This window comes from Pogoniulus pusillus, chromosome 15, assembly GCF_015220805.1.
Source record: "Pogoniulus pusillus isolate bPogPus1 chromosome 15, bPogPus1.pri, whole genome shotgun sequence".
Taxonomy (NCBI): domain Eukaryota; kingdom Metazoa; phylum Chordata; class Aves; order Piciformes; family Lybiidae; genus Pogoniulus; species Pogoniulus pusillus.
This window is the reverse complement of record NC_087278.1, coordinates 564,001-799,163: the sequence shown is the minus strand read 5'-3', so window position 1 is coordinate 799,163 and position 235,163 is coordinate 564,001. Positions and strand designations below refer to the sequence as shown.

General features: G+C 57.3%; 6 protein-coding genes and 2 long non-coding RNA genes across 19 annotated transcripts; 2 read left to right on the top strand and 6 right to left on the bottom strand.

The window, feature by feature from the left end:
* Positions 1 to 3,588: 3,588 nt before the first annotated feature.
* TMCC3 (transmembrane and coiled-coil domain family 3) lies at positions 3,589 to 78,463 on the bottom strand. 4 transcript variants are annotated; one of them, XM_064154895.1, is made up of 4 exons: positions 77,881 to 78,463; positions 13,959 to 14,857; positions 10,562 to 10,697; positions 3,589 to 9,095 (listed from the first exon to the last, which is right to left on the bottom strand). In XM_064154895.1, exons 1-4 carry the CDS (start codon positions 77,890 to 77,892, stop codon positions 8,793 to 8,795), a joined length of 1,350 nt encoding a protein of 449 aa, XP_064010965.1. In that variant the 5' UTR covers positions 77,893 to 78,463; the 3' UTR covers positions 3,589 to 8,792. The 4 variants fall into 4 exon arrangements, with proteins under 4 accessions (XP_064010965.1, XP_064010964.1, XP_064010967.1 ...); XM_064154894.1 differs by lacking the exon at positions 77,881 to 78,463 and adding an exon at positions 70,464 to 70,551; XM_064154897.1 differs by lacking the exon at positions 77,881 to 78,463 and adding an exon at positions 57,204 to 57,263.
* Positions 34,562 to 35,901, top strand: LOC135181647 (uncharacterized). The gene is made up of 2 exons (XR_010304954.1): positions 34,562 to 34,885; positions 35,673 to 35,901. It is a non-coding gene; the product is annotated as an uncharacterized LOC135181647 (long non-coding RNA).
* Positions 78,464 to 78,554: 91 nt separating the features above from the next.
* Positions 78,555 to 83,944, bottom strand: NDUFA12 (NADH:ubiquinone oxidoreductase subunit A12). Its single transcript, XM_064154898.1, has 4 exons — positions 83,826 to 83,944; positions 81,420 to 81,502; positions 81,045 to 81,132; positions 78,555 to 78,822 (listed from the first exon to the last, which is right to left on the bottom strand). The coding sequence occupies exons 1-4, from the start codon at positions 83,912 to 83,914 to the stop codon at positions 78,642 to 78,644; spliced, it is 441 nt and encodes a 146-aa protein (XP_064010968.1). The 5' UTR covers positions 83,915 to 83,944; the 3' UTR covers positions 78,555 to 78,641.
* A 1,390-nt stretch (positions 83,945 to 85,334) lies between these two features.
* NR2C1 (nuclear receptor subfamily 2 group C member 1) lies at positions 85,335 to 114,960 on the bottom strand. Of its 4 annotated transcripts, none has more exons than XM_064154891.1 (14): positions 114,858 to 114,960; positions 108,090 to 108,196; positions 101,786 to 102,016; positions 98,960 to 99,041; positions 97,719 to 97,898; positions 96,360 to 96,507; positions 96,175 to 96,262; positions 93,715 to 93,899; positions 92,037 to 92,199; positions 90,862 to 90,983; positions 89,359 to 89,498; positions 87,943 to 88,065; positions 86,347 to 86,452; positions 85,335 to 85,888 (listed from the first exon to the last, which is right to left on the bottom strand). In XM_064154891.1, the coding sequence occupies exons 2-14, from the start codon at positions 108,159 to 108,161 to the stop codon at positions 85,714 to 85,716; spliced, it is 1,815 nt and encodes a 604-aa protein (XP_064010961.1). In that variant the 5' UTR covers positions 108,162 to 108,196; positions 114,858 to 114,960; the 3' UTR covers positions 85,335 to 85,713. The 4 variants fall into 4 exon arrangements, with proteins under 4 accessions (XP_064010961.1, XP_064010960.1, XP_064010959.1 ...); XM_064154890.1 differs by lacking the exon at positions 114,858 to 114,960 and adding an exon at positions 109,953 to 110,573 and having other exon boundaries at positions 85,335 to 85,811; XM_064154889.1 differs by lacking the exon at positions 114,858 to 114,960 and adding an exon at positions 109,953 to 110,566.
* A 1,632-nt stretch (positions 114,961 to 116,592) lies between these two features.
* Positions 116,593 to 118,493, bottom strand: LOC135181642 (uncharacterized). The gene is made up of 2 exons (XR_010304953.1): positions 118,307 to 118,493; positions 116,593 to 118,264 (listed from the first exon to the last, which is right to left on the bottom strand). It is a non-coding gene; the product is annotated as an uncharacterized LOC135181642 (long non-coding RNA).
* Positions 118,494 to 118,934: 441 nt separating this feature from the next.
* On the bottom strand, positions 118,935 to 172,872 carry FGD6 (FYVE, RhoGEF and PH domain containing 6). The gene is made up of 21 exons (XM_064154888.1): positions 172,701 to 172,872; positions 161,912 to 164,348; positions 148,430 to 148,577; positions 145,277 to 145,344; positions 145,157 to 145,187; positions 137,157 to 137,308; positions 136,004 to 136,160; positions 134,681 to 134,768; positions 130,337 to 130,387; positions 129,494 to 129,552; positions 129,347 to 129,418; positions 128,144 to 128,212; positions 126,771 to 126,854; positions 125,527 to 125,606; positions 124,954 to 125,056; positions 124,323 to 124,469; positions 122,925 to 123,027; positions 122,137 to 122,264; positions 121,257 to 121,385; positions 120,267 to 120,415; positions 118,935 to 119,181 (listed from the first exon to the last, which is right to left on the bottom strand). The coding sequence occupies exons 1-21, from the start codon at positions 172,711 to 172,713 to the stop codon at positions 119,145 to 119,147; spliced, it is 4,305 nt and encodes a 1,434-aa protein (XP_064010958.1). The 5' UTR covers positions 172,714 to 172,872; the 3' UTR covers positions 118,935 to 119,144.
* A 103-nt stretch (positions 172,873 to 172,975) lies between these two features.
* VEZT (vezatin, adherens junctions transmembrane protein) lies at positions 172,976 to 216,255 on the top strand. Of its 6 annotated transcripts, none has more exons than XR_010304950.1 (13): positions 172,979 to 173,124; positions 182,412 to 182,546; positions 185,443 to 185,532; positions 186,661 to 186,836; positions 189,149 to 189,424; positions 193,200 to 193,349; positions 194,008 to 194,155; positions 197,315 to 197,646; positions 198,023 to 198,216; positions 201,021 to 201,121; positions 201,596 to 201,803; positions 204,090 to 204,793; positions 215,910 to 216,255. XR_010304950.1 is itself a non-coding variant. In XM_064154886.1 (12 exons), the coding sequence occupies exons 1-12, from the start codon at positions 173,089 to 173,091 to the stop codon at positions 203,355 to 203,357; spliced, it is 1,857 nt and encodes a 618-aa protein (XP_064010956.1). In that variant the 5' UTR covers positions 172,976 to 173,088; the 3' UTR covers positions 203,358 to 204,151. The 6 variants fall into 6 exon arrangements, 4 of the variants coding, with proteins under 4 accessions (XP_064010956.1, XP_064010955.1, XP_064010954.1 ...); XR_010304951.1 differs by lacking the exon at positions 215,910 to 216,255 and adding an exon at positions 214,131 to 214,472; XM_064154886.1 differs by lacking the exon at positions 215,910 to 216,255 and having other exon boundaries at positions 172,976 to 173,124; positions 193,212 to 193,349; positions 203,335 to 204,151.
* Positions 210,398 to 217,043, bottom strand: RLIG1 (RNA 5'-phosphate and 3'-OH ligase 1). Its single transcript, XM_064154887.1, has 7 exons — positions 216,920 to 217,043; positions 215,377 to 215,494; positions 214,207 to 214,302; positions 213,243 to 213,359; positions 212,718 to 212,912; positions 211,833 to 212,002; positions 210,398 to 211,235 (listed from the first exon to the last, which is right to left on the bottom strand). The coding sequence occupies exons 1-7, from the start codon at positions 217,007 to 217,009 to the stop codon at positions 211,047 to 211,049; spliced, it is 975 nt and encodes a 324-aa protein (XP_064010957.1). The 5' UTR covers positions 217,010 to 217,043; the 3' UTR covers positions 210,398 to 211,046.
* Between the last annotated feature and the right edge of the window lie 18,120 nt (positions 217,044 to 235,163).

Sequence of the window (235,163 nt, the reverse complement as noted above, 5' to 3'; positions counted from 1 at the left end):
CTGCTGCCCACCTGGGCACTGCTGCCTCATCTGCAGCTCCTCTCTGCCACCACCCCCAGCTCCCTCTCTGCCTGGCTGCTCTCAGCCACTCTGGCCCCAGCCTGCAGCTGCTTGGGGTTGTTGTGGCCAAAGTGCAGAACCCTGCACTTGGCCTTGTTCAGTCTCATCCCATTGGCCTCTGCCCACCCATGCAGCCTGGCCAGGTCCCTCTGCAGGGCTCTCTTACCCTCCAACAGCTCCACAGCTGCTCCTGGCTTGCTTTCATCTGTCATTAATGCTGAAGTCTTCCTTCTTTGGGCAGCCTCCTGGGCCACAGCCCACATTCTGTCTTTGGTTCTGTTAGGGTCTGTTCACGTCAGGCTCACCCAGCTCTAGTCCACTGAGGAGCCATCAGTTCCATGGCTAAGAGGAAGGCAAGGATCTGGGTCACTCAGGCTGCGCTCCCCCGGGGCACAGCTAACAACAAATATGACATTTGCAATGGTTTAGGAAGCTGAAGTCGACAGCCAGGGTTGGGTATCTGCTGCCAGCTGAGCTGCTGGATAATGCTGCCATTTACCTGTAATCAGCCCCAGAGTGGAATCCTCTTCCGAGGAGGTGACTCAGGATGGTGCCAACTGTGCCACTTTGGTTCTATCTCTGTGTTTTTCACACTGATCCCACAAAAAATGGTTTGCCTCTGACTCAGGCAGTTGAGTCTGAGTCAGGTAGTTGAGTCTGAGCCAGACAGTTCTATCAATCACCTGTTGGCAGCTGAAGCATGGGTGGCAGTGGTGCTCCTCTTCCTCACAGTGCCCATCTCACTCCACCAAGCGGTGCTGAGAAGCTGCCCCTGCCTTGGTTTGCTGCAGAAGGAGGAGCTGCTGTGAAGACTCAGATGGGCTTCACCTGGCAGTGTTGTGGAGCAGGAGGAAAGAGAGCTCAAGAGACACTGCAGCACAAGGGCAGGGGGTGGACTAGAGGATCCTTTGAGGTCCCTTCCAGCCCCTGGCATGTTATGACTCTGTTGGCACTGTCCCACACCACAGCATGGTCGCCCCCAAGCTCACACATGGGTTTGAGGGATGCACCACTGGATGGATGGAGAACTGGCTTGATAGCACACCTAGAGAGTGGCTGTCAATGGCTCCATGGCCAAGTGGAGGCCAGGGACAAGTGGAGACCCTCAGGGATCAGTCCTGGGACCAGGCATATTCAGCATCTTTGTGGGTGCCGTGGGCAGAGGCACTGAGTGCAGCCTCAGCAGGTTTGCTGCCCACACCAAGCTGTGTGCTGCAGCAGCCAGGCTGGAGGGCAGGATCCAGCCAGAGGCACCTGGGCAGGCTGCAGAGGTGGGCACAAGCCAAGCTCAGGAGGTGCAACAAGAGCAAGGGCAAGGTCCTGCAGCTGGGGCAAGGCAATGCCAAGCACCAATCCAGGCTGGGCAGTGCCAGGCTGGAGAGCAGCCCTGAGGAGAGGGACTTGGGGGTGCTGCTGGAGGAGAAGTTCAGCAGGAGCCAGCAGTGTGCACTTGCAGCCCAGAGAGCCAAGCAGAGCCTGGGCTGCAGCAGCAGCAGTGTGGCCAGCAGGGCCAGGGAGGGGATTCTGCCCCTCTGCTGTGCTCTGCTGAGACCCCACCTGGAATACTGCATCCAGTTCTGGAGCCCCTGGGACAAGAGGGATGTGGAGATGCTGGAGAGTGTCCAGAGCAGGGCCAGGAGGATGCTCAGAGGCTGCAGCAGCTCTGCTGTGAGCACAGACTGAAAGAGTTGGGGCTGTGCAGGCTGGAGCAGAGGAGGCTCCCAGGTGACCTTCTTGTGGCCTTCCAGGACCTGAAGGGGGCTCCAAAAAAGCTGGGGAGGGACTTTTTAGGCTGTGAGGGAGTGGCAGGAGTGGGGGGAATGGAGCAAAGGTGGAGGTGGGGAGAGTGAGGCTGGAGGTGAGGAGGAAGTTGTTGAGCAGGAGAGTGGTGAGAGGCTGGAATGGGTTGCCCAGGGAGGTGGTTGAGGCCCCATGGCTGGAGGTGTTTGAGGCCAGGCTGGCTGAGGCTGTGTGCAGCCTGCTCTAGGGTAGGGTGTCCCTGGGCATGGCAGGGGGGTTGGAACTGGCTGATCCTTGTGGTCCCTTCCAGCCCTGAGTGATTCTGTGACACAAAGAAGAGATGGCAGAAGGAAGGAGGAGGAGAAAGCAGGTGCCTGGGGCTTATGGCCACAGCTGAGAGAGGAGAGGATCAGTCAAGAGGTGAGCCTTGAGCACAAGAGATAGAGGCAGCCAGAAAGTGAAGACTATAAATACTACTAGATGAAAAGAGAGAGAGAGATCAGCATGACAAGAATCCACCTCCTGAAGGGAGGGGGGAACACATCGGGGCTTGCTTGTTTGTTTGCTCTGATAATGCAGTCAGCAGCTCTAACACCTTTAGCACCTGCTGGATTATGCCAGCAGTGGCAAATCCCCCTGTTGGAACAGCTCCCAAAACACAGGGGGGTGTAGCAATACCCATCTCTGCAGCCACACAGCTCAGCAGCTCACACAGAGGAAAGGGATTGCATTTTGAGGCCTCAAGGTCTTTTGGTTGAGAGTATTAGAGATTATTTCTGGCTCCTTGAATGTCATCTTACATTAGCTCAGGGCTGACCAGCGTTTCACAGAGCAGAGAGCTTTGTCCTCACACACAGAAAGGAAGCTCAAAGAGCTGGCAGAGACCTGGAGGAGCCCGGGGAAGCACTCCAAGATGTTTTGCAGGTGCTCTCTCTGGAGGAGGAGATTGGGGAGGTATGGTCAGAGAAGGTCCTGTCGAGTCTAAAGGCTCCTTTAGAGTCCCTTGTGCCCAGTGTGAGCCAGCTGAAAACAGTGGCTGGCTCAGATGAAGCCTGCAGCTGCTGAAGCCCAGGGGTGCCTCTGTGGAGAGCAGCTTTCTGCTAGGCACACATGCTGCTGCTCATACCTGCACTGCAATCCATGTCACCTTGACCTGCAGCCAGCCTAGCAGGATAGAGGCCAAGGGAGGAACTCGGGTGGGGAGTACAAGCTCTGTTCAAGCCTCTGAGCCAGCAGGAAGGGTGCAAACAGATTCAGCATCTAACAGAACTGCAGCAGAGATGTCTGCCATGGCAGTGTCCTGGAGGTGGTGGTGGAGTCAAAACCATACCTTATGGCCTGAGAAAAGTCACAGGTTTGGCACTGCAGAAGATGAAATTGCTTCCACCTGCCAGCTGCTTGCACTCAGTCCACAGGATCCCAGGTCACACAGGATCCCAGGTCACACAGGATCCCAGGTCACACAGGATCCCAGGTCACACAGGATCCCAGCTGTCAGGGCTTGGAAGGACACAAAGAGATCGTTCAGTCCAACTCCTTCTGCCACAGCCAACTCCTTCTGCCACACAATCCAGCTCAGGGCACACAGCAACACATCCAGACAGGCCTGGGAAGGCTCCAGAGAAGGATCCTCCAACACCTTTCTGGGCAGCCTGTGCCAGGCTCTGGGACCCTGCTGCCCACCAGGGGCTTATGCTCAGCTGCAGAACTTCGTTACCGCTGCAGGAATAACTGACAGGGGTTTGAGGGAGCAGGCAGTAGGTCAAAGAACCAACTTCAATCATCAAAGAAATGCAAATATTTTGTATTTAGTAGTAATAATTAAAAAAAAGTGTTAATGGCACCTCGGGGGCAGTGATGAGCACACACCAAAATATACACACAGCACACTGCTGCCACTGCATCTTCCCAGGGGGCTGGGAACGCTTCACCTGCACCAAGACAACACCAGAGCCAGCTGCCCTGGGCCAGAACACAGCAGAACAGAGGGTGCCTTTGTGCAAAACCTCCCAACCACAGCACAGCTTCACAGGCTAAACACCACAGCAGGGCACCCCCCCACCCCAGGAGCCTCTGGCTCATCCTCATGCAGCCCCAGCTCAGGTTGGCTTTGCAAGGCAAAAGCAGCAACTCTGGAACTGAAACTTCAGCTTTTCCTCGTGATTCACTGATGTCAAATTGCTCCTGCCTGCTGGGCTCTGCTCAGCATCAGAGAGACCAAAGCAGAGCTGGAAACGAGGCTTGGTCAGCCCTTGCCTTTCAAAGGGGAGCAACAGGACTGGCTTGATTAATTAATTAATTACAGCCTGGCTTGGTCTGCTGGGTTCTGCCCAGCCTCAGAGACCACTCAAAGCAGAACTAGAAACGAGGCTTGGTCAGCTCTTGCCTTTTAAAGGGGAGCAACAGGACTGGTTTGATTGATTGACTGATGAAAGGCCTCAGCCTGGTGTGATGGTAAATGGAAGCAGCAGAGAAAGACTTGCTGGATGAAAACAGAGGTAACAACTTTGCCTGCTGGCTGTTGCTAGTGGGTTGAGCTCTCTTGTCCAAACTGCAGTGTTTAATTACCTTAATCAAGTTTACCTTCTGTTGTACCACCCAGTCCAGAAGCAAAACATCCACGCCACAGTGGAAAGGAGCTTGCTCTCCAAAACTGGTTTCCATACAGGCTCCTGGGGGCTATTCTGCTGGGCTGGGTTTGGTCAACAAGGAATTGTTTGGAGGAAAAACAATTTTAAGTGCAGAAAGCACTACCTGTGCCTGTGCAGCTGGCTCTGCATCAAGCATAAGCCTGAACTGACTCCTCCTTGCACAGCAGCATTCAGCTTCACATGCTGACATCCCTCTTTATGTCACTCAGCAGCCAGTAATTAGCTTGCAACCCTAATTGCAAAACTGAAGGTAATGCCTGCACTGATGTAGCTTCAGCTTGTAGCCAGTGGATCACATCTCTTCCCTACAGCAAATTGCCTTCCCCTGTGGAATTCCTGCTCCCCACTGGTGATTTGTTCAGTCCAAGACAGAGTGCAGAGATCAGGCCTAGAGGAGATGGTCCTGCAGCAGAGGCACTGCCTGGCACAAGCACTGAACTGGACAGCAGCCATCCTGACAGTGCCTCTCCAAGAAAGCAGGGGGAGACGTCAGAGGAGAGCAGTGCAGTGAGGAGTTGTGTGAGCACACAGAACACGGAGCAGAAAGGAGGAGGAACTGAAACTGGTCTCAGCCAGTGCTGCCAGGGACTGAGCACAGAGCTGTAGCTGAAGCCAGGGGAAATCTATTACACAGCTTTGAGAGAAAACCTAATTTAGGCCCCCAAGCTAAAACGGGAGAGATCAGAGTTGGGCTGAGCCCCCTGAAGCCCCTAGCCAAACCCAGACAACCACCCCAAGGACGTCTCAGCTGCAGAGGCTACCCTTAAGTGAAGCCAAATCGACAAGCCCCAGGCAGCAGCAAGCAGCACAGACACTGTCTGGCAACTTCTGGCTGAGTGGGAGTGCTGCAGAGGCTCCTGATGAGTGAAGCCTGAGGAGCACACCCAGAACGTCTGAGGTGTTGGCTGGGAAGGTGAAAGGCAGAAAGAGCAACTCAGCTAAGCTCCTCTGCAGAGCTGTTCAGGACAGCAAGAGCTCAGAGCTGGGCACTGCTGCAGCCCCAGCCCGGGCACACTTCACAGCCAGCAGCTCAGAGCTGGGCACTGCTGCAGCCCCAGCCCGGGCACGCTTCAGAGCCAGCAGCTCAGAGCTGGGCACTGCTGCAGCCCCAGCCCAGGCACACTTCAGAGCCAGCAGCTCAGAGCTGGGCACTGCTGCAGCCCCAGCCCGGGCACACTTCAGAGCCAGCAGCTCAGAGCTGGGCACTGCTGCAGCCCCAGCCCGGGCACACTTCACAGCCAGCAGCTCAGAGCTGGGCACTGCTGCAGCCCCAGCCCGGGCACACTTCAGAGCCAGCAGCTCAGAGCTGGGCACTGCTGCAGCCCCAGCCCGGGCACACTTCAGAGCCAGCAGCTCAGAGCTGGGCACTGCTGCAGCCCCAGCCCGGGCACACTTCACAGCCAGCAGCTCAGAGCTGGGCACTGCTGCAGCCCCAGCCCGGGCACGCTTCAGAGCCAGCAGCTCAGAGCTGGGCACTGCTGCAGCCCCAGCCCGGGCACACTTCAGAGCCAGCAGCTCAGAGCTGGGCACTGCTGCAGCCCCAGCCCGGGCACACTTCAGAGCCAGCAGCTCAGAGCTGGGCACTGCTGCAGCCCCAGCCCGGGCACACTTCACAGACCTTTCCATCAACCACTTCAGGCTCTAGGTGTGGGGATCCATCGACCTCCCACTAGGGTTTCCTCCAGCCTGGGCAGCTGGCAGGGCATGCAGGACACTGCACTACACACCAGTGCCAGCAGGAGGGGTGAGGGTGAAAGCAGGAGACCTCCCTCCTCCTTGAGTGGCCTTCCAGCTGGCTGAGCCCCTGGCTCTCTGCAAGCCCACAGCTCTCTCACCCGAAAGCTGCTTTCTGCACTTCACATCTGTTCATTTCACATCCTCCAGTGAGGAAAGGACCTAGAGAGGTGCTGTGCCCATTGCCAGTCAGGGCCACCTTAGTTTGCACGAGTAACACTGTGCAGCCTTTGCAGCTCCACACCTTCTGCCAGCTGTAAACCCACTGTGGCAGCAGAGCAGCCTGCAGCTTCCAGTCTGGACCCAGCCAGCTTCACAGGCCCACTGCTTCTACCTTCTGCTCTCTTTCTGCACTGAGGCCACCTCCCAGGATTTAAGAGGCTGCCCTTGGGGCAGAAGCAGCCTTCACCTCCCCAGGTCACTCCTTAGTGACAAGAACAACTGCCAGTCTTTTCCTCACCTGCCCTGGCATTACATTCTCACTCCTGGGAGGTTTAGATCTTGCCAAGCAAGAGGCGTTTTCCTTCCATAAGTGGTGCCCCTGGGGCACTGCTTCCTTGTACCTGCACCCTTCTGGAGCCCCTTCACAAAGTGCTGGGCAAACACCTGTGAGAAGAAGGCAGATGACAGTAAAGATGGCAAAGCCAGGCTGTGACGGGCACAGTGCCAGGGGGCTTGGGGTTTCCTCGTGGATGTATAACCCTGTGGCCCAGGGAAAGGAGAGGGGTGGGGAAAAGTCATGGAGCTGATGGATAAAGTGGGTGGTGGACGCTGGGAAGAGGCTTCAGGAAGGAGTCTGAGCAGAAGCAGAGTCAGTGGCTAAGGAGATGGAAGGTGCAGGTATTAGCAGACACCACAGGCCTCAGGAAAACGGAGAGGGGAACAAACTCTGACAGCAGTGGGAAAGAGCAAGACAGTCGCAGGGCACATCAAAGGGGCACGGAAACAAACCCCTTCTGGTGGCGTGAAAGGCCAGGAGAGAGCTCCTTTAATCTTGCTAACGTCGTGGGAGGAACTTTGCTCTGCAGATCAGTTTACAGCTGCAGCCTGCAAGCCACCTGCTCACTGCAGGAGCCGGCTGGGAGAGGAGGATGAGGGCAGGCACCTGGCAGGTGGGGCTGAAGGCTTGTTGCAATGCAGCCTGCCCGAGGGGTGCCAGAGGGAGTCTCCCTCGGCCCAGCAGCAGCACCTGCAGAAATGATGAGAGAGAAGCCTTACACAGCACAGCTTTCCTTCCCCAGGAGACAGCAAGGGCACAGGAGCAAGTGGGAACCCCCCAACATACTGAAGAGAAGAGGAGTGCATCTGTAACATCCTCCTTCCTTCAGCCAGGGGCAAACCAGCTGGCAAGCTTGGGCTTTCCAAGGTCAGATCCCTCTCAATGGGATCTCCACTTTCTCCTCCCCCCTCCTCTGAAGCTGAGGGTAGGACATGGGTGTGCCACAGCTGAGGCATTCCTGCTGCCTGCAAGCCAGCACAGTCCCCTCTCAGAGTCTTTGTTCAGACACACAGCACACAGAGAACTCCTCAACGAGTTTTACATCGTCTGGATTGAATTTTCTAGCTGCTGAGCATGATCCCTGCAGTTACTCCTGTCCCTCCCTCAGCCCCTGGAGCCACACGAAGCAGTGGCATCAACTGCTCATCTTCTCCTTCAGTGGAGAGTGGGAAGAGCCCTGGCTGGGGTGGTTTGGTTTGTGGGTTTCCTTAGCTGTGATTGTTATGATTAGTGTGATCTTGGTTTCCATCCTGGCTGGAGGCCAAGTAGGGGTCAGGGGATCTCTTCCTCTTAAACAGATCTCAAACCAAGCCAGAGGGATTCCAGCATGGAAAGGAGAGCAAGGCTGTGCCCCAGCAGTGGGCCTGCCAGCTGAGATGTTTGCCAGCAGAGGCTGCAGAGTTTGCCTGTTCACAGGAGCTTAACTCCCTGCTCCCCTGCACAGCTGCCCCCTCGTGCTTCTTCCACATTCCTCACCCAAGGACTCCTCTGTACCCACATTCCCCCATACCCCTTTTGTGTCCACTTGGAGCACCCAAACAGCTCAGTGCTGACAAAGCCTCACCAAAGTGCTGCCTTTCTGTGTCCTTCTCTCCTGCTGCAGGGAGAGCCACGAGTCTAGCATCAAGAACCACTAATCCACCACTGTCTACTTTGGCACATCATTCCAGCTGGATTCAGGGAGGAAACCATCTCAGTTCAACAGGGCTGCCAGCCACCACAGCCCACTCCCTCCTGACCACACTCTGCACTCCAGGCTAGCACACCTGACACTGGCAGCTGCTTGGATCCCTGCCAGAGCATCGCCTCACCACCATCACCTGTGGCGTGGGTTTGTGCAGTGGAAAGCCTTGGGATTAAGGCAGAAGACTGACAGAAGCAAGCAGCTGCTCAGGAGACACAGCCACTTGGCCAGCAGCAGGCTGAGCACCCCTCTGTACGTACACCTCCCAGCCCCAGAGCCGCCGCAGCCGGCCCCAGCCTGTGGGCACGCCTGCAGTGAGAGACAACGACCTGTACACACACAGCACTTGAAAACCAGGGCAGGGCAAGGGAAGAGGAGGAGGGAGGAAGGCAGTCCCAAGCAATCAGCAGGCAGCCCAGCAGCTTCATCTGGGGATGAGCATCCTCTCGATGGCACAGACGATGTGGTCCCAGTTCTTACAGAACACTGCCAGCAGAGTCACTGCACAGAAGGTGCAGCAGATGTGGAGGCGACTCCGCATCATGGGAGCTAGGAACTTGGCCATGGTGGACACACAGACCAGGATGACAGTCATGAAGGCCAGGATGATGTTGATGCACTTCCCCAGCAGCACTTTGGCGTTCACTGTCTCTGACTGCTGTGCTTGCTGCTCCTGCTGGTGGAGCTCCAGCTTGGACACCCGGGTCTGGCAGGACTCCAGGGCCTCCTGCAGGCAGAAAGGAGAGGCAGGGCAGCTTTGCTCCCATACTTCACTCAAGAGGCATAGAATCAGTCAGGGCTGGAAGGGACCACAAGGAGCAGCCAGTGCCAACCCCCTGCCATGCCCAGGGACACCCTACCCTAGAGCAGGCTGCACACAGCCTCAGCCAGCCTGGCCTCAAACACCTCCAGCCATGGGGCCTCAACCACCTCCCTGGGCAACCCATTCCAGCCTCTCACCACTCTCCTGCTCAACAACTTCCTCCTCACCTCCAGCCTCACTCTCCCCACCTCCAGCTTTGCTCCATCCCCCCCACTCCTGCCACTCCCTCACAGCCTCAAAAGTCCCTCCCCAGCTTTTTTGTAGCCCCCTTCAGATCCTGGAAGGCCACAAGAAGGTCCCCTGGGAGCCTTCTCTGCTGCAGCCTGCACAGCCCCAACTCTCTCAGGCTGTGCTCACAGCAGAGCTGCTGCAGCCTCTGAGCATCCTCCTGGCCCTGCTCTGGACACTCTCCAGCATCTCCACATCCCTCTTGTCATAGGGACTCCAGAGCTGGATGCAACAGGGGAACTTCTCCCCTCTCAGCTGCACAATCCTCCACCAGGCAGAGCCAAGGGTAATTTATTACAGGTTCATAGACTCTCAGAACCAAGCAGGTTGGAAGAGAGCTCCAGGCTCAGCCAGCCCAACCTAGCACCCAGCCCTGCCCAACCAACCAGACCATGGCACTAAGTGCCTCATCCAACCTTGGCTTCAACACCTCCAGGCACAGCAACTCCACCACCTCCCTGGGCAGCCCATTCCAATGCCAATCACTCTCTCTGACAACAACTTCCTCCTAACATCCAGCCTGAACCTGCCCTGGCACAGCTGGAGGCTGTGTCCCTCACAGCTCTTTCCTTCATCCAAAAATATCTGCACATCTTATTGCAAGCGAAAACAAAACACCTGAGGGGGAGCTGCAGGCAGGCTGGGGAAGGACTGCTCAGAAGGGGCTGTGGGGATAGGACGAGGGCAGTGGTTTGGAACTGGAGCAGGGCAGAGTTAGGTTGGGCATCAGGAGGGAGTTGTGCACAGTGAGGGTGGAGAGAGACTGGCACAGGCTGCCCAGGAAGGTGGTGGAGGCTCCATCCCTAGAGACATTCAGGATCAGCCTGGCTGTGTCCCTGTGCAGCCTGCTCCAGCTGGAGGTGTCCCTGCTGCCTGCAGGGGGGCTGGACAGCTTCTGTGCTCCACAACCTCCCTGGAGGTGTTCAGGACCAGGCTGGATGAGGCCTTGAGCAACCTGTTCTAGTGGGAGGTGTCTCTGCCTATGGCAGGGGGCTTGGACCTGGATGATCCTTGAGGTCCCTTCCAACCTTAACCACTCTATGGTTCTACCCTGGAAGGTTGGACCAAGTGATCATTGAGGTCCCCTTCCAGCCTGGGGCTGGGTGAGCCCCTGCTAAGGACGAGCAGCAAAGCAGCAGTACCTGCACGTCTCGGGAGCGTTCGTACGCCTGGTAGGCAACTTTCTCCTCGATGCTGGCCAGCTCCTGCTTCAGGTTTGCAGTCTCATGCTGGTGGAGGTCCGTGAGGTCATTTAATTGGTCTTCCAACCTTTCATATCTTAGGAGGAGAAAAGGTCTGGGTTTAGTGCCTCTGGCTGGTAATGAGAACCAACAGGGCAGTGACGTGCTTGGATAGGTGACCAAGTGGAAGGTCCTGCAGCTGGGTGGGTGCAATCCCAAGCACAGCTCCAGGCTGGGTGGGGAATGGCTGAGAGCAGCCCTGAGGAACAGCCCCTGGGGGTCTGGGCTGATGCAAAGCTCCACAGGAGCCTGCAGGGTGAGTGCAGCCCAGACACAACCCTGTGCTGGGCTGCAGCCAGAGCAGTGTGGGCACAGGGCAAGGGAGGGAATTCTGCCCCTTGGCTCTGCTCTCCTCACACCCCACCTGCAGTCCTGGGGACAGTTCTGGAGCCCCCAGCACAAGCAGGACATGGAAGTGTTGGAGGCAGTGCAGAGGAGGCCACCAAGATGCTGAGAGGGCTGCAGCAGCTCTGCTCTGAGCACAGGCTGAGAGAGTTGGGGCTGTGCAGGCTGGAGAGGAGAAGGCTTCCAGGAGAGCTTGGAGTGGCCTTGCAGGATGTGAAGGGGGCTGCAGGAGGGCTGGGGAGGGACTAGTGACAAGGTCTGGTGATGAGAGGAGGAGAAGGAGGAATGGGTTTGAAGTGGCAGAGGGGAGATTGGAAGGGGATGTGAGGAAGAAGTTGTTTGCAGTGAGGGTGGTGAGAGACTGGCACAGGTTTAGAGTGGTGAGACACTGGCACAGGTTGCCCAGGGAGGTTGTGGAGCACAGAAGCACCCAATGTGATCGAACCACAACCTCCCTGAAGGTGCTCAGGACCAGGGTGGATGAGGCCTTGAGCGACCTGTTCTAGTGGGAGGTGTCCCTGCCCATGGCAGGGGGCTGGAACTGGCTGATCCCTGAGGTCCCTTCCAACCTATGATTTCTCGGTGTGGGGTGCATTGGGATTCAGCTGCCTGGCATCACAGATCAGGAGCAGCTTTGGAGAGCATCCAGAAGCACTTGTTCAGCAAATGGAAAGCCTCCTTTGAGTGTTTCCTGCTGGCAGTGGGCATTAAAAAACAAATATTGGTACACCAGTGGCAAGTTCTGTGACCTCTCCATGGTGCCTGAGGGCACAGGGCTCAGGTTTTCCCAGTCCTCCCTCTGCATTCAGACCAGAAGTGAGGGTCTCCTAGGTGAGCCTGGCTTGCCTGGGGCGACAGGAGGAGTGTGCTCCCTGCATCCCAGGGAGTTAGGGGTTGGAAGGGACCCAGGGAGCTCACTGAGTCCAACCCCCCTGCCAGAGCAGGACAATCCTATCTGACACAGATCACACAGCAACACATCCAGACAGGCCTGGGAAGGCTCCACAGAAGGAGACTCCACAGCCTCTCTGGGCAGCCTGTGCCAGGGCTCTGGGACCCTTCCAGGCAAGAAGTTGCCCTTGTGCTGAGCTGGAACCTCCTGTGCTGCAGCTTCCATCCATTGCTGCTTGTCCTATCCCAGGCAGCAGTGAGCAGAGCCTGTCCCCCCCTCCTGACCCCCAGCCCTCAGAGATTTAGAGACATTGATTCAATCTCCTCTCAGACTTCTCTTCTCCAGACTAAGCAGCCCCAGGGCCCTCAGCCTCTCCTCACCAGGCACTGCTCCAGGCCCCTCAGCATCCTCCTGTCCTCCCTTGGACCCTCTCCAGCAGTTCCTGTCCCTCTGCAACTGGGGAGCCCCAAACTGAAGGCAGTGCTCAAGATGAGGTCTCAGCAGGGCAGAGCAGAGGGGCAGCAGAACCTCCCTGGCTCTGCTGGACACACTCTGCTCAATGCCCCCCAGGACCCCACCGGCTCTTGGCCCCCAGGGCACATTGCTGCCCCATGGATGCTCTCCCCCAGCACCCCCAGCTCCCTCTCCTTGGGGCTGCTCTCCAGCAGTCACCTCCCAGCCTGGACTGCTGCAGTTTATTGCTCCTGCCCAGGTGCAGGACTCTGCACTTGTCCTTGTTGAACCTCCTCTGGCTCCTCTGTGCCCAGCTCTGTGCCCAGGGCTCTCTGGATGGCAGCACAGCCTGCAGCTGTCTCAGCCAAGCCTCCCAGCTTGGTGTCAGCAGCAAACCTGCTGAGCAGACTCTGTGCCCTCATCAGTGGCACTGGTGAAGATGTTGAACAGCACCAGAGCCAGCACTGATCCCTGGGGGACTCCACTGGTCACAGCTCTCCAGCTGGGCCTGGCACCATTGAGCACCACTCTTTGTACTCTGTCTTGTAACCAGTTCCTGATCCCCCTCACTGCCTGCTCTGCCATCCCACATTTCCTCAGCTTGCTCTGAGATGGGAGCATGTCATGGATCTTCTCTCAACACAACCCCTGCCACTGATGTTCAGCCTGCTCCTGCATGCCTCTGCACAGCAAACCAGCTCAACTAAACCAGCAGGAAACCAGAGGGGTTCAGGCAGGTTGCAGCTTGATGTAGGTCAGGCACAGGGTGCAGCCAGCATGGAAATGACGGAGGCAGAACCTGCCTGGCTGTGGAAGCAGTGGCAGGAGGCTTGAGCTTAATGGCAGTGAGCTGTCAGAAGAGACTGCTCTGCCTTCTCCTGGAAGCAAGTGCTGAGTCTGGGAGGGCTCTGTGCTCTCCTGCTCCATGGCACCAATGATATGCAGCCCTGCCCTGCACTGCAAGAGCTGAGAGCAAGAGAAACATTCGAGATTGCATCCCAGATGGAGGCTTTGCCCATGAGCTGTGTCCAGTTCTGGGCTCCTCCATTGCAGACAGATGCTGAAGTGCTGGGAGGTGCCCAGAGAAGGGCAGCAAGGCTGGGGAGGAGCCTGGAGCACAGCCCTGTGAGGAGAGGCTGAGGGAGCTGGGGGGGTGCAGCCTGCAGCAGAGGAGGCTCAGGGCAGAGCTCATTGCTGCCTGCAGCTGCCTGCAGGGAGGCTGTAGCCAGGTGGGGTTGGCCTCTGGTGCCAGGCAGCCAGGGACAGAAGAAGGGGACAGAGCCTGAAGCTGTGCCAGGACAGGTCTAGGCTGGATGTGAGGAGGAAATTGTTGGCAGAGAGAGTGATTGGCATTGGAATGGGCTGCCCAGGGAGGTGGTGCAGTGCCCATGGCTGGAGGTGTTGAAGCCAAGCCTGGCTGGGGCACTTAGTGCCATGGTCTGGTTGGTTGGGCAGGGCTGGGTGCTGGGTTGGGCTGGCTGAGCTTGGAGCACACAGACACATCCCCACTCACTCTACACACAGAGGCACACAGCCACGTCCCCACTTTCTGTACCCACTCCAAAGCATCCCAAGGGAGCAGCGTGGCAGGAGCAGGGGAGCAGGTACCTGTATCTCTCCTCCTGCAGCATCTGGGAGATGAAGCCGTAGTCCCTTTTAAACTGGGATTTTAAGCTCTCGATGTCGTCAGCCAGCTGGGACTGCGTCTCCTTGATCTCCCTGAGCTCCTCCAGCACCACGGCGAGCTTGCCCTGGCTGCCCAGGGCGGCTGCCCCGGCGGGGCCGAAGGCGGCGTGGCCGTTGCTGTCCGCCGAGCCGGAGGTGCCGCTGGAGCATTCATCGTCGCTGCCGTACTTGGGCTTGGCCACGCTGGTGGCGCTGCCGCCGTACGCCCTGGCGCTGGCGTCCGGGCGGAACTCCTCCAGGGCGCTTTTGAGGTGAGCGATGTTGTCTGCACTGCCGAACTTGTTCCGGATCAGGTTTGCAAACTCCCTAGACTTGCTGAAAACAAAGACCGGAGGGGTGAGGGAGACCCCCGGCACGCCCGACCTGCTGCCCTCCGCCCCGTGCCCGGCGCCGCGACCCTTCGCCTGCTGAGCCTCTTTCAGGCTGTCTTTGCAAGTCTCTTTGGCAGTTCTGGAAGCTCCGTTTTGCTCCAGGTCCTTCAGCTTCCTGTGGTACTGCTCCAGCTTCTTCTGGAGCTGGGCAATGGAGTGGGCAGACTTCTGGTTCTTCTTCTCGAAGACCTGCTTGATGCGCCCAGCCTGCTGCTTGTCCGCGCTGCTCACCAGCTTCAGGTACTCGGCCACGTTGCCATCTCGAGCTGTTTGCTCCACTTTGATCTGCTCTGTCACCTTGAGGATTTTCTGCCTCAAGCTGTCTGCACCGAGCTTGACTTTGTGAAACTCCAGGACCCCATCTGGCACGTCGAAGTTGAGGTTGGTGTCGGAGCCTCCCCGGCGGATGCTGAGCGGCAGGCTGAGGGTGTTCATGTCATGTCGTTCCCCCTGGGGGCAGAGGAGGAGGGGGGAAAGGCAAATAACAGTGATCCTTTCATCAGCTTGCAGGGTCCTATCACTGCTGCCTGGCACAGGACAAGCAGCAGTGGATGGAAGCTGCAGCACAGGAGGCTCCAGCTCAGCACAAGGGGGAACTTCTTGGCTGGAAGGGTCCCAGAGCCCTGGCACAGGCTGCCCAGAGAGGCTGTGGAGTCTCCTTCCCTGGAGCCTTTCCAGGCCTGTCTGGATGTGTTGCTGTGTGCCCTGAGCTAGATTGGGTGGTCCTGCTCTGGCAGGGGGCTTAGACTGGATGAGCTCTTTGGGTCCTTTCCAACCCATAATATCCTGTGATCCTTTTCCACCTGTAATTAAGTGCACAACATAAAGGAGCTAATAGCAACAAAACAAAGTGCAGCTTTGGAAAGTAAGAAGCATTTTTCCGCCCTTGGCTCTGCCCTGCTCAGACCTCACCTCCAATCCTGCTTCCAGGGCTGCTGGCCCCAGCAGCAGGAGGACACAGAGCTGTGGAGAGAGCCCAGAGGAGGCCACAAAGATGCTGGCAGGGCTGGAGCAGCTCTGCTGTGAGCACAGGCTGAGGGAGCTGGGGGGGTGCAGCCTGCAGAGGAGAAGGCTCCAGGGCACCTCAGAGCTGCTGCCAAGAGCTGAAGGCATCCTGCAGGAAGGCTGCAGAGGGAGCTGTGCTGAGGGGGTGTGAGGCAGGCCAAGGGGCAATGGTTTGGAGCTGAGGCAGAGCAGGCTGAGAGTGGAGCTGAGGCAGAAGCTGTTGAGTGTGAGAGTGGTGAGAGCCTGGCCCAGGCTGCCCAGGGAGGCTGTGGCTGCCTCCTTGCTGGGGGTGTTGCAGGCCAGGCTGGGTGAGGCCTTGAGCAGCTGAGTGTAGCTGAGAGGTGTCCCTGGGCATGGCAGGAGGTTGGAGCAGCTGAGCTCTGAGCTCCCTGCCAGCCTGAGCCATGCTGTAAGGACCTCTCTATTGCAGAGATCAGACACCCATGGGGGGCACTTCTACCCCCAGGGGGTTACCCAATGTAATAGTGACAAGAATCAGAAGGGTCAAAGCTGACTCCCATCTGCATGAAACTATTTAACAAGTCTTAGAAATAGAGCTAAGGAAAAAAACCACAACACTTTACAGAGGACCTCTTAAGGTGCTAACATTGGAGTAGATGAGCTCTAAAGGTCTCTTCCTGCCTAAGCCATTCCCTGAATAGAATCATAGAATCAACCAGGTTGGAAGAAACCTCCAAGATCATCCAGTCCAACCTATCCCCAAGCCCTATCCAGTCAACCAGACCATGGCACCAAGTGCCTCATCAAGTCTCTTCTTGAACACCTCCAGGGACGGTGCCTCCACCACCTCCCTGGGCAGCCCATTCCAATGCCACTCACTCCCTCTGTGCAGAACTTCCTCCTAACATCCAGCCTAGATCTACCCCGGCACAACTTGAGACTGTGTCCCCTTGTTCTATTGCTGGTTGCCTGGGAGAAGAGGCCAACCCCACCTGTGGCAGCCAAGCATGCACTGAACACCAGCACCAATGTGCACCCCAGGGTGCAAACGTTTCCTTAGACAGATTCCCTAGGTCTGGATCGATTCAGCCAGGGGGAAAAGCTCAGGAGAAAACAACAGCTTCCTGAAACAACCCAAAGCATTCTGGAATCAGCTCTGGCACAGCCTGATGCTGTGATCAATCAGGGCCTGCATATACACTGGAGACAGAGGCATCGCCGGTGGCACTCGGGACACGCTGTGCATGCTTCCAAGAACGGGTGGGTCTGCCTCTGCCTTTACACAGCACTGAGTGTTTACTTCCTCAGGACAAAATAGGCTAAAAATATATTGTAATGACTGGACAGGAGCCCAAAGCAGATCCCTTCTCTCTGATGTCCTCCCCCTCACTGCCGTCTCCAGTGGTCAGCAAGGTCTTATCATGGGCAGGCACTGCAGCGCCTTCCTGGAACGCCAAGGTCACAGCAGCAGCAGAGCTGAACAGAACAATGGCTTTGAGGGGAGAGATCTGCTGAGGGTCGCCTTGCCTTTGGAGCAGGGGAAGTGATTAGCAAGTGGCAAAGCTCCTCCTGAAAGGAGTGAAGCCAGGCAGAGAGAGAGAGGCTGAGAGAGCTGGGGCTGTTCAGCCTGCAGAGGAGAAGGCTCAGGAAGACCCCATCGGGTGGCTGCCAGGAGGAGGGAGGCTCCCTTTTTACCAAGTCCCACAGAGAAGCCAAGGGCTGATGGGGACAGGTTACTGCTGGGGAGGTTCCCACTGGGCTCCAGAAGGAAATGTTCCCCATGAGCACAGTCAGACACTGGAGACACCTCCCAGGGGCAGTGGTGGAGCCCCCTGCACTGGGCAGGTTTAAGGGTCAGCTTAGCAGGCTGCTGGGGCAGCTCAGGGCAACTCCACCCTCACCTGGGAAGGTTGGAGCAGAGGGTTCTTGGGGTCCCTTTGCACCTGGCACTCTGATGCTGTGTGTGCCAGGGTCAGCTACAGTCAGTGAAGCTTCCAGGAGGATTGTGCCTGAGCTCCCAAAGCACTGCTGGGAATGGGGAGGTTTAGCTCTGGACTGAGAGCTCCTCAGGGGTGGACTCATGCCCAGCATTCCTCTGGCTCTATCTGCCCAAACAGCAGGAGCCCTCCTGCCATCCAGCTGCCAGGCTGGGCCAGGCAAGAGAGGCTGAGAAACCTGCTGACACCAGGCACTGTTGGGCCCTTCTCTGCCTGGCTTTGTGGCGAGTGCAGCGCTGAGCACACAGCCCTGGGGCAGCCCCTGCAGCCGCCAGCTCCAGGCTGCGCAGGTGAATCACTTCCTCAGCCCCACTGCCTGCCGGCAGCTCTCCCCCACCCAGCGAGAGCTCATCCGCCCCGGTTTGGGTGTCAGACTGAACTCTGCTTCACAGATCTGGGGGCTTCCACACCCTCCGAGGGGGTGTCAGAAGGCAGCAGAGAGAAAAAGCATTTGCAGGAGAGTCAGTGGCTGCCCCAGGCATCAGGCTGCACACATCGTGGGGCTGCCTCCTTAAGAGGAACAAGCCAGGGAGCAGAGTGCTCTGCTCATGGACAGCCTCACAGCCTTGGCTGGGTTGGGGAAGCCTCCCCAGGTCATCCAGTCCAACCACCGACCCCACTCCACCACGGCCACTGAACCATGCCCCAAAGTGCCATGGCCACAGGGTTCTGGGACAGCTCCTGGGAAGGCTGAGAGGATTGGAGCTGTTTCGTCTGGAAAAGAGCAGTCTGAAGAGGACCTCACCAGTGCTGATCAATACCCCAAGGGTGGGTGTCAGGGGAATGGGACCAGGCTTTGTTCAGTGGTGCCCAGTGACAGGACAAGGGGAAAGGGGCACAAACTCGAGCATCAGAAGTTCCACCTAAGCTGGAGGAGGAACCTGTGCAACCTCGGGGTGGCAGAGCCCTGGAGCAAAAGGCCATTTCCTGAGCAAGGCAGCAGGCAGAGGCAGATGAGCCTGCACGGCTCCGGAGGCCTTGGGAAGCCACCTCCTCTGTGCCAGCATCACCTGGCAGTTACAGCCCCCCACTTTGCTACAGAAAGCAACTCGGGCAAGAGGTACAGAGCAAGACACTGAGCGCAGCAGGCCAGACCGCGGCTGCAGAGCCTGCTCCTTCGCAGGGGCAGCCTGAGCAGCTTCTCTCTGCCTTCACTCCTCCCTCCTGGCAGCAGCACAGAGCTGAGGCTGTAGCACAGGCACCGCCTGGGAGGTGCAGATGTGCTCCATTTGTGTCTCGAGGAAAGCAAAACACTTTAGAATGCTGTAAAACAATCTGGAGAGAGCAACTGCAAAGCAAGCAGCCCCACAGCAGCTCTGGTGCCCCTAGACGGACAGCCTCAGCTCGCCTGCCCCACCGGCTCAGCGCCAGGGGGCCGCCAGGAGCCGAGACTCGCACAGCCGAGTTCCCACCAGCGCTGCACTGCCCCAGGAGTCTCCTTTGCCCTCACTGCCAGGGAAGAGCCTGACCTGAGCTGGGCCCTTGCTTGAGTGTCAGGAAGCCTTTGGCCAGGGCATCGCTTCAGGTTAGCCACACTGCAGACCAGAACAATGGGGGGAAGAGGCAGTTTGCTGCTGCACTGCTGCTGGCTCCTGTGCCAGCCCCAGCAGCAAACAGCCACTGCTGCCCCCAGCTCCTGTGCCAGCCCCACCAGCAGCCACTGCTGCCCCCAGCTCCTGTGCCAGTCCCAGCAGCAAACAGCCACTGCTGCCCCCAGCTCCTGTGCCAGCCCCAGCAGCAAACAGCCACTGCTGCCCCCAGCTCCTGTGCCAGCCCCAGCAGCAAACAGCCACTGCTGCCCCCAGCTCCTGTGCCAGCCCCAGCAGCAAACAGCCACTGCTGCCCCCAGCTCCTGTGCCAGCCCCAGCAGCAGACAGCCACTGCTGCCCCCAGCTCCTGTGCCAGCCCCAGCAGCAGACAGCCACTGCTGCCCCCAGCTCCTGTGCCAGCCCCAGCAGCAGACAGCCACTGCTGCCCCCAGCTCCTGTGCCAGCCCCAGCAGCAAACAGCCACTGCTGCCCCCAGCTCCTGTGCCAGCCCCCAGCAGCAAACAGCCACTGCTGCCCCCAGCTCCTGTGCCAGCCCCAGCAGCAGACAGCCACTGCTGCCCCCAGCTCCTGTGCCAGCCCCAGCAGCAGACAGCCACTGCTGCCCCCAGCTCCTGTGCCAGCCCCAGCAGCAGACAGCCACTGCTGCCCCCAGCTCCTGTGCCAGCCCCAGCAGCAAACAGCCACTGCTGCCCCCAGCTCCTGTGCCAGCCCCAGCAGCAAACAGCCACTGCTGCCCCCAGCTCCAACAAGAGCCAGGCACAAGTCTCACGACTCTCAGTTCTGTTCCAAGTTGTTCCACAGCACAGAACTGGCAGGAGCCAACCAGTCCCAGTCCAAAGACCTTAGAACCCAGAGGATTAGCTTGGTTGGAAAAGACCTCTAAGAGCAGCCCCACCATGGCCACCAAACCCTGTCCCCAGATGCCACGGGCACAGCCTTCTAGAACACCTGCAGGCATGGGCACTCCACCACTCCCTGGGCAGCCTGTGCCAATCCCGGACCACTCTGCAGCAAGGACATTTTCCCTCATCTCTACCCTGACCCTCCCCAGCACCGTTTCAGGCCAGTTCCTCTCCTGCCACCTGATCCCGGGGAGCAGAGCCCAACCCCCACCTGTCTGCAGCCTCCTCTCAGGGAGCTGCGGAGCGCAGAGAGCCTCCCCTGCCCCAGGCTCAGCCAGCCCAGTTAATGACGGAAGTCATTAGAAGGCTCTCTCCCAAGTTCTTAGCTGAAGCTAAATGTCAGTTCTCTGTGCAGGTTCCTCCTGCCTCAGGTTTCCATGGCAACCCAAGGGAGCAGCTCTGCCCAGGGGCTGCACAGGCTGCTTCCACCACCGTGTGTACCAGAAGCTGCAGTCGCTCTGAAGGGGCAGCCCCTGCCACTAACCTCTCCAGACCAACCACAGCTGCTAGGAACCAGGAAGGATGCAAGATTTCCCATCCCCATGGCTGGGCCCAGCCCTGCAGGTGAGGTGTGGGCAGAGCCAGGGGCAGGATCCCCTCTCTCCATCTCTGGCCACGCTGCTCTGGATGCAGCCCAAGCTGCCCTTGGCCTTCTGTCTCCCAGTGCCAGCACAAGGGGCAGTGAATGGCAGCTGAGGCAGAGGAGGTTCCATGTGAACCCGAGGAAGAGTTTTTCCCACTATGAGGGTGCCAGAGCCCTAGCACAGGCTGCTCAGGGGGGCTGTGGAGTCTCCCTCTCTGCAGATATTCAAACCCCACCTGGATGTGTTCCTCTGTGAGCTGCTCTGGGTGCTCCTGCCCTGGCAGGGGGTGGACTGGATGAGCTTTGGAGGTCCCTTGCAGCCCCTCACATTCTGTGATTCATTCTGTGGTTCTGGGCTGGCAGTGCCCATTGCTGGCTCCTATCCAGCTTCTCACCCCCAGCACCCCCAAGTCCTCCTCTCCAGGGCTGCTCTCCACCTGTTCCACAGCAGCACAGCTGTAACAGGTCACCTGCTGCCTCCTGCCAGCTCTTAGCTGTTTCACAGTCACCTCTTTTAATTCATTGCTATTCAGAATGTCCAAGCATTTCCTGAGATCCCAGCTCCTGGAACTCTGCTTCCAGGCAACATTACCAAGTTTCTTGCCCTCAGTTCAACAGAAGCAACTCCCACATCTAACTCCATAGATCAACCCCCAAGCAGGTTCTGCCTCCCCCAAAATACAATCATAGGATGCCAGGGGCTGGAAGGAGAGGATGCCAAGGGAAATTTTCCATGTGACCCACCAAGAGGTGATGCCTGCAGCCCAGCACTGATGTCACAAAGTCCAACTGATGACATTTTACTGCTCTGAGCTGGCAGCACTCGCACAAAACCCATTTTGTGTCAAGAGCACAGTGGATCTACAGCAGCAGAGAGGTCTGCAGGCAGTCAGAGGGAGGTCAGCCCAGGTGCAGAGTGGCCCTCACAGGGAGCAGAGTCCAGCCTGGTTTGTCGTTTGCTGGGGCAGTGCAAAGCTTCCCTCTGCAGACAAGGGGACAGCAGCCCCAGCACGCACACGGTCGCTGCGCTTGCGTTGCTGTGGCGGCAGTGGCACATCCTGGGCACAAAAACAATCACAGCTTGTCCTGGACATCAACTGAGTCACCAGCTCCAAGGAGCCTCTTTGCTGCTTCGTTTCCCCCCCACCCTTCTGTCCACGCTGGGCTGATCAAGTCAGAACCTCCCAAGTACACTTTGTGCGACACCAGCAGCTGCGCCCAGCACACAGGACCTGGGATGGCTTCTTGCCTGCCAGCTCTGACCGACAGCTGAGCTCTGCTGCACTGCACACAGAATGGGTTGGCCTGGAAGGGGCCTTAAAGGGCATCCAGTTCCAACCCCACACCATGCCCAGGGACACCTCTCAGCTACACTCAGCTGCTCAAGGCCTCATCCAGCCTGGCCTGCAACACCCCCAGCAAGGAGGCAGCCACAGCCTCCCTGGGCAGCCTGGGCCAGGCTCTCACCTCCCTCACACTCAACAGCTTCTGCCTCAGCTCCACTCTCAGCCTGCTCTGCCTCAGCTCCAAACCATTGCCCCTTGGCCTGCCTCACACCCCCTCAGCACAGGTCCCTCTGCAGCCTTCCTGCAGGATGCCTTCTCCTCTGCAGGCTGCACCCCCCCAGCTCCCTCAGCCTGTGCTCACAGCAGAGCTGCTCCAGCCCTGGCAGCATCTTTGTGGCCTCCCCATGGCCCTCTCCAGCAGCAGCTCCATGTCCCAGGCCTGTGTCTTTGCCCTTCAAGCCTTTCAGGAGTTTGTTTTCAAGAGCCCTCCCTGGAAGGACAGAGAGGATGCTTTGTGTTTTCAGCCACAATCTAATCTCCATCCCAGCACCGTTCAGGACTCCTTGGGTGTTTTGTCCTAGCTCTCCCAAGGACACAACATGTCCCAGGGGTTATTTATCTGGCACAGTGCACTAGATCAGCCTGGCCAGAGCCTCAGCCACCCTGGCCTTAAACACCTCCAGGGATCAGGCTTCCACCACTTTCCTGGGCAGCCCCTGCCAGCCTCTCACCAGTCTCCTGCTGAACAACTTCCTAACATCCAGGCTGACTCTCTCCATTTCCAGCTTTGCTCCATTCCCCCCAAGTCTTGTCACTCCCTGACAGCCTCAGAAGTCCCTCCCCAGCTTTCTTGTAGCCCCTTCAGGTCCTGGAAGGCCACAAGAAGGTCCCCTGGAAGCCTTCTCCTCTCCAGCCTGCACATCCCCAACTGCCTCAGTCTCTCCTCACAGCAGAGCAGCTCCAGTCCTCTGCTCATCCTCGTGGTCCTTCTCTGGCCACCTTCCAGCACCACCACATCCCTGTTGTATAGTGGCTCCAGAGCTTGTCCTCATCAGCCCTCTCTCCTCCATGGGACTCCTACAATGGGAGTCTCCATCCTCCCGGGAGCCACCCTTGATGTGCTGGTCCATGGCAGTAACATCTCCCCTGAGATCTCTTCTCTTTCTCTCCTCTCCTCCTCTCCTGAGCCTTCTCTTCTCCAGGCTGAACAACCCCAGCTCCCTCTCCCAATCTGGCAGGTTTAGATCAGGGTGCAGCAATTCAGTCACAGCTTTCCCTCCCTCCCCCACATAGTTTTATGACACCACAAACACTGCCCCGAGCCTGACGGTGTTTTTATGGCAGACTGCAGTCTCCATTCAGAGGGGTTTCAAACAGAGCCCAGCCTCAGAACAGGCTGTGTGTGGAGCTCCCAGCCAGGCTGAGCTGCTCCCAGGAGCACAGACAGAGATGGCAGCTGCCAGTTCTCTTTCCAGGCTATTTCCTACCTATTAAACTCATATTAGAGTCTTCTATTTTTAGAGCTGTGGAGATGTGAGCAGCCCATTCACCAACACCATTTGATTAGAAAGGAGGCTGCCATCAATATTCCCTGCCTCACCTCCCTCTGCTTTGAACTTTCTCAGCAGATTCATTTCCTCTCCCCTCCCCTCCCCTCTCTCAGGTTTCTCTCAGCCCCTCTGAAGGGACATTCCCCGGCACAAGGCTGGCTGAGGTGTAAAAGATCCATAAACACCACCGCATCCAGTCACGGCAACGGCACAGCAGCAAGAACAAAGCTGAGCTCAGTGGGGAAGGAAGCAGGCAAGAGCTGTGCTGTCCTTGGAGCCACGGCAGCGCTGCTGGCACTGCCCCGGCCAGAGCCCTGCACCTGAGCAGGGAGCTCTGCCCGGCCGCAGCCCAGGGCAGCCTGCAGCGAGTGGCACCGCAGCCCGCACGGCACAGCAGCTCCCTTGGCTGGGAGGGAGGAAAGGCAGAGCAAAGCCTGAGGCACAGCACAGCTGAGAGGACTTGGGAAGGCAAGAGCAGGCTGAGGACAGACCTCAGTGCCCTACACTGCTGCCCGAAGGGTTACGGGGAGGCGGGGGGGGGTCAGTGTCTGCGTCTTGGAATGAGACAGAACAGCCTGGAACTGCATGGAATGCAGCAGGCTGGCAGAGAGCTCCAAGCTCAGCCAGCCCAACCCAGCACCCAGCCCTGGCCATCCAACCAGACCATGGCACTAAGGGCCCCAGCCAGCCTTGGCTGCAACACCTCCAGCCATGGGCACTCCACCACCTCCCTGGGCAGCCCATTCCAATGCCAATCACTCTCTCTGACAACAACTTCCGCCTGACATCCAGCCTAGACCTACCCTGGCACAGCTTCAGGCTGTGTCCCCTTCTGCTGTCCCTGGCTGCCTGGCAGCAGAGTCCAACCCCACCTGGCTACAGCCTCCCTGCAGGCAGCTGCAGGCAGCAATGAGCTCTGCCCTGAGCCTCCTCTGCTGCAGGCTGCACCCCCCCAGCTCCCTCAGCCTCTCCTCACAGGGCTGTGCTCCAGGCCCCTCCCCAGCCTTGCTGCCCTTCTCCAAACACCTTCCAGCACCTCAGCATCTCTCTGCAATGGAGGAGCCCAGACCTGGACACAGCACTGCAGGGGTGGCCTGAGCAGTGCTGAGCACAGGGGTAGAAGAATCTCCCTTGTCCTGCTGCCCACACTGCTCCTGAGCCAGCCCAGGATGCCAGTGGCTCTCTTGGCAGCAGGGGAGAGTTAGATTCCTTTGCTGTAAGAGTGGTCAGCAGCTGGCACAGGCTGCCCAGGGAGGTGCTGGAGGTGTTCCAGAGCTGTGTGGCCATGGCACTTGAGGACATGGTTTGGTGGCTGTGGTGGGGTTGAATTTTACTTCCCTTTCAGTCAGTGTTGCCTCCTGCCCCTGCTCAGCAGGGGTACCTAAACCAGGGTCACAGCTGGGGACTCCTCCGAGGCCAAATTCAAAGCAGTGTGCCCTGCAGAAGCAGACACCTGATCTGGGCTCACACTCAGGTGCCACATTGCTCCTGCAGCCAGCTCAGGTGCAATTTCATCCTCTCTCTGACACCACAGGCACCTGACACCCTGCACCTGCAAATCATAGCCCAGGTGCTGCTGTCTCCACTCCATCTCACCCCTGGCAGGCCTGGCTGGAATGATGATGGCAGCCACTTGGGCAGGGGGAAGCTCAACAGGGCCTGGAATCTTTTCAAGGGTTAAGCTCAGTGTGGACACTACAGAGGCTGATCTGCTCCTTCCTGGAGGATGCCACATACAAGGACTTAGCCTCAAATCAAAGCTCAGTGGTTAAATAGTGGATGAGAAGCTCAATCTGAGCTGGCAGTGTTGCTCTTGCAGCCCAGAGAGCAACCAGAGCCTGAGATGCAGCAAGAAGTGTGGGCAGCAGGCAAGGGAAGAGATCCTTCCCCTCTGCTCCCCACTGCTGGGGCCCCACCTGGAGTACTGCCACCAGTGCTGGAGCCCCTGGGACAAGAGGGCTGTGGAGGTGCTGGAAGGTGCCCAGAGCAGGGCCAGGAGGATGAGCAGAGGGCTGGAGCTGCTCTGCTGTGAGGAGATGAGGGAGTTGGGGCTGTGCAGGCTGGAGAGGAGAAGGCTCCCAGGGGACCTTCTTGTGGCCTTCCAGGACCTGAAGGAGACTACAAGAAAGCTGGGGTGGCACTTTTGAGGCTGTCAGGGAGTGACAGGACTGGGGGGGATGGAGCAAAGCTGAAGGTGGGGAGAGTCAGCCTGGATGTGAGGAAGAAGTTGTTCAGCAGGAGGGTGTTCAGCAGGGGTTGCCCAGGGAGGTGGTGGAAGCCTGATCCCTGGAGGTGTTTGAGGCCAGGCTGGCTGAGGCTGTGTGCAGCCTGCTCTAGGGTGAGGTGTCCCTGGGCATGGCAGGGGGTTGGCACTGGCTGCTCCTTGTGGTCCCTTCCAGCCCTGACTGGTTCTATGACTGAACAGAAGTTTCTGTGAATCCTGAGCTGCTCCTTGCCCCTTTCCCAGCCCTGGCTGTGGCACTGGAGGATCTCAGAGGGCTTCTCCAGCCCAAACAGTTCTGCACTGCTGCAGGAGGGCTGGATGAGTGCAGCTGCACTCTAACTTCTCTTCTCTCTTTCACAGCACTACTTGGTGTAAATTACAGCTCTCTGGGCTCTCCCAGCCTCGTTTTGTCTCTCTCTTCTGCCACCCAAACCACAGAGCTGGGAAGGATGGGGAGCAACAGCTCAAAAGCAACTTTAGCTGCCTGCAAGTGAGCAATGCTTCAAAGCAAGCAGCAAGAGAGCTAAGGCAGGTAGGCTGCAGACAACTGCCACTGTTCCAAGGGAGAAGCACTCAGCCAGGCATTGCCTGCATTCTCTTCCCTCTTCTTCCACAGGCTTGGAACACCTCTTTTCCTAAAGACTCCATTCCCTCATGCTCCAGGGACTCCTCTGTGATGGCTTCATAGCAGTCCACTGGCAGGGGAGCTGATGTCACAGGCCTTTGGCAGGGCAATCAGTGGAGACTCAAAAGGCATCATGAGTTCACCGCAGGGGTCAGGGGAAGCAGCAGGCCAGAGATGATTCATGAGCTCAGCCGTGTGCCTCCAGCGGCAGGCACGGGCAGGGGGAGGACCTCTGGGCAGCTCTTGCTGCTGCCCAGCACCGGGCTGCTGTCTGGGCTGCACTCACACTGCACCCTCACTCTGTGCTCCACAGCCTCCCTGGGCAGCCTGTGCCAGTGTCTCCTCACCCTCACTCTGTGCTCCACAGCCTCCCTGGGCAGCCTGTGCCAGTGTCTCCTCACCCTCACTCTGTGCTCCACAGCCTCCCTGGGCAGCCTGTGCCAGTGTCTCACCACTCTCACTGCCAAGAATTTCTTCCTCCTCTCCCAGCTCACAGCCATTGTCCCTTGTCCTGGCACTCCCAGCCCTTGTCTCAAGTCCCTCCCCAGCTCTCCTGGAGCCCCTCCAGGTACTCAAGGCTAGTCTGAGGTCTCCCTGGAGCCTTCTCTTCCCCAGGCTGAACAGCCTGAGCTGCTTCCAGCCCTCATTACCCTTAAAGCTTGCAGCCTCCTGTCCCCCTGACCAGGCAGAACAGAGCTGAATGATGCAAAAGCCTCAGGAAACATGGAAAATACTTTCCAGCACAGAAACAAAGAACTTTCAAAAGGAAATTCCTGGCTCCTAGCATTGAAGATACATTCATTAACTCCTCAGGCTTCCCTTCCAAAGGAGTCATCTTTCCTGCTGCTCCAGCCTGGAAAGAACCTTCAGAACACCATTGCTCCTACAAAGAAATAAATTCTCCTGCCTCACAACCTTTACTTGCACTCAGATCTTTCTCTTCTACACCCAGGTTGATCTCAACCACTGCTCATCACTGCTGTGCTCCTGTGTGCCCTGCCCTGGGTGCTACTGCTCTGGCAGGGGGCTTGGACGAGCTTTGAGGGTCCCTTCCAGCCCAGTGCAGTCTGCCAATGCCCTGGTAGTGGTCTCCTCTGCTTGCAGCCTCAAGCCTGCCACTAGACCACACACGGAGATCAGCACCAGTCTGACTTCAGCTCAGTGCTCCACTAAGCAAGCCCCAGCCACTGCCAGGCTCTCCAGCAGAAGCTCAGCCTGCTGCCCCCGAGCAGGACCCACAGCTGCATTCTGTTCTTCTCTTGCAGCAGGAGTAAGGCAAACATTAAGTTGTACCTTTTGCTTTCCAAGCCACACACTGGGAGAGTTTTCACCTCTCTTCCTTTGTCTGTTTTGGGCTTAAACAGACCAAGAGTGCATTTCTGTGCAGCACTCCCAGAAGGGGCACTTCATAATCATCACAGCAGAGGCAAAACAGAGGCCAGAGGGGAAAGGAAAGGTAACATCTTGTCCTGCCAAGCTCCTGAGCAGCCAGAGCCCGCTGGCTCCTGTGCACAATGGCAAAGCTGGCCAAGGGCACCATTGTTATATAGAAAAGTTCTCCTAAACCATTACAGTTCTGCATAAGTGAAGATTCAGCAGTACTGAAACTGCAGTGAGCAAGAGGAGAAGCCAGCAAAGCCTTTTGCTTCCCTGCCTGGCACAAAGACCTCTCAGGTCTCAGTCAAGAGCAAAAGCTGCTTTGGCACAGCTGCCTCAGGCTTCAGTGCACACATCTGGCTCCACAATGCATCCAGAATGGTGACATTTGCATTTTTGTGCTGAAATTCTCAGCTTTTATGCATGCTTGAAAAAATACCCACTGCTGCAGAGCACTTTTAGAGTGGATTGAGCCTCACCCAGCTTCAGCTGCCCACCTCGATGTGACTGAGCTCAGACATCAACTCAGCAGGGATCAGACAAGCCACCTGCAAGAGCTCTACCCCTGCAGCTACCTGCTCCTTAGGATCAGGTGACAGGTGAGGACATGGCCTGGAATTGTGCCAGGGGAGGGTCAGGTCGGAGAGGAGGAAAAATATCTTTGCTGCAAGAGTGCCCAGGGAGCTGGTGGAGTGCCCAGCCCCAGAGGTGCTCCAGAAAGGTGTGGCCATGGCACCTAGGGTATGGTTTGGTGGCCATGGTGGTGCTGGGCTGCTGACCTTGGAGGTCTCTTCCAACCCCAACAATTCTCTGCCTGTAACTCTGTGCAGAGCCTGCCAGGACTCAGAATGTCTTCAGGTACCTGCTGGCAGCCAGAGGATTTACTCTTGCTGTGGGTGGTGGTCTGCACTCCTCCTCTTCCTAGCTCTCCCTCAAGTCTCATCATCATCCCCTCTTACCCCCCAGCCTTCCCGTGCCCCTGGTACAAAACTTGCCAAATCCAGCTCACTGCACAGGCCAGAAGGAGCTAACTCCTCTGGAGAGCACAGCCCCCCCAGCTCCAGCAGCCTTGCATCAACCCACGTGTGAAGGAGTTCCACTGCAGAGACCCCCACGAGAAGCTCAGCAGGACGACTCAAGAGCATGGCAAACCCCTGCCAGCCTTCTGGACCCATTTCAGCACAAGAGGAGCCTGGCAGCTATGCAGTCTGGTGCCATTCAGCAGCTGACCTTCAGAGACTGCCCAGGACATTCCTTTGGCCCCTCTCGGGGCAGGCTGTGAACCTTCTCTCATCATGGGAATGAAACGGTGCCACCTGCTCCAAAAAGGCCTGGCTACAGGTGCCAAGGTGCAGCCAGACTGCTTCCTGAAGGGTGGGGGGAATGCACCAAGATGAGCAATTTCCTGGACACGGCAGAGAAGGAGCAAGGAAAATCTGGAGCGTGATGAGGTGAGGAGAGACCTTGCTGAGCTGGCAGCAAACGCCAGGGACAGCTGTGACAGAGCTGTGTTAGAGCTGCAGAGCCTCCAACAAAACAAAGCCTCTTAACGCAGCAGGGGCTGCAGCCTCCATTAGCCACTTGCAGCACTACCTGGAGCAACACCAAGGACTGAAGCAGTTTGGTTTCAACTCATCTGTGTGCAGTGAGAGCAGCACTTGGCCTTTGGAATAAATGTGTAGCCTGATTCTAACCTAAACACTGCACTTGCCCCACGCCTGCTGCAGCACAGCACTGATGCTCCTCAGTGCTTTAGGCACCACAACGGTCCGCAGGGAAAGCTTCCCTCTCTGCAGGCTTCCAAGGCCCCCCTGGATGTGTCCCTGTGTGACCTGCCCCAGCAGATGCTGCCCTGGCAGAGGGGTTGGACTCCAGCTCTGGAGGTGCCTTCCAGTGCCTACCATCTAGGACTCTCTGATCACACCTGATCTAAGCAGCTCTGACTCAACAAGGTCTGCTTCCTCAGCCTAACACCAACTGCCTCTTCTGGGGCTGCTGCTGGCTTTGATCCTACTCTGCTCCAAAGCCTCTCCCTGCAGCGCTCAGCCACAGCTTCTCGTCTGCTGCAAGCCAAGCTACAGCCCATGGCCACCAGAGCTCCACAAATGGCCACCAACACAAACGACTCTCCCGGGAAGTGAGACTGAAGCAGGGACTCCTCAGCATGCCCACAGCAGAGTGCTGCTGAGCTGCACTGCCCAGGAGCAGGCAGATGCGAGGAGCCAGTTCGGTCCCTGGCTGCCACTCACCTGTACAGCCTGGCTGGCACCCAGCAGCACACTCTGCACGGGTAGATGCTCCTGCAGTTCCCCGTGAGCACTGCCTGGTGCTCACAGCTGTCACACCTGCTGGAATAGCTTGGAATAAAAGGAGGGAATGCCACAAGCCCAGAGAAGCTTGCTACACCAACCGAGCCCAGCAGGGCTTCTCTTTGCTGCAGCACTGAAAGCCCACCCAGAAACTCAGGTGTTAATAATCGACGGAGCCAAAAGCACCACCAGAGGAGGCCACAAAGATGTTCCAAGGACTGGAGCAGCTCTGCAGACTCAGTTTCTCCAGGCTCAGCTTTAGAGCTGCTGCAGAATGTCTCCTGCAGTGCTGTCAGGCAGCTGTGGACACCGAAGCTTCCCTACACTGCTGCTGCCTGAGGATTGCTTCCATGGGAATGCTTCCTCAGCACAGCTGTGCTGCTCAGGAAGGGCAATCAAAAGCAGCCCTCCCCTTGGTGGGGAAAGGTTGGTAAGGGAAGCTCTGCTGAGTGCTGCTGGGGAGGAAAGGGACTGGTTTTGTTCCAGAGGAGGATACTGCTGCACAGCAGGGTAGGGACTCTGGCTGGCAGGAGAGCTCTGCTGGGGATCAGCTGCACCTCACCGCTTGCCTCCACGGACAAATCTACCAGAGAGCTTCACCTGGCAGGAGCAGGGCAACACAGCAACACCACACCAAGCTGTGCAGCAGCAATCACCCTCTTGATTTCATTTAACAGCAGCAAAATGCTCCTGCCACTAATCCTTCAGCTCTTCGAGAGATTTAAGCCCACAACTCAGTGCTTATCAGGGCAAGAATGGCAAACCAAACCAGAAGGCAGGCTCATGAGCTCCCCAACAGTCCTGTCTGGCACTGCAAGCAAAGGCAGAGCTTCAGCTTTCCAAAGAGTTCTACAATGAAGGAGGTAATGAAGGCAAGAGCAGATCAGTGCTGTCAGTGAGCGAGGCAGGCTCTGCTTCAGCCCCCAGCAGCTCACCTGCCCCTGTGGCTTCAAGGGTGAGTGATGGCTCCGTGTTGGCCTCCAGCACTCTGCACAGCCTACTCTGTGCCAGGTCTCATAGCCCTAGGTGCAAAAGCAGAGCTTGGAGCTCCTAACCAAACTCTGCTAACAATAGCTTCTCCCCTCTGCTGTCAGAACACGAGAGAAGGGTGAGAAGAGAGTGCAGAAGGAGGTCTCTGAGCCCCAGAGCTCTGCAGGATGGGTTACAAGCCCCAGAAGCCCAGAACAGGTATTTCTCCTCCAGGGAGCTTTGCCTTTCAAGGAGCACCAGGAGATTAAACCTCCTTCTCTCCTAAAACTGGGGGGCAGTTGGGGCTTTTGGGTTGGTTTTGGTTTGAGTTTTCTGATTGGCTATTTGTAACGTTTTGGATCCTTCCAGGTCCCTTTATTTCCTCCAAAGGTACTAAAGGCTGTAAGAGATGAAGGGAACTCAAGGACAGATGATGAAAGTGATTAGAGGCTTAGAAAGGCTTCCAGACGAAGCCAGATTATGAAAGTCTGCCTGGCTTCTAGGGGAGACGAACCAGAGTGCTGGTGAGAGGGGCATGGAGACAGAGAAGAGGCATTCCACGGCTCACAGCCCCTGGGGTTCTGCATTCTCTGCTTAATGGATGTGTGTTAGAGTGTGAAACTCACGGCATGGGAGGTCTTCATGATTCTGTGATTCTAACCCTCAAGGCTGGAGAAGTCCTCCAAAGGCTGCCCGCCTGAAGACTGGACTGAGGAACCTGTGAGACCTAACCACTGCTTTGACACATCTCTTCAGGCCAGGCTTTATTCAGTGCAGCTCTCCCTGCTCCTGCCCATTCTCCTTCCTCTGCTGGCAGAGCCAGCTCCAGGACTCGATTCCCACAGGCAAAGCCTCCCTGCTTTGCCCAGGCTCTGTGGGCACTCCCCTGCCAGCTGGGCATGGCTGTGCTCATGCTGGCATTGTTTTCTCCACCGACATCTGGGAATGGCAGCTGGAACTCCAGCTGCTCTGATGCTTTCTGTCAGACTCACAGAGCCAGCCAGGCTGGCACAGCCCCTCAGGGTCACCAAGCCCAACCTACAACCCTGCTCTACAAGGTTCACCTTCAACCAGCTACCCCTAAGCACCACATCCAAACCACCTGAAACACATCCAGGCAGGGTGACTCCACCACCTCCCTGGGCAGCTCATTCCAGTCCCTGACCACTCTCTCCAGGAAAGACTTCTTCCTAATGTCCAATCTAAATCTCCCCAGCCTCAGCCTGAGGTCATTCCCTCTCGTTCTGTCTCAATCACCTGTGAGAAGCGCCCAGCAGCAGCCTCTGCACAATGTCCCTTCAGGTGGCTGTAGGCAGAACTCAGGCTCTACAATGCTGCTTCCCCACAGAGCATCACCAGCTGCAGCTGCTCCACTGCTTGACTATTTCCATCCCCCAAGTTAGAGCAGTGTGGAAAGTGTTGGAGTTATTCAGGCAATTTATCCAGGGAAAAAAGGAAATCCAATTTGTCCAAAATCATAGAATCAGAATGCAGCAGGCTGGCAGAGAGCTCCAGGCTCACCCAGCCCAGCCTAGCACCCAGCCCTGCCCAACCAACCAGACCATGGCACTAAGGGCCCCAGCCAGGCTTGGCTGCAACACCTCCAGGGATGCCAACTCCACCACCTCCCTGGGCAGCCCTTTCCAATGCCAATCACTCTCTCTGACAACTTCCTCCTCACAGCCAGCCTGAACCTGCCCTGGCACAGCTTGAGGCTGTGTCCCCTTCTTCTGTCCCTGGCTGCCTGGCAGCAGAGCCCAACCCCATCTGGCTACAGCCTCCCTGCAGGCAGCTGTAGACAGCAATGAGCTCTGCCCTGAGCCTCCTCTTCTCCAGGCTAAAGCAGGCATGCCACAAAGTTGTCTTAAGTATGAGGGATTTTATTCTTCAGTACATAGCATCTCAGGTTAGCTTTGGGACTTTGTGCTTTTAAGCATCCAGCTGGACAACAGCGCAGAGAGCTCAGGGTTAACTCTTAACCATGCCCATAAAATAGAATCACAGAATATTCTATGTTGGAAGGGACCTCAAAGCTCATCCAGTTCCAACCCCCCCTGCCATGTCCAGGGACACCTCACACTAGAGCAGGCTGCCCACAGCCTCATCCAGCCTGGCCTCAAACACCTCCAGGGATCAGGCTTCTACCACCTCCCTGGGCAACCTATTCCAGCCTCTCACCACTCTCATACTCAACAACTTCCTTCTCACCTCCAGACTGACTCTCACCACCTCCAGCTTTGCTCCATTCCCCCCAGTCCTGGCACTCCCTGACAGCCTCAAAAGTCTCTCCCCAGATATTTTGTAGCCCCCTTCAGATCCTGGAAGGCCACAAGAAGGTCACCTGGGAGCCTCCTCTTCTCCAGCCTGCACAGCCCCAACTCTTTCAGGCTGTGCTCACAGCAGAGCTGCTGCAGCCCTGTGGGCATCCTCCTGGCCCTGCTCTGGACACTCTCCAGCATCTCCACAGCCCTCTTGTCCCAGAGGCTTCAGAGCTGGATGCAGGACTCCAGGTGGGGTCACAGCAGAGGGAACAGTTTCAAAACACTTCATTCTGCAGCAACAATCTGAAGCACCACAGCTCCTTTCCAGCACTCTTGGAATGGAGTGGAGGCGTGGGCAGTGCTGCTGATGTGCAGTGTAAGGAGGGAGAAGACCAACAAACAACATAACCCAACCCAAAATCTCCCCCTCCAAAAAAAAACCCCAAGCACACTTACCCCTCAAAACCCCCAAACCCAATCCTCCTGCACAAACAACTCAGCTGTGTTCTTCAAACTCAAAGCTTATTGGAGAGAAAAGTTAAACAGCTCCTGCTGATGTCCCAGCTTGGCTGCAACAATCTTTGGTTCTTTTTCTTCCTCCCTCCCTCCCTCCTTCCTCCTTTCTTTTTCCCCCCTTTTTTCCCATATCATTTTGCAGTGCCTGGGAAGGCCAAGCCAGTTTTATACCTGTTCCAGCTGTGCATTCAAGTAAGAACTTGAATGAACTGTGCATTAACTTAGAAAACAAACTGCCTCAGGAGGCCACTCAACAGAGGGAGGATCAGGAGCACTGCTGCTGTGCTGCTTAGCAGGCATTACGTGAACTGAGCAGCAAAATAGGGAGGAAGGTGGAGGAGGCTTCATCCCTGGAAGTTTTTAAGGGCAGGCTGGAGGGGGCTCTGAGCAGCCTGATGCAGTGTGAGGTGTCCCTGCCTGTGGCAGGGGGGGTTGGAACTGCATCAGCCTTGAGGTCCCCTCCAGCTCTGATAATATTCTATGAGAAAGTTCACAGCTGTTAGGGGTCGGAAGGGACCTCTGGAGATCACTGAGTTTACCCCACCCCAGCCAGAGCAGCACCATAATCTAGTGTGGGTCACACAGGGATGCATTCAGATGGGGCTTGAAAGTCATAGAACCAAGCAGGCTGGCAGAGAGCTCCAAGCTCAGCCAGCCCAACCTAGCACCCAGCCCTGCCCAACCAACCACACCATGGCACTAAGTGCCCCAGCCAGGCTTGGCTTCAACACCTCCAGCCATGGGCACTCCACCACCTCCCTGGGCAGCCCATTCCAATGCCAATCACTCTCTCTGACAACAACTTCCTCATCACATCCAGCCTAGACCTGCCCTGGCACAGCTTCAGGCTCTGTCCTCTTCTTCTGTCCCTGGCTGCCTGGCAGCAGAGCCCAACCCCACCTGGCTACAGCCTCCCTGCAGGCAGCAATGAGCTCTGCCCTGAGCCTCCTCTGCTGCAGGCTGCACCCCCCCAGCTCCCTCAGCCTCTCCTCACAGGGCTGTGCTCCAGGCCCCTCCCCAGCCTTGCTGCTCTGGAAGAGTCCCCAGAGAAGGAGACTCCACAGCCTCCCCGGGCAGCCTGCTGAAGTTGGCACCAATGAGCAAACTCCTCCACAAAGCCCTTCCCGTAGTGGTATATTCTAACTTTCCTCCCAGCCAGACACACCTTTTCCGTCCATCTCCAGCCCTGCCTCATCCCTCTGGTAAGGGACTCCAGAAAGGGAGCTGGCAGCAGCCTCTGACACCGGATCCCAACGCTCGATCCGCAGTCGGCTAAACAGGAGCCTGAGAACCGAGACCCACCCCGAGCGCTCGGCGGGGCGAGCGCAGCCTCGCTGCCTTAGCTCATCAGCTGTTGACTCCGGTGAGTAAGTTCCCTTCTTACTCCCCCTCACACTAGTTTCTGTTGCGGGCATTGCCTTCCACGCCGGTTTCTATTGCGGGCATTGCCTTCCACGCCGGTTTCTGTTATGCCAGCAGCCAGTTTCGCTCTGCTTTCCCACACCAAAGGGCACCGGGGGCAGGCGCACGAAAAAGAAGCGCAGGCAAAACAAACTCCCTCACAAAACACAGAAGGGGACCACGCCGCAGGTTGGCAGCCCCCAGGACCTCCCCCCAGTGCCTCTCCTTACCCTCGCCTTGCGGCGCCGGTGCCGCTCCGGGTCCGAGTAGGTGCGGTCCACGGCCAGCGCCGTGTCGCTGCCTGGCATCGCTGCCCCACGGCCGCTGCCTGCTCCTCCGGAGAAGCCTGGGCGCAACTGAGAGCCCCACCGACGGTCACGCCGCAGCTACTGAGGGGGGCTTAGTGCTGCCGCCGAGCTGCCGGAGGGATGGGAACGCCCCTGCGGGCGTTCCCGTCCCTGCCGGCAGCTCGGCGGCAGTCGCTCGGTTGAACCGCGCCCGGTTTAACCCCTCAGCACTCTGCCTTAACGGGGGAAGCACGGAATTGTCTGGCTTGGATCATCCAGTCCAGTCACTGCAACCGTGCCCCAAAGTGCCGCGGCCGAGCGTGGCTTGAACACCTCCAGGCAAGGGGAACTCCTCCACCGCCTCCCTGGGCACTGCAAAGAAATTTCTCCTCCCCTCCCACCTGGACTTGCCCTCGGTGCAATTTCAGGCCCTTTACCTCTGCTCCTCTCCCCTGAAACCAGGGAGAAGAGACCAGCCCCGACCTCACTACAGCCTCCTCTCAGGGAGCTGCAGAGAGCAGGGAGGGTGCAGAGGAAGAGTGAAAGCAGAAGTACGAAGGAGTCGACTGCCATTCCGGGGCAGGCTCGACAGCTGTTTGCAGCGGCATAAAGCACCCTGGGCACGGCTGAGTGATGCTGCTGGAGTGCCCTCGGCAGTCAAAGCATGTCCCAAATAAACATGTTAGCCAAATTCTGTCGAGCCAAGTACATAATCAGAGCCTGCAACTTCCCAGTGGGGTCAGTGGAGCACAGCAAACAACTCAGCCTCTACTTCCGCACGCGAGGGACATCCTTAAGGCTCTGGAGCAGAGGGAACCTCGGAAACGTCCCCGTGAGCAGCCGAGGAAAACACATTTCCCGGTGCACTGCTGCTCCTCCGAGCTCCTGGCTGCTCTGCGCGCTGCCTTCAGAACACCTGTGCTGAGGAATGCAGCCAAAGCAGAGCACTTAGCACCGTCTGGGCTGCTGAAGTGCCGGAGCAGGCTGCCGGCTTCGTAATCACTCCTCAACTTGTACAGGAAAACACAGGGTGGTAGGGCTGGGAAAGGGCCTCTGGAGATCATCCAGTCCCGAGCAGGATCACCACAGCAGGTCACACAGGGATGCATCCAGAGGGGCCTTGAAAGTCTCCAGAGATGGAGACTCCAGCACATAGAATCACAGAACCAGTCAGGGCTGGAAGGCACCACAAGGATCAGCCAGTGCCAACCCCCCCTGCCATGCCCAGGGACACCTCACAGTAGGTCAGGCTGGCCACAGCCTCATCCAGCCTGGCCTTAAACACCTCCAGGGATCAGGCTTCCACCACCTCTCTGGGCAACCCCTGCCAGGCTCTCACCATCCTCATGCTGAACAACTTCTTCCTCACATCCAGCCTGACTCTCTCCATTTCCAGCTTTGCTCCATTCCCCCCAATCCTATCACTCCTTGACAGCCTCAAAAGTCCCTCCCCAGCTTTCTTGCAGCCCCTTTCAGATCCTGGAAGGCCACAAGAAGGTCACCTGGGAGCCTTCTCCTCTGCAGACCAAACAGCCCCAACTGCCTCTCTGGGCAGCCTCTTGCAGGGCTCTGCCACCCTTCACCCAAGAAGCTCCTCCTCACGTTTAGATGGAACTTGTCACGTTCAAGTTTATGCCATAACCTCTTGTCCTGCTCCTGGGCACCGCTGAGAAGAGTCTGGCCCCCACCCTTAGATACTCATAAGCACTGCTCAGACCCTCCCCAGCCTCCCCTGCTGCAGGCTGACCAGCCCCAGCTCTCTCACGACTTCTATTCCCCCTTTTTTCTGGAGTGAACGGAGCAGTTGGGTTCCCTCTCCTACCCTGGCAGCCACAGCAGACCTGCAGCTCCTGCAGACCGACTGCCTTGCAGCACACTTCACCTTTTAAGTCCAGCTGTTAGCTGCTCCTGCAGGAGTCACTCTGCTTTGCCTCTCTGGCTGGGAAGAGCCTCGGTGCCAGGGGCACGTACAGACGTCAGCAGGCACGAAGCAGCGCAGCTAACTGTGCTGGCAGGGGGGGCTGCAGCTTCACAAAGCAACCTCCCTCCACTCCTCTGCGCTTTCTGTTGCAATCTAACTCCAGCGCCAGCAGCACGGCCAGAGGCCCTTGCCTGACCCCAGGGCCTTCTCCTTTTTACATCATGAGGGCTTTAAAAACCGGGAGACCTGGAACTGCAAAGTGAAAATGCCCTCAGCACCTTGGCAGGGGTTGCTGCTACAGCTCTGGCAGCAGGTTTAACCAAGTTAGCCCAGGTTAAGCAGTGAGGGGCTTATACCGAGGGAAGCATAACCTCACCGAGCTCCTCAGGGCCAAGGGCAGAGGCACAGAATGAACCAGGCTGGAAAAGACCTCCAGGATCATGGAGTCCAACCTAGCACCTAACACCTTCTGACTCACTAGCCCCTGGCACTGAGTGCCTCCTGCAGCCTCCTCTTCAACACCTCCAGGGACAGGCACTCCGCCACCTCCCTGGGCAGCCCATCCCAGTGCCAATCACTCTTGCTGCGAAGAACTTCCTCCTAACATCCAGCCTGAACCTGCCCTGGTGCAGTTTCCTGGGGAGGAACAACAGCAGGCACCAGGGCAGACCAGGGCTGATCCTGCTGGAAAGCAGCTCCATGGAGACAGACCTTGGAGTCCTGGTGGGCAGCAAGTTCTGCATGGGGCAGCAAAGTGCCCTTGTGGCCAGGGGGCCAAGGGCATCCTGGGGTGCAGCCAGAGGAGTGTGGCCAGCAGGGCCAGGGAGGCTCTCCTGCCCTCTGCTCTGCCCTGCTGAGCCCACACCTGCAGCACTGTGCCCAGCTCTGAGCTGCCCAGGTGCAGAGGGACACAGACCTGCTGGGGAGAGGCCAGTGGAGGCTGTGAGGATGCTGAAGGGACTGGAACAGCTCTGCTGGGAAGAAAGGCTGAGAGCCCTGGGGCTGCTGAGCCTGCAGAGGAGAAGGCTGAGAGGGGACCTGAGCAGTGGCCAGGAATACCTGAGGGGTGGGTGCCAGGGTGAAGGTGCCAGGCTCTGTGTGGTGGTGCCCAGGGACAGGACAAGGCACAACAGGTACAGGCTGGAACCCAGGAGGCTGCACCTCAGCCTGAGGAGAAAGTTGTTTGGTGTGAGGGTGCTGGAGCCTGGAGCAGGCTGCCCAGAGAGGCTGTGGAATCTCCTTCTCTGCAGACCTTCAAGACCTCTCTGGATGCATTCCTGTGTGCCCTGCCCTGGGTGCTGCTGCTCTGGCAGGGGGCTTGGACTGGCTGCTCTGCAGAGGTCCCTTCCAATCCCTACCATGCTGTGATTACTTGCCCAGAGCAGTGGTTAAAGTGAGCAAGCAGAGGACACTTGCCCACAGGCAGTGACTTTTGTTACCCTTCCTGTGCCTCTTCTGCAGCAGGAGGAGACAGCTGAGGGTGAAAGGCTCCCAGGAATGGGACCTGGATTTCTTCAGTCCTTCAGCTCAGACATGAAAGTTAATTCATGACTGAAAATGTGCCAGAGGGTGGAGGAACTCTGGAAGGAAAGGTCAGTAGGAGATTAAGCAGGCAAATATTGTGGGCTTGGAGTTCTTACTGAAGTCATAACTGCAGATTTCCAAGGGGATCCTGCACCTTCCAGCACCTGGGATGAAACCTCCTTATTCCCTCAGAAGCTTCTGAGGGCTTTTTAAAGCCTTGCCAGATGTAGCTGATCAAAGCCTGCAGAAGATAAGTAGCTGGGAAAGGAGCACATAAAAGACTTCCAGTGCTTGGCTCTTCAGTCATACAAAACCTACTACAAATAGGAACTGCTCAGAGCTTGAGAGTTTTACTTAACATCAGCTTCACTGATAAGCCTCAGCAGGCTGGCCACAGGGAGATGACACCTGAGGATGGAGGGGCAGGGATGCTCAGTACAGTGGAGGTGCCTGACATGTGGCTGGGCCCATCAGTGCTGATACCCACCCTTAGAGCTGCACAGAGACAGCTCTCTGGCCTCAGAAGGGAGGATGAAGTGGCAGGTCTTGTCCTGCTCCAGCCACATCTCCCACACCCCCCTGTCAGACTCCACCTGCAGCACTGAGTCCACTTCTGGTGCCCCCAACACAAGAAGGACATGGAAATATCCAGCATCAGAGAGTCTGCAGATGACAGCAAGCCAGGAGCAGGAGTGGAGCTGCTGTAGGGTAGAAGAGCCCTAGAGAGGGGGGCAGAGGCCAATGGGATGATAGAATCATAGAATCAACCAGGCTGGAAGAGAGCTCCAAGCTCAGCCAGCCCAACCTAGCACCCAACCCTGCCCAACCAACCAGACCATGGCACTAAGTGCCTTATCCAGACTTTGCTTGAACACCTCCAGGGACAGTGACTCCACCACCTCCCTGGGCAGCCCATTCCAATGCCAATCACTCTCTCTGACAACAACTTCCTCATCACATCCAGCCTAGACCTGCCCTGGCACAGCTTGAGGCTGTGTCCCCTTCTTCTGCCCCTGGCTGCCTGGCAGCAGAGCCCAACCCCACCTGGCTACAGCCTCCCTGCAGGCAGCTGCAGGCAGCAATGAGCTCTGCCCTGAGCCTCCTCTGCTGCAGGCTGCACCCCCCCAGCTCCCTCAGCCTCTCCTCACAGGGCTGTGCTCCAGGCCCCTCCCCAGCCTTGCTGCCCTGCTCTGGGCACCTTCCAGCACCTCAGCATCTCTCTGCAATGGAGGAGCCCAGAACTGGACACAGCACTGCAGGGCTGGCCTGAGCAGTGCTGAGCACAGGGACAGAAGAACCTCCCTTGTCCTGCTGCCCACACTGCTCCTGAGCCAGCCCAGGATGCCATTGGCTCTGCTGCCCACCTGGGCACACTGCTCTGTTTGGGTGACAGGACTGGCAAGGTGACCATCAGCAGAAGAGCTGAAGTGTCTCCATGCTGCCTTGGCAGAAAGTGGCCAAGTGCCTGATTTTCACAACAACTGTTTTCAAGGCAACAAATGACAACCAACCCCCCCCTAGCATGGCAGGGCCACTGGCACTGTGCTTGGCAAAGCTGTGTGCAGCAGCACCCTCCTGGACTCAGCCTCACTGCAGTCAGCAGCAGCTGGCTCTGGGCTGCTGTCAGCTGTCAGTACCCAGCTCTGCAGGCAGCTGCCAGAGGATGAAGGGTTTGCTGCCCTGCTAGCAAGACCTCCTCACCTCCCTGGCATCACCTTTTTCATGGAAAAAATCCAGGCCCCCTGCTGAAGGTTTTGCCAAACTGCCTCAACGTGCAAGGCCTTCCCCACCCCTTCCTGCCTGTTCCACAGCAGATTCCCTCAGCACTCCTGTCCCAGAGATAAGGGCAGGGTTTCCTAACTTCCTGCACAGAGTTATTCATCCTTAACAGCATCCATGGGCTGAGGTCAGTGGGGTGAGGTTCAGCAAGGCCAAGTGCAGGCTGCTGCACATGAGTCACAGCAACCCCAGGCAATGCTGCAGGCTTGGGGCAGGAAGGTTGAAAGGTTGCCTGGCAGGAAAGGGCCTGGGGTGCTGGATGACAGCTGTTGAAGAGGAGCCAGCAATGTGCCCAGGTGGCCAAGAAGACCACCAGCATCCTGGCCTGGATCAGCAGTGGTGTGGCCAGCAGGAGCAGGGCAGCAATGGTGCCTCTGTGCTGGGCACTGCTGAGGCTGCACCTCGAGTCCTGGGCACAGTTCTGGGCCCTTCATTGCAAGAAGGACACTGAGAGGCTGGAGCAGGACTGGAGAAGGGCAATGCAGCTGGGGAAGGGTCTGGAGAACAGGGCTGGGAAGGAGCAGCTGAGGGAGCTGGGGGTGTGCAGCGTGGAGAAGAGGAGGCTGAGGGAGACCTCATTGCTCTCTGCAGCTCCCTGAGAGGAGGCTGGGGGTTGGGCTCTGCTGCCTAGGATCAGGTCACAGAAGGAGAGGAAATGTCCTGAAACTGTGCCAGGGGAGGGTTAGGTTGGAGAGGAGGAAAAATTTGTTTGCTGCAGGAGTGGTCAGGGACTGGCACAGGCTGCCCAGGGAGCTGGTGGAGTGCCCATGCCTGGGGATGTCCCAGAACAGTGTGGCCATGGCTCCTGGGGCCATGGTTTGGTGGTCACGGTGGGGGCTGGGCTGCTGGCTGGATTACCCAATCCTGGAGCAGTTCTATGGGCATCAAACCCAGCACCTGCCTGCTTACCCTCCTGCAGCAGCACCAAGTAACGGCAGCTACTGGCATGAGACTTGGACTGGGGTTCAGAGGCAGTGAGCTCAGGCAGCTGAGCGCGGAGGTGAGGTGCAGCTGATCCCCAGCACAGCTCTCCTGCCAGCCAGAGTCCCTACCCTGCTGTGCAGCAGTATCCTCCTCTGGAACAAAACCAGTCCCTTTCCTCCCCAGCAGCACTCAGCAGAGCTTCCCTTACCAACCTTTCCCCACCAAGGGGAGGGCTGCTTTTGATTGCCCTTCCTGAGCAGCACAGCTGTGCTGAGGAAGCATTCCCATGGAAGCAATCCTCAGGCAGCAGCAGTGTAGGGAAGCTTCGGTGTCCACAGCTGCCTGACAGCACTGCAGGAGACATTCTGCAGCAGCTCTAAAGCTGAGCCTGGAGAAACTGAAACCCTCTGCTGTGAGCACAGGCTGAGGGAGCTGGGGGGGGGCAGCCTGCAGAGGAGAAGGCTCCAGGGCACCTCAGAGCTGCTGCCAAGAGCTGAAGGCATCCTGCAGGAAGGCTGCAGAGGGAGCTGTGCTGAGGGGGTGTGAGGCAGGCCAAGGGGCAATGGTTTGGAGCTGAGGCAGAAGCTGTTGAGTGTGAGGGAGGTGAGAGCCTGGCCCAGGCTGCCCAGGGAGGCTGTGGCTGCCTCCTTGCTGGGGGTGTTGCAGGCCAGGCTGGGTGAGGCCTTGAGCAGCTGAGTGTAGCTGAGAGGTGTCCCTGGGCACGGCTGGAGGTTGGAGCAGCTGAGCTCCGAGGACCTTTCCAGCCTGAGCCACTCTGGGATTCTGTGACTCTAGCTGGGAAAGACCTCTAGAGCTAAGAAGAGACCTCTCAGCTCTAGGTCCAAGCACCAAACGACGACAGTGAGGTGAAGCTTTCCCTCCTGCACTTCTGGCAGCCTGGTATGAAACTGCCTCTGCTGGAGGTGCAAGCAGCTCCCCACTTGTGCTTGTAACCCCCTCAGGCCAACCATTTCAGAGAGCCTTCTCCAGCCCAGTTTAAGGGTGGGACATGATCAACCAGAATGCCACAGATCAAAACAGAGGGAAAACCTGACAGCAACTCCAGGCCTGCAGGAAAACAAAAGCTGCTCCTTGACAAGGCTCCCCTGAAGCTGTTTGCCTGTGCCTCTCCCACAGACACACAGCCCCAGAAACACTTCTAGCTCAAGCGTGGTAAGGGGAGAGGTGGAATGTTCCAGCTCTCCTCATCTGCTAATGAAGAGTTATTGTTAGATGTGGGGTCTGAGGCGTTTGTAATTAGGAGCCTCAGCAGACCTCACTGGAGCAATACAGAGACTCCAGCAGCAACAGAAGTCATTATTGAGGGTAATGAATACAGAAGCTACAGCAAAGTGAACAGAGCTGAGGCACCAGGCAAGAGGAAGCCTTCAGAAGCAAGTGGGACCCAGCCAGAAGGGCAGTGCCAGCCCAGCAGCTGCCTCTGGTGCTCACCAACGTCCAGCAGCCCGAGCACACAGCCCGGGCACCACCAAGAAGCAGCAAAGCAGATGCCTGGCTGGCACTCACCAGAAGCTTGCCTTTCCTTCAGCCAAAGCTCCTCCAGGCTCCATGTCCTCCCAGGGTCTGCCTTGCAAACCAACAGAGCACCAAACTTCTGCTCTCTGAGAGCTTCACAGGGACAAAGCCTCCAAGGAGCCTTTGCTGTTTCGTTTCCATTTCGCACCTCCTGCAGCCCTGCCAGTCACCTGGCACTGCCCAGCAGCCCTCTCCTCCGAAGCACAGGCTCAGAAGGGACCCTCCAAGGGTCCCTTGCAAACCCCAGGTCCTGCACTGCTGCTCTAGGCACGGTCCAAGGCCCCGCAGAAGCTGAAAGGCACAGCCCAGCCCTGGCTGGTGAGCAAAGCCACCCTGGTCACCTACCTGTGCCCTGCTGCAGCTGCACGGAGAGAACACCCAGCAGCTGCTCCCTGTGCCCTGCCGCGGGGATAAAGAGCGATGCCAGCCGCGGGTGGGGCCTCCTGAAAGCACAGCCACTGGCTGGCATGGGCTGCCTTGAGAGCACGGCCGTGGGGAGGTCTGAGTGCCCATAAAAGCCAGAGGGAGTTGGCGGCTGCAGGCTGCAGGCAGCGAGCGCAGGCTGCCCACGGGCGGCAGTGGAGCCAGGGCAGGGCTTGCCCTTTGGACTCCAGCTGCAAGGAGTGTCTGGATGCTGCTGTGGAGACTCGGTGGCTGGGGGCTCCCAAGGCTGCATCCCACAGAATCGTTCAGTGGTAGGGGTTGGAAAGGACACCTCCAGATCATCCAGTCCAACCCCACGGCTAGCACAGGACCCCCCAGGGCAGGTGACTCACGAACACATCCAGGCAGCTTTTGAAAGCCTCCAGAGAAGGAGGACTCCACAACCCCTCTGGGCAGCCTGCTCCAGGCACCAGCACAGCAAGGAAGTTTTCCTCTTAAGATGAAGTGACAGCTCCTGTGCTGTACCCACGGCTCCAGATCCCATCGCTGGGCACCACTGCAAAGTGCCCAGCACCACCCTCCTGACCCCCACCTGATGGCTGTTTATGTGCACTTAGAGGATCCCCTCTCAGTCTTCTCTCCAGGCTAAAAAGCCCCAGGTCCCTCAGCCTCTCCTCAGAACAGTCCCCTCATCATCCTCACGGTGCTCTGTTGGACTCCCCTCCTGTAGCTTGGTACCTACGATGAGGGCAGAGAGCTGCATCTTTAACCACTGAGTGGGCTGGGTTGGAAGGGACCTCAAAGCTCAGCCAGTTCCAGCCCCCTGGCATGGGCAGAGACACCTCTCACCAGAAAAACCTCTCACAGGTTGCTCAGGGCCTCATCCAGCCTAGCCTTGAACACCTCCAGGGAGGTTGTGGAGCACAGAAGCACCCAATGTGATCTTCGATCTTCGATCACATTGGGTGCTTCTGTGCTCCACAACCTCCCTGGGAAGCCTGTGCCAGTGTCTCACCACCCTCCCTGCCAAGAATTTCTTCCCCATCTCCAGTCCAAATGTCCTGCCTGTGTTCAGTTTAATATCATAGAACCACAGAGTGTCAGGGGCTGGAAGGGAGCTCCAAAGCCCATCCAGTCCAAGCCCCCTGCCAGAGCAGGAGCACCCAGAGCAGCTCACACAGGAACACAGCCAGGTAGGGTTGGAGTATCTGCAGAGAAGGAGACTCCACAGCCCCCCTGGGCAGCCTGTGCCAGGGTTTCGTCATCTTCACAGGGAAAAAAAATCCTCCTCATGTTTAAATGAAACCTCCTCTGCCTCAGCTCCCAGCCATTGCCCCTTGCCCTGGCATGGGCATCACCCAGCAGAGCCTGGCTCCAGCTCCTGGCACTCACCTGCACATATTGATAACCATGGATGAGGTCACCTCAGTATCCTTGAGGCTGGGTTGTGCTTTGGATGCAGCCCCAGTGAGCTGCTCAGAGAGGTGACCTGGGTGGAAACCTCCTCTGCCAAAACACAGCCAGCTCTGGGACTGTGAACACAGACAGGGATGAGCTCTCTTGCCTCCCTCACCTGCCTGGCTCCTCAGGGAGCTGGGACTGCCTCAGGGCAGCAGGCAGGGAATTGCATTTGAAGCCAGCAGAAGTCAGGACTCAAGTTGATCAAGCAGTCACAGTGCTAGTGGCCAGGAGCTGAACTGTGTCACAGCACGTTGGGAACATCCCAACCCGTGGACTCCCCACACCAGCACACTGCAGAGCTTCAGAAAGCTTCACTCTGCTGACCCAAGCCTTGGAGTGCAGGCAGACCAATGTTCAGCCACCAAACCTGTGTGCAGATCTGTAAAGGCACAGGCAGCCCAGTGTGAGCTCTCAGAGCCTGGAAATGAACTCCCCTCTCACTGCCTAACAGAACTTCAGCAACAGCCTGAGTCAGCCAGGCCTTGGAAAAGTAATAACCAGCCTCAACCAAGCAAAAACCATCTGGAAGCTTCAGAGGGAATCTTTGGGTGAAGCTGAGGTTGGCAATTCTATCTGAGAGCCATCATCCCAGCTGCTGAAGTGATGATGAGAGAAGATGGAAACTAGGAGGCCTGCCTGAAGCACCAAGAATAGTGCAAGCCTGGCATTAGAACAGCTGTGGAGATAAAGCATCTCAGACAAGCAAACAGTGATCTGGTTTGCTGCTAAAGGGACAAAAGGACCTGGGTAAAAGCAGTGGCCCTGCAGAAGGATGCTCCTCTCTCCTCTGGCTGCTCCAGGGCAGCCACAGCTTCCCTGGACAGCACAACAGATTGCATCAGGCTGGAAGGGACCCTCCAAGGGCATCTTACTCAACACCCAGCAGGCAGCAGGGGCACCTCCAGCTAGAGCAGGCTGCACAGGGACACAGCAAGGATGCTCTTGAATGTCTCCAGGGTTTTGGCCTCAAACACAGCCCTGGGCAACCTGTTCCAGTGCCTCACCACCCTCATTGTGAAGAGGGAGATCTTGGATCAGCCTTCCAGTACCTGAAGGGGCTACAGGAGGGCTGGGGAGGGACTTCTGCCAAGGGCTGGGAGTGAGAGGATGAGGGAAATGGCTTTGAGCTGGGAGAAGGGAGAGTGAGAGTGGAGATAGGAAGGCAAGTCCTGACAGCGAGGGTGGGCAGACACTGGCACAGGCTGCCCAGGGAAGCTGTGGCTGCCCCCTGCAGGGAGGTGTTCAAGGCCAGCTGGATGAGCTTCAAACCCATGCTTCTTTGCAGTTACAGGTCTGATCCTTCCTGCAGCAGGAGCAGATGAGCAGGGAGCTGGGTCACAGGTACCACTGAATCACAGAACTGCTGAGGTGGAAGAGACCTTTGAGATCACCAAGTCCAACCACTCCCCTAGAGCTCAGAGTGCCACTGACCCACAGCCACAAGTCTTTTAGCCACCCCCGGGGGTGGTGACTGCACCACCTCCCTGTGCCAGGGCTTGAGAAGCCCTGCGGGGAAGAAACTGCTCCTAACATCCCACCTGGAGCTGCTGTGCCCTAGGGAACTGCTGTGCCCTAGGGAGCTGCTGTGCCCTAGGGAGCTGCTGTGCCCTAGGGAGCTGCTGTGCCCTCAGGGAGCTGCTGTGCCCTCAGGGAGCTGCTGTGCCCTCAGGGAGCTGCTGTGCCCTAGGGAGCTGCTGTGCCCTAGGGAGCTGCTGTGCCCTCAGGGAGCTGCTGTGCCCTCAGGGAGCTGCTGTGCCCTCAGGGAGCTGCTGCGCAGGCAATGCCTCCTACTCTGTGCTGCCAGGGGAGGGCTGCAGGCTCTGCAGCTCCCCACTGAGCCCAAGCTTCAACCCAGCACCACTATGGCCACCAAGCCATGGCATGGGGGCTCCACCACCTCCCTGGGCAGCCTGTGCCAGTCCCTGGCCACTCCTGCAGCAAAGACATTCTTCCTGCCTCCAACCTAACCCTCCCCTGGCACAGCTCCAGGCCAGCTCCTCTCCACCAGCTGAACCTAGGGAGCAGAGCCCAACCCCAGCTGATGGCAGCCTCCTCTCGGGGAGCGGTAGAGAGCAATGAGGTCTCCCTCAGCCTCCTCCAAACTAAACCCCTCCAGCTCCCTCAGCTGCTCACCAGCCCTGTTCTCTAGACTCCCTCACCAGTTTGGGTACTCTTCTCTGGGCCTGCTCCAGCCCTTCAATGTCCTTCTTGGAATGAAGGGCCTGAAACTGAGCCCAGAACTGAAGGTGCAGCCTCAGCAGTGCCCAGTACAAGGGCACCATCACTGCCCTGCTCCTGCTGGCTACACCAGTGCTGATCCAGGCCAGGATACTGGTGCCCTTCTTGGCTACCTGGGCACACTGCTGGCTCATGTTCAGCTGCTGCCAACCAACACCCCGGGTCCTTTTCAGAGGGGCAGTGACAGGAGATCTTTCTGAAGTGCCAGGAGGGCACCGAGCAAGAAGGGCTCTGTGTTGGAGATGCACACCATGCCCCGGGGCTGAGGAGAGCAGGGCTGGGAGCTGACAGCCACGCTCAGAGTGCCAGAGGCTTGGTGTCTGTGAGGAGAGCCAGGACAGGCCCCGTGTTTCACAGACAAACGAGAAAGGGCTTTTGATCTGCCCTGCTGGAGGGCAGGCAGAGCAGGGACTCCTACCAAGAGCCTGGGAGCACTGCAGCTCTCCCACACTGGGCTGCGACAAAGACAACTTCTGCCTTTGATAGGAACACACAGGAGAGACAGGGGAGACAGCTTCACATGCTGGGAGAAAGCAGATCAGACCACACTGCTCAAGCACTGATGTCTCCAGGGGTGTTAGGAGGCTTCTGCCAGGGCAGTGACACCTTTTGTTCTCTCCCTTTGGAGATTCTGGTGTGTGACTGTAAGGTGAGCACAAGAGCTGGTACAGAGAGCTGATGTCTCCTGGAGAGGCTCAGGCTGGCAGGGAGCTCAGAGCTCAGCTGCTCCAACCTCCTGCCATGCCCAGGGACACCTCTCAGCTACACTCAGCTGCTCAAGGCCTCACCCAGCCTGGCCTGCAGCACCCCCAGCAAGGAGGCAGCCACAGCCTCCCTGGGCAGCCTGGGCCAGGCTCTCACCTCCCTCACACTCAACAGCTTCTGCCTCAGCTCCACTCTCAGCCTGCTCTGCCTCAGCTCCAAACCATTGCCCCTTGGGCTGCCTCACACCCCCTCAGCACAGGTCCCTCTGCAGCCTTCCTGCAGGCTGCCTTCAGCTCTTGGCAGCAGCTCTGAGGTGCCCTGGAGCCTTCTCTGCAGGCTGCACCCCCCCAGCTCCCTCAGCCTGTGCTCACAGCAGAGCTGCTCCAGCCCTGCCAGCATCTTTGTGGCCTTCTCTGGGCTCTCTCCACAGCTCTGTGTCCTCCTGCTGCTGGGGACAGCAGCCCTGAAGGCAGGATTGGAGGTGAGGACTGAGCAGAGCCAAGGGGCACAATGCCCTCTCCTGCCCTCTGCCCACACTGCTCTGGCTGCAGCCAGCACACAGCTGCCTGCTGGGCTGCAGGAGGGCACTGCTGGCTGCTGGGAGCTGCTCAGCACCCAGCACCCCCAAGGCTCTTTCTTCAGGGCTGCTCTCAACCCCCTCTGCACCCAGCCTGGGTTGGTGCCTGGGCTTGGCTCACCCCAGGTGCAGAACCCTGCTCTGTGACTCGTTGAACCTGATGCAGTTGGCACTGGCTCACTTCTCCAGCCTGTCAAGATCCTTCTGGATGTCATCACTGCCCTGCAGCGAGGGAAGTTTGAGCTCACCACCACGGGAGGAGATTCACTGAAGCAAGGGAGAGTTCTGCCTGTGACTGAAGCTAGGCTTTCACACACCCTCCCTGGTACTGGAACAGAACCACAGAAGTACACAACAGCTTCATTTGGAAGAGACCTCTGAGACCACTGAGCCCAATCCTCACCCTAAGAGGGATGTTCCTTATCTCCCCCGCAGATTAAATCTCAGCAAGGTGGTTTGTGTCAGCACCAAAGTGGAACTGCTCTTAACATGCACATGAAAGTACAAGCCAGTTTCACTTCCACCTTTGTCCCCAAGTTGCACCACCTTTAACTTGCACAATAATCCCCTTTTAATTATAGATGGGAAGCAGAGACAGTCACACCCCCCAGAGCTTACTGGGATGGACAACTCTTGCTTTTCTTGCAGATGGTGTCTGAGTTGTGCTCATTTTTAACTGGAATTAGTGGTTTCCTTTCAACACTGCAAGGTGGAACAGATTCAGGAGCTTCAGTCCTTCAGAGAGCACTGGCTTGGAAAGGGTCCTCAGAGCTCAGCCTGTCCAAGCGCCCTGCACCCAGCAGGGACACCTCCAGCTTCAGCAGGCTGCACAGGGACACATTAAACCTGGACGAGAACATCTCCAGGGATCGGGTCTCAGCCCCCTCCCTGGGCAGCCTGTGCCAGGCTCTGCCCACCCTCACTGTGCACAACTCCCTCCTGATGCCCAACCTAACTCTGCCTGCTCCAGTTCCAAACCACTGCCCCTGTCCTATCCCTTCTGAGTAGTCCTTCCCCAGCCTGCCTGCAGCTCCCCTGCAGGTACTGAAAACCAGCTCTAAGGTCCCCTTGGAGCCTTCTCTTCTCCAAGCTGAAGTTTCTTAAGAACTTAAGGTCTGGATTCTTAATCACACTTGAGTACAAAACCTCTCTCTGAGCTGATCTGTTCAATTCACTGAGAATTACAGCTCTAACTCATTAGGAGACACAGAGAAGCTTAGGAGGATTTTCTGTCCCAGCAATCTGCCCCTTTGAGATGTCTCCCTCCATGCTCAGAGAACCAGCTCAGCTGCTGCTGCAGTGCCTGCTGTGCCCCCCAGGCACACCGACACAGAGCACCACCAAACTTAGCCTTTCCCACTGCAGCCAGCTGCACCTCCAGCAGACCTCCAGCTGCTTCCTGAGCAATCCTAGCAGCAGGAAAGAACTCTCTGAGGAAGAGCAGAGGGAAAAGCTTGGGGGCAGAAAGGCTGCAGCAGCCTTAGCAAGAAGCTGTCCCCTCTTGTGAGCCAAAGCCTGAAAGTGCTGAAAGAGGACCCCGAATTCAGCTGCAAGCAGTCTCTGCCTAGCTCCGTATCCAACCTCTTCAGTGATGGTCTGGAGCAGGGGATTGAGTCCAGCATCAGTGAGTTTGCAGAGGACACCAAGCTGGCAGCAAGCATGGATCTGTTAAAGGGCAGAAGGTCTCTGCAGAGGGACCTGGACAGATAGGTGCAGTCCAGTGCCAGGTTCTGCACTTTGGCCACAACTGCCCCAAGCAGCACTACAGGCAGAGAGGGCCCTGAGAGTGCTGGCAGAGAGATGCTGCAGAGGAGGCAGCAGTGCCCAGGTGGGCAGCAGAGCCAATGGCATCCTGGGCTGGCTCAGGAGCAGTGTGGGCAGCAGGACAAGGGAGGTTCTTCTGCCCGTGTGCTCAGCACTGCTCAGGCCACCCCTGCAGTGCTGTGTCCAGTTCTGGGCTCCTCCATTGCAGAGAGATGTTGAGGTGCTGGAAGGTGTTTGGAGAAGGGCAGCAAGGCTGGGGAGGGGCCTGGAGCAGAGCCCTGTGAGGAGAGGCTGAGGGAGCTGGGGGGGTGCAGCCTGCAGCAGAGGAGGCTCAGGGCAGAGCTCATTGCTGCCTGCAGCTGCCTGCAGGGAGGCTGTAGCCAGGTGGGGTTGGGCTCTGCTGCCAGGCAGCCAGCAACAGAAGAAGGGGACACAGCCTCAAGCTGTGCCAGGGCAGGTCTAGGCTGGATGTGATGAGGAAGTTGTTGTCAGAGAGAGTGATTGGCATTGGAATGGGCTGCCCAGGGAGGTGGTGCAGTGCCCATGGCTGGAGGTGTTGCAGCCAAGGCTGGCTGGGGCACTTAGTGCCATGGTCTGAGTGGTTGGCTCCACTCTTAGCTAAGAGGTGACCGTTGCAGTGCTGGTGAGCAGTGCCTACAGGAGCTGTGTGCATGCTGAGCTGCTTTAGCTGCAGAGCAGTTGCCAGAGGGCTTGGGGCTCAGAGAAGAGTGGCTGGAGAGCTGCTGGCAGAGCAGGACCTGGCAGTGTTGGTTGGTGGCTTAGCAGCAGTGGTGGGACTGTGAGCTCTAGGCCAGTGCTTGCACTGGGTGATCTCAAAAGCCTCTTCCAAACCTCATCAGTGCTATGATTCTATGAAATCCATTCAACTCCCTGGCCCATGGGCAAGGCAAAGACTTGTGTTCCAAGCCACCAGAGAAGACTGACCACAGCCCCACTCAGCCTGGGACTGGACCATGACCTCCACCTAAAGCTAGCTCTGTGCAACCCAGCACTGCCTGACTGCCATCTGCACAAGGCTGCACCAGCTGCTCTGAGAGCAGCATTCTCTTACACTCCATGGCCTGCTGATTCACAGTCAGAGAAGGGAGCCAGACAAGAACCTGAGCAATGGCACATCTAAAAATGGGCACAGTTCAGAGCAGTGCAGCCAGAGCAGCCCAGCAGTGCTGCCAAAGTACCTGCCAAGCAAGCTCAGGGCTCAGCCACAGGCTGCACAGCACCAGACCTTCCTTCACAGGAGCAGGCAAGCTACAATACAGGCACCACTGCAACGCAAGCAAGCTGCAGGCTGCTAGTCCAAGGAGGCTTTTAGCAGGCAGAGGTGCTGGAAGCAGCAGCGGAGCTCCGGGATCGCTGGCAGGCTGCGGCGCCGCACGTTCCCCACGGAAACAGCCCTGTGTGACGCAAAACCATCCTCAGGGCTCTTGCCAGCTCCAGATGGTACTGTTCTCCCCAGGCCAGCCTGACACAGGCCTGATCTCGAGGCAGCCTGGCAGGCTGCTGCCCCTCAGATGTCTCCACATCTTGTCCTGTGACCAATTTACTGGCACAAGAGAAGAAGGAAAGCGAAACTCCAAGGCGCTGCTGGCAGAGGTGCTCCAACTGCAGCTGCACCCAGCTCCTGAAGGATCATCCAATCAGTCAGGGTTGGGAGGGACCACAAGGATCAGCCAGTTCCAACCCCCCTGCCATGCCCAGGGACACCTCACCCTAAAGCAGGCTGCCCAAAGCCTCATCCAGCCTGGCCTCAAACACCTCCAGGGATCAGGCTTCCACCACCTCCCTGGGCAACCCCTGCCAGGCTCTCACCACCCTCCTGCTTAACTACTTCCTCACATCCAGTCTCAATCTCCCCATTTCCAGCTTTGCTCCATCCTCCCCAGTCCTGGCACTCCCTGACAGCCTAAAAAGTCCCTCCCCAGCTTTCTTGTAGCCCCCTTCAGACACTGCAAGGCCACAAGAAGGTCCCCCGGGGAGCCTTCTCCTCTCCAGCCTGCACAGCTCCAACCGCCTCAGTCTCTCCTCACAGCAGAGCAGCTCCAGCCCTGCTCTGGCCACCTTCCAGCACCTCCACAGCCCTCTAGCCCCAGGGGCTCCAGCACTGGAGGCAGTAGTCCAGGTGGGGTCCCAGCAGCGCAGAGCAGAGGCTGATGCACTGTGCGAGTGCTCTTCTGAAGAAGGAGCAGTTCATGACTGACATGATTGGAATTAAGAGACATTAAGGGCAGCAAGCCTGAGTCCCAGCCAGCCTGATCTGCAAGACACCAGTCAGAGGAGCCCACAGGGCTCTGTAGCTTCCACAGGCTGAGTGTCTGAGGCCGAGAGGTGCTCATTCAGCAGCTTCCTTCAGTCCTCTCCTTGTCCTGCACTGATCTGCCTTCATTGTTTAGTTACTCCTCTACTGATTACTCACTGCAGCTGCAGTGAAGGCAGCCTCTGTCGTGGCTCACACCCAGTGCTGTGTGTGCACTCCACACCAGCAGACACAGCACTGACCTGGGCTCCTTCCCAGGGCACTGCCTGGCATTCTGGCCACAAACTACCACCAAACCCTAACACCTAGGGAGGGAAGCATCAGGGGCAACCCAAACATGCCAGTGGCACTTCCAGTTTGTTTCCCACTCAAATTTCCCACTTCAGAAATAGCTTTGCCCATGCTGTAGGCACCTTCTCTGCCCTGCTTTCTGCCAGCTTTCTCCATCCCATTTTAACTCCGCAGTGATACAAAGAGTTCAGTGGAACAGTTCCTCGCCAGGCAGGGGCCACTGTGCCACCTATTTCAAGTGCAAAGTGCACTCATATTGCAGAGCAACTCTGCCACTTAGATACTTGGAATCAGGGAATGCTTTGGGTTGGAAAAGCCCTCTGAGATCATCCACTCCAACCATCAGACCAACACCACCATGGCCACCAAACCCTGTTCCCAAGTGCCATGGCACATGGTTCTGGAACACCTCCAGCCATGGGCACTCCACCACCTCCCTGGGCAGCCTGTGCCAGTCCCAGACCACTCTTGCAATAAAGACATTTTTTGCTCATCTCCAACCTAACCCTCCCCTGGCACAATTCCAGGCCATTTCCTCTCTTCTCTTCAGGAAGTTTTAACTGCATTAAGTGTCTGCAAAGCAACCCCCAATGCTCATTGGCAAATCCTGAGGACTGCAGACTGGCACTGGCACGGAGAGCTTAAGCTGGTTGTGTTGATTGCATTTGAGTAATCAGCTTGCTCTGGACCCTGCAGAAGGGAACAAAGTGCTGCTGCCACTTAATATCAACCCTAGCAGAAGTGCAGGTTTGCAGCTGTGGCTGAGCAGCCAGCACTGAGCTGACCTTGTCTTGAGAGAACCACCAGAAGAGCTCAGGCTGCATAAAGGTTTTGACTTCTGTTTTATGGGTCTCAGGTTGGCCCAGAGCAAGAAGTGGAGATGAAGGCAGGCAGAGGGCCCTCATTTCAGTGTGCAACCAGCTCAAAGAAAGGAGGGGGGGAGCTGTGACCTTCGAGGTGCTCCCTCTGTCCCAGATGACTTTGATTGACACAGAAAGGACAAGGAGGCCCAGCAGTGGCTCAGTGACATTACAGCTCCTACTGAAAAGTGACAGGGAGACCAAAAGATGCAGCTAAAAGGAGAAGCAGAAGCAGCACACTTAGAGACCGCACAGGCAGGCAGCAGCGGGAGAGAGCTGCTGCTGAGTGAAGCATTGCCTGCATCTGACAGTCCTGCTGAGCCCAGGGGCACTCACGGGCAACTCTGGCACCAAACAGAGCTGGAAGGGAACATGAAGCATCTCTTTTGTCTTTGTGTTCGGTGATGTCAAGCCAGCACACCGGCATCAGAAGCAACAATGGTGTTGAAAGCAGCACGGGAGCCGCCGGGGGCCGGAGCTGCGCTGCTGCGCTCCGGCAGAAGCGTCTGAGGCAGCAGGGAGCCTGGGCACCGCCTGCCGCCCTGCAGCCAGCCCCGGCCTTGCAAGCACTGCTCCTTACCGGGGAGAGGACAAGGGGGGTGGAGGGAAGCTGGAGGAGGCTGACTGAGACTGGAGAGGAGGAAGAAATTCTCTCCAGTGAGGGTGGGGAGAGACTGGCACAGGCTGCCCGGGGAGGCTGTGGATGCCTCCTCCCTAGGGGTGCTCAAGGCCAGGTTGGATGAAGCCTTGGGCAACCTGGGCTAGTGGGAGATGTCCCTGCCCATGGCAGGGGGTTGGAACTGGATAATATTGAAGGTCCCTTACAACCCATTTGATGATTCTATGAAGAACGTCGGTTTGGGAATCTCAGCCTAAGGGGGTGCCATGGAAACATCAGGAGAAGATAAACTTATCTCTGACCAGGTTGCATGAACTCCTCAATTCGATGCCAGTGCCTGCAGGAACCCAAGGCCACCCTGCACTGCCTGCCAAAGTGGCTTCTCTTCTCTGTTCTCAATGCCACACCAAGCTCCTCTGCCGCGGCTGAGCTCTCCCCAGCAGCCTGCGGCTGCCCTCCTGGCACACTCGGCAGCAGGGCTGGCTGTGCTCCCACACCCAGGGCAGGGAAGGCTCCAGCACCAGCCTCGCAGCTCCTCACCTTCCCAGAGCCCAGGCAGTGCTGCCAGCCCAGCCCCCTGTGTGCCCAAGCTGCCTGCCCGCCGTGCCCGCCTCCTCCCGCACGTAAGCAGAGGTAGCGCAGAGGTCACAGCGCTGCTGCCTGGAGATGTCAGAACAGACCTCTGCTGGTTCACAGCCTCTGGCTGCTTGCTGCAGACACTGCTAAGGCAAGCAGAGCCTCTTCAGTGCTCACAAAGGGCGTGCCCAGCGCTGGCCCTGGCTGGCAGCAGGCCTCGGCTGGAGGGCAGACACAAGCAGCTCTCCTTCGGTTTGCCAAGGGGGGCAAAAGAAAGAGCTGCCCTTCCTCAGAAAGCAGCTATTTAACATGGAGTTCTCGGCAGGAAGCTTCTGGTCAACTACACCACGTTAATTCCTTACTGATTTTTCTCTTGGGGGGGGGGGATCATGCTAAAGACAAAGGAGGAGGAAGCAAAATTCCAAGAGGAACATCAGCATCCTGCCTGGGGGTGTTGCAGGCCAGGCTGGGTGAGGCCTTGAGCAGCTGAGTCCAGCTGAGAGGTGTCCCTGGGCATGGTGGGGAGGGTGAGGGAGCTGATCTCTGAGCTGCCTTCCAGCCTTAGCCATGCTGTGAGGAGATCCTAGAGGGAGGGAGACTCTTTGCTACACAGCTCCTGCACATGCCACAGCAGCATCCCTGCTCAAGGGAACATCAGCAGGCTCTAAGTCAAACAACCAAATCAAGTTTACTCCCAGTGGTCCACAATGCACAACCAGATGAAGTTATGGCTACAGGTTGAGTGTTTCCTCCAGAGGACACGGCAGGGGGGAGGGAAAGACCACCAAGCTTTGTGCCCCTTTCTCTCCAACTCTCCCGCCCACTGATCAAGTCATGCCCCTAATCGAGCCATGCCCACTCCTGGGGCATGTGCAGGAGCTGTGGAAACAAAGAGCTTCTCTCTCTTTTGAATCTTCTCACAGCATGGCTCAGGCTGGCAGGGAGCTCAGAGCTCAGCTGCTCCAACCTCCTGCCATGCCCAGGGACACCTCTCAGCTACACTCAGCTGCTCAAGGCCTCACCCAGCCTGGCCTGCAGCACCCCCAGCAAGGAGGCAGCCACAGCCTCCCTGGGCAGCCTGGGCCAGGCTCTCACCACCCTCCTGCTGAACAGCTTTTCCCTCAGCTCCAGTCTCCATCTGTGAAAGCCATTCTGCAGCTCTCCGACAGCCAGAAATTAATCAGAGGCCAGTCAGCGTCTGCAGAGGTGGCAGAGCTTTGGGCAGGACAGCTCTAAGGACTGCAAGACAGAACCACAAAAGGGGCAGACCCAGAGGTCTGCAGAGAAAGGCGGCACCACGCTGCTGGGAGCATGCAGAGCCCTGGCACACGGTGCCATGCTGCCAGGCCCAGCAGCGCTCTCCCTGATGGCAGCGGTTGATGGATGCAGGCAGGCTCCAGCGGCTCCCGAAGATAAACACAACTCATTGCTTGCATCATTTGAAAGTCGTTAGGATCAGAGCCCTGCCTGCACCACAAGCATCAAATTAAGCACCCATCACAGGATCAATCCCCATCATCCCCGGGGGGGGTGTAAATTAACACTGCAAATTAAGTATCGCAGTGGAAGGACTCTCCATTTGTTTTCTTGGCTGACAAGGGTTTAACGATGCCTACTTTTAAAGTGGAGAGGCTCAGAAGCCCTCTTTACACAGCTAACCAAGCTGTGGCTAATGAACACAGGGCTAAACGATGGAGTCGTTCTACAATGGCAAGAGGAGGATTTGCATGGAGAGAGGTCAAGCTCACATCTCACTTTGCTGCTGTTAAACCTCTAAGGTCCTGCACCTGGGTGGGTGCAGTCCCAAGCACAGCTCCAGGCTGGGTGGGAACGGCTGAGAGCAGCCCTGAGGAACAGCCCCTGTGTGCTCATGCTCCATAAAACCTTCTGCTGAGGTTTAATGCTCACTGGGTGATAAACATCTGGAAAAGACTGGGCCCAGAAGACTTTCAGAGAGCAAACACTTCAAAGCCCAGAGCTGGATTTCACTGCCTGGAGTCAGGCACGGAGTTTATAGCAGTGAAGTCCACTCTGAAGTCCCACACACACGTTCCAGAGCCTGCCACACAGTGATGGACTTCTCCTCCCTCCCAACCAAATCTGGACTCATTAGAGATTGGTGCCTCCATCTTCCCCACCAGACCACAGACACTCATTTCAGCCAAGGATTCCATGTTCCTCTCAGCCACCTCAGCCAGTTTTCTCCCTGCTCTGTGGGCCAGCTACAAACCTGTTCTACCCCAAAAACAGGACTGGAGAGAAGCACTGCTCAGTGAATCATTACTCACCAAAGCATCTTGGCAAAACTCAGTCCACACTTTCTCCACCTTCCCAGGGCAGTGAGGACACTGCCATGGCTGAGATGAATCCACAGCTGATATCCAACCCTTTACCTCAACACAGAGGGGCTTTGGGCTGCTCTCCCCCCTGCCTGGGGGTGGGGAGAGGAGCATGTGGGAGCAGGCTGCGTTAACCCAGGGCAGACACCTTCAGCTCTGCACTCCTTAGGAGCAAAGTGCTAAACCACCTCCCACGCCCCCACTGCTGCTCCAGCCTCACCTGTCTCCCAGCCAGGGCTGTCTCCCTCAGGTAGCTCCAGCAAAGGAAACTTTCACCTTTTTGGCCAGACCCCAGAGTTCTGTGGCAAGGTCTGCAACCAGCAGAAGCAGCTGTTAATAATCTTGTGATCAGCCTGCGATGAATTCAAGCCTGAATCCAATTCTCTAATCCTCTGAAGCCTCTGACCTCCCCTTAAGGGGAAAGATCTTCACGGCCACCCAGGAAAGCTGCGTGACTGAGCCGCGCCTCGCAGCTTGCTTCATTCCAGAAGTGCCTGCAGAAGTTTGCGCCTGCCCACGTGCTGTGCTGGGGGAAAGCCTCCGAAGCACAGTCAGCTGAGGAAGCACACCCTTGTTCTGAGGGGTCAGGCACAGACACTCAGCCTGAGCGCAGGGCCAGCCTGGACGGCAGCACAGTCCTGTCTCTGCAGTGGCTGTCCTGACCCTGGGAAGAAGTCTGAAGGCAAAACTACCTCACATAAGAAACACAGCAGCACAGAATTGTTTGGGCTGGAGAAGCCCTCTGAGTTCTGAGTTCAACCAGCAGCCCAGCACCACCGTGGCCACTAAACCATGGCCCCAGGTGCCAGGGCCACAGGGACTCCACCAGCTCCCTGGGCAGCCTGTGTCAGTCCCTCACCACTGTCAGCAAAGACATTTTTCCTCCTCTCCAACCTAACCCTCCCCTGGCACAATTTCAGGACATTGCCTCTCCTAGCCCCCGAGCCTGGGGAGCAGAGCCCAACCCCACCCCCCTGCAGCCTCCTCTCAGGGAGCTGCAGAGAGCAGTGAGGTCTACCTCAGCCTCCTCTGCCCCACACTAACCACTCCGAGCTCCCTCTGCTGCTCCTCCCCAGCCCTGTTCTCCAGACTCTTCACAGCCCCTCCATGTCCAGAAATTCTTGCAGCGAGGGGCCCGAAGCTGAAAGCAGCACAGGAGGCACAGCCACACCACAGCACCTCACGGCCCGAGCGTGCCCGGGGGCGTCCCGGCGGCAGAACCGCTGCAGGACCTGGATGCCCCCGGGGGTGTCCCGGGGAGAAGGCAGCTCGGGGGCAGGCAGCGCAGCGGCGGTGCTGTCCTGAGGAGCGCTGCCACCTTCCTGTGGTTACGGGAGATGGCAGCCAGCAGCTTCCTCTCCTCCGGCTGCCTTGGCAGCACCCAGCCAGCGCTGCAGCGTCGGCTGCTGCGGAAGAGTGCTGAGGAGGGGGCAGCAGAGCCTGGCAGTCCTGCAGGACGGCACCAGAAGGTGTGTGCCCGGCGGGTCAAGGGCACACTGCTAGCTAACGTTCAGCTCCACACCCCCAGCACCCCCAGGCACCTCTCCGCTTGGCTGCTCTCAGCCGCTCTGTCCCCAGCCTGCAGCACTGCTTGGGGTGGGTTGTTGTGGAAGGAAAGCTGCTGCCCATCTGTGACCCAAACAAACAAGCCAGAGGCTCGGCTCGCAGGCTGGCACTGCCGCCCGGCAGCGCAGCGAAAGACTGCTGGGCAGTTTCTGTGCTCCCGAGTTGCTTGTGACTGAGGCACAGCACAGCCATGCCCACCCTGAGCCATCTGTTGCTAAGTGCTGCTTTACTTGACAACTTCACAGGCTTTGAACACCTTCTCAGCACGGAATGCTGGACCTCAAGGCTGTGTTGTTATTCTGTTCAAGTGATGAAAGCGGAGCGAAAAAATAACACATACATAAACGTCCTGGCTGCTGGCAGCGGCAGCAGCACAAATAACTCTGCTCGCATTGAGGCAGACCTTGAAAGCAGATCAGACCGCAACTGTGAAGCAGCCTCTTTGAACCGCCAGAGCAGGCGTGAAGAACTCTTTGTCCTCACGATCTTGAAGTGCAATTAGATCCCCAGCCTGGGAGAGGAACACCAGCAATCCACAGCCCCTTCGCCAGACACCTCCTGCTCAGCAGGAGATGGAGCTGGGATGGGTGATCTCGGGAGAGCTGCTGCATTCTGCCTTCAGTCCTGGAGATCTGCGTCACCCAAGGGACACTCAAGTGACTACTACTAGCCTTGGCTTCGTGTAAACAGATCTTTCTCCACTTCTGCAGCCTGTTTTATGCTTAAGGATGTCAAAGGATGCTGCAAAGTCCAAAGGTTCCTTTCTACATTTGGTCCCTGGAAAGGCATCAGTGCAGTCAGGATCCAGAAGTGACCCTCCAGCATCACTGCTACCTCCTGGCCTTCTGTGAGCTTTGGCTGACACCTCCAGGCATGGGGACTCCACCACCTCCCTGGGCAGTCTGTGCCAGTCCCTGAGCACTCTTGCAGCAATGACGTTTTTCCTTCCCCAGGGAAGTCGAGGGCATCCTGCAGGAACCACGGGGACACACTGAGGGTTACCCTCGCTCAGATTTCCTCCTAAACTGCTGAGTTTCATCCTAAACCCCAAAATGTCTCTGACACTTTTGTTCCAGCACCACTCCTCTCTGCAGAGCTTGGCTGTGCTCTGCTGGGTCACATCATAACACTCTGCTCCTTCTCTGGGTCATGTTAACAGCCAAGAAAGGCCTTTGGAATCATAGAATCAAGGAATTGACCAGGCTGGCAGAGAGCTCCAGGCTCACCCAGCCCAGCCTAGCACCCAGCCCTGCCCAACCAACCAGACCATGGCACTAAGTGCCCCAGCCAGCCTTGGCTTCAACAGCTCCAGCCATGGGCACTGCACCACCTCCCTGGGCAGCCCATTCCAATGCCAATCACTCTCTCTGACAACAACTTCCTCCTGACATCCAGCCTGAACCTGCCCTGGCACAGCTTCAGGCTGTGTCCCCTTCTTCTGTCCCTGCCTGCCTGGCAGCAGAGCCCAACCCCACCTGGCTACAGCCTCCCTGCAGGCAGCTGCAGGCAGCAATGAGCTCTGCCCTGAGCCTCCTCTGCTGCAGGCTGCACACCCCCAGCTCCCTCAGCCTCTCCTCACAGGGCTGTGCTCCAGGCCCCTCCCCAGCCTTGCTGCCCTTCTCCAAACACCTTCCAGCACCTCAACAGCTCTCTTCAGTGGAGGAGTCCAGAAGTGGACACAGCACTGCAGGAGTGGCAGGGCTCCAGCACCCTTACCACCAAACAACCTGCAGCTGCCTGGGTGTGCTTATCTGCTCCTCCACCCAGTGCAGCCGAAGGTCACTCACAGCCAGGCTGGCAGCACGCAAAGCAGCCAGGTACAGCAGCTGGAGAGCCAACAAAGTGTCCAGCCACAGCCAGCTGGAAATGTCCTCATGCTCTATAAGCTTCCCGGCACTTCCCAGGACAATATGCCAATTCCTGCCAGGAATTCCAGCAGAGGTCTCTTCAGAGCGCAGCCGCAGCTCTAAGTCGATCCCCACCACTCTCCTGCTGTCCTGTGGAGTTTACTTCTGCCTGAGTTGTTGCGTTTAAACGCCCAAAGGCAGCGCTAGTGGGAGGCAGAAGCCGGGGGGCTTGGGAAGATTAGCATGCAGAGTTAACAAGATTCGATCAGTAAGACTCATGTGATGAGCTTTCAGCTTTTCTGCTCCTCTTCCGAGCAGCCAAGGCTGTCTTTACAGCAGATATCACCATAGGAGCACTAATTAATTCAAGTGAAGCCAGATTTACTCCAAATCAGCAAGGGAAACAGTCCAAGCCGCTCTGAGCTCCAAACCTGAGCAGTCAGGAAGAGGATTTCTCCTTGAAATGCAGCTTCTGGAGGAAACTAAGCTCGCTCTGTGCTTTTTGAGCCAGCAAACACTGTGTGAAAGGGCACACTGCAGGCTACCCCACCCCTCTGCTGGCCCAAAGAGCAGGGAACTGCAGGCGAGCAGTGGCAGCGAGAAGCACTTAGACCTACCCAGCTCTCACAGAGCTCTGAGTCAAGCGCTATGAGCAGCTCCTGACCTGGATGCCCCACGCGAAACGCTGCTCCGCCAGTCCAGCACAGGAGCCCTCCGATGACCCAAGCCTTGAGCGACCCCCGATGAGGACGCAGTTCTTACTGCTTATCACGCTGACTATCCCTGCCGGCTGCTGGGCGCTTGATGAGCAAACCTCTCCTCTGTCCCCCGTGGCAGGGACACGCGGACAGGTTCTGTGCCCGGTCAAACGGAGCCAGCTGAATTTCCACCGGGCAGGTCCTGACCAGAGCGCAGCAGCTCCGCGCCGCCGCCTGCGCAGGGCAACGATGGCAAAGGGAGCTCCAAAGGTGAAACGCCTCGAAAGGCAGAGCCGCCAGGGGCAGGGGGCAGCCCTGGGAGCAGACTGGGCACTCTGCACCCCCGGCAGGCATGCAGGGCGGCAGCCCTGGGAGCAGACTGGGCACTCTGCACCCCCGGCAGGCATGCAGGGCAGCAGCTCTGGGAGCAGACTGGGCACTCTGCACCCCCGGCAGGCATGCAGGGCGGCAGCCCTGGGAGCAGGCTGGGCACTCTGCACCCCCGGCAGGCATGCAGGGCGGCAGCTCTGGGAGCAGACTGGGCACTCTGCACCCCCGGCAGGCATGCAGGGCAGCAGCTCTGGGAGCAGGCTGGGCACTCTGCACCCCCGGCAGGCATGCAGGGCGGTAGCCCTGGGAGCAGACTGGGCACTCTGCACCCCCGGCAGGCATGCAGGGCAGCAGCTCTGGGAGCAGGCTGGGCACTCTGCACCCCCGGCAGGCACGCAGGGCAGCAGCTCTGGGAGCAGGCTGGGCACTCTGCACCCCCGGCAGGCATGCAGGGCGGTAGCCCTGGGAGCAGACTGGGCACTCTGCACCCCCGGCAGGCACGCAGGGCAGCAGCTCTGGGAGCAGGCTGGGCACTCTGCACCCCCGGCAGGCATGCAGGGCAGCAGCTCTGGGAGCAGGCTGGGCACTCTGCACCCCCGGCAGGCATGCAGGGCGGCAGCCTCCGTGACGCCGCTCAGCCAGCCGAGCAGCGTTTTACTCGTGCCCAGCTCACAGCAGCGCTGCCCGGCGGCTGTTCGCAGCAGCGGGGAGAGCCCAGAAGGCAGAGCACACACAGCTCAATGGCTACAGGAATGTGACCCTCAGCCTGCTGGAGCAATGCAGAGTACTCAGAGCCCAGCCTGGGGGTCCAACCATAACCAACCACCACCACGGCCACTAAACCATGGCCACGCAGGTCTGGAAATGCCTCCAGGCACGGGCACTCCACCAGCAAGCTGGGCAGCCTGTGCCAGTCCCTGACCACTCTTGCAGCAAAGACATTTTTCCTCTTCTCCAACCTAACTCTCCCCTGGCACAGGCTCAGGACATTGCCTCCTCTTTTATCACCTGAGATTAGGGAGCAGAGCCCAACTCCCACCTGACTGCGGGAGCTGCAGAGAGGTCTCCCTCTGCCTCCTCTTCCCCACGCTGCACACCCCCAGCTTACTCAGCTGCTCCTCCCCAGCCCTGTTCTCCAGACCCTTCCCCACCTTTGCTGCCCTTCTCTGGACCTGCTCCAGCCTCTCAGTATCCTTGGAGTGAGGGCCCCAAAACTGAACCCGATATTTGAGGTGCAGTCTCACCAGTGCCCAGTACAGGGGCACCATCACTGCTGTGCTCCTGCTGACCACACCATTGGTGATCAAGGCCAGGATGCTGGTGGCCTTCTTGGGCACCTGGGCACACTGCTGGCTCCTGTTCAGTCTCACTAATCACCTGCCTAGACTTGACCTAAGAAACAAAACCCACAGGACCTGCAGCCAAAGTCCCTGGCGAGTCTTGAGAACTCACTGCTCCATTAGTCCATCCTCTTGGAACCACAGGAAGGTTCACAGCTGCCAAAGCACCACAGGAGCCTGGTTCTCAGTTAGCAGCAGGTCCACATCACCTAACAGAGGACTTCTCCAAATACAGCAGTAGTGAGAACTGGGCCATCAGCTTCTGCTGTGCTCTCAGGAGGATACAGGTGATGCATGAGGCTAACCCAGCTCCTCGGCTCCACTCTGTCACTCCTTCATGCCTCCTGCTCTGAAAAGCATCCTAGCGGTGCAGGAGAGCTGTAAGACACCTACACACAGAGTCCTGGCCACAGGGCAATGCCATGCTGAGGGGCTGCCAGGAAAGGAGGAGGGGAAGAATTGTCTGGTAGCTGCCTCAGCCCTCTGGCTGCCGGAAAGACAGAGCTGCACCAAGGGCCAGAGAAGGCAACACCACAGCCATGGGCAGCTGGGAAGAGCTACACAACCACCACACCGCAGGAGGCAGGGATCAGAGCTAGGGTGAGCCAGAGCTGCAGAACACGCTGGGGAAGGCTGAAAGGGCACAGCAGCGGTGGGGGGACCCCGGGAGAGCAGAGTTTGTGGAGTGCCCCTTTTGCAGGCAGATCAGGAAGGGGAGTGCCAGCAGAAACAAAGAGGTTATAATACAGCAATCCAAGGCACAGGCAAAGCAGCCCTGGCAGCTGCTGAGGGCAGAGGAACCTGCCCAGCCTGCCTGTGCCCATGCCACTGGCCCGGGCTGCGGAGCTCAGAGCATGCAGGCTGCAGTGGCATCAGGACCAGCAGGCATGCAGCTGGGGACTTTTATGCCACCTGGAGTGCCTCAGCAGGGCTGCTCCGCTGATGTGTCACTGAAAACATAATCACCTGTGTCCTACTTCTTCACTACCCTTAAGCGTTTGCTGTCCCCGAGGCAACTCCAGCTTTATGCTGCCTTTATGTGCTTATGCTACCTACAGGCGGTTACACAAAACACCTCTGGAATGCTGCCGAGTGGCCACCGAGCAGGGAAGAGTGAGAGGTGCTGCCTGGAGAGGAAACACAGCACAGAGGTTCCAAAGCAGTGATGCTGAGCAGGCTCTCATCCTCCCTTAGCCTTTTACCCACGGGGAAGTATCCTCAACCTGGCCACAAAAAGTGATGCTCTACAGCTAGGATTAGTTTGCAAACTTGAGCTGGAGATTGTCATTCATCCTACTGATTTCTAGCCTGTAGTGGTTGATTTGAGGTCGCTTCCAACCTAAACCACTCTCTCTGCTTCCATGTGTGCTGCTCCCAAGCGCAGAGCCAGGCGCAGGAAGGGAGGCTCGGCCGAGGCTGCCTGGCCTGAGCTGAGCTCTCTGCAGGACGAAGCCCTGCGAAGCAGAAGTCTGCAGCACGGCAGAGGTCAGAGCCATTCTCTCCGTGATTGCATCTCGTGCAGCAGGTTGCCAAGGAGCTGCTAGGAACAGAGAACAAATACAGATGGGAGGAGGTGGAACTACACAGAAAAGGCTTTGGCTACAAGAGGATGACAATAGGCAGCAGCTGACAAAGCCTGGGCCCTAGAGAGCCCAGCCAAGGCTGCTCCATCCCAGCAGAACTAGCAGGAGAGGCCCTGCAGACCCAGCAACGCCTCCTCCAGGAGCTGACCACAGCCCAGCCAGGCGTCCTGAGCCCTGGGCCACCTCCTGCCAGCTGCTGTCCAGGCACCCAAGCACCCCTTCTGGCATAGCCTTTCCCTCTCCTCCATCCTCCTTTTCCAGCTGAGGCATGGGAAAGGAAAAGTCTGAAACTGCTAAACAAGGTCTACTCTTCAACCCTGTCAGGGTGCAAAGCCCCAGGAGTCTTCCCTGCAGAGTGCTTCGGCTGCCTCCCAGCTGCACTGGCTTCCCAAGCACCCCTTAGGAGCAGCTCTTTGCTCAGAGGGCACTGATCCCTGTGCCCACACAGGTGCCTGCTCTCCCTGTGCAGGGTCTCAGGCCACCCCTAGCTGGCCTGGCCAAGACAGTCTGGACCTGCTGGGCTTCCCCTCAGCTTCCGTGGCAGACCTTGCACAAGGACATTTTCTCTCTTGCCCTCTCAAGTACCTAACATCTGCCTGTGCTCCGCATCCAAACGTCCCTCCAGGGATGATGACTCCACCACTTCCCCGGGCAGCTGTGCCAGTGCTGGACGACCCTCATGGTGAAGAAATGTTTCCTACTACCCAACCTTAAAGTTGAGATCATTTCCTCTGCTTCCATCACTTGCTACCTGGGAGAAGAGGCCAGCCTCCACCTCCCTCCAACCTCCTTCCAGGGAGCTGTAGAGAGCAATGAGCTCTCATCTCCAGGCCAAACAACTCCAGCCCCCTCAGCTGCTCCTCAGAGGATCTGTGTTCAAGATCTCTCACCAGCTTTGTTGCTCCTTTCTGGACACAGTCCAGGAGACTTTTCACAAGGGCTGGAACTGGAGCAGGGCAGAGTTAGGTTGGGCATCAGGAGGAAGTTCTGCACAGTGAGAGGGGGCAGAGACTGGCACAGGCTGCCCAGGGAGGGGGTTGAGTCTCCATCCCTGGAGATATTCAAGGTCAGCCTGGATGTGTCCCTGTGCAGCCTGCCCTATGGACACTGTCCCTACTGGGTGCAGGGTGTTGGGCAAGATACCCTTGGAGGGTCCCTTCCAAGGCAGCAACCTGTGACTCTGTGGCAAGAGCCTGTGTGCTGCTGGCTAAGAGGGCCCAGAGCCAAAGAGACGTGAGGCAGCAAGGAGGAAGCTGAAGGCTTTAAAAAGCTGCCCAGAAAGAAGCCCCAGAGTGCCCTGCTGTGCCAGGGGAGCCTGCCTGTGGGTGCTGCGATGCCAGCAAGGGAGCTGCCTCTCTCCAGTGAAAACATTCTGTCGCCACCTGTCAGGAGTGAACTCAGGCAAGGAAAACAAGACAATATTGAACTAGGAGGCAGGATCTGGCAAAACATCAGAGCTGATTCATCCCTTCCCAGCCCTTCCCCCTCCGCCCCACTCTGGGCACGGCGCCGAGAGCGCATCCGTGTACCCTGCCTAGGGATTTACACTGCAGTGCCAGCCACTACCAGCTGCTGGAGGAGCCTTCACTCTCCACTGCTGCCCTGCTGCTGTAGCAGACAGTGAACAAAAGCAGCTTTGGCTTTGTTTTGAACAGCTCCAGCTTCTGCTGAGTCTGGCAGCAGAGGGGAGAAGAGCAGAACTGGCTGCTCACTGCCACTGCTAGGAAGGCTACAGCAGGCTCCTGGGATAGCAGTGCTGGGATTTCAGTGCCAACAGGTGTGCATTCCAGGGGCAGGGACACACTCTGGCTTGCTAAAGCTGTGCTCCTACCTTTCAGGATCTGAAAGCTGCAGTTGAAAGAAGTCACCTGTGGCAGGGCCAAGGTGAAAAATACTCTCAGATAAAAGAAACCAAAGCAAACCAAACCCAACCCAAACCAACAAAACATCAAACCAACACAGAATCACAGAACTGATGGGGTTGGAAGGCCACCAAGTCCAACCCTGATCTGACTCTAGCAGAGCCACCACTACCCCATCTCCTTGAGCACCATCCCCAGATGGTCTTGGACTACACCCAGGGAAGGGGATTCAGCCACTTCCCTGGGCAGCCTGTGCCAGGCCTTGAGAATCCTTTGGCTACTGAAGTTTTGCCTCTTGTCCGACCCACCTTGATGCCAAATCTTTTGGATCACACCCAGAAAGGAGGAATGAGGAACAGCTGTCAGGAAGCTGTGGCTTCTGTCAGCACCCAGAGCCAGGGACATTTTGTTCTGCACACCCCCAGCTCATTCCCCATCGGTTCTGCAGTGGCAGCTCTGGGGGGGGCACAGCCTCTGCTCTCACTTCTCCCCAGTGATGAAAGCCATCACGGTTTGCTCCTCTGCACTCTGCAGAGCTTTCTCCTGCTCCCTGTCCTGATGGAGGTAGCTCTGTGCTCAGCTGCCCTGCTCTGCAGCCCACCAGAGCCCACTTTGCCCGGAGAGGAGCTGGCCTGGCAGCAGGCAGCAGAGATGAGAGCAGCTCTCTCCGACACTGTCTGTGCGGCGATGCAGCTCACAAACCCAGCTCAGCCTGCCTCAGCCTTACCACCCCCCAGACGAGCTCCCTCGGTCCCTGGCTGCTCGGGGGGCATGGAATGGCAGGGGATGAGGACAGGTTGGTCTGGCAGCAGAAAGACAAAAGCCTGAGGCTGGACACACCTTTGCTGAGAGCGAATGCAAACAGCTGGGGGCTTAGAAAATTTGTCTCGTTCGCTCCCACCAAAGGTCAGAGAGGATCTGACTGAGAAGGCATCCCAAGGCCGCACAGGCAGCACGGTGCTGGGGAGAGGGAAGGGGGAGAGAAGGGAGAGGCAAGGGGAGAGGAGCCCTGCAACCCAACTCTCAGAACGGCTCCAGCAGGCTGGAGCTGAGGAGTACAAAGCAATGCAGAGCATCTCGCCAGGCTTCCTTTGCACACAAAGCAATCACGAAACAGGGTGAACGCACTCCCCCCGCGCCAGCCGATCCAGCAGACCCCATCCGCGCTCATTAGCTCAAGTAGGGCAGCACTAGAGCCTCGCCACCCGGGGGGACGTCCTCCTGAAATAGTTTCAATCGAGCTCTAGCTAACTGTGCCGGCTGCAACCATCCCCCGGCCAAAAGCAAGGCAGCCCAAACGCATCTGCGAGTGCCACTCACTCACCCGCCCCGAAACAAGCAGAGCAGACGCCCTGGGCACGGAACAAGCAGGATGGAGAGTCCTGGGAGGTTTGCACCCCATAGAATCACCAGGCTGGGAAAGACCTCTAGGATCGTCCAGTCCAAGCTGTCACCTAACCCTTCTAATTAACTAACCCATGGCACTAAGTGCCTCATCCAGCCTCTTCTTAAACACCTCCAGGGATGGAGACTCCACCACCTCCCTGGGCAGCCCATTCCAACGCCAGTCACTCTCTCTGACAACAGCTTCCTCCCAACATCCAGCCTAGACCTCCCCTGGCACAGCTTGAGGCTGTGTCCCCTTCTTCTGTCCCTGGCTGCCTGGCACCAGAGCCCAACCCCACCTGGCTACAGCCTCCCTGCAAGTAGCTGCAGACAGCAATGAGCTCTGCCCTGAGCCTCCTCTGCTGCAGGCTGCACACCCCCAGCTCCCTCCCCTCTCATCGTTCCAAGCCCTTGTCAAAAGTCCCTCCCAAGGGATTTTTAGTCCTTCAAATCCAATGCTGATGTCCCACTGAAATCCTCATGTAATCTTTTAGGCACTTAAATTCACGGCAAACCCACAGAGCCCCACTCAAAGCCACTCCACTCACAGCCTGCCCAAGCTGCAGCAGAAACCTCCAAGTGCTTCTGCTTCTCTCCGGGGGCAGAGACCCCATTCAGACCCTTCCTGGGGTTAAGGATTCACCCAGTGCTCGCTCCTGGTGGTGTGTTCTGTGCCTCACCCAGTTCAGGCACTTGCAAGTTAGCTCAGCTAAATCCACAGCTTAAGTAATGTATCTGTTGTCACAGATTTAACTGCTAACACACTTTGTGTTCCCTGAGGGCAGCTGGAGTAGTGGAGCCTCTGAAGGAGCTGAATAAGGAGAATCTCATTACTACCTCCACGCTGGGATGCAGTCTCTGCCTCACAGTGCTGTGTACTACAGAAAGACCATCTCAGAGCACCAAAACAACAACCACAAAGGCATTTCCCCCCCCCCCGGCAGGGCTATGGTGCCACATGCTCCCTTTAGCCAGTGTTGCCCAACAAGCTGAAAAGAGCAGACACTGACATCTTGGCTGAAAGTAAAACCTTCCTCCTGCTCAAGCACCTGGCCAATACAACTGACAGCAAGGCAGACACAGCACTGCTCTGCACCTGCCCCAGCACTGCTCTCTGCCTGTCCACATTCCTTTCACTGAGGGGCTGGAAAAGGTCCAGAGCAGGGCAACTAAAGCTGGGGAAGGGTCTGGAGAAGAGGGCTGGGGAGCTGGGAGTGTTCAGTGTGGAGAAGAGGAGGCTGAGGACAGACCCCATTGCTCTCTACAGCTGCATGAAGGGAGGCTGCAGTGAGGTGGGGGTTGGGCTCTGCTCCCTAGGCTCAGGGGCTAGGAGAGGAACTGGCCTGAAACTGTGCCAGGAGGTTAGGGTGGAAAGGAGGAAAAATGTCTTTACCTCACGAGTGGTCAGGGACTGGTCATTGACTGGCACAGGCTGCCCAGGGAGGTGGTGGAGTCATAGAATCACAGAATCCAGCAGGCTGGAAGAGACCTCCAAGCTCATCCAGTCCAACCTATCAGCCAGCCCTGGCCAATCAACCACACCATGGCACTAAATGCCCCATCCAGTTCCAGAACAGTGTGCCCATGGCACTTGTGGCCCTAAGGGTATGAGAGACTGCTCTGGGAAGCAGTGGTGATGGCAGGCTTAGGAGCCTGGCTAAGCGTGGAAGGTTCCTCCCCAGGACAAAGGCAAACCCTAAAGCATCTTCTTTGCTCTGCATTGCCCAAGCTGTGCCAAACCAGGCGCAGCTGCTGGAGCCCAGAGCAGCTTCAGAAGCTCTGAAGGCTCCACCACACAACGAGCCTGAAGGTCTCCCCTGCCTCACAAACTTCAGGGAAGAGCTTGCTGCTGGAGTTGTCTGAGCTACTGCCCACTCAGGCTCGTGGACCTAAAACTGTCACAGAGAAATCTGAGAAGGTAACACAGAATGAGAGCAGGACAGGGACAGCAGCAGGGTGGGAAGCCTGACAAGTTCGGGACTCCTGCTCCTCGCAACGCTCCTAGGCTGGCACTTGCCTGTTATAACCTGTTCCCAGCAACGACGGGAGGCAGAGCAGGTCCATGCAGGAGGAAAACTTGCCGTTTAGGAGCACTGAGAGCTGGAGCTGAAGGGCCTGCGTGCACAGCCTCTCGTGCCCGGGAAAGGGTTCCCCACGGGCGTGAACAGCTTTTGGCTGTGGGTCTGAGCTGCTGAGCAGTCACCGTCCCCGCGGCTCAGACCCTGGGGGGTGCTCCTGGAGCTCTCAGCTGTGCTCCCCCAGCTCAGCGGAGAACAGGCACCCAAGAGCTGCTTCATCCGCCCGAGCCTCTCCTGCCCGAGCGACCGCCTGCGGTCGGGCACGGCACGAAGGCACGGCACGAAGGAGCGGCGGGCGCCGGGGGGGACACACCGACCGCTGCTCCCTCTCCGCGGCCGCTGCGCAGCTCGCACCGGCAGCCCCGGGCGGCTCCGGCCGCTCGGCGCTCACTCCGCGTTCGGGTTGGCGGCGGCCTGCGGGGCCAGTCCGCACCCCGGGTCCTTCTCTGCCCGCGCTGCCGGGACCGAGAGGCATCCATGGCAACTCCGGCGCGAAACGGCCGCTCGGCGAGCCGCCGGCGGCAAACTTTGCCCGGTCTCGCCCCACTCGCCGCCGCCGCACCATGGACAGCGCCCGGAGCCCGCCCGGCCGCAAGGCGCCGCCGCCGCCGCTCTGCCCTCGCCCTGCCCCCACCGCCGGCCTCTCGCCGCCCCGCCCGGCGCTGCCACCCCACCCCGGGGACCCCTCCCGCTGCCGTGGCGCCCTCTGGCGGGACCCCGGCGGAGACGCCGCGAGCCGCCCCTCCCGCTCCGCTCTCCTCGGCTCCCGGCCGCGGCCCCTGCTGCTTACCTTCCGCAGCATGCTGGGCAGGCGGCGCCGGGCGCTCCGCCGCCTCTCACGGTGCGGCCATGCGGGAGGGGCAGCGCGGCTGTGGCGGCCGCCCCGGGGTGCACGCCGCGGCCCCGTCCCGGCCTGGCGCTCGGTGCCCAGAGCCCGCGGCCGCCGCTCCGCGCGCCGCTCCCGGCCCACAGCCAGCCGCGAGGCTGCCGCCGCCACGAGGCACCGCGGGCGCGAGGGGCCGCCCCCGGCCCCGCCCGCAGCCCCCTCCCCGCGGTCGCCTGCACCGGCGCGGACGGGGCGGCCGCGGGCAGGCGCCTGGCTCCGGTCGGTGAGCCCCCGGGCAGAGCGGGGTGCGGGGCCAGTTCCCCGCCGCAGCCCCCCGCGCCCAGCCGGGCCGGGGGAGGGCGAGGCTGAAGGGCGGCTCAGCTCCGGGAAGGGAGGGCGGGAAGGACAGACACGCCGTGGGAGGGGGCTTGGACGACGCTGCTGCGGTGCTTAAACGCTCGGTGGGTGGGCATAGTGCTCCGGTGTCCAGGTGACCCTGCTTGGGCAGGGGCATTCATCTCCAGAGGCCCCTTGCAGCCCCTACCCTTCTGTGTGAAAACGAAGCCAATTACACCTGCTCCGGCAGCAATTTACTGTCCCCCTACCAGCTGTAGTACACCTCCAGAGCTACAGGCTGTTCTCGAGCTAAAATAGAGCCCAGCTCCGGCAGGTATTCAGCGCTAATTATATCGCAGTGTCTATCAGCGCTGGGTGCCGGCGCTCGGTCCCGCCGCGCAGGGCCCGCAGGCGGAGCGCTGCCTGCGGTGCCCCACGCACGCCCGCAGCACGCCCCGCAGCACGGCGTGCCACACCGCGGCAGCACAGCGCCACGCGGTTCCTGCCCTGCCCCGGGGCAATGCTTTACTCCAACTTTCCCTCCTCTCCTGCTATGTTCCTGAGTCACTTTTCACGCAGCCTGTGAGTGTGCAGCGACCATAACCCCCTGTCCAGCAAGCCAGTCAAAGCAGACAGAAGCTAGGCTCACACAGAGTCACAACGTGGAAGGGGTTGGAAGGGACCTCTGCAGATCGAGTCCAACCCCCTGCCAGAGCAGGGGCACCCAGGAGCACATCCAGGTGGGTCTGGAAATCTCCACAGAAGGAGACTGCACAGCCTCTCTGGGCAGCTTGCTCCAGGCTCCAGCACCCTCACACCAAAAGGGTTTCTCCTCATGTTGAGGCAGAGCTGTCGGTGTTCCAGTCTGCATCTGTTGCCCCTCATCCTGTCCCTGGGCACCACTGACAAGAGCCTGTCCCCATTTTCAGGGGTGTGTAAACACTGCTCAGGTCCCCTCTCCAGGCTAACCAGCCCCAGGGCTCTCAGCCCTTCCTCCTAAGAGAGTTGTTCAATTCCCTCAACCATCCTCTGGGCTTGCCCTGGGGAGCCCAGACCTGGGCACAGCACTGCAGAGAGGCCTCACCAGGGCAGAGCAGAGCTGGCATCGTGTTTGCACTTGGAATGAGTGTGGCAGGAGCCATTTAGCTGAATCAGCTGAGTGTTGGCTGGCAGCTTCATAACCTTCTGCCACGGAGATGAGGGAGCCACAGCACAGGGCTCAGCCCAGCTGGCACATCTGAGATGCTGTGTGGACTGAGCCAGCTGCTGCCGCCCCTCTTGTGCTGCGTAGGAGACTGCTCGGCAATGAGGGGCTCAGATGGAGAGGGTCACCTGCGTGCAGCCTGCAGGAGCAGCATTCCCTGGTGCTGGTTGTGGTTAAGCTGGGCTGGGTACGTTGTTGGTGGTAGATTTGCTGGGCTCCTGTTGGCACCTTGTGTCTGGCAGTGCTGGTTGCTAGTGAATTCTGCCCTCTCGGGTCTGGCTGTGCAGGAGTCAGCCACACTTCTGCTCACTTGCTCCAGTCTGCTTCTCCCTTCCTCCTGGAAATGAAGACCCCTTCCTGTGTCAACATTTCTGTGCCACAATGGTGATGTCTTCATGGTCAGAGAATCATAGAATCAGGCAGGGCTGGAAGGGACCACAAGGAACAGCCAGTGCCAACCCCCCTGCCATGCCCAGGGACACCCTACCCTAGAGCAGGCTGCCCACAGCCTCAGCCAGCCTGGCCTCAAACACCTCCAGCCATGAGGCTTCCACAACCTCCCTGGGCAACCCATTCCAGCCTCTCACCACTCTCCTGCTCAACAACTTCCTCCCCACCTCCAGCCTGACTCTCCCCACCTCCAGCTTTGCTCCATTCCCCCCACTCCTGCCACTCCCTCACAGCCTCAAAGGTCCCTCCCCAGCTTTTTTGTAGCCCCCTTCAGATCCTGGGAGGCCACAAGAAGGTTACCTGGGAGCCTCCTCTGCTCCAGCCTGCACAGCCCCAACTCTTTCAGTCTGTCCTGGGGATGACTACGCAGAGACACCAGTGGGGCTTCCAAGAAGCTCTCTGCCACAGGCACTGCTGCCCAGCACAAAATGCCACTTGGAAAAGTGAAGCTTTTAAAGGTAGCTGGAAAGGTTGGAACCCAGACCTAGCTAGAAATGTGGTGGGCAGGGATTTTTGACAGCATTCCAGGCCCATCTGGCCAAACAGACACAAATAATTAACTTTGCTGACTTGTCTTATCTGGGGTAATATCATTGCAGGGCATCAGGCTTGTTTGTGTTTCCACTCTTCCATCCCATCACTGTCAGGGGGGTTTTGTGATCTCTATCAGCCCTTGGCTCATGGCACCACCACCAGGGGTCTCCTGCCCCTCTGGTGCTGTGAGCCCTTCCCATGTCTGTCCTCACTACACTCACTCTTACACCACCTTGTGCCTGCCTTTTTCCCCACGGTTTTAGCCCTCTTGCCATGCTTTAGGAATCTCAGGCATCTCCAGAGGGGTCTGGGCACAAAACCTTCCTTGCTTTGCCCTTCTGACACTTCTTTAGCCACAAAATCACCCCTGCTGCTGCATGACCACAGGGTGCCAGGGACCATCTGCTCCAACCTTTCCCAGGTGATGCTGGAGCTGAGAGGAGCTGCCCCAGCAGCCTGCCAAGCTGAGCCTTCAAACTGCCCAGTGCAGGGGACTCCACCACTGCCCTTGGGAGGTGTCTCCAGTGTCTGACTGTGCTCAGGGGGAACATTTCCTTCTGGAGCCCAGTAGGAATCTGCCCAGCAGCAACCTGTCCCCATCAGCCCTTGGCTTTTCCATGGGACTTGGTAAAAAGGGAGCCTCCATCCTCCTGGGAGCCACCCTTGATGTGCTGGTCCCTGGTGATAAGGTCTGCCTGAGCCTTCTCTTCTCCAGGCTGAACAACCCCAGCTCCCTCAGCCTCTCCTCACCTGGCAGGGCTGCCATGATCCACCTGCATGGTATGAAGTGCAAAATACAGAACCTAAGTTGTTTTGCCCTCCCTTCTTTCTCCAGTGGTGTGTTCCTTCTGCAGGTGCTTGCACTGGGAGAGATTTTTCCCCTTCATCCCATCTGCCACTTCAGCAAAACTCCAGCTGGTGCCCCACACCTCCTGCAAGGGCTCCACTCCTCCTCAGACACCGTGCTCAGCACTGTGGCTCCTGCTGCGGGCAGGAGAGCTCTTGCAGAAGTCACACCTGAGCTTTGGGCTGATGCTCAGTACCAGCTGCAGCGTGGCCAGGCTGCTGCACTCTGCTCCTCCTGCAACAGTTCTGCTCCAGCCAAGCTCTGTCGCATGGCTGCTGTCCGCAGGCTGCAGCTCCATCCAAAGGGTGAAGATTTCTGTTTGCCTCTCTGGTGCTTGCCAAAGAATCCTGCTGGATGCGAAGGTGAAAGCCTCCTGCAGAGCACAGCCTGCCCTGAGCTGCAGCCTGCTGCAAGCGCCTGCAGCCAGCCTCGGTCCTGCAGCTCCACTGCTAAATGTTACTATGGGAACTAAACCTCTCTCCACCCAGTCGGCTGCAGAAAGAGGAGGAAGAGGAGGAGTTCTTTGAGAAGCAGCAGCTTGGCTGTGGCTGCCCTTCACCCAGCCAGGCACCACGGGGCACAGAGCAATCATTCTCAGGCCAAACAAGGGGAAATGTGACTTGTCTCGTGCCAAAACTGCCCTGCCAGGGGTACCGGGATGGGAGACTGGCACCTGCGTGGAGAACAGGGACAGGCAAGAAGCAGGCTGAGGGACCTCACCCCTTTGGCACTGGAACCAAGCAAAGACATGGGCATGACACTGCTCCAGCCTAACCACCTCGGGCTTTGGCAAAGCTCGAGAGAGCCTCTGGAAGAACCGGGAAGAGGAATAGCTGCAGCAGCAGGCTGAGGGGGCTGGGGGTGCCCAGCCAGGAGAAGAGGTTCTGGGGAGACCTCAGTGCCCTCTGCAGCTCCTGAAAGGAGGTCAGAGCCAGGTGGGGTTGGGCTCTGCTCCCTGGTATCAGGTGATACAGGAACACCTCCCACCAGCTGCTCAGAACAAGGCTGGTGAGGGGGTTGGGGTTGTTTAGTCTGGAGAAAAGATGGTATGGGGAGACCTCACTACAGCTTTCTGAAGAGAGGCCACACTCAGCTGCTCAAGGCCTCATCCAGCCTGGCCTGCAACACCCCCAGCAAGGAGGCAGCCACAGCCTCCCTGGGCAGCCTGGGCCAGGCTCTCACCACCCTCACACTCAACAGCTTCTGCCTCAGCTCCACTCTCAGCCTGCTCTGCCTCAGCTCCAAACCATTCCCCCTTGGCCTGCCTCACACTCCCTCAGCACAGGTCCCTCTGCAGCCTTCCTGTAGGCTGCCTTCAGCTCTTGGCAGCAGCTCTGAGGTGCCCTGGAGCCTTCTCCTCTGCAGGCTGCACCCCGCCCCCAGCTCCCAGACTTTCAAGAAGGAGGAGGGAGAGGATCAGTAATCCGGGGGTAGTTTTCAGGCTAATTAAAATGCTCTGTCTTTACACTGCCACAGGAGGGGAAAGCATTCATGCAGCTTTACTAACAATAATAACAGCCTTGAAACAGGTTTTAGAGTTTGACTAAGAGTTTTGTGAATGGGAATGCAGGGGAGCTTCATTAATGAGTGCCTGAGCTGTCAGCCTGCGCTGCTGCCTAGTCACTAGAGTGAGTGAAAGCACAGCCTCGGCAGCCTGGCTCTGCACGCATGCCACAGGCTGTCTCTGCTGCAGAAGCTGTCAGCTGGAGGCTCTCAGGCAGAAGGGAAGGTGGCTCCTGCTCAGCAGGCCCAAGCTAAAATAAACCCTCACTAGATGCACAGATGCCAGGCCAAGGGGGAGCAGCATCCTGGTTACTGGACCTGTTCTAGTGGGAGGTGTCCCTGCTTGTGGCAGGGGGTTGGAACTGGGTGAGCTTTGAGGTCCCTTCCAACCTAAACCGTTCCATGCTTCTATGATACCCTCTTCATGTGCAAGAGTGCTCTGTGTTCTTACAGGGAATGGTAGGGGTTGGAAGGGACCTCTGGAGGACCTGCCCACAAAGCAAGGACATGAAGTGCTCCTTAAGGATCCTGACTACGGCAGCTAAATTGGAGCCACTCAGAAGCTGGAATTGTAGAATTGCTTCACCTGAGCCTGGGGAGCAGAGCCCAACCCCCACCTGGCTGCAGCCTCCTCTCAGGGAGCTGCAGAGAGCAATGAGGTCTCTCTCAGCCTCCTCTTCTCCACACTGCACACCCCCAGCTCCCTCAGCTGCTCCTCCCCAGCCCTGTTCTCCAGACCCTGCCCCAGCTGTGTTGCCCCTCCCTGGGCACTCTGGCTTTGCATTCTGGTCCAGGTGTACCTCATTCTTGCAGCACACTGGAACCATTTTGGCCTGAGGGCCAAAATTCAGCAATATTGTGTTATATTCCCCCCAGCTTCTGTGCCAGGACACATGGACACTTCTAACACCTCCCTAGCAGACGCCTCCTGCACTCCTCGGCCATCACAAAGCAAATCACACATCTGGAAATGAAACATCTGTTCGTGTGCATTCACCTCTGAGCTCAGAGCAAATGGCCATCAGCAAGCAGCAGGGAGAGCAGAGCAGCCCCAGCAGCGCTGGGCAGGCTGCCCCAGCTGATGCAGCAGCCACCAGCAGCAAACTTCCAGCAGCAGAAATTAGGCTCAGCCTCCCCTTGCACAGGCTGCCCTCCTGCACCCCAGGCTGCCCTCCTGGGGATTTTGGGAAGCTGCATGTTTGGAGCCCCCAAAAGTTAAATGAATGTTTGGAAGCAGCCACCAAGTGCTGCATGTTTGCAGCCCCCCGAAGCTAACTGAGGAGTGGAGCAGCAAGCTGGTGTGAAGCCATGCCGTGGGCCCCGGGGTGGCGCCGTGCCACGGCTCGCTGTGGGGCCGCCCGCGGCAGCCTTACCGTGCTGCTGAGCCCCGCTGCAGCCGCTGAAGCGGGAGCACATTCTCCTCTGGCAGCTGCAGAGCCTCCCCCGGGGTAGCTTTGCATTAAGTACATAAACAAGGAGTAATTCTAGCAGGAGCTGCTGCCTACGTCCTGGCTTTGCAACGCACAGCAGACAGAGCCAGCACCCCCTGAACGTGCTCTGATGCCAGTCAGACACAAACACAGCCAAGGAGTCAGCAGAAAACAAGCGACGGGCACGAGCCAGCAGTGTGCCCTGCTGGCCAGAGGGCCAGGGGCATCCTGGGGTGCATCAAGAGGAGCGTGGCCAGCAGGGCTAGGGAGGATCTCCTGCCCCCCTGCTCTGCCCTGGTGGGGCCACATCTGCAATAGTGTGTCCAGCTCTGAGCACTTCAGCTCGAGAAGGACCTCAGGGAACTGCCCCACAGCAGCCTCCAGCCCTGCTGCCCCTCGGAGGGAGCAGATCTGCCAGCGCCCAGGCTGCCCTGAGAGGACAAAGGTGGTGTGCAGGCAAAGAGCTTTGCACCAGCTCCTCTAAAGGGCAGGCAGCTCCTGCTGAGGAGGTCTTCATGCCAGCTGTGGGACTGGGGTCAGTGCAGCAGTACCTGAAGAGCCAAACCCCTCAGGAGAGCAGAGGGTTCAGAACTGGATGGTTGAAAGTGCTGCCGATGCACAGCAAAGAGCTTGGGTTTGGATCTGAACACAGAGAGCAGGATCCAGGCAATTCCTGGCAGCTAGAGAGAAGCTCTGCTCTGGCAGGGGGCTGGACCAGGTGATCTTTTGAGGTCCCCTCCAGTCCCTGCCTGCCCTTCTTTGATTTCCATGACTGCCAGGAACTGGGGATGTGCAGGGTGGAAGTTACTCCCCTGGCATGGTTAGATCCAAGAACCCCAGGAGGATTAGAAGAGTTGCTGCACATAAATCCCTTCGTTAACTGTTTGCTCCCTCAATGTTCCTGTCCCAGGTGACAACAAAAGGACAAACCAGGCCTCTGAGGCCTCTTTTCTCAGCACAGGAGGTGTAGGAAGTGACTACCATGCAAAAAAATCCACAGGGCAAGGAAGGAGGAGCAATGAAACAGGTAGAAAAGGCATTAAGGTCAGAATTAAGTGGGCTAATTGCTGTACCTACCTGTGTGCCCATGGGACATGCACAGAGGAGAGTTAACGAAGCTTCTCAGCTGCACTGGGGCAAACTTGGTTGTTAAGGTCACATCAAATCCTCTCCGGAGCTGCTAAGGGCTCAGCGGGGGCTCAAACGGCTCTGCCGCCGGCTCGGTGCTTCTGTTGACTTGAAGTCAATGGACATCACCTGTGTGAATGAGGCTGGGAGAGCTCAGCGAGTGCTGCTCCTGGGGCACCGAGAGGCTGCAGCCAGCTCAAAGCCAGAAACAGCCACCTGCAATAAATCAATTAATGAGGACAGGGATTTAATGAGGAGGCAGCTGGGGGCGAGAAGGGGAAGGAGCCAGCAGGGCAGCCTCTGGCGTGGCTGCTAGGGAGGGAGTCTTTTCTTCTAGGCAGGCAATTGCAAGCACAGGACACACACTGAAGCTCCTCCTTGGTTGTCTTCACCAATAACCTGTGTTAGGGTATGGAGTGCAGCAGCCTGTGGCCAAGGTGGTGGAACAGTTATGATGGTGAAAAACAAGAGTTTGAGCTGCTGCTGGGAAGAGAGGAGCCTCTGCCAGCAGGACCAAGAGCCATGGGTCTGAGGAGCTGAAGACCTGCCATGGCCTCTGTCCTCTGCCTCTTCCCAGTGTTTCCTCCCTTGCCTTGCCCCAAGCCAATAACCTAAAGCAGAGCTGTCACAGAGGCTTTTATTTGGTGCAGGGCAGCGAGGCCTCAGTCCACCTGCACCGGGAGGCAGGCTGGGGCCGGGCCCTGCTGCTGCTACTTGCTCGCTGCCGTGGGCGGGACCCACTCCTGTATCTTCTTGCGAGTGGTGGAGTAAGGAACGTACTGCCCAGGAGTGCCACTCAGGTTGAACTTGTGGTTCTCCCAGATGAACTTCCGAGCCACTGGGGGGTGAGTAGTGGGAGGGTCATCTGTCATGGAGTGCAGCCAGCGGTGCCTGCAGGGACGAAGACAGTGCCGGTGAGGAACCTGACAGGGGCTGGGAACGAGCCCGGGCCTGGCTCTCAGGGGATCTCTTCTGAGCAGACAGCATTTATCTCCATCCTAACTCAGTGCCACTCCGGAGGAGGCTGATTTCAGCGAGACAAACACAGCAGATACATGGCAGCCTGTGCTGGCTTAGAAGGGCTGTGGTGAGTAGCTCCAGACAGGTTCTCCTCCTGCTCTGTTCTGCCCTGCTGAGGCCACATCTGGAATACTGTGTCCAGTTCTGGGCCTCTCAGTTCAAGAAGGACCTCAGGGAACTGCTTGAAAGAATCCAGCAGAGAGCAACAAAGCTGCTGCAGGCAGTGGAACACCTCCTGCGAGGACAGGCTGAGAGAGCTCAGCCTCTTCTCCAGACTGAACCACCCCAGGTCTCTCCACTGCTCCCCACCAGCCCTGCTCCGCAGACCCTTCCCCACAGCTCTGCTGCCTCTGTCACACTCTCTCTCCTTGAAGCGTCACAAAAACGCTGGCGAATTGGCTCCTCTCCTCATCTAAGCTACACTCCTGCAGCTTCTCCAAGAGCAAATCCATGAAGTCTTTTACAAGAGAGTAGTTCTGGGGTAATTAATGGATTTGCCCTCAGGATTTTCTGGAGTTCTAGAACATAAAGAGCCAACTTGGCTCAGGTTTAGAGATCAGCAAAGCCAACCCTCAGATCCCAGAAACAGAACTGCTCCTGGCTGAGACATGTCAGAGCTACTGGAAGCCCTGAAGGGATTTCACAGCTTAGCTTACAACTCTGTGTATTTAAGGCCTCAGGTCACAACAGAGTCCCCTTCAAAGCCCGCAGCACTTCTTGCCGCGCAGAGTCTGCTCTCTCCAGCAAAAGCTCCCATTCGACTTCAGTACAAACATGCAAAATCAGAAAACTCCATTTTGGAAAGGCTTCCCCCTTGACAGTGTGCCCAAGAGAGCCCTCTGGAGCCCTGGTGTCTCTCAGGCTGCTCCCAGCTGCTCAAGAAAAGCTCTTCATGGGCCAGCTTGAGGAGCATGCACAAAAAGCCATTTGAGAGCCTGGAGATGGCCACAGCTCTGCAGATTCTGCCTACAAAACCACGCCTGGAAAGCAGGATTCAAAAGCAATTACTGACTTCAAACCCAGAGAGGCAGGCAGCTTACTGAGAGCAAAGCAAGGCAGGAGGACAGCAAAGCTCTGAAGAAGCTGAAGCAGATGCCTGACTCACTGAGCAGAGTCAAGACTGAGCAGACTGAGCCCCTGGACACAGACTCCTCAAAGCATCTTCCAACGCTCTCAAGACAATGCAGGATTTTCTCCCAGGTCTGAAACACGTTTGTAAGGATGGAGATTTCCACATGAAGACTTGAAGGGATGGGAGCCAGTGCTGTGGTCTACAGGCTCTCAAACCACAACTGATGCTACCCAAACTCCACAGCTGTGACCGTGTCTGCAGCTGCAGGGGGTCTGCCAGCTTACAAACACAGCATGGCTTAGGCTGGGAGCCCAGAGCTCATCCCCTCCAACCTCCCCACCACGCCCACGGACACCTCTCAGCTAGACTCAGCTGCTCAAGGCCTCACCCAGCCTGGTCTTAAACACATCACATCCACAACCTCCTTGGGCAGCCTATTCCAGTGTCTCTAAGATAATGCCTCATGTTTTGTGTGCAGAAAGAAATCCTGAGTGGATTTCCACCCTGAAAGGACCTTGGTTTTACACACCAAGCATCAGCAGAGCACTGCTGCCTCATGTCCCGTGTGGCTGCCCTGAGTTACTTGGGATGACCAAAAGAGCACTAAGAGCTGTGGGGCTGGAGAGCTCCGGGACCTCAGGGCTGCACACAGGCAGCAGTGAAATGCACCAGCACGGCCCCAGACCTTCAGAAAACAGCAGTTAAGCAGCAGGCAACGTGCAGAGCATCCTGGCACTGCTGCTCACCACCTTGTCCTGTGCCAGGGAACAGCAGCTGGCACCAGCACCCTGCTGATGGCTCTGGGTTGCTTGGTTGGGGTTTTGGTTGGCTGGTATGTGGCCTGGTAGGGGTGTGGGTTGGTTGGGGTGCTGGGTGGTGGCTCTTTGGTGTTTGGGTGGGTGGTGCTGCCAGGGCTTGGGTGGTTGCCTGTGTGGGGTTTTTATCTCCTGCTTTGCACTCCCAGCCAAGAGAGAGGCAGTGACACCAAGGGCAGCTGCCCACATCCCTAACTCAGACTCACCATTCAGGGGGCACCATACTGCCATCCACTTCCCAGAAGGTGTCCTTGCCATTCATCTCCTGGGTGTAGATGACCCACCTGTGCCGGCCTGCGGGACAAACACTGGGTGAGCTGAGCCCGCACAGCCCTTTCACGTAGTGCAGAGAGCCCTGCAGCAGGAGGCAGAGCTGCTCCCCAGGGCTCCACGCTCGGGGCTTTCGCTCCCAAGGCCTTTTCTGTGTTTCTCCTTTCCACTGTGACTGCACTTTTATGGTGGCTGAATCAAAAGCTTGCCCAGGGACACTAAGGCCAGCCTTTGGGCAAGGAAGAAGATGATGAGGCTAGCAGAGACTCCAGAGCTGGCCACTCAGGAGGTGTTCTCATCAGCATACATACCAAAGAAGTTTCTCCTGTCCTCGTAGTACTTGTTTCCATACTTGTCCGTTCCTACCAGCGTGCCAGTCTTCAGCTCGTTCACCCTGCGGAGCCCAAAACAGCAGCCTCTCAGGAGGAGGCTGTGACAGAGGTTTCAGAGATTCACACAGGGGGTGGTTAGAAGGAACCTGAAGGCTCATCCAGTTCCAACCCCCTGCTGTGGGCAGGGACACCACCCAGCAGCCCAGGTTGCCTCATCCAGCCTGGCCTTGAACATCTCCCAGGAGGGGACATCCACAACCTCCCTGGGCAACCTGTTCCTTAAGGGCTGTTACAAACCTGTGACAGAAACTCAAGACACATCTGTGAAGCTACTAAAAAAGCTGTTCAGGTCTAAGGACTCAAAACACAAGCAGCAATTCCTGCAGCTTCCTCAGTGTACCTTGATTGGGCATACTGAGATATTCAAACCCACCTGGGAAGATCTGGAAGCCTCAGGTCAGAGATCCTCTGCCTCTTTCCCAGCACCCTGCTAGAGCCTGGGAAGACCTGGAAGCCTCAGGTCGGAGATCCTCTGCCTCTTTCCCAGCACCCTGCTAGAGCCTGGGAAGACCTGGAAGCCTCAGGTCAGAGATCCTCTGCCTCTTTCCCAGCACTCTGCTAGAGACTGGGAAGACCTGGAAGCCTCTCAACAGCTCTCAAGAGGCTGAGCAGTTCCAACACTGCCACAAAGGAGCCAGGGACTACCCTGAAATTCCTACTGCACCGAAGTGAGCAGCACAGACTTGCCCTAGGGCTCCAGGCTGCCTGTTTGTAAGTGAGGCAGAGACAATATGTGGCTAAACCTTCCCAGTGTTCTGACTTTCCTACAGTACTACACTGCCCCCAAACCCTTGTGAAGATTTTCCTGACTGAATTAGCAGCCAAAGTCAGCTGCTCTGTAGATAGTTTAGGGGAGATAAAAGAACTCCTATTTTATCATTCCTGCCTCATTAACTGCCACAACTGAATCAGAGAGGAGCAGTGACACTTTAAGCACTGTAGCTACTTGCCAAAGGAGTGCAGGCTCAGCTCATTTCTAGCTTCTGTGCAACTGTGAAAGGTGCAAACGTTGCCCCTGCCAGCCCCGGAGGCTTGCACTGGCCCACCTGAGGTGCACAACACTTCACATACAGAAGCTGTTTTAACAGGACTCTGCACATGGACAGCTCAGCTGAGCCTGTGACTTGCATCCCAACAAAACCCTGCAATGACTGAAGTGCTCTTTTCTCCCTAGGCCTGCACCTTGCCTTTCTGCTGGCATTTGTCCCAAGCAGGACTGTAGGTAAGGAAAATTTGGCCTCAAAGGGTTTATCTCATCAAGGGCCTGAACAAAAAGAGCTCATCAGTCGAGCTGCAGCTCCTCCTGCTCGGGAGGAGCCTCGGTTGGGCTCTATCACAGTCCAGCGCACTGCTCCCAAGGTGCAGGGGAGGTGCGTGGGGGGGGAAGGAGACGATTTAACGTGGAGCAGGTTCTGTGCTCGGGGGGCAAAGTCCACAGACCTGCCCATGAACAATGGCTGCAACTAGTTCTGCAGGAAGTGCCCCTGGGAGCGGAGGGCATTCAAAGCTGGCACGGGTCAGTGGTGCCAGCCTGCTGCCCAAGGAGGCAGGAGCAGGGTTCGAGGTGTCCGAGATTACAGATGAAGGAATCCTCTGCTTTCCACCGCTGGGGTCCAGCAGCAGCACAGCTTTCAGGTCTGCACACCAAGACAGCTTACTACGGAAGCTGGCACCGAGCTGAGGCGATGGAGAGGGCACAGGCGGTGTGCCAACACGATGGGCACCTGCGGGAGGCGGCTGCGGCACCTCGGCGCACAGCTGTGCTGCAGGGACTGAGGCTGCACGCTGGGGAAACCCGCCCGAGCCGTGCCCAGCGCCGAGGAACCTGCGGTGCCCAAAGGGAAAGCAACGCCCGGAGCCTGCCGGAGGAGCGCTCTGACCGCCCCAGCGCCCGCTGCTGACCGAGGCTCGGGGCGGCGAGCCGGAGCGGCCCGCGACGGGGCCCACGCAGGAGGAATGCCGGAGCGGCCTCCCCTCGGGCCCGGCACCGCTCCCCGCCGGGCACGGCCCGCAGCTGCCCGGGCACAGGCACACAGGCACGGCCCGCAGCTGCCCGGGCACAGGCACACAGGCACACAGGCACGGCCCGCAGCTGCCCGGGCACAGGCACACAGGCACACAGGCACGGCCCGCAGCTGCCCGGGCACAGGCACACAGGCACTGCCCGCAAGCGGCGAGCTGCCGCTCCCCCGCCTCGCTCCCGTACCCACACCGGCCGCGGCCCACCCGCCCGGCCGCGACCCGCTCAAGGTGACCCCGGGGGGCGGCGAGAAGGGAGGGGGAGCGGCCGCGCCGCCCGCTCCGGCTGCGGCTGTCACCCGTTACCTGAGCAGCTGCAGCAGGGCGCCGCGGACGCCGCCGTGCCCGCCGAGGTGCTTCAGCGCCCGCCGCAGCACCTGCACGTACTCCGCCATCTTGGGCGGCGCCGCTCCGCCCCCCGCCCCGCCCCGCCGCAGCCCGGCCCCGCCGCCGCGACAGCGCCGCTGAACGGCGGGGCGGCCCAACGGCGGGAGCGGCGGAACCGCGGGGCGGCGGAGCGGCGGGAGCGGCGGAACGGCGGGGCGGCGGAGCGGCGGGAGCGGCGGAACGGCGGGAGCGGCGGAACGGCGGGAGCGGCGGGGCGGCGGAGCGGCGGAGCGGCAGAACGGCGGAGCAGCCTTTGCTCGGTGGCAGGCTGCGCGCCCCTGCCCGGCCGGACACACCTGCGCGTATCTCCTCGGGCCGCTGGGACGGGGCCTCCGGGCCCGGCTCGTGGCTGTCCCGGCCCTGAGGGGGACGCTCCTGTGTTCCAGCTGGTACCACACACAGAGCCTGCCCCCTGCGTCCGGACACCCCTGCGCTGCTGCCCAGCAGGAGAGCAAGCAGTTGCCATCAGCCAGCCCTTCCCTCAGTGGCAAAGAACATTTATTCGCAGACTATAAATCATAGGGATGGGGAAAGGAGACCAAGCCAGCAGAAAACAGCCACTGCTAGAAAGAGTGAAGGCCTGAGCTGGAGGGAAGTGAATAGGCTGCGTTTAACTGAGCAGCAGTTCACCCTAGAAACCCCAGCCAAGGAACCCTGAACTTTGCTGTGGAGCCTTTCCACGAGCTGCTGCTTCACCCTCTGCGACGGTTATCAGACAGAAATAAGACAACCCAGGTTCATCCCTGCACTCGCTGACCTCTTTTAAAGAACCATAGCGTCAACCAGGTTGGAAGACACCTCCAAGATCACTCAGTCCAACCAGACCATGGCAAAGCTCCCAGTCCCGAGGAAAACCCAACTGTGCCTCAATTCCTCATCCCAAAGCATGAATTCACAGCTTAAAGATGGTTAATGAAAGAACGGTTTAGGTTGGGTTTTCACAGTATAACCCAGCTGGTGCCTACCACGGACATGCTGCTGCACCACTGCATGCCTCTGCGCCCACTGCATGCCTCTGCGCCCACTGCATGCCTCTGCGCCCACTGCATGCCTCCGCGCCCACTGCATGCCTCCGCGCCCACTGCATGCCTCCGCGCCCACTGCATGCCTCCGCGCCCACTGCATGCCTCTGCAGCCACGGAACTCTGCTGCCGCCCCATCAACACACCACCACAATATTCTAGCAGGTGAACTTCCTCTACTCTCCCTGCACTTCTCATGTGTTCTATTCAACAAGAAACAAATATCTCCCCAAAACAACAGGGAAAGCTAAGCCTGGTTGTGGTGATCTCCTCAAGACAGGAAAGGCTCAGCCTGGTTGTGGTGACCTTGTTCCCATGGCCACAGTGTCCTTGGCAAGATGTCTGTGCAGGTCTTTCCCATCTGATCAGCAAGAAACAGGCAGCAGCAGCACACTGAAGCCTCAACTCGGAGAGCAAAGTTAATTTATTCCTCTAACCCATCAAACTAAGTCGAGAGAGCTCAGTTCAGGCACAGCTGCTGCTGCTTCTCCACAAGCCTGGGCTTCATAAACAAATCTTCCAAGTTCATCTACCTACAAAAATAGGATGGACAGCTGCTGACTCTTCAGGTGCGGAGTTCATTTGCAAGTCCTCGGCGATCGGACGAGAAGCAGGAAGTGATCCTGCGTCTCCTGTCACGCTCCACCAGGTCTCCCAAGTGTACTGCAAAGGAGGAATCTTGGCCTTCTTTGGAAAGGTGCAGGGGAAGGCTTATTGCCATCTCTTGGAGACAGGGCATGTGTTTCCAGTGCCCCGAGTGCCAGGGCTGCAGCCGCGGGCTGCGCTCACACGGCCTGCCCCACCAGCTGCGAGTTGTAGTCTGCCGTCTCCATGCGCAGGATGTAGGGGATGATGCTGTCGATCTGCACGTTCCCAATCAGTCCTGCAAAGAACAGCTCCTCCGTCAGGGCAGCGCTCATCAGCCGCAGGGCAGGCAAGCGCAGGAGCAGCCTGGACAGCCTGCAAAAGAGGGTCGGGAAGGGAGGGTTAGTTGTGTGTTTGGCACAGTCCTGCTAGCAGGAAGAGAAGAGGAAAATAAGAAGGGATTCATTTTTAACTGGTCAAACTTCACTGCTTCTGGTCCATGAAAGGCTTAGGCACTGGAACCAGCAGAGCACTGAACTGATGCTCAGCAATGTCTTCAACAGTAGGGAAATGAATCAGAGAATCCAGCAGGCTGGAAGAGACCTCCAAGCTCAACCAGTCCAACCTCTCACCCAGCCCTGCCCAAGCAACCAGATCATGGCACTAAGTGCCCCAGCCAGGCTTGGCTTCAACACCTCCAGCCATGGGCACTCCACCACCTCCCTGGGCAGCCCATTCCAATGCCAATCACTCTCTCTGCCAACAAATTCCTCCTAACATCCAGCCTGAACCTGCCCTGGCACAGCCTGAGGCTGTGGTTGATGTTTACAGACCTGTAAGTGTCATCTGGATACACTTTTGTGACGTAGTCTTGGAACTCCATGTAGGCCTTCTCTTGAAACTTCTCAATCTGGAGCACATTTTCCAGTCCTGGGTGATCTGCAAAGGCCACTGCAGGTTGTTAGAGCTGCTCTGTATGGGATGCACTGAAAGCCACTGTGAGCATGCTGCAAGCACTGCCTGGCAGCTGCAGCGACCTCACAGCTCTGCCAGAGGACACTGCTGGTTCTCCTTCCATTTCTTTCCCGTGTTTAGTTTGACTTAGTTTTTCATATGAACACCACCAGAGCTCAAACAAAGGCACATGCAAGGCTGAGCTCACTCTTGCTGAGAAAGCTTTGCTGTGTGACACTCTGGCAGCAGTGTTTGAGACAGCTTTGCTGTGTGGCATGCTCTGAGTGTCTCAAGCAGCCTCCTCTGAAACACCTCCAGCCACGGGCACTCCACCATCTCCCTGGGCAGCCCATCCCAATGCCAATCACTCTCTCTGACAACAACTTCCTCCTAACAGCCAGCCTAGACCTGCCCTGGCACAGCTTGAGGCTGTGTCTCCTTCTTCTGGTGCTGGGTGCCTGGCAGCAGAGCCCAACCCCACCAGGCTACAGCCTCCCTGCAGGCAGCTGCAGGCAGCAATGAGCTCTGCCCTGAACCTCCTCTGCTGCAGGCTGCACCCCCTCAGCTCCCTCAGCCTCTCCTCACAGGGCTGTGCTCCAGGCCCCTCCCCAGCCTTGCTGCCCTTCTCCAAACACCTTCCAGCACCTCAGCATCTCTCTGCAATGGAGGAGCCCAGAACTGGACACAGCAATGCAGGTGAGGCCTGAGCAGTGCTGAGCACAGGGCTCTTTGATTTCCATAGAATCAAAGAATTGTTAAGGTTGGAAGTCCTCTAAGGTCATCAAGCCAAACTTTCTAACCCCTATTTCCATCACCACTAAACCCTGTCCCCAAGTGCCATGTCCACACCCTTCTGGAACACCTCCAGGGATGGGGACTCCACCACCTCCCCAGGCAGCCTGTGCCAGTGTCTGACCACTCCTGCAGCAAAGACATTTTTCCTAGTATCCCACCTAAACCTCTCCTGGTGCAGCTTGAGGCCACTTCCTTTTGCCTTGTCATCAGTTACTCAGGACAGGAGCCCAACACTGCCTCACCCCAGCCTGCTTTCAGGTGGTTGTGGAGAGCAATGAGGCCTCCTCAGCTGCTTCTTCTACAGGCTAACAGCTGCCAGCTCCTGGGAGCTGTGTGTGCAGATTTCAGAGAATCAGATTCACAGAATGGGTTGGGTTGGAAGGGACCTTCAGGATCATCCAGTTCCAGCCCCCTGCCATGGGCAGGGACACCTCTCACCAGCCCAGCTCCTTCAGCCTGGCCTTGAACACCTCTGAGGCGCACACCCACAGCCTCCCTGTGCAAACTGTGCCTCCCCAGCCTCACTACACAGAATTTCTCCCTAATCTCCATCTTAAATCCTCTTCACATGTTCCCATATCCTCCCAGAAGCTCAGCAGTAATCTCACAAGTGGCACAGGCAGAGGTGCCATGGCAAAGCCAGCAGAGGCTGGCACTGGCCACGCACCATGGTCACCTACCAGGACTAAAGAGGACGATGGCTTTCAAGTAGGCATACTCATACCCATCCAGGCAGAGCTTCACCATGCTGTTGCAGAACTCCTGCAGTTTGAAGATGTGCTCCATGACCACTTTTCCCCTCTCTGTGGGCAGATTGTCCATGTCAGCACAGACAGCAGGGGCAAGGCACAGATGCAGAAACGTGGCCTCAGGACTCCCACAGAGAATGGCCTCACTGGATCCAAGGAGTGGGGAGCCCACACTCCCTGCACAGCCACACAGCAGGGCTGAGCAACAACTATGGGCCAGAGCAGTCTCTCTGCTCCTTGGTTTTCCTGCCACTAAAGCTTCCAACGTGGACTAGAGCTTGAATGACCAAGCAGGGGAAAGACCAACTTAGGAGTGCAAGGCACACTGCTGCTGCTGACATGAGCTCTGTGCCTAAGGCTCAGGTGTCCTGAGGCTCCTTACTGCCCAGTGTCACAGAATCACAGCATGGCAGGGGCTGGAAGGGACCTCCAGAGATCATCCGGCCCAAACCCCTGCCAGAGCAGCAGCACCCAGGGCAGGCCACACAGGAACACAGCCAGGTGGCTCCTGGACGTCTCCAGAGCAGGAGACTCCACAGCCTCTCCAGGCAGCCTGCTCCAGGTCTCAGCACCCTCACACCAAAGAAGTCTCTCCTCATCTTGAGGTGGAACCTCCTGGGTTGCAGTTTGGGCCCACTGCTCACCACCCTGTCACTGGGCACCATCATAAAGAGCCTGGCACCTTTGTCCTGACACCCACCCCTTGGTTAGGAACAGGTTCTTTGCCTTAACAGCTGCAGGGTAGGCAAAGGCTTCTGTGCCCTTCAACACTGAAAACCACAGAAAGAGTTGCCCACAAGTCTGGGAATACTGCAGCACCCCCCAAGATCTGGGCCCCGTGGCTGACCGCTAGACCTGGGCCCCCTGTCAGCTCCCCCAATCCCAGCCCTGTGGCAGCACCCCCAAACCTGCCCAATGCCCGCACCCCTGGCCCGGCACCTGCACACCCACTCCGGCCCCATGCCCACGCCCCCATCCTGGCCCGGTGCCCGCACACCCACCCCGGCCCTGTGCCCATGCCCCCATCCCAGCCCAGTGCCCGCACACCCACCCCGGCCCCGTGCCTGCGCCCCCATCCCGGCCCGGTGCCCACACACCCACCCCGGCCCTGTGCCCGCGCCCCCATCCCGGCCCGGTGCCCACACACCCACCCCGGCCCCGTGCCCGTGCCCCCATCCCGGCCCCGTGCCCGTGCCCCCATCCCGGCCCCGTGCCCGCACACCAACCCCGGCCCCGCGCCCACTCTCCCATCCCGGCCCAGTGCCCATGCCCCCATCCCAGCCCAGTGCCCACACACCCACCCCGGCCCCGCGCCCACTCCCCCATCCCAGCCCAGTGCCCGCTCACCCTGCTGCAGGCTGCCGTGCAGGTGGTTGACGAAGGCTGCCAGGATGGTTGCCACGTTGATCACCTGGGAGCACTGTGCCAGCCCCAGCGTGAAGAGCTCGTTCCAGCAGGCCTTCACTAGCAGGATGCTGGTGTCCTGCCTGTCCGAAACACAACCACTGCACCTCACACCCCTCTGCCAGCCACCGGCTCGCAGGGGCTGGGAGGGTCCCGAGCAGGGCAGCGAGGCGGGCACCGAGCCCAGCCCCCAGTTGCTTTTCTCTCTTCACCTGGGGAACACTTTGCAAAGCACTCACTGAACTCAGCCCCAGCCCCAGCACGAAGGCCTGCAGCAGAGGTCTCTGCCTGCAGGCTCAGGGCTGGCACAGTTTGAGAGGGGCTTTTGTAAAGCACTCAGGTTTGGTTTGCTGCCTGCCACGAGATGGATTTCTACCAGGAAAGCAAAGCTGCAGTGCCAGGCAATGGCAACCTCTGGGCATACTCCACCATGGCTGCTTGCTTAGCATTTACCCTGGGCTTTGAGTGACACTGATGTGAGCAGGCAAACCAAGGAGCAGCTTGAGTGGTTCCTGTACTGTGGATGTAGGATGGACTCAGAGGTCCTTTTTTCCCCCACTCGAAAGCTGCCAGGTTGCTACACCCTTTCCATTAAAAATGTGTCTGAAATTGAGCACAGCAGAGCCAAGCTCCTGAGCCTCCTGACTGCTGTTTCCGGCACTGCCTTCGTGCTTGGAGCAAGGTTTGAAATCCTCAAAGGGTAAATAGAAGTGATGAGAAGTTCTCTGCTGGAAGCATTAGTCACAGAATGGCAGGGGTTGGAAGGGACCCCTGGAGATCATCACAATCCCCCTCCAAAGAAGGATCACCCAGGGCAGGTGAACAGGAACACATCCACGTGGGTTTGGAAAGCCTCCAGAGAAGGACACTCCACAACCTCCCTGGGCAGCCTGGGCCAGGCCTCCAGCACCCTCCCTAACTTCTGCCTCAGCTCCACTCTCAGCCTGCTCTGCCTCAGCTCCAAATCATTGCCCCTTGGCCTGCCTCACACCCCCTCAGCACAGCTCCCTCTGCAGCCTTCCTGCAGGATGCCTTCAGCTCTTGGCAGCAGCTCTGAGGTGCCCTGGAGCCTTCTCCTCTGCAGGCTGCACCCCCCCAGCTCCCTCAGCCTGTGCTCACAGCAGAGCTGCTCCAGAGAGCATCTTTGTGGCCTCCTCTGGGCTCTCTCCACAGCTCTGTGTCCTCCTCCTGCTGGGGACAGCAGCCCTGAGGCAGGATTGGAGGGGAGGTCTCAGCAGAGCCAAGAGGCAGAATCCCCTTTTTTGCCCTGCTGCTCTCCTTCAAAGCCCCACCTGGATCTGGGCTGAAGCTGGAGTATTTGGATTCAGAAATCCACAAACCAGCTTTAAGGAACAAGATTGAGATAGTGAAGTGTCTCTGAAGGAGAGAGTGAACATGGATAAAGACAAAGTGCATCTCCACAAGCAGAGGAAAGCAAACACTTACCCTAAAGCCTGGAAGGATGGAATGGAGCGTGCCCAGTGCATGGACAGGAAGAGCAACCTGGAGGCTGTCTCACAGATATAGTGAACATTGAGATACTCAGGCATAGGAGAGGGCATGGTGAGCTGCCAACAACAACAACAGTGTTAAACACAGCTGTGCAAGTCACTCACTGCACTTTCTTCATGGGGAAGGCATGGAGAGGAGAGGGAAAAATCAGTCTGAGTTGAAGTGACCAAGTGAAATTGGTTTGTACACAGACATGAGATGAATCCTGCAGTAAACCCAAGTGACTTCCTTCTGCACTCTGAGCCGTGCTGCTGTAGCCCACAGCAGCTACAACATGACAAACACGGGGGTAAAAGGCCACTCTTGGTCTTAGCTAAGTGTGTGGGGAGAACCTCAACTGAAACTCAACTTCTGAGACACTCTCAAGGACAGAAGTTCTGAAGGGTCACTGGAATCAGGCTGAAGCTGCTTCCATTTACAAAGACAGAAATACATCAAAAACCTCCCACAGAGCCATTGGTACCTTCTAAAGCTTCCCCCAGAGGAGAGGAGTAAGTGGTCAGAAGAATCACGGAACTGTTGTGGTTGGCAAAGCTCTCTAAGATCACCCAGTCCAACCATCAGCCCAACAGCAGCACAGCCAGCAAACCCTCTCCCCAAGTGCCCCTCACCCTTCCTCAACACCTCCAGGGATGGCATGGGGTTGGTCTGTTCTCCTTGGTCTCAGGTTAGAGAAATGGGTACAAACAGCCTGAAACTGTGCCAGGGGAGGCTTAGGTTGGAGAGGAGGGAAAATGTCTTTGCTGCAAGAGTGATCAGGGACTGGCACAGACTGCCCAGGGGCTGGTGGAGGTGTTCCAGAAAGGTGTGGCCATGGCACTTGGGGCCATGGCTTAGGGGCCATGGTGGTGCAGGGTTGCTGGTTGGACTGGATGACCTCAGAGGGCTTCTCCAGCCCCAGCAGTTCCATGCAGCTCTGGTACTGTAGGGCATCCCAAACAAGAAGCTGGTCCCTGAACACCAGGGGCACATTGCTCAGCCATGAATGCCAGTGCCTGGACAGGTAAGGGCCCTTGTAGGGAACTCCACAGAAGGTTTGCTCAGAGCCTCCTCTCCCACTGCTGCGTCAGAGCAGCCACAAGCAGTCAGCAGACAGAAGCCCTCCGTACCCTGAAGGCTACGTGCGCGTCACTGAGCAGGGGCCCCTCCATCTCCACGATGCTCAGGCTCGTTTCTCCTCCCAGCAGCTGGACACCAGTGTCAGCAGCCTCAGAGCTGTGGCAGGCTGTGCTCTCTCCTGGATTTAATGCTTTGGCAAGAGTATCAAACGCCCTGCAAGACCACCACACACACCAATAAACACACAGCAAAGCGACGCGGCACTTCAGAGGCTCTTTCCTTTTAGGAGACCCTGCCCAGGCCTGAGAGCTGCATTTAGATGTCAGCTTCACAGCCACATTTGGAAACCAGAAGTCCGCATCATGCTTTTCCTGACACCTCACCAAACAAAGTCCTTGAGGATTCCAACTTGCAGTGGCTCTGAAACAAAACTTAGCAGCAGCAGATCCTGTTCACAGCAGTTGCCAACGAATTCACAGTTTTGACATATTGGCTGTGCTGCTGATTCACAGTTTGCCTTTCAGATCTCTTTAGTGATGCTCACTGAGGGTGCTGGCACGAGCACTTTGAGGACAGGATCCCCAGACTGCTGTTAAAGCAACATAGTGCACAGACTGTGCAGAGTTTGGCTGCTTTGGAGCACAAATGGGAACCACTTTAAGAGATGAGCTGTGGTTGGGGTCAGTATCTGAATTTGAAAACATCGCTTCCAAAGCACAGAGTTGGTTCGGTTGCACCGAGTCCAAGCAAAGAGGTAAGAGAAAGCACCCCCAAGCTGTCAGCACCACACTTGGCTGCCTCTGATGTGGGGCAGTGACTCCAGCCAGCAGTGTTCTGGAGGAGGTGTCAGGACAAGCATGGAGCTGGCCCTCATCTTGCTGCTTGGTACCAGCTCTGTTGTTCATTGCTCAAGACCAGTCCTGAGCTCTGCAAGCTCCAACGAGAAGCAGAGACCTGATCACTGCCCACAGGCAGAGGACACATCCTGAGAGCAATACCAGCTGTGTTCAGTAGTGCATGAAAAACTCAGGCACTGAGGTCACAAAGCTCACAAAAACTGTAAGCAGAGCTGGCTCTAACCTGAGAGCCACAGAGCCTAAAGTCACTGCTTTACTGCCCAAGTCTGGGCTAGAACTTTGCCAGCTCCTCTCCCCCCACACTCTGTAGTTATCTACATTGATGGAGATGCTTACAACTGAACTCTGAACGTTCACTTTGCTGGACAAAGTCATTTACAACCACAGGAGACATCACAACAAAAGAGCTGCTGGCACTGCCTCAGGCTGGGGATGGCAAATGAGCAGGGCCCCAGCCCTTCCCTGGCCTATACACCCTGATGTGCACACAGGAGGGGGACTGAGGCATGCACAAGTGGACTGAACAGATGGAAGTGGACTACAGAGAGGTACCTGGGATGTCTTCTGTCTCCAGGGTACAGAAAGTAGGCATAAAGGGAATGCATTCATGGGTAAGCTCTAGAAGCTGCAACATTGACAATGAAATTCATTTCAAACACATACAGCCAGGAGCATTTCCTTCCCCACTGGAACTTCCTTAGGGTTTCACTTGGAAGAAGCTTACAAGGTTCATGCTGTCCATGAGCTCAGGCTGTCATTATCACTGCTTTTAATGCAGCTACTTCCTACAGTGTGATGACTTAATTAATGCCCTGAGCTGACAGAGACCTTTCCAAACAGCAGCAGTATTTGCAAGTGGAACATGCCTTACCTTGTCACATCACTGCTGGCTTGTTCCTCTTGCTGCAGCTCAGACAAGGATGCATCTCCATTACTCAAGCTGTCAATCATAGACAGCTCTGTAGTGCTCTGTGAGATGTCTTTGCATTTGCTGAGGTTTGCCAGTGAAGTCACCACGTTTGCCAGTGTGCTTAAATCTCCCTGACATGCTTCAACCTAGGGGAAAAAAAAGCCCACAGCTTTTAGCTCTCTCATCCTGGCAACAGAGAAACCTTCTGCATAAATAAAACCATCAAGCATGTGCAGAGGATCTGCAAGAAAATTACTCTCTTCAGTCAGTCAGCAACCATAAAGCAGCAGTCAGAGGCTGCCCTGCCTCCAACATACCAAATATTTAGCCACTGACAAGGAATAGCTCTCTGCTGCCTTCACAAAGGACGCTACAGATGGGCAGCAAGTGCAGGATGGATCCTCTCCACTCATCACTCACCAGCGCTGCACTAGAGGGTATTTTTAGCATCTTCCTTCCTTCCTCATGTAAATGAGTCACTAGAACAGGGTAGGGGAATGGTGGAGAAGAAGGAATGGATAAAAGGTCTCCTTTAAAGGCAGAACGAGAGGGATTCTGCAGCAGAACGAGAGAACAGGAAGAGTTCTGCTGCAGCCATTTCTGGGGTTTATGTCTTTCACATCAACCTTTTCTGTAGGGTTAGCCTGGATCTGAGGAAGAAGTTCTTCAGTATGAGAGTGGTGAGACAGGTTACCCAAGGAGGTTGTGGATGCCTCCTCCTTAGATGTTTAAGGCTGGATGAGGCCTGGAGCAACCTGGGTGGAAGGTGGAAGAGCAGGGGGTTGGAACTGGATGATCTTAAGGTCCCTTCCAACCTAAACCATTCTATGTCATCTGAGTAACTGCAAGGGAACTCCACGAGTCAGTGGTAACAAGTAACTTGGAGGCAGTAAGAGATGCTTCCCACCCAGAGAGACAAACAAGTGCACTATGGTAGGTAAATCTGCAGCTGCTGGTAGCTGCCAGCCTGCACTGACAGATTCTACAGAGCCAGGAAGGTGATATGGGATAAAGAACCTTTGCTGGAGCCCTTTGCAGACAGAGGGAGTGAGGCAAACTGCCTGAAAACAGCAGGAGGTGATGCAGTATCGGATAGAAAACACAGCAGCTGCCTGCTGCACACAGCACCCACCTGGCTTCAGTGGGTCAGGAAGAGCAACAAAGTGGAAGCAAAGGAAAAGCAGGTGAGAAATAAGCTTGCTGCTGAGATAGCTGTGATGAGCTGGGTCCAAACCACGAGTGACAGAGGGGGAAAAGCTAACCAACAGCATTCCTGAAGTGCACTGCAGGCTGTGCAAAGACCTCAGCTGCAAACACCTCACTTCATTTAGGCAAAAGAACCACCCAAGGGCCAGGACTGTCCAGTGCCAAGGGAACAAAGCAGCCCTCAGAGCTCTCTGAAGCACAGAGGGAGGCACTGACTGCAGAGTTTGAGCGTTTATGCATTCTGGTGAAGAGAGAGGAGTGGTTGGAGACAGCTTAGCAAAGCAGGAACACAACAGGACGGAGCAGAGCACCCTTCCCTCCCTGCTCAGGACCACTTGCACCAGTACTGGCGTCAGTTCTGGTCACTATCTTTACCAGCACCCTCGATGAGGGCACTGAGATTGCTGAGGATGCCACATGAGAAGGGGGGACTGACACCCCCTAAGGCTGTGTCCACTGAGACCTGGCCAGGCTGGAGAGCTGGGGGCAGGACAGCCACATGGAGTTCAGTAAGGACAAATGCTAAGTCCTGCATCTGGAAAGAAATAAACAGCAGTACAGACTGGGGGCTAAGCACTTGTCCACGTGGGCAGCAAGTTCTGCACGGGGCAGCAAAGTGCCCTTGTGGCTAGGAGGGCAAATGGAATCCTGGGGTGCAGCAAGAGGAGTGTGGCCAGCAGGGCCAGGGAGCTCCTCCTGCCCCTCTGCTGTGCCCTGCTGAGCCCACACCTGCAGCACTGTGCCCAGCTCTGGGCTCTCCGGTTCCAGAGAGACACAGACCTGCTGGGGAGAGTGCAGAGGAGGCTGTGAGGATGCTGAAGGGACTGGAACAGCTCTGCTGGGAAGAAAGGCTGAGAGCCCTGGGGCTGCTGAGCCTGCAGAGGAGAAGGCTGAGAGGGGACATGAGCAGTGGCCAGGAATACCTGAGGGGTGGGTGCCAGGGTGAAGGTGCCAGGCTCTGTGTGGTGGTGCCCAGGGACAGGACAAGGCACAACAGGTACAGGCTGGAACCCAGGAGGCTGTTTGGTGTGAGGGTGCTGGAGCCTGGAGCAGGCTGCCCAGAGAGGCTGTGGAGTCTCTTCCTCTTCAGACTTCCCAGCCCCACCTGGCTGTGCTCCTGTGTGCCCTGCCCTGGGTGCTGCTGCTCTGGCAGGGGGCTGGACTGGCTGCTGTGCAGAGGTCCCAAGCCCTGGGTTCTGTGGTTCCAGCACTCACCTTGTCTGGAGCCATCAGCACGGCAGGCTCGCTTTTGATGGCAGACTGAATGTTGACAAACATCCCCGACTCCAGCAGACCTGCAGACCTGCCAGGAGAAGAAGGCTCAGTGGAACGACTGGAAGAGAAGGGAGCTGGTGCTGGCTGTGGGAGGCAGCAAGCAGCAGCCGGGGGGGGGGGCACACCTCGCTGTCTCATGGTCTGTGACAAAGGTGGGGGTGGCAGCCAGAGGGCTCCGCAGGTCCTTCCGAATGTAAATCTTCTCGGTGGAGGCTGCGCAGTTGGAAGGCTTCTCCCTGGACACTTCGATAGGCTTCCTCTCACACTGCACAGCTGGGCAGAACAGGATGCAACTCCTCAGCCAGCTCCCAGGTTGCAGATAATCCCTTCCACCCCCCCTTCATTCACTCTGCAGGTTCAGTAACGGCTCTGCCAACAGCTCGGGATAAACCCCTAACACTCTTCTCCTTAGGATCAGGTGATAGGAGGAGAGCAAATGGCCTCAAATTGTGCCAGGGGAGGGTTAGGTTGGAGAGGATATTAAAAAAATCTTTGCTGCAAGAGTGGTCAGGGACTGGCACAGGCTGCCCAGGGAGCTGGTGGAGTGCCCATGCCTGGAGGTGCTCCAGACAGGTGTGGCCATGGCACTTGGGGCCATGGTTTGGTGGCCATGGTGGTGTTAGCTCCCTGGCTGGACTCCACCACCTCCCCAGGCAGCCTTTTCCAATGCCTGACCACTCTTAAGTCAAAGAACTCTTCCTCACATCCAATCTAAACCTCACCTGGTGCAGCCTGAGCCCATTTCCTCTTGTCCTGCCTGTAGTTACTTGGGAGAAGCAGCCAACACCAGCCTCACTACAGCCTCCTTTCAGGTAGCTGTGGGGAGCAGCAAGGTGTTGGCGAAGAACTGAACTCTTGGTGCCTGCGTATGGCTCTCTGCCTGCCTGCTGCAGAGCTCGGTCAGAAGGGAACAGCAAATGCCACTGACCTCACCGGTGCAGAACCTGACAGCAAGGCAGAAGGATTCAAAGTGTCCAGAAGCTTAATTTAGGCCTAGAAAAATTGAGCTGCATGTATAAAAGAGAGAAGGCAGAAACAGGCTTGGCAGCTGTCACCCAGGAACACCACTCACAGAATGGCTTAGCTTGGAAGGGACCTTGGAGATCAAAGGCTGCCCAGAGAGGCTGTGGAGTCTCCTTCTCTGGGGCCCTTCAAGGCCTGTCTGGATGTGTGCCTGTGTGCCCTGAGCCAGACTGCATGGTCCTGCTCTGGCAGAGGGGTTGGACTCAATGAAGTCTTTGGGTCCCTTCCAACCCCTAATGTCCTGTGACCTCCCTGAAGCTCCCTTCCTTCCCTTTGCCCACATGCACTGTGCTGGCTGAGCTTCCCGAGCAGGTGCTCCTTGGCACACCAAGCTGCCTGCAGCACTTAAACAAAAGAGGATACCCTGGGAAAAACACCACCAAACTGAGACAGAGGGCACGAAAAGAGAGCGCAAAGTTCTCCCCAGCTGCCAGCTCAGCTGCCCCCTGCCAGGGACTCACAGTCCTGCTTCATGCCGAAGGCGATGCATCGCTGCAGCCGGCAGTACTGGCAGCGGTTGCGGTGGTGCTTGTTGATCACACAGTCCTTGGTGCCACGGCAGGAGTAGATCAGGTTCTTCCTGATGCTCCTCTTGAAGAATCCTTTGCAGCCTTCACAGGTCACTGCTCCGTAGTGGCGCCCTGGGTGAAGAGCAGCATGAGGCACAGTGGGCACTGGGGGATGGAGGCTGTTTCCCAGTCACAGAATGGCTCAGGCTGCAAGGGAGCTCAGGGATCTGCTCTGCTCACCCATCTCACATCCCCAGGTCTATTTGATATGTTTTAATACCTGTCTAGAACTTGAAATCCTCCTGCCTGCTCTTCTGGGCTATCCTCTTTAGTCCTAGAATGGCTCAGGCTGGCAGGGAGCTCAGAGCTCAGCCCCTCCAACCTCCCCCACCATGCCCAGGGACACCTCTCAGCTGCACTCAGCTGCTCAAGGCCTCACCCAGCCTGGCCTGCAACACCCCCAGCAAGGAGGCAGCCACAGCCTCCCTGGGCAAGGCTCTCACCACCCTCACACTCAACAGCTTCTGCCTCAGCTCCACACTCAGCCTGCTCTGCCTCAGCTCCAAACCATTGCTCCTTGGCCTGCCTCACACCCCCTCAGCAGCCTTCCTGCAGGCTGCCTTCAGCTCTTGGCAGCAGCTCTGAGGTGCCCTGGAGCCTTCTCCTCTGCAGGCTGCACCCCCCCAGCTCCCTCAGCCTGTGCTCACAGCAGAGCTGCTCCAGCCCTGCCAGCATCTTTGTGGCCTGCTCTGGGCTCTCTCCACAGCTCTGTGTCCTCCTGCTGCTGGGGCCAGCAGCCCTGGAGGCAGGATTCAGGGTGGGGGCTCACAAATCCCAAGTATTTGCTCTTTTTCTCAGAAAAATACCCATGAAGTCCTTTTCCTTCCCCCAGAGGTTACTGATCTTACACAAGAAAACAACCTTAAAAAGGCAACATAAAAAGGGAAACGAAGCTGGTGAAGGGTCTGGAGAGCAGGGCTGGGGAGGGGCAGCTGAGGGCCCTGGGGTTGTTTAGTGTGGAGGAGAGGAGGCTGTGGGGACACCTCCTTGCTCTCTAGGATGGAGAGCTCCAGAGCCTGAGCACTGGAGATGTGTTTATGCTTGTGAACTGTTGCAGAGCTGCAGAGGAACTTCAACTCCTTTTAGAAGAGGGCAGCATCGCAGTTAAACTACATGAGGGCAGAAGTCAGTACCTGAGGCCTTGTCCCCACACACCACACACAGATCAAACACTTTACTGAGGCCCTGCTCGCTGGAGGAGTTGTCTGTCAAAATCTGGAAAAGAAAAGATGAAAGAATTAACTTTTCTCCCCACCAGGAAAGGTGAAAGCACAGCTCAGGCTCTGCTCTTCTCTTCAACACAGGGAGCCAAATCTACCCAGAGGTCTGCCTGACTACAGCCCAGCCTTCACAGACACCCAGGAGCTGCCTGCCATGCCACTGTGCTCCCTTCCCAGCTGCAACACAAGTTCTAGAGGCAGCCCTTCTGGGCAGGACTCAGGGGTTTCACCTCCCTCAAAGCTCCTGCAGAGTAGGCTGGCAAACATCTCCCACCCGCAGGCTCCACCTCTGTGCACTTTGGGATTCACAGCCTTGTAACCTGCCCATCCTCACACCCCCTTGTAGTGCAAGGCTGGGGGAACAAGAAGCCCTTGCAAAGGCTGCAGCCCCACAGGCAGCTTTATTAACCACACAGGGATGGTGAGCAGCAGAGAATGCACTCAGGGCACCATCACCCATCAGGGGCTACCTACTTTGGCTTTCAGCAACGCTCTGACATTATGCCAGCAGCTTTGGTGCCTCACTCACTTAGCTCTGGTACCTCCAAAGCCTCATCAAGCACATCATGTTAGGACCCCATCACTATAGGGCTGCCACTAGAGACTTCCAAGTGGCTCTTTGAAAAGTCAATCCCATCCCAAGCAGAGCAGCAATCTGGTTTGAGAAAGCAGCACGAGGGGCAGCTGTGTACATGCACAACAAAAACACTCTTCCCAGTCCAGAGAGGTTAGAGCTCAGAAGCATTATGCTGTCTCTTGAGGGGAAGCTGGCAAGGAGAATGGTAACTGCCCAGAGAGCAATGGCATCAGCTGCTCTTAGGAGCACTGGGGAGGCAGCAGAGATGCTCTCTCAGGGTGTGCTTACTTCTGCACAGGTAGACTTTGCTAACAGTGCTGTGCAGAAGCACCTCTGAACTCTTAATTTAACAGCCTTTAAAGGACAGCAACACCCACTTAAAAGCACAGCCACTTTTCCTTCCTCCCCAGTTCCCACTGTTAGCATTCCACATCTTCAGCACACTGTATGCAATGCAGAGAAGCAAACTCCAAGTCCTTCCATAAATGAAACTTGTTCTGAACTGAGAAGTTCCACATAAGGAAGGACTACAGAAGTGGGCCCACGAGGAGATAAAATTCCAGACTCAGAGGATTGCTCATGGACGTGGAAGAATAAGAACTGATTGTTAAGATGGAGAAGAGCCACTGAAGGTAAGCAGATGATGGCAGAAAGGGCTCTGCCAAGTGAGTCGATGTCAAGGTGCAATTCAGGAGAGGTTTGCTGCAGAGCATCTCGAGTGAAGTCTACAGAACAACAAAGGTGAAACTGCAGATGATCGTTTAGGGCAGAAACCGTGACAGATCCCAGAGGAGAGCAGCTCTGTGCTCCAGGAGCTCAGGTGAGGAGAGGAATCTCTGCCGCAGGGGGGGGCTGAGAGCAGACCCACCCCAGCTGCAGGGCACAGCGCCCAGCCACCTCCCAAGCTAATCCTTGCCCAAACTGCATGCTCAGATTTTTCCCTCCAGACTGGCACAGGCTGCCCAGGGCTGTGGTTGAGGCTCCATCGCTGGAGACATCCAAGGTCAGCCTGGATGTGTCCCTGGGCAGCCCGCTCCAGTTGGAGGTGTCAGTGCTGCCTGTAGGGGCTTGGACGAGAGGACCTTGGAGGGTCTCTTCCAGCCTAGTGCAGCCTGTGGAGCTGTGACTTCCTCTCTCCCTGGACTTTGCCTTTTCAACCTGTGTCATGCTCCTCATCACTCCAAGCTACACCTCCCTGGTTTAGACTCTTGATCAGCTTTACCTAAAATTCCTGTGCAGGATACCACCAGAAGTGCTTAAATGTCTCTCCATGGGCTTGGCTTTGGCTGCTGCTCCTCCACAGCAACCAAATTCCTTGGAGCTAGAATCTTGGCCATCCACTTGCAAAGGTGTCTGAGCTTCCAAAGCCCCACAGCACAGAGCAGAGGGCTGTAGCTGAAGCTGGCACAGGGGCAGCACATGGGAGCAGTGGGCTGGCTTCCAGAGGAGCACAAAGACCCCAGGGGGCTATAGTCTCAATGAGGTTACTTTAAAGAGGAACTGCTGCAGCAGGTCCAGAGGAGGCCATGAAGAGGATGAGGGCTGCAGAACATCCCCTGTGGGGCCAGGTTGGGAGAGCTGGGGCCTGGAGAAGAGAAGGCTCCAGGCAGACCTTAGAGCAGCCTTCCAGTACCCTGTAGGGGGCTGCAGGAGAGCTGGGGAGGGACTTCTGACAAGGGCTGGAAGTGCCAGGGTGAGGGAATGGATTGAAGCCTCTCTGAGTAACAACCCTGGAGTACTACTGACGCAGCAGAGGAGTAGTCACAACACAGGGAGAGGGGCAGAAGTGATGAAGACAATGGAGAAAACAAGTCTGGCTTTCAACAAGGCATGAAAACAGATGGAGAGTCAATGAAGCAGAACTAAAGAAGGCCTGGTGGGATGGCAGGAGCTGGAAATGGCACCCAAAATAGCAGCACTCTTCCTAATCTCATGAGCCAGGCTCTAGAATCTCCAGAGGAACGAATTTACCCAAAGCAGAAGTGTTTGGGTCTCCTGTTCATGCCATTGCTACATATCCGTGCTGAGTCCTGGTGCGAGGCAAAGCACAGCATTAGAGAACCACAACTCCTTTTAGAGAACCCAGACAGAGGTCACTGGAAACAAAAGCATCTCCTCTCACCCCATTTGAACCAAAGGATGAAACAAAGTGGGTTATCTACCTGGATCTGTTGTGCAGATATATCAGGGGATGCAAAAAACAGCTGGTTGACACCTGCAGCATCTGGAGTTGCCAGGATAACCTTTCCTGGGGTGGAATCTTGTCTGGCAAGGATGACCTTGCTGGGGGTAGAGCCTTCGTGATTTGTTAAGATGAACTGCTTGCCTGCTGAGCTCTGATCAAGTGCTGTAACAATCTGAATCTTCTGGCCCGTCTGCTGGTCTGTGACGATCTAACAATAGATGCATCTCACAGCGGCGCGGCAACGTCCCCCTCACCCTGCTGCAGCTGCGCAGCACAGCCCTCCTGCCCCGGGCACCTCTGCTGCCAGCCCCTGCCCGGCTGGGGCGCGCTGGCCACAGCAGCTGGGTCACAGCTGGGAAAAGGACACAGCGGTGCCGGCTCCTGCGCCCACGCCTGCTGAGGTGGGCAAGGACAGAAGACAAACATGGACAGGGGAAGTCTCTCTGGGCTTTGGGCTGCACCTTTCTCTCTAGCTTACTGCCTGACTCATCCTTCTGCTTCCTAGCCCCCCTGGCCGACCCTCCAAACTCACCTTGAATGTAAGGCAAAGTCTGGGGTAAGGTAGAGGGGTGGGGAGAAGGTGGAGGGTGGCTGGGAGCCCCCCCTGGGGACTGGTTTCTGGGGGGGCTGCTGTGTTTCTGGATGACTTTTACCTTGTCTGCCTATGGCTGCATGGATTGTAAACACCTGCTGCTATCTTGTGCTAAGCTGTCAATAAAAAGCTTCATTCTTCAACTTCCAGAGTGGCTGAGTCTAGTCTGAGTGATTTTCTTAAGTGGGAGGGGGGCAAGAAACACCCAAACCATCACACTGCAGCAGCATGGACTTGCCCTCTGCCAGAGGGGAGGGAAGCAAACCTGGCAGAACCTTGGATGTTCCTGGCCTGTGGAGTGCTTCTCAAAGGTGTCTGAAGTCAAGCCCTGAGTTCTACAACGCTGCTCAACCCCCAGTCCCAGCAGCCAGAACTCAGGCTCAGCCCTAGGACCTGTGAGGAGAAAAGCTCCACTCTAGACTTCACTGCTGGGCTGCTCTGAGGCTAACTGGAACAGCTTCAGGAGAGAAAAGAGATGCTAGGCTGTGGGAAGGAAACAAAGGCCATGTCTGCTTCACTCACACTCACTGAGACATCTCACAGCAAGGACACAAACACAGACAAGCCAGTCAGGGCCTGGCTGCAGCAGGCTGCTGCTGGTTGTGTTCTCCCCCCGGGCTTCTGCTCTCTGCCTGGACCTGTGTAACCCAACTAACCACTCTGGCCCTAACCCCCCTTGCTGATCCTTCCAGCTCACCCTGCACCTCAGGCAGACTCTGGGGTAAGGTAGAGGGGTGGGAAGAAGGTGGAAGGGTGGTTGGGAGCCCCTCCTGGGGGCTGTGGTTTCTGGGAGGGGAGCTGTGTTTCTGGGTTGCCTTTGACTTGTTTGTGTCTGCACAGAGCTGTAAGTATCTGTGGTGGGCTGGAAATGGCTGCTTGGGTATTGTGCTGGGCTGTGAACACAAAGCTTCATCCCTGACTGCCAGCTGCCTGAGCCCAGGGTGACTTCACTGTGTGGGGGTGGGTGACACCCGACCGTCGCAGCTGCACACATCTGAGGTGCTCAGCACCTCCTAGCTTTGGCTGCTGTACACAAAGCCTCCTTAAAAGCACAAATGCAAACTCCCAAGTGAAAGCTAAGCACCAACCAGCAAGGAAAGCAATAAACTTGTTGCTCTGTTTCAGGCTTCATCTGGGGGCTTTTTTTTTTTTCACCTGTACAATTTTAAGTCAAATCAAAGCAAACCAAAATCTCTCTCCCTGACATTTCCCCTTTGCTCCTTTGTTTAAAGGAAAAATTTCTCCTCATGTTTCATCCCACAAGCAAGACCAGACCTAGAGGGTGGGTTTGCACTTTAAATCCCTGCTTTCAAGCACAAAAAGGACAGAGCTTCCTTAAATAATCCTCCACTGGAGCTATTTCTTCCCAGCTGTGTTAGGAGATGGCAATTCCCAGAGAGATAATCAGGATCCCTGATATCCTGCACTATAAACCTCCACTGTAGTTAGTCCCTGTCTTTATCCATCTAAATGCCTCTCTGGAAATGGTTTGCCCTGCAGCCTGGAGAGAATCATCCTACAAAGGCTGCTTCCTGCTAACTATTTCTCGCAGCACAGGTCAGCAGAAGAGCTTCTGCTCAGCTCTGGAGTACCTCTAACCACACTTTCATGCCCACCTCTGAACCCTTTATTCCTGATGAAATGATTTATTCCCTGGTCTAACAACTGTCACAGAATGACAGAGCAGCAGGAACTGGAAGGGGGTCTGAAGCCCACCTAGTCCAGCCTCCCTGCCAAAGCAGGTTCCCCAGGGACACAACCAGGTGGGTTTGGATTCCCTCCAGAGAAGAGGACTCCACAGCCTCTGTGGGCAGCCTGCTCCAGGGCTCCAAAGCAACGAACCCTTTCCCCTCATGCTCAGCTGGAGCCTCACAGCCTCGTGTAATTAGGGCAGCACTAATCACGAATATTGCCTGGGTGGAGAAGAGTGGCACAAAGAAACCAAACGAGGCAGAATTCCACACAGGCCTTCAGCACATCTGCTACTGACCCTTCCCTGCTTCATTACTCCCTTCACCACAAATGTGCCTCCAGATTCTGCCCATGGCTGACGTTTCCAACAGCCAGGCAGTAAGAGTTTCACCTGAGTTCCTCACTGCAGCACAGGCTTACTGATTGGTTGGGTTCAGGTGGATTTACTGATGCACAAACACTGCCACCTGCAGCTACTCAGGCATGACAAGGGTCAGGCTGGCTTTAGAGACTCCTTCAGGAAACTGGCAGCAGCAGTCCCTTACTCCTCTTTGCAGGTTGGGCCAAGTCCAGAACCAACCCAGCTGGGTGCAGAGGGGGTTGAGAGCAGACTTGAAAGAGCCTTGGGGGTGTGGTGTGCTGAGCAGCTCCCCAGCAGGCAGCAGTGCCTCCTGCAGCCCAGCAGGCAGCTGTGTGCTGGCTGCAGCCAAAGCAGTGTGGGCAGAGGGCAGGAGAAAGGATTGTGCCCCTTGGCTCTGCTCAGACCTCACCTCCAATCCTGCCTCCAGTGCTGCTGTCCCCAGCAGGAGGAGGACACAGAGCTGTGGAGAGAGCCCAGAGGCCACAAAGATGCTGCCAGGGCTGGAGCAGCTCTGCTGTGAGCACAGGCTGAGGGAGCTGGGGGGGTGCAGCCTGCAGAGGAGAAGGCTCCAGGGCACCTCAGAGCTGCTGCCAAGAGCTGAAGGCATCCTGCAGGAAGGCTGCAGAGGGACCTGTGCTGAGGGGGTGTGAGGCAGCCCAAGGGGCAATGGTTTGGAGCTGAGGCAGAAGCTGTTGAGTGTGAGGGAGGTGAGAGCCTGGTCCAGGCTGCCCAGGGAGGCTGTGGCTGCCTCCTTGCTGGGGGTGTTGCAGGCCAGGCTGGGTGAGGCCTTGAGCAGCTGAGTGTAGCTGAGAGGTGTCCCTGGGCATGGTGGGGGAGGTTGGAGGGGCTGAGCTCTGAGCTCCCTGCCAGCCTGAACCATTCCAGGATTCCATGTTCCTCAGAAGCCAAATTTATTTGCCCATTCTCTGCCTAGCTTTCTCCTTTCAGTTGCTTTCCCTTCATTTACAGTGTTTACTTCTCCTGGGTTACTTCTGACTTGTCTCAAGGCAGCTGAAGTTCCCTTCTGCTCCTCTCCAAACACATCTCTGTCACTGGCATTAGAAGACATCCAGTGCAGGGTAGCCTCAAGGAGGCCAATGCACACTCCAAAGCCCAAAGCAGGCTGCTCTGCTGTTCCTTGCCTTTCCAGCCCTGGCCTCTGGAACCACTCTACCTAAAACCTGTCTTCCCACCAGAATGTGAAGTGTAATCAAGAAGGACATCTACCTGAGCTGGGCAGGTTCACAGCATAGAACTAACTCAAGCCCTACCACATCCCAGGCAGTGAAGTACAGATTTGAGCTAGACCAAAACCACTAAGGCAGGGACAGACCTTTAAGTCCAGGTCCAGCTGTAACCCAGCTCCCATGGCCACTGAACTGTACCCAGAGCACCACATCAACAGCTTCTTGAGCACCTCCAGGGCTGGGGACTCCAGCCCCTCCCTGGGCAGCCTGTTCCAATGCCTGACTACTCCTGCAGCAGAGACATCTTTCCTCTTGCCCAGTGTAAACCTCCCCTGGCACAGTTAACTCACTTCCTCTTGTCGGGCACTTGGGAGAAGAGACCAACCCCAGTCCCACTGCAGCCTCCCTTCAGCAAGCTGCAGGGAGCAGGGAGGCCTCCCCTAACCTCCTGCTTCCCAGAATAAACAACCCCAGCTCCCTCAGCTGCTCTTGTATGACACTCTCCAGCCCCCTCACCATCCTTGTGTCTCTTCTGTGGACACCCTCCAGCACCCGAGTGTCCTTCCTATCCTGGGGCACCCAGACCTGAATGCAGTGCTCAAGCTGTGGCCTGGGCAGGGCTGAGTCCAGGGGTGTGCTGGAGTCACACCAGCACTGCCCTGCTCCTGCTGGACACATTGGTTTTGATCCAGGCCTGCTGACACAGAAGGGTTAGGAGTCTGCCAGTGGCTCCCAACTAACAGAGCTGTCCAAAGGCTCCTGGGTCTCTGTGCTGTCACCTCACGTTCTGCCCCTGATGCTGAAATTCTGTTCCACAGCTTCCTGCTCCAGGGACACCAGAGAATACAGGAACTGGCAAACAGATGGCTGATTAACACCAGAAAGTTCATAAAAGCTAGAGCTGTTCACAAAGAGCAGAGAAGGAGCAGAGGTAGCTGCAAGAGCAAAGATCTGCTGGATGGGTGAGACTGGCACCATGGCTACAGCGCAGGCAGGGGGGGCAAACCAAACCAAAGGATCAGCTATGGAGGGGGGCTGTGGAGGCTCGGGAGGTAGGACAAGGACTGGCTGCAATGCACTGGAACAAGAAAAGCAGTGGCAAGCACTGAGGAGTGAAGCCAGCAGCCAAGGTGCTGCTAGCAGCTGGCTTAAGGGGGTGGCTTGGCATGCAACAGGGAGGACCTGGAATGGATTCTGCAGCTGATCTTTTCCCAAGGAGTAAAGGTAAGAAGAAAGCATCTGCAAGGCCTTGCACGGACTTTAAAGGGCTAAAATGTAAAGTGCTGCTCCCCACAGCCTTATCTCCATCTGCACACACCCACCTCACCCACCCCTGCTGCCAGGACCTGCCCTGGAGCAGGCTATGGATTAGCCCAGTGGGACACCTGACACTGGACAGGACAGCCCAGCCCCAGAGCCCTCCTCAGACATCAGGGCTGCCTTGCACTGCTTCATCACACATCAGTGACACAATGCAGCAGCTGGAACCACAGAATGAAGCAGGCTGGCAGAGAGCTCCAAGCTCAGCCAGCCCAACCTAGCACCCAGCCCTGCCCAACCAACCAGACCATGGCACTAAGTGCCCCAGCCAGCCTTGGCTGCAACACCTCCAGCCACAGCCACTCCACCACCTCCCTGGGCAGCCCATTCCAATGCCAATCACTCTCTCTGACAACAACTTCCTCCTAACATCCAGCCTAGACCTGCTCTGGCACAGCTTCAGGCTGTGTCCCCTTCTTCTGTCCCTGGCTGCCTGGCAGCAGAGCCCAACCCCACCTGGCTACAGCCTCCCTGCAGGCAGCTGCAGGCAGCAATGAGCTCTGCCCTGAGCCTCCTCTGCTGCAGGCTGCACCCCCCCAGCTCCCTCAGCCTCTCCTCACAGGGCTGTGCTCCAGGCCCCTCCCCAGCCTTGCTGCCCTGCTCTGGACACGTCTGGGCATAGGATGAAGGCAATGGCTTGAAACTGAAGCAGAGCAGACTCAGGTGTCTGAAGGGGACCTACAGGGAGGCTGGGGAGAGGCCTTTTAGAAAGGCTTGGAGTGATAGGGGTGGGGAATGGTTGGAAACTGGAGCAGGGCAGAGTGAGGTTGGGCATCAGGAGGAAGTTCCCTCCCTGACTGCTGTAGGGATGCTCTGACAGCTCAGCTCAGCCAGACCTAAACCCTACTCCGCTTCTCAAGAGTAACACAGTTGGGAGCACTGGGGAGAAGCCTTTTCTGCTCAGAGGATTTCTTGGCAAACCTCCACATTCGGAGGGGGGACAGAGAGCCCCCAGGAGGGGGAAGGAGAGGACTGGTGCTCTATTCCTGTCCACTCAGAAATGCTCTCTGCAACCCAGGGCCGAACGCTCACAGCCAAGCAGAGAGCAGCACAGACAAAGGCAGAGAGGTGTGGAGCTGGCAGCCAGGAGCAGCCGGTGCCTGCCCAGGGAGTGCCAGCTGCAGCCTACCTGTATGCGCTGGGGCAGGGCCAGGCCTGGCTCCCCAGGGACAATCTGGATGCGCGGTGCTGGCCCATCCATCAGCGGCTGCTGGCAGTGCCCTGGCCACGGGGAACCTGCAAAGCAACGGCAGAGGGCAGCGCTCAGCGCCGCGGGGCTGGCAGCCTCTGCCCTCGCAGCCTGGCACCTCAAACGCCAGCCGCAGCCAGCGACACCTCCCCCAGCCCAGCCTGCCCCGCAGCACCTCACTGCCCTCACCCCAAACAAGTTCATAGGCTCAGGCAGGGCTGGGAGGGACCACAAGGAGCAGCCAGTCCCAACTCCTCGCCATGCCCAGGGACACCCTACCCTAGAGCAGGCTGCACACAGCCTCAGCCAGCCTGGCCTCAAACACCTCCAGCCATGGGGCCTCAACCACCTCCCTGGGCAACCCCTGCCAGGCTCTCACCACTCTCCTGCTCAACAACTTCCTCCTCACCTCCAGCCTCACTCTCCCCACCTCCAGCTTTGCTCCATTCCCCCCACTCCTGCCACTCCCTCACAGCCTCAAAGGTCCCTCCCCAGCTCTTTTGGAGCCCCCTTCAGGTCCTGGAAGGCCACAAGAAGGTCCCCTGGGAGCCTCCTTTGCTCCAGCCTGCACAGCCCCAACTATTTTTCTTTGGACATCTCCAACTAGCCCAGGCTGCCCAGGGCCTCATCAAATCTGACCTTGAATGTCCCCAGGGATGAGGCCTGCACCAGCTCTCTCAGCAAGCTGTGTTTCACCACCCTCATGGAGAAGAGCTTCCTCCTTCCACGAGGCAGGACATGACCTGAGGTCCCCTCCCCTGAGCCCTCTCCCTGCCACCTCCACCTCTCAGCAGTGCACTCCTGCATGGCCTGCAGCCTTGGCACAGGTCTCAGTTTACAGATCCCCACTCTGCACGGCCCTGGGCGATGCTTTCCCAACCATCCACCCTGCAGCAGGCAAGGGAGCTGCCCCCAGCTGGGAGGGAGAAGACCTTCCTCCCCTCTGCGCTCCTCCCCAGCTGCGTCCAGCAGTGCCAGAGAGCTCACCTAAGCCAGAGCAGCCAGGCTGCTGCCCAGCACAGAGTGACAGTCTGAGGGCCAGCAGAGCCCTGCTGAAGGGCAGATTTTAATCTACACTGCTGACAGAATGAGGGCCCTGAGAACTGAGAGGCTGCACTTGCACCACGAGGAGAAAGAGCCAACAGCTCTCTGCAGCTCCACTCCCTCCCATCTTCTCCCTGCCCTCCCCTGGCTCTCAGTCCCCTCCACCATGCTGCCTCTGGCACCCACTGGAGCCTCCTCAGCCTCTGCTCAGAGCCCCAGCCCAGCAGAAAAGCTGCCACTTGCTTTGGCTGGGTCAGCCTGCTGGTGGGGTGGGAGCTCCATCTAAGAACGGAGCTTCCCTTCCACATGGCACCGAGCAGTGCTGGAGGGCAGCTGCAGGTCACAGCTCCCCAGAGCAGCAGCAATTCACAACAGCTTAAGGCATCTGAACACCCCCACAGCTGCTGTGAGGTGACCTTGGAGCTGGACACTTGGGTCTGGGCTTTTACAGGTGAACTGGTGCAGAAACAACAAACAATGGGATGGAAGAAAAGCAACCTGCAGGCACAGGATGAAGCAGGCAACACTTGTGACAGGGAAAGGGCCTGGCAGAGACTGCTGCTCCATAAGCTGAAGCAGTGTACAGCAAAGAGCTTGGCAGGGGTCTGCTTTCCTGCCTCCTCTCCTGTTTCTAGCAAGGGTTTTTTACTTCCCACTTTCCAGAACGTTAATAACCGAAGCTGCTTTCAAACAGCGCAGGGGAAGCAGCCCACTTAGAGCAGTTCCACACAAGAGAGCTTACTTACAGCTAAGCCTCACCTGCTCCAGCAGAGATACTGCTCAGCAGAGACATTTCCACCTCTGAGGGGCCGTTCAGCTCCCCACTCAGCAGGTCCCGACACGGAGCTCTGAGACGCCAGAGTTTGTGTTCTCTGCACGCTGCTACCTCCTCAGCAGCAGCAGAGTTCGTGCTGGTTGGGGCAGAATCCTGCACTGGGGCTAACAGCTGCCTGCAACAGGGTCTCTGTGAGCAGGAGTGGCTGACAGAGGAGGTATTTCTTCATTATCAATTCAGAGGATTATTAATTCACTATTGGCCAACAGAGGTAATAAAACATTGAAAGCACTCAGCTCCCTCAAACCCAGAACTGGCATCAGACATCCTCTATTAATCCCATTAGGAGCAGTGCAGCTAAGCTCTGGACACATCTCAGGAGCAGTGGAAGAGGTTCTCTGAAAGCAGTGACCTGCAGAAGTGTTCTACTGCAGGAGTCCTGCATTAGAGATGGGGAAAAGAAGTGGGAAGGAATTCTGACGGGACTGGAAAGTTCCTCAATCACAGCCTCAAAGATGCTGTGACAATGCACTGAAATCCTACACCTCCAATCCTGCCTCCAGGGCTGCTGGCCCCAGCAGGAGGAGGACACAGAGCTGTGGAGAGAGCCCAGAGCAGGCCACAAAGATGCTGGCAGGGCTGGAGCAGCTCTGCTGTGAGCACAGGCTGAGGGAGCTGGGGGGGTGCAGCCTGCAGAGGAGAAGGCTCCAGGGCACCTCAGAGCTGCTGCCAAGAGCTGAAGGCATCCTGCAGGAAGGCTGCAGAGGGACCTGTGCTGAGGGGGTGTGAGGCAGGCCAAGGGGCAATGGTTTGGAGCTGAGGCAGAAGCTGTTGAGTGTGAGGGTGGTGAGAGCCTGGCCCAGGCTGCCCAGGGAGGCTGTGGCTGCTTCCTTGCTGGGGGTGTTGCAGGCCAGGCTGGGTGAGGCCTTGAGCAGCTGAGTGTAGCTGAGAGGTGTCCCTGGGCATGGTGGGGGAGGTTGGAGGGGCTGAGCTCTGAGCTCCCTGCCAGCCTGAGCCATTCTAGGACTAAAGAGGATAGCCCAGAAGAGCAGGCAGGAGGATTTCAAGTTCTAGATAGGTATTAAAACATATCAAATAGACCTGGGGATGTGAGATGGGTGAGCAGAGCAGAGCAAAGCAATCCTGTGCTGCTTCAGGAGTCTGGTGAGCACTACCTACTGCAGAGCCCCTCTGGGACCCAAAGCTGCTGGCTGCAGAGCAAGATGGGCAGGCTGCACACAGGAACTCTTTGCAGTGCCAGCCCTCATCCCCACACTGAGCAAGTTCTGCTCTGCAGCAGCTCATCTTATGCCAACAGACAGCTTTAAAGAGCCAAAAGCAGTCTGAGAGAGCACTGAAGGACAGAGCTGTTCAGCAGGTGGTAACTTAGGCACTGCTCAGTGCTCCCTGACGGTCACTGCTGGGTTGCAGTACACAAAGCAGATGCAGACAGCTCTGCCAGCCAGAGCCTGTGGCCCCCACACCCCTCCAGCTGTGGCCTGCTGCCTCTCCCTGGATGCCAACACTCTCAGAGGCCTGGGAAGCAGATCCTGACAGGAGAGCTCCATGGGCAGCACCAGTCACAGTAACTGAGGTTAGCACAGCCTGCTGCTGAGGGCAGGCTGCGGAGGCAGGAAAGGTGCACAGCTGCTCTGCGCCAGCTGCAGCCCTGCCAGCTGGATCCAGGCTGCCCTCCAGCAGAACACAGTGTACAGGGGAAAGAGCTGACACCCTGCACTCAGAATGCTGGGCTGGAAGGCACCTTGGAGAGCATCCAGTCCACACCTCCTGCCAGAGCAGCAGCACCCAGGGCAGGCTCACAGGAAGGCATCCAGGTGGGGCTGGAAAGTCTGCAGAGGAGGAGACTCCACAGCCTCTCTAGGCAGCCTGCTCCAGGCTCCAGCACCCTCACACCAAACAACTTTCTCCTCAGGCTGAGGTGCAGCCTCCTGGGTTCCAGCCTGTACCTGTTGTGCCTTGTCCTGTCCCTGGGCACCACCACACAGAGCCTGGCACCTTCACCCTGGCACCCACCCCTCAGGTGTTCCTGGCCACTGCTCAGGTCCCCTCTCAGCCTTCTCCTCTGCAGGCTCAGCAGCCCCAGGGCTCTCAGCCTTTCTTCCCAGCAGAGCTGTTCCAGTCCCTTCAGCATCCTCACAGCCTCCTCTGCACTCTCCCCAGCAGGTCTGTGTCCCTCTGCACCTGGGCAGCCCAGAGCTGGGCACAGTGCTGCAGGTGTGGGCTCAGCAGGGCAGAGCAGAGCGCAGGAGAGCCTCCCTGGCCCTGCTGGCCACACTCCTCTGGCTGCACCCCAGGATGCCCTTGGCCCCCTGGCCACAAGGGCACTTTGCTGCCCCATGCAGAACTTGCTGCCCACCAGGACTCCAAGGTCTGTCTCCATGGAGCTGCTTTCCAGCAGGATCAGCCCTGGTCTGCCCTGGTGCCTGCTGTTGTTCCTCCCCTGGTGCAGGACTCTGCACTTGTCCTTGCTGAACCTCATGAGGCTCCCCTGTGCTCAGCTCTCCATCCTCTCCAGATGCCACACTCAGCCAAGCTCTCTGCTTTAAGCCACGGCTGCTGAGCCTTTGCAGGGCTCCTGCCCCAGCCTGGGTGGCTTTCTTCAGGGAGAATTTTCCTCCATCAGCTGCAAGGCAACTCCAGCAATTTGCTGGCTGCACAACCTTCAGCTGCACAGCACAATGGGCAGACAGAAAATCAAGAGTGCCAGCAGGAGGAACAAGCAAACTGATCTCACCAGGGGAGCGACTGAGCTGTGAGATCACAACTAAGACCACTTCCCACTGGCCTGGCACCTCAGTGCTCAGCACCTGAGCTGCTTAACTGCACCCACAGATTTCATGCCCTGTGCTCCTCCTCCAAGTTTAGTAACAGAATGTGACCTAATCCACGGGGAAAGGGACTGCTGGAGGTCAGCTGCTCCAGCTCTTTTTTCCCCCAAAGCAAAGCCAGCTTCAGAGTTTGATACTTTCATGGATGCACAGAATGGTTTGGGTTGGAAGGCACCCTAAAGTTCATCCAGTTCCAACCTCCTGCCACAGGCACCAGCCCAGGCCACTCAAAACCTCATCCAACCTGGCCTTCGCTAAGAACTTTGTCTTCAGAAGGTAGGAAACTGAACCAGAACAAAAATCCAAGTAAGCTGAAAAAAACAAACCCAAACCCAGGCCAACCAAATGAAAAACCTCAACCAACCCATCCCAATTCTCCCTCCTATCCCCTCAGCCACGGCTGTGGAGGTGAAGAGAACTGCCACCAAAACTGATTCCTCCAGGAGCCTTCCCCAGAAAGGGAAACAGAAGAGCTGAGGGGAAAAGTTAACCCAGTCCGTTCAGCTCTCCCATGCACACATGGCTTCGCCTCCCCCTGCCACCGGCACTCCTACTCGGGGCTGCGTCCAGCCGCAAGAAGCTCTCCTACAGCACACGAACCGAGCTGGCTTGGCCATCCTTTTGACTGCCCCACGCGTGGATGCAGCCCTGCCTCCCGCTGCTCTGCCCCACGCGTGGATGCAGCCCTGCCTCCCGCTGCTCTGCCCCACGCGTGGATGCAGCCCTGCCTCCCGCTGCTCTGCCCCCGGCGTGGATGCAGCCCTGCCTCCCGCTGCTCTGCCCCCGGCGTGGATGCAGCCCTGCCTCCCGCTGCTCTGCCCCCGGCGTGGATGCAGCTCTGCCTCCCGCTGCTCTGCCCCACGCGTGGATGCAGCCCTGCCTCCCGCTGCTCTGCCCCACGCGTGGATGCAGCTCTGCCTCCCGCTGCTCTGCCCCCGGCGTGGATGCAGCCCTGCCTCCCGCTGCTCTGCCCCACGCGTGGATGCAGCCCTGCCTCCCGCTGCTCTGCCCCACGCGTGGATGCAGCCCTGCCTCCCGCTGCTCTGCCCCCGGCGTGGATGCAGCTCTGCCTCCCGCTGCTCTGCCCCACGCGTGGATGCAGCCCTGCCCCCCGCGGGCCCGTGGCAGCTGCCCCTGGCTGCTCTCAAGAGGTGAAGGGTGCCCAGCCCTGTGGTCCCAGCAGCATGCCCACACCCCGGCCCTGCAGCAGAACCGGCCTCAAAAGGCACCAGAGCTGCCAGCTCCTCCTTGCCCCCAGCCCGTGCAGGTGCAGGCTGCTCCGGCACAGGGCAGTGCTCCGCACGCCCAGCGCAGAGCGCAGCCCCGAGGAGGGACTCCCAACCCCGCAGCTCCGAGGGGCAAAGCGAGGAGCAGCCACAGGGTCCCCTGCCCGCACAAAACAGCAGCGGGCGACACGCTGGGGACCCAGACCCGGGCAGCCGCTAGCAGTGCCCGAGGAGCGAACCGGCGGGACGGGGGAGCCAGCGGGCCCGGGCGGGCAAGGGCGCAGGCTGGCACAGGCCGGCACAGGCCGGGCACAGGCCGCCCCTGGCAGGGCCCGAGGCTGCCAAGGCAGCCGCAGAGGCAGGGAAGCAGGAGACGCTCAGCGCTCCGACTCCAGCCCCGGCTCGGTGCCGCGCCAGCCCACCCCCGCGCCCCGGCAGGCTGCTCCGCCCTGCCCCGGGGGCTCCGCGGGCTGCGGCAAGGCGGCGCGGGGGGGCGGCGGCGGGGCCCGGCCGCGGGCGGCGGCAGCCCGCACAAGATGGCTGCGCGGGGCCGGAGCCCGACACGAGGCTGGCATCGCCCGGCGCCGCCGCCGCCCGCCCCGCGGCTCCCCGCCCGGCAGGAGGGGCTGCAGGCCGGCGGGAGGCGGCAGCCGGCGCCGCCCGGATGCGGGGCGGCGAGAGGCAAAAGCGGTTCCTGTAGGTGAAAGGTCGGGGGGCGCCGGGCCCGCGGCGGGTGCGCGGCCCCGCGGGGGCGGGCGGCGGGCAGCGGCTCAGGCTCCGTTAGCTTGCGGCCGCCGCCCGCGCCGTGTCTCACCTGGCGGGCCCGGAGGCCTCTCCGGCGGCGCTATCGGCGGCGGCGGCTCCGGCTGCCGGGGGTCAGAGTTCGCGCCCCCGCCCCTCGGCTCGCTCCCCTCGGCGCCGCCCCGGCCCGGCCTCCCCTCCCCGCCCGCCGCCTGCGCCTGCGCCCGGTGCCGCTCCGGGGCGGTGCGCGGAGCTCCTCACCCCCCGCCCTTCCGGCGGCCGTTCGCGGCGCGGGCAGAGGCGCCGAGGGCAGGTGGCCGGGCGGGGGTCGCGCCGGGGGCGAAGCGTTGGGCTGGAGGGAGCGCCCGGGGCGGCGCTGTGTGCCGCGGCAGCGTGGCTCAGCCGCCGGTTCCAGCAGCCCTGCGGGCACTGCCGACCCCAGCGAGCGAAGAGCTGGAGCCTGCCGGTGCCCGCTGGGCCTTTCTGCGGGGAGAGGCGAGCGCGGCGGCCATGGGCATCGCGGGCACGGAGCGGCCGGGGCTGGCTCGGTGAGGGCCTCCCGCTGCGGCAGACGCGTACGGGAGACCGGCGAATGCGGCTGGAGGCGAGCAGCGCGGGGAAGAGCCGAACCTCCGCCATCGGCAGTCACCCTGGCAGCTGCGGCGGCAGTGCTGCCCGCCCCGGCGCTCCCCAGGCTGGCAGCCCCGGCCCCAGCCTGCCTTCACAGGGAGCTGCTCCGGCCCCCCGACCGCCTTCGTGCCCCTCGGGACCCACTCCATCAGCTCCAGGATGTCTTCTGTTGAGGACTGCAGAGTTGGACACAGTTCCTTTGTTAAATGTCAGCAGAGCTTGGAGCTGGCTGCTCATGGGGACTCGCCCTGCTGCGGCCAGACAAAGGTGCCTAAGGCCGAGGGGCAATGGTTTGGAGCTGAGGCAGAGCAGGCTGAGAGTGGAGCTGAGGCAGAAGCTGTTGAGTGTGAGGGTGGTGAGAGCCTGGCCCAGGCTGCCCAGGGAGGTTGTGGCTGCCTCCTTGCTGGGGGTGCTGCAGGCCAGGCTGGGTGAGGCCTTGAGCAACCTGGGCTGGTGAGAGATGTCCCTGCCCATGGCAGGGGGTTGGCACTGGATGATCTTGAAGGTCCCACCCAACCCATTCTGTGGTTGTATGAAAACACAGCAGGAATTCTAAAGCAGGGCTCAGTTCCAGGGTAACTGGAGAGCTCAGCAGCCTCCAGCACCTGCAAGTCCAGTTCTGCACCCCCATTACAAGAAGGATGAGGTGCTGGAACATGTCCTCAGCAGGGCCAGGAGGATGCTCAGAGGCTGCAGCAGCTCTGCTGTGAGCACAGACTGAAAGAGTTGGGGCTGTGCAGGCTGCAGCAGAGGAGGCTCCCAGGTCACCTTCTTGTGGCCTTCCAGCATCTTAAGGGGGCTACAAAACAGCTGGGGAGGGACTTTTGAGGCTGTGAGGGAGTGGCAGGAGTGGGGGGGAATGGAGCAAAGCTGGAGGTGGGGAGAGTGAGGCTGGAGGTGAGGAGGAAGTTGTTGAGCAGGAGAGTGGTGAGAGGCTGGCAGGGGTTGCCCAGGGAGGTGGTTGAGGCCCTATGGCTGGAGGTGTTTAAGGCCAGGCTGGATGTGGGGCTCTGGCCAGGCTGCTCTAGGGTAGGGTGCCCCTGGGCATGGCAGGGGGGTTGGCACTGGCTGCTCCTTGTGGTCCCTTCCAACCCTGACTGATTCTATGATTCTAAGTCAGTGAACACAGATCCCAGGCAGCAGGAATCCCTCCACACATGAAACCCAGACAGCAGGAGTGCAAAGGTAACTGAGGTGGCTTTATTTATACAAATATGATACACATCCACAGAAATATTCACAACAGCTTAAAAAACCCTTTCATTTACAAAATAAAGACTTGCATTCGTTCAGACAGGCAGAGCTTAGCACTGCTCCAAAGAAGAGTCTGCTTGGATGGCAGGTGCAGGGGACAGCAGTTATGGCAAATGAGTGCACTGAATGTGGCTTTCCAAACACCTCTCTAGGTTATGCACCTCCATCCCAGAGTCAAGTTTTCACAGCCCCCAGATACTTAGTGCAGTCTGTTCATAGCTGCTCAGCTATGCATTTAAGTCCTTTGGGCACAAAAAGTAGTTTGAGTTAGAAGAGAGAACTCGTGTAGAGAGGACTCATCCCAGAGTGTTTACCCAAGAAGAAAGATGCTAATTGGTCAGTGCTAATGTGTGTCTCTTGCTGTTGCTAACCACTCTGACATTATTAACCAGAGATTCTGGTGAGAAGAGGTAGCCAGGAGCCTAGAACACTCGTGCTCTTGTTTTAGTGCTCAGCCACAGCAAGAAGTGAATCCTTCCTTCTCATGAATGGCTCAGGTGGGAAGAGGCCTCAGGGACCAACCACTCCAACCTCCCTGCCATGGGAGCCAGTTAGACTCAGCTGCCCCAGGCCTCACCCAGCCTGGCCTGCAACACCCCCAGCAAGGAGGCAGCCACAGCCTCCCTGGGCAGCCTGGGCCAGGCTCTCACCACCCTCACACTCAACTACTTCTGCCTCAGCTCCAAACCATTCCCCCATGTCCCACTGTAGATAAGATTCTCAATTGCCAGACACCCTTAGTTTAGTGGTGATGAGTGAAAAGGGGAGGGGAGCTGGAGGAGGAGGTTTGAAAAGCAACCCCTGAAAGCACCACGAGGATGCTTTTGTTGTGGGCTCTCCATATGGCCCCAGGTACTGGGGAGGGCAGAAGACACTGCTCTGGTGTTTTTAAGGCTCCCTTCCCATCTCTTTCTGTCACAGAGATTGATTTGTTGTTGATTGAGCTTCCTGAGGATGCTCTCTGCTTTTTACAGCACTCTAACCTATTTTCTCACCCTGCACCAAATCCTTCAGAGGTAGTTTGATGCCTTACACCAGGCAGAATTTGGGCACCTCACTCAGTTGGGGGTTTGGCTTTTCCCACTCTGTTCTGCAGCAGGGAGCTCTATCAGTCCCTGAACTGAAATGCACTTAGCTTGCTCCTAGCCTACTGCTGATTGCTTTGATGGAGCATGGCTTTCCCTCTTGGAGTTAGAGAGTTAAGAAACTCTTCCCTTGGACAATGCCAGCTGGAAGAGCCCGGTCACATCCCTGTCTCACTGCTGTCAGCTTTGCATTGGGTAGTTACAAACCACTCCGGAAATCCCCCTGAAGAGACCTGCTCACAGCCCACATGGCTCCAGGCAGCAGCTGGAGCAGCGTTCTGGGAAGGAACTAAAAGCCCTTCCCTGTAGCACAGGAGAGAAGCATCAATTCATCAGGTTTGCACTAGAAGAGGATGAAGGCTTTGATCAGAGTCCCACAGCATTTCAAACACCACATGGGCAGCCAGGGCTCCAGCCTGCACTCCCTGCTTGGGAGAAGCTCTGCTGAAATGCTTCAAGTCACTGAAGTTTGCTTGGTGCTGAGCAGCAGGCTTCTGAGCCTGGCACTAACCTGGCAGCAGCTCTGAGCTTCTTTGGGTTAGCTGCTTCTAACCTGGCAGCAGCTCTGAGCTCCCTCAGGTTAGCAGCTTCTGAGACCTGACCTGCAGGTACTTCAGGGGGTAAGAGAATCTGGGTTTGCATTTCCATCCCTGGCCTTTCTGTGATGACTGCCAACTATTCTGCCACCTCTTGATGAGGCCACAGAATGGATCCAAACTCTTACTTGCTCTGAATTCCATTGGCAGCCTGGCTCAGGCCTGGAGGCAGTGTTTCAGACTACACACCCATCCCAGGGGGCAGAGGAATGGCTTTCCTAGTTCTAGTTCCATTTCTGCCACTGCAGCCTGGGAGGTGTGGGTTTGTTACAACTACCTCCAGCAGCTGCCCAAGCCCATCAGTGAGTGCCTCCCAGTGAGGTATATGGCAGCAGCATCATTCAGCTTCTCATGAGGCAGTTTCCATAGCCCTTGCAAGGTCCTGGCCTGGCCTGCTCCTGCTCAGCTGCAGAGCGAGCAGCAGCAGTTCAAGGCTGTGCACAGGCCGCGGGGAGCAGCACAGCTGCAGCAGCTCTGCTGGGTCTCGTCTCAGAAAAGCACAACCCTGAGGAAGCTGTGGGCTGACCTCTGCCATCCTGCAGGCGCTGTGGGCCTGGCTGCAGACCTGACAAAGAGCTCCGAGCAGGGAAGTAAACGTTGAGTTTAATAAATAACACACTTGGTATCGACACAAACACACAGAGTGCCTCAGAGAGACACCTCCTCGGGCTGCAGAGGCAGCAGCAGCTCCCGACACAGGTACAGCCTGCTGGGGCTGGGAGGGCAGGGCTCTGGCTCCCGGAGCAGCTGCTGTGTGGACTGTCCCTGAAAGCTGCAGGCACTCTGCTGAGGCTGCTATAGGATGGTGCCTTCTTGGAAAGCTTCTATCCACCTAGGGGAGAAGGAAACACTGTTGGGAAGCTGCTGGTAAAGCCAGAGGTCACACTGCTGGGGCTGGTTGCAATGCAGGCCAGAACTGGCATCACTCTTCCAGTGCCAGCTGGGCTGCTGCAAAGGCAGGGACCTGTCCAGTGAGTCCAAGCACAGAAAGCTTAACAGAGACACCGTCAGGGATCAGCACAGACTGCCTCAGGCTGCAGCTCAGAGCTCAGCCCCTCCAACCTCCTGCCGTGCCCAGGGACACCTCTCAGCTACACTCAGCTGCTCAAGGCCTCACCCAGCCTGGCCTGCAACACCCCCAGCAAGGAGGCAGCCACAGCCTCCCTGGGCAGCCTGGGCCAGGCTCTCACCTCCCTCACACTTAACAGCTTCTGCCTCAGCTCCACTCTCAGCCTGCTCTGCCTCAGCTCCAAACCATTGCCCCTTGGCCTGCCTCACACCCCCTCAGCACAGGTCCCTCTGCAGCCTTCCTGCAGGATGCCTTCAGCTCTTGGCAGCAGCTCTGAGGTGCCCTGGAGCCTTCTCCTCTCTGTCCAAGGCCAGATGTCAGAAACCTTCTGCATACCTTTTCCACCCTGCTGCTGCACACACAAAGAACCAGAACCAGTGCAGCTGGGGAGCACCTGCTCGGGAGGCTCTGCTGAGCTGCTGCCACTTCCACCAAGATGATTCAGATCTATTACAAAGCACCCCCAGCCCTCACTACACTGCAGGCATAGCCTGGGCAGGGACCTTCTGCGAGGGCCCCTGCTGAGAGGAGACAAAGGGGAATGGATGTGAGCTGGGAGAGGGCAGATTGAGAATGGAGGTGGGGAAGAAATTCTTTGCAGTGAGGGTGGTGAGACACTGGCAGAGGTTGCTGAGGGAGCTTGTGGAGCACAGAAGCTCCCTGGAGGTGTTCCAGGGCAGGTTGGATGAGGTCCTGAGCAACCTGTGCTGGTGGGAGCTGTCCCTGCCCATGGCTTTGAGGTCCATTCCAACCCAACCCCCTCTGTGAATCTGTGCACGTGAACACTCCTGACTGGTGAAGCATTTGCTAGAAACCAAAGGAACAAAAATGAATCCAAAGTTTCTTACTTCTGAGCTGCATGAGGATCATCTGCCTTGAAGATGTAAAATAAAGTGTTTTTGTGCAGTAAATGGAACACTCTGGACTCTGAGTTTTCATCCTTGACTTCGCTGACTGTGAATCCAAGCAAGGGCTGGCTCTCTAATGCTGCCACATCCTATCTCGAAGGGAAGACAAAAGCAAACAGAACAGCATTAGGAGTGCATTAGGCTGAGGAATGCATTGAGACTTTCCTCATGCACCACACCACTGCTGCAGATCCAACAACAGAACAGCTGTGCACTACATTTCAAAGCTTGGCTGGAAAAGGCAACATTGTCTTCCTTGCTCATCTCCGTGCTGGGCTGCCTCAGGAGCAGTGTGGGCAGCAGGACAAGGGAGGCTCTTCTGCCCCTGTGCTCAGCACTGCTCAGGCCACCCCTGCAGTGCTGTGTCCAGTTCTGGGCTCCTCCATTGCAGAGAGATGCTGAGGTGCTGGAAGGTGTTTGGAGAAGGGCAGCAAGGCTGGGGAGGGGCCTGGAGCACAGCCCTGTGAGGAGAGGCTGAGGGAGCTGGGGGGGTGCAGCCTGCAGCAGAGGAGGCTCAGGGCAGAGCTCATTGCTGCCTGCAGCTGCCTGCAGGGAGGCTGTAGCCAGGTGGGGTTGGGCTCTGCTGCCAGGCAGCCAGGGACAGAAGAAGGGGACACAGCCTCAAGCTGTGCCAGGGCAGACTCAGGCTGGCTGTTAGGAGGAAGTTGTTGTCAGAGAGAGTGATTGGCATTGGAATGGGCTGCCCAGGGAGGTGCTGGAGTCACTGTCACTGGAGGTGTTCAAGCACAGCCTGCATGGGGCACTCAGTGCCATGCTCTGGTTGACTGGCCAGGGCTGAGTGCTAGGTCCTCTTCACTGATCAGAGGCACTCCTGCCTGGTTCACTGATCAAGTGGGCTCCTGTCTCCCTGACCTGTGCAGCCTGTGCCCAGCCCTGTCCCAGACACTGCTGTTGGCTCTTTGCTCTTACCTCACTAGCAGCATATGTGTAGAGCACCTTGTTTTTGATAACAAACCAGAGGTGCTTCCAGGGCTTCTTGCTGCCCTTAGACCTGTGCAGGTAGCCACTCATTGTGGAGTCCTCTGTGTTTGCTGAAACCTGAAGAGAAGGCAGAACCAACATCAAGCACACAAACCAGTCACTCACTCACAGGTTGCACCGGGTTGGAAGGGAGCCTCAAAGGCCACTCTGTCCACCCCCTGCCCTCAGCAGGGACACCTCCAACCAGACCCAGACATGGGTTTGCAGTGCAGCTTCTTTAAAACCATCTCTGCAAAGCCCTCTGCTGCCCAAGACTCAGGTTCTTGCCTGATCTCAATTTTATGTTGGTAACTAACTCAGAGGGCTGAAAGCAAAACGATTTTGCCTGGCACCATCTCTCTGGTCTGGAGGAGAGGTCTCTGCACTCACAAAGGGCTGGAATCAAACTGGCTGCAACAGCACAAGAGGGCTAAGGCTGAGGGGAACACACTGCTGTGGGAAGGAAAATGCTTTCCTCCCACTGCCAAGAGCTCCAGTGCTGGCAGAGCTCAGCTCTACCCCTTCTGATCATAAGCCAAAAGCTGTGTGGCTGCAAGAGCCTCCTCATGGAATGCTGGAGCAGAGGTAAATGGCAACCCCTTGGCACAGGGAGTGAGGGCAGAGCTGACAGCTCAGGCCGGCTCTGAACCGCAGCTTCACAGCTGCTCCTGCAGCTTTGGTCAGATCCTTGCTGACATCAAGGCAAGGCCCAGGCTCTGCTACAGCTGAGCTCTGCCTTTTGGCTGGAGAGAAGTTGGCTAAACCATGGAACTGAGTACTGGGCTCCGGTGTGAACAGAGCCCTCCAGGGCATCTGGACCAGCACTTACTTCTTTGAGGGCTGCAGGGATCTTCTTCTGCTTTCTCCCCGAGGGGATGCTGTGCAAGACTGTGGACAAGGCACTTGATGGAGATCTGTGGTTGACTGGGGATCCACTCTTAGGGGTGCTCTGGTTCTCTGAAATGCAGAGGATGGAGGCATTGCTTTGGTGCCACAGACAAGCACACACAGCAGGGAGGCTGAACTGCAGCTGCCACTACCACTCCCATTGCCATGACAGCAGTCACAGAGCTCCACTGCTGAGCTCACGTTTCAGTATTGGCAGCAGAATGCCCCAGGCCCTGACCACCCTTGCAGCAAAGAAAAGTTTCCTCCTCTCCAACCTAACCCTCCCTGGCACAACTGCAGCACATTGCCTCTCCTCCCATCCCCTGAGCCTGGGGAGCAGAGCCCAACCCCACCTCAGTGCAGCCTCCTCTCAGGGAGCTGCAAAGAGCAATGAGGTCTCCCTCAGCCTCCTCTTCTTCAGCCTAACCTCCCCCAGATCCCTCAGCTGCTCCTCCCCAGCCCTGTTCTCCAGGCCCTTCCCCAGCTTTGCTGCTCTGCTCCAGCCCCTCAATGTACTTCTAGGAGTGAGTGGCCCAGAACTGAGCCCAGTACTGAAGGTGCAGCCTCAGCAGTGCCCAGCACAGAGGCACAGCCTCTGCCCTGCCCCTGCCCACACCACTGCTGATCCAGGCCAGGATGCTGGTGCCCTTCTTGGGCACCTGGGCACACTGCTGGCTGCTGTTCACAAGGCCCAGAAAGATCAGGGCAGTTTGTGGAGACTTCCTTTACCTTGTTGCTGTAGCTGCCTGAAGCAGTGGTCACAGACCCTGGCTGGCTGGTGTTTCAGGTAGTCCAGGCCATGTTTATTCGATGAGCAAGCTTGGCAGACAATCTGCAAACAGACAGAAGTGTTACTGCAGGGGTGGGAGCCTGCAGGTCAGCTCCCAGGTGTCCCCTTCAGTGCTGTGAAGCCCGGACCAGAGCCTGCAATGGGCACTGCTTTAGATCAGAAGCACGTTCAGTGCAAGTCCTTATGCTGCTCCTGCCTCCTCCAAACGATGACAACATGAAAGCCCCTGAAAGACACAACCCAGGAAGCCACTGAGAAGCAGCAGCAGCCTCCTGTGCTGCTGCACTGTGGGAGTCGCAAGCTTGGGAGGCAACAGCCAAGAGCAGGCGATGCTGCCTTGACAGCCCCCACCAGACAGGTGCCTGAGCTGCACTGGGGTCTGAATTCTCTCTTGGTTACACAAGAAAGACAGAAGTTTCTTATCTCTAACCTCCAGAAGTATGAAAGAGAAATAAGATGGTCCTGAACCCCTAAATCATTCCTGACCTCAGCACACTTAGGGGAGCTCTCTACAGTGCCTTGAGAGGAGGCTGCAGTGAGGGGGGGTCGGGCTCTGCTCCCCAGGATCAGGTGAGAGAAGGGGAAATGGCCTGAGACTGTGCCAGGGGAGGGCTAGGTGGGAGAGCCCTAGGGAGAGGTGTGTTGCAAGAGTGGTCAGGGACTGGCACAGGCTGCCCAGGGGGGTGGTGGAGTGCCCATCCCTGGGGCTGTTTCAGGACCACGTGGCCATGGCACTGGGGCCATGGTTTGGCAGTGCTGAGGTGCTGCTCGGCCTGGATGGTCTCAGAGAGCTTCTCCAACCCAAACAGCTCCATGACTCCATGGGTCCTCTGCATCACACAGCTGCCGAAGCAGTGACAGCCACGAACTGTCCTCCAGGGCAGTCAGAAGCATGTCAGAGGTTGAAGGTTGGGCAGCAGCCTGTGACAGAGCCACAGACAAGGAGCTCTGGGGTGCAGGGGAATGCTGAGCAGAGCAGAGGATCCCCTGGGGATAAGAAGTCTCATTCCTCAGTGGAGTGGGGAGAGGGAAGAAAACTCAGCACTGTCTTGTACTGCAGCTCCCTCAGCAGGGTTGCTTGTCCCTTGAAGAGGTCACAGAATCACAGTGGCCACTTCCAACCAAAACAATTCTGAGACCATCCAGTGCCATCACCAACCCGACACCACCATGGCCATTAAACCCTGTGCCCAGATGCCAGGGCCTCACTTCCCTCTAACAGCCACCCCAGAGCCACCCAGACAACCCCCACAGCTGGGATGCAGTCAGGCTCCACCGCTGCTTGTCCCACAGGGAGGCTGAAGGAGTCATGCCAGAGGTAACCATAGCTGCCCAACCTTGCCACAGGCCCTGCAGTGATGCCTTCTCCAGGTCAAGGTGAATTCACTGGTGCAGATCATGCACATGGTGGCTCTGGTGTCAGGGATCCAGATGGGAGCCTTTGATCCCAGGGGACTATCCTCTTCCTGCTTCTCTGGATCTGCCTGAGAAGAGAGGCAGAGCAGCACTGCATTAGTGGGCAGGAACCAGGCCAACACTTCTCAGTGCCTGAAGGTTAACTGTCCTGACACTGGGAGGCCTCCCTGGGTAAATCAGCTTCTGGCTTGGGTAAAGCAGCTCCTGGCTGCTGTTCCATCAGCGACCACCACCACGCAAGAGCTGCACTGGTTCAGCCCCGTGGGGAGGGCTGTGTGGCTGCCCCAGCCCCTGGCTGCCCTGAGCTGCTGCATTTGCAAAGCTTTCCAGCTCAGCTTTCTCTTCACCAGATGCTGAGGGACCCGAAACAGCTGCTGGAAGAGAAGGCTTTGAGATGCATGAAGTAGCTCCCACTGTGCAATATTCTGTTCTAGCCCCTGCTCACTTCTTGTCTTCCAGCCTGGCTTTCTGCTCATCAGGCAGTGCCTGAACAGCTGCAAAGAGACTTCTGCTCCAAGAGGGGAGAGCCCAAAGAGCCAGGGTGCAGTGTACCTCCTCCAGACTCCTGCTGGGGTTAAACGTGATTCTCTTTTTTGTGTAGTCCTCGATTGACTTGGAGATGGCTTCTAACCACTCATCTCTCTCTGTAGCAGAGCTGTGGGAGGGAAACACAAAACAAAACACAGTTTATGCTTGTTAGCACCTCAAGCCAAGAAGCAAGCAGTGACTGAGCTCCCTCAGCCTCATTACTGCCCTAACTCGCTGGCAGTGTCCAGTTCACAGGCAGCCTCCTGCCCCTGCTGAGCTCTGTGCAGTGCCAGCTGCCTGTGCTGGTGAATCCTCATCCCAGGCTGCTCTCTGGCCTTGCAAGGTGGGTTCCCTCCCTGCCTTTCCTCCTTCCAAAATGCCCTGGCATTCTTTCCAGGCTCCTCCCTTCTCCCAGGACCCTTTTACAGCTTGAGTAACCACAGTGGGGTTGGACCAGATGACCTCTAAAGGTCCCTTCCAACCCAGCCCATTCTATGACTCTCTGAGCTGAGCTATGAGAAGCTGTTTGCAGTCATGTGCCTGATGCTGGCTTCACTCTGCTTGAGCTTGGAACTGTCAGTCAGTTGTGAGCCTTACCCTGCAGAAAGGATGAAGGATCTCTCCACGCTCTCAATGTTCAGTTCATTCTGATATGCTTCCTGGGTTGGCTTTTTCACCTTCAGTTGAAAGAAAACTCAGTGGTGAGGCTGAAATGGTCCTTTCACGGCTGCCTTAGCTTCACTTACTGTAATCTCTCTCTCTACTGCAGAAGGAATACACTGGGGAGAAAGATCTCCAAAGCAGGTGATGACAGACCAGGCCAGAGAGCCCAGGTGCAGCCCACCATTGCCCTTCACCCTGGCCCCACTCAAACACTGCTGCCAGACCCCTCCTGCTGTGCTTCAGGCTGCCCAGTCCTGTTAGCCTCTAAGCACCTGCAGCAGCTGGGCAAAACCAGGGCACTGCTGTTGCTGCAGGACCCCCGGTGTGCCCCAGAGCCCAGAGGGCTGGGATCACCCTGCTGATCACTCTGAGCCCCCAGGTTTCAAAGACAAGGAGCTTCAGAAGCCAAAGAGCGGTGCTGAGCCACCACAGGACATCTGCTGGCAGGAGAGGTGACGCAGCTCTGCCTGCGCCGCTTGGACCTCAGATCTGCACTAGAGCTAAGCTTGGTGCTCTCCTCTGCCAGGCCCAGGGCCAAGTTGCTTGGCTCCTGAGGCAGTGGTTTGCTGTCCTCACCAGCTGGCACGTCAGAGATCCTGTCGTGGCACCCATGTCCCCCACCACTGCCCACAGGGCTCAGGGCTTCACTTTGGTGCTTTTCACCAGGGCTCAGAAGCAAAGGCCTCAGAGTTAGACCTCTGCAAAGCACAGAGATGTGCTGCACCAGAAGCTTGTCAGGCAGAGGTGCTTCCTCTCTGCCTGCAGGCCAGAAAAGCAGCTGCAAGGCAGAAGTGAGGCAGTCTAAACAAAGCAGAATACACAAAGCAGCAGATCAGCTCGGGCCAGCACTGGATGGAATGCAGGGGAGATCCTTGGCGTGGCCCGGGCTGGAAGGGACCTTCAGCATCATCTGGCATGGGCTGGGACACCTCCCACTGGCCCAGGCTGCACAAGGCCTCATCCAGCCTGGCCTTGAACACCTCCAGGGAGGGAGCATCAGAGAGATGATGCTGTGGCAAAGACTTTTTCAGGTAAAGCTTGGAAGCCATCCCACAGGCTGCATTATGCAGGAAACATGAAGCCTGCAGGACTTGGCTGGAACAGAAGCACCTCTGCTATCTCTGTGCATTTAAACCTGGAAGGCTTGAGCTGACTTAGGCTTGGAGGACTCATTTTACCTTCATCCCAGCCAGTGAGAGCATGTTGTTGAGTTTGTACATCCCAGACTGGACTGGGGTGGTATAGAGCAGGGCATCGTTGAACTGGAAGGGAGAGAGAGGAGCGTTAACGACTCGAGACTGGTCAGAGACAATCATTTCAGGAGCAGCTCACTGCAAGCACAGAATTCCCACAGGACTGGGATCAACTGTCCAGAAAGGCTTCTCCTACTTCCCATTATTCCCCCTGGAAGCCAAGAGGTATGGCCATGTCTGACTCCAGATAACAACAGGAGTCTATTCGTATCCTCCCTGCGGCACCCCAGCAGACAGAGCACGGCTCAGAGCAGGCTGCTGCTCACCTCCAGAGCTGGGCTGGGCAGGCTGCAACCAGCCACTGAAACGAGGCAAACAGCTCCACAACCCTGCAGGCTGCAGGATGAGTTTAGCAGTTTCCTACTGTGAGGAGCACTTCTCCAGGTCAGTTTTCCTGGTTCCAGTGTGTGGCTGCTGCTCAGCTCCACTCTGCCAGACTTGACCTCCTCCACACAAGGGCTGAGGTTTGAATCTGGCAGCTCAAGACAGCAGCAGATTTCTGAGTTATCTGATAGCATTGGCAGTTGTTCCTGTGCTTAACACACCACAGAGCCATCTCCAGAGGCCAAGGCAGGCACCTGCAAGCTTAGCACCCATCCTGCACCACTGCCTAGGGAAAGATTTCTTTGTATAAGGTGGATTCCAGCCAGGACAGTAGACCAACAATGCCTCAAATTGCCCACAGCAGCAGTGGCTTTCCTAGCTCAGTAAGACAGGCTTTACTGGCTGGAGTTGAGGTTCAAGGGAAACAAACTTCAGAGATGCTCTGAGGTGTCACAACAAACCAGCAGCAGAGCCAGGAAGAGAAGCTTGCACTGAACTTGCAGGCAGTGCTCTGCTCAGGATGCAGCCAGGCTTGAGTGCAGGGGGCAAGGAGAGAGCAGGGGGAGGAGGAGAAGCCTGCACTGAACTTGCAGGCAATGCTCTGCTCGGGATGCAGCCAGGCTTGAGTGCAGGGGAAGGAGGGAGCAGGAGGAAAGGAGGGAAGGAAGGCTGCATGAGCAGTGGCAGAGCTCTGAGTTTCAGGGCCCAGAAAGGCCAAGCAGGATGGGGTCACAGTTTAGACTCTCCCACTCCTGTCTCCTGACAAAAGCACTCGGGTGGTGAGCGAGCACTGTCCCAGAGCCAGCGCGGCTGAGGGAGCAAGAGGGCTCTGCCCTGACCGCTGCAGACGCCGCAGGGCAGCTGAGGCAGAGCTACAGCAGGTGCTGGCTGCCACCACCCGGAGCTCTGAGCTGCTCTGCCTGCAGCGCTGCCTCAGCCGCCCCCAGCCGCGCAGCAACGCGCGCAGCTCTCACCAGGAAGAACATCCGCGGCTGCATCACCTTCCGGGACAGCTTCATCAGGGTCCCCTCCTTCAGGAAGACCTGGCAAACCAAAGCAGGCCGCTCAGCACCTCTGCAGGGCACAGGCACACGCAGCAGATGCCTTCCTCATCAGCCTCAGCACCGCTACTGTATTTGTGTTGTTAATTCTACTAGGTCCAGAGAGGCTCTCCTGCCCCTCTGAGGCCACCGCTGGGATACCGAGTCCAGTTCTGAGCCCCTCAGCTCAAGAAGGACCTCAGGGAACTGCCTGAGAGAGCCCAGCCCAGAGCCAAAGCTGCTGCAGGCAGTGAGCATCTCCTGTGAGCACAAGCTGAGGGAGCTGGGAGCAGAGGAGCCTGAGGCTGCCCCCAGTGCCGTGCTAAAGATGTGCAGGGCTGGAGCCAGGCTCTGCTCAGGGATGGCCAAGGACAGCACAAGGGGCACTGGGTGCCAGCTGGAGCAGAGCAGGTGCCAGGGGAGAACTCTGTCAGTGTGAGGGTGTTGGAGCATGGAGCAGGCTGCCCAGAGAGGCTGCAGAGTCTCCTGCTCTGGAGACTTTCCAGACCCACCTGGGCATGTTTGAGTGCTGCTGCTCTGGCAGAGAGCTGGACTGTGATCCCCAGAGGTCCACTTCAAACCCTCCCATTCTGTGACACTATGCTCCAAGTGCTGCAGACGTTGTGGGATTCAGGCTGAGGGTGAAGGGTTCTGTGCCCCCTGAGCTGTCCCCAGGAGTGTATCTCCATTACCTCTTCTCACCCTGCCCTTGAAGCCAGGACAAGCACAGCTTGAGGAAGCAGGACCCTGCCTGCAAGGCACAGCAGGGAGCCACATTCTAAAGCATGTCTAAAGACAGGGAGAGTGATTGGCACTGGAATGGGCTGCCCAGGGAGGTGGTGGAGTCCCCATCCCTGGAGGTGTTGAAGCCAAGCCTGGCTGGAGCACTTAGTGCCATGCTCTGGTTGACTGGATAGGGCTGGGGTACAGGTTGGGCTGGGTGAGCTTGGAGCTCTCTTCCAGCCTGCTTGGTTCTGTGATTCTGTGGTTCTAAGCAGCACTCATTTCACTGCTGGAACCAAGACATTCAGCCATGAACCATGTTCCTTCCTGGTGAATGCCAGCCTCATGCTGTGCTTGCCTGTGATCTGAGCTGCCCTTTGCCCACAGCCTGCTGCGTGCACCCTGAGCACCTACCCTCCCTGGCTGTACGATCTCGTGGTGCCCATTCAAGCTGTACTGGATCTGCATCAGCTTCTGGAAGTTATCCTATGGGCAGAAAGAGGAGAGAGTCAACAGCTGCCCTTGCTGCACCCACCCAGCTGCACAAGCCCAAGTACTTACTCCCTGCTTCATGATGTCGTTGGCGTGGTTTGCGACTTCTATGACAACAGCAAGAGCATCTGAGGGGTGAACAAGTGGTGCTGTGCTCACACAGACTGCCATGGCACAGGCAGAGCACCCTGCCAGGAGCCCAGCACCTGCTGGTGCAGTCCCTGCATGCAGGAGCACTCCCCATGGATGCCAGCCACTGAGTCACGGCTTAGTGTGCCCCAGAAAGCCACCCCCGCAGTCAGCACTGGCATCACTCCTGGCAGGCCACAAGCACGAGCACATTCTAGCTCCAAGGCTTCCAGGAGACCTTGGAGTGGCCTGCTAGGATCTGAAGCGGGCCTACAGGAGGGCAGGGAGGGACTATTGACAAGGTCTGGTAATGAGAGGAGGAGGAGAAAGAGGAGGAGGAGGAGAAAGAGAAGGAGGAGGAGAAAGAGAAGGAGGAGGAGAAAGAGAAGGAGGAGGAGAAAGAGAAGGAGGAGGAGGAGGAGGAGAAAGAGAAGGAGGAGGAGAAAGAGAAGGAGGAGGAGGAGGAGGAGAAAGAGGAGGAGGAGGAGGAGAAAGAGGAGGAGGAGGACGAGGAGGAGGAATGGGTTTGAATTGGCAGAGGGGAGACTGAAACTGGACGTGAGGGAGGGATTCTTTACAGGGAGGGTGGCGAGACACTGGCACAGGTTTAGGGTGGTGAGACACTGGCACAGGTTGCCCAGGGAGGTGCTCAGGACCAGGCTGGATGAGTGAAGATGAAGCTTGTTCCCATGTTTACCACTGGCTGAGCTTCTGGCATGCCTCTGGAGTGCAGAGACACTAAGGTGTGTGCATGAGCTGCTGCTTCATCCAAGAGACTTTTACCTTGAGTGTCTCTGTAGTCTGCAGACTCTTCTAACAGGTTCTTTAAGTAATCTGTATAAAAGAAGGACAAGAGGCAGTCTGTAGGAGCTGAGGCAAAAGCCATCCACTGCAGAGGATCTGCTACTAACAGAAGCAAACCTTCCCCGCAAGCCCAAACTGCATCGTTGGGCTTCAACTCTCAGTTCGGATCCTCAGCCAGGAGATGGCAGCCTCAATCCACTCAACTCCTGAGTGTTCTTAAGGCTCTTTTGCTTGGCTAAAATTAGCCCCAAATGTATGACTGGACAGGAAAATATCTCCCCGAGTGCCCAGTCCCTGCCTGAGTGTCCTGTGCACCAAAAAGTACAACGTGCTGCCAGGCACTCATTGACAGAGTGCAGGGTCCTGCAGATGGGTCAGGCCAAGCCCAGGCACTGAGCCTGGCTGGGTGCAGAGGGGGCTGAGAGCAGGCCTGAGGAAAGAGCCTTGGGGGTGCTGGGTGCTGAGCAGCTCCCCAGCAGCCAGCAGTGCCTCCTGCAGCCCAGCAGGCAGCTGTGTGCTGGCTGCAGCCAGAGCAGTGTGGGCAGAGGGCAAGAGAGGGCATTGTGCCCCTTGGCTCTGCTCTGCTCAGACCTCACCTCCAATCCTGCCTCCAGGGCTGCTGGCCCCAGCAGCAGGAGGACACAGAGCTGTGGAGAGAGCCCAGAGGAGGCCACAAAGATGCTGGCAGGGCTGGAGCAGCTCTGCTGTGAGCACAGGCTGAGGGAGCTGGGGGGGTGCAGCCTGCAGAGGAGAAGGCTCCAGGGCACCTCAGAGCTGCTGCCAAGAGCTGAAGGCATCCTGCAGGAAGGCTGCAGAGGGAGCTGTGCTGAGGGGGTGTGAGGCAGGCCAAGGGGCAATGGTTTGGAGCTGAGGCAGAGCAGGCTGAGAGTGGAGCTGAGGCAGAAGCTGTTGAGTGTGAGGGTGGTGAGAGCCTGGCCCAGGCTGCCCAGGGAGGCTGTGGCTGCCTCCTTGCTGGGGGTGTTGCAGGCCAGGCTGGGTGAGGCCTTGAGCAGCTGAGTGTAGCTGAGAGGTGTCCCTGGGCATGGCAGGAGGCTGGAGGGGCTGAGCTGTGAGCTCCCTGCCAGCCTGAGCCATGCTGTGATCCTATGTCCTCAGTAAAAATCCAGCTTCCAGCTGCTTCAAAAGGAGAGACAACAAACTAGACAGTTCCAAAGCAGTCTCCCTGTTAGCTGCTCCCATGACTTATAAACCACCTTTGCATGGGGGTATTGAGGTCCTGGCAGAGCTGCTGAGCACTGACCAGCTGTGACCTTGCAAGCACTCAACTTCAGCTTCTCAGCCGTACAAGTGGGAGTGAAAGAATTCCACTCCCATAGGCTTGCCCTACCCAAATTCATCCTTTCCCTCAGGAAGGCTCAGGAGCCAACTGCTGCTGCTTCCAGGAGAAGCCTTGCTCCATGCATGCCCCTCGGAGTGCTCTCTGCACTGTCAGCTTTTCCTTCTGCACACGACAAAGGGAGTTCTGACACACCTCCTGCAGCACCACCAGAGTGAGAAACGCAGCCACAGCTGCTGGGGGAACCCCGGGAGGACATGGCATGGACACCTCTCTGCCTTGGCAAAGACCTAAGGCAGGATCCCAGAGAGAGGCAAGGGAGGGCAGGCTGAAGGAAGAGGAACTGGCTGAGGGGGGAGTCCTGCAGGGAGCTCTGCCACAGCTTTCTGCTCTCCTCAGAGCTCTGCCAGGTCATTATTGAGGCTTCATTTATGAGGACAGGCTGAGAGAGTCTGGACTCTGCACCCTGGAGAAGGTTTGGAGGAGACCTTGGAGTGGACTTCCAGGATCTGAAAGGGGCTACAGGAGGGTCTTGTAATGACAGGAGAAGGAGGAATGGGTTTGTGTTGGCAGAGGGGAGATTGAAACTGGAGGTGAGGAAGAAGTTCTTTAAAGGGAGGGTGGTGAGACACTGGCACAGGTTGAGAGCAGCGAGACACTGGCACAGGCTGCCCAGGGAGGTGGTGGAGCACAGAATCACCCAGTGTGGCCAGCCCAAGAGAAGTGCAAGGCTGAGAATGTCAAGGACAAGAGAAGTGCAAAGCAGACCAGAAGCGGAACCGAGTCCAAACCACCCTGCCCTGCCCCGGCGGGACTACATTCTTGGTCTCACCTCTCCAGCGCCCAAGGGGAGCAGCAGAAAATGACCTTTCTGGGCCAGCAGCCAGCACTGCAACCCCATTCCTGCCCGCAGCCTTCGCAGATGGCCTGCAGCCCGAGCTGCCCCGGGGCAAGCCCCGAGCCACAGAAGGAGTTTCCAGGTCTAACCCAGCCTGCTGCAGCCCCAGGGCAGCTCCTGACTGCAAGGAATGCTCTGTGCCCCCCACTCCTGCCACTTCTCCTTCCCGTGTGTGCAGCCAGGGGCTTCATCCCGACCCACCCTGCCAGTGAAACCCTTTGAACTCGCCCCGAGCTCCTCTGATGCTGCTCTGGCAGCCTCCCCCGTGCCTCGGGGCAGTGTCTCGACCAGAAAGCAGCTCCCCAGATGCCATTCTATGGCCTGCTCTTATCAGTTAAGAGTGACTAAGATTTCCTGCTCCAGAGCAGTGCCCTTCCCACCTTCTTCTCTGTACCTGCTGCTCTAACGAGCTCATCAGCACGAAAAGATCCATGCAGACACCTCAGCAGCTGCGGCACAGTGCTTGAGTCCAACTCCCACAGCAGTCACCAGCAAGGACTCGCTGGGGAAATGCCAACAAGTTGCTACAGAGCCAAAAAAAAAGGTCCTGGAGCCTTTTCTTTAGCAGTCACTACACAAACAGAGGCTATTTTTACACTGCTCAGCAAGAGGCAAAGGCTTCCAAAACAATGCCTTAAGTGTTTCCAAATCCTTACAGGAGCCATCCCCCCTCCCACACCCAACACATCTCCACAGGCTCCACAAAGGACACACCTCCTGCAGCACCACCAGAGTGAGAAACGCAGCCACAGCTGCTGGGGGAACCCCGGGAGGACATGGCATGGACACCTCTCTGCTTTGGCAAAGACCTAAGGCAGGATCCCAGAGAGAGGCAAGGGAGGGCAGGCTGAAGGAAGAGGAACTGGCTGAGGGGGGAGTCCTGCAGGGAGCTCTGCCATAGCTTTCTGCTCTCCTCAGAGCTCTGCCAGGTCATTATTGAGGCTTCATTTATGAGGACAGGCTGAGAGAGTCCCACACCCAACACATCTCCACAGGCTCCACAAAGGAGGCCTCCAGCACTGCCCTCCCTTGGCACAGGAGGAGGCTGTGGGCGGTGGAGGTGACTTGCACAGGGTCACCCAAACAGGCCAGCGCCAGAGCAGGGTACCCAGCCCGGAGTGGCCGGTCCTGAGCCAGCCCTGCAGGCCTCCAGTGCCTCTGTGAGGAGCCCGAGGCACTTCTGATCAGCTTGCACTCACCCCAGGTGCTCTGCCTTTGGAAGAGAATGGATTTTACAGACTAAACCCTGTGGCTGGGGGAGACATGGAGAAGCTGCTTGCAGAAGGTCACATCTTTCACTTCCTTCTCCTAGCTCCAATTTTCCATCCTACCTTGTTCCTTCATCCAAAACAAACCAACACAACCCATAACAACAAAACATCCTCACAAACCCCACAGGCACCAGAAAGAAAAAGCAACCTCAAAGGCAAGCAGGAGCACTCCAACCCCTAAGGAAACTCTGGGCTGCTGTCACCACAGACACAAAGAAGCACCACAGGCTTCGTGCTTGCCAAGTGCTGCTGCGTGTCCCTGGGCAGACCTTGCAGTGCTCTTCCAGTACCAGGAGACAGCCTCCAAGAAAGCCAGGAAGGGTCTTCTGATAGGGGCTTGTAGGGATGAGATAAGAGGCAAAGGATTGAAGCTTGAGCAAGGCAGACTTAGACTGGAGATTAGGAAGGAACTCTTTAGAGTGAAGGTGGAGAGACACTGGCACAGGTTGCCCAGGGAAGCTGTGGATGTCCTCTCCCCAGAGGGGTTCAAGGCCAGGCTGGTGAGAGGTGCCCCTGCTCATGGCAGGGGGCTGGAACTGGATGATCTTGAAGGTCCCTCCCCCAGTCTCCTCTCTGACTCTACCATCAGAGGCCACAGCACAGTGCTGGGCTGAGCGCTGGCTTGTGGCTCTTGCTGCAGGGTTGACAAAGCAAGCACCTAGATCCATGCCATCTGCTGAGCAAACCCTTCCCGAGCTGGCTTGCTGCTACTTGGGCTGGGGTTGGATTGATGATCTGGAAGGTCTTTTCCAACCTTAACGATTGTCACCCTGAAGAGTTTACAGCTGGAGCCAGCAGCCTGCAAGCAGCTGCCCTGGGGGTGAGGCAGGCTGCAGCCTGCCAGAGCTGGACTGTACCTGTCAGCAGCAGCCTGTACTGAGGGATCCTCTGCACTGGCTTGAGCAGGTAGTGCTTGAGGGCCAGGCTGGCACAGCGAGGGCTCATCTGAAACACAGAACCGAGGTGAGTGAGGACTGACAGTCGAACAAGACAGAGACAAGCTCGCTGCGCTGCTCTGCCTCCAGCAGCTGCGGCTGCCTGTGCTCACCGCCGCAGCGCAGAGCGAGCACCGCCCCGGGAGCGGGAGCCGAGTCCGAAGGCATCAGCAAGCACTCAGCCCCCACGCGTTTGTCTATGAGGAGGGGAGGTGAAGCTTCTCAGAGGGAAGCAAACGCCAGTGGCAAGGGCAAGATGCTCTTTGGTGCCCGTCAGGCAGTGGTGTTCAGTGCAGGGCTAATTAATCCACACCTCAGAAGAGCCCTGCTCAAAAGTGGCTCTTATCTTCAGCCTGCATTTAACCTCAAACACAAAAGGCCTCAAGAAGGCCTCTTCTTCCTGCCCTTGCTGAGGCTACCTCAGGCTCTTCCTCTGTCCCCTGAGTGTAGCCTGCCAGGACACTTGTGAGCAGAGGGCAGGGCAGGGGGATGCACCCTTGGTGCGGATCAGCTGCTTGGGGAGCTCTCACCCCTTCATCCAGGCATTCTTTCAGGCACTGGAACAGGCTGCCCAGGCAGGGGGAGGAGTCACCGTCCCTGGAGGGAGTTAAAAGGTGCATGGACGTGGTGCTGAGGGACATGGAGCAGTGGCAGTGGCTTAGCAGCAGTGCTGGGACCGTGAGCTCCAGGCGAGAGGTTGGAGTTGGTGACCCCAAAGGTCTCTTCCAACCTCAAAAGTTCCATGGCTCAAGGGAGTCATGTAAAAGCCTGGCACTGCTTTTAGGGCCACAAACCAGCTTTCTTCTGGTTGCTGGGGACAAAACTTGTAGAAATAGGAGATGAGAAAATTCATCTCTCACAGTTTCCAGCTGCGACGAAGCACTGTTCCTGTGAGTGAGTTACTGCCCTGTGGTGTGGCAGGGGAATAAACCTGGTTAAAATGGGGCTGTCACTCGATGCACAGCGTGAGCAGGAGGCACAGCTAAGGAGAAAGAGGTCCTGTAGTGCAGTGCCTGAACATTAAGGTCCTGTATCACCTCTCTCAGTGGTAGCCACCATCAGAAGTCAGGCCACAAAACCTGAAGTGCTTCTTGCCATCCCCACCTTGATAGGTCTCATGCCGAGACTGCAGACAACAAACCACCACCAAAAAACCCAACCACAGAACAAAAATACCCAAAGCCAAGCAAAGAAGAGCCTGCAAAGCCTTGAGGAGAACCACAGCAGCTGCAAGGGCCACAGTACCTCGAAGTCTCTGACCACTGCCGCAAAGCCTGCGTTCCTCTTGCACTGCTCGTCCAGGAGTGCGACGTTCTTGTCAAACTCCTTGATGTAAGTGGAGTACATCTTTAAGTAGGGGCCCTTCTTAACGAATATGTCAGCAATCCTCTGGTGCTCGAGCCTGGGAACAGAAAACAGCACCTTTAAACAGAGCTAAAAGCCGGACAGCTTCTCCGAGCAGCTGAACAAAAGGCTCAGCAGACAGACACCCATCTCGGCAGCTGCTCTGAGAACCCCTGCGGGCACATCGCTGCTCGCCAGGGCTGGAAGGCAGCCACCTCATAGGCTGCCTGTTTAAAACGCTCCTGAGCCATCTAACCACTTCAGGCCAGGCTGGGCTCTCACAGACTGCACCGGCTTAGGAGGGACCCTCCAAGGTCCTCTTGTCCAACACCCTGCACCCAGCAGCAACACCTCCAGCTAGAGCAGGCTGCACAGGGACACAGCCAGGCACGTCTCCAGGGATGGGCCTCAGCCACCTCCCTGGGCAGCCTGTGCCACCCTCACCGTGCAGAACTTCCTCCTGATGCCCAGCCTGACCCTGCCCTGAGGATGCAGACCCTCGGCCACGTGTTCCAGCCCCCTGGCTCTGCACTGCTGCCTGCACCGCTTCAGCCTTCTGTCAGGAGGCTCTGCCCAGATGATTTAAATCCACACACCAGTGTACCCGAGGATGGACCTGAGTGGCTGCCGATCAGAGCTGTGTCTGGTTAGCAGGTCCCAGGCAGCTTTAAGAGCAAGGCAGCCTTCAGCACAGCCTCCTCGCCCTCCCCTGCAGTCAGGCTGCTGGGCATGCCCAGGCAGGGACCAGAGCCCTCAGTTCGGAGTGGCACTTCCCAGCAGGTGTGCCTGCCAAGGACATGCTCTGACGTGCCTCCTGCAGCCTCCTGCACACACCCTGACCTCTGAGGGTGCCTTGCAACCAGGTGCAACCTGTGAACAGGCAAACGCCCTCGGAGTGTCTTTGCATCGGCACACCTGGGCGGGTGACTGGCCCCATTCTGCCAGAGCCAGCGCTGGCAGCTCAGCGGGCATGCAGAGCAGCAGCCACAGGCAAACCCAGCCCCGCGGGGGATCCCCACAGCCCCAGGGCAGGGCTGGCCCCGGTGGCAGTCACCAGTGCGACAGGCGCTCCTCCAGCTCCCGCAGCAGGTCGCGGTTGAGCTCGTACAGCTGAGGTAGGTAGTAGAGGATCTGGTTCAGCACTCTGTCCTCAATCACCGGCTTCCCGAGCTGCCTGGAGGCATGGGCCACGGCGTCCCGGAAATCCTGGCGGGGCACAGAGAGGACAGAAAGGCCCTGCCGTGAGCGCAGAGCCTCCGCAGCACCGTCCCCCTGCCCGCAGCCCGGGCGCCGCTCCCGGCACCAGCGCCAAGGCAGCCACCAGCTGGGGGCTGCTTCGCCGCCGCTTCAGCTGACTCCCCTGGGGCTGCCTTAATCCCTTCGGCTTCAGGATGCAGCTTTACTTTCTTGCTCCTCTCTGCATAATACAGAGGTCCTTCATTATTTTCACAACATGCCCTTAGGAGGTGTTCTGGTACAACACAGGGGGACAAAGAGCGTCTGTCTGTGTCTGTCTGTCTGTCTGCAAGGGGCCGGCAGCCTGCAGCATCTCTGGAGGTTTGGGTCAGAACGCACAAACGTGCAAGCAAAAGCAGCTGGAGCAATCAGGAAGAGAGAAGGTTGAGACTGGAAATTCTGAGGATGGGAAGGCACTGGCACAAGCTGTCCAGGGAGGCCGTGGAGCACAGAAGCTCCCAAAGTGATCTTCCATTCTGTGCTCCACAACCTCCCTGGAGGCATTCAAGGCCAGGCTGGATGAGGCCCTGAGCAGCCTGTGCTGGTGGGAGGTGTCCCTGCCCAAGGCAGGGGGCTGGCACTGGCTGATCTTGAAGGTGCCTCCCAACCCAACCCATTCTGTGATCTGGTTTTCAAACCGTCCAAGTCTCCATAGGTCATCTAGAAATACCCTTTGGGGAGATGTGGCTCCTGGACACAAATCTGGCCACAAAAAATACTCCTTGGACTAGTAGATCATCCACACACATGGAAAGTACCACCAAGCAGAAGGATACTGTGGCAGTGGCTGAGAACCACGAGATTCCAAGTGTTAATGATGATCCAAGCCAACACTGCTGCTTCACAACCCTTTACAGGAGGAGTAAAACGCTGCCTGCACTTGAAGCATCTCTTTGCAGCAGCTTTACACTACAAGGAGCTTCCCCTAGCATTTTTGTGCCATAATCAGCTCCCAGTATCCTAGGATCAGCCAGGCTGGAAGAGAGCTCCAAGCTCAGCCAGCCCAACCTAGCACCCAGCCCTGCCCAACCAACCAGACCATGGCACTAAGTGCCCCAGCCAGGCTTGGCTTCAACACCTCCAGCCATGGGCACTCCACCACCTCCCTGGACAGCCCATTCCAATGCCAATCACTCTCTCTGACAACAACTTCCTCATCACATCCAGCCCAGACCTGCCCTGGCACAGCTTGAGCCTCTGTCCCCTTCTTCTGTCCCTCAGTGCTTGGCAGCAGAGCCCAACCCCACCAGGCTACAGCCTCCCTGCAGGCAGCTGCAGGCAGCAATGAGCTCTGCCCTGAGCCTCCTCTGCTGCAGGCTGCACCCCCCCAGCTCCCTCAGCCTCTCCTCACAGGGCTGTGCTCCAGGCCCCTCCCCAGCCTTGCTGCCCTTCTCCAAACACCTTCCAGCACCTCAACATCTCTCTGCAATGGAGGAGCCCAGAACAGGACACAGCACTGCAGGGGTGGCCTGAGCAGTGCTGAGCACAGGGGCACAAGAACCTCCCTGCTCCTGCTGTCCACACTGCTCCTGAGCTAGCCCAGGATGCCATTGGCTCTGCTGCCCACCTGGGCACTGCTGCCTCCTCTGCAGCTCCTCTCTCCCAACACCCTCAGCTCCCTCTCTGCCTGGCTGCTCTCAGCCACTCTGCCCCCAGCCTGCAGTGCTGCTTGGGGGTGTTATGGCCAAAGTTTAGAACTCTGCACATGGCCTTGTTCAATCTCATCCCCTTGGCCTCTGCCCACCCATGCAGCCTGGCCAGGTCCCTCTGTAGGGCTCTCCCACCCTCCAACAGCTCCACAGCTGCTCCTGGATTGGTGTCATCTGCAAACTCGCTGATGCTGGATTCAATCCCCTGCTCCAGATCATCAATAAAGACACTGAACAGGCCTGTGCCCAGCATTGATCCCTGGGGCACACCACTAGTGCCAGCTGCCAGCTGGATGTGGCACCATTCACCACCACTCTCTGGGCCCAGCCTCCAGCTAGTTCTTGACCCATATCAGAGTGAACCTGTCCAAGCCACGAGCTGCCAGCTGTGCCAGGAAGACGGAGCTGAGGTTCATTGGTCCTTAAACTCTTCAGAGTTAAAGCCTGGGCCCCACACAGCTCAGCAGGGCCAGGACTGCACCCGTGCTGAACTCAGGGTCCACCCCAGTGGGTGTTTGCCCCCAGCACGGGCAAACAGACCTTGCAGCAGCTGCAGCTTAGGAACTCAGCGTTTCACCTGAAAGCCAGCCCTGTGTGAAGGCAGCAGGGAGAGCCCCCAGGGAGGTGCTCTGCATGCTCTCTGCCGGGGCCGGCAACGCCGCAAGACAGATTTCCAACAGCTCCTAAACCTGCAACACCTCCACGAACTGGAGGCGTCCTGGGAAACAGCGCCCAGGGTGCTGCAAAGCAGAGAGCCGAACGCCCCTGGGCTCCGCGGCTGCCTGTGAACTCGGCAGGCTGCAAGGACCAAACAGCTTCCTCTGCCTCCCCAGGTCTGCCTGGCTGCAGCTCCTCACCCCAGCATCTGGCTTTGTTTAGGCTGTCTCAGACTGCGGCTTCCTCGTTTCCCCTGCCCTCTCTCCTCAGGAGTTCATCAGTTCGGGGCAGCCGGAGCCCCAGACACACTTTTCTTGCTTTGTGACCCTCGGGGTCAGGAAGGCGACGACAAGAAACTGCAGGGAGATGGAGGGTCGAGGGCCGTGCCGGGGGAGGGCTGAGCACCAAGCAGCGGCGAGTTAAAAAACAGATGGCCTTATTCACATGGAAATGCTCCCCGCAGACCAGTGCCACGCGGGTTAACTACCAGCTGCATCTCCCGGGCTGTCCTGCCCCAGGGCACCGCCTAACACTGCCGCCATAGAGGGAAGGACAATGGGCAGCGCCGCAGCACCCGGTCCTGCCCGCGTCCTCCTCGCCCGCTCAGCTGCGCACACCCCGCGCTGCGCCCCGGCCGAGAGGAGCTTTGTCCGACTGCCGAGCCCCGAAGAAAAGCAGTTTTGTCTGCAGCGCCATCACCAGCTCAGGCTTCTGCCCGGCCAAACAATAGGGGCGAGCAGGGAGGCTCTCCCTGCGGGGGGAGAGCAGGTCTGAGCAGCGGCAGATAAGGCAGGAATGCCGTTTGTAGTGCAGAAGCTTATCCAGCTTCTGAGACAGCATTCCAAGAGTTAGCAGGACGATTCCTAGCTACGGAGTTGGTCTTTTGACAAGCTCGATCCAAAGTCCATCAGCTTGACGAGGCTTTGGATCGTGCCTCTGAAAGCTCTACCATTAAAACACCCTACCAGGACTTTGCTTCATCACCCCCACAAGGGAGGAAGCCCTGCAGAGAGGAAAGGCAGGGCAGAGAGATAAGGTTGGACCTCCAAGGGATGCTCCGAAGCCTGCTGAGCAGCAACAGAGCTCCGCTCCAAGGTGGTGGTGTTGCTATTTTCCATTACCAAGCCTTCCTCCAGCAGCAGCACAACACGTTTGCCACCCTCCAGCAGCACAACACGTTTGCCATTTTGGAATCAGATCACAGCTTCTTTGGAACCTGGCAGGGGTGTGAAGTAGCTGACATGCCAAGTTCATCTGGAGCCGAAGCCAAGAGCTGGAGACAGAGAGCAGAAGCCTGAGGAGTGGGGGCAGGAGAAGCCAAAGGCAGGCAGCGAGGCTGCAGCACAGTGCTCACACTTGCAGGAATGGCCTCCGGGGGAAGCAACTCCTGCTGCTGCAGGATGGGACACACAACAGCTCTGCCGCAGCCACCAGGGGTAAAGGATGTCAACTCCAGAAGCAAACCCTGGAATTTCACTCCAAAGGGTGGGAGGCACCCGGAGGAGGACAGCTTCTGGTGCAAGCAGGTGAACGACTTGAGAACCTAATTCCTTCTAGAGCTGCTCACTGCTACAGACAGAATGGCTGCAGCCAATGCTATAAGCACTGTCCTGGTAGCTGTATGGAAGTGCAAGAGCTGATGCAGATCGCAGATCACAGGAGTCAGGGGTTGGGAGGGACCCAAAGAGCTCATCCAGTCCAACCCCCTGCCAGAGCAGCACCACGCAGTCTAGCTCAGGTCACACAGGAACACATCCAGACAGGCCTTGAAAGTCTCCACAGAAGGAGACTCCACAACCTCTCTGGGCAGCCTGTGCCAGGGCTCTGGGACCCTTCCAGGCAAGAAGTTGCCCTTGTGCTGAGCTGGAACCTCCTGTGCTGCAGCTTCCATTCATTGCTGCTTGTCCTGTGCCAGGCAGCAGTGAGCAGAGCCTGTCCCCTCCTCCTGACCCCCAGCCCTCAGAGATTTAGAGACATTGATTCAATCCCCTCTCAGTCTTCTCTTCTCCAGACTAAGCAGCCCCAGGGCCCTCAGCCTCTCCTCACCAGGCACTGCTCCAGTCCCCTCAGCATCCTCCTGTCCTCATAACCCTCCCCTGGATCCTCTCCAGCAGTTCCTGTCCCTCTGCACCTAGGGAGCCCCAAGCTGAAGGCAGTGCTCAAGATGAGGTCTCCCAGGGCAGAGTGGAGGGGCAGGAGAACCTCCCTGACTCTGCTGGACACACTCTGCTCAATGCCTCCCAGGGCATCACCACCTCTGCTCTTTCCTCACCACTGCTCCCTAGAGCTGCCAAGTGCCACCATCTCTGGAAGGGTTCTGCTCCTGCTGTGAATCATCTGCCAGCAGCCCACACACTTCCCCTGCTGACTCAGGGTCCTTCTCAGCTCCTTCCAGGGCAGGACTCCCAGGGCACAGCAGAGCTGCTCGTGTCAGCCTAAGGAGCAAAGGGACAGGTACAGCTGCAAACCTGAGCAAGGAAAGCCCTTGGCCAGCTGCTGCCTGAGTGCACCTCCTAACAGCTGAGTGAAGATCATATCACAGCAATGAAACCAAAACTCCCTGCAAAGTGACCAGCAGGAGAAGGACCAACAAGCTCTAAGCATGGCACTGATTTTGCTCTGAAGCCTTCAACCAATACTCATCTCTGATCATCTCTGCTAGGACACACCTCTGACAAAGAAAAAGCCAAGCCCTAATCCTTGCCTCTGGGGCACAGTTCCCAGCTAAAAACACCTGCAGAGAGCTCAAACAGCAGTTTAATGTCAGGAGAACAATGTGCCTGTGCTTGGGCTCCTGTCAAGGAACACACACACACACATCCCGTGTGCTCGCAGGAGGAGGGCAGGGGAGGATATTCCACCCCTGGGCACCAGCCAGGCTGCTGTGTGTGACACACTGACCACAGCTGCTGGGAAGAGGCTGCCCAGGTTGGGCATGGACTCACCATCCCTGCCATCCCTGAAGTGGGTCAAAAGATGTTTGGGTGAGGTGCTGAGGGATGTGGTCTGAGGGCTGTCTGCAGGGAGATCACAGAATCATGGAATCAGCCAGGCTGCAAGAGAGCTCCAAGCTCACCCAGCCCAGCCTAGCACCCAGCCCTGCCCAACCAACCAGACCATGGCACTAAGTGCCCCAGCCAGGCTTGGCTGCAACACCTCCAGCCGTGGGCACTCCACCACCTCCCTGGGCAGCCCATTCCAATGCCAATCACTCTCTCTGACAACAACTTCCTCCTAACATCCAGTCTGACCCTGCCCTGGCACAGCTTGAGGCTGTGCTAGGTTATGGCTGGGCTTGACCTCAAGGTCTTTTTCCAGGCAGGCAATTCAGTGCTCCTGTGACTGGAGCCCCAGGAGATGTCAGCAATAGATTTACAACATCACTGGAGTCAGGCTGCCAGCCTTCAGCTGCCCAACTCTGCCAACAGCAGGAAGACTGTAAGTGCAGACCTGGCATTCTCCAAACACACCAGACTGGCTCTGGAAAGCTGCCAAGTCCTCCCACACCTGTTTTCTCAGGTAGTAAAAGTATCTGTAAGTCCCTGACAGCATCAGCTGGTCCATTTCTCACAGCAGCCAACTCTGTGCCTGTAGCAGGTGCCCAAGATATTCTCTGCCAGCCTCTGGCAGTAGAGCAGCATTTCCTTCCCACCCAAATCTATTGCATTAGCTTTCTTAAGAAGCTGCAGCTGCAATGCTTGTCAAATGCCTCAATCAGCAAAGCACTTTACAGACTGAAGAGTTATTAACATAATCCATAAGACCTGGTCAGGCTGCATGGGTGGGCAGAGACCAATGGGATGAGATTGAACAAGGCCACAACAACCCCAAGCAGCACTGCAGGCTGGGGCCAGAGTGGCTGAGAGCAGCCAGGCAGAGAGGGAGCTGGGGGTGCTGGGAGAGAGGAGCTGCAGAGGAGGCAGCAGTGCCCAGGTGGGCAGCAGAGCCAATGGCATCCTGGGCTGGCTCAGGAGCAGTGTGGGCAGCAGGAGCAGGGAGGTTCTTCTGCCCCTGTGCTCAGCACTGCTCAGGCCACCCCTGGAATGCTGTGTCCAGGTCTGGGCCCTCTGAACACCTCCAGGGAGCCTGTGGATCACGGAAGTACAAATCAAAGACTGCATGCTGTGACCCAGAGCCTCCCTGGGCAGCCTGTGCCAGTGTCTCCCCACCCTCACTGTCAAGAATTTCTTCCTCATTTCCACTCTCAATCTCCTCTCTTCCAGCTTCAATCCACAGCCTCTCATCCTGTTACTCCCAGCCCCCATCAAAAGTCCCTCCCCAGCTCACCTATAACCCCCTTCAGGTACTGGAAGGCTGCTCTAAGGTCTCCCTGGAGCCTTCTCTTTCCTGCTCCTCAGACCAACTCACTTCCTTCGAGCAGTATTTAGGCTTGAGCTGTGTACTAGAATCAGTCTGTGTACAGAATCAGTCAGGGTTGGAAGGCACCACAGGGATCAGCCAGTGCCAACTCCCCTGCCACGGGCAGGGACATCCTACCCCAGAGCAGGCTGTCCACAGCCTCAGCCAGCCTGGCCTGAAACACCTCCAGCCATGGGGTCTCAGCCACCTCCCTGGGCAATGAAGCATTGGCCACAACTGCCTGAGCCAGCACTTAAAAGCCAAGCTTGAAGAGAAGCAGGAAAGCAGTGAGCAAGAGAGAGATGAGCAGGTGGTGTGGTGAGGTTTGTGTTTCCTGGAGGAGCTCTGCACTGCAGGGCTGTGTCCAGGCACCCCCAGAGCCTTTGCAGCTCCCCAGGGCATGCTTCTGCAGAGGGCAGGACAGAGCAAGGCAGCAGCACTGCCCCAGGGGAACGAACACAAAGCACCGTGCTTGCCCTTCGCAGCCTGCCGTCCTATGGCACAGCAGGGGACGGGACACACACCAGAGCCATGAAGCCAAAGCCTCCCTCAGCAGAGCTGCTCCGCAGGGAGCGCAGAGCAGCGCTGGCTGCGGAGCCGCTGCCGAAGCAGGCAGCTGCCGGAGGCCGGGGCCGGCACAAAGAAGCGTCCATCACTCGGCAGCATCACCACGGCTCATTGGCAAAGCCAGCCCCAGAACGTGTCCGCTTCCCGAGGTGGGCTGCTCCTGCCCCCCGGGGACTCTCCCTCTTCCTCGCCCAGGCTGGCTCGCAGCCCCGCGGCACAGCTGCCTCGCCGGGCACAGCTGCCTCGCCGGGCACAGCTGCCTCGCCGGGCACAGCTGCCTCGCCGGGCACAGCTGCCTCGCCGGGCACAGCTGCCTCGCCGGGGCCCTGCTGGCGGCCGCAAGTGCACCTCCCTCCCTCATGGGCAGCGCTCGGCGGGCGCGGATGGAAGGCACCACCAAATTACCCAACACCCGAAACTCCCAAGCCGGGAGTGTCTGAGCTACCTTCGGCACTTTGGATATGCCAACAGGGCAGGAAAAAAGCCACACCGACAACGGGGCAGAGACAAAGCCACAACAGGTCCTAAGCACAGAGCTTTCGCGGCTTACAGAGGGGAGGAAAGCTCTTTCCTGGGGGACACTTACAATGTGCAGGAGCTTGAGCACGTCCACAAACCTGCCGGGAGGAGCAAGAGAGGTGAGTTAGAGTGGGAGTGCCCACAGGGCAGGGAGCTGAGAGGCTGCTGTGCTCAGCACGACACTCACACTTTCTCTGAGCTCATGATCTCCTTGGCAATGTGGTAGACCTTTGTCCTCTTCCCAGCTGCCTTACTCTGCGAACAGAAGCAGATGTTAGACTCGGCCCCGCCTCAGACCGGCAGAGCCTTTCCCACCGAGGGGCTCCTGGAGCCCAACGCCGCCGTTCCACAGCCGCTTCTACTGCTCCACATGGCTCAGACATCTGTGAGGAGAATCAGCTCAGCTCGCAGCTGGGGACAAGAGCATCAACCAAGAGAAGCCCTCTCACCTCAGCCTTCCTGCAGGCCAGGCTGGGTGAGGCCTTGGGCAGCTGAGTGCAGCTGAGAGGTGTCCCTGGGCACGGCAGGAGGCTGGAGCAGCTGAGCTCTGAGCTCCCTGCCAGCCTGAGCCATGCTGGGGTTCTAGGACTTCGGGAAGCTGACACTGGTGGCAGCGCACATGAGAACCTTGGCTTCATAGCCCTAACGTGGCAAGGGTTGCCCAGAGTTTTAGTGCTCCTTTGAATGTACGAAGAGGCCTCAAGTGCTGGAACTGAGGCCATGCAGCTAGGGGTATTCCCAGGCTGTATCTGTTGCAGCACTCCTGGGTGACACACACCACTGTGTGAGCAGAAGCTGCACCTGTGCTGCGTGCAGGAGTAGCTTATCTGTGTCACAGACATGGCAGTGACATCCACAGCTTACAGCAACAATTCAACCTCCCAACACATTTTGTCACTTGAATGGAACTGACCACACCAAATGAGTGAATGAAAATTCATTCCCAGGTGAGTGTTCTGCATCCCAGCCATGCAGAGTGGAGCACCTACTGATCTGCTGCACACATTCTGCTCCTCAAAGGCAGCTTCTTCCCAAAACCTGCAGAGATCTACCCAGGCAGGGTCAAGCAGACTCAGGCAAGCTGCAACAGCCATCCTCAGGCCCCTGCAGCTCTTCAGCAAGCACAGCTGACATGCTCCTGGGACCACTGAACTCCCAAGGACCTCAGTTATGCAGAAGAGGGGAGCTGTCTGCAGCTACCTGCAGGGAGGCTGTGGCCAGGTGGGGTTGGGCTCTGCTGCCAGGCACCCAGCAACAGAAGAAGGGGACACAGCCTGAAGCTGTGCCAGGGCAGGGTCAGGCTGGATGTTAGGAGGAAGTTGTTGTCAAAGAGAGTGATTGGCATTGGAATGGGCTGCCCAGGGAGGTGGTGGAGTGCCCACGGCTGGAGGTGTTGCAGCCAAGCCTGGCTGGGGCACTTAGTGCCATGGTCTGGTTGGTTGGGCAGGGCTGGGTGCTAGGCTGGGCTGGGTGAGCTTGGAGCTCTCTTGCAGCCTGGCTGATTCCATGATTCTGTGATCTGCCACCACTTCCCATGGCACAGCTGCCAATGAGATGAAAGTTAGTGTTGGGAGGTGATGCTACAGGTAAGCAAGTGCCAAATGAAGCACCACAGCCTGCTTCCAAGCCCATGTGAGAGCCTTTTCCCATGCCAGCAGTCACTGGGAAAGGCCTCTCCTTGCATCTGCTCAGCCAGAGACACTTCTGCCCTAAGTGTCCGTGGGAGGAGTGCAGTGGCAGCACTGCAGGGGCACAAAGCCTTGGGAAGGAGCCCTGTGACACAGATAAAAAGCATCAAACCACCCAGGTGCTTGTGATGAGCACAAACAAAAGCAAGGGCAGCTGAGGAAGGCTGCAGAGAATAGGCTGCTTGGTTCTGCCCTGCAGCTGCTCTCCCATGGGGAGCTGCCTGGGAGCCCCCAGGCGCAGGCAGCTGAAGCAGCCGAGGGGCAGATGCCTCACAGCAAGCACTGAACTGCTCCAGGACACCTGCCCAGGCAGCTTTGAGAGGGTGATGCTTGCCTGTAAGACTCTGCCATGGAGGAGTGAGGGCATTTCCAGAGGCATGCAAGCTGAGTTAGCTTCCATACAGGTGCAGCCCTGCTCAGCTTCACAGAAGCTTTGCCCTCAGCTCTCCCTCACCCTCCAATTTATTCCTCTCAGAAGATCTGGTTAATTGATATTCAGGTCTGACATCCTCATCAGACCTTCTCTCCCAGCACTAAATGTCTCCTTGCTCTTAATTAAAGACATGATCACCCATTTCTAAGGAAAGGAAGCAAACCTCACTGCTATCACAGCAAGCAGCTGCCAGGAGAGCCACCAGAACAGGGGCAGGCTGGTGCCAGGGTGCTCAGCACTGCAAAGCAAGCAGTGAGTACCCTCAAGGAGAGAGAGAGGACCTCCACAGCTTCATTTCATTCTGAGTTGTTAGTGCTGCCATCCTGCCTCTCATTTGAAGGAGAAAGGAGATTAGAATAGGGGAAAGCATCATGAGTTGGCACCCACAGAACCTAGCAGAGGCTTAGGCTAAGCCCCAGCAGCCAAATGTGGCTTGCACTGCTGCCAAGGCCATGGAGGGGGCTCTGCCACCCTACAGCAGCACTCTCACAGGCACACTGATAGGGTCTCCTCAGCACCAGGCAGTCAATCCTCTGGCAAATGCTTCACAGAATCACAGAATGCAGCAGGCTGGCAGAGAGCTCCAGGCTCAGCCAGCCCAACCTAGCACTCAGCCCTGGCCAGTCACCCAGACCATAGCACTAAGTGCCCCAGCCAGGCTTGGCTTCAACACCTCCAGGGATGGGCACTCCACCACCTCCCTGGTCAAGGTCAGTTTGAGCCCTTGGTGTTTCAGGCCACTGGGGAGGAAGGCTGAGGAGCTGGCCCAGGTTTCTGTGCCCTGTGTGCCAGGTGAGCACCTGCAAGGCAAGAAACCTGTCTGCAGAAGTGCTTAAAGGGACACAGCCTTTGCTGCGTGGCTGAGTCCCCTGAAATGAGACCCTCCAGGCAAGACTGCAGTCCCAGAGATCTCTCACAAGGAGCTTCTCAGACCTTGCAAACTTCACCTGCCCCCTGCCCTTGGGCTCCACCAAGGCTGCCTCACACCCACAGGCTGCTCCCAAATGGCCAGGGCAAGAGAGTGGGAGGCTTCCTCGCCTCCTAGGCCAGCCTAATGCGCAGCTACGAACGAAAACCAAACCCAAAGCACTGAGCAGGCAGAACCACCAACAGAAACAAACTGCTCTTGACAGCAGGGCTGGGAATCTACCAGCAGGACACAACTCACAAAACAGGGCAAGAGTGAGCAACAGCTTCAGAGGAGAGAGAGATCAATTACCTGCTTCTCATCCTGGGGGTCAGGCTCCCCTTTGCTGGAATCAGAGTTTGTGTCCTCATCTTCATCAGAACTGTTCACAAGATCCTCCTCATCTGACTGCAGGTCTCCCATCACCAGGCCAGGATGCTCTTGGGCTTCTCCTGAGGGCCTAAAATTGAACTGTGCACAGTCAGAGAATGGCCCGGGGCTGAAGGCACCTCCAAAGCTCACCCAGTCCAAACCCCTGCACTCAGTAGGGACATCCTCCACCAGGTCACTTTGCTCAGAGCCTTCTCCAGCTTCACCTTGAGTATCTCCCAGGCATGGGACCTCAACCACCTCTCTGGGCAACCTCTCTGGCAGTGTTCCAGCAGCCTCCTGGTGCAGAACTTGTTCCTCACATCCAACCTCAGTCTGCTCTGCTCTCATTTCAAATCATTGTCCCTGCAGGCCTTTGCAAGCAGTCCCTCTGCAGCCTTCTTGCAACCCCCTCTGGGTACTTACTGGCAGGCAGCTCTGAAGTGTCCCTGGAGCCTTCGACTCTCCAGGCTGAACACCCCCAGCTCCCTCAGCCTGTCCTCAGAGCAGAGGTTCTCCATCCCTCTCATCATCTCCGTGGCCTCCTCTGGACCTGCTCCATCAGGTCTATGTCCCTCCTGTGCTGCTGTCTGCAGAGCTGATGCCATGCACCACACTGTAACCAGCCTTCAGCCTTCTGCTCTGCCCCACAGGAAATGTTTTACCTAGCACCAGAAACCATGACGGCAGCAGTGGGGAGCCTGAAGATGGCAGGGAGAGTTTCTGCAGAGAACTCCTAGCTCTGCCATGCTCCAGCTCTGCTGGTGCTGCTACCATGCTCCCTGGCAGCACCCAAAAGCCTCTGGAATCCTCATAGTGCTCTTGTCCCTCAGGGTCTGCCTGCCAGCCAAGCTTGGTGCATACACTGCAGCCCCTCTGCTGTGTGCCAGCAGCAGGAGGGACGAGCAGAGCTGCTCTGCCCCCCTGTGCCCACAGCCCGGGCGCTTGGTGCAGAGCGGAGCTCTCTGACCTTGCGACGCATGCACACCCAGAGGGCTGCTCCTCACTGCTCTCACCGGGGACGGCAGAGCCACAACCACTCCCTCCAACGCTGCCTAAACACAAGAAAGCAGAATCGTTGCGATTAAAGCCTCCAGGCCCAGAGACAGGCTCCCTTGACAGCTGTCAGAGCTGTCGGACCTGACCTTGCTGTGCTGCTGCACAGGGCTTGCAGAGGTCTCTCCCCACCAGCTCCGCTGCGTGTGCGGTGCAGAGGCTGCAGGGGCAGGCACGCAAGCTCCTTCCTCTAGCTGGCCTTGGCAGCTGCAGCAGAGGCTTCAGATAGGCACTTCCAGAGGGAAACTGAAATGGGGGTAGGGAAAGATAAAGAAGAAAACAGAGACTAAAGAGAGCCTGAAGTTTTGGCAGAGCCACCCAGAACACAGCAAATCCCTGGGCTCTTCCTTCTTAATCCTTAAAGTAGGGATAAACTCAGTTCTCCACTCACAAATGGGTAATTAACCAGTAATTATTATCCCTTATTAAACAGACAATTGCCAACCACACTAAAGCTGTGCCTAAATACCCATAAGCTGTGTTTGAAGCCTGCAGAAAGCTGCTGGGGTGCCCCAGGCTTACAGGGTGTGAGCCAAAAGCAGTTATCCACCCCACCAACAGGAAGCAAATCCAGAGCCCCCCGGCCCCAGGCTGCTGCAGCCTGCAGAGCTCTCACTCTGCTGATCAGCACTGAAGCCTGTGCAGCCAGCACCTGCCAGGGCCACACACTCCTGCACAGGGAGCTGGGCGAGTCCCTGTCCCTGCAGGGGCTCAAGAAAGGAGTGGCTGTGGCACCTGGGGCCATGGTTCAGTGCCCATGGTGGGGCTGGGTTGCTGGTAGGACTGGGTGACCCTGGGGGGCCATGGTGGGGCTGGGTTGCTGGTAGGAGGGGGCGACCCTGGGGGGGGCCATGGTGGTGCTGGGTTGCTGGTAGGAGTGGGCGACCCTGGGGGGGCCATGGTGGGGCTGGGTTGCTGGTTAGACTGGGGGATCCTGGAGGGCTTTTCCAACACAACCAATTCCATGGCTCTGCAGAGCTGCCCTCTGCCTTCCTGCACAGGGAGTGGCTATGACTGATCTTGTCTAAGACTGAAGCAGGAGCAAGCAGGGATGGCTGGCTGGGGGCAGCTCTTCAGCCTGAGCTCTTCCAGCTGTGGCAGTGACCAGCAAGAGCAGCTGGCAGTGTGGAGCCCATGGGTGAGAGCTGCCAGCAGCCTGGAGAGCAGAGCAGGGACCGGCGGCGGTGCGAGGATGCTCTGGCAGGCACAGCAAGATGTTGCCTACTTAATGATCTAAAATGTCAACAAACAAAAGCCAATCAAAACACACAAATGCTGATCAAAAATAGGAAACACTTAGAGAAGTTGGCCTGCAGACAGCTCTTGGTCAGCCATGAGGAGCAGAAAGGACTAAAATAGCTTGGTCCTATTAAAACAACACAGGAAGGACTCAGGAAACACCCAAGGAGCTGCAGTCTCCCAGAGCTCAGTGGGGTGGGGGGAGGAAGGAGATGGCCTGCTCATCACTGACTTCAAACAAGACCCCGAGCCAAGACTGCAGCAGCAAGGGTGCAGAGGGACAAAGCCACTTTGTTTTGGAAAGGATCAGCTCCACACAGGATGAGAGCAGGGCATGGAGCTGGAGCACACCAGGGAGGCTTCCTTCTCACAGGGCCTCCATGAGCCTCACCAGGGCAGAAGAGATCTGCACTGGAACAGCACCAGCAGGACAATGAAAGCCTTCTGCAGTTACTGATCAGCCTCAGCAGTGCCAGAGGAGGCCACGAAGACAATCAGAGGGCTACAGAACCTCTGCCCTGGGGACAGGCTGGGAAAGCTGGGGCTGGTGGAGCTTGGGCTGCTCAGCCTGGAGAAAGCTCTAGGGAGATCTCAGAGCAGCCTTGCAGCACCTGAAGGGGCTCCAGGAGAGCTGGGGAGGGACTTGTGCCAAGGGCTGGGAGTGCCAGCAGGAGGGACAAGGGATTGAAGCTGGAGGAGGGCAGAGCTTTATCAGGCGCCTGCGGGAGAGCCTCTGCCCCTCCTTACACCTTCAGCCGAGGAAGCAGAGAGCAGATTCCTACTGACTGTTGGCTCTCTGCTTTTACCTCTGAAGTCATCTGCAACGTGAAGTGCAGGAGCAGCTCTCTTCGAGCTCTCCCTGAAGCCCTTCCAGGAGGCTGGAGATCACAGAAAGCCTCCAAGCAAGCCGCAGCCTTCCCTCCGCCGCCGCAGCTGCCCTGCTCCCAGGGCCGTGCAGGTAGCAGGGGCTGCTCTCAGGCAGCTCCCGCGGTCGGTGTTCTGGGGACACCGAACTGCTCTCTCGCATCGCCTCTTCAGCACCACTCTTGTCCTGTCCTCCCCACAGCGCTGGCAAGAGAAGCTTCTGCATTATCAGTCATGTGAGGCACCATCCCTGCCAGCTCACCCTGCTGCCCACTGAGTAAGCAGCTCTGGCCCTACCTTGTGAGTGAGTTCCCTAAACGTACCATGGGTGTCCTGGTGGGCAGGGGGTGAAGGGAGCCTGTGGCTGCCTGGCAGTGGGCAGCTGGCGGCAGGAACCGCGGCCCTGGGGCTGTGCTCCTCTGATGCCACAGGAACATACTGGTGAACCAAAGCATGCCAGGGCCAGCAAGAGGAGCTGTAAGCACTTCAGAGAACAGAACAGACTCACAGAACGGGTTGGCTTGGAAGGGACCTTCAAGATCACCCAGTGCCAGCCCCTGCCATGGCAGGGACACCTCCCACCAGCACAGCTTGCTCAGGGGCTCATCCAGCCTGGCCTTGAACACTGCAGCATCCCTGGGCAACCTGTGCCAGAGTCTCTCAACCCTCCTTCCTCCTCGCCAGTCTAACTCTGCCCTTCTCAAGCTCACAGCCATTGTCCCTCGTCCTGCCACTCCCAGCCCTTCTCAAAGGCCCTCCCCAGCTCTCCTGCAGCCCCTCCAGGTACTGGGAGGCTGCCCTAGGGTCTCCCTGGAGCCCTCTCCTCTCCAGGCTGAGCAGCCCCAGCTCTCAGCTGATCTCCATCTCTAGCCGTGGTTTGCAAACACCAACTCCTGTGACCGGCGGTGCCCAAGGGCCGCTGGCGCCACGGGCACCTCCCGTGCTGGCAGGGACCTGCAGCCAGGCTGTTTGTTGACAATCCCTAGGTCCTTGGAAAGCTCAGTATCAACACAAACACATGCCTGGGATGTTTGCACACTCAGCGCAGCAGGGCCACTAAAGGACCCAGGCCCCTGCTCTGGAACTCTTCAAGAGACTGGTGCCTACAGGGGGGCAATCTGGGGCCCCAGGCAGCGTGGCACAGCCACCAGCGTGGCACACAGGAGATGGGCACCTCGGCCTGTCTCTGCTGGGCTGGCTCTTGCCACAAGTGCCAGAAAGCAAATGATGCAAATGCAGCAGCAGCTAAGTCCAGAGGATGCCAGGGGACAGGCAGGATCCGGCACCGGGCAGCGAAGCTCTGCGGCACCCAGAGGAGAAGGCTCCAGGAAGAGCCTTCTGTGGCCTTCGTGCGGGGACTGCAAGGCAGCTGGGCACAGGCTGCTTAGCAGAGCCTCTTGTGTCACCACAAGGGTGATGGGTTTAAACGTGCAAACCAAAGGAGGGCAGCCCCAGGCTCCACACGAGGAAGGCATGTCCCCCAGGCGGGTGGTGACACTGGAACACACTGCCCACAGAGGCGGCAGTGCCCAGCCCTGGTGACATTCATGGTCCAGCTGGATGGGGTTCACAGCAACCTGACCCAGCCAGCGGTGCCCCTGCTTACTGCACAGGAGCTGGACTGGAACAGCACAGCCCAGAAAGCTCAGCAGAAGTCTGTGCAGGTGAAAGCAGTGAGCCCCGGGCTCGGGGTGCAGCTCTCTGAATGGCAGCTCCCATGGAGCCAGAAAGCTGCTCGGGCTGGGGGAGACCTTGGAGATAGTCAAGGCCAAGAGCTCACCTAAAGCTCACAGCCCCAACGCTGCTGCTGCTGAGCCACTGCCAGTGCACCACCACATCCAGACACCCATTAAATCCCTCCAGGGATGGTGACTCCACCTGGTTCCAGTGCCTGAGGGCCCCTGCTGAGAAGGAACTTATCCAAATACCCAACCTGAAGCTCCCTGGCACAACTCGAGGCCCTTTTATTTATCTGCATCCTAAGAGACTACTTTTTTAAGTCCACTTCTGCTGGAGTGGAGCAGTTTGTCATAAGCACAAGGAAATGGTAAGGGAAAATTAAAACTTGTGCAGAGTTAGTGTTCTGGGGTGTTTTTTGTTAAGAGAATGTTGAGTTCCAGCACCTCAAACAGAAGTGCCTTAACCCCACTTTTGCCTAGTGCAAGGCAAGGACAGAGCCGCGTCGTTCGGGCAGCCTGCTTGCACACACCTCTGACCAGCTCAGGGGGCAGCAGGTCAGAAGGGACCCTCGAAGGTCACCCTGCCCAACCCCCCTGCAGTCAGCAGGGACACCTCCAGCCAGAGCACGCTGCCCAGGGCCACTCTGAGCGATTTTCAGTCTCACTTCCAGTTCTTTTCGAGTTGGAATAGAACCTGCTGGGAGTAGGAGCCTCAAGACAGGCATGCTCATGTTACTGCTGGCACTCCACCAATGACTGGAGTTACTATTTTGATTGCTTGCTTTCAGCACTTGCTTTATGCCCAACAAAGTGCCACTGCTCTCTGCCAGGACACCAGAGCTTGCTGCAGTTCAAACACCAGAGCCCCACACAGCCTCGCAAGCACATTTCCTGCGCCAGTGCTGGAAATAGCCCACAGGAAAGGGCTGTCGTGGAGCACTCAGTGGGGCTGCCATCAATCCTCATCTCCTGCCTGACTCTGCAGGCCACATCTGAGCTACTCCCCGGAGCTACACTTTGCTCACCTGCAGTTTGCACCCCGGCTGGCAGCACAAGGTGAGGAGCAGGCGCTGGAGGCAGGGCAGAAAGGCCAGGAGCCGGCGCTGGACACGCAGCGGTAGCTAAAGCCTCCTCCTCCAGGAAAAGGAAGCACAAAGAATGCCAAAATTAGGAGGACAAAACCCCAAAGCACATGAGGTAAAGGGGGAAAGCCCAGACAGCACCGGAGCGACGAGCTGCTGCCGGCACAGGGAGAGCAGCAGGCTCATCCCGGGGCTCTGCCGCAGGCTGCCCGCAGCACAGGCAGGCGGCAGCTGAGCCGAGGCAGCGGCAGCGGAAGGACGAAGACATCCTTCCATTGTACCGCTGGTGGGAACGGCACTGCCAGCACATCGGTGCCATCTGCGGCCGGGACGGAACAGGGCAGAGAAGGTCACGCTCAGACCGGGGTCCTGCGGCGCACACGGACGGCGCTGCCCCGAGGTTAATGTGATGGCACTTTCCAGGCTGCAGGAGGCTGCCACAAAGTCACTCCCAAACCTCTGGGACAGAGGCAGAGCTGGGCAGCGCACTCCAACAGCTCCTGCCTCATGGCAGGCAGCACTGCCAGCTTGCCTCTCTTGCCTCCCCCCGCCACAAACCACCCCAGCCCCAGCTGCGCTCAGCCAAAAGATAACAGCAGGACACCAACCGCAGCTATTTTTGCCTTGCACTTGTAGCACCATCCAATAATTGACAGCTACCTCCAGCTCTGCCTGAACTCTCCCTGTGTGCTGGGCCACATTAACCTGCTTCAGCCACACCTCCCTTGTACCAAAACCACCAGGGAGAGTCCTCTGAGACTGCACCAGCAGCGGTCCTCTGAGGTGCCACCCTCGGTGCCACTCACAGCTGTTTCATTTCACAGCCACTTCAAGACTGCCCTGAACTCCAGGCTCGTGAGGGTGGGATTGCAGAAATGCACTTCTCCAACTCCTGCCCCCTGCCTTGCTGGAGAAGGAGAGTGCTGGAGCTCAGAGTCCCTCCCCACATCAAAACAGATGATGCCAGCCCCGGTCAGACATCTGGGGCAGAACGTGAGAACATCTTTCTAAGGCACAAACGTTCTCATTCGTTCTGACTGGAAAAGAAGACAGCCAAGGAGAAGGGCATGAGGCTCTCCCACACTTCAGTACTGCGAGATTTAAATCTTTCCCCCTCCCAGTGCATATCTTCTTCTCCTCACATGCACTTTATGCCAGGGTGTGCAGCACACCCAACTGCACTTCCAGTGGGATCTGCTTTTTATTCCAGCAAACTGTAAAGCTGTGCGACTGGAAGCCACCTCCAGGCCAAGGAAACCTCCTCCTCTTACAGGAAGAGCAGCCCATGGTGACACCGACTTGTGCATGGCCTGCGAGGAAGGAAAAGGAACTCCACAGCACCCCAGTGCTTTCCTGAGCACAAGGGACAATAAATCACCCCCAGCCTTTCAGGCAGGTCCCCGCAGCGCAGCCCCGGCAGCACACAACCAGTAACTCGACACCACAAAACGGAGTCATTCCAGAGCCGGGCTCAGGGGCTTGACTAACCCTGGGGAAAGAGAAGGAGCTGCAGAAGCATGCAGCCAGTGCCCTCCCAAAGCAGAGCGCGGAGGCTGCACGGATGCTGCCCAGCAGCACCCATCTGCTCACCACTGCTCCCTTTCTCACTGACTTCATGACAGAAGTTGTTTCTCCACCGTTCACATAAGCAAGTCCTGCCTCCAGGCTGGGGAAATCCTCGGTGTCAGTGCAGGCTGGGGGTGAGGAGTCTGAGAGCAGCCCTGCAGAGAAGGGCCTGGGGGTGCCGGTTGGGGAGAAGCTGGGCAGGAGCCAGCCACGGGCTCTGCCAGCCCAGAAGGCCAAGGGCAGCCTGGGCTGCATCCAAAGCAGCTTTGGCAGAGATGGAGAGAGGGGATGCTGCCCCTCTGCTCTGCTGAGACCACACTTGCAGGGCTGGGGCCAGCTGTGGGACCCCCAGCACAAGAGGGACATGGACCTGAAGGAGGAGGTCCAGAGGAGACCATGAAGATGAGGCTGGAGCAGCTCTCCTTTGGAGACAGGCTGGGAGAACTTGGGCTGCTCAGCCTGGAGAAGACTCCAGGCAGACCCTAGAGCTGCCTCCCACTACCTGAAGGGGAGCTGCAGGCAGGCTGGGGAGGCTCAGAAGGGGCTGTGGGTTCAGGCTGAGGGCAGTGGTTTGGAACTGGAGCAGAGTTAGGTTGGGCATCAAGAGGGAGTTGTGCACAGTGAGGGTGGGCAGAGACTGGCACAGGCTGCCCAGGGAGAGGGTTGAGACCCCATCCCTGGGAACATTCAAGGTCACTTGATATGGCTCTGAGCAGCCTGCTCTAGCTGGAGGTGTCCCTGCTGGGTGCAGGGGGGTTGGACAAGATGCCCTTGGAGGGTTCCTGCAAGTGGATGCAATCTGTGAAGCTGTGAGAAGTCAGCAAGGCAGCAAATTCCTGGTGTCTGATAGCCAAGAGCTGCTCTGTCCATGCCCTCTCCCGAGCTCCAGGACTGCCAGACAGGCTCTGCAATCAGCCTGGCAGGGCTGGGGAGGCAGAGATGTGAGTCATCTGACTGACTTTGCCGACAAGCCCTTAACCTCCATGAGAAAGTAGGATAGGGAGGAGAGGAGGCAGGTTCAAAGCAGCAGAGTACAGAAAGCAAGGCAGGGACAACACACAACCTGAGAGGCAAACTGAACAGCTTCTGCTCGAAGCTATCTCATGAAAACTTGAGGGCTGGAAAAGAAATTAATGTGCAACTAAGGGTGCCACAAAGCTGCCAGCAGCAGGGAGCTGGACTGGCAGACAGGACAAGGCTGCAGGAGGAAATGGAAGCTGCCCTCTGGCTCAGAAACTAATCCAATATCATCTTTAAGAAGCTGATGACATCCAAAAGCTCTGCCCAGCCTCTACTCCCCTGGAAGTGATATCTTCCCATAAAACTCAACTCAAAGGGAGCAAGCAAGGGCTCTCCTAGAGAACCCCCTCAACACCTAGAGTGTGTTTTGTGCTTTCAGACCTCAGCCCAAGTGTTTGGACAAAGCCTTTTCAGCGCTGGTCAGGCCCCTCAGGATGTTACTCATTTGCTGTTTCTCTGGAAATGTTTCTCAATGGGAGCTTTGCAACTGCAAGAGCAAAACCCTTCCCTAGCACAGGCAATCCCACCCACTGCCACCTCTCTGCTGCAGCCCTGCTCCTCGGCAGCATGCCTCAACCGCAGCCAAGCTCAGCAGATCAAAGAGGAGCACGTATCAAAGCAAAATGCTTAGCCACATGGACTTCAGTACCCAGTTACATACTCCAGGAAGGCTTTCATGGACACTTAATTGACCTCTCGGGACTCCGTAACCGGAGCAGACTTCGGTCCAGGCAACCACCTCACATTCTGCATTGAGATGCTCACTGCTGGAAAACCAACGGATGATGTTAAATCAGCAGGGATGGGGGAAACAGGAAGCAGTATTTTGTGCAACCAGCATGAGGGTCTCAGAGGCTTTTGTACTTCCTTTCCCTCCCTGGCCCAGCCCTCCCAAATGAAAAATCCAAGCTGGAAAACCTTGTCAAAAGCACTCAGCAGCCATCGCCACTGGCAGCACCCTGAAGGAACACTGTCAGAGGCAGCCAGGAAATCCAGCATGCTCCTCCCTGCAGGAGCAGATGCGTTCACCATTCTCTTGCCCAGAGCATAACAAACACCCCAGAGCTGAGACGGTGCAGGGCAGTGGAAGTGTCTGTCCTCTGCGGCACAAAGGAGGTCCCAAGGCACCTTCACTGGCACCCTGCACATGCAGGTCACTGGACAGATGCACACTCAGCTTCGCTTCACCGAGGGCAGGCTTTGCTCTCCTCCTTGGAACAAAGGTTTGCCACTAAAAGGAGGACAATCAATGGACAAACTCCTCTTGCATCAGGAGGTTTTAAGCACAGAGCTTTGCCTCACAATGGAGCCATTGCAACTCCTGGTCCATGATAGCCTTCAAGTCAGCTGTGGCAGTGCCAGCAGCACAGGCTTTGCACCTCACTTTTCAGGCCTGAAGCATTCATTTCCAAAGAAAACCCAAACCCAGAGAGCAGCTTCAACAGGACAGTTCAAACTTCCTTTGCACGTTTGCTGCCCCACAGCAGGCACACTCCACTCGCTCTCTGGCAGCCCTCACAGCAACAGCTTCACCTGAACGAGCTGCTCTAACCTGGCAGTCAAACAGGTGGACTACAACAAAATGATCCTATAAACTATGTCAAGGACTACTCTTTTCCTGCAGGGGAAGCAGAACACAGATTATCTGTTCCCCAGATGCTGCCCTTGCTTTATTAAGCACGTTCCTCTGAGCCACTCAGCACAAGCTTACACCCATGCAGCTCCCAGCAGCAGCTCCTGTCACACCTGCCCAGCTCACAGGCAGCATTGGCAGCCTGGTTCTCTCCCTTCCAGAGCCAGGCTCACCTTCAGCAGAAGAGAGGCTGGCATCCATTGATGCAAAAATCAGGTGGGCAATGAAAATACCCATCATTAACTGCCCAGGCACTTAAAGCCTGGGGGAAGGCCCAAGCAAACAAAAGATTTGGAGAGGGAATGAAGCAGAGGAGATTTGGACTGGATACTAGAAAGAAATCCTTTCCAGTGAGGGTGGGGAGACACTGGCACAGCCTGCCCAGGAAGGCTGTGGACGTCCCCTACCTGGAGGTGTTCAGGGCCAGACTGCATAAAGCTTTGAACAACCTGTGCTGGGGGGAAGCGTCCCTGCCCATGGTGGAGGGCTGGAACACGCCCAGCTTTAAGGTCCCTTCCAACCCAACCTGCCCACGGTGGAGGGCTGGAACAGGACCAGCTTTAAGGTCCCTTCCAACCCATTGTGTGAATGTCTGGGTTTGGCAAGACACATGAAGAGGCTGCTACCATTCCCCCTTAAAGCCCACTGGTTTCACCACCTGAGATGGGGAGGAGGTGTCTCAGTGATCTCTCTGAAGCACTGGGCACTTATGAACACTTTCTTTCTTCTTCCAGGAAGAAATGTGAGATGGGCTGAAGGCACCAGGCTGTGCCTGGCACCCAGACATGTGCTGTTAAGGCTATGAGTGCAGGCAGGCAGCCTGGGGAGCTCTCAGAAAGAGCTCATCTGTACAGGAGCTTTAACCAGAAGGGAATTTGCTTGGAGCTCCCCATTAGCAGTGCCTGGCAGGAGCTCTCTGTGCCATGATCTCCAAAGGGGAGCTAAGTGCATGTTCTGACAGGCTGGGGCAAACAGGAGCCCTAATTACCACAAGCACATCAGCTCTGTGCCTCTAACCGGTTTGGTTGTACCACCCGAGCCAGGGCGGCTCACCAAAGGCTGGTGCAGAGCTGGGCAGGGAAGGTGAGATGGCATTGACGATAGAGCAGCTTCAAAGGACTTCAGGTAACAGCCCCGTGAGCCTCCCCAGCCAGAGCCAAAACGCATAGCTGTGTCTGCTCCTCCAGCAGCAGCTGCTCGGGGCCAGAAGATGACTGCTCCACAGGGTCCCTGCTCTCCTAGGGGCTTCTCTGTTACTTGAGACCCACGGAAGTGACTGCCCTGTGACTGGTCCCTCCCAGTGCAACACGAAGGTAGAAGTGGCTGGCCAGCAGCTCGCTCTGCATGCGCCCCTAAGAGCGCCACGACGACTGCTGGGGCTGCACCTTCATCCAGCGCACAGAGCCACACAAGGGGTTGGCTTGGAAGGGACCTCAGAGCTCATCCAGTCCCAGACCCCTGCCATGGGCAGGACACCTCCCACCAGCACAGGTTGCTCAGGGCCTCATCCAGCCTGGCCTTCAACACCGCCAGGGAGGAGGCAGCCACAGCCTCCCTGCTGCCGTCTCCCCACCCTCGCTGTGAAGAGCCCTTACTGCTGTTTTGAGATACACCCTGCAGGTGGGGCCTGCTGATCTCTGCCACTGAGAAGCTGAGCACCACACTGCCTTGCCTTGGCTGTTACCACTCTGCCAGCCACACTGCTCAGTGCTCTTTAGGGGCAGCTAAGCCTGGCCCCCCTGCAGCCCTTCCCAGCCCCCACAGACACAGCGAGACAGATGCTAAAAGATCTCTTCCTGCCTCTTGCATTTCGCAGCTGTTTTGGCCAGGGCCATGAACCAGTTCAGTCCTGCTGATGTTATCTGCCTGCACCACCTCCACACACAATGAAACACAACCCAGGCAGCTGCCAAACCCCGGCGAGGCTCTGCCTGCAAGGCAGACCTCCTGCACCACCGCTGCCTTGGGTGGGAGCAGAGGGAGGTGCAGGAGCTGCACCAGAGGCAACAGCCTCTGTTATACCCCCAAAAGCTTTCACGACCTGATGAGGAATTTGCACATGCAAAAGCCTCTCTGCACTTCCAAGCTCTGCCATCTATTCCTGCCCTCTACGAACCCAGCAGCTCTGTGCTTTATTGGCGCTTATGTCAAGCTCAGCTGAGCCTGCGGTTGTGCTGTCCCCTCCCCAGGGCAGCATTCCTAGGCGTGCACAGGACTGATCTGATTTGCTTCCCTCCAACCTGGAGGAGCACACAAAGTAGACTCCCAAGTTCCCAGCACAGGAGGAGCTGCAAACTGACCTTTCCTTTTCATTATCTGCCAAGGGCAAAGCTTCCACACCAGGAAAAGCTCACAGAGAGATCACAGAAGCCCAGAGACAGGTGGGAAAGGACTCCCAAGAACCCTCTGCTCCAACCTTCCCAGGTGAGGGTGGAGCTGCTCTGAGCTGCCCCAGCAGCCTGCCAAGCTGAGCCTTCAAACAGCTCAGTGCAGAGGACTTCACCACTGCCCTTGGGAGGTGTCTCCAGTGTCTGACTGTGCTCATGGGGAACATCTCCTTCTGGAGCCCAGTGAGAACTCCCCAGCAGTAACCTGTCCCCACCAGCCCTTGGCTTCTCCGTGGGGCTGCTTATGAAAAGGGAGCCTCCATCCTCCTGGCAGCCACCCTTTAAGTGCTGGTAGCACACAGGAGGTCTGGGCACCCCAGCTCAAGAAGGGCAAAGAACTATTGGAGAGTCCATCATTGGGCCACTGAGATGGTTATGGGCCTGGCACAGCTCTCACATGAGGAAAGGCTGAGAGACCTGGGGCTGGTTAGGCTGGGGCAGAGGAGGCTGAGGGGGCAGCATCTTGTTAATGCTTGCAATAGCCAAGGGGGGGTGCCAGGAAGGAGGAGCCACTCTTCTCAGTGCTGCCCTGTGGCAAGAGGTAATGGCATAAACCCAAACAGGGTAAGCTCCATCTAAACACGAGGAGCCTTCTTGATTTTGAGGTGTCAGAGCCCTGGAGCAGGCTGCCCAAAGAGGTGCTGGAGTCTCCATGCCTGAAGATCTTAAAGGCCCACCTGGACATATCCCTGTGTGACCTGCTTTAAGTGAACCTGCTCTGGCAGGGTACTCAATGATATTCAGAGGTCCCTTCCAACCCCTACCACTCTGTGACTCTGTGAAGAGTCCTGCTGATGTGTCAGAGAGGGGCTACAGCCGCTCCGGTCAGCATCTACCCATGTGCAGGGCAACCAGAAGCGCCCTGAAGCTGTGTAGCTTCCCTTTCACCTTTGGTTTACCTGCCAAGTCTCAGACTCCTGCTGGCAGCCTCACAAGGTTCCTCAACCTCATAGAAGCCAGGGCTCTGGTCTTCCACACTGCTGGAGTTCTGCCAGTGACCAGGCAGCTCTCTCCTCAGTGCCAGGGCAAAGGGCAGGTTCTCATACTCGGGGATCTCCTCGTAGTGCCGCACGTTCTCGTACTCCGGAGCACAGGAGCTGCCCACAGCCTGCAGCCGTGCCAGGGACACCTTCTGCTCCAGAGCTCCCTGCCCGGCCACGGGCTCCAGCCTTGGGCTGTTTCTCACCTCAGGCTGGCTCCTGTTCCTCTGCCTCTTTTTCTGCAAGCCTGGGGAACTTATTTCTATGGAATGAGCCTTGGCAGACTTGGCTCTCCTCTCGCTGCCCACGGGCACTGCACTCCGGCTGCTGCCACCTGCACAGCCGTCCCCAGCGGAGAGGCTGGCAATGGTGCTGTCAACTGACTGGCTGCCCTTGGAGAGGAACCTCTGGAAGTCACTCTTCAGCAAGCAAACTGACAGCTTCATATTGAGGAACTTCCTCAAGCTGTTTTTCTTCTGCTGGTCTCTGCAGGGCCTGTCTGTCCTGTCCATGTCCACAGAAGAGAGTGACTTGGCCCTGGGCTTGGTGGTGCCGCTCAGGTGGCTGCAGCTGGCAGCGGCGTTGAGACCTTTCAGCGACTCGGAATTCCCTGAGAACGGAAGGATAGGATGAGGTAACTTCCAGACAGGTTTCTCAGCAGAGCGTTTGGGGAGCTGGCAGGAGGGGAGCGCACTCTGCCCCTCGGCTGCTGCGTGGCTGCAGTGGGAGCCCTGCAGAGCAGCTCGGGCTTTGTCCTCAGTGGAGGGGTAAGAGCTCTTCTCCAGCAGCTCTGCCGACGCAGCCTTCTTCAGCAGGCCAGCAGCTGGGAGGCTGTGCCTCTGGGGCTTCTTAGGAGCCAGTTTGGGAGAACTTTCATCCTTCCTTTTAGTTTCTTTTTCTTCCAGTTTTTGTGGGGAAAGGTGGAGGCTGCTGGAAGCAGAAGGGTGCTGAGTGCTGGTCAGCTTGAGCTGCTTGGGCAGGCTCATGGACAAAGCATCGCACCGCACGAAGGCAGTCCTTTGGTTTGGGGCATCCAGCACGCTGCCACCGCCTGCCAGCTGGCCCACGGAGCTGGCCAAGTTATGGGCCCCATCTAAAGAACATTCAGCACCTTCCAGCAGAGCAGAAGTTTTGTGTGGCGCCTGAGGCAGAGCAGTTGGTGAAGTTGGCTCTTCCCTGGCAGGTTCCCTGCCCTGGGGCACTCTGTCTGCACCGCTCTGCGAGCTCCCGCACTGTGCAGGAGGAAGCACTTCTGTGTTGTTGTAGCAAACACTCTGCCCAAGGACATTAATTTTTGCTGGCTTTGTGCAGCTTTGCTCCCCACACCCAGTGGAATCTTTCTCTGCTTGAGGTGGCTCCTTTGCTCCTTCAGCTGGGCTGTCCATGCCATCCTGACGGACCAGACAGGCAGTGCGTGGCTTTCGCGGCTTAGGGACAGGAAGCACTCTGGGGCTCAGGCCCGAAGATGGCTCAGAGGAGGCTTTATCAGCCTCTGCCTTCACACCCGTTTCACCTGGGAACGTGTTATTGCTACTTGACGGGCCCTGCTCCAGGATGTCCTGGTCCAGCGGGCGGGAGGAGCTGTGGTGGTTTTCAGCCAGGCTGGGACAAAGGTCGGACCCCTGCAGCTCCTCAGCAGAGAGCTTCCCATCCGGGCTCGGCTGCGCCCCTCCAGCTGCCGTGGCAGGCAGCGAGGACTGCACCAGCTCCACAAACTCTACCTTAACATCGTTCTTGGCCCTGCTGCCATCGCCTCGGCCGAGTCTCTCCGCACGCCTGTGCCTCCCAGGGCTGCTGTCAGCAAACACACTGTGGCTGAGGACGTCCTTAAGCTTCCCTTCCAAGACGCTGGCCTTCAAAACCACCTGGCTCCTGCTGCCCACTGGTTCTCTGGGACTGTGCCCCGGAGCTGCTGCATCTTTTTCACCAGCTGTGAGGTTCTCCAGGTTTTCAAAGCGCTCAAAAACGATCTGTGTCCTGCAGGTCCCCTCCCCAGGGCCCAGCCTCTGGAGGCACTCGAACTGGCCGGCTGACACGGGCAGGATGCAGGCTGCGCTGCCAGCACCGCCCGCTGAGGCTCCCTGGCCGCGGTTCAAGCGGTCCAGCGCCGGGGAAGGATCTGCCCTGTGCTCTTCAAAGCTTTTTGCGCTTGTCCGTGTAGAGGACGGAGGCTTAGCCTCCGGGACAGAGGAGCTCTTGAGGACCCTCGGTTTGGGAGCAATGACTGGCTTGCTCCTCCGGGCTGCTTGCAGGACACTGGAGAGCACAACGTCAGGCTTGGGTGCCACGGGGGGGGGCGCCGCCTTCTGTCCTACCACCAGCTTGGGCTTGGGGGCCACGGGGGGCTTCTTCATTTCTAGGAAGGACAAGAAAACAAGGACTTGAGTCAGCATCAGCCCACGGAACAACTGCCCCCACACCAGTGCTGCTAGAGGGAACCCTGGAGGCACCAGCCCTCGGGGGGGGTACAGGCACTGCCCGTCGAACCTTGCTCTCCTCCCGGCCACCACCCTGCTGCTTGCCATGCTTTGCTCTCAGGGGCCCCAGCAAAGAGTGGTAGAAGGGTCTTGCAGGGCAACCGGCATGTGTAATCTCCTGGAAGTGCCTGTCCTTGCATGCCTGAGTCTGCAGCTGGAGCTGCTGCAGTGCACCCCTGAAGCGGTGCAAACACACTGCCTACCCCCTGTCAAATCAGCCACGGAGGCAACAGAACATCAGCATCACCCTCCAATGGCTCAGGCCGGCAGGGACCTTAAAGATCATCTGCTCCAACCTCCCTGCCATGCCCAGGGACACCTTCCAGTAGCCCAAGTTGCCCAAGGCCTCACCCAGCCTGGCCTGCAACACCCCCAGCAAGGAGGCAGCCACAGCCTCCCTGGGCAGCCTGGGCCAGGCTCTCACCACCCTCACACTCAACAGCTTCTGCCTCAGCTCCACTCTCAGCCTGCTCTGCCTCAGCTCCAAACCATTGCCCCTTGGCCTGCCTCACACCCCCTCAGCACAGGTCCCTCTGCAGCCTTCCTGCAGGATGCCTTCAGCTCTTGGCAGCAGCTCTGAGGTGCCCTGGAGCCTTCTCCTCTGCAGGCTGCACCCCCCCCAGCTCCCTCGGCCTGTGCTCACAGCAGAGCTGCTCCAGCCCTTGGAGCATCTTTGTGGCCTGCTCTGGGCTCTCCCCACAGCTCTGTGTCCTCCTGCTGCTGGGGCCAGCAGCCCTGGAGGCAGGATTGGAGGTGAGGGCTGAGCAGAGCCAAGGGGCACAATCCCTCTCCTGCCCTCTGCCCACACTGCAGCCAGCACACAGCTGCCTGCTGGGCTGCAGTATTCAGTCGATCCTAAACCAGTTCCACCCCTGTGTGTGGATCAAAGCCAGTCCCACACAAGAGTGTTTAAAAGGGGCAATTTCCCACCACGAATAGAAAGACAACTAAGTAGGAGGCAGTGGCTCTATACGGGGTGCAGGAGCGAGCGGCAGCCTCATGAGCATGACTCGGTGCTCATGACAAGCACAAGCAAGCCTCTGCCAAGGGAAGCTCCCACCACAAACACGGAGAGCCTGCAGAAGGGGCTCGCTCCTGGGGCCGTGCGGCACTGCCCACCGGAGAAGAGAGGGAGTGGAAAGCGAAGCTCACCGGGAAGAGTGGTAGGTGTTGGGCTTCTGCTACGAGCAGCTCTGCAGCTGAGGGGGGAAAGACAGAAACGCGAAGGGACCTGAAAATATTCCTGTGCACAGCACCTGCCAGACCGTCCCTGCCCTGCTCTCCCCTCCTGCCACCGCCAGGTGAGCGCAAGCAGCAGCCAGGGAGCTAAGCAGGGTCCCCGAGGGACCAGGGCTGCCGTCCCGCAGAGCGCAGGCAGCAGCTGAAGGGAGCGGTGCCTGCAGCCCCAGCGATGCACACTGCCGAGCAGGGGCTGCCGAGCAGATGGCTCCTGCCGGGAGAACAGGCACAGCGAGACCCACCCCCGCCTGCCGCTGCAGCCTGGCAAGCCCCGGGCAGACACAGCGCTCTGAGAGGGTCAGCAGCCCCGAAGAACAGCCACAGGAATCTCAACCAGGCTCCTGGGGGAGCCACCAGCACTTACAGGGAGAACAAACTCACTGCCTGAGGTGGACAGGAGTGCAAGAGGGAATTCTGAACTAGCCATTGGATTCCGTGGCTTGTCCTAGGAGATCAGAACAGAGAACCACTGAATTCCCCTGGCTCCCCCTCCAAACCTGCCTCATTCCTCAGACAAGGTCCCTGCACCACGAGGTACCTGTAGTAAGCCCAGACATAAAAGCAGGACAAACAGATTGGATGGGTAAGAGGCAGACAGCAATGAGCTCTGCCCTGAGCCTCCTCTTCTGCAGGCTAAACAACCCCAGCAACCCCTGCCACGGGCACGAACACCTCCCACCAGCACAGGTTGCCAAAGGCCTCATCCCACATGGCCTTGAACACCTCCAGGGAGGCTTAAACTGAGGCAAACCACCAAAGAGCACTGCCCTTGCTGCTGTTAGAGAGCATCCCCCCAGGGGACCTGCATGTCCAGAGTCCCAACGGTCTGCTACAGACTTCTGCACTCAGGAGCAGCAGCAAACGATGTGCCCCTGCCACAGGAACAGGACCTGGCTGCTGCCACGCCAAGGTAAATTGGTGTTCCTGTCCTTGCAACGCTCCTCACCCAGAGAAAGCTCTCTGCTGGTGTTCAGGGTGCCCTGTGGAACTGTCTCTAGCTGCCCAGGGGAGTTGCTGTGGGGCAGGCCAAGGGTTGCATTTAGCCACTGGCTGCTTGACAGAAGCTGTCTTCGCATAACTGTCAGTGCCCAGGATGCCAGGGAGCTTATTCCTTCCCACCTGCCAGGAGACATCTATTTCACACCTCCCAGCAAAAGAAAAGGGCTTGAGAGAGCTGCTGCTTGGCAGCTGGCCTGCCTCAAGGCCACTGCTGACTCCTTGATGGCCCCTGGTGTGCCCTGCAGAGCAGCAGCTCACCCCTGTAGGCTGGGTGTGAAGGTGCAGTGATGCCAGTGGGTACTCACCACAGGCTGATCTGCTGTGCCACCTCACACCAAGGAAGAGCTCTCTCCAACAGCTGACTCACTCCTGGGACTACTCTGGGAATAAAACACTACAACTCACAGACACAGAACCATTAAGGTAGGAAAAGACCTTCGAGACTGAGTCCAACCATAACCCAACTCCCACGGCCACTAAACCATACCCCCAAGCACCATATCAACAGCTCCATGAGCACCTCCAGGCATGGCGACTCTGCCAGCTCCCTGGGCAGCCTGTGCCAATCCCTGACCACTCCTGCAGCAAAGAAATGGTTTCCAATATCCAACCTAATCCTCCCCTGGCACAACTTAACCCCATTTCCTCTCATCCTATCGCTGCTTAGCTAGGAGGAGAGGCCAAAAGAAGCCTCACTCCACTGTCAGGGAGTTGCAGAGAGCAATGAGGTCTCTCCTTAGCCTTCTCTTCCCCAGGCTAAACGAGCCCATGAAGCAAAACCAGTCTGGCTTTCAAAGACCATGCATGGAGGGAAGTAGTTCTTGCTACACAATTGGGATCCACTGGACGGATGCAGTGCACAGCAGCAGAACAGGTACTGGAACACTCTTTGTGCTCCAGCAGCCTGCCTTTTAATGGCTCTCAGTAAAGCTTTTCAGCTCAAGTCCTTTGCTCCCAGCCAACCCCTCCAAAAGCAGCATTCCCTGCAAACGTGTGCATCTTGTCACTCTGCCTCGGGTGCCACAGTGCTCACAAGCAGCAGCACCCCAACAGGCGGCCTGAGTCAGGACATCCTGGAAGGTAACAGCTGTAGGGATTGGACAGAGGAGAAAACGAGGCTCTCCAAGGCACTACTGCCCGAGCACAGCTCCCGAGCCAACTGCAGAAGGAAAGCCTTCACGAGCTCAGGTCGTCCAATGCCTCACTGAAATAAAGCAGGAAAGCTGAGGATAGCTTTAGAGTAAGGGCAAGAGAGGAGTAAACAACCTTTGAAGACTGCAAGTGGAGCCAGAGCTGCATCGCTCTAATGGGACTTGACAGACTGCAGGGTTAAAGGGACAGCAAACCCTGGAGGCTTCCTTCCTGCAGCCCTTGAAAGTGATGAAGTTTGACTGGGAAAGTCATGTTGGTTTTGATGATCCTGCTCCTGCTGTGGGTGGCTTTCTTCCCCTCTGAATTACATTTTGGACAGAACAGACTGCATTTCACTGGCTGCTGCTGTCAGCCCAGACCTCCAGCCAAGGCTGTCCCTGCTGCTCGCAAGGAGCAAGCTGCAGAGAGTCACATATAAGGACTGCTTCTTCAACATGGAATAACAAATGTCAAACTTCCAGCTCCCAGATTTTGCTTTTCCCTTTTAAAGGCAAAGAACAGACTTGAAGAGAGCAAAGTAGTCCCAGGCAGAAAATGAGGAAATGTGCATTCAGAGCATCCTATGTAAAGCACAAGCAGTGCATGGGGAGGCAGTGGGAGAGCAGCCACAAATGGAGGCTGAAACTGACACAGACTGATCACAGACTGGCTCAGGCTGGAAAGGTCCTCGGAGCTCAGCTGCTCCAACCTCCAGCCGTGCCCAGGGACACCTCTCAGCTATACTCAGCTGCTCAAGGCCTCATCCAGCCTGGCCTGCAACACCCCCAGCAAGGAGGCAGCCACAGCCTCCCTGGGCAGCCTGGGCCAGGCTCTCACCACCCTCACACTCAACAGCTTCTGCCTCAGCTCCAAACCATTGCCCCTTGGCCTGCCTCACACCCCCTCAGCACAGCTCCCTCTGTAGCCTTCCTGCAGGATGCCTTCAGCTCTTGGCAGCAGCTCTGAGGTGCCCTGGAGCCTTCTCCTCTGCAGGCTGCACCCCCCAGCTCCCTCAGCCTGTGCTCACAGCAGAGCTGCTCCAGCCCTTGGAGCACCTTTGTGGCCTGCTCTGGGCTCTCTCCACAGCTCTGTGTCCTCCTGCTGCTGGGGCCAGCAGCCCTGGAGGCAGGATTGGAGGTGAGGTCTGAGCAGAGCCAAGGAGCAGAACCCCCTCTACAATAAGATGATTTTTAACTACCCAGAGCTGGTTCAGTGCTGCAGTTCCCTAGCTCTAGCAGGTGCAGAGCTCAATCTACCTTCTCAGACATCCAAGGGACAGCTGTGGCAGAACTCCTTCACCTGTCACTGAGTTATGTCCAGCTTGGGACCGAGATGTAACTGGAACTGCAGAGGAAGCACAGAGGGGAGGCAGCAATGCACTGCATTATTCAGAAAGGCAGAAGGCAGACTGGGCTGCAGCTCAGGCTGGCTTATCATTGTCAGACCTTCCACAGGAGCTGTGTTTGATGTTCCTGCCCATAGTCCCCTCAAGCACCTCAGCACACCAAGCTGAAGTCACTGGGAGTCCTGCTTACAAGCACTCAGCCAGCACAGAGGAGGCTGCCCCAGCTGGCTGTGCTCCAAAGGTACGGGAACAGGAGACACAGACGGCAGACACAGTGAAGCAGGAGGGCTCTGGACACTCCCGGTGCCCCCTGCAGCCCTGGCACACGGTGCTAAGGCTTACTGAAGTGCTGCCTCAGCAGTCGGCTGCCAGGAAGCCAGCAAGGGGAGCGCACACCACCGGCAACTCACAGCTACATCGCTTCAGTGGAGGAAACAGATCCTATGGGTCACAGAAGCTGGGCTGGAACTACAGGATCTTTAGGGTCCCCTCCAATGAAAACCATCCCATGATGTAACATGCAGGAGCTGGTAGCAACAGCTTTCCACAGCAAGGCTATACACTGCAGAGCCTACATTCTGCAGCAGCACAAAGAGATGGACATGAAACCCTCAGGACTGGGTTCTGGCAGTCTTCAAACCTCTCCCAACCCTGCCTAAGAGCTCCTCAGCTGCAATGTCAAAAGCTGTCACAGAATGGCAGGCATTGGAAGGGACCTCCAGACATCACCCAGTCCAGCTCCCTACCAGAGCAGTCACCCAGGAACACATCCAGGCCTCCAGCACCCTCACACCATATAATTTTCTCCTCACATTTGAAATGGAACCCCCTGTGCTCCAGTTTGTGTCCCTTGCCCATTCTCCTGTCACAGGGCATCACTGAACAGAGCCTGCCCCTGCCTTCTTGACCCCCACCCTCGGACACTTAGAGACACTGCTCAGATCCCCTCTAAGCCTTCTCTCCTCCAGACTAAACAGCCCCAGGGCTCAGCCTTTCCTCAGCAGGCAGATGTCATGACATGGGCAGCAAGATCTCCATTCTCCCATCTCGTTTCACTTGCTCTCCAAACACATTTCCACCAGTCCTCCCCAGGGCATCGCCCACAAAATACTCTCATCCTGCCTCCAAGACCCCTCGGCTTCCCTCCTTCTGCCCACCAGGGCTCTTTCCAGACCTTCCCTTTCAAGTCCTTGGCTAAAGTCCACCTTTTCACCAAACCATGCCACTTTCTTCTCGCTGCTATTCCTCTGTACCAGGCTTTTCACTTGTGCTCTCCAAGGGACTGTCCAGCAAACCTTCTTCCTCCTTCTCAAGACACCACCAGAAGGCAAACTAAAGCAGTAGAGCCAATCACAACACCTCGGCTCTGGAAGCCCTGAAATCCCTGCTTGGTGCTGAAGAGCCTCCTGCGCCTCACCGAGCGCCAGCAGCCCAGCTCCAGGCTCTTCAGCACCCCCTAAGCCGCATCTTCAACTCGCACAGCTGGGAACGGCGAGAGAGCAGCGGCGGCAGCGCGGCCACGGGACAGCTGCACGGCGGAGCTGCTGCCCTGCTTCACTCCCTGCGCTGCCAGCTCCAAACGCAATCACAGAACCAAGCAGGCTGGCAGAGAGCTCCAAGCTCACCCAGCCCAGCCTAGCACCCAGCCCTGGCCAGTCAACCAGACCATGGCACTAAGTGCCCCAGCCAGGCTTGGCTGCAACACCTCCAGCCATGGGCACTCCACCACCTCCCTGGGCAGCCCATTCCAATGCCAATCACTCTCTCTGACAACTTCCTCCCAACATCCAGCCTGAACCTGCCCTGGCACAGCTTGAGGCTCTGTCCCCTTCTTCTGTTGCTGGGTGCCTGGCAGCACAGCCCAACCCCACCTGGCTACAGCCTCCCTGCAGGCAGCTGCAGGCAGCAATGAGCTCTGCCCTGAGCCTCCTCTGCTGCAGGCTGCACACCCCCAGCTCCCTCAGCCTCTCCTCACAGGGCTGTGCTCCAGGCCCCTCACCAGCTTCATTGCCCTATATCACTTCTGCTGTCCATATCTGAGGTGGAAGTAGATCAAATGGAGCACAAAGATGTGTTACACAGCTTTCTGTTTTCTAGTAAATTCTGATTAAAGAGGTAGTTAATGCTGGGCTCAATAATAACTTGATAATGACTCACAGAATGGTTTGGGTTGGAAGAGACCTCAAAGATCATCAAGTTCCAAGCCCCTGCCATGGGCAAGGACACCTCCCACTAGACTCAGCTGCTCAAGGCCTTATCCAGCCTGGCCTTGAACACCTCCAGGGCAACCTGTGTGCCAAGAACTTCTTCCTCATCTTCAGTCTCAATCTCCCTTCTCCACGGAGGGGACATCCACAGCCTCCCTGGGCAACCTGTGCCAATGTCTCCCTGCCCTCACTGGAAAGATCTTCTTCCAAACATGCAGTCTAAATCTGCCCTCTTTCAGCTTCAATCCATTCCCCATTGCCATATCCCCACAAGCCCTCGGCAGAAGTCACCTCCCATACGTGAGAGGAAGCCACTAAGCATTGGGCTGATGGCTTTGCTTGGTGCCTGTTGTACCATTTCTAACTCCAAACACCTCCTCTGCCTCTGCCCCCAGCCCTCGCAGGCAGCAGTTTGCTCCTTTAGGTTCACACTGCCATCAGCCGCGGTGTGAAGGCTTCCCCCAGCACATCCCAACTCGCACACGACCTCTCCTCCACGCAGAAACGACTCCTGCTCGCTTCCTCATGCAGCCCAAGGGAAGGAAGCAACTAACCCAACAGGCGGGCGGAGGAAAGCACCACCGGCGCAGCCCTGTGCCACCGCAGCAACACAAACCGGCACAAGTCCCTCCGACGCGGGGAAGTCCTTGGGATTTTACAGCCCGCAATTTGCCTCATAGCTCCTTTAGCCAGGGAAGGGGGAGCACAGGCGAGGAAAGCACTGAGGTAAGCCTGCCGAAGCCAGCAGCTGGAGAGGCTGAAGTGAAGGCTTCCAGTGCCCCTGCCTCTGCGGCAGGGCTCCCGCTCGGCCACGGCAGGTACAGCCCCGGAGCAGCGCCGGAGCTCAGCCGCTGACAAACTTCCTCAGCTGCCTTTCCTGCCGCAGCCCCGGGCGGACACTCCCGGCAGGCTCCAGCCGCCGCCAGCTCAGCCCCAGCGAAGTGACCCAGTCGCGCACCGCCGGGGCAGGGACGCGGCCGCACGGCCCCGAGAGCCGGGAGGAGAAGGGCTGCAGCCGCAGCCCGCCTCTGTCCGCACTCTTGCCCCGCAGCGGCGGCAGGGGAGAGCTGGGCGCAACTGCCCTGGGCCTCAGGGACGAGCACCGCGCCGGCGGCTCCCGCTCCCGTCCCGCGGGGTGACGGCGGTGCCCCTCCCTTGTCACCCCCCGAGCCCGCTGCACCCCGGCCCTGCCGCTCCCCACAGGGCGAAGCGAGGCTCGCCGGCCCCGCGGACACGCGGGCTCCCCGCCTGCCACCGGCTGGCCGGGCGGGAGGAAGCCGCCGCTCCTCAAACTTTCTCCGGGCACTCACCAGCGGAGCTCATGGTGTCCCGGGCGCCGCGCCGTCCTCCCTCTCGTCCCTTACGCCACGGCCCCTCTAAGGGCCGAGGAGAAGGAGCCCATTGTTCCCCCGCGCCGCCACCCAGCAGCAGCGCTGCCCGCCGCCCGCCGCCGCATACCGCCCCGCGGCTGGCAGCAGACTGAGCGCCGGCAGCCGCTGCCCGCAGCCCCTCCGCGGCCGCTTGGCGGCGCCCCCTGCCGGCCCGACCCGCGCCGCCCCCGGAAGCGTCCCTGTCGGTGCATGCTGGGGGCTGTAGTGCGGGCCCCGCGTCGGGCCGGGCGAGGAGGGGAGGCGCCGCCGGCGGCGCGGCGGACTCCGTTTCCCAGCGTGCCCATAGAGGGTGGCATGGCGGAGAAGGATGACACCGGAGTTTGACGAAGAAGTGGTGTTTGAGGTGGGCGCGGGGGCGACCCGGGGTGGGTTGCGCCGCGGCCCCCGGCGGCGGCGTGCGCCGGGCGGGCTGAGGTGACCGTTGGGCGCGGGGCGGGCGTGGGGCCCGGCCGGGGGCAGCGTCTGCCGCGGGCGGGAGCCAGCGGAACCGGCAGGGCGAGGCGGTGCTCGCCGGGACCTGCGGGGGGTGTCCCGCGTTCCACAGCGTGCCCGGGGCCGGAGCCGCGCCCCTCCGCGCAGGGCGAGGCCGGGACTGCCGGCGAGAGGACGAGCCGGGCCGTGGCCGGCGGAGCCGCGGCCGTGGAAGGGGCGATCCCTTTGTGCGGCGGCCCGCCCCGGCTGCCTGCCTCCGCGCTCGGGCCGCTGCGGTCTCGGCGGCGATCTTGGGAGGCCCCTGGCGGGACTGCTCCCGGGGACACCTCGGCCCGTGAGAGCCAAGAGGGGCTGGAAGGGGTGCAGGGGGCGGCCGCGGTGTGTGCCGGCGGCTCGGCCCTGCGAGGGCCGGCTCGGGACGCACGGTGCCGGGAAGGGGCTTCGCAGTGCCCTGTGCTGGAGGCCGAGCTGCGAGGTCGGGGGCAGGGGCAGTAAATCCACCGTGCAGCGAACAAACTCCGCTTCTGAATCAGCGTGAGGCACTCCAGCGGCACAGCTCAGCGCACTGCTGCAGTGAGTGCTGGAGGTGCCTCACCTGTCAGGCGCTGTGCCGGAGCCTTGCCGGCGCTATTGTGTGCTCGGTGTGCTGGTGTGTGCCGGGGCGGGCGCAGCCCAGCCGTGGCAGCAGGCCGCCAGCAGCCAGGAGGCAGCCAGGGCAGCTGGCTTGGGTCGGCTCTCAGGTGGGTGCCCATTGGGAAGGGAGGAGTTTGCTGAGGAGAAGGTTTCCTCCTGATCTTCTCCTCCTGCTTCTGTCTCTCCCCGGCCACGCTCCTTTACCGTTCTCCCCCTGAGGGCTGCTTTCCCGCCCGCTGTGGCTGCTGTGCGCTGGCTGGGCCGGGGGTAGTTCTGTGTGCTTCGTACTGCCGTTGGTGCTGTCGTTCCGTTCAGTCAGTTCGCGTTTCAGCTCGTGGCTCTTCTCCCCCTTCCCCAGGCTCCTCTCTCAGCTGCGAAGGGTCAGCAGGTGCCGTTTAGCCCCAGACTAGAAGAGAGCTCTTGTTAGATAATGAGGCTACACTGTCATCTAGCCTTAGCTAAATCACTGGCTAAATCTACCTACTGCTGCAAGAGCAGACCACTGCGCAGCTGGTAAACGTCTGTCGCTTCTGGGCTAGAGGCACACCTGGGCTTGCAGGGGTACAGAGGAAGCTCTTAGAAATGCTGTCTCTAAAATCACTAGGTAAAACTGAGATGGCCACAACAGCAATAAGGCCTCTGCTTTTACCAGGCTGCAGAGAGCTCCTTATATGAAGAACTTTGATTTCCACAGCTGTGCAAGTACTACCTGCATGTGGCTTTGGTCTGTACCACAGAGTTTTGTGTTTACCCAGCACCAGCCTCGAGGCCTAACAATGAATCTATTATTTATCTTGCTGCTGTGTTAAATGACTTCCTTCAGAGACATAAATCTGTGCTGGGAGAGGGCAGATTTGAGGCTGGAGATGAGGAAGGAATTCTTGGCAGTGAGGGTGGTGAGGCACTGACACAGGTTTCCCAGGGAGGTTGTGGAGCACAGAAGCATGCAATGTGATCTTGACCTTTGATCACATTGGATGCTTCTGTGCTCCACAACCTCCCTGGAGATGTTCAGGACCAGGTTGCATGAGGCCTTGAGCGACCTAGTGGGAGGTGTCCCTGCCCATGGCAGGGGGTTGGAACTGGCTGAGCTTTGAGGTCCCTTCCAACCTAAACCATTCTGTGACTCTGTATCCGACCCTGCAGTGATGTTCTTGCTGGGGCCCTCTGGGAACTGTTGGCACCTGCTGCTGGCAGTACTTCCTTGTGTCCCAGGCTGGCAACAACTGTAGCCTTTGTGCTGTTTGTTGTTATGGACAGAGTAACCACTCCTGCCTGTCCTTACACTTACCAACAGCTCTTCCGTTCCTGAAGAACTTCTTAGTCTGGCTGTGCAGTTGCCTGCTGTTAAGCTGTGCCGTTCTCAGTGCCCACTCAGGGTCATCAGCTCTTTGCAATACCATCTGGTGAGAAGGGACTGTTCCTAAAGGCCTGCAGGGACAGGACCAGCAACAATGGTTTGAAACGAGAGCAGAGCAGATTGAGATTGGATGTGAGGAACATACTCTGCACCAGGAGGCTGCTGGAGCAGGCTGCCCAAGGGGGTGGTTGAGGCCCCCTCCCTGGAGGTATTTGAGGTCAGACTGGCCAAGGCTGTGAGCAGCCTGCTCCAGTGGAGGGTGCAGAGGGGTTGGGTCCCTTCTGACCCAGGCCATCCTGTGATTCTGTGATCTGTGTGCTGTGCCAGTACATCTCTGCATGTATGCTGTTACTTGGTGCTGGGCAGTGTCTTCAGCCTGCCTTTTGCTGCTCTGGGGTTACTCAAGGAAGATCCAAAAGCTTTGGCCAAAGGCTCCTGGTTTGGTAAGGTTCTCCTGCTAGCTTTCCTCTCAGCAGAATTTGCTGCTGGCTCTGCCCTCCACGTGTTTGATTCCTTTTTTCATCTCAACTGGTGTGGCACAGAAGCAGAAGTCCAGGCCCCACCTAGCACAGGCTCAGAAGTCCATTTAGGCTTCCTGCATTTGCCTTGCCTAGAGGAGTGAACTGTCTTGTCAGTGAAAGATGTCGAGTGAGCTGGGCACGGTCTACCCTCTTTGATCATGTGTCTCTGTCTGAGGTTTGCGGCCAGGAGAGCTGAAGCTCAGGAGTGTGCTGACTTTTGATCAGATCCACAGGCCTGGCATATTCCATTTCTTTTTGCTTGCTGTAAATATGAGCATTGTCTTTGCTTTTTACCACTTCTGAGCTTACAGTTCTGTTACAGATCCTTTCTGCTGGATCTTTGATCTCCTGTGCCCATTCTTTCACAGCGTTAGGATGAAGGTGGCCCAAACGCTGCTCTTTGAGAGCTTTTTCCACTCCTTGTTTCTGCTTCCAGCTAAGTCATTTGTCCTAGATTTTAATGAGCCTGTGCAGGTTTGTTTGGAGTGGGCAGGAAAGCTGTGCTCACAGAATCACAAAGTACTTGAGGTTGGAAGGGACCTCTGGAGGTCATCTGGTCCAACCCTCTGCTCAAGCAGGGCCATTTGGAGCTGGTTGCCCAGGACCATGTCCAGGCAGCGTTTGAGTATCTCCAAGGATGGATACTCCACAGCCTGTCTGAGCAACCTGTGCCAGTGCTCAGTCACTTTCACAGCCTCCAGAGAGAACCTCCAGTTCCTCACTTTGTGCCCAGTGCCTCTGGTCCTGTCCCTGAGCACCACTGAGAAGAACCTGACTCTGGCCTCTTTGCATCCTGCCTTTGGGTATTGGCACACTAGTGAGGTGCCCCCTGGCCCCCCTTCTGCAGGCTGAACAGTCCCAGCTCTCAGCTATTCTTTCAGCATCACCTGAACAATTCTTGGAACCTCATCCCAGAAAGTCTTCCTGACTGCCTCAGCTGTATGGGGCTGGTGGCAGGACTGGAGCTGCCTTGTGTGGTTTTGCATTTTCATGCTGTGCTTGCAGGAGAAAGTGCAGCCTGGTGAGATTTTTCACCGGATTGCACACAAGAAAAGGAGGTTTTGAAAGCCACTGTGTCAGACTCACAGCACCTGAGGTTCTTAAGGGCTTTTGCATGCACAGTATTTGCAAGACAGCAAAGCTTTGCCTGTAGAGCAGAGGCATTCCAGCCCTCTGATCACCTTTGTGGCCTCCCCTGGTCCCACTCCAGGAGTCTGGGCTGACAGTGAACTAACCTGGCCAAGGCAGGGAAAGCAAAAAGCTGGGTTTTATGTTTTCCACAGGGAGCTCTGTTCCTGGTCCCATCTCACCATTTGGATACCTAAATATTGTCATCAGTGTTCCAAACTGGGACTGCAGCTTTCATCTGCACCCACTAGGAGTGGCAGATTAAATTGACCATGTAACTGCAGCCTGGGGAGATCTCTCTGCTGCAAATTGCAGTGCACCATGGAGGCACCTGTCAGTGAGGAATAGTTTTAGGTGCCTTGCTTCTCAGCAGTCTGCTGAGAGGCAGGAGGGCACAGGCTGTGCTCCTTTCCATTGCATGAGTGGGAGGCAGGTGATGCTGACAAGCTTAACGCCGTGTAAGGAGCTGTCTGACTGCTGTGGAGGCCAAGTCAGCTCGTCAGGCACTGCTGGAGAGCACTAATGCTGTGTCTGGACAGACAGAGGAGAGGATTCCATGGGTTAGAAAAGCCCTCTGAGACCGAGTCCAACCATCAGCCCAGCACCATCACAGCCACTAAACCTGGAACCCCTCCAGGGCCGGGAGCTCCACCACCTCCCTGGCCAGCCTGTGCCAATCCCTGACCTCTCTTTTTTCCCTCATCTCCAACCTAACCCTCCCCTGGCACAATTTCGGGACATTTCCTCTGTCACTTGATCTAGGGAGGAGAGCCCAGCCCCCACCTCACTGCAGCCTCCTTTGTCTGCTGTCTACTGTTTCTGAGATTCCCCGGACGTTGCCAGCATGGCAGCAGTGCACCCAGCTGGAGTGCAGAGGAAACGGCTCTGCCTTGTCCCAGGTCACAGAATCACTCAGCAGCTCAGGATGCCAGGTTGGAAGGGACCCCAAGGATCATCTGGTCCAACCTTCCTAGGTAATGGTAGAGTACAAAGGAGCTGCCCCAGCAGCCTGCCAGGCTGAGCCTTCGAACTGCCAGTGCAGGGGGCTCCACCTCTGCCCCTGGGTGATGGCTCCAGTGTCTGACTGTGCCCATGGTGACACATGTTCTGCTGGAGCCCAGTGGGAATCTCCTCAGCAGTAACCTGCCCCCGTCACCCCTTGGCTTCTGCGTGGGACTGCTTGTGAAAGGGCAGTCTGCATCCTCCTGGCAGCTGCCCTGTATGTGCTGGCCCATGGTGAGAAGGTTTGCTGAGCCTTCTCTTCTCTGGGCTGAACAGCCCCAGCTCCCTCAGCCTCTCCTCACATGGCAGGGCTGCCAGGCCTCTGATCATTCTTCTGGCCCTTCTCTGGACACTTTCCAGCCTGCCCACATCTTTCTTGTACAGCAGGGACCGAAACTGCAGGCAGTGCTCCAGGTGTGGTCTGAATAGGGTGAGGCGATGACTTCATCTCTGCTGGTGCTGCCCTTATTGATGCATCCTAGCACCCTGCTGGCTTTTTTTGCCCCTGCAGCTCACTGCTCACTCATGCTGAGCTTGTTGTCCACCAAGACCCCCAGGTGCCTTTCCACAGGGCTGCTCTCCAGCCAGATGAATCCCAGCCTGAGCCGCACTTCTGGTTCTGTCTTATTCTCAGATGCAACACCTACACTCATCCCCACTGAACCTCATAAGGTTCTTGCTAGCCCACTCCTGCAGCCTGCCCAGGTCTTCCTGGGACTGACTCTGCCTTCTGGAGTGTCAGCCTCCCCCCTCAGTGTGGCATCATCCTCGTGTTGTCCATCAGAGCACTTCTGGGAACAGCATTAGGCTGATGGCTGCATGGTTCCCAGAGCCTGCGTCTGAAGCAGGGGACGCAGCAGTGCTGGAGGAGCCCAGGGCTGTGCTCCTGTGCCAGCGGCAGCAGAGAGGCAGTGGAAGTGGTCAGTGTCTAATGTTAGCCCTGCCAGTGAGGGCAGAGGAGGAGGTGGTTGCCAGCAGAATGCGACCCAGGCTTTTAAGTGCCCTTGCTTGGGAGGTATTAATGGCTGCGTGTGAGATGTGCAGTAGCTGAGGGGATCTTTAAAAGCCTTCAGCAATCTGCCAGCCTCCTCTCCCTCCCCCCAGCCAGCAGCCACATTAGTCAGGAGCCTGAGGAGTTGCAAAGTGCCTCCGCCGCTGCCCTCAGGAAAATGCTACTGTGCAGGAGCACAGAGGCGCTCACACTGACTGCTGCTTCTCGTCCTCGGCCTGGGGCATCCTGGAGGGACAAGCAGAAGGCGCCGGGGAGGAGGACGAGCTCCTGGCAGGTGCCTGGCAGCAGCACCAGCGGCAGAAATGGAACAGCCTCTTGCGGGAGACCAAGCGTGCGCTGTCTGTGAGTGCCGGCTCGGCTGCCGTGCGGGAGGGGACTCCTCGGCATGCTCCGCTCTGGCCTCAGCCCTCTCCAGCGCTGCTCTCGCAGCTGGAAAGGTCTCATTGAGTGTTTGGGGGTTTTGAAGCTAACTCCTAACGTGGGAGCTGCTTTAGCTCCCACTGTGTTGTGGGGCATGTTGCAAAGCTCAGCTTTGGCAAAACACCTCCATATTGTAAAGAAGAGATCTTTAAAGCTCTTCTTCCGTGCAGTGACCTTAAATACTGCTTTTAAGGTCCATACGGTCATTAGCTACGATTGGGAAGTGGAGGAGGGGGCGAGCAGATAGTGAATTTTCTCACGGTGTGGAAGCCTTGAGCCTCTGATGGAGAAATCCTGAGTCACTGCCTTCATGGTGCCTCAGCAAGGAGCAGCTGGGCTGTGGCCTGCACTTTCAGCTGCTGCTGTGGCAGGACTCTGAAAGCTAACAGAGTCTTCTTCTGCTTTGGGAGTGCAAAGCTTTGCTCAGCATTCTCCCCAGTGCCACACATACTAAGGAGCAATATCTGTGCTTGCACACCTGCAACAGATGTGTTTGTGTACTTCACCAAGGCAGGCAGTTCTCTACTCTAGCGACCTTGCCCATGTAGTAGGCAATGGTAGACAGCTTTGATTATCTTCTGATGTTTGGCTTGAGTTTGGTCTGGTTTAGCTTTAACTGCAGGCTTAGGGTTGCAGCCATGACTTTTAGCCTCCAGCTTAGGTGGTGGCGTATTCTAACCAGGGCAGTCTGTGTGGCAGGTGGCACTAAGCTAAGCATGGGGAAGGGTTAAAGAGCAGAACGAGTTCAGAGGATTGTTCTGTGATCCTGCATCGTTTATGTGTGATTTAGAATGGGACTCAACCACTTTCAGCAGTGGAAGGAGAGTTGTAATCAAACACAGGTGTGGGAGTTCAACAGTTTGTAGTAGCATGGGTCTAGAATAGTTGTGCTCAGGGAGTTCCATTCATGTGTCTCTGTCTAAAGACAGATATTTCTATACCAGGAGAGCATTTTCTGGCCTGGTTCTGGAAGTGGGAGCCTGCCTAAGTCTATGCTGTGCTCTGAATGTCTGCTGCAGAATTGAGTGGCTTTGGTAGGATTGACTGCAGTGAATTGGGAAAGCCATAGCAGGAAGTGTGGGGTTCTCTCGGCTCAGTGCCTCAGCTGCTGTGCCTGCCTTGCTGCACCCGTGAAGGGGCTCTGCCCTGTGCCATGTGTGCAGCACACACCAGCGGTGCCTTTGGTCTCCGCCCTGCCCTGCAGCCGCTCCGCGTTCGCAGCACAGCTCTTAGGCGAGCAGTGCCCTTGTCTGTGCAGCACAGCAGCGTGTCTGCAGCCCTGGCTGCTCCTGTGCCTCGCTGAGCTCACAAAGTGCCTTGGAAGAGGACACTTGGAAGACACTTCAGAAAGAAATGCTTCATATTGCTGCAACCCTCTCTTGGGACCCTCCCTCCCTTTAGAGAGTCTTTCCATCACTTGCTGCCCACTGAAACAGCCTTGCTGGCCCTTACCTCCCTTTCTGACATGAAAGCTTTCTCTCAAATCTAAGGGGTTTGGGGTTTCTTCAGTCAGGAGTCTCTGTCCTCCTCCATCTGCTTTTGTGAGGAAATGGAACCAATCCAAGCAGCATTAGAGCAGTTGTCTTGATCTGCTTTTAGCAGAGACCTCACCATGGACCCCAAGGCAAGGTGCACCCTGAGACTGCACAGGCAAGACTTGGTGCATTTGGGTTATTTTGCCAGCTGTCTGTGTGTGAGTGCCACTGGAGCACAGGGAGAGCTGTGTGGCAGAGAGGGATGATCAGGATCACAGAATCATTGAATCATTCAGGTTGGAGAAGCCTTCTAAGGTCACCCAGTCCAACCAGCAGCCCAGCACCACCACGGCCACCACGCCATGGCCCCAGGTTCTTTGGACACCTCCAGAGATGTGGACTCCACCACCTCCCTGGGCAGCCTGTGCCAATTCTTGCAGCAAATAATTTCTTTCCTCATCTCCAGCCTAACCCTCCCCTGGTGTAGCTTGAGGCTGTAAATGGTGATGGACGAGTCAGGTCAAGGTGCTGGACAGGTCTGCCAAGAGCCTAGAAAGGATTTTTGGTGGAGTCCAGCCTGGAATGAGCCTGAAAACTGCTTTGTGCTGAAACTTCCTGCATTGATCCACTGCTTTGTCTGCCTTCAGCTCTGGCTGGCTCGGCCCAAACCCTCCGTGCCAGTGCGGAGCCTCTCGTCGGAGCTGGCCGGGCCGCCCGGTGCGTCGCTTTCAGGGACAAGGCGCTGCACACCCGCTCACCCTCCAGCTTTTGTCCTGGAACCCTTAAGCAGGGTGAGGAGTGCCTTATCTAAGAGAAGTAGGCCACTCTGCTTGTGCACTGAGCAGCAGCCCTGCTTTGCAGCCCACCCAGAACAGCAGAGTGCTTGAGTGGAGCTGGAGAGAGTGCCCAGGGCTGGCGGAGGGCTGCTGGGAAAAAGAGAGGATGGAGCTGCCAGGCTGGGGAAATTCCCAGAAGGAAATGAGTCACTGAGCTCCCCTGTGTCTGCTCAGACCTTGTCACTGTGGGTGAGGGAGAGTGTCTGTGGGCTGCTAGCCATGTTTGAGTTTCAGGTCATGACTGGGCACTGAGTCTGTGGCGAATGACTGCTCAGTGTGCAAAAGGATGACCTAGCATGCTTCAGAGTGGAACCAGCACCGAGCCACACAATGCACTGGGCTGGAGGTGACCCTCTAAGGTCTTCTCCAGCCCTTCTGCAGGCAGCAGGGACTCCTCCAGCTGCAGCAGGCTGCCCAGGGCCATGGCAAGTTTGGCCTTCAATGTCTCCAGGGATGGCGCCTCAACTCCTTCCTTGTGCATCCTGTGCCAGTCTCTGCCCACCCTCACTGTGCACAACTCCCTCCTGATGCCCAACCTAACTGCCCTGCTCCAGTTGCAAACCACTGCCCAGCCTGTCCCCAGCCTGCCTGCATCTCCCTGCAGACCCTGAAATGCAGCTCTGAGCTCTGCTGGAGCCTTCCCTTCTCCAGGCTGTGGCTGCCTTTTGCCCGCAGGCTGCTCTGCAGTTTTCTGCCCACCGCTGTGTTCAGGGCCTCTCGGTGCTGCTCTCGATGCCTCCTTCCTGCCCGTGTGTTCAGAGCTGTCGGGGCAGAGGGCATGTTTGTAACGTGTGCTGCCCTTCCCTTCCAGAACTCTCCTCTGTACCAGTACCTGCAGGACCTGGGGCACACAGATTTTGAAGTATGTTCGTCCGCGTCGCAGAAGGCAGAGCTGTGTGCGGCTGCAGAGAGCCAAAAGGAGAGAGCTGTGCGTGCTGCCCAGAAAGTGAGTCCTCTCCTCTGCCTGCACCTTTGTCTTCTCAAAGCACTACCTCCTTTCTTCACCCACAGGCAAAATCAGAGGGGAAAACCAGAAATTTCTTACTGTTCTTCAAAAAAAAGAGAGCAGTGTCCCAGGCAGGCAGCTGCTGAGGGCAGAGCGGCGCTGGAGCGAGCTACGAGGGCTGTGGGTCTGCCATGCCTTGTTCTTTGTGCTTGGGAAGAGTGGCTGGAAACTGCCTGGTGGGAAGGACCTGGGGGGGTTGGTGACAGTGGCTGGAGGTGAGCCAATGTGTGCCCAGGTGCCCAAGAAGGCCACCGGCATCCTGGCCTGTATCAGCAATGGTGTGGCCAGCAGGAGCAGGGCAGGGATTGCCCCCCTGGACTGGGTACTGGTGAGGCTTCACCTTGAGTCCTGGGTTCAGCTTTGGACCCCCTGCCCCAAGAAGGACATGTAGGGGCTGGAGTGTGTCCAGGGAAGGGCAATTAAGTTGGTGAAGGGTCTGGAGAAGAAGGAGATGAAGTTGAGTAGTGACTGAGGGGCCCAGAGGGGTCCAGCCTGAAGCAAAGGCAGCTGAGGGGAGAGCTTCTCACACTCTGCAGCTCACTGAAAGGAGGTTGGATCCAGGCGGGGTGGAAATCTCTTGTCCTGAGTGCTGGGACACAAGGAGCCATTGCTCCACAGGAGGTTCAGTCTGGCCATGAGGAGCAACTTCTGCCCCATGAGGGTTGTGCAGGCCTGGCCCAAGCTGCTCTGGGCAGTGGTGGAGTCCCCATGCTCAGAGGGGTTTCAAAGCCATGTGCTGAGAGCCATGCAGGGAGCTGCAGGCAGCAGTGAGCTCTGCCCTGAGCCTCCTCTTCTGCAGGCTGCACACTCCCAGCTCCCTCAGCCTCTCCTCACAGGGATGGACTCAATGATCTCAAAGGTCTTTTCCAACTGAAACAATTCCACAATTGTATGAGAAAAGCCCAACAGCAGAACCAAACCTGCAGAAAACCCCCTAGCAGCACAACCCCAGGATCATCTCTGTGGCCTCCTATGGACCTGCTCCAACAGCTCTGTGTCCCCCTTTTGCTGGAGGCCCCAGAGCTGGACACAGTACTCCAGGTGGGGTCTCACAAGATCAGAGTAGAGGCAGAATCAGCTCCCTCATGCCACTGCTCCCAGGATGCTGATGTCACTCAAAGCCATTCTGCCCTGAGTTGCTGCAGCAGACCTGTGCCAGGCTGCTTTGAGATGGCTTAGCTGCAAAGAGCCAAGCCCCTGCTCCTTGCTTTTATTCTTCCATTTCCTACCTGGCAAATAGTTGGGGAGAGAAACAAAAGATGTAGAAAACCCCAAACAGTGAAAGTCCCAACCAAAGAAACAAAAACTAACCCAAACAAACACCACCACAATAAAAGCCTCACAACACCACCACAAACCCACAGGCACAAAATACCCTCAAAGCCCAAACCAAAAACCAGAACCCAGGGAGGGCAAGGAAAGAGATCTACAAACCAAGCAGGCAACCACACCAGGAGGCCAGAAAAACAACCAGCCCAAAGGAAGTAGGCAGAGAATGTGTCAACAGCTCCAGGTCTTGGTTGTGGTTTTCATTGAATGGCTGCAGAGTGAAGCAGGATCTTGCACTGACTTAGGCAGCACAGAATCCCAGAAGGCCAGATGGGAAGGGACCCCAAGGGTCACCTGGTGCCACCGAGGGGAAGGGGATGGTGGAGTGGAAGTGCACTGGCCCAGCACCGCATGAGCAGGGTGTATGAGAGGTGTCCCTCTGGCTGGTGGAGTTCAGAGCTGGAATTGCAGCTCCTGGGGCACTGTGGAGTTAGGGAAGCAGCCTGGAGACTAAGTACTTGAACATGCATGGGGTGCAGCCAGAGGAGTGTGGCCAGCAGGGCCAGGGAGGCTCTCCTGCCCCTCTGCTGTGCCCTGCTGAGCCCACACCTGCAGCACTGTGCCCAGCTCTGGGCTCTCCGGTTCCAGAGAGACACAGACCTGCTGGGGAGAGTCCGGAGGAGGCTGTGAGGATGCTGAAGGGACTGGAACAGCTCTGCTGGGAAGAAAGGCTGAGAGCCCTGGGGCTGCTGAGCCTGCAGAGGAGAAGGCTGAGAGGGGACATGAGCAGTGGCCAGGAATACCTGAGGGGTGGGTGCCAGGGTGAAGGTGCCAGGCTCTGTGTGGTGGTGCCCAGGGACAGGACAAGGCACAACAGGTACAGGCTGGAACCTAGGAGGCTGCACCTCAGCCTGAGGAGAAAGTTGTTTGGTGTGAGGGTGCTGGAGCCTGGAGCAGGCTGCCCAGAGGGGCTGTGGAGTCTCCTCCTCTGCAGACTTTCCAGCCCCACCTGGCTGTGCTCCTGTGTGCCCTGCCCTGGGTGCTGCTGCTCTGGCATGAGCAGGAGTGGGTGATCCCCAGATGTGCCTTCCAAGCCCTACCAGCCTGTGACTGCAGGCACTGCCTGGCACAGGTGCTCTTGCAGTCTCTCTTGCCTGTCTCTGCTCAGCACTCCTCCAGAGCCCTGCCTGCCAGCCGCCCTCATCTGCCAGGGCAGGCTGCTCCTCTCCTGGTGGTTTCCCTCAGCTCTGTCAGCCATTCACCTGCACTGCTCTGCTCTGTCCTGAAGGGAAGAGAAAGTCTTTGTGGATGATCTGTAGCCTGGGGAGTCCTGAGCAGTGCCCCGGGGAGTGCCTGCTGCCTCCGCTAGGGTCAGGCAGGGCTGGCTGGTGGCCGGTGGCAGGAAGCAGCTGTTCCCTCAGCGCCCTCTGAAGCTGGGCCAGGCAGAGTGAGCAGAACTTCCCTACAGGTGTGCTGAGCTAACAAGAGCAGCCAGTGCAGAGAGCTGCCTGCTGCTGCTGTTTGCCTGGCTGGGCTGGCCTAACTGGAGCCCTTTCTGCCCCTCCAGCGAGGCCTCCTGCCGAGGCTGGCTGAGCTCCTCAGGACCTGGCTTCCCTGGCCGCACTGCAGCAGGCATGAGGACGTCCTTCACCGCCTGGTAAGTGGTCACCTGCAGTGTGCTTCACTTCCTTTCCTGAGCCACAGGCAAACTGGCACACACAGCCAGGAGCAGTCCTCTGTACCTCGTGCTGTGTGCCAGGCAAACTGGGCACACACAGCCAGGAGCACTCCTCTGTACCTCATGCTGTGTGCCAGGCAAACTGGGCACACACAGCCAGGAGCACTCCTCTGTACCTCATCCTGCATGCCAGGAGCAATATCAGCAGTCAGGCTGAAGATTGCAGTTCTCCCTGCCCAGCTCTCCAGTCTAGGGCTGGGTAGCAGCACAGGATGACAGAGGATGAGTCAGAGGAGGGCAGAGCTTCCTCCTGAGCATAGTCCTGGAGCAAATGTTTTCCATTAAAGGCAGAGTGGAAGTTATCTGAAGTGATAGCAGTGAGGGAACGGGAACTATTCAGCCTGAGGAAGAGAAGGCTCCAGGGAGACCTCAGAGCAGCCTTCCAGTAACTGAAGGGGCTCCAGGAGAGCTGGGAGGGGACTTATGACAAGGGCTGGGAGATTGGAAAGAAATTCTTGGCAGTGAGGGTGGGCAGACACTGGCACAGGCTGCCCAGGGAGGATGTGGATGTCCGTGGAGATGTTCAAGGCCAGGCTGGATGAGGCCTTGAGCAGCCTGGGCTGGTGAGAGGTGTCCCTGCCCATGGCAGAGGACTGGCACTGAATGATTTTGAAGGTCCCTTTCAACCCAACCCATTCTGTGATTCCATGGATCCATGACTCTAACCCCTGTTTAGGGATGCCATCCATCCTGGCATGACTTTAACACATCCAAGTGTGTGCTGTGGTTGTGCTCCCACAGCTGCAGCAGCTCTCTGATTCTTGCCCAAACACCTTGGCAGTGTGTGTGGCATGTGGCCAGCTCCTGTCACTGCCCAGGTGAGTTGGCAGCCAGTGTCAGGCAGTGTGATGTGCTGGGGTGCCACTTTTGAGCTGCCATCTCAGCCTTCTGGCAGCAAGTTGAGTGCTTGTGCTATGTGTGAGCCACTGCGGCAGCCTTGGGAGCAGTGCCTGCCTGTGCCCTGCCTGTGCCCTGCTTCTGCTCCCTTTCACAGGCTGCATATTGCTTGCTAACTGCTGCTTGTTTGTTGGTTTCTCTCCTGCTCAGGACGTTGGATTTCGCCTCGACACGCTCCGAACCATCCTGCAACAGGAAGTGCTGCTGCAGGAGGATGTGGAGCTGATTGAGTTCCTTGACCCCAGCATCCTGTCTGCAGGGCAGAGCAAGCAACAGGAAAGCAGGCAGCTCCCAACGCTACGCTCCCTAGCAGCTCCTGGCATTTGGTACTGTACTGAGCACATCTGCTTCCCTGGGCGCCGCAAGCAGCTCAGACCTCTCTCCTCTTTAGGCTGCCACAGATAACCACTTTGCTTCCCAGGTGCTGGGCCTTGGCTCCACTGCTCCTCACCTGTTTGTGTGAGCAGAGGCTTTCCCTCAGCTGGCTTAGGGAAGCAGTCAGCTTGAACCTCAGCTGCCTACCTGAACCTGAAGAGATGCTCTCCAGCCCTACTGTGTGCCCAAAGCAGGAGCTAACCTGGCTAATTCAGCAGTTTCTAGAGCCATACAGTGGTGATTTGGTTGATTAGCTCATGGGTTTCCAAAGCCATACAGTGGTGATTTGGTTGATTAGCTCATGGGTTTCCAAAGCCATACAGGGGTGATTTTGATAACTGGGATGTGATGGTGAAGACTGCATTGCAAAGTGTTTTCTGTGCTGTAGTCTCCATAGAACACGTGGAGGAGTGGGGGTGAAATTAATTTTCAGTTGTAGAATTGGAGCACTGTGTCCAGTTCTGGAGCCCCCAGCATTAGAAGGACATTAGACTGCTGGAGTGAGTCCAGAGGAGGCCATGAAGATGATAGAGGGCTGGAGAACCTCCCCTGTGGGGACAGGCTTGGAGAGTTGGGGCTGTTCAGCCTTCAGAAGAGAAGGCTCCAGGGACACCTCAGAGCTGCCTCCCAGTACCAGAAGGGGACTGCAGGAGAGCTGGGGAGGGACATTTGACACTTGCAAAGCTTGTTGGTCTGTAACCACAGAACTGTGCAGATCAGCTCCTATTTTAGCAGTGACAAAACATGCCTTGTGAAGACTTGCAGCTCTGCATCCTGTGATTAGTTCTGGGAGAGGTGAAGACAGTTGGGAGCTTCCTTTCCAACGTATCTGAGCAAGTCGAGTTTGCCTGCACCTCGAAGGCTGTTTCTGTGGAGGCTGTCAGCATTTTCCCTGCCTGAGTCCCTACTCTCTAGTCTGAGGCAGACACAAAGGGTTTGCTTCTCCACATGGGATTTTTCTAGCTGCAGATGACAGCTTTATGAAGTTCTAAAACTATCCTTAAGAAGCAACTGATCTGAGATCCCACTAACTGCCTGCTGGATCTTGAGAAACTACCAAATCATTTCAAGTGATGATTCAAGCCTTGATGAAAGTGTTTGAAAGCAGTGGTGTGGTTGGGGTCCAAGTTAAATGAGTCAGTCTCTGGAAGAAGCAAAGCTGGCATAGCTGGAGGGTTCTCTTACCAAGAGACATGCCCTTGCCTGTGCTGCTGAACCTGGAAGGGTAGAGGCCCTGCCTCCTGCCCACCTGCCTGAGAATGCTGAGCTGGCAGGGCTCAGCTTTTGCTGCTTGCTCTTCTGCTTTGGTTTTAAAGCCAGATGTGAGAGGGAACCTGACCTTTCAGAGTGGGGCCTTGGTCTTCTACTAGTGCCATAAAAAAGCCAGGTGCCAGAATGCCAGGTAGAAGGGACCCCCCGAGGACCCTCTGCTCCAACCTCACCAGGTGAGGGTGGAGTTGCACTGAGCTGCCCCAGCAGCCTGCCAAGCTGAGCCTTAAACCTGCCCAGTGCAGGGGGCTCCACCACTGCCCTTGGGAGGTGTCTCCAGTGTCTGACTGTACTCAGGGGGAACATTTCCTACTGGAGCCCAGTGGGAATCTGCCCAGCAGCAACCTGTCCCCACCAGCCCTTGGCTTCTCTGTGGGACTGCTTGTGAAAAGGGAGCCTCCATCCTCCTGGTCCATGGTGATGAGGTCTCCCTGAGCCTTCTCTTCTCCAGGCTGAACAAATCCATCTCTCAGCCTTTCCTCATCTGGCATTTCCTTTTAAAGTACACCAACCACAACATGTCCTGTGCAGATGCATCTGACACTGCTTACAGCTCCCATCAGGGCCTGCAGAGTAGCCTCATGATGAGATTCCATAACCTCAAGTGGAAAGCTTTGTGGCCTGAAAGGGGCCTACAAGAAAGCCAGGAAGGAGCTTTCTGTAAGGGCTTGTAGTGATAGGATGAGGGGGAATGGACTGAAGCTGGAAGAGGGAGATTCAGAGTGGAGATTGTGAAGAGGTTTTTGACAGTGAGGGTGGTGAGAGACTGGAGCAGGCTGCTCAGGGAGGCTGTGGATGCCCTCTCCCTGGAGGAGTTCAAGCAGAGGCTGAGTGGGGCCTTGAGCAGTCTGGTCCAGTGGGAGGTGTCTGTGCCCATGGCAGGGGGCTGAAGTGGGTGACGTTGAAGGTCCCTCCAGCCCAGCCACTGCGGGGCTGTGAGCCTGTCCCCTGTGGCGGCGAGGAGCCTGTGGCTGATGCTGCTCTCTGTTTGCAGGGATGTCTCGCTGCTCCTGGCCTTTGGAAGTGCACTGCTCATGCTGCCTTCCTGGTGGAAGGACTGCTCCTGGCTGCCCTGGGCACTGGTTCTGCTGGGCTATGCAGCCTTCCGCCTGTGGGGCACCTGGAGGACAGCCAAGCTGCAGCTGGCGCTGCGCAGGTACTGCCTGCAGCTGGAGGAGACAGTGGCCAACAGCCGCGCGTTCACCAACCTGGTGAGGAAGGCTCTGCGGCTCATCCAGGAGACAGAAGTCATCTCCAGAGGCTTTACCCTGTGAGTCTGTGTTTCACTTAGCTCCACACACGCGGCCAGGCAGGGCAGGTGGCCTCCAAAGCTGCCCTGCAGCTCACTCTGCCCTGTAAAACCAGAGCAGCTTTTCATTCCCATGCAGCAGTCATCCATACCAGACCTAGGAATTCTAACAGCTCACTGCTGAAGCCCTGAATCCCGAAGGAGAATTCAGGCTCCCAGCCCCCCTAGACCTTTGAAATCTTCTCCTCTGCTAGTAATTAATTACTTGAAGAAACAGATTTGGAACCAGTTGAGGTAACTGGTTTGAGGAATCAGAGAGTTGCTTGCTCGCAGCTTGTGTGCAAATGAAGTGAAGTGCAAGTGGTCACTCAGCTTCCAGGAGACAAGATGGCATGGAAACCAGCCTGGCTTCACGTGGCAAGTACCAGTGGTGAGAGCACAGCACTGGACAAAGACCACCAGAGGTCATTTCCCATCTCCACGTTTACGTTACTCGCTTTTCCTTGCATGCAGTTGCTGAGCTGCTTAGCTTCTGAAGTTACTGACTGCTGCATTTGCCTGCTGTCCCCGTAAGGGCTGTCAGTTAGGGCTCATTCACCTCTCCTAGCCTTTTTGGCTAGTTGTTGGTTATTTGCCGTGGGGAAGGCCATCAGAACGTGATGTCAGCAAGCCTGCCTCTGTCCACTGTCACTGCCATGTGTGCTTTGTTGTGCCAGTCTGCCTGAAGGTGAAAGGAGGTGAGGAATGCCAGCAGCTCAAATCCAACTCCCTTCTTTCTAACCACAGTGACAGATCCCCTATTGTGCACCAAGCACAGGTGTCAGGGTGCCAGCCCTTTCTACCCCATGCTTTCACCTGCAAGCTTGAGACAGTAGCCTTAGCATTTGGAATAGATTTTCCAGCCTGGGATACCTTCAGTTTGCTTCCCTGAAGCAATGTGTCCTTCCCCTTTGGAATGCAGCAGCATGGCCTCAGCCTGCCCAGCAATGTGTTGTGGGTTGGATTTTTGCTGAAGCAGCAGCCAGTGAGGCAAGAGGCAGCCTTATCTCTGCAGAGGGGCTCTGAGGAGAGATGGCTGCCAGGGCTTGTCTGCATTACAGCTGAGGGAAAACATTTGGAGCCTTTCCTCAGCTGCCCAAACGAACTCGTGGTCATTGTCTGCAGTGCTGCTGCTCCTCCCATCCCTGCATGTCTCAGAGAGTAGATTAGCAAAGCCCAGGCTGCTCTCTGAGCTGCTGCTGGATCTGGCAGCCTCTGCACCCACAGCTTTGGCAAGCTGTTCAAAAGGCTGCAGTATGGATGGAGTGGGTGAGAGAAGCCTGATGGTGCCAGCATGCTCATGGCAGCAGCTGCCAGCAGGAAGCCTCTGCTCTGCTTCAGCTCAGGGAATGTGGGATTGGTAGTGCTTGGAAGGGACTCTGGAGAGCTAACACAGGTTCACCTAGATCAGCTTGCCCAGGAACCTGCCCAGACAAGTTGTGAAAGTCTCCAGAGAAGGAGACTTTGTGGGCAGTCTGCTCCTGTACCCTGCTGCCCGCACCCTGTCCTATGCCCTGCCACCCTCACCCTGTCCCTGCAGGCCTTTATAAACAGTCCCTCTGCAGCTTCCTTGTACCCCCTTCAGGTACTGGCAGGCTGCTCTTAGGTGTCCCTGGAGCCTTCTCTTCTCCAGGCTGAACAGCCCCAGCTCCATCAGATGCTCCTCAGGAGGCTTCTTCTCCAGACCCTTCACCAGTTGTGTTGCCCTTCTTAGCCTTTTCTCCCTCTTGCTCTTTGTAGCCGATAGACAAAGCTGGCAGCATTTTGTAGGTCCAGTTAGAATGGGATGTCTGGCACACAGACCCTTGTAGCCACTTGTGCTGATTTGAGATCCTTGGAATAAAGAAGAATTCTTGCCCAAGGAGCCTGAAGCCACCTTGCCAGGAGCAGAGCCAAAGGCCTCACTGGGCTTTGTGCTGTGGAGCAGCTGGGAATGCTCTCAGCACTGGAGCAGAACCCAGAGCTCTTCTCTAGACTTCATGCTACAAGAGTTTTGTTGCTGTTCTCTGGCTCTGCCCACTGAGGTGCACTTTGCCCATAAACACTTCCAACTGTCCCCTGCAAGAGCTAGGGCACAGAGAACATGCCATGCTGTGCTCCCCAGAGCAACATCTGCAGGGCTGGCACTGGAAACCTCTCTTCAGAAATGGAGCAGCACAGTTGGGTTTTGTGTTATTAGGCTTTGCAGTCCTTTATGAGTTGTTACATAAAGCACTGGAACCACAGCATGGCTCAGAGCTCAGCTGCTCCAGCCTCCTGCCATGCCCAGGGACACCTCTCAGCTACACTCAGCTGCTCAAGGCCTCACCCAGCCTGGCCTGCAACACCCCCAGCAAGGAGGCAGCCACAGCCTCCCTGGGCAGCCTGGGCCAGGCTCTCACCACCCTCACACTCAACAGCTTCTGCCTCAGCTCCAAACCATTGCCCCTTGGCCTGCCTCACACCCCCTCAGCACAGCTCCCTCTGCAGCCTTCCTGCAGGATGCCTTCAGCTCTTGGCAGCAGCTCTGAGGTGCCCTGGAGCCTTCTCCTCTGCAGGCTGCATCCCCCCAGCTCCCTCAGCCTGTGCTCACAGCAGAGCTGCTCCAGCCCTGACAGCATCTTTGTGGCCTGCTTTGGGCTCTCTCCACAGCTCTGTGTCCTCCTGCTGCTGGGGCCAGCAGCCCTGGAGGCAGGATTGGAGGTGAGGTCTGAGCAGAGCCAAGGGGCACAATGCCCTCTCTTGCCCTCTGCCCACACTGCTTTGGCTGCAGCCAGCACACAGCTGCCTGCTGGGCTGCAGGAGGGCACTGCTGGCTGCTGGGGAGCTGCTCAGCACCCAACACCCCCAAGGCTCTTTCCTCAGAGCTGCGCTCAGTCCCCTCTGCACCCAGCCTGGACTGGTGCCCGGGACAGTCCCAGCCCAGCTGCAGGCCCTTGCACATCACTCAGGCAGTCTCATGTGGGACACAGACATTTCCATATGGTCTCTCAGCTGACATATTCAATGTACTGCAGGGTCTGGCATGAATCCCCTGCTGCTCATCACATTAAACATCCTGACCTGGCTCCAGCCTTGCTCTCTGGGTGGGCTGCTTTGCTTTTGGTATTTGGCAGTGAGGTCCCTAAGCTGTTTCCCCTCCCAGTCGCTGTGCAGTGTGGTCCAGCTCAGCACAAGCAGTAGGAGTGAGAGGAGGGTCAGGGCTGCTGCTTTCATCAGCTCTTCAGGCAGAGGGACTTTAGGAGCTCACCAGGGCTGCAGCCCTTCTCGCTCCTGTCTTTTTCCCTTTCCCTGGGAACTTGGAATCACCTCCCTGGAGGTGTTCAAGGCCAAGCTGGAAGGACCTTGAACAACCTGGTCTAGTGGAAGCCATCCCTGCCATGGCTGGGGCTGGAACTCAGTTCAGAGATTTGTCAGACAGGTTGGGTTGGAAGGGACCTTAAAGATCATCCAGTTCCAACTCCCCTTAGCCATGGCCAGGGGAGGTGGAGGCTGGAGATCAGGGAGGCTCTTGAGCACAGAGGCCTTGTCCAAGCCAAACAATCCTGTGATTCTGTGGTGCTGGAAGAGCTGCCCTGAGGTTTGCCACAGCTTAGGTGGGGACAGCAGCAGGCTGCTGAGGAGCCCTCTGCTCCCCGTGGCGATGTGTGGGGCTGTGTGCTCCGAGCTCGGGGCAGTTTGAAAGGTCTCCTGAGCAGTGGCGTGGGCAGGGAGTGATGTGCTGTTGTGAACACACTGTAGGACATCTGTACAGTTGTATCACATTTTACTTTTCAAGTTTGCTTGACAGGGTCAGTGCTGCTTGCCCACTTAACAAAGCTGCCCAGCACCCCAGCCAGCACCTGCTGGGCCTGCGCCGAGCTGTGTACCGCGCGGTCAGCGCCAACCTGCGAGCCTCCCGCCTGGCCACCCTCTACATGCTGAAGCAATATCCTTTGTCTGCAGGCAGCCCTGCCCCTGCCCACACCCCAGCACCCTCTGCTCGGCCTGGCCAACCGCCTGCACCCAGCAGGGACACCTCCAGCTAGAGCAGGCTGCACAGGGACACATCCGGGCTGCAGGGATGAGGCCTCAACTCCCTCCCTGGGCAGCCTGTGCCAGTCTCTGCCCACCCTCACTGTGCAGAACGTCCTCCTGATGCCCAACCTAACTGCTCTGCTCCTGTTTCAAGCTGGAGCAGTGAGAACTCCCGAGGAACTGCCATCATCCCAAGTTTGCTCTCTGACACAGCTGCCTCGGAAACTCCAAAGTGCACAGGGCTTCTCCTGACTTCTGCTTTGTGCCTGACTTGGGCTGCATTTTCCTCTCTGGGGGTGATGGAGGCATTTGTCACTGAGCTGGCTTGGGCTCCTGGCTGCTTATAGTTAGGTATGTGGTTTTGTCAGTCTCTTAGCTCCCATTCTGCTAAGAGCCTTTAAACCTGCTCTGAACAAGGCTGCAAAGCCCTCCTTTGGACTGGCCTCAGGTGGATTTGGGTGGCATGGCTGTGCTTTTGCCCAGCCTGGGACAACCAGCAGGAGCTCTTCTGCTTTCTTGTGTGTTTAATGCAAAAGCTGCTATGTTAACCACCTTAACTCCAGCTGAACCTACCCTCTGAACTCGGAGAGTGACAACGTGACCAGCTACATCTGTGTAGTCCCTTTCAAGGAGCTGGGCCTGGGCCTGAGTGAGGAGCAGGTGTCTGAAGAGGAGGCACACAACCTGACCGACGGCTTCAGCCTGCCTGCGCTCAAGGTAAGCGCTGCCAGGCCACAGGGAGAGCCACACAGGCTCCTGAAGCCCGGTGCCTGCCACCCTCTAGCCTCTAGCAACATTTGCTCCAGTGACTTCTGTTAGCAGGGCTTCCAGGGCCTGAAGCTTCACCAGCGATGCCAGAGCTGGTGCTGGCCAAGTGGCAGGCATGGAGGTGGCAGGATGCTCACTGCTCTCCGGGAGCCCATTCCGGTGCTGCCTGGGTGCGGGAGAAGTCTGGAAGGAAACAGGATCCTCACTCCCATTCTCCCTTCAGTTTGGGTCCTTTTTACCTTTTGCTGAGTATTCTTACTCCTCTCTGCTGGGTTTGCCAGGCAGGAGTCTGAACATCCCAGCATAGTGAGGACCAGTGAGGGCCACAAAGATGCTGCCAGGGCTGAAGCAGCTCTGCTGTGAGCACAGGCTGAGGGAGCTGGGGGGGTGCAGCCTGCAGAGGAGAAGGCTCCAGGGCACCTCAGGGCTGCTGCCAAGAGCTGAAGGCATCCTGCAGGAAAAATGCAGTGGGACCTGTGCTGAGGGAGTCTGGAGCCAGGCCAAGGGGGAATGGTTTGGAGCTGAGGCAGAAGCTGTGATTTAAATGTGAGCCTTCTGCACTCCAGGGGTTCTCTGCTGAGGCTGTTCCCTTTTGGCATTTTTTATGGCAAATTCCATTCTTCTGTGACTTTGTGTGTCAGTGGAGTTGGCTCTTGCTCTATTTTATTCACTTAATTCCTAGACCTTGATTTATTTTGTTCTGGCAGTAAGGTTACTACTAACAGTGATTGCCAAGCTTTGATGTAAATGAGAAGCTGCATCAGATTTAAGCTTCTACAATGCTTTTTGTTGCCTTTCCAGTAGGTGAAGTTCTCACTGCAGCCTTAAAACACCTCTGATTTATCCAGAAGGCAGCAGTTAGAGATGCCCAACCTTGTCAGCCAAGTCACAGAGCCACAGAATGGGAAGGGTTGGAAGTGACCTCCAGATATCATCCAGTCCAAGCCCCTGCCATTGCAGCAGCACTCGGGGCAAGGCACACAACACATCCAGGCGGGTTTGAAAGTCTGAGAGGAGACCCCACAGCCTCTCTGGGCAGCCTGCTCCAGGCTCCAGCACCCTCACAACAAAGGCTTTGCCTTCTGTTCACACAGAGCCTCCTCTGCTCCAGCTTGCAGGCTTTTTTCACCAGCAGTTCACAGTAATCTGACTGAAATCTCCTTCAGCTGGGCTGCCTGGGAGCCTGCTGGGTGCCGTTCAGCTCACGGCTGCTGCACCTCTGTTAACAGACATGGATGCGGGCTGGGGTGTGCTGGCACCAAGCTGAGTTAACATCAGTCAGTCCTAAGCAGATTCCTGCTGTGATACCTTGATAACATTGGGACCTATTTACAGAAAGAGGGAATTCTTTGGGTTGGAAAAGCCCTCCAAGACCTTCCAGTCCAACATCAGCCCAACACCACCATGGCTGCCAAACCCTGGCCCCAAGTGCCACAGCCACACCTTTCTGGAGCACCTGCAGGCGTGGGGTCTCCACCAGCTCCCTGGGCAGCCTGTGCCAACCCCTGACCACTCTTGCAGCAAAAAACATTTTTCCTCCTCTCCAAGCTAAGCCTCCCCTGGCACAATTTCAGGCCATTTCTACTCCTTCTGTCACCTGTGCCCAGGCAGAAGAGCCCAGCCCTGACCTAGCTGCAGCCTCCTTTCTGGGGGCTGCAGAGGGCAGTGAGCTCTCCCCTCAGCCTTGCTTTGTGGCCGGCCCTGGGTTTCTGTGCAGCCCTCCCCAGTCGGTTGTTTATTGGAGAGCAATTTCTTTGGACTGAAAAGCAGGTAGGATGCAGACTTGTCTCCAGATTTCCATAAGAGTTTGGTTTTCCTCCCAGCTCGTGCCAAGGCCACGGAGCAGATGCTGTCTGTGTCCTTTTGCTGCCTTGTCCTTGGACTAAACCCATTTAAAGGGTGAGAATGTTTGGCTTGATTGAAAATAGTGCCTGAAGCTGAGGAGAGGCAGTTGGGTGGTTTGGGTGAAGTGTAAGTGTCAGAAGCCATGGACAAAGTAAGCTCTTGGCAAGCCTACATGCACCTGGAATTTCCTTCTCTGTCATCATTTTGCCTTTTTGCAGACAGGTTTTGGGTGATTCCTGAAGTCCTCCACTCCTGTGTGCTGCTTTTTCACACTTTTTGCCTCATGCCTGGTGGAAGGGATTAGTCTTTGTGCTTCTTACAGTATGAGCTCCTGAGCTGTCCAGGACACCACAGCTCCAGGGACCCCTGGGTGATTGCTGCCCACTCTTTTGCTGTTCCTGTTGGCATCCAGACAAAGCACAGCCCTGCATGTGTGCCCCAAGTGACTTCCACATCGTTCACTGTTCTTTCTCCTCATCACCAGCTCTGGCAGTGGAATTAGTTGTGTTGCTTTGGGAACATTTGATCCGTTTGCAGCTGAGTTCTGGATATGCCCTTGGGCTGTCAGGCCACATCCAGCTGAAGGCATTTCAGGTTTTGTGTGGCTGCCCTGAATGCTTTGCTCTCGGTTGTTTGCACACTGGGACAAAACCTGATGCTCGTCTCTAGTAGTACAGAGATGGGCATTGGTGGTTTCACATCCTCTGGATCCAGGATCTCAGAACATGTAGATTGTGAGTCCTGTTCTCTAGCCCAAAGAGCTGGGGAAAGCAGGATGAGTAGTTTGGGTCTGTCTTCAACCTGCCCCTACAATAAGGGCCAGTGGTGCCAAGAGAGGTGTCCTAAGCTGCCCTTTGCACTGCAGAGGTGGAGAAGTGCCTGTTCTGCCCTGGGCTTCCCTGCAGTAAGGAAGCAGTTCCTTGGTGGTGTCCCTTGCTCCCAGGTGTTCTGACTCCTTTTGTACCATATCTAACATTGGGAGCCGGAGAGTCAGAGCCTGGTTGGGGCTGGAAAGGACCTCCGAGATCATGGAGTCCAGCCACTGACCCAGTGCCACCATGGCCAGGCTGGAGGAGGCCGTGGGCAGCCAAGTCTAGTTGAGAGGCAGGCAGTTGGAGATGAGCTCTGAGGCCTCTCCTGAGCCGAGCCCTTGCGGTTCAGAGCATCTCCTGTTGCCAGGTGCTTTCCCGGGATGTGTCTGTGCCTTCCTTTGGAGCCTGCCCACCTTCCCAGCAGCAGAGCTGACTCTGCCCTGTTTTCCAGGTCCTCTTCCAGCTCTGGGTGGGACAGAGCTCGGAGTTCTTCAGGAGGCTGGTGCTGCTGCTCTCCCCAGCCAACGCAGCCCCCAGGCCCTTGCTGTGCCCCGAGCGGCTGCCCCATCACATCCTGTCCGACGTGACCCAAGGCCTACCTCACACTCACGCTGCCTGCCTGGAGGAGCTGAGGAGGAGCTACGAGTTCTATCGCTACTTCGAGACGCAGCACCAGGCCGGCCCCGAGCGGCCAGCCCGAGCCAAGCAGCAGAGCAGGCAGCTGAGCAGCCTGCAGACGGCGGTGCGCAGCCTGCAGCTGCACCTGAAGGCGCTGCTCAATGAGTGAGTCGCAGCCCGGCTGGCAGCAGGAGGCTTCACACCCGGGTTCAGTGGGCTGACAGTTTGCATCCCAGACTGGCACCAGAAAGGGCAGAGAGCCGTGGGCAGTGCAGCCGCAGACTCACACAGTGGTGGGGTTGGGAGGGGCCTCCAGAGATCGTCCACTCCAACCCCCCTGCCAGAGCAGGCTCCCCTGGGGCGGGACGCACCGGGATGCAGCCAGGTGGGTTTGCATGTCTGCAGAGGAGGAGGCTCCACAGCCTCTCTGGGCAGCCTGCTCTTGAAGAAGAAAACAGAGGGTATGGAATGAAATGCTTGAAGGAGAGGTGAAGTCAGCTGTGTGTTATGGCTGACTTCTGCTCCTCTCTTTGTCTCGTAGGGTAATAATTCTGGAGGATGAACTTGAAAAGCTTGTCAGCACTAAGGAGACACCTGAGCTGACAACAGAAGCCCACCAAGTTCTGGAGCAGAAACTAAAGTTTATTCAGCCTCATATCCAGGCAAGCAACAGCTGCTGGGAAGAAGCCATTTCTCAGGTGGAAAAAATGAGTGGAAGAAACCCAAATCAAAAAGGTAAATGTGAGACTGAACCCAGCAAGCACTGGGGTGCACCTGAAGGCATCACAGAGAGCATTCAGGCCAGGCAGCAGAGCTCTGCCTGGAGAGGGTCTCCCAGCAGCCACTTTGAAAATCTCTGTAGGTAGCTCAAAGCCTGCTCCTTGTGCTGAGCTTGAAGCTTGGGTCACAGGAAGGATGTGAGATTGTTAACTGCCTCCTAACCCGGTGGGCTCAGGCAGACCAAGGGTGGCTTTTTGCCTGTGCTTGCTGGGGTGGAGATGAGCTGTCCTTGAGGTTCGAATGTGTTCCTCTCGTTAAAGCTGATGGAAGCTGCATTGCCACGAAGCTTTCTTGGCAATGGCCCTACCTGGAGCATTTTCAGTTGTGGAGGGGCACTGAGCATTGAACAGCCTCAGAGCAAGCTGACACCTGTGTGCCCAGGAGACAGCCTGAGCAGCCCAGCCCTGTGTCCCTCTCCCGAGTGACCTGTGCTGCCCCTGCCGTTCCTGTGCGTCACCACCGCCTTAAATCAGCGCAGAATCACAGACCCGTGAGGGTGGGACAGGACCTCTCAGCTCATTGGGTCCAGCTGTAACCCAGCTACCATGCCCCTGGATATCATTTCCAGTTGTTCTTCCTTCCAGGGCAGTTGCACTGCTGCTGATGGAGCCTGCCTTAGGAGGGGTGTGCCTGGGGCTGTCAGCAGTGCAGCTGTGTGCTGAGCTGAACCTCTTCAGGCTGTGTGGCTGAGGTGTCCTGCAGAGGGAGGGACACGGCTCTGCAAGCTGCCCTTGCTCACTGACACCAGCACAGAGAGGCCCAATGCAGAAACTGGCTATGAAATAAATCCTCTGCTGTGAGCACAGGCTGAGGGAGCTGGGGGGGTGCAACCTGCAGAGGAGAAGGCTCCAGGGCACCTCAGAGCTGCTGCCAAGAGCTGAAGGCATCCTGCAAGAAGGCTGCAGAGGGAGCTGTGCTGAGGGGGTGTGAGGCAGCCCAAGGGGCAATGGTTTGGAGCTGAGGCAGAGCAGGCTGAGAGTGGAGCTGAGGCAGAAGCTGTTGAGTGTGAGGGTGGTGAGAGCCTGGCCCAGGCTGCCCAGGGAGGCTGTGGCTGCCTCCTTGCTGGGGGTGTTGCAGGCCAGGCTGGGTGAGGCCTTGAGTCTAGTTGAGAGATGTCCCTGCCCCTAGCAGGAAGTTGGAGCAGATGAGCTCTGAGGTCCCTTCCAACCTGAGCCATTCTGTGAGTTTCTGTGCAGGTCCAGGCATGATCTAACCAAATTTGTGTCTGCCTTGCCTGGCAGTCTGCTCTGCCAGCTTCCCTCTCAGCCAGAGGTGTCCTGCTGCACCTGCATGTGCCAGCCTGCTGCGTCCAGCCCATGCCCTGCACACCCAGCGGTGCCTGCCCTTGCATGCCCTCTCTGGACTGTCCCCCAGAGCTGTCTGTGGTTGTTGGGGGTTATTTTCACTGCCTGAGTTTCACAGCAGGCACTTGCATTCTTTATTGCTTCCTTTTAAAGCTCAGCACAAAAATAACCTGGTGGGAGCTCCAGAAGGGAGGCATCACATGGGAAATGGGCAACACAGAAATCCTTCACTTTCACTTCTGCCCAGTGCCTTTCCTGGAAGGGAGCTGGGGCTCAGGCTCTGGTTTGCAGCAGTTTGACTGAATGACTTCCCAGGAGCTACTTTTAAAAGGATGTTAGTTGTAGAGAACTATTTCTGTCTGACCACATTTGACTTCCCTGCTGTAGTTCCACACAGTCCAGCATCTGCGAGTTGACCTTTTCAAGCTGTACATGAAATCAGGTCTAATTCTGCTGCTGCCTTTCTCCAGCCCCTAATAGCTGCTCTGTCAGCCATGGCTGTGTGAACTGCTTCATTAAATCAGCTCTTCCTTTTTACAGTGCTTCCTGACAGCTCTTGGGAAGAAGACTCCTTGCTCCTGGGGTAGCACAGCAAGGAAGCAGATCTTTCTCTTGCCTCGATGCAAAGCCAAGCGAACCCTTTGGCAGGAGCTGTAGTAAGAATGCTGTGGCAGCAGGCAGTGGTGTCTAAGGGAATGCTCAGCACTTGCTGCACCAGAGCACAGAACAGAATCATGGAATCAGAGAGCTTGGGAACACCTCTAAGGTCACACAGTCCAACCTTCTTCCCAGCAGCTCCATGGACTCTGAACCATGGCCCCAGCTGCTGTGGCCTTGCCTTTCTTGAACACCTCCAGGGATGGGGACTCCAGCACCTCCTTGGGCAGACTCTGCCAATCTCTGACCACTTCTGCAGCCACAAAATTTTTCCTGATCTCTGACCTAACCTTCTGCTGGTGTGGCTTGAGGCCACTGCCTCTTGTCCTGTTAGTTACTAGGGAGAAGGAACCAAACCCACCTCACTCCAACCTCCTTTCAGAAGCTGCAGAGAGCAATGAGGTCTCCTCTCCACCTCCTCTTCTTCAGTCTAAACAGTCCCAGCTCATTCAGGCTCTCCTCACCACACCTCCTCTCCATCTGTGGTTCAGCTAACCAGTTCAACCAGCAGAGCAGTGGGGACAGCATTTGTGGTGTCAGCTGTGAGCAGTGCTGGGGAGGGAGCTGCTTCTGGTTGCTTAGACTCAGTGCTGAGAGGAAATCTTTCATGACATAGCAGCTGTGTAGATCTGTTCCATATCTTTAGCAGTGTCTCATAACTGTGCTGAGCACTTCAACAATTTCTTTATGTCACCCAGTTTGAAAATGCCTGGACCCTGCCTGAGTGAGCCAAAAGCATCACTCAACTTTCAGTCTCTTCCCTTCTCTTTTTAATCCCTTTTCTTCTTTCCCCCCAAGGCAAAGCCGAAGTCTCCTGTGACAGCCTGCAGCGCACTGCAGTCCCTTTAACCCAGCCTGCCATATACATAGAGAACAGAGACCCAGTCCCTGAGGAGCAGGTAAAACAAAGGGACAAGCTCAGACAACACCTGGGGCTTGTCTGCTGCACCCCTTCCTTTCTGCACAGCATCCCAGAATGGGAAGGGTTGGAAGGGAATCCTCCAGTGCAAGGCCAGCACCAGAGCAAGGTCACCCGGGGCAGGGCGCACAGGAGCACACCCAGATGGGTTTGAAAAGCCTCTAGGGGCAGCCTGCTGCAGCGCTTAGCACCCTCACATGAAGAAGTGTCTCCTGGTGTTGGTCACCCTGTATGGAAGAAAGTCCTAGGTGACTGCAGTAAAGTTAACTTCCAGTGAGGGGACCTGCTCCACACTTAGGCAGAGCTGGGAGCAGAGTCGGGTCCTCTGGGTCTGCTCGGGCTGGGCTCCATCCGGCTGCCGTGGTTGGCTTCTGAGATCTCTTGCTTGTGCTTCAGGGCAGGAGCTAGACTGGCAGTGCAGACCAACATCTTGTTTCTTTCTTTCTGCCATTAGGAGCTGGAAGCCTATGTGGATTATTCTGACTCAGAGAATGAATGCAGAAGGGAAGATTTGTACTGCTTCTCCCATGAAGAGAGAGAGAGACAAGAACGCGAGAGGCAGGAATCGAAGAGGGTGTTACAGGAGCTCAAATCTGTGCTGGGATTTAAAGCTTCGGAAATAGAAAGGCAGAAGTGGAAGCAGCTGCTCTTCAGTGACCATGGTAGGCACTGCTCCTGACTAACCAACTCATCACTGAGAGAGGGCTGGGCTCTGCTTGCCACCAGCTGCTGGCTGGGGGAGCACCGGGACAGGGCTGAGCTATAGCAGAGTCCTTGGCAGAGATTTGCTGTTCTGTCTCATTTTACTATCTGGTGAAAATACCTCAGGGAAATGGGAACTGGGCTCAAAATAGGGAGCTGAATTGTTAACCTCACAAAATATGAAGATGGCAAAAAGAGGATTGTCAGGCCCTGGACCCCTCAAACTGAGCTGACTTCCATGGCTTTCCAGTAAAGAGGAATTTAAATTAGGGTGCATAAATAAATCATTCTTCAGAATGTAAAGAGAGCAGCAGAGCTGATCCCAGACCTACAGAACTAGGTTAAAGTGAAGAGCTAGGCTTTGAAATAGCAAAGGCTGATCAAAGAGCAAGCCTGGCTCTTGTTCCCAGGAGAGACTGAGCACAGAGTGGGTTTGAAAGCAAAGCCAAAGCCCAGCCCTCTGAGGGCTGCTGGGTAGCTCCATCCCCTTGCAGCTCAGGGCAGGACTAGGACATTCTCTCTTGCCTCAGCCAGCTGTCTGTGTCCCAGCTGCAGGGCTGGGAGCAGCTGCAGTGCTTTCCCCCTTTGGTTTGTTCTCTGTTCAGTTGGCAGTACTTGCTCCTCTCCTTTCCCCCTCTTTGTCCCGTTTTCATTCCTGCCTCTTAAAGACAGGTTATGAGAAGCCCTCTAAAGAACTGCACTGGGGTGTTTCAAACAGCCTGGAGTCTGGCAGCACAGCCCAGGGCTCTGGCACAAAGAGAAAGGCCTGGATTGCATCTGTCAGTCAGGTAGTGGCAGCACGCAGCAGCAGAGCACTGCTGTTGGGGAGATTGTTTCTTTTGACTTCAGACTCACAAAAACATCTCCCCACGACTGTCTCCTGTGTGTTCACTTAGCTACAACGATGGCAAAAGAAGGACTTGGGCCATTCACAGAGTCACAGCATGGCAGGGCTTGGGAGGCACCTCCAGAGGTCACCCAGGCTGACCCCCTGCCAGAGCAGGAGCACCCAGGGCAGGGCACACAGGAACAGTGCAGCAGGGTTTGAAAGTCTGCAGAGAAGACTTCTCAGCCTCTCTGGGCAGCCTGCTCCAGGCCTCCAGCACCTTCACACCAAAGAGGCTTCTCCTCATGTTGAGGTGGAACCTCCTGGGTTGCAGCTTGTACCTGTTGTGCCTTGTCCTGCTGCTGAGCACCACAAAGAGAGCCTAGCATCTTGTCCCACCTGCCCACAGGAAGCAGGGACACCTCCAACCAGATCAGGTTGCCCAGGACCCCAGCAGGTTGGACCATGACTGTCTGCAGGGCAGTTCCAGTGGCAGTGTTTGAGTGTGCTGTGGTCTGTGCCAGCCCTGCCCACGCTCCTGCTCCCAGCTGGCTGGAGTCATAGTAGCTGAGCTAGGGTGCCATGGAGAGCTCCTCATGCCATGCATTGTGTTTCCTGTGCAAAGTTTGTCTATTTGCCAGAGTTATTTTCATCTCTGCTTGCAGGGGTAAAGTCAGAATGGAATTAGAAAGGGGATGGCAACTTGGGAATCTGCTGTGGCCGCTCTCAGTTGTGTTCGTGCTGCTACTCTAATGGAGCTGCTGCAGCTTAGGGCCTCTCTCCGTGGAGCTGGACAAGTTCTTCTTCATGGAGTGATTGTACCAAGTTGAGCTAACCCTTAACCCCGGGAGGAGAGACTTGCTGGCAAGCATCCCCTTGCTGGCAGTGGGACTGGCTGCTGCTACTAACGTCAAGAGAGGCTTAAATTAACCCACCCTGTTTGTGAGGACACCTTCCCTGGCTGTGTGAACACAGGCTGTGTGGCTTTGCTGTGCTGTCTGAGACCAGATCTTGCCTGGAAGGACTTGCTGCTGGCTCAGCTGTCTGTGTTGGATTAGGTAAAGTGTGGCTCCAAGGAGGGGCAGCTCCCAGCTGCACACAGTGCGGTGCTGCACCCTGGGTCTGTCCACTTCCAGTGCCTCATCCGTGGTGATGCCAGCTCCAAACGGGCTCAGTTTCCTGCTGTCTCCTTATGTCACAGGTCTGCAGGAGTAGTTCCAGCAGGCAGCTTTCACAGTGCACTTCAGCCTTGTGAGGAGAGAACACTTTTATTTCAAGTGTTGTTTGCTTTGGGGTTTGTTTCTGTTGCTTTCAGAGGGATTTTTTTAGCCATTCTGACCCTTACACTCTTTATAACTAAATTGTTTCTATCCAGCAGCTTGCTTTTAGTTATCATTTACTTTTCCCCCCCCTTTTCAAGCTGCAGTGAAACCCTTGTCTCCTGTAGAACCACTGAAGCTACTGAATTATTTGGAGTCACAGATGAATTCAGATACAGAAAAGCAGAACTGTAGCCAAAGGTGTGACAGATCTGAAGAAACAGATCCAAAAGGGAGCTGTGCTGACAAAAGCAGGACAGAGCCTTTGCCTGAAGATCCTGAGGTGGAGGGCAGTGAAGGCAGTGCTGCTGAGGAAGGTGTCTGTGTGAGGGCTGAGGAAGGAATGTGTTCCCAGCATGAAGGGGGAGAACCGAAGAGCAGCAGCTTGGCTGGAGCAGAGGGTTCGGAGCCTCCCTCGAAGGATGCTTTGCACTCCAGAATCAAGCATAGGCTGGCCCAGCTCCACACAGCCACAGACCTGAACTTCACCTCGGGGCTGGCTGCACAAGCTGCTGCCAGGTCCTTCACTTTTACTACAATGCAAGAGGAGACTTTTGGAGATGAGGAGGAGGAGTGTGAAGACCATGTGGAGGACTGCCAGAGTGAAGCTGGAGGCTCTGAAAGTGATGGACAATGCTAAGTCTGAGATGACTTTTGTTAGACCAACAGCAGGCAATTGGATGGAACAAACCTGAGGTGGGGGTGCAAAGACTGAAGTTGGATGGAGAAAAATGAGAGCTCAGTGTAAAGCAGCTGCAGGTCTGAGTCACCGAGCAGGACTTGTGGATGTGTGGGCAGTGTGCAGGTAAGAGGAGCGCAGGCTGCCTTCAGGAGGCAGTTGGCTGCTGCCTTGTGAAGGTCCTAGTGGTTGGGGTTGCAGTCTGTGTTTTCTGCTTGCTTTATTTCCACTAACATCTCTCCTGGTGGTTATTTGTTTGGTCTAGAGAGCAGGGACAGAGTATCTGCAGTTGCAAGCCTCCACTGGGACTTTTCTTCTCTGGCTCTGTTGTGGCACCAATGTTTGTTCCAACCAAAGCCCCCCAGCCAGGCCATTTCTTGTGGAGGAGCCTGAGCTGTTCCCTATGCTCTTCCCCACCACTTCTTGTTTCATTCCTGTGCCTGCAGTGTGTTGCTAAGCCAGGGCAGGGCGTTGTGATCCTGTGCTTAGTGACCTGGCTGCCATCTGGAAGGCAGAATTTGAGATCGGCACATGAGGGAAGCAGTGCAAAGGAATCATGCTTCAGGTTAAGGCTTCTTTGCAAACTTAGGAAGGGTTAATACATGCCAACCACAGAGCTCAGCTGCTCCACCCTCTCCACCATGCCCAGGGACACCTCTCAGCTACACTCAGCTGCTCAAGGTCTCATCCAGCCTGGCCTGCAACACCCCCAGCAAGGAGGCAGCCGCAGCCACAGCCTCCCTGGGCAGCCTGGGCCAGGCTCTCACCACCCTCACACTCAACAGCTTCTGCCTCAGCTCCACTCTCAGCCTGCTCTGCCTCAGCTCCAAACCATTGCCCCTTGGCCTGCCTCACACCCCCTCAGCACAGCTCCCTCTGCAGCCTTCCTGCAGGATGCCTTCAGCTCTTGGCAGCAGCTCTGAGGTGCCCTGGAGCCTTCTCCTCTGCAGGCTGCAACCCCCCAGCTCCCTCAGCCTGTGCTCACAGCAGAGCTGCTCCAGCCCTGCCAGCATCTTTGTGGCCTCCTCTGGGCTCTCTCCACAGCTCTGTGTTTCAGCAGAGCAGAGCCAAGGGGCACAATGTCCCCTCTTACCCTCTGCCCACACTGCTCTGGCTGCAGCCAGCACACAGCTGCTTGCTGGGCTGCAGGAGGCACTGCTGGCTGCTGGGGAGCTGCTCAGCACCCAGCACCCCCAAGGCTCTTTCCTCAGGGCTTCTCTCAGCCCCTTCTGCACCCAGCCAGGCTCAGTGCCTGGGCTTGGCCTGGCCCAGCTGCAGACCCTTGCACTTTCAGATCAGATCAGGGATCAAACTGAAGGCTTCTGTGGCAGGTTTGTGGAAGCTTGGACTTGTCCCTTCCAGCCCAGTCCATGAATGGCTCTGGGAACGCTGGCACTTACTGCAGCCACAGCAGAAGGGATCAGGCTGGGGTGCAGCAGCCCAGGGGGCACCACCCCTCTGGTGGCTGTTGGCTTTCAGATGTGACTCTGCCTTCCCAAACACCAGCTGTGTTTCACAGGTAGCTGCAGCTCTGTGTCATTAGTGGACTTGATTCATGCTGCAGTCTTCCTATTTAGAGCCAGCTTCCTGACCTTCTGCAGCTGCACAGTCCTGAGCTGAACACAGGCTGACAGGCAGTGCCCAGAGCCTCCCCCAGCAGCTGCTGGAGCCTCCTGCTGCTCTGCAGAGGATCCTTGCTCCCTGAGCTGCTGCAGATGCCCAGGTCAGGCTTTAGGGCCATTTGTCATTGGTGTTAGAGAGCTCTGCCCTCCTTTGTTCAGGCTGACAGAGCTCTGTGTGATGTCTGAGCTGGCAGCCCAGGCGTTGAGGAGGATGATAGCTTCTCTTGGTAGAGAGCTGATTACTCCTCTGATGTACACTCCAAAGGGCAATAATGTGTGCAGCCCTCAGTGGTCTCAGCCCATCTCAGTGTGGCCAGGAAGGACTCTCCAGGCCTTTCTCTGCAGTGGTCCTCTCACCTTGAGCCAGGCGGGTGGATGGGACTCTGCTGCTTGTTCTTCCTCCAGCGCTGTCTCTCTTTTAGAAGTCTTCAGCTCTCCTGCAGCCAGCTCCTTAGGAGCTTGCTCACTTCTGCCCTTCACTTCTGAGTGTGCTGTCTCCATGAAATCCCAGGGCAGGCAGCCTATCTGCTCTGGCTTTTCTTCCAGGAAGCTCTGACCTACCTTCCAGCCTGGCCCTCCTGTTCCTTCCTGGACCTCACTTTCCTTGTTTGATGCTGGGATGGAGATGTCTCCTCAGGGGCTGGTCCTTGAACACAGGTTGCTCCTCACTTCACCTCTTTGTAGCAGAAGGGTGGTTCAGCTGTGGCTGAGTCTGCATCCCCCTGACCAAGCTTGCTCCTTGCTGCAGCAAGGGCTGAGACATTGCTCTCCAGCTGCTGTGCATTGGCTCCACAGCTGCCCAGCCTTGAGCTCTGAGAGCTCAGGGCTCTAGGTTGCGCTTGACCCTTTGCCACTGTCAGAGAGCTGTGTTTGCAGAGCACAGCTCCTGCTGAGCCTTGCTGACCTAGTGAGCAGCACTGCTGCCTTGTTGCTGAATGTCAGGAAGGTTTTCTTTCCATACACACCCAGAGGTGCTCTCTGTGCTCCACGTGGCTGCTGCCAGCTGGCACTGCCAGGCCTGTCTGGCACAGAGGTTGTGTTTCTCTCACTTCAGGTACCTACTCAGAAGGCAAACACAAATGTCAGCACCAGGCCTGAGCTCTCTCGTGGGCAGCAGGCTGTGGGGCAGTGCAGGTGCCCTCTGCTCTTGCCCCTTGCATTGGAAGGCTTTGCCAGGCTGTGTCTGCTGCTGGGGCCTCGCAGCTGGGCACTGGGGGTGCCCACATGCCCACCTGCCTTGTCTCCACGCAGCTTCCCAGCGACTCCTGCAGGCTGAGCAGCTCCCAAGCCGGGCCCTAGGGGCAGCAGAGGCTGCCAAGGGGAGCGCAGGGCAGGAAAGCAGAAGGCTCCTGCTGAGCTGCTGTGTAGCTGGGTAATAAAGGAGAGCTGCGAGAGAAGAGGAAATGTTGAGGAGAGACTGCAGCGAGGGGCTCCTGGCAGGGCTGCAGGGCCAGTCAGAGGCGGCACTCTGAAGCCCGCAGCTGGGCAGCGTGGGGACAGGAAGCCATGGGCAGCTCCTGGGGCCTGGCTCTGCTCTGCCTGACGCAGTGTGAGCTGCCCCTGGGGCTCCTGCCTTCAGCGGCTCCAGCGCCCTGCCTGGGCTGGCTCCCCCGGCGCTGCTCTGCACCTGCTGCCAGTCACTGATACTGCTTTGAGGGCAGCCTGGAGCAGGGCTTTGAGGCAGGCATGAAGCCTGGCAGCAGGCTCCAGCAGCCAGGTTCTGGTTAGGATGGAGGCAGAGGCAGGAGGGCAGGCCTGGGGCCTGCCTTTGCTTTCTGATGTTTTCCCAAACCCTTTTGTCTCTGGTTCTTACCAAGTGCCATGGCCACAGGTTTCTGGAACACCTCCAGGCATGGGCACTCCACCACCTGCCCGGGCAGCCTGTGCCAACCCCTGACCAGTCTTGCAGCAAAGGAATCGTTCCTAATATCCAACCTAAGCCTCCCCTGGCGCAGCTTGAGGCCATTTCCTCCTGTCCTGAGAGAAGAGCCCAGTCCCCTGGCAGGCAGTCCCTTGCAGCATCCCTTGGCTGGCTGGGCACAGGTAGGGCTTCAGCCTGGCCTCTGGAGATGTCTTCTGCTTGTCCAGCAGTGTGGCTCCTAAGGAAATGACTTTGTACACTTTGCCAGTGCCAAAGCAGAGGCAGCAGCACAGTGTCTGCAGCCTGGGGGCTCCCTCAGAGTGCTCAGGCTGCTACCAGGGCAGAGGCTGGGTGCTGCTGATGGCAGGGGCCGTGGCTGCTGCACTCCTTGCTGTCAGCCCTCCCTCTGGGATGCACAGGGCTGGAGGATAGGTTGGACTGGGTGATCTTGGAGGCCTCTTCCAAGCTGGTTGATTCTGTGGTTCTCTGTGGGACCTTAGGGCTGTGGAGCACTCTTCTCCCTCAGGTGTGACTCCCCTGACTGGCATCTCCAGGAGGGAAGGCTTAGAGGTGAGGGAGGGAGAAAGGCCAGAGCGTGCTGCTGGGAGGCAGAGGAAGCCTGCTGAGGCAGGAGCAGTGCACCTCTTGGCCTGACCAGTGCCTAATTTGCAGTGCAAAGGCCTTGCTGACCCTTTGCTGCTTCCAGGTTGGTTTGTTTTCATGTGGAATGCTGAACAGACCCAGTTGCTTCTGCTGGAAGAAGCCTGCCCACCGAGAGGGGTCTGTGATGCTTTCCTTGGCCTGGAGGTGCTTCAAGTGCTGGGGGAGCTCTCCAGCTGCAGACATCCTGCAGGACCTGGCACTCCCACTTCACACTTTGCTCTGTAGGAACTGGACTTTCCTATACTGCCAAGAATGTACAGATCTAGCTGAAGACTTAAGATTGTATCTTTTTGAGCAAGCCTCTTTCTTCAGCCCTCCAAGCCCTGCTCCCTGTTTCTCGACTTCTCTGCTGATTTATTAGACACTTGTGGTAATTGTGTACCTCTTTGTACCAGCTGTGTTGCTGTATTTCTCCTTCCTCTCATTAAAACCTCTTCTTCTCACCCCTCTGCTCTGCTGCTGCATCTTGGGAATGCTCATCCCACACCAGGGGATGTGGGCTGGTGGTGTGGGGCTGCCTGGGCTGGAGCCAGACCAGTCCTAGAGAGCCAATCCTTTGGACTCCACTGTTCCCCTGCCCCCAGCCTGTGGCCACTTGGACTGCATTAGGCCTCCCCGGGCTGCTTTGGCAACACAGTTCATGCTTTTGTTAGATCCTGGAATGGTTTGGCTTGGAAAAGCCCTCCCAAGATCACCCAGTCCAACCCCTCTGCTAAAACCATGGCCACTGCCAGCAGCGTGGCAGGGATTCAGACCCTGTGCCTCGCTGCTGGTAGGAAGTGACCCTCTCAGCCTTCTCTCCAGGCTCAGCAGCCCCAAGGCACACAGAGGGTCCAGTGCCTTCAGCTCCCTGCTGACCTCCCTTGGACTCTCTCCAGCAGATCCCTGTCACACTCAAACTGGACACAATACTCCAGGTGTGGGCTCAGCAGGCCAGAGCAGAGGGGCAGCAGAACCTCCCTGCCCTGCTGGCCACACTATTGCTGCCTGCTCTCGGCCACAAGGGCACTTTGCTGCCCCATGCAGAACTTGCTGTGTACCAGGACTCCGAAGTCCTTCTCCATGGAGCTGCTTTCCAGCTGGGCAGCCACTCACCTGTGCATGGTGTGGTTCCTCCCCAGGTGCAGGTCCCTTCACTTACTCTCGTTGACCCTCCTGAGGTTCCTCAGCCTGCCCAGGTCTCACTGAAGGGCTGCACAGCCTGATGGGGTGTCCGTGTGGTGTCATCAGCAAGCTGCCCAGGGGCACACACAGTACCCTGCAGGAATCCTGCAGGCACAGCTGCTTCAAATGGGCTTCAGATCTTCCAAACTTGCTCTGCAGAGTGGTTTGCTGGTGGATTTCCTTCTCCCTTCCAGGGTGTTCAAGGTCAGGCTGGATGAGGCCTGGAGCAACCTGGGCTGGTGGAGGTGCCCACCCCCATGGCAGGGGTGGGTACTGGATGAGCTTTGAGGTTCCTGCCAACCCAACCCATTCTAGAAGACCCAAGAAGCACTGAGGTGCTGCTGGAGGAGCTCTGGGTGTGAACTTGCTACAGCTGGCTGCAGGCTGTCCCAGCACAGAGCAAGTAAAGACAACTCCAGCAAGAGTCCATTCTCACCTTTATTGTTTCTACACCACCTGAGCTCACATGCCCTCGGGGAGGGTTGCTCACCGAGCTGCAGCCTGCACACAGGCACCAGTGCAGCTCCTGCCTCTGCTCCGCAGGCTCTCGCAGCAGGACCGGGGCAGTTCCTGTCTTTGCCCTTCGGTGCCCCACGGCAGCAGGGCTGCAGCTCAGGAGGTTTTCCAGTACCAGCACAATGCTGCAGGTTAAATAACACAGGGAGACACTTTCCCTGCAAAGGGAATTGTTACAACTGTAAACAAACGGATCCAGTCCCAGGACTGTTTCTGGTCCCACCTGCAAGCTGCCCCTTCCTGCTCAACCTAAGCAGAGCAGCAGCCTGAACCCCCAGGAGCCAGTGTGGTGTGACTCTGCCGACAGCAGTGGCCTTTAGCCTTAGCTAAGCCACCAGGACCAGCCCGTGAGAGACAATAGCCTCCTGGTTGTCTCCTGACCTAATCCTCATGGCTGCCAGAAGAGGACTTCTCAGAATGAAATGGGTCACTGAGGAAAGTGTGACAGGTCCTGGCCTGCTGCCCAGGCTGGGACAGCTCCTGCAGAGTTCCACGGCAGGCAGAAGTGAGAGGAAGGCAGCACAGCAAACAGGTCACCTAGCAGAGAACTGTTTCAAGGATCAAACTTGATGTCTTGGAGTCTGTCAAATCTTTGCCCATCCAGCTTGGCAAAACAGTGGAACAAACTCTTTGGTTCAAAGTCAAAGTGGTGTTCAGTTGTGTGGAAGGAGATGACCACAGGCTGGGAACTCAGGTGAGGCTCTGCCAGGGGCCAGCGCAGGCCAAGGTGGTGGCGATGCAGCTGCAGGGGAAGAGAGAGAAAATCAGATCAGGGACCTGAGAGCCCCACAGGTGCCAGCCTGGCACCCCCTGTGCTGCTGGGGTCAGTGCTGCAGCCCCAGATCCTGCAGGGTAACCCATGGCCATTGGCAGTGCTTGGCCTGGAGGCCAGCGCTCCCAGAAATGCACTTAGCAGGGACAGGCGTGAGGAGCTGCCGCTGGCTGGTGCCTGTGCAGAGCCAGCCAGCGACCATGCAACCAGAGAGCTCTCTGGGTTGGGAAAGCCCTCCAAGGCCACCCAGTCCAACACCACCACGCAGCCCCAAACTACTCTTTGACAGGCTCAGTGACCCTAAGGCCCAGGGCAGGACATGGCAGTGTGGTGTGCTGCCATGGCAGTGACACTGCTGCCAGCTGAGCACTGCCTACTGCAGCGTGCAGAGCAAGACAGAAGAGACAGCCTCACAATTCCTGACGTTGTGAAGGGTTATCTATTTAGAGTCATGGATTCATGCAAGGGTTGGGTTGGAAGGGACATCAAAGCTCACCCAGCTCCACCCCCATGCCATGGGCAGGGACACCTTGCACCAGCCCAGGCTGCTCCAGGCCCTGTCCTCACCTTGATTAAGCTGCCATCATGGCAGTGCCACACAATTCCTTCCACCTTGCCCTCGCTGCAGCCCTCAAACCAGGAGAGGAAGGCTTTGTGTGCCAGAGCAGGGGGGTTCTGGATTTCAAAAGCTCCATGTGGCACAAGAAGGTGAATTGGCTGCTTCTTGCTTCCCAGTCCTGTGCCAAGAGACAAGCAAACACCTTCCTGCTAGCTGTGGGAGAGCTGGGACTGCCCTCACCTTTGCTGTCCTGGCTCTCTCCAGAGCACCCTACCAAGGCAGGTTGCTGTGAGGCACTAGAGCTGAGTCCTGGCTTGCAGAGAGTGGTCAAGCAGGTTGCCAAGGATCAGCTGCCTCCTCCTCCTGCAGCTTTACTTCTGTCAAATCAGCAGCACGCAGGTTTATACAACAGGCTGCACCTCAGACCCTCTGCTCAGCTCACACAATGGGTTGGACTGGAGGGGACCCTGAAGGTCACCCAGTGACAACCCCCTCATCCCTGATGGGCCTTTTGTTCCAAGGCTTTTAAAGGGAGAAGCTACAACCAAAATCCAGCTTGAGTTACATTTCCTTAACAAATATTCATCATTTAAGGACTGGAACTCAGGAGCAGCTCTGTGGGCTGAGACCAGGATAGCTGAGTAAAATGTTCTGCTTTAATGGACAGCATCAGAAGAGCAAGTGAAAAAAAAGGGTAACTCCTAAGGAACCTGAGGTGGAGAGAGGTCTGGTGCACAGCAATGGTTTCAACAAGTCAGCTCTCTGAGGTGCCTTGGGGCAAGAGCTCTGAGGCAGCCCTTCCCTCTCCACATCCAGACTCCTGCCTCAGAAGCTTGGGCTGAGCTGGGGCAGGGCAGAGTTCACTCCCTGAGCAGAAGCCCAGGCACACTCACCGTATGGATTGGCATTGATGTTGGTGCCAATCAGCTCCAGGGTCTGCTCCAGCAGCTCTGCCAGGGGCACAGGGCTGATCTCCAGCAGGCCTGGCTCTATGTGGGGCCTCAGCAGCAGAGCCACTCCAGCCTCATCACTGACAGCAGCGCAGTGCCAGCAGTGCTGCTTGCTGTGCTTCTCCACGGGCACCCAGCCTAGGGCAGGACACTGCAGTCAGCCAGGCACTGCAGCTGGCACATGCCTGCTGGCACTGCACAGCCACTGTGGCCCTGCAGCCACAACCAGCAAGAGAACTGTGTGTGCTATGGCAGAGAGGAACCCAACCCCACCCTGCCTCCAGCTGCAGGGCTGCCAGCCTGCAGCCAGCCACACTGCTGGGCAGGAGAGCAAAGCCTCTGCACAGGCCAGCAGTGAAGCACAGGCCCAGTGCTTCCTGCAGAGGTTGGCTGCTGCTGCCAGCTCCTGAGCCAAACCCAGCTCAGGGCAGCAGTGCAGGCCCCTGGCTCCCACCTCCCCAGGGGTACCTGGCATGTGGCCGTTCTCATCAGGCAAAGGGCTGCCATTAGAGAACTCGATGTCCTTGGCTGGGATCCAGGTGTCTGGCACAGGCCTAAAGTCCTCTTCGACGTTCCAGAGGAATTCTGGACACAGAAAGGAGACATTCAGGCAGTGGCAGACTGAGCCCATCTCAGCCCTTCGCTGTCTCCCCATGCAAGGATCCAAGCACCACCCTGGTTTAACAGGCAGCCCTCCCGAGGGCTCAAGGTCAGGCTGGATGCAGGCAGGGCAGTGGGAACTGGATGATCCTCGAGGTCCCTTTCGACCTTGCCATCTGCAATCTCCAATTCCATCAGGCCCCATGGACCTCTGAACACTCAGCTGGTGCCTTAGAATTTCAGCAGCCAGAGATGGAAGTCCCTGTTCCCACCACTGCCTTATCAGCTGTAGGCCTTCACCCAATCAATTCCAGTTCCAAGTTCTCTCAAAGGTAAGAGTGACATTACAAAAAACTGGAGCAGCAGGCTCAGGGACCTGGAGTGGAGAAGAGGAGGCTGAGGGGAGACCTCATTGCTCTCTGCAGCTCCCTGAGAGGTGGCTGCAGTGAGGTGGACACTGGGCTCTTCTGCCAAGGATCAGGTGACAGAAGAAATGGCCTGAAATTGTGCCAGGGGAAGGTTAGGTTGGAGATGAAGGAAAATTTGTTTGCTGCAAGAGTGGTCAGGGACTGGCACAGGCTGCCCAGGGAGCTGGTGGAGTCCCCATGCCTGGAGGTGTTCCAGAAAGGTGTGGCCATGGCACCTGGGGGCATGGTTTGGTGGCAGTGTTGGGGCTGGGTTGATGATTGGACTGGGTGATCTCAGAGGCCTTTTCCAGCCCAAACCCAAATCCTGTGATTCTTTGCTCACTGACAGCTCCTGTGCCAGGCTGGAGGTGCTCAGCTGCTGGGTCCCTCTGGAGCCCCACGGCAGGAGGGAAGCCCTCACTGACCTCTGCAGTCGTCCAGCGCATACAGGGAGCGTCTGAACCTCTTCTCAGCCTGCTTGGTAGGTCTCCGGTCCAGCCTGGCCCACAGACAAGGCTTCCCTGCAGCATCCAGAGGGAGAGAAGCAGCAGGTCACTGAGCAAGCACAGCCTGCAGCCTGCCACAGCTAACGGCTGGAACCCTCCTCTGCCCCAGGAGGACTTGAGCGTGTCCAGAGAAGGGCGAGGAGGCTGGGGAGAGGCCTTGAGCACAGCCCTACGAGGAGAGGCTGAGGGAGCTGGGATTGGTTAGCCTGGAGAAGAGGAGGCTCAGGGGAGACCTTATTGCTGTCTACAACTACCTGAGGGGAGGCTGTGGCCAGGAGGAGGTTGCTCTCTTCTCTCAGGTGGCCAGCACCAGAACAAGAGGACACAGCCTCAGGCTGTGCCAGGAGAGATTTAGGCTGGAGGTGAGGAGAAAGTTCTTCCCTGAGAGAGTCATTGGGCACTGGAATGGGCTGCCCGGGGAGGTGGTGGAGTCACCGTCCCTGGAGCTGTTCAAGGCAGGATTGGATGTGGCACTTGGTGCCATGGTCTGGCCTTGAGCTCTGTGGTAAAGGGTTGGACTTGATGATCTGTGAGGTCTCTTCCAACCTTGGTGAGACTGTGAGACTGTGACTCAGCAATCTCAGCTCAGTAATCGCTGTTGGCAGCCTCTTGCCTGCTCTCACACAAGGGTCAAGGCCACGACCAAGTGGTGCAGTGAGCCACAGCTTCTCCTTTCCTCCTGACCCCTACACTTCTGACTCTTCCCAAGGAAATTAGACACCTTTAATTATACAGATTCTAGTGTGCAGAGCAGCCTTAGTAATGAGAAGTGTTTGAGCTGATAACTGGCTCACAGCCTGCCCATGGCAGGGGGGCTACAACTAGATACCCTTCAAGGTCCCTTCCAACCCAAACCATTCTTTGCCTCTATGAGTTGAGCAGAAGGAGGAAGCAGCCAATTGCATCAGTTCCTATCTCCTGTTTATGTGGTGGAGGTGAGGCTACCTGAGGATGAGACCTGTGCTGCTATGGGAACTATTTGTGCCCAAAATGTGTCACGAGTGGGATTCATCCAATAAACCACACAACAGAAGTAAAAGAAGCTTCTGGTCAGCAATGGAATCTGCAGAGGGATCATCTTCTCTTTACCTTTGTAGGCAGTGACATAGCAGCAGGTCCCATCCACCTTTTCAGTAGCAATGGCACTGGACAGATCTGCCTCTAAAGCTGTTCCACTGAGAGTGTCAGTTGCCAAAACTTTAAATGGCTGAAAAGAAGACAATTATTGTAACCCCTCGGCATGGCTCTGTCACTGCCTTGTTCTCAGCTGGCCTCTCCTAGCCTGCTAGTGCACACCATACTGCTGCCCTCCAGTACTCTGGTGCTTCAGGATGGGACAGGCTGGGAAATGCTCTACAACAGAGGCAATCTTTAGCAACCCCCCTGCTTCTTTTGCATCCTTGATGAAGCCAGAGGTGACAGTGCACGTGAACAAGGAGGGCTCCAGCCCAATGCTATGAGACTTGGAAGGGTCTACCTGTATTAGACACTCATCAGCTGCCTGGATTCAGTTTGCTGTGTGACCACTGCCCCTCCTCTCTCTCTCTCCTGGCAGTTCTGACTTTGAGGTGGTCACTGTCCCTTTCTGCTACCAAAACACAAAGTGAGTCTTTGTCTTGCAGGAGTCTCTGAAGAGAACTCAGACCTGATGAAGTGAGGACCTCCTGCAGGCTGTCACTGCAGCACAAGGCTGGGGTCTGGTTTAGCAACCACAATTAGCACACAGCATGGATGATTTAGTAAAGACTTAATGGAGATCACAGGGGAAATGAAAGTTTCCAGGATAGCAAGAAAACATTCCCACTGGCTTTCCCACCAGAGTCCTCTGAATTATCCTTGCCTGCACTTTGGAAAACTAACAGAGTGCATGCCAGCTCCAGTCCCCTGTCTGCTCCCTCCAGGTGAAGCAACAGCGGTGGGGCAGGTGCCCTCCGTGACCATCACAAGGCTGTGCTGGTTCCCAGAACTGACAGTGAAGTTACAGACGCCCTGGTGACAAGTCCAGCTCCTCCGGCCAGGACCAGCAGGAGGAAGCCACTCGGGCGGATTTCACCTCGCTGCGCAGCTGGCAGGCAGCAGCAGGTCCTGTTACCAAAACTGGGAAGCGCCAGCTGGAGGGGCACAGCTGGGCAGGTGAGTGCCCCCAGGAGGGCACAGCAGCACCTCCTGTATCTCAGGAAGGAACCGCTGTGATTAGCCTCTGCTGCTTTCACCCCGGGCAGTATTCCACATCTCACAGCCCGAGTGGATTCTGCTACCACAAGCCTGACCCTTAGGCTTGAGTAAAAGCAGACATGAAAGGCAAGCTGGTTTCCCCACCAGCACGGCAGGAGGATGCTCCCAGCCACGCCGCAGCGGCCTCGTCCGTTCAGCGACTAACACTCAGACGCGAGCAGGCTCGGGCAGAGCCTGGCCTCACCGCCGGGCAGAGCATGGCTCCAGACACCCTCCCGCACTGCGCAGGGGAGCGCCGCGGGAGCGTTCCCCCAACACCTCGGCATCCGCAGCACAGCTTTTCTGCGCTCGGCTGCCGCCAGGCCCGGCCGGATCGCCGCTGCCGTCACCTCCCCCGGGCGCATCCCCAGCGCAGGCAGCTCCCCCCCTGCACCCGGTGCCGCACCGCCCCGGGCACCTGGCGCTCCCGCTTAGCCGAAGGCTCCTCCTTCACTCGGGTCACGAACAAACACGGAACCTTCCTCTGCACGGCGCCTCGCCGCTCCATGGCCGCGCCTGCCGCCGCTCCCGCCGCCCGCCGCTCCCGCCGCCCGCCGCAACCGCGCCTGCGCGGGGGCCGCGGGCAGCGACGGCACCGGACCCGGGAGGGACGGCACCGGACCAGGGCGCAGCCGCCGCGGCACCGGAACAGGCGCAGCCGCCGCGGCACCGGAACAGACGCAGCCGCCGCGGCACCGGAACAGGGCGCAGCCGCCGCGGCACCGGAACAGGCGCAGCCGCCGCGGCACCGGAACAGGGCGCAGCCGCCGCGGCACCGGAACAGACGCAGCCGCCGCGGCACCGGAACAGACGCAGCCGCCGCGGCACCGGACCAGGGCGCAGCCGCCGCGGCACCGGACGCTCCGCTGGGCGCTGTCGTGGGCCGAGTAACGACTGCCGAGCAGCCACCGTCGGCGCCTCCCGTCGCGGCCGCAGCCGTTACCGGCCCGGCGCCTTCCCGCCCAGCCGCCGCCATGGCTGCCTGGCCCCAGGGTGCGGGGGAGCCTCCCTCCTCAGCTGGAGAGAGGGAAGCAGCCACACGGCAGGGTTGAAGGCAGACGGGCGGGAGGCGGAACGGGGGGCAGCTGACAGCCGAGTAAGGCCTGAGGTTGGCCTGATGGCAGAAGGATCAACTCAAGGTCGCAAGTCCTGCCAGCAGAGCTGCCCCAGGGTGGGCTTCCCTGCGTGGGCTCACAAGAAGCTTGCCCTGGGTCACAGCTGCCTTCAGGGCACATCCTCCTGCTCCACCATGGAGTTCTCCCCAGGCCGCAGGTGGAGACCTTCCCCAGGGACTTGCTGAGCTGCAGAACAACCTGGCTCACCGTGGTCTTCACCGCGGGCAGAACCTCTGCTCTGCCATCGAACACCTGCTCCGCTGCTGTGCTGACCCTCGTGCCTGCAGGGGTTCGCTCTGGCGGCTTTGCCCAGCAGTGTTTCCCTCTTGTTAACAGTTACCACAGAGGTGCCCCGTGGCAGGTCCACCTTGGAGCCACCCCAGTGCTATCAAAACCTGTCCCCCAATACCTGACCCTCTGCACCGCCTCTCGGCACAGCTGTGTAGGTGCCGGGGGTCCTTGTTCGCAGAGCTCCTCCTGTGGTCCCTGCCGGCTGCTGGCAGCTCAGCACTGCGGGACCTCGTCTGCTTCCCGGCGTTTCCCTCCCCTCGCCGCCCCGCTGGGTTGCGGGGCTGAGACCTTTCACCTGGTTCCTCTGCTCGCAGCTCTCCCCAGCCCTCCTCGCCTCGGCCCCGGCGAGCAGTTTCCTGCTGTGCGTCCTGCAGCCACCGCTTGGTTGCAGCGACAAGGTCCCGGTGGGCAGGCTGGTGAGGTTTGCCTCTGCAGGTCCTCTTGGGACCATCTGCTGGTACTCGAACCACTCCGAGTTTCTCATTCCAAAGTGGCACGGGGAGGGAAGCCCTGGGTGCAAGGATTTTGCCTTTGAAATAGTTCACAAAAGGGCAAAAAATCGACGGTCAAAAGATCTGTGCTAAAGGAAGAAAAAATGTCTGGTGCAGGAATTTTGGGTTAAAAATAGTCCCAAAGTAGTAAAACAATAAATGAGTCAACAGCTAAGAATTTGTGCCGCAGGAGGATGTCTTGGGTGCCAGTATTCTGGTTTAAAAAGTCCAACAAATGGATAAGAAGTAGCCCAAAATAGTGAGAGCTTAGTCCCTAGGCAGAGCTTTGTGCTCCAGGGAGAGGGAAGGCTGGGAGCAAGGATTCGGGCTGAAGTTAGTCCAAGCTGCAGTCAGTGCTCAGGGATTTGTCTTCCTGGAGCCAGAGGTTGGTCTCCAGGAGCGCAGTTCCTGCAGCCCGAACCTGAGCATCGTTTAAGCCGCCCCGGGCTGAGTTCTCTTCCCCACTGACAGGCTGCCGCGGGAGCCCCTGGCAGTGCCCAGCTGCCCACAGCCCACCCTGAAGCAGTGGGGCAGGGGGCAGCTGGTGGAGCAGGGGAGGTTACATGAGCCCCTGCTGCTGATGTCAGCAGCCCGGGGGAGCGGTTGGCAACCATGGAAGGGCAACATTCCAAACCGGCTGGCAACGGCCTGGGCCAGTTCAGCCAGGCAGGAGCAGGCAGCAGCTCCTTCGTTCAACTGTACCTGGCTGGCAGTTGGAGGCTTGTGCCCAACAAAGCAGCAGAGCTGAGCCCTGAAGCCGCGGAGAGGGCAAGAAAAGTCCTGCTCCCGGGGGCAGGCTCTGCGCCAGCAGACCGCTGCTGCCCTGCCCTCCTCCTGGCGTTCGGAGAGCGGAGGAGGAGCACAGGAGCAGGCAATGGCCTCGGGGGGCAGCGAGCACTGTTGCTATTTCTATTCCCCGCAGGTAAATGCTCTGCAGTTCAGAGGGGTTACAACTCGCTGATGCACCTGTGCTGAAGGGCAGGTGGAGGCAGACGCCGAGATGGCTCCCCGGGTCCCGGCTGCCTCTGTAGGGCAAACACCTGACTGGCAGGAGGGGGGAGAAGAGCAGAGCATCCCAGCTGTGGACAGTTCTCCCTGAGCCGGGCTCAGGTGCTTCAGGAAGACCCAAGTTAAAACTGCACATCCAGATCACTTCTGGAGCCAGGGTTCCCTAAGCAGCTCATGTCCATGGCTCCTGCTGGGACGGGCTGCTCATCCTCACCACTCACCCTGAGCCAAGGCTTTTCCAAATGGAGGTGTCCTTCAAGGAGGTGTTCATGTGCCACCTGGGAAAGCCCAGGGGTGGGCATGGGGCTCACTGTGACCACATCCAGGTCAGCACTGGAGCATTAATGCCCAGGAGATGGCTTTGCTCCACACCCCACTGTGTCCCCCTGGGTGGCCCATGGGTACCAGCCACAGGCTCCAAGTGGTGAGGCTGAGAGATGCTCCTCTCAGGCCTGGTTGTTAATGCCTGGAATTGGGTGAAACAACTTCAAGTACTCCAATATTGCCAAGTGTGGCTTTGTTTTTCCTTGGAAAAATTGCTCCAGCTCCTTTAGAAGCCATCAGAAAGGTGACAGGTACAGCTGGCAGCTGGGGTGTGGTGCAGAACAGGAACCCAGCACAGCAGCCTGAGCTCAGGGGTGGTGCTGTCATGTGTGCTGCAGGGACTCCTCTAGCACCCCGCATTAATTAGACACAAACAGTTCAAACTCCTCTAGCACCACCATTAATTAGACCCAAACATTTCAGACTCCTCTATCACCCCCATTAATTGTGCCCAAGCATTTCAAACTCCTCTAGCACCCCCACCCCCGTTAGTTAGACCCAAGCATTTAAAATGCCTCTATCATCTTCCCCATTAATTAGACCCACAGTGTTCCAAAAGAGGAGGTTCACACTGCAGGCAAGCACTGGGCGATGGCAGTCAGGTCTGACTTGCCCACAAAGTACTTCTTATCAGGGTTGCAGTTGCAAATTCTGCCACTGTGAGCACCTCTTGGCTGTGCTGTTGTGGGGGAGATGTCCACATCTGGTTTGCAGAGATGTGGAAGTTAAGGTAGCAAGGAGCAAGTTCCTCCAAGCACATCTGTGAGAGGGAAAACCAGAGGGACTTGCTGTTGTGGAGGTGTTTCCAATGGGAAGTGGAAGAGAAGATTCCTGGAGTCACAGAATGGGTTGGAAGGGACCTTGAAGGTCAGGCAGCAGTGCCTAGCAGCTGCTTTTCCTCCCCAGCATGCCACGAGAAGCCTGCAGTGCACTGAGCAGATTGCTTTAGCTCCTCTTCTTCCCCGGGCACTGGCGTACGTAAAGCGAGCTCCACTGACCTCACTCAGGAGAGCTTTGGGGCTGTCTGGAGCTCAGGATCACTTCAAAGATCACTCTGAATGTTCCAGCATAGCAGAATGTGGCCCACAGAGTCTCAGGCAGGTGATCACAGCTGAGCACCACCAACGCAATGATTGATCTGTTTACACCATCTGCAAACTGTTCTGTCCTGCAGCAGAAGTCCAGCAGCATTTCCTGCTTCTGGGAAACACAACCCCAGGGCTGCATGAGGATCAGCTGTGCCTTCTTCCACAGCAAACCTCGCCACATCCACGGGCTCTTTTTGCCTCCCAGCAGCAGTGAGTAGAAATCTTTTCTCACCCATTGGCCACCAGAGGAAGGAGGTGCCCAAAAGACCCTTCCAGTGCTTGCATAATGTGTATCAAGGGCAAAAGTCGTGCCTTGGCAAATTGACTGAACAGCTGTGGTCCCAGGAAGGTGGGGGCAGAGAAGGAGCTGCAGGAGCTGGGCAAGGGTGTCCCTGGTCACTGCAGGGAGCTTGGACTGGGTGACCTTTGAGGGTCCCTTCCAAGCCAACCCATCCCATTCCCTGGTTGAAACAGGGTTGGCAGAGGACCCTCCCTGAGCCATCACGTTGGAGAGCTGTGCGGGTCTCGGGGCCCGGCAGGGGAAAGCACAACCAGCAGTGGCTGTGGGGGCCCCGGGGGAAGTGTTGCCTTACCTCGGTGTGTGCTGCCTTCGGGCGCTCTGGCCCTGAAAAGGCTGCATTAAGGGAAACCAAAGGCAGTGCAGGGTGGGAGCAGGAGGTTGGCTGAGACTGCTTTCGTGTAGCTCGCAGCAGCCTGCGCTGCTGAGGATTTCCAGTGCAGCCTTTGGAATAGTTGCCAGCCCTGAACGCTGGGTGCAGGCTTCTGAAGCACGGGAGGGGTGTGTGGGGCAGGAAGAGAGCTGGAGGTCACATCAGCTATGGGCCAAACCCCACCACGCCGAGCTCTTGGGCTCTGGCTCAGTCCTTGTCCACCAGGAGGCCTGGCAGGGAGCTGGGAGCTGGCACAGAGTCTGCAGGGCAGGGAAGCCCCAGGCAGATGCCAGAGAGCAGCTGCCACTGAAACAGGGTTAGTATGCAAGAGGACCATTTCCCACCCCGGACTTTCAGCCTGTTGCATTCTCTGCCTCTCAGAAAATGCTATCCCAGTACTGAATTTCTTTTTGGGTAGATATAGATCTTGCAGGGGACAGAAGAAATCTCTTCCCCTTCTAATTCAGTGCAGATTCTGTTCAGATTCACAACATTTCAACAGGGAAACAAAATGTCCACCAGCTAAAAATGTTTAATGCTCTGCTTATAGCTTCACCCAGAAATCAGGAGAGTATTTTCCTACCAGTTCACCCTCCACTGATTATAAACCTCAGTGATGAAGAGGATGAAGATGAAGAGGATGATGAAGAGGAAGAGAATTGTAAAGTGTTTTTTCCCCCTCCTTTCCTTTACAAGGCAGTGCCCCAGGTTTTGTTTGACTCCTGCAGTGTACTCCATAAGTGATTTCATAGAATCATAGAACCAAGCAGGCTGGCAGAGAGCTCCAAGCTCAGCCAGCCCAGCCTAGCACCCAGCCCTGCCCAACCAACCAGACCATGGCACTAAGTGCCCCAGCCAGCCTTGGCTTCAACACCTCCAGCCACGGGCACTCCACCACCTCCCTGGGCAGCCCATTCCAATGCCAATCACTCTCTCTGCCAACAAATTCCTCCTAACATCCAGCCTAGACCTGCCCTGGCACAGCTTCAGGCTGTGTCCCCTTCTTCTGTTGCTGGCTGCCTGGCAGCAGAGCCCAACCCCACCTGGCTACAGCCTCCCTGCAGGCAGCTGCAGGCAGCAATCAGCTTTGCCCTGAGCCTCCTCTGCTGCAGGCTGCACACCCCCAGCTCCCTCAGCCTCTCCTCACAGGGCTGTGCTCCAGGCCCCTCCCCAGCCTTGCTGCCCTGCTCTGGGCACCTTCCAGCACCTCAGCATCTCTCTGCAACCTGTGCCAGTGTCTCACCAGCCTCACTGCACAGAATTTCTTCCTCATCCCCATCCTCAATCTCCCTTCCTCAAGCTCCAATCCATTCCTTCTCAGCCTGTCACCACAAGCTCTCTAAGTGAGACCTCACAGTTCAGTTGCATTAAAAATAGTGTTAATTAGTTAACTTAGTAGCATTACATAAATGGTATTGATTTCTTTGAGTCATGGCCTGAAATTATTGCATTCATAGTATTCAATGGCACGAGTTTATTGATAGTGTTCCTTACACAGGATGTATTAATTGATCTATTTGATGGTATCAAACAGATGGAATCATAGAATCACTCAGTGCCATGGCCTGGCTGATTGGGCAGGGCTGGGTGCTAGGTTGGACTGGATGTGCTTGGAGGTCTCTCCCAGCCTGGTCGATTCTGTGACTGATTCTATGAATCACAGGATAGTTTTGGTTGGGAAAGCCCTCCAAGACCATTGGCAATTAATAACTGTTGTGAATTAAGTCAATTAATAACCAGACACATATGCAGTCAGTTCAAGCAGGGAAGACTTCTGTAGGCATCCCCTGCTAGATTTAGGATGAGTGTACTGTACCAAAATGAAGCTTCCTGCAGAGCTCTTTCGGGTCCCTCCCGGCCCAACCTGTGCTGTGGCTCTGGGCATGAGCTGCAGCTGCGCAGGCACTGAAAGCAGAGAGCCTCCTGCTGCTGTGCACTCCTCGCACTGCGGCGCTGCTGCCCGGGCAGCCCCGGGCTGCTTTCGCTTGCCCTGCCCCTGAGCCACGCTGCCAGGGCTGTCTGCTGCTGGCTTCCTCCTGCAGTGAAAGCAGCTCTGAATGTGGGTGCTGAAGGTGGTCCTGAGTCACTTTACAAATCAACAGGCAGCTCTGAAAGTGTTAAAGCTATGCTGCCATTGCCCTGGCACTTTAGGGGTCGTTTTGCTGCCCAGAAGCAGAGGCTGCAGGCAGAAAAAGTCCGTCCTGAACCTCACCTGTCTCCACGAGTCCCTGAAAGGCTGGAGGGAGGTTGATCTGTCCTCCAGATCGGCTGCTGTCCGATTCAAGCAGCACCCAGCTGGCCCTGCACAGCGGCGGCTGCGGCAGCTCCCTGCGCTCTGTGCCCGCTGGGTGCCAGCAGCAGCCTGGCTGAAGTGGCTGAGCTCTGCACAAGAGCACTTCCCGAGGTGGGATTCGCTGCACAGCTGCTGCCCTCCCGGCACCGTGACCAAGTTTCCCCCTCTGGGTGGCAAAGTGCCTGGCAGCAGGACAGAGCACAGAGGAGCACCAGGGCTCTCCATCCCTCCCGGGGGCAGCTTGCAGAGCTGGAGGGCACAAAGGGGGCAATACTCTGCCAAACACCGCATGAGGCAGAGGCTGATCACAGAGTGCCTCCCAGCTCCTCTCGTCCTCCCCCTGCAGAGAGCAGGACCCCTGTAACCAGAGCAGGCTGCCCAGGGCCACACTGCCTGGTCCTGAATGTCTCCAGGGATGTGTCCCCCGCCCCAGCAGAGCCGTACAAGAGCTCTTTAGCTCCCCTTCCTTCATCAGCTTTTGCACTTTCACTTCCTTCCAGCACTCACTGTTAGGCTGGGCCCTGGCAGCAGCTGACTGCTGTTTTCCAGAGGCATCTGACCTGTGAGCAGCTGCATTGTGTTCTTCTTCCATAAGCTACGGTGCTGAGAACCTGGGATGTCCTCTGTGCCAGCAGGCCTCTCTCCTGACATTCTCCCTAGTGGCAGGTGGCAGGAGGAGAGGACATGGCCTGAAATTGTGCCAGGGGAGGGTTAGGTTGGAGATGAGGAAGAATTTGTTTGCTGTAAGAGCGTTCAGGGACTGGCACAGGCTGCCCAGGGAGCTGGTGGAGTGCCCATGCCTGGAGGTGTGCAAGGAACCTGTGTCCATGGCACTCGTGTCCGTGGTGGCGCTGGGTTGCTGGTTGACTGGATGAGCTCAGAGGGCTTCCCCACTGAACGAGTCTGTGATTCTGTGTTGTCTGCTGGCTGAGAGCTGTTGAGGGTCTCTGTGCAGCTATCTCCAAGGACTTTGTGGATCCTTCCCACAGACGCTTCTCCCTGGGTGCCTAAAACAGCTGAAGAGATGGAAGAGGAAAAAGCAATAAGGGAGATCTGCCATAAATCTGGTAAATCTGAGACCACTGCTGAGGGACTGACCATGCTGCTGACCAGGTACTCAGCTTGGCTCTTTTTTCCCCATGTTTAGGAGAGTATTATGGGATCCAGCACCCTTCCGAGCACCACTCACCAAACCTTGTGTCTTTGCCGTGCGATAATGGACTGTTGGCCATGGAGGCTGTGGAGCCAGACCCTCAGACAGGCGAGTGGCAGCTTCCCTTCAGCACTGAGCTAAGGAGGGAGCTGCTGACTTGTAGCTGCTTCTGTCCTTTGGAGCCATGGGCTTCTTTAGCTTGTGCCTGGTGGTGTTTTCCTAGCGAGCAGGGAAGCTCTACCTCAGGTACCCTAGACAGGCTCCACATAGCTGGCAGAAGAGAAAGGTCAGGCTGGAAAGGCTCTGAGCAGCCTGATCTAGTGGAGAGTGTCCCTGATGGGTGCAGGGGGTTGGACTGGATGAGCTTTGGAGGTCCTTCCCAGCCCAGCCCATTCTGTGACTCCCGGAGGCAGGAGGAAGAGCACAGCAGTGCCTTAGCTCTGCTCACACGACTGAAACAGGACCTCTGTTGCCTTTGCAGCCGATGGCAGCACAACTCCTACAAGATTTCACAATCCAGGAAGAGAAGGAGAGAGTTCAGGAGGGAGAGTGCCACTGGAATATGTTCCCAGAACATATCCTAGATCCAGTGAAAATAGAGGTAATGCTCCTGTGTGCCTGAGCCTGGCTGGACTCTGCCTGCTCTGGGAGTGTCGCATAACCCTGCAGTCTGCAGGCTGGTCCCAGTGTGTAGTGCTTTGGAGAGCAGTGGTTGTGTGGAGTTACACAAGAGCCATGTCCATGCTCATCACAGATGCTGGCATTAGAGGTGTAGCTGATACAGGAAGGGTCAGTCTGCAGCCATTCAGTGGTGTCTCTGCCATGTTGTTGCTGTGACCAGCAGGACAGGGAGGGGATTCTATCCCTCTGCTCTCGTGAGTCCTCACCTGGAGGACTGCACCCAGTCCTGGGGCCTCTGGCATAACAGGGACACGGAACTGCTGGAGAGGGTGCAGAGGAGGCCATCAAGATGGTCAGAGTGCTGAAGAACCTCCTCTGTGGGGACAGGTTGGGAGGGTTGGGCTGCTGAGCCTGGAGGAGAGAAGGCTCCAGGGAGGCTGTGTGCTTTCTGACCCAAAGTAAATGTGTGCTCTCTGAACCCCTCAGATACCAGCCACACTGGGCTGGTGGAGAGCTGTCACCACAAAGAAGTGAAGAAGAAATGGGCCTCTCAGGAGCCAAGGAATTCAGCCAGCAGAGCAGGCAAAGGTATTTGGAGAGCAGAGCTGCCTCGATGATGTTCACTACGCCACACTGCTACCCAGGAGATTTCTGTCCTTGGTGCCAGGCCTGGGCAGGTCAGGTTTTGATTGGGCTGCCCACAAAGAACAGCTGTTGAGCTGCAGTGCTGCAGTCTGCCACGGCTGGAGAAACAGCACAGCATTGTTCTTTGTGTGCCCAGAACCACAGAATGGGTTGGAAGGGACCTGAAAGCTCATCCAGCACCAACCCTTGCCATGGGCAGGGACACCTCCACCAGCTCAGGTTGCTCAAGGCCTCCTCCAGCCTGGCCTGGGACACCTCCGGGGAGAGGACATCCACAGCCTCCCTGGGCATCCTGTGCCAGTGTCTGCCCACCTTCACTGTCAGGAATTTCTTCCTCATCTCCAGTCTCAATCTGCTCTCCTCAGGCTGTTGGTTATGGGTTTTTTCTTTCTCCCTTTTAGGAATTCACCCTTCAGACACCAAAGTAAACCCAAATTGCCAGCAAAGGGGTCAAAGGAACATCAGTGAAACTGCTTCTCCTAGTTCTCATGTGAAAGAAAGCAGAAGGAGCAGTGAGTGGAGCCCTGCAGACCCCCACAGAGCAGCCTACATCGTCCACCGCACTGCCAGCGCCAGCCAGGAGCCCAGGGGCAGCAGGTCCTCAGGTGGGCTCCTGCGAGCAGTGACAGGACGAGGGGCAGTGGTCTGAAGGGAGAGAGGAGCAGATTTAGACTGGGCATTAGGAACAGGTTCTGCACCATGAGGGTGGACAGTTTGGTGTTAGAGAGAGAACATTGCTCATGTGAGTCACAGAACCACTGAATGGGAGAGCTGGGAAGGGACCTCAAAAGATCATCTAGCCCAGGATCACCCAGGGCAGGTGACACACCTTGTACAGTGTCCAGGCTGGAGCACATCTAGCCCAGGATCACCCAGGGCAGGTGACACACCTTGTACAGTGTCCAGGCTGGAGCACATCCAGCCCAGGATCACCCAGGGCAGGTGACACACCTTGTACAGTGTCCAGGCTGGAGCACATCCAGCCCAGGATCACCCAGGGCAGGTGACACACCTTGTACAGTGTCCAGGCTGGAGCACTTCAGTCTGAAGGGGATCAGCAGTTTGCCACAAGAACAACCATGACTGTTCCTGCTGCCTTGCTTTTCAGCAGCTCCTGAGCCACACAGTGGGAGAAGCTCCCACCAAAAGAACAGGCTTGACACAAGCAGGAGGTTCGGGAGCCAGGTGGAGAACTATGGTAATCCATGTGCTGGAGGCACTGCAGCTGTGGGGCTTGCTGTGGGACTGGTGATTGGAATGGATGGCACTGAGATGTGGGTAACAGAAAACAGGAGTATTAATAACCCAATTTGGCAGAAAAAGATTAGTCCTTAGGCAGCTTCCTCTGATGCAAAATCATCTTTAGACTACTAAAGAGAAACTCTGCTTAGCACTAGCTTGCATCTCAGAGATGATGAATGAGTCGCTTGATGAATTCCTTCAGCTGATGCAGTGTTTAATTCACATCTCAGAGCCTGTCCTGAGCCTGGAGCTGAAGGGAAGGCACAAGGTACATGTTTGTTTGTTTGCTTTTTCTCCAGACAAATATGCTTCGGGTTCGTGCAGTGCATCGACCTGGAGGAAAAGAAACCCACATGCAAAAACCTTCTCCAAGGTTAAAACAACCACTCAGGTAACTGCCTGAGGGGAGGCAGCTGCCACCAGCCAGAGGTGCAGGGAATGGGGCAAACATCACTGCAAGTCTCCAGCTGGGGGGGGCTGCAAATCACAGCATCAGAGAATGGCCTGGGTGGGAAGGGGCCTTAGAGACCACCCAGTTCCAACCCCCCTGCTGCAGGCAGGGACACCTCCACTAGCCCAGGTAGCTCAGGGCCTCGTCCAAGCTGTTTGCCTCTTTTAACAACAGAGCCCAGAGGAGCTGGAAGTGGAGAGAAGAGGGAAGGAGAAAGAGGTGAAGCGAGTGCTTCAGTTCACGAGAAGAACCCAGCCTGAGAGGAGAAAATGATCGCTGGAGGCACCGAGGAGGCAACTGCAGGCTCTAGGGAGAGAATCAGGAAGCAGATGCAAGGTGTGCTCTGCAGCCAGCCCCAGCTGCAGGGGCAGCCCCAGCGGCAGGGCCAGCTCCGCAGGCTGGCACAGCTCTTCTCTTGCTAGCAGGGACAGGTAGCAACCTATGCACTGATTAACAGCTCCAGAGGCCTCGGCATGTAAACAGCAACAGGAGGTGGCTGCTCTGCTGTGAAACCAGCCCAGTGCTTGAGGCCTGCCTGAGCCTGGCCTCCAGGTTGTACAGGGCTAACTGAAGTCGACACCAAAGCCTCGAGAAGGAACTGAACTCTCTTTTGACACAAGGCCTAGAGGAAGACTGCCAAGAAGGACACCTGAAGGACACAAAGCAGCTACAGCCTTTGGTATCTGTGGGGGTTTGTCTCCATTTTAAACTCACCAGACTGTGGGCATGCTTAGAGCACAGCCAGTGCTGCAGGGAGCCCTTCAGACTCCTCCTGCCATGCCAGCATCCAGGGGTTCTGCTGGTGCCATCCCTGACTGGAATGCCAAAGCATTCTGCTTCCCCAGGCCCTTCTTGCTGGTGGCCGAGGCTGGAACAGATCCCTTCTAGCTGAAACACTGCTGTGCAGAGTCCTGCGTTTCTCTCTGGCTTCCCTGAGGCTTTATCCTGTTTTCAAATGGAATTTGGGATGATTACACTTCAAAGCCCGCTGCAGTGGTTGGTGGCGTAGTCGCTGCAGTGGCTCTGAGCAGGAGTGCAGCTGGGCAGCACCGAGGGCAGGGGAATCTGCAGCGTGTGCTAGGGACAGTGGAACGGAGCAGGCAACAAACAGATCTTTCCAGAGAGCTTAACTGGAGGGCTGTGGTGTGCAGAGCCAGTGAGAGGCTCTGCCCCTGGTGTCTGGCAGCACAGTTGGCTTCTTTGGGATCATCCTGTAGGAGCTGCAAGTGCCAGCCTGGGCTGTCTGGCACGGCTGGGACCTGTGGCTGTGCTGGCACTGCCAGCCTTGGTGCTGGTGCCTGGGGGCTGTGTGGTTGGCTGTGCTGGCCTCCTTTGGAGGGTGAGCTCCAGAACCAGCCTCTTCAGAGATGCCTCCTGCAGTGTCCTCACGGCTGGGGTCACAAAGCACAGCACCTCCTGGTCCCCACCTCCAGCAGCCAAAGCCCAAAGCCAGCTGTCTGCTAGCACCTTGCCATGCCCACGTTGCCAGCCAGGCCAGGGGGCAGCCTCAGCTCACGAGACAGACGTGAAATGCAGAAGGATGTGGGCATGAGGCTGACATTTGGCTGACCCTGGGCTGCTGCGGAGCCACATCCTCCCTTATCACTGGTGCTTCCTCTGCTCTTAGTCATCCCTTGCCCACCCAGGAAGCCTTAGGGGCTGAGAACCACCTCTGCTGCTGCGGTAGACACATGGCCCAGGGAAAAGGAACCCTGCCGGCAGTGCTGGCTGCTCTGGGCTGAAACCACAGCAGTGCCAAGCAGCAGAGCTCTGCCATCAGATCCTGTCGGAGACTGCTGGCTCCTGGCAGCAGCGAGCACTTGAAATGCCTTCCACCAGAGAGGCAGCAAAGGCCAGCTCCAGTCAGCAGCCACAGGAGAGGGAGAAAACGGGGGTGGGAGGGAAAAGAGAGCTTTTGAGGAGAAAACATGGGGGGAGGAAAAAAGGGGGATTTAAAGAAAAAAAAAAAGATACTCTGGGGAAAAAGTAGGGGCTTTGGGGAAAAGATTGGGAGTTCGAGGAAGAATAGGGGAGTTGAGGAAAAAATGAGGACTTGAGAGGGAAAAAATGAGACAGAGAGAACCATTTCCTTGGCAGCTGCAGAGACTGCTGGGGGAGAGCTGCAGCAGCTCAGCTCTGGCCGGGCACTTGTGCTGCTGTGCTGGCAGGAGACCCACTCCAGCAGCCTTCCCCCCCTCACCCGCATGCAGCCAGCTGGGAGAGTCCCAGCAGTGCCACAGAGGCCCTGGGCTGGCACCAAGGAGCAGCACCAAAAGCCAAGGAACATAGCCAAGCAGGGCCAAAGTATAAAGCAGGGCCAAAGGAGGGAATGAAGCAGGGCGAAAGCAGAAGAGGAGCAGAAGCCAGCAGGAGTGGAGCAGGCAGGACCAAGCGTGAGCGGTCCCCAAGCCCAGCAGCACATCCAGCTGCTCTCTCTGGCAATGATTTGGGTCACAGAATTGTTTCCATCTTGCCAGGCCCTGGCTGGTCCCTCCAGAGCCCATCAGAGCTGCTGCAGGGAGCAAGGCTCTGTTAGTCCCCAGGCAGACTCCAGGCACCACAGCACAGAGCTGATTTCAGAGCTCTGTATCTGTTTTAAGTGGACTTTCACCGCTGCCAGCAGCAGGATTTGCACTTCCCACGTCTCGGTGACCTCCTTGCTCTGCAGGCTGCAGAGAGCAGCCTCCCAGCTGCAGAGCCTGCAGCCTGCGCTCCCTGCACACAGGTCTCTGCCCCTACAGCTCCCAGTGCCCTGGGCAGCTTCCCAGCAGAGCTGTCCTCATGTCCTGCTTCCAGAAGGGGCCACGGGAGGCTGCTGCAGGGGGAGGTGAGGCAGGAATTGCTTGGGAGGAGGGTGCTGAGGCACTGGAGCAGCTCTTTGTGTAGCAGTGACCTTACGGCTGGAAGTGAGGGGGCTTCAGTGCCATTCCTCTCACCAAACAGCACCGAGCTGCTGAGCTCCTCCAGTGTGTTTGCTTTCAGTGTCTTTGTGTGAGGCACCAAATGTACTCCTTTTACAGTCTGGTTTCAGCTTCTTGGCTTCCCTTGCCATCAGAATCGCAGAACTGCTTGGGCTGGAAAAGGCCTCTGAGGCCATCCAGTCCAGCAACCCAACCCCACCGTGGCCACCGAGCCCTGGCCCCAGGTGCCATGGCCACACCTTTCCAGAAGGCCTCCAGGCATGGGCACTCCATCACCTCCCTGGGCAGCCTGTGCCAGTGCCTGACCACTCTTGCAGCAAAGACATTTAGCCCTGATCTCCAGCCTAACCCTGGCACGATTTCAGGCCAGGTGCTCTGCTCTCTCACCAGCCCCCCCTCAGCGCAGCCTGCTCTCAGAGCAGTGGGGTTTGCCTTGCGCTGCGCGCAGGTGGCCCCCGCAGGCACCGAGGTGCGAACGCTGCCGCTCCCCAGGGGCTGCAGCTCCGCCTGTCAGCTCTAACAGGCTGTGTTCGGTTCCCTCCGTCCCTGGAAGCACACAGTGCCAACCCTCCCACCTCTGCCTTGCATGCATTATTCATGGCCCCCTAAAGAGCACCTCTCAAAGCTAATCTGTCCCAGTTATTGCCTTCTACACCTAATCGATGTCCCCCCCAGCCCCTCCTCAGCCGCGTTGCTGTCTGCGAGCCTCTGCCACGTCCCGGCTTTGATGAAGTGCGGAGCAGTGGTTCAGAGGAAGCTCTCCCATTGATCCAGCTGATGGTGTTGGCTTTCCATATCGCTTTCAGCATCGCTGCCTTTGCATCCTAACGTTCTGTTTGCTCCTGTGATCGATGCCATGTATCGAGCAGAGCTGTTATGGAGTTGTTCACATGAGCATCTCAGTCCTTTTCCCCTGCTCTGTGGTCCCAGGTAATTTAGAGCCCTGTAAGGTGCATTAGCAGGGCAGACGATTGTCCCCAGTCTCTGTCATTATCTCCTCTGCCTCAGCCCTGCCAGGCAGGCAGTGCCACTGCAATCAGCCTTCCTCTGGAGGAGCACAGCTTGAAATGTGGCCTGGGACTCCAGGAGCACACTGCATCAGCAGAGGCAGGGAGGTGATGGCTTCCCTGCAGTCCTGTCCTTCTCCAGTGTGACCCCCTCCTGCTCTCTCGCTTGCACACTCCAGCTGAACTGACCAGAGCAGCAAACGCCAGGCAGAAAGTGGCAGGTCCTTGCTTTCCTTCAAGAACTGTGCCTCAGGAGCCTGGGGCTTGCTGCAGGCTCTGTCACAGCCTCACAGAGTGCCTTAGGCTGGAAGGGACCCTCAAAGGTCATCCTGTCCAACCGCCCTGCAGTCAGCAGGGACAACTCAACTAGGGCAGGCTGCCCAGGGACACATGGAGTTTGACCTTGACTCTCTGCAGGGATGGAGCCCTGGGCTGCTCTGAGGCTAACTGGAACAGCTTCAGGAGAGAAAAGAGATGCTAGGCTGTGGGAAGGAAACAAAGGCACACACACTGAGACGTCTCACAGCAAGGACACAAACACAGACAAGCCAGTCAGGGCCTGGCTGCAGCAGGCTGCTGCTGGTTGTGTTCTCCCCCCGGGCTTCTGCTCTCTGCCTGGACCTGTGTAACCCAACTAACCACTCTGGCCCTAACCCCCCTTGCTGATCCTTCCAGCTCACCTTGCACCTCAGGCAGACTCTGGGGTAAGGTAGAGGGGTGGGAAGAAGGTGGAAGGGTGGTTGGGAGCCCCTCCTGGGGGCTGTGGTTTCCTGGGAGGGGAGCTGTGTTTCTGGGTTGCCTTTGACTTGTTTGTGTCTGCACAGAGCTGTAAGTATCTGTGGTGGGCTGGAAATGGCTGCTTGGGTATTGTGCTGGGCTGTGAACACAAAGCTTCATCCCTGACTGCCAGCTGCCTGAGCCCAGGGTGACTTCACTGTGTGGGGGTGGGTGACACCCACACCTCTGGGCAGCCTTGCTCTGAAGTGCTGTGCTGACTCCAGAGCCGCATCTCTTCAGCACTGCTCCCTCTGCAGCTCTGGTTCTGTATCACTCCAGCTGTTCTGCACCAGGCTCACTGCCCTGTTCCCTAGCAGAGCAACACCGAATCCAACCACCTGAGCCACCACTTCTGAAACCAGTGCTGGAGTCCTCAACTCTGAGCTCCTTTCCACCTCCCACACACTGTTCCAGGCCTTCCTTGTACAGTGATTATGAAACCCCTTTGATATTTATAGGAGATCTGAAGCATTTCTCCTGATTAATTATTGATTCCCCCAAGTGATTTAATCCAACCAATTTGTAATAAATATTGAACATTTCATGTCCTTGAGTAGAGCTGATTGGGTTGGTGGTGGTTTTCCTTTGTAACTCTGCCTTCACGAGTTGGGAGTTTGAAGCAAGAAGGCTTCTAATAAGCCTTGACAAGTTCTCATCTCTGGCTGTCAGTGCAGAATGGATATATTTGTCTGTCTCTTGATGGCTTGTCCTTGGAATTAGCAAAACAAATCAGTTGCTCTGTCTCCGAAAACACAACGTTTGGCCAGGCTCCAGTCCTGCAGCAGCTTGTGCTGGTTGGACTTGATGATCTTGGAGGTCTTTTGCTCAGCAACTGAAACAGTTCTATGATTCCACTTCACACACGCCACGTCCTAAACTGGGGGTGGATAGTACCAGAGGATCGGGAGAGCTGAGGAGGATCTTTCTTCAGCATCCTGGGAGAGCCAGAACCTCAGAAGGTGAACACGAACCCTCCCAAGCTTGGTTGGAGGCCACCCAGAGCTGGCAGGGAAGCAGTAAGCACACTGGAGATGAGGAGGAAATCCCTGAGAGTGAGGGTGGAGAGGTGCTGGAACAGGCTGCCCAGGGAGGCTGTGGCTGCCCCCTCCCTGCAGGTGTTCCAGGCCAGGCTGGGTGATCTATGTTGGACTCTATGATCCTAAGGGCTCTTCCAGCCTGGTTAGCTCTGTGACCTCAGAGGCCTTTTCCAACCCAAACAGTTCTGTGGCTCTGTGCTGCAGGGACATGACTCTGCTTCCATCAGACCCAGCGCTCCTTCTCCTGACCTGGTCTGGAGCTGTCACCTCTCAGGAGATGCTTTGAATACTCATGGGACAACAACAAGAGCGAAACCCTCCCAAGTACACAGGCTGAGGGTTTGGCCTGCATCTGAGTTCTTGGGCACAAGTCTGTGGCATCAGACTGGCAAGAAAGGTTGTGCCCTGGTGCCAATGTGAGCAGCAATTCGTGGTCCTCTTCGGCTGCAGCCCTCCCCTGGCTCCCTTCTCTTTGAGGCTGCAGTGGGAATTCCATCTGGCTCTGGGTCGACAGGGAAGGTGTTTGCTGTGGAATCATTTGTGTGTGCACCCTTTTGATCCAGACTTGCCATAGAGACACAACCGTGCTTAGTGCCACAGGCCTGCATTGGTTTCCAGAGATCAAGGCAGCATTGGCCCCACAGCTGCTCTGAGCTTGCAGGGGAGCTGCAGAGGCTGAGACCTGACACTCCAGCACAGCACAGCAGCAGCTCAGCACTCTCCTCTGCCGTCGGTATGGTGTTTGTTCCAGAGAGGCTGCTCGAGTACCAACTGAACACGCTTAGCACTGGAATTCACTGCACTCACAGAGCTCAGCTCTTAAACCAACAACAACCACCCAAAACCCACAAAAAACAACACAACAAAACCCAACATACCCCAAACCCCACAACAAAAACCACAACTAAAACTCCTGAACAACCCCCCCAAAAAAAATCAAACAAAAACAACACAGAAAAAAAAGTTAATAAAAAAAGCCAGGGGGGGAAAGATGCGGAAAAAAAAAAAAAGAAAAAAGCCAGGGGAAAAAAAAAAGAAAATACTCAGAAAAAAAAAAAGAAGAAAAAAAGGAAGAAAAAAAAAGAAAGACAAGGAAAAAAAGAGGAGAAAAATTAAGAAAAAGAAGAAAGAAACGAAAAAGGCAAAAAAAAGAAAAAACATGAAAAGAAGAAAAAGAAGGGGGGAAAAAGAAAGAAAAAATGGAAAAGAAGAAAAAATCTGGGGGGAAAAAAGGAAAAAATGGGGAAAAAAAGAAAAAATCTTAAAAATAAATCTGGACAAAAAAGAAGAAAAAAAAAGGGGGGGGGGTGTGTTTAAGAAGGGGGAAAAGCAGTAAAAAAGAATAAAGAGAAGAAACAAATGGGAAAAAATAAACAAAATCCCTCAGGGGAAGCCGAAGCAGCCAAAGGGAAACCAGAAACCCAACCCAGCCCCAGTCAGGCCCCAGGTGAAAAGGCCAACCCCGAGCCCCGCAAAGCCTCTCAAACAGACGCCAGAAAGCACAATCTGAGCCCCGACAGCAACAAA

Excerpts from the sequence above, each read along its gene's own strand:
- NDUFA12 (XM_064154898.1), bottom strand. The coding sequence starts at position 83,914 with ATGGCGGAGTACGTGCAGGTGCTGCGGCGGGCGCTGAAGCACCTCGGC. Across the intron at positions 81,503-83,825 it reads GCCCTGCTGCAGCTGCTCAG|GGTGAACGAGCTGAAGACTG; the intron begins GTAACGGGTGAC and ends TGGGCTCCGCAG. Across the intron at positions 81,133-81,419 it reads GGACAGGAGAAACTTCTTTG|GCCGGCACAGGTGGGTCATC; the intron begins GTATGTATGCTG and ends TTTGTCCCGCAG.
- NR2C1 (XM_064154889.1), bottom strand. The coding sequence starts at position 109,986 with ATGTCTCTGCTGAGCAGTATCTCTGCTGGAGCAG. Across the intron at positions 102,017-108,089 it reads CCCTGCCCCAGCGCATACAG|ATCGTCACAGACCAGCAGAC; the intron begins GTAGGCTGCAGC and ends ATCTATTGTTAG. Across the intron at positions 89,499-90,861 it reads CCATCCTTCCAGGCTTTAGG|GCAGGACACCAGCATCCTGC; the intron begins GTAAGTGTTTGC and ends TGTTTCGGACAG.
- FGD6 (XM_064154888.1), bottom strand. Across the intron at positions 148,578-161,911 it reads AGGAGTCTGAGACTTGGCAG|GCCCTCAGGAGAAGCCCAAG; the intron begins GTAAACCAAAGG and ends GTTCAATTTTAG. Across the intron at positions 137,309-145,156 it reads TGCTCAAGCTCCTGCACATT|GATTTCCGGGACGCCGTGGC; the intron begins GTAAGTGTCCCC and ends GTGCCCCGCCAG.
- RLIG1 (XM_064154887.1), bottom strand. The coding sequence starts at position 217,009 with ATGGAGCGGCGAGGCGCCGTGCAGAGGAAGGTTCCGTGTTTGTTCGTG. Across the intron at positions 215,495-216,919 it reads CGGCTAAGCGGGAGCGCCAG|CCATTTAAAGTTTTGGCAAC; the intron begins GTGCCCGGGGCG and ends TCTTCTTTTCAG. Across the intron at positions 212,003-212,717 it reads CATCAATGCCAATCCATACG|GACTGGGAAGCAAGAAGCAG; the intron begins GTGAGTGTGCCT and ends CTCTTGGCACAG.
- TMCC3 (XM_064154893.1), bottom strand. The coding sequence starts at position 35,231 with ATGCCAGGCAGCGACACGGCGCTGGCCGTGGACCGCACCTACTCGGAC. Across the intron at positions 10,698-13,958 it reads CTGCAGGAGGAGAGATACAG|ATATGAAAGGTTGGAAGACC; the intron begins GTACCTGCTCCC and ends TCTCCTCCTAAG. Across the intron at positions 9,096-10,561 it reads AACGCTCCCGAGACGTGCAG|GAGGCCCTGGAGTCCTGCCA; the intron begins GTACTGCTGCTT and ends TTCTGCCTGCAG.
- VEZT (XM_064154883.1), top strand. The coding sequence starts at position 173,089 with ATGACACCGGAGTTTGACGAAGAAGTGGTGTTTGAG. Across the intron at positions 185,533-186,660 it reads AGGACGTCCTTCACCGCCTG|GACGTTGGATTTCGCCTCGA; the intron begins GTAAGTGGTCAC and ends TCTCCTGCTCAG. Across the intron at positions 198,217-201,020 it reads AAGAAACCCAAATCAAAAAG|GCAAAGCCGAAGTCTCCTGT; the intron begins GTAAATGTGAGA and ends TTTCCCCCCAAG.